The sequence below is a fragment of the Mytilus californianus genome, unplaced genomic scaffold (genome assembly GCF_021869535.1).
Source record: "Mytilus californianus isolate M0D057914Y unplaced genomic scaffold, xbMytCali1.0.p SCAF_1, whole genome shotgun sequence".
In the NCBI taxonomy this organism is placed as follows: domain Eukaryota; kingdom Metazoa; phylum Mollusca; class Bivalvia; order Mytilida; family Mytilidae; genus Mytilus; species Mytilus californianus.
Genome location: NW_026262581.1, coordinates 108,252,879 through 108,496,402, shown reverse-complemented (window position 1 = coordinate 108,496,402; position 243,524 = coordinate 108,252,879). Strand labels below are relative to the sequence as shown.

General features: G+C 31.8%; 3 protein-coding genes and 2 long non-coding RNA genes across 30 annotated transcripts; 1 reads left to right on the top strand and 4 right to left on the bottom strand.

Moving 5' to 3' along the window:
* Positions 1-382: 382 nt before the first annotated feature.
* On the top strand, positions 383-78,957 carry LOC127729754 (filamin-A-like). Of its 21 annotated transcripts, none has more exons than XM_052237639.1 (47): positions 383-458; positions 5,793-6,268; positions 23,920-24,171; positions 25,459-25,556; positions 26,317-26,583; positions 26,937-27,014; positions 27,541-27,703; positions 29,385-29,411; positions 31,850-32,062; positions 32,779-32,916; positions 33,291-33,554; positions 34,017-34,210; positions 34,465-34,722; positions 35,077-35,197; positions 35,544-35,768; positions 35,979-36,263; positions 37,269-37,553; positions 37,899-38,183; positions 38,819-39,103; positions 40,365-40,649; positions 41,414-41,698; positions 42,706-43,287; positions 45,321-45,494; positions 46,416-46,739; positions 46,937-47,110; positions 47,401-47,524; positions 47,754-47,907; positions 48,893-49,082; positions 49,642-49,889; positions 53,555-53,593; positions 59,595-59,636; positions 60,303-60,426; positions 60,671-60,811; positions 62,007-62,135; positions 63,904-64,077; positions 64,493-64,654; positions 64,855-65,058; positions 65,342-65,494; positions 68,744-68,872; positions 69,142-69,210; positions 70,161-70,325; positions 70,661-70,762; positions 72,206-72,595; positions 72,822-72,992; positions 73,365-73,580; positions 76,567-76,770; positions 77,321-78,957. In XM_052237639.1, exons 2-47 carry the CDS (start codon positions 5,929-5,931, stop codon positions 77,506-77,508), a joined length of 9,120 nt encoding a protein of 3,039 aa, XP_052093599.1. In that variant the 5' UTR covers positions 383-458; positions 5,793-5,928; the 3' UTR covers positions 77,509-78,957. The 21 variants fall into 21 exon arrangements, with proteins under 21 accessions (XP_052093599.1, XP_052093590.1, XP_052093603.1 ...); XM_052237630.1 differs by lacking the exon at positions 383-458 and adding an exon at positions 1,084-1,320; XM_052237643.1 differs by lacking the exons at positions 383-458; positions 29,385-29,411 and adding an exon at positions 1,084-1,320.
* On the bottom strand, positions 73,923-76,012 carry LOC127730010 (uncharacterized). Of its 6 annotated transcripts, XR_007994930.1 has the most exons (5): positions 75,904-76,012; positions 75,367-75,421; positions 74,995-75,104; positions 74,830-74,939; positions 73,923-74,402 (listed from the first exon to the last, which is right to left on the bottom strand). It is a non-coding gene; the product is annotated as an uncharacterized LOC127730010 (long non-coding RNA). The 6 variants fall into 6 exon arrangements; XR_007994929.1 differs by lacking the exon at positions 75,904-76,012 and having other exon boundaries at positions 75,367-75,475; XR_007994928.1 differs by lacking the exons at positions 75,367-75,421; positions 75,904-76,012 and having other exon boundaries at positions 74,995-75,213.
* On the bottom strand, positions 78,730-81,086 carry LOC127730043 (uncharacterized). The gene is made up of 2 exons (XR_007994946.1): positions 79,943-81,086; positions 78,730-79,493 (listed from the first exon to the last, which is right to left on the bottom strand). It is a non-coding gene; the product is annotated as an uncharacterized LOC127730043 (long non-coding RNA).
* Positions 81,087-81,272: 186 nt separating this feature from the next.
* Positions 81,273-120,694, bottom strand: LOC127729959 (pseudouridylate synthase 7 homolog). Its single transcript, XM_052237958.1, has 17 exons — positions 120,614-120,694; positions 118,659-118,934; positions 115,953-116,049; positions 113,909-114,016; positions 113,044-113,176; positions 107,599-107,716; positions 103,936-104,013; positions 102,756-102,821; positions 102,267-102,329; positions 97,052-97,177; positions 95,349-95,410; positions 93,791-93,945; positions 90,645-90,792; positions 89,364-89,498; positions 88,119-88,188; positions 82,763-82,914; positions 81,273-81,402 (listed from the first exon to the last, which is right to left on the bottom strand). Exons 2-17 carry the CDS (start codon positions 118,916-118,918, stop codon positions 81,275-81,277), a joined length of 1,899 nt encoding a protein of 632 aa, XP_052093918.1. The 5' UTR covers positions 118,919-118,934; positions 120,614-120,694; the 3' UTR covers positions 81,273-81,274.
* A 23,612-nt stretch (positions 120,695-144,306) lies between these two features.
* On the bottom strand, positions 144,307-236,603 carry LOC127729639 (calcium/calmodulin-dependent protein kinase type 1-like). The gene is made up of 10 exons (XM_052237497.1): positions 236,382-236,603; positions 202,113-202,247; positions 185,563-185,637; positions 182,075-182,213; positions 177,603-177,726; positions 176,080-176,155; positions 162,601-162,713; positions 155,793-155,871; positions 155,054-155,141; positions 144,307-149,808 (listed from the first exon to the last, which is right to left on the bottom strand). The coding sequence occupies exons 1-10, from the start codon at positions 236,477-236,479 to the stop codon at positions 149,695-149,697; spliced, it is 1,041 nt and encodes a 346-aa protein (XP_052093457.1). The 5' UTR covers positions 236,480-236,603; the 3' UTR covers positions 144,307-149,694.
* Positions 236,604-243,524: the final 6,921 nt, after the last annotated feature.

Here is a 243,524-nt window from a genome sequence, read left to right as displayed (position 1 = left end):
GCTCCTTTTATATAAGGTCCATATTCAAGTAAAACTGAACTCTCTTGTCGTGTTTAAAATATAGAATGACATTTTTAAAAAAGAATCTAAAATGATTTTTTCATCTTTCAAGGCCGTGCCATTATCAGTACAGTTTTGTTGGCTAAACTATTTTGAATAGGAAACATTGACAAATCTACTGAGTATTGCAAAAAAATGATTTTTATACCGGCCAGAAGTGTAAAGTGCTAGCTACTTTTGTCCACTTAAGAACAATTTCATATCACTGAAAAATCACACAACATTAACGGATGTCTTGCTTTTCAATCCTACCAATTTATGACATAATTTGTTAAGTAGTTTTCATGGTCTTCCTGTCATTTGAGGTATATCCAAACTATAAAAAAGCTTCTGTTTGTTGTTTTTCGCTGATATTAGATGGACTGTGTTTAGGATATCTAGCTAGGTTAAGTGTTCTAGTAAGTTATCTATTTAGTTTTGTTTGAGATTTTTGAAGATATCTGTTTTCTGTAATTTTATTAATTTGTTCATTTCTTTTTACTTTTTCTGTCAACACATGTATATTAATACTTCCATGGTCATAAAACATAAAACAATATTTTGCATGGCTCCTGGTTAATTCGCATGAATTTTCATCTGTTAGAAAGTTCAAACACACGAAAAATCTCAAAAATTAAAACCTCATTATACAGCAGGAAATGTTTGTGTTGTGATATAATCTGCTATCCTAAGGAAAGGAATATTTAAGAATATTACATGTGTTACTCTGTTGATCCGTATTATCGGTTAATTAACTATTACATGTATCAAAAATGTGATCGTTATGTTAACAGATTAATCACACAGGGCTCGACTCGTCTACCATCTGGAAATCTGGAAATAAGGGATTAATTTACCTAATCACTGGTCCAGACGTTGGTCATTGGTCCTCAATCCCGCCTCTTATCTAATTGTGATCATACTAACAGTATGACACACGTGCATGTACACAATAATAATTCACTAGTATCGGCTTTCACGCGCGTCCCATATATGGAAGTGATGCTGCGCAGTTGAACACTGTGAGTCTTCTGGCAGAATCTTGGGAAGTGATTTCGTACATATATTCTGAAGAATCTCACGTTTCTACGATAACCAATCTGATCTAAGACTATTTATAAACCAACCCTGTTTGGCTTAGATGTTGAAAATGTGTGTACAGTGAGAGACAAGCCGGCTTGTTACAAAACATCTCCCTTTTCCTTGTCAACTCTTGGAGTACGGACGGGACCTGATTTTTGACCACCGGAACTGACTTTCGGATTGACTATTATAATAATAGTAAGTTTAATTAGTACTTTTAAATTAATTCAAACTTGAACTGCAATTCTTTGGAAATTTATTGCATAGGTAATGCAGTTTTGATTGGCATAAGATAGGTGTTATCAGACAACTTCGTAAACAATTTGTTATTACAGTGCCAATCACATTATTTGTTTTAATAGTTTTGATTAAATCAACAAAATGTTAAAATGAACAATTCATACAGTTTCTATCATAAACATTGGAACTGTTCACTTTTCCTCATTTTTCTTTATCTTAATTCATTACATTTTGTAGATGAAATTTAGGTTTTTATACGACATATGTACAAGTATGATCTACAAAACAATTTCTTATTCTACCAGCTTTCTTGTGTTAAGAAAACGTTTTCATTTGTTAAACACATGTTTGATTTCGTGCTTATTATGACTTTCACAGAAAGCTAGGCTCATGGAAATTGTTTTGAAACAATATTATGCAACATATAACAAAATAACTGAAGAAAATATACTCTGACTGATAGAGTTTTTGTTGTTTCTCTACGATGAAAATGAAAATAACAGTTCCTGTATTTTATTCATCAGGAACGCTTAACTCCAAAAATGTTAAAAGCCGAGCATGCATAAATACGTTAACACTTGAGGAGCTGTGTGACCAAAAGACTGGACCTTAGAGTGATATAGGTTGAATATGTTAATTAGTCTCTTAATCTGACTCAGTCATCTTAATCTAAAACATAGCAATGTGTACAACCTACCAACACGTATTATCTATGTGCATAAAGTTTAGTATCAAACGATATATCAACCTACTGTATTGTTAATTAAGCAGCTATATAAGGGTTGACAACTTTTGACATATTGGCGCACTATTTCCACTAGAGTTATTGCCCCTTTCCTGTATAATTCAAGTATTTATTGTTGCTTGTGGTATTTTCCTTTTTTCTTTCTCTTGTCACATTGTGTTGGTATGAACAAGAACTCGTTAAATAAAAGAAAATAAGCTGATACAATACAGAAATTCTATAAGAGGTATCTGTATCTCAAAAACAAAATAATAAAAGTAATCCATAGACTAAGTCAAAGCTGGGAACAGTATATCTATGTCAATATATATGTTCCTGGTCAAAGTGAATGGACTTTTGGATTGGTTAATTGTTTTTTACCTTTGTATTAATTGGTGAATCGTCTATAGACAGGTGTTCATGCAATATCTCTAGCTATGGTTAAATTGAGATGAACTTTCTAAAGTTCCGCCTTGAAACTTTGTACAAAAATCACCAAAATTAGAATGCAATGTAACAACCGGAAATCATAAAGGGCATATGTTTATGATTAGTTCATTCGACTCTTATTTGTTCCACACATTTTCTGAATAAGTGTACTTAACAACAAAGTGGCTTTAATCAATATACACGTCAAGATAAAAATCATACTGAGTAATGAATAAATAATTCAAGATATGCCTCATAATTGATACTACTGATCGAGACAAAAAAAAAAATACATGATGATATACAATATCGATAAAAACCATATCACTGCACTGATATAATGCTCGTGTCACATATTAGGTGGGAAAACAAACGCAAGCGACAAAACAATAAGCATTTGACGTTAAAAATCGACACAAGACTTGTCACATTATACATAAAAAGTAACGTGGGGATAAATGATGTATATGTGAAAAATAAAAGTTGTCTTTCTTCGTGTACCAAATCGGGTAATAGTGTTTGAGATAGAATTTTCTTTAAGCATTGTATCTAATACGTCAGAACAAGCAACTAAATGCTACGTCTGGATTTATATCCATATCAGACTAATTCAGGTAATTCTGATATCTACAAACAGTGCTAGAATACAATTTTCAAATGTCTTATTCGAATATATAAAAGGTATCGTCTTAATTCTTGTATATAGAGATATTGAGATATAAATCAACAAATATTTTTGATTCGACGAGAAATTCTAACTGGAACATAAACATATTTATATCATGTAGTCTATTTCACTTATTTTTGAGTCCAAAGTTTCATAAATTATCAGACATTTCGTACTATGGCATGAACGGTTTTCAAGTTGCCAGCAACACATATATGTGATCGTTATAACATCAGCTAGGTTAACCTGACACCGTCCCCCGTCTCGTTGGTTAAAAGAAATTAGACGAATAAGTTGCATTCTGCTTTTAACTGGAGTGTATCCATATGCATGTTTAAAACTTCAACATTTGATAAGTCCCAGGCATGTATACCAAAACAACATCCTTTACGATGGTGACCTGATCGTTCGTCCGTCCCTTTAGTCCATTCATTTAACATTAAGTTAACGAACTGCATGGAATTATAGGAAGAGCCAGAAAACTGGACGAGACTGTATTACTCACCAAAAAATAATACAGTTTATTAATGGAGAAAAAGTACATTGTCGATGGATCTAAACTGACCTCATCCTTATTCCTGACTTTCGTTTTTTTGTAGGGTTCATGTTGCTCAATCATAAGTGTTTTAGGTTGTGTTTTGTGTACTGTTGTTTGTCTTTTCATCATTTTTTGTTTGTTTGTTGTTTTTGCTATAGCCTTGTCAATATGTTTTCGACTTATGAGTTTGAATATCCATTTGGCATCTTTTGCCTCTCTTTTTCACCAGTGAGACACATAAAACAGCCGAGATATATCTAAAATCCCAGAAGTATAACATTAATTTAAAAAACAAACACCTGTTTAAAATGGCATGTTTCACATAAAGTACAAGGGGAAAGTAAATTGATGTGTAGATGCTGATAAAAGTAAAATTTCAAATCTACCGATTTTCACCCATCTGCATCAGCACATAATGTAATCTTTCAACCTTTCAACAGATCAAATGGAGATCTTAAAGTAAGCATTAATATTTTTGCTTCTCGATCTTATCAAAAGACGAAATGTTCTCGCTTATGCACTGAAATCATTAACCAGGAATGTTCCTTGTTCGAGGAATGTTTTCTTTAAAAACTACGAGAAAAGAACCATATACTTTTGGCTTGTCTGTTACATGTCATTTGGGCAAGGACATGCATAAAATTTTAAGATGAACAGGGTTATACTAGTTAATTTTACAAATTCGTTCATTTATTGCTAAATACCGCATGTTGATTTAGAAATTTTATTTTCTTATTTTTGTGGTTTCGATTTTGTTGTCTCATTAACATATACTCGCATCTCCCTTTTTCATATCTAATAACATACAATCAAGTTTTAAAGAAAATGCCATACTAACCATGCTAACTGATAGTTTTCATAATCCGATGCAACGAAGTAATCTTTTCATATATATTTTTTGAATTTCAATAAACCAATTTCAAAGAAGAACCAACTCAGATCCGTTTTATCTTAATTTCCATGTATTTGCAATCTGATAAGCTAATGTTAAAAAATGTAGTGACGATCTTCGATTTCAAGGTGTCTGCATCTTACCCAGCGACGATAGAAGTGCAAATGCGAAACTGTAACATTGCCTTATATGTCGTTACATGGTTCGATAACTTAAAAAAGTGGGCTCTCATTGAAACTTTTGGCCGTTTTTTTATAACTGTGTAAGCACCGTACAGCGCTAGTGTTATTTATGGTGTGTCCACTACTAACTCATAGGAGAGGGTCTGTTGTTGTAGTTAACCTTTACTTTCTTCATCTGTCTAAAAAATAACATAATAATCGACAAAAATCAGGGTGGAACCATTAGTTCTAATTTGACCCCCTCCTTTTTTAAATTCCTAGATCCTCGCGAAAATCAAGCTGTATGATAATGCTTCGTTGCTGATTTTGTTTGCAGATTATTTGTATAGTGTAAGAATTAAAACAGAACACGCAATTAAATTCTTATCTATATCTGCATTTGTAACTCATTCAACATTTTTGACAATCAATTCCAGCACAGTGACAGAGTAAAAGAAAAGTTGAGGTGTCCCATATATTTTCAACCTGATAGACTGACTTTCTATGGAAGTTGGGTCCTTGCATGCATACTTGTGACTTATCCCATTGTCGGAGTTCAGATGACTTTTTGAGTTTTTATTTGGGTTGCTAGGTTTCTGGTATACTTGGTAAACCGTGTCCAGAGACGGATTTAGGGGGGGGAGCAGGGGGCCCGGTCCCCCCTTTTTGGGGAAAAATTTGGGTTGATTATATAGGGAATCACTGAAGCATGACTGAAGCGGGGCCCCCTCTTAGGCAGTCAGTGGGCCCCCACTTATGAAAATTTCTAGATCCGCCACTGGTGCCCAGGATTCATTAGTTAATATCATATTAAGCCATACAGTTAGATGAAGGCATACAATTCTACCAAAATGTAAAATCATAACAACCAGTTTAATTATTTTTCGTGTAATCGTGACAAAAATTATTAATTGTCAACTTGTATTATAAGTACAATTTCACGTTTTCACATTCCTTAGATATGAGTGGACATTTCCTAGTTCGAAACAATACACATTATCAATGTTGTTTACTTTCAGGTCAATTAGAAGTTATCAAGACCAGCATTTTGTGTGAAAGGACCGAACAGGAGCGTCCAAATTCAGCGCCCACCTCAACTTTTTGAATTATTCATTTTAAAACCATTCGAGCGTAAAACACCTATATAAATCAACCATGGCTGAAAGCGAGGCACAATATTACGACGAGGACGAGGACGAGGAGATGCCGTTGACGGAGAGAGATCTCGCAGACGACGCACAATGGAAATTAATTCAAAAGAATACCTTCACAAGATGGGCAAACGAACATTTAAAAACAGTAAATAAAACAATAGCAGATCTTGAAAATGACTTTTCAGATGGATTAAGATTAGTTGCATTAATTGAAGTTTTATCCGGCAAAAAATTTAAGCATGTCAATAGACGTCCCAACTTCAGGACCCAAAAACTTGAAAATGTCACCAGGGTTTTGGAGTTCCTCGAGAGAGATGAAGGGATAAGAATTGTGAATATAGGTAAGACAGTCGCATGTTTATTTTGTTTACGTTTTTTAAGTTTGCCGGTAAACCGGTATTTACCGTGACACACCTATTCATGCTATTGGGGATGTGTATTGAAACATGACAGTCAAAGTGAAACTAAGAATCGTACACCTGTTTGGCCAACCTTCAAACAGCAATTATTCTGACAAAACAACAATTTAAAGGACAATTATGAACAATGTTATTATTAACTTAATGACACACACGTGGGTTTTTACCTGTAAACACGTCATGGCTGATAATTGTTTATACATGTATACTCAATACACAACAACCTATTCAATACACTGCTGAAAATATTTTTAATAATGCTATTAACAAAAAAGGCTGAAAAAGTAACTAATTAGCAGTTATCACAAGAGATACACTAAGGGTGATACTTGTAAACATGAAAATTGCTCAAAGCTGAAATGATGTATAAATAATTCATAAGTTTACCAGGTTACAATTTGCTGTGAAAGTGTAAAATGCAGATTGAAGTGGGTCATATAGGTGTGTCAAGAACTCATACATAATACATTAGTGCTCAAATAAATGTATATTCTTATATATTGAAAATGCACAACATATTTGCAAAGGTTACACTAAGAGCTTTAGGTCATAGCAAAATATATGGTTATGGCATTGAAATATTTTTACTGATTTTGTTTGTCTCCAACTGCTGATAAAAAGCCTTTATTTCAATTTTATGGATTTTACCTCATTTGTTTTGAGATTTAAAATTGAAAAGGAACTAACAGTTAAAGGAATTTAATTAAAGTTTGAAACTGATCCACAACCAGTTTCTGTTTCAGGACATAAATTACCTGTGCCCTTCAATTTTAGATCAGTTTGACAAGTGAATTCCTCTATGACCCTTGAGGTGGGTGTATAAAACACTGTTAATAAAGTTGATGTCTATAGTATTTTTTACGTCCAGAAAATAAATCAGTGTATATTCCAGGCAACGATTCTTTTGCTTTGAAGAATTATAATATGTTCACACAAGTTCAGTATGTCGATGAAATTTTATCTTAGCATGAAGAATTTTATGTTTTCATAAGAAAAACCTTTTCGATGAAGATTTTAAAAACTCATTGCATTCAAATTTGATATAAATATTTCAAAAGGTGGTATGCCCTTAACTAATGCAGAGCACATGGATAAATTTTCTATCTTCCTCTATTCATCCCATGAATGAACATTTGTTTTCTCATGACTGATTTAGTTTAAAATCAAGATGTTTAAAGTATAACAAATAGCTCATTTTTCAATGAAATATTTTATATAGCAAAAGGTCTCATTCAAGTAAATAGATCTGGCCATTTTGTTGAATAATGCAAAGGTAAAAAAACACCTATTGTATATCAATATCACATGTCAAACATATGAACTTGTCTTACTATATAGTTTTTTTGTAATGAAATACAGCAATAGTAAACAGAATTATTTTACCTGTCTTTGCCACAAATAGATCACAAAGCAGGGATAGAAGTTAAAATTTTGGCATGGTAGCCCACGGCTTTAATTTTGTAGCCCACATATACAGTCCTATACAAGAAAAGCAGAAATTTAAGTAGCCCACACCAAATTTTAGGGGCCATTGGCGAGTGGACCCCTGCTAATTTCAAACCCTGCAAAGGATACAATTTGAAGGACAATATATTTATGGATGGACTGTGACACTTGTTCCATGCCTCTAATCAAAGACAGGAAAAAGTTCATTTTATTATAGACTTTACTGTGATAAAGTTTTAATCTTTTTTACTGACTTTCTACACTGAATTCCCATCTTTATAAACAGTACCCTTCTCTCCTGATACAAAGATTATATTGTTGTACATGTATATCATGGAGGATGGTCTACTTTGTAATAAAACAACAGGAAGTATGCATGACAATGTTTTGATATCCAGGGTTTTATGGAGATTTATAGATATAAAGTGTAGGCTCTTCAAAACAATACACCATAGATAGGTATATCTTTTCAATACATGTCAGTGGCCTGCAAGAAAGAAACATCAATCCAGTCAATTCCTCATATTTTAATATCTAGACATACAAGTTACATATCACTGAGTTGCTTTCAACTGTAACCTTAATTGACAAATTATGTGTATAAACATCTGTGGTGGGAAAAATTGCCATTAGGGATGGTAGGTATTACATGTATCCTATGAATGGATTTACTGACTGTGTATAGTGTGAGGTAGCCTGTCATTTAGTGATCTGGTCACTGTCATAACATACTTGATAACCTGCAAACTTATTGTATTGATTGGTGTCTAGATGTTAACTTGTCCAAAACAAAAGTTTTAATTTTTAACAAGCCTGGAAAATTTTTGAAGGAATCACTTTGTTTAGATAATGAGGCTATAGAATGTGTTAACAGATATAAATATTTAGGGATAGTCTTTACTTCCAGTGGTCTTTTTCAGCAGGGGAAAGAAGAGCTATTCAAAAAGTCCTTAAAGGCAAAATTTAAACTACAAAAATCCATGTCAGCTTGTAATCCAAGTATTGATACTGCAATCCATTTATATGATCACACAATAAAACCAATTTTATTATATTGTAGTGAAATCTGGGGTACCTTTAAGATTAACTCTGCTGCTTGCAAGAAAAAAAGTGATTATCTATTTGAATTAATTTACATAAATGATTATTTGGAAAAATCACATTTCAGGTATCTAAAATATATTCTTGGTGTAAATAAAAAAGCCTCAAATTTGGCAGTGTTATCAGAGGTTGCAAGATTTCCTCTTTATTTTTCTGTCATTATATCTATGGTAAAATATGTACACAGGCTTAACAAATTGGACGATGGGTTACTTTATGATGCTTATGTTTGTAATAAAATTTTAGATGCAGGAAACATTAATTGTTGGTATTCATCTATGAGATATGTCCTTCAATCACTTGATATACAAAATTTGAATACAAAGCTCAATAGATTAATTAAATTTGTAAAATGTAAACTTTGTAACAGTTTTAAAACATTTTGGGGGGTCAAAAGATCTGATACCTTATCACAAGGTAATAGTAAATTAGAAAATTATTTCAACCTCAAGACTGACTTCGTAAAGGAGGCTTATTTATCAATTAAAGATTTTAATATAAGAAGAGCTATATGTAAATTGAGAATAAGTGCACATGATCTTAAAATTGAGAAAGATAGGTATAGTAAAAAATACATAGAGAGAAGTCAGCGTCTATGTCATCACTGCCTATCACATGGATCAAATTCTATTGAAGATGAGACCCATTTCACAGTAAGTTGTCCTTTATATAACGAACAGAGAAAATTATTATGGGATAAAGTAAACAGTTTTTGTAATAATTTTAAAGAATTACCCAAGGATAAAAAATATTTCTGGCTGTTCACAAATGAGCATTTACCAACTCTTATGTGCCTAGGCAATTATATAATTAAGTGTTTAGAAATAAGATCCAGGTGGATACAAAATATATAAATTATTATGCAATTATTGTTAATGTTATGTAAGACACATGATGTGTTAGGCTCTGATCCTGTCCAATATATGATAGTATTATATTAGGATATAGTTTTTCTTTTTTCCAATCATATTGTGCTTAATATTGTTGTAAATGATGCCCTTTATGGGTTCTTGATTAGATTAATAAAATTCTTATCTTATTCTTATCATACTATTATTTAACAATAAAAGTTTGTTTGATGGGCTGTTTAAAACACATAAAGACATGTATATATTACTACCTCTCATTACTGTTAAATGTTGATTTAGTTTGAATTAGACCCCCAGTTGTGAAAGAAAATAGATAGTCCTTCATTTCATGTCACTGGCTTAAGTTACTCTGTCTGAAAATAACCTTACACTATTGTCATAATATTGAAACATAGTAACTTTTAATACTAGACTAAAACACGGATTGTCAAAATATTCAAACATAATAAATTTTAGTTTTACACTTAAACACTATTGTCATAATATTCAAACATAGTAACTTTTAATACTACCAGTAGACATGGTAGAATGAAATAATTTTTTTACATAGTAACTTTCTGAAATCAATAATTTGGTACTTTGTGTATTAAATTTATGATAGATTTTATTTGTTACCAAATGGCTTCAATTCATAAATTAGAATTAGTGTATCCATACATTTCTGATCTTTTGATCAATCTGACAGCTTTAATATCTAGAACATATAAAAAAAGGTGTGTCAGTATAAAAGTTTTTTCTGTGTATACATGTGTAAAAAGTAAAACTTAGTTGTTGACATCAGACCTCAGATAAATTTTTGTTGGCTTATTATAGATATTTGCTTTTATCAGTAAAAGTTAAAATGATTTAAAATTTTAGTATTATAATAGATTTCAATGTGTTGTGACATGCAGTCCAGAAAAAGTATAATTTTCTTTTTACTGTGGAAAAGGTGTTATTCTCTTCCTTAATCCCTTTTCATCCTCCGGAGATGATCAGTACATGTTTCATTAAAGTTGAGCATTCCTTTGTGATGTCCCCCTTTTATAATCTACCTAAGATGATCAGTTTCTGACATTAAAATTGAGCATTCTTTGTGATGTCCCCCTTTTATAATCTACCTAAGATGATCAGTTTCCGACATAAAAATTGAGCATTCTTTGTGATGTCCCCTTTTGATCTACCTGAGACGATCAGTATCATTAAAGTTGAGCTTTCTTTGTGATGTCCCCCTCTTACATGCTTTGTAGTAGTCAGCATCTACATGTACATGTATGCATTTATCAAGCTGTCATATCAGGCAAATTGTGCACTATGTTGTTTTTTTTTCTATCATTTAGCTGGTACTAAAAAGGAAAGTGACGTAGAACTTAAGATGATTAGGTGTTCTCTTGTAAAATGATGACACCACAATGCATCAATGTGCACATGTATTAATAAGATGACAGAAATAGACTAATAATTTTGGCAAGATCTGAATACCAGTATGATTTGTATAGATCAGCAAAATTTCAGATATTTTTGATACATTTGTTTCATTTGATGTTATTTATGTATCTAAATGCTTAAGTTTGTAACATTGAAGTGACTTTAGTAACTGTTAATTTGCCCAGTAGCCACCTTTATTTTTGAATTATGGAATTGTAGCTGATAGGTCTTTTCCTTCCTTAGCCTATGTACAGTGTTCAACATTTTCCTTGGAGAGCACATCAATCACTGGTGTGTAGATTGGTTACATTATTTATGAACTATACAGTAATTAATTACAGTGTATAAAGAATAATAAAATACCATCTGGTATAAATCTGGGTACATTACCAATCTGTCAAAACCAATTCTGGTAATAATGCTGATCATCAAATTCTAGACATTCTGGACTTTCCGCTTGGGTGGGGGCCACTTCAATACTAAATTGATAGGGGTGCAGCTGGGGTTCTGTTACCCAACCCTTTTCATATAATTTAGATTGTATAAATGTATACCTTTTCATATATTGCGTGAGGTAATATGTAAACTTTTCCCATATTGGTTGGGTTTCATGTGGTGTGTTTGAAAAGTGGAACACCAAAGAGTCATAATCGAGAAAATATCATCTTTGCTAGAAGATTACCGGGTAGAGCTTTATCGATAAAATATCATCTTTGCTAGAAGATTACTGGGTAGATCTAAAGCTCAGATTCCTTATGTAATATCTCCGTAATGTTTACTGTTTTTTTTTGGTCAACCATTTGTTTAATTGAAAGCTAACAACTTTTTGAAGGCTAGGAGAAGAGAGGTCAAGATCAAATAGACTTTATACCTGAGTATTTTTAAAACTTAAGCTTATAGGGAGTATACCTTGATGCATTTTTCTATATGTTGTACTTTGAACTTTGTATAGTAAAAAGTCCTTTAAGAAAATAATAGCGTTTAAAGTCTTGGTTAAATATTTTGGTATCTGTGATTGAAAAGAAAAAAAATCCATCATATCACAGTGGGACCCAAAGTATTTTAATTGACACCTAAGTCTGCATGAGATTATATAACTTTTACATTAATACCATAATAAGACTGCACAGTTGGATAAGCCTCTGCTTTTTGATATCTTTACTTTCACTACACTGCATACTTTGAATCCTAGAAAGTTTAGTGTCAGCCATAAATGTTGAGGAAGTTACATATATGTATAACAGGTGGCTAATCAAATGCTCCCATTAACAGACTGTCTTCACCTTATTTCACTTCTAACTTATTTGTATAGAACATTTCTTTATCCATGACAAGTGAATTTAAGTGTCTTGGTCAGTTATATCAATACTTTTATAATTGAGGAGCTTTAAGAAGATTACTTCAGGGATATTTTGTTACACTGAATTTTTAAGTGCTTATATCAGCATTTTGACTGTGGGATCATTTAGATTACTTATTTTAGTAAAGGGGTCTGTGACATTTTTCGATGGTAAAACTAAGCAAGTTCTAAAAAACAGGATCATTGAAAGTAATGTTTTCGATCCACAATTTCTCATTGTCTGGCAAACATTTGAATATTTAAAGACTGAATCATGAATTCACAATAATTCCACCTGCAGCAGAGGAATGATAGAATTTTGAGCAAATTACTCCTAATCTTGTTAAGAAACAATTAATTTTTCGGTTATAAAACTGTAGCCTCAGTAACATTGATATTAAAGACATCATTTTTTATTATTAATCATGTATATATGTACATGTATTATATGAATATAAATGAAAAAATGTCATAAATGAATTTGTTACATATCATCATTTTAACTCAGTTGTAATACTTGCCATACCTGTGGCAGGTAAATAGCCCTGCAGCTACTGTCTAGGATCACTGGTGCAGAAACCAGTAATCCTTCACATTCAATTACATGATGCTTGTCTTTCACTTTGAAACAGTCTTGTTTGAATATTGGCAGATAGCATTTTTTTCTTGTGACAACTAGTGTTTTTGAAAACAAAATCTAAAAAAGATAGTTTTTTACATCGTAGTACCAGTTAGTAAATATGCATATTAAACTTATTCAGAATAAAATGCTAGAAAAAGATGGAGAAAGGTTATTGATATGCCACATCACAGCAGAGATCAGCAACTTTTTGTTAGTTCATCAGAAATTTAAATCTGCACAAGAACTGGGATTGGGAAGTCTACCACAATATTTTTTGTATGTGGTGGCAGTCTTTTTCATAATCTTTCTGCTAGTTGCAGATAAGGATTTGATTAAGCCTTGTATTAGGAACAAACAGACCTCAGGCCATTGGATTGACAATCATATTGATTTGACACTGAGACATTAAGAGCTTATTTTTGGTCCATTTTTGTACTGAAGAAACATGTTACAATTTCTAAAAGATATTCAATATCCAAACAAATCTATTTGACATTTCTGACAAAATATTTAAAGCTATGCCAGCATATTGAAGTGTATGTAATTTGTAAGTGAGATTTGTGAAATAAAACTTGCCATCTATGTAGTGAATCACGGATTGGTGTTAAAACTAGTATAACATTGAAATATGAAACACACTTCATTTCTCATGTCTACCCAACCATATAATGACCAAATTTGGCAGAAACTGAATGAAAAGGATATAATAATATTTCCCCTGTTTATGGACTACATCCCATAATAACAGTCGGGTAGCTTGGATATAATCAACATAATCACCTACATATTGGAGCAGGTTTCTGACATTTGATCAGGATTTATTAATCCTTCTAACGATTAATCTGTCTTTATCAGTCTTTATAGGATGACATTTGATAGAGAGAGAGATACTGTCACAAAGTTATTTAGAATTAGGGTATTGTAGGGAAAATAAGGTAGATATAACTGCTTGAAGGACCAAACCCAACCAGCTAATCTTGTTTTAAACTCTGCAGTTTACATTTCTGTTATGGTTCATTTACAAGCTATAAAAATGTTGTAACATGACTGGATGGTGCAGGAAATATATTGTAATACAAGAGCCCACCCATTAGGTACAAGAATAATATCATGAACTTTATTGATGGTATTTGTTTGTCATGTTCTGTAAGAGAATTTAATCCAATCCACATATTTACTCAGGATTTGGTTGCATGCTGCACTAGGTAGATTATACTGTTGATGGGTTTCCCTCTAATAACTTTAATATGGACAATTTTGTAACCTTAACACAAGCTGTAGTTGACATACCAGCCAAATAGACCAAAGCTTTAATGAGATGGATATTCGAAAAGGGGAACCAGACCACCCCTCCCAACCCCCAGAGGTTTTTGGTTCCTTACAATGTTTAGAATATTATGCATTTTCAAAAGAAAATCAAAACTAAAAGCTGAAGGACATAAAAGAATCATAAAACACCAAACTGTCAAAAGAAAATGGACAAATTGACAAACATTGACAAGCCACAGTACACTACACAAAAAAGTACAGATGGAGGATTTTTTACCCCACTAAAAACCTTTCTGAGACTGAAGATGAAAGTTCCAGAAAGGGTAAAAGCAATACATGAATAGTGTATAATAAATGAGATCAAAATAAGTTCAATGAATGGCAGACTAAACAAATGGTAATTGTATTTTGGAGTTATTAAGGTGTAACAAGTAGTTGTGTCAACACATAATGGATATATGTGTATACTTAATATTATCCAAATTACTGAAATATACAATGTTACAGATGAGCTGATGCATCATTGAGGGAAGACTGCACTGTTTCGTTATGTATGACCTTGAGACTGCTGGCAGGGAACCAGATCTCTCATGTTTTTCTCCTTGGGTTTTGATGGTTTTGTTTCAAGCAGTCAGAGCATTCCTTTTCAAAAACCGACATTCATTTGCTGGAAAATATTACATCAATAAATACACTACAGAATCATACATTTAAGAAAATTATGTAGTTGATACACATTTCCTCACAATTTGTCTGAACCCCCAAAGGCACAGTTTTGATATGCTTGATGCACAAATTGTATTGCAAAAACTGATAATAAGTATCTACAGGAAAATGGAAAAGTGATTATCTTTCAGTTTTTCTTCAGATTTAATCTACATTTAGATATATCACCTAGTTTTTAACAAAGTAATGTATGAACTACTATTATTACCAAAATAAAATTGATAAGAACAATTTCTGTTTAGAATAATGACAAAAAAATAATATCACCAATAGTTAGGTTGAATTGACCTGAAATTTCACTATTTAATTTTTCTAGTTATGCCATATGCATGTATGGAGGCGTTCTGTTAAATTCTTCTGCATACATAAATTTTCAAGTATATCCAAACAGATAAATCATGTGAACTTAAAAAGCTCCACCTAGATTTTTGAAATATAAAATGGCATGTGGAAACCTAGATTTGTAAACTTTAATGAATCTTTTATCAGTTTGTTTACTCAAAAGGATTATGTTAAAAAAATAGATCTTTTGGAGATATTCAGTCTTATATTTTACAGACATTGATGGACAGATCTAATAGTTGAATGTACAATATATCAGTGAAATTGTTCTTGGCTCTGTCTGAACAATCTAAATTGTGTTTTTTCTAAATGTAAAGTCTTAAACTGAATGATTTTTCAAAATTTCTATCAGCATTCTGATTTCTGAAGGCTGGTTAAACTCAGGATAAATCTTGTTTTTATGTGTACACTTGGTAAACCATAGTTCTAACACATGATAGAACAAGGCCAAGTGCTCAATTCAATCACTCTCCAAATGGTCATTTAACGAGGAAGAAAATAAGTGATGTACCAAATTATTCCTATTCATGTTCCAAACCTAAAATTTTATGTACTTGGCTTGTATGTCACTTCATATATAAAATTCCAACAGTGAACATTTATGATCAGTTCCCCAAAATAAGACTTTAAGTTCACCCTGTTTCAATCTGTTATTTGCAAATTGTTGTTTTAAGAGATATGTTTACTCATTGGCCACACAAATTATTTCTATGGATTGGACTGGGTTTATCGATAATATAAGTGTTTGATTGATTGATGGATGGATGGATGTGAAATTTCCAGTGTCAAATATTACATTGTTTATTGTTAAATTCATTTTCATGAATAAAGGATGCCATGCTAACATCATATTTAACCCTGTTTTTAAGAACAATTTGCTGTGATTTTATTAAAAATGATAGTGAACAAAGGTTAGTCTGCTGTAAGACATTTAAGCTACATGCATCAATAGTCGTTACTGAGCAGAGCCAACCAATCTTTATTTTAGTATAGAAGTAGCATTATACATATCAATTTTAAAGTTAAGTTTGACTACTCATGTTTCTAGTATAACCTTTATCAAGAATGCTCAAGACCAATAGTTTGTAAAATCAAGGATTTGTGGACAGTTTCCATGGACTGCATTGAACTAAGATGTGTATGCTGAGATCTTGTGATATTTCCTGTCAGTCAGTCTGTGATGTAATCTTGTTTACCATTTGGTTTGTCGTTTGATTTTCACTTCTAGATTAAAGTCACTATTTTCTAAGTATAATCTAACAAAATTACATTATGTGACACTTTTATGTGTAAGTTTAAAACAGTTCCAATTAAAAAAAAAATAGTTTACATCATTTCAATATGCATTGTCTGCACCAAAAATGACTGCATTTTATCTCTTGGTCATCATCATAGTTCTGCCCATATAGACAGTTAAAACTACAACTTTCATCTCTATACAAATCCTTGGGAACGCCAAATAAATACAACAACTAATAATGAATAGCTGTTCTTTTTTGAAAGATTAAGAAACCTCTTTAAATTTCTTACTTGATCGACATATATTTTTATTTCCGTTTTTGGTGTCAGAGTACAAGGAGATTATTGTTTCTCATCTTTTCATTAAAGGATCAGGTGTTGTAATGTGGGTTATCTTGATATAACCATCAGAGAATTTATTGTTTTAACTATGGTAAATAGCTACATAGCTTTTTCCAAGTATTTGCATTGACCTATGTTTATCCTAACAGATAGGTATAGTTGTATTTTTAGAGTTGAAGTCAGTGTGAGGTACTGTTTTACAAGGTGTTTCCATTTTCATTGTTACTGAAACAATTTTAATAAGCATTTCTGCTATGTTTATTTAACTCTCGCCCATATGTACTTCCCTTTGAAATACAATTTTGATAGCTCTGGATTCATACAGAGTGATGATAGGTAGATGTCTTAAGAATGTAAAATGCACTTGATAAAACTCATGAAGGAATGCAACTATCATAGTTGTTCCCTTTTATATATGTACTATATGGTGTATTAGTCAGTTTGGCTAAAATGACCCTTTTTATCTTTCCATTTCTTTTTATTTCACTTCATACATTATAATGACTGGCCTACATTGATTGGTAAAAACTCTTCTCTCTGATGTAACCAAATTAAGTTTGGGTGTTACTGAAGGTCATCTCCACTACAAATATTCTGAATGTTAATTCTCTTAGAACATGTAGAGCTGTTTTTACCAAAGGAATTCCTGAGCATGACAAATTTCAGACTGTAAACTATTTATCAGTGCATAGAACATGTGTTCTTTTTTTATTTGCTCTTGCTACATATAAGATTACAACGAACATACATTGTTTTAGCAAAGCTCACTTTAGTATCTGATGTGAAGCCTGTAACCATCATCATTGATTTCTACTCCACAAGGGGTCTCTATGTCCTGTTTCACTAGCCTGTCAACACTTAAGTTGTGAGTTTGAACCACTGGCATGGTAGGTGCATTCGACTCCAATCTTAATTTACTAGTATTGTCAGTTTTCTTGCCTGTGGGACGTCGGTGGTTCTCTTCGCTTCCTTCACCAATAATAAACTAACTGCCATGATATAGCCAAATACTGAAAATGGTGTTAAACACCAACCATCAATCAATCTTCTCCACAATTCTAATTACAGTATCCAAGTCAACTTGTTTTAGACATAAATAAAACAGTTTTACATGTTACATGTGTTGTACTACAGGATTTGTCATTTACAGTCTAAAATTGACAAGAAGGAAACGGTATTTCCATGTCACACAAACAAAACCAACCAAAGTACAATCAAGTGAAAACTCAGTAGACTTTGTATAATACACTGACAGAGAATACTGGTACTTTCCCAGAGGATGCTTACTTTTAATGAAGGTAGTGTAAGCAGGAGGAATTCCTATGCACAGAAGTAAAGACATTGAGGAGAGTAATAATGGTGTATTGGGAATAGTCAAAGCTGGGTATGATGGTCACCGCAAGTGAATTCTATAGGTTATAGGGAAACAGATGCAGACTTCTGTGTAGAAACAACATGCTTAAATGTATTACTAATCAGTGACCTCCTGTCATAACTACAAAAATAGATTCAGACAGATACAGTTTCATTAAAACAAACTGCTGACTGTGCCCCTCTACTACATGAACTATAACCTTTAACATTTAAATGTCCATTTAAAGTAAAGTGGTATTTAAACAGTGTTATTATTGTACTGGTTACATATATGTTTACAAATGAATTAGATTTGGAAGTTGTTGTTTGCAGTGATTCATATTACTATCTAACTGTGCAATTGTCATCTATAATTCCACATGGATGAAGTGTCTAAAAACATTACTACCTTTGCTATATGGTCATCAGTTACATAAAAAGTACTTCCATATTGATTTATTAGGATTTTGTCTTTTATGGTCCCTCTTATTTGTCATAGTTTTTTGGCTTTCCATAATGATTTATTGTTTCTGTTTGTTATGTGTGTTACACATCAGAATAATGGAAAGTTTCCATGTTTACATAATAATCAGTGATAATATAAGATTTTGTTATGTTCTGTTTATCACACTTTCTTCAGGTATTACTTGTGAGTAAGTTTTGGAAGCCAAGAAATTCAAAAGACATTGAACTGACTGTTCAGCATATTAGTACATCTTACCCTCCTGAGTTGGCTAAATGCAGCCAATTTGCACTTTATTGCAAGAAAAAGAAATAACTTTAAAAAAAATTGAAAATCTACAGATGTATTTTAAAAAGTACATACACAACCAGAGTATTGATCGTTTAAAGGTTAATCAGTATAGGGCTTTACCTCATGTAAACCTTATGTTAAGACAGATATACAATATTTTGACTGGGAGTTGGAAAATTAACCAGCTATTAATCATATGCATGTGTGGTTACAACATTGTAATCTGACATGCATTCATTAAAAATTATGTAAATGTATCTGCTTTAACTTGCACATTTATACTGAAAAGGGCATTTAATGTTATTCATTCAGTTTGAAATGAAAGGTCATTAACCTTTTATTGAAAAAAAACAATAACTGTGTTTACATGAATTGTGTTTATGACTTTCAGTAGACTTGAGGACGAGTTTCAAAAATCAGAAAACACTATAGTGCAGATACTAAATAAATAAATCAGTCTTGTGGAGGATGGGAATGTAACTTTCTTCAAAGAGCCTAACAGTCACTGAGATTCCTACCTTAAACATAAAAATAAAAACATAAGTGGACTCAAACTCTGACTTAAGGTCAAGTAAAGATAGTTCTGAAATACACCAAAAAATTTCAGTTGTTTGAGGTAAAAACACTTATTTGCATACCGGTATTTCAATACCATTCCAATGGCCATAGAATGATTTCCTGCCACCATGAAATTATTAAAAAAATTACCCTTGATTTTATATTACCATTTTGAAGTAGTTCTCAATTGATTGCATTTAAAAATAAAGAGGGTTCTAAGTGCATATTTTTAAGCTAAAATAGACTAATGTTTTAATACCAGAGATCCCATTTCTCTATTTTAACAGGAAATTTCTGTTAATTTTGGATGCATTATTAATTGCTTCTTCTTTTGTATCCTATGCCCGTAAGAGACTATTTACTAAGGTGAGATTATGAAGGATATTTGAAACCTTGACTTTTAAGTACTGTCCATTGTAATTTTAAAATGCTTTGGGCATCACTTGACCTAAGACACTGTATTATAAGCATGGACTATCTTACAACAGATTGATACAGTTTATTGAAAGCCTTTGTAATTTTTGTTTCAGTATAATTTAAACCCACTAAATGAAGGAAATACTTTAGTGCAAATAGTTGATGATAAGTTAATTGAGATCAGCAAATTCCATATCAGTTACACATTTAAGGAAATGCTCAATATGTTGTGATATTTAATTAAGTAGGTGTAAAAATGCGTACACATAAGATACAACAAAACACGTCTTACTCATAACCTAAATATTATGACGTTTGTCTGATTGCATTAATATGCACAGTGGTGGTATAAATATTTGGCTCAGATAGAAAGTGGGGGTGGTGAAAATTAAGATGTAAAATTAATTTACAGGTAATACAGATAGAATATGATGCATTACATTTAAAAATAAAAGGTCTGCAGGAATTTGTACTTGTCTCAGAAGGATTACAATCAAAATTTATTTATGTACTCAAGTGTAGGAGTTCTGATAAAATTTGATTTTTATTGACATACCTGATTACAAAGGGTTATTTCAGATAAAGTTTTTTTCTCAAATATTTAGAAAATCTTCCTGAAAAAGAAAAGAATTCTATTACATGTTTATAAGCAGAGTAAATATTATGGTTGTCAAAAGTTTTCTGTAATGTTATAGATAGTTTGATAAAGATGGCGTTTTATTAAAACATTGGAATAATGATAGACCATCAAAATAATTTTCATTTAGAAAAACATTATTCCCTCCCCCTGGTAGTTCATTTGAGACACTTGCCCTTTGTATAACGTACTTGGAATTTCTGATTTTTTTTTGCCATCCTCCATTTACAAAGAGTAAATCATTGCTAATAAGAGCTTGTCTGTAGGATTGAATTGACAAGACATGAAACAAGAGGCTGAGTAATCATGATATGTTTGAATGTTTGTTGGTCTTTCCCTGTGAAATTATTGCCTCAGTAGGCAAATTAAGTTAACAAATTTACTGGCTGTAAAACAGGTTTATTTTTTATCCTGAAGGTATTGAGGGGCCTCGGTGGCCAAGTGGTCTAAGTAGTCGAACTACTGTATCACTAGCCAGTCAACACAGAGGTTGTGAGTTCGATTCCTACACGGGGCAGGTGCACTCGACTCCAATCTTAATTGACAAGGATTGTCAGTTTTCCTTCCGAAGGTCGGTGGTTCTCTACGGGAATCTGGCTTCTCCACCAATAAAAACTGACCGCCACGAAATAGCACAATAGTGTTGAAAGTGGCTTTAAACACCAATCAATCAATCCTGAAGGTATTGATTTGAATGTCATAAATCCCTACTTGGCAAATTTCATAGCCAGCCATTTTAATTATCTCCTTGGGCTTATGTAAATAGACCAACAAGATATAAAACAATGATTGTTTCCTGCTGTCCCTGAGCCATGAAGAGATATTAGATTCCTTGAGACTGCTTCCACTGCAACCAAATATGAACATTTAACAACACATCTTTGAGATTTTGTCTGACAGTTCATCATGATAATGGAATATTTTACAAGGAGGTTATTGTCGGAATCAAAGATTGTAAGCTGACATGGACATTTGATTAGGGTTATCATGACTTCTGTAGAAATAAGATGGTTTTTGTTGATGTGTTTACTATAAATCATCTTCTGTTTGCTTTGATTTATTGGTACTTAACTAAGAGATGAAAAAATGAGAGGCATTGATTTAGTTGAAGTTAAACATATCAGGATAATCAAAGAAGCCTAGTTCATCTTGATATGGCTTAAGTCTAGGAAGGATTTCCTTAACATTACATGTATGGTGTGGTTTATCAAGTTACATTTTTGTCGAGCCTTCGACTTTTGTCGAAAAAGCGAGACATAGCGATCCTACATTCCGTCAGGGTCGTCGTCGTCGTCGTCGTCGTCGTTGTCGTCGGCGGCGTCCACAAATATTCACTCTGTGGTTAAAGTTTTTGAAATTTTAATAACTTTCTTAAACTATCCTGGATTTGTACCAAACTTGGACAGAAGCTTGTTTATGATCATAAGATAATATTCAAAAGTAAATTTTGTAAAAAAAAAATTCCATTTTTTCCGTATTTTACTTATAAATGGACTTAGTTTTTCTGCCAGGAAACATTACATTCACTCTGTGGTTAAAGTTTTTGAAATTTTAATAACTTTCTTAAACTACCCTGGATTTGTACCAAACTTGGACAGAAGCTTGTTTATGATCATAAGATAATATTCAAAAGAAAATTTTGTTAAAAAAAAATTCCATTTTTTCCGTATTTTACTTATAAATGGACCTCGTTTTTCTGCCAGGAAACATTACATTCACTCTGTGGTTAAAGTTTTTGAAATTTTAATAACTTTCTTAAACTATCCTGGATTTCTACCAAACTTGGAAAGAAGCTTGTTTATGATCATAAGATAGTATTCACAAGTAAATTTTGTAAAAAAAAATTCCATTTTTTCCGTATTTTACTTATAAATGGACTTAGTTTTTCTGCCAGTTAACATTACATTCACTCTGTGGTTAAAGTTTTTAAAATTTTAACAACTTTCTTAAACTATCCTGGATTTGTACCAAACTTGGAAAGAAGCTTGTTTATGATTAAGAGCTAGTATCTAGAAGGAAATTTTGTTCCATTTTTTCCGTATTTTACTTATAAATGGACTTAGTTTTTCTTCCAGTTAACATTACATACAGTCTGCAGTTTAAGTTTTTAAAACATTTATTAGATTCATAAACTATCCTCGATTTTTACCAAACTTGGACAGAAGCTACTTACAATCAAAAGATAGTATAGAGAGGAATATTTTTATTAATTTTTTTCCTCATTTTTGTTGAGCCTGTGGTTAACAGCAAAAAGTAGGCGAGACACTGGGTTCCGTGGAACCCTTACGAATTTTTACAATTTTATCTCACACTCATGTTTTGACCAGTCTGTGACTAAAGGGTGTTCAAAGTTAGGGGAATGTACTTTTGAAGTTAGAATGGAAATGAAAATTGCGTTGAATTGAATGATGTGTTTTTTTTTGTATTGACAGTTAAATGAAATTTCACATTTAAAAGTTCTTCAAACAACACCTTCTATTCCTCAAGGCTATGCAGATCTTTCAATCTCTGAGACACTTACAATCAAGGCAATCCTGTCAGCCTTTTGTTTTGCCATTTAAAAAAGGAAGGTTTAAACTATTTATCATACTGTTATTATGTAAGTTAATACTTCACAAATAACAAACCCTAATTGAGTCACATTGTAAATATGGCATTTATTAAGTGCATTAAAATGTGAATTAATGTCAACAAGATTACCTTGATATACACGTCTAAAGAAGGTGGTTAGAGTTTTCTCCCTTTGTATGAAATTACTCATAGTAAAGCTGAAACATTATATAAATATTGATATTGGACAAGTACCAGACAAATAAATAGACAGTATATGTCTAAACTAATTTGAACTTTAACCTTTTAATGTAAGGTCTAGTGTTATTGTTTTGTAATTGAAGTAAGAGGCTATTATGATTATTCTAAAATAATAATCATATAAAATCAAGTGCATTTTGCTTGTATTTCAATGATTCACTTTTACTACATCAATACAACCTAGCCTTAAAGTATACAGGTTATTTGCATGTTTGTAATAGAAAAATGAATGTTTTACATGATTATATGTACATTGAAAATAAATTATCACTGTATTGAAAAAAGAAAAACTTCTCCTTAAACGGTGCATATACATATACCTATATTTTTTTTCATTTCAGATTCTTCAGACATTGTAGATAGTAATTTGAAGCTCATCCTTGGGTTGATATGGACCCTTATTTTACATTACTCAATCTCCATGCCAATGTGGGAAGGCGAAGAGCCAGGACCCCAGGAAGGTGGCCCAACACCCAAACAAAGATTGCTCAACTGGGTACAAAGTAAAGTACCAGATATTCCTATCAAGAACTTCAACAATGACTGGAACAATGGTAAAGCCATCGGTGCTTTGGTTGATGCTGTTGGACCAGGTAGGTTAAGATAGAACCATAACTGCAAAAATGAAAATAAAACAAATGATACCTGTCATTGAGTAACCAGATGTCTCCAGACTACTCAGGGAGTGTGAATCAATAAATCACATTTCCAGTCATACAATACAAAACCAATACTTTTTTAAAAAGACCCACAAGAGGCAATGAACATAAACAATTATAATATGACATACAAAAACATTTATGATACATAACAAGGCTTTAAAAAAGTTGTTTAGAGAAAACAGAATTTCAAATATATATTAAGCCCTGCATTAAATAAATTTGAATGCCAGGAGAAATAAATAAAAAAATGCATTGCAAAATAATTCCAGTATCACAACAAAAACCAAGGTTATGTGCCTTAAGCTTAGAAATATGAATCATTAAAAAACATCAGATTTCAAAATATCACTGTTAATTATTCAGATGTTTTGGTATTTTGGTAAATTAAATACGGTTCAGTGGTTTTTGAATTCATCTTCATCCTCTTTAACTAAGTACCAAATATAGACAGGTCAAACTTATTTCATACTATGATGATACAGTGTAGCTTAGCTTGAACAAATTGTCCTTGATTTCAATTATCCTACCCTGAATCTTACATTTGGGGGTAAACAATAATGACAAAAAGGGTTAGCATGACTTTGAACATGATGAATGGAATAGATACAGGACTTTTGAAATGCTATACCAAACTATTATGTTAATACTGAAAACCAATAAATGAATCAAGGCCTTAAGGAAATACAAATGACATTATCCTTGGGCCATTAATGAACGCCAGATTGCAGACTTCATATTAGTTCTTTCAGGAAGCATTCAGATAGATGATGAAGTCAGTATTAACTTTTTTTTACAAACTATGAATATTTTAAGTGTGCATCTATGAAAAAAAACACCATTGTTTTAATTTGTATTATTTTGGGTGTTGTTCACTGATTAGAAATATTCTGAAATCAGGAATTGAGAAATATCATATAGTTTTTGAGATCATGTTTTTCCTGTTTTTAGGATTTGTTGTTTGAATTTTGTTTCTAATGAGCCCTGCTATATGTTTGAGTTTGGTTTATTTGATATCATTCACCCTATCTTTACTTGCATGTAACAATCACATCATTGTGTAAAAGAAACAAAGAGGGCCTTGGTTAATGTGTAGAGCAAATAACAAATCATTGACCATGTCTAGGGAAGATGAATACATTCCTGTTGGAATATGAAATATTGGTTTCCATACCTATTAATATACTGGTATATAGATATATATGGTTTTTCTTTTTTCAGGTTTGTGCCCAGACTGGGAGGACTGGGATCCCAAGAATGCCAAGAAAAATGCCAAAGAGGCCATGGATGCTGCTGAGAAATGGCTTGATGTTCCACAGGTATGAAACTCTATAATCAATGTTAATAGAAAGCTTAGATACAAAATAATCTATCCAGTTACATCGCATCTTTATTTTGTGTCGTATGAAATCAAAATGTATACTTCTTTCCATGGATTGTAGTTGAAGGTACAATATATTGCGTATCAACTGGCTTGATATGAAATATTGCATAATGGTTCACGCGGCGTAGAATTGTGGATGAGTAGTCAGGGTCAGGAAAGAACATCACAAGTGACTATGAAGTATGTTCTTGACAATCTTTATACCTCAGTCTGTCTTATTATCTGATACATGGATGTTACTTTGTCATTTCAAAGCAAACAGTTGGGGATATAAAACAACCATGATTGTTTAAAGTTTATAATATTAAATTATTAAGGGTCATAAAAAGGCATAAATATTTTGCTGATAAGTGTGTGTTAAGCAAATCAAAATGGCTGAATCCCAGGAGTCTAAAAAAGAGGAACAATGGATTTGGACTGAGGAGAAGGAGGAAGAGGAAGAGGGGGGATTTGATGTAAGTTTATCATGTACCTCACTAAAGGTTTTGATCTACACATGCTTGTACTGTAAAAGTTCTGCTATTTTCAAAGTCAAAATATGGTAGTGTGATGACAAAAAAAATCATTTGTTTATGAATAAATTTTGTATGTGCCAATCATTAAAAAATATTAGATTTGACTACTGCAAGCTAATCTCAAATGTGTGCTATTGAATTGTTTCAATTTAACTAATTTCCTTTATAATTCTGTTATAGCTCATAAAACCAGATGAAATGACCAACCCTAAAATTGATGAAATGTCCATGATGACATACCTTGCACAGTTCCCCAAGGCTAAACTGAAGCCAGGAGCACCACTCCGTCCAAAACTGAACCCAAATCGTGTAAGAGCCTATGGTCCAGGTCTGGAGCCTAAGGGTAACCAGGTCGGAGCTCCTGCCAGATTTACCGTGGAAACATTCTCTGCTGGTTCAGGATCTTTAGAGATCACAGTATTGAATCCTAAAGGCCAAAAAGAACAGGTAACGACGTGTTCACTATAGCTTCAAAATTAATAAGTTAAAAGAATCATTATCTATTTTATGATTGTTTATGGTAAATATGTTTTCATATAGCCTTTTGAACATTGCAAAGTCTCTTAATTTTTGTAGATTTATATGTATGGAAAACACAATTTTGTAAACAGAAAAAAAGAAGCTGATAGAAATTTAAAATCAGTTAGATAGCTTTTACAAAATACTCAACATTCAAAATATTTAGAAAGAAGAACATGTATACATGAATTCAATTTCAAATCATATTGATTCAAACAAATAAATTTAGTGCTGGTAGTTGATTTTCATATGTATAAATAGCATATAATTTTATGTTCCAGTGTGAAGTTGTTGATAATAAAGACAGAAACATGACATACTCCTGTGTATATGTACCCAGCACAGAGGGAGAATATAAGGTAATATGCATAATTATTTATGTAATGAAACAATAGAGCTTGAAATCCTATTAATTATTATTTAGTCCCCACTACAATTTTTCCATTAATCAACACTACATTTTTCCAAAATAGTCTGTCTTTTCAGAAAGTTTCCTGTCATTTACATCAAACTCTGATCCAACTGTAATAAAGTTTGGAATGACCTTTACTCTCAATATGGCTTTTTTCAGTTGGATTGAAAAATTTATTTAACCATAACATTGTTAGTGGGGAAAGGGAGATAATCACAAAAAAATATAAGAACACAATTGTTATAAATATTGCCATTTACATTAGTTTGGGTATGATATTGATTTTGTCTACCAATGAGATTTTTGGACAAATAAGCCCCCCTCCTCCCCCATACCCCAAAAAAGGACCCCAATAAACCTAACATAAAAATGTTTATCATATCAAACATGAAAGGAAATTATTATATTGATATAAATGATACCAAATACCAGTACATCAAAAGTTAACTGTAAAATTGTGATTGTATTGTTAGGTCATCATTAAATTTGGTGCTAAAGAAGTCAACAAGAGTCCATTCAAGGTCAAAGTTGAAGGAGCAGCTGGTGATGCCTCAAAAGTCACTGCCTCTGGACCTGGTATTGAGAAAACTGGAGTCGTTGCTTCAAAGAGAACATACTTTGAAGTGTTCACCAAAAGTATGTATTGTTTGAATCTTGCCTCTTTTGAATGTGTTGTTATTGAAATGCAGAAAAAATGTTTAGGGATAGAAAATGTATAGGATTTTATGATAGTTAGCAAGATTGTTATACTTGGTTTGGTTTTAGTTTTATTAATTCATATACCAGGTAGTCATTGGCAAATACAAATTTTACTTCCAAACAGCTTTTATTGAACTGATCCCTTCCCTTTATTATTTGATCATTTTATAAGTAGTTTTCTAATGCAATACAAAAGGCCACTTGATTGGATGCTGCCAGCCTTCAATTCCATGTTGAGGGTCATTGGCAACAATGTTGCTCAGAGTTCACACTGACAGCATATTTAAAATTTTGAACCTTTACTAGTATTGCATTAGAATAGGAATAACAGTACTGTATTTGGAGACTTGCAACTATTAAGTTTGGATAAGATGGTCATAAAATTGTTTCATTGGCTCCACTCTGTGTTACCTGTAACACTGCAATAGTCAGATTCCCAATCGAAGTGGCAACTCTTCAAATACATCACTGGTATTCTTGAATTCACACACATTTCATAAACATGTATACATTGTTTGGCTTGCAGGCCATTCCACAAAATAATATTTGGTTCTTCATTATTATTTATTTTTTAGTAGTAAGGTTTTGCAACACTTACCAAATATAAATTTCTAAATATTTTTGCAAAGAAGATGATGTTCACTTGAAAAAGATTTTATAAGGTTTTAACAGGAAATTTTAAATGTAAATTGGATGCCAGTGAATCCATGTTATATTAATTATTTGGTTCTCAGATACTGAATAAATGAGGTTTGAAGATGGCATCAAATTTACGTATTTTCGACAATGATTTTATGTCTAAGTTCCACCAAACACTAACTGTTTTTTTCACAGTGTAGACTGTAGATTTCAAAAGATCCAATTTTACTTGAAAGTTAAGTATCAGATGTATCCTTAACAGTCATAAAAACAAAGAAGATGATTTAATTCCAAAACTAAGTTTGGAGACCGACTTTATTTAGATGTAATGAATTCCCCTAATTTTTTCTTTAAGATTAATCTCCCTTTGATTATTATGATTATAAAAATTGGTAAGAAATCCAAGCACTCAAGTTTTTTTCTTTTTGCATTCATTTTTTTCTCGATGAATAAAAGCAGCAGCCGATTGTTTTCAAATGTATGAGAACCAGATATTTTTTATGGCATTATATTAGTATAGATTGTTGTTTGAAGAGTAATTTAAGCTTTTAGTATATAGTCTTGTGTTTGAGCAGTTTTATCATAACTTAAAAGAGTTTGATTAGTGTACTAACTTGTTATAATGTTGTTCAATTAGTAAGAATCAGGTTTCAATTTCTGCAGAGGTAGATTCAGTGTCCATGAATTTGCTGTACCAGTTTTTCACCAGTTTTTTATGCTGTTTGGATATCTATATATATATTATGCTTCATAATGTTTTGTTTTGGTGTACAAGATTTTTTCCAGGGAATTTTTTAAAATACCTTAGATAACTGATTTAAGAAGCAAGTTACTCCATAACTATCAATGTAAAATCATTTTCAACAAAATAATACTAAAATTGCTGTTTCCCTGGAAGAATCTGTATGGGAAGTTATAATTTATTAAATGGTTGAAGTTTTAATTATAACACCCTTGCTTTCCTAAATTAATTTAATAGATTCTGGAGCACCAATACCTAAAAAGGGTGAGTACATCGAGGAGACCTATTCTTTCCTCCTTCATTCCATTTGTTTCTACCTTAATCCATGCATATCATTCACTAAGCTTTATGCTTCACTCTGCACAGATATATGGTGGAGGATGTTCTTTTACTAGTTTCATTGTTTGGATTCTCTACAATGCAATGCACAATGCACAATGTATTACTTATGATAATACTTCAATGGCTTTTTTTCAAAAATTAAAGAAAAAAACTTGATGAAAGTTGTAAGATTTATAGTTAAAAGTAAAAATGTTGCCAAACTCAAAAGGTTGAAGTATTTTAATTAATAAAAAAGCAATTGGACAAACTATGAGAAAAAATAGAAAATATTTTATTTGGCTTTGGAAAATATGCAGTTATTTAAATATTTTCTGTAAAATATAGTGTTCTGTAAATTCAAGGTAAATACTTTCAATACCACTATAAGTGCTTTATTTTTTCTAGATCATTGATAAGAAACATATTTGAACTTTTTGCTTTAAACTGTTGGTTTTTAAAGGATAGTTAACTTTGGCTTTGATATGTGTTAAATAAACATCAAAAGAAAATTTTTTGCATTACTTATAAAAGGCTTTTTACACATCCTGTATTGTTAATATCTGATTTATATCAGCCAGTACAAACACAAACTAGTAAAAGAACCTTACAGAAATTCTATATTCATCTTATATATTCTATGTCTCACTATTTACACAGTGTCTATGGTTTGTTTTAATAAGAGTTAACAAATTTTAATCTGAAGAATTAAATTTTCTTTTAACTAAAACCTTAAAAAAAGAGGTTCAGTGGAATAAATTTATACTTGTTATATTGAAAAGAAGTATTTAAATGAATTACCAATCATTAAATGAGATTTATTTTTGTCTTGACTGTTTTGGCACATACTTTGTCTTGTTTCTGTCACATACTTTGTCTTGTTTCTGTCACATACTTTGTCTTGTTTCTGTCACATACTTTGTCTTGTTTCTGTCACTGTCTGTCTCTGTCATGCAGCCATTCTATGTGTCAATTGTTGATGTGGTAAGTCATTCACATGTACTTCGTTAACTTCTGCAGTCCTCTGTTGTAACATCTTTCTTTTCCATTTTTTATGGAAAATAGTACAGTTTTGAAAATTATTTAAATGTACATGTATTTGTATTAATATAAGCTCCAGTGCTCAAAAAGACACCTCCTTTAACCTTTCTGTTGAACTTCTTATCAAAGCTTTCTTTGAATCAGACAGAAACAACATATTTCACCTGTTAAGTTTGATAGTTTTGAGTCTACACTGAAATATTTCTTTTGGCAACATAGAAATTTTTGATCTGTGTGTTCTCTTGTTTTAAGTTTTAACTTTGGGATATTTTCTCAAGATTAAAAACAGACTGTTTTGCAGACTAAATTACCAAAAACTTTAACTTTTAGTGCATCTTAATCTAGCTTATTTTAACAGTTCAAATCTTCATAAATCTATTTTCAAAGACACTCTTAATAGAAATGCAGCTCCCTAGGCTTATATTACAATTAATACAAAACTATGTCATCTTACTTAGGATAGCATATTTTCTGAACTGTTTATCTGTTTATTTTCAAATCTCTTTTATTACTTGTTTACTTCAATTGAATGTTTCATTAAAATGACGATGTTACAAAGAAAAGGGATGTCATTTGTCTGAAATGTTTTGCTTCATGCAATTCGTTTTGAGTAATCCTTTCCACTGAAGGTCTGGCTTTTAGTCTGGAATGACACTCACCATTTCAACTGGATATAATACAAAGAACATTCCATGTTATACTTCATTCAATTCACATATACCATACTTTATATTTTATATCTTTTTTTAAGATTTATATTTCATTGTATATTTTTTTATATATATACATGTAATACAATGTACACAGTAAGATGTGGGATTTAGTCTACTTGTCTACTTTCTATACTAGATTTTCAAGATTTATTAAGAAATGTTGCAATTTGTGGCAATAGGAAAAGTCTTCATTTTCTTATTCAATTTCAAAGGATATAATGTGATATATTTAAAAAAGTATTAAAAGTAAAGTAAAAAAGATGATTATTGCAGTAGGTATTTATTTCTTTTTAGTTTTAAAGGTAAAAAATGAAATATGAACGGTAGATTGTATTTGATTAAATGATAGCTAGGAACATTAGGTTGCAAATGCTAGTCTTACTTTTGTATGGAAATAATTATTTATAACTGCATTAGAATTATTACAAACCTGATTTTTATTAATTTTCAAAACACAGTTACTGCATAAAACATAGTATTATTGATCTTCATTACTTCAACATATGAAAATTTAGCATGACTCAAGATTTCATTTGTGGATACTTCGTCTTTGATTTGGTTTTTGAAAGTTCTATTAATTATTTTGTTTGACCAATATTTGAGATTTGAGATTTTTCAATTTATTTGCAGAAGCCGGTAAAGGAAATGTGGACGTTGTTATTCTTGATCCACATGGTCGTAAAGACACCATTCGTCCAAGCATCAACCTGGCTCCTGGAAAAGAGAAGGAGGGAATTTACCTTGTAGAATATGTGGCTTTGGAAACAGGATTACATTCTGTCAATGTTTACTTTGCTGGACAACAGATTCCTAAGTCTCCATTTGGTGTGGGTGTTGGAGCAGGTAAATACAACAGCATCCTGGTTACAGCACCCTACCCTGTCTAAATAAAAGATTAGATTTTGTGCTTCTTGTCCATTTTGGTTTATTGAATATTTTTCAGGACAAGGTTATATGTATTAAGTTGTTATATAATGAAACAAATGAAAACAGATTTAAGGTTTAAGAAATTAAAAAACCATAATACTGTCAACATTTGTTTTATAATCAATACTTGCCCAACAGGGAGATAACTCTTACTTAAGTAGAGAAATGGGGAACAAGGATACTCAGTCAAAATCACTATTTCCAAGACACACAAAGAAAAATCCACGTAAAATAGAATAGACATCAAGCTGCCAGAGGGAAAATTTCCATTTGAAAAAATGTGTCATAGATCCTAGTTTACATTGTTTTAGACTACAGAAATTCTTGCAGTTTAAAACATCAATGTTCATAATATTTTTACAATCTACTTTCTAGTGATAAAATTGATAAAGGAATTTGCCAGTTAAAAAAATGATGTAAATGTGTAACCATGTGCATTGCTTTTAGCTTTTTTATCAACATTTGATCTTTCGCAGTTTAAAAGAACAGCCTAATTTTTACATATATATAGAATCTATGACACTGTTTTCTATTGTAAAGAACAGAATTATTTCTGTTTTAAAATTCATAATGCAATTCATAAATAACCATTTAAAGATGATAATATATATAACAAGTATACAATTTTTCAGCATCAAATGCTAAAATGTGTTATGCAACCGGTCGTGGTATCCAACCAAGAGGAGTTAGGGTCAAGGACAATGCTCCATTCAAAATACACACTAAAGGAGCTGGAAATGCAGAGGTTAAAGTTCAGATCATTGGTCCAGGTAAATATTTCTATTTAGATATTCATAATAGGTGTAATGATAAGTCTGAACACATTATGTTATTGTTTGGCATTGAATATTTAGAAAGGGAATTTGTTGATTTGGCATAATTCATTAGATTGGTGTGAAAAAAGATTTGTTTGTATTTTACAGTCCTTTCATTTACCTATTTCTACTTTTACTTACATTTTTTTATTGACACTTTTGAAACTTGGAATAAGTTCTTTTTTTTCACGGAAATAGTTTTGATGATCTTGGTCAACAGATGAACTATAATCTTCTTTTACTACCCAAAGAAATAAATGTGGAATTTAATCATAAAAAATTCTGTAAAATGACTTTCCAGTAACTGAACATAATTCTGTTTATCACAGGTGGTATAGAAATCAAATGTATTCCTCAAAAATCCAAAACTGAGGAAGGAGTGTGGGAATGCTCATATATACCAATGAAACAAGGCCAATATATCATCAACATTACATTTGGAGCTGAGCATATCACAAAAAGTCCATTTAAGGTTGACGTAGGTCCAACAAAGACCAGTAAGATTAGGGCCTATGGTCCCGGTCTGACAGGAGGAGTATGTAACCAGCCAGCCAGGTTTACTGTAGAAACAAATGGAGAGGTCGGAGCTTTAGGTAAATATATATTTTTTTATCTTTTAGGATAAAGATAAACATTTTCAATGATAAGGAATAGGAGGTTTCCCTCTTGATTCTTAAAATTTTTACAAGAAATATCTTTATTTTAATATTTTAATCAAAATAAGTTGTTAACTTTCTTTCTGATTGGATAAGCAAGTAATTTTTCAAGTCCGACGTATGAAACATTAAGGAAGATTTTTGTAACAATATTGGATAAGGATGTAGTTAAAGGTTTGTTTATGTTTTTACTAGGATTCTCTATTGAAGGCCCTCAGAAGCTAAAATAAAATTGATTGTAAAGATAATATTTTTGTTTTTACTAGGATTCTCTATAGAGGGCCCTCAGAAGCAAAAATTGATTGTAAAGATAATATTTTTGTTTTTACTAGGATTCTCTATTGAGGGACCACCAGAAGCTAAAATTGATTGTAAAGATAATATTTTTGTTTTTACTAGGATTCTCTATTGAGGGACCATCAGAAGCTAAAATTGATTGTAAAGATAACGGAGATGGATCAGCTGATGTTACTTACTATCCCACAAGTCCAGGGGAATATGCCATCCATATCTTGTGTAATGAGGAGGATATACCAGAATCTCCATACATGGCTGAAATCACACCAGCTACAAATGCTTTTGATGCTTCCAAGGTTAGATATGTGTAGAATCTCTCAACATTGGTGAGATCACACCAGCTTACAAATTTTCAGTATTCTTGACCTCCTCAGTGCTCACAAGCACATCAATTTGATAGAATTTAATTGCTTAGGATTTAAAGGTTTGTTTATTAGAGAAAGGGGTTTTCAGAACTTTCAAGATGTGATTAACACATTTCTGTAATAAGAGTTTTCCAATCTTTTATTATTTTTTTTCAGTTTTAATGCTTTAATATTTTGACTTGCAGGTAACTGCAGAGGGTCCAGGTTTAGCAAAGACAGGTGTTACAGTAAACAAATGGGCAGAATTTACAGTGGATGCACGTAAAGCTGGAAAAGCTCCACTTAAGATAGTGTGTGAAGATGACCAACACAAAGCAGTTACCGTTGAAGTTGTTGACAAAAAGAATGGAACATACACATGTAAATACATGCCAAAGAAGATGGCCAAACACACTGTCACAATTACATGGGGTGGTGTACAAATTCCTAACAGTCCATACAGAGTGAGTATTAACTGCTATTAAGGATCAGAATTGTATTATTTTATTTCAAACCTTTTTTCCTGAAAATATGTTGACCTTCAAACATTACCGGTGCAGCTGATGAGAAACAAGTGTAGTTGCTAATTTTTTCAGTCGTGCGAATTAAATGAATAAATTTTTACAGGTGATGTGTTTTGATTCCTTTATTAATTTTGTTTGAACTTGATGGAGAATTCAGTTTTTGTTTTTGTTGAAACAAAGTGTTTTCTATTGACAACTGTATTATAATTAAATAATTGTCTTTAGTATTTCTTCAAATAATAAATAAAAACAAATAATTATTTGCTGAATAATTTAATTTGACATTTGTTTCAGGTAAGTGTTGGAGAAGTGAGTAACCCAGCTAATGTTAAGGTATATGGACCAGGTGTTGAGAAAGGTGTCAAGACATTTAAAACCACCTACTTTATTGTTGACTGTAAAGCAGCAGGACCTGGTGAGTTATCTTACTTAGATGACAAGAGTTGTCTTTCTTAGAGGATTTTTGTTCACAGAAAAAATTAACATTTTTGATCAAAACTTTCCAATCATTAACTAGTTATGGATTTTCGTTTTTTTTCCATAAGATTTGTACTTTCTTTATAGTTTACTTAAAATTTGAATAAAGACATTTTTTGTTAAAAGGTTTGATAACTTTCTTTAGCAACAAAATTCTAGTATATCCAATTGAATAATTTCTTTAACAACAGTTTTCAAGTTTATTTTCAATTATTATCTTGTTTCTTCTAGATGATTTTTATTTTACTATATAATGTGACTGAATTAAAAATATTTGTTTATAGGGGATATTGCTATTGCATTGACTGACGCCCAGGGTAAAGATGTACCTGTCAACACCATTGACAACCAGGATGGTACCTTCAAGATAGAATACACACCATCAAGCCCAGGAACATACACTGTGTCTGTCTTCTTTGCCAATTCAGAAATTCCTATGAGTCCCATCAAGGTCAATGTTGAGTCAAGTATTGACCTCAGCAAAGTCAAGGTTGTTGGACTTGATACACGTAAGTTATGTTTTATTATATTGAATGGTGCTTTTGATGAAGAACTCCTTCATTTGTGATAAAGTGGGGGAGGGGAGAGTTATTGATATGCTGTGAATACTGGATATCATTTTTTGATATTTTATACTAGTTTTCCATTTAAGATTTCTTCCTTTTTGATAATTGAAGATTGAGTCTTGCATGCTCATTGCCCTTCATGTTTTTCCCCAGCAATCAAACTTGGTGAGAAGAGAGATATTTCAGTAATCACCAAGGGTGTAGGTAAAGCAGATGGACCAGTCAAAGTTACCATGACAACACCTAGTAAAAAAAAGGTTAACATCCTTGTTAAAGAAAGTATGGAGATACACAAAGGCCAGCTCATCCCTACTGAAGCTGGGCCACACATAATTGAAGTGACATATGGCAGTTTTGTTGTACCCAAGTCGCCATTTACTGTTAATGTCACATCCTCTATTGACCTCAGCAAGGTCAAGGTTGTAGGACTTGACACACGTAAGTGGGTCTGCTGCCCTTATGAATATGCATGTTTATTTCAGATATTTTACCCAAGCGTCAGTTTTCTAACAAACTGTGTATGATTTGATTCTTTGTGTGATAACTATATTTATATAATTCTAAGCTGCAGTCCTGAATCTTAGATAAAGAAGTTATGATCCAGGATTAAGGATAGAGTTTTATTTCAACTCTATTACTGTTGGAAGATTGTAAACTCATCTTTAGTGCTATTACCATGTTACCTTTAACAAGGAAGCAGGACTGGGAATTGAAGATGTTGATTATATTGATGTTTAAATTTCTAAGTTTGCAATATGCTTTGGACAGAAGAGTAAAAGTTTTCACAAATGATTTTTTTTTATCTTGACTTGCATTTTTTCCATATCATGAAACATGGTAATTTTGTTTGAGATGTTCATGTTAAGTTTGAGGAAATCCATTGGAGTTGTCCAGTATAAATTTATGAAATCAGCCTTTATATCAGAATTTGTGTTTGACCAAGAGAACATGAAAAGTAATAAGTTTGGATAAAATTAAGCTGTTTACCCCATATATCAAGTGCTGAATTTTTAATCCAACTAATCAATTTAAATCTTTCTTTGTTACCATTTAATCTTGTCTTTGAACACACATACATGTGTAACATGGAAGAATCATTTCACATTAACATACTTTGGAAGTTTTTCTGCATATTTTGATGTTCACCAATTTTATAGACAAAAATCTATGAAGAAACCTTTCTCAAATAAAAAGGATAAAATGTTCCAGATGTTTCAAAATGTTCAGATATTTCACTTAGTTACTTATTTGCTGACTTGCAGCAAAATTAAATTGATTTTAACATATACTTATGAATATTTTCTTTTTGTTTGTTCAAACCTGAAGTAATCCAATAATTTTCTGTTATCAAATGAAATTTTTTAAATTGATAATCAGATCAGCCTTGCAGTGTTCTTGTCTTCTCTTTTATACTACATCTTCCAACTATCCTTATCTTCTTAGCAATTAAAGTCAATGAGAAACGAGAAATTTCTGTCATAACCAAGGGCGTTGGAAAAGCAGATGGACCTGCTAAGGTCACAGCTACAACTCCATCTAAGAAGAAAGTTGAGGTCCCATTGAAAGAAACCCCAGAAGGTTACGTAGGTAACCTGACCCCAACAGAGGTTGGAAAATACACTGTTGATGTCTCATACGGAAGTGCTGTTGTACCTAAATCACCATTTACAGTTGATGTAACACCTGGCGTTGACCTTGGCAAGGTCACCGTTACAGGACTTGACACTCGTAAGTCGGCATGATGTTTGTTGTGTTTAACCAGGCAAATTTTCATTAACAGACAAGAATGCAATGTATCAGAGTATTTTGTTCAGCTTGAAGTACAAAGTAAACTGAAAGAAGTCATTTTAAAAGTTTTAAGTATGCACAGAAGTAAAAACTGAGTTGCAATAAAAAGAAAATCTGGTTTTGAGTTGCTATATAAGTAGTTGAATGTACTAGTTAAATTACATTAATGCTTTGTTAAGCTTCTAATCTTTTTCTTCTTTTTCAAAATACTTGTTGTACAATTGTGGTTTAATGGGTTAAGAAACGGAAGCTTTTCTATATGGCTGCAATTGTTTCTTTTCCCAGCAATAAAACTTGGAGAGAAAAGAAAAATAGCAGTCATTACTAAGAGTGCTGGAAAGTCAAATGGGCCTGCAAAGGTTACCATGACAACACCCTCTAAAAAGAGGTTTGAAATCCCTGTTAGAGTTAGTTCAGATGGTTTTGAGGGCCAGCTTGTCCCAACAGAAGTTGGACCACATAAAATTGATGTTACCTATGGCAGCTCTGTAGTTCCAAAATCTCCATTTACTGTCAATGTCACCCCTGGTGCTGATCTTAGCAAAGTCAAGGTTACTGGACTTGACACTCGTAAGTTGCTCATGTGGTTCTGTCAAGTTGTCTGCTTTATCATGTTCTGTAAATATCTTGTAAAGTGTCCCCCCCCCTTTATTTGTTCATTTTGATTGTCTGTTCTGTAAGTGTTGTCTGTTTACATTGTCAAGGCTGTCATGAATGTGTTTAAAATGTTGGAATGTTTGTGTTTGCTTCATTGAAAAAAGTATTGTATTTGAATGTCTGTGTTTTCTTCATTTGTAGTGGTACATGTGCCACAACACATTTATTTTGTGAGGCAGGTCGTGACTGATATTCCTACTTATTCCCAGTTATTTTATTTTCATTTTTAGTTGCTTTAGTTAGATTTTGTATTTAGTTTGTATATGCATCTAATTTTACATGTGTATTTAGTATGACCGTTCTGTTTTAGCCTTTCCTTTGTTATTTTTTTTTCCTTTTTGGTTTCTTATTTCTTGATTATTTTTACTATAAAACTTTTGAAAGACAAATGAAATTACTTGTTTTATTTTTTAAATGAATTTTATTTCCTCTATATACCTTAGAGTATAAACTTTATAATGAACTTGCATTCTATTTTTCAATATTTAATGCATGCATCTGTATCTGTTTTAAAGAAAGATACTTCCTTATTCTGTTTTCTTTCTTAGCAATAAAAGTTAATGAGAGACGAGATATTGCTGTAATAACAAAGAGTGCTGGAAAATCTGATGGGCCTGCAAAGGTTACCATGACAACACCCACTAAAAAGAAAGTTGAAATTCCTCTCAAAGAAACCCCTGAAGGTTATGTGGGTCAACTTGTTCCAACTGAAGTTGGACCACACAAAGTTGATGTCTCCTATGGAAGTTCTGTTGTACCAAAATCTCCATTTTCTGTTGATGTCATACCTGGTATTGACCTTAGCAAGGTCAAGGTTACTGGACTTGATACTCGTAAGTTTTGGCACTATCATGAGCTTATTTGGAACAAAACTTTCATAGGTTCACATGTTGATTGGTTTCATTTGGCTTCAGTATATTGAAGGAAAGCTATTGAAATAAGTCCACCAAGTTCATAAGAAGTAAGAAAGGTTTCAATGGTTTTAAATCTCTTCTTTCTTATTTTTGTAATGATGAAATTATTATTGTATATTTGATGGGCTGTCATTTTCAGAACAATTTTAAATTTGGATTTTTATTTAAATTGTTGTGAGATAAATAGTCAGACTTAAATAATGGTAAGATAATTATGAATAATTTTGTGCGTTACTAAAAACGAAGGCTTGTAGATACAAACTAGGATTACATAGGTGTGTAATTACCTTTTATTCCAATTAGGGTCTTGCATTGTCAGTCAAGATGCAAATAAAATCTGATTTCAGGTGGGATAAAATATTGTACATTAAACAAGACATTCTCATTTCTATTTTTTTCTCATTTGAGTCTTTAGCACAGGACCCTCAACTTAAAATTTCTATTACACTTTAGTAATCAAAATTTTCAGTTTACATTTTTTCCTTTACATATATTCTTATGGTTGAATAAAGATATATAAAAACAAGGTTTAATCCATATAAATATGTTTGGATATTGTGAATGTTGATGATATGTCTTTTTTTCAAAGTTTTTTTTAGTTGTTAGAAAAATGGTTAATAGAAATTACTGGATACAATACTTAAGGTAAATTGACATCTCAAGAAATATGGGAGTCCCAGTTTTAGCTTACCTGGCCCTGTCGGACATTGCATTAAATGCCAGCTGATGGTAACTGACTCCAAAGATAATCAGTACAATCTCTTTGCAAATCACAAACATTTCAGATAAAATTCCAGTAATTCAATCTTTGTGGAGCCTGCAAAATAAAGAAAGCGAGACATAGCAATCCTAGATTCTGTCGGTTGTGGTGTAAACATTCAAGTCCAGTCTGAGGTTAATGTTTTTTTTAAAAACATCAATTACTTTGTCAAACCTTCATGGAATTTTATGAAATTTTGACAGAAGCTTGTTTATGACCAAAATACAGAATCCAGAGTGAAATTTCCAAATCATTTATTTTACGTTTTTCCATATTTTACTGAGAAATGAACACACTTTTATAGTCAACATTACACTTTTACACTGACAGCAGCAATCACAGGCGAGACGTAGGGTTCCATGGAACCCCTTATGAATTTTTATATGAATCAATTAGTACTTTCAATTCTTCTTTTCTTAGCAATAAAAGTAAATGAGAGACGAGATATTGCTGTTTTAACAAAAAGTGCTGGAAAATCTGATGGGCCTGCAAAGGTTACCATGACAACACCCACTAAAAAGAAAGTTGAAATTCCTCTCAAAGAAACCCCTGAAGGTTATGTGGGTCAACTTGTTCCAACTGAAGTTGGACCACACAAAGTTGATGTCTCCTATGGAAGTTCTGTAGTACCAAAATCTCCATTTTCTGTAGATGTCACACCTGGTGCTGACCTTAGCAAGGTCAAGGTTACAGGCCTTGATACTCGTAAGTTGCCACAATCATGAGCTTATTCGGAATAAAATTTTCATAGGCTCAAATGGTTATTGGATTTTCATTTGGTTTCAGTGTAGAAGGATGTCTATTGATATACCCAAGTTAAAAGTTAAAAGATTTCAATGGGTTTGAATCTTTCTTTCGGATTTTCCTAATGATGAAATTATTATTCTATATTTGATGGGCTGTCATTTTCAGAACATTTTTGCATTCATTTCTTCTTTTAATTTATGTGAGAAAAAATAATGAGACTAAAATGATAGTACATTATAAATCATTTAAGTGCATTACTAAAAAGGCTTGTAGATACAAATTACTACTTCAGAGGTGTTTAATGACCTTTACTTCAAATGAGGGTCTTGTACTGTTGGTTAAAATACGACTATTACAATCAAGGATGTTTTTACATAAATATCTGATTTAAGGGTTAGGGTATATAAAGTTAAATAGACAAATATAAATACATTTGCATATTGTGAAAGTTGCTAATAGGTTATTTTTTTTTTTTTTTAATTTAATTGACAGAAAGTTGCTTCATAGCACTGAAGGGATATGTAGATTGAAATTTCAAATTTGAGTAATTATGGGAGTCACACATCTGAGCTTACCAGGCCCTCTTGGATATTGTGTTAAATGTCAAGTGATGGTAACTGATCTCCAAAGATAACCAGTACAACATCTTTGCAATTCAGATAAAATTCCACTAATTCCATTTTATATGAATCAATTAGTACTGTTAATTCTTCTTTTCTTAGCAATAAAAGTAAATGAGAGACGAGATATTGCTGTTTTAACAAAGAGTGCTGGAAAATCTGATGGGCCTGCAAAGGTTACCATGACAACACCCACTAAAAAGAAAGTTGAAATTCCTCTCAAAGAAACCCCTGAAGGTTTTATGGGTCAACTTGTTCCAACTGAAGTTGGACCACACAAAGTTGATGTCTCCTATGGAAGTTCTGTTGTACCGAAATCTCCATTTTCTGTCAATGTCACACCTGGTGCTGACCTTAGCAAGGTCAAGGTTACTGGACTTGATACTCGTAAGTTAAATCACCATCATGAATGTTTAGGAAGGGCATCATAATAGATTATCATGGTGATTAAATCCTTGTGCTCAGAATATCAGATAATTTGGATTGTTTATTGGTGTTCTAAAAAGGTTCAAATTGGAACTGTACATTTGTGCATTTGAATTTTTAGTATCATATAAAGAAATATTTATTCATTTGACATTACATGTACATAGATTTTTACCTTGAATTGTCAGCTGTTTGAATGTTGGGGCACTTCAAATACCAGTCTTACATCTAAAATGGAATTTTACAATTTGTTCTACTTTTGCACAGCAAATGAAATTATGGTTGTATTTAGGCTTTTAAAAGTTTTGCTTAATATTGGATTACTTTATCAATACTTGTGTTCCTATATTATATTATCTTAGTCATGGTTTTATGTAGTCATTGGTCTCAGTTTATTGTTCACAGTGTTTTATACAGGACGATTTAGTATGATGCAACTTAGTGATAATCTGTTGTACTTTGTTCCACTTGCTTGAAGACATTTCCCAATACCCCCAATATTTGTATGTCAACATAACTGAAATTTTGGCATAGTTGTGTGCATCACTTTAATTGTAGGAAATGCTGAAAAACAAAATTGAATTTATGTATCATCCTTCATAAAGTGTCGTTGTAAGTGTTATTGCATGGTTTGTGTCCATTGAGATGAATTGTACATGCTGGAGATGTCTTAATGTGTACGTCTCTTGTTCACACACTATGTTTAATGTACAGACCTTTCCTTTTAATAAAATTTGAAATATGTTAAATGTGTTTGGTTTTTCATATGCAGGTAATACTTTTAATGTCAATTTATATAAAACTTATATTTTGAAATAAATGTATGGTAATCTTTTTTTTTTTTTTATCTTTTTTTTTTTTTATGTTTCTTCACTCCTTTTCTTTCTGAATTTATTTTATTTTGCTTCCTATTTCTATTGTCTGTCCTATGAAAAAAGCATGATACATGTGCTTTGTCTCTTTCATAGCAATTAAGATTGGTGAACAAAGAGATGTTGCCATTCTTACAAAGAGTGCTGGACCATCTGATGGCCCTGCCAGGGTTACTATGACAACACCCAGTAAAAAGAAGGTTGAGGTTCCAGTAAAGTTGGTACCAGAGGGTTATGTTGCTCAAGTTGTTCCATTTGAACTTGGACCCCATAAAGTAGATATTGCCTATGGAAGCTCCCCTGTGCCTAAATCACCATTCTCTGTTGATGTTGTCCCTGAGGGAGCCGGCAAAGTGAAAGCCTATGGTCCTGGTCTTACAGGAGGTAAAGCATTCACTCCAGCAACCTTTACCATTGATACAAGGGAATGCACTTCTCCTGGGGAATTAGGAATCAATGTTGATGGACCTATGGAATGCCAGATTGATGTCGCAGAGAAACCCAATGGTACCGTTGATGTATCGTACATGCCTGAAAAACCTGGTAATTACAACATTGATGTTACTTATGGAGGAATTCAAATTCCTGGATCACCATTCAAACCAAAGATTGAACCAGGAAAACCAATCAAGGATCTGAGCGGTGTCAAAGTCTTTGGACCAGGAGTTGACAAAGCGGGTAATGAATGGCACTTGCATGGAACGAATATTTACCAATGTATGATGGAGTTATCTCCCCTTGTAAGATACTACTTGCTTTCATGTGATTATGCAATAACCAGGGCTGTATTTATATAGAATAACAATGTATCTAACTGATTTCTTGTGCTTTCTCTAGGTTAAGGCTACTGCTCGTTTGATGATTGAACTTGCTTATCTCTGACTTCAGACTGACAAATAGCATGAAGATTAATGGGTTCAAATGAATTGAAATATATAAAACCAACCTGTTGATGTTTGATGTCTGCATGGTATTACTTTACAGAAGGTTGACCTAGCATTTGTTAATATTTTTTTGTTTATTTGATGAAATGTTTAGTGTGAATATGACTACTGAACTTGATGTTTGTGTATTTGCAGCTCAAATTTATACTAATGAATATATTAGCTTTGTTGATGTTGTAAATAAGTGAATACTTAACTCTGTGTTTGATTTAAAATCCTTGTAAAATTGTGTGTGATATATATGCATAGATAGTATCTGTTCATTACATGTTTAAGTGAAATTTACATTATAACACATAGAAATTTTCTAGATTTCAAGTAATTTCAGATGATTTAGACCTAGATAATCAATATGACAGTCATTAACCCTATACATCATGTACATTATTAAAAAAAAAAGTGTTTTTAATTCTTTATAGGTTAAATACAATAAGAATAAACAATCATTTTTTATATAGACAACATCCATATATCATGTGGAGAGAAAAGTCTTCTTATCTCCCTTTGACAACGGTAATGTCTGTCGCTGGTTGGCCAGTAATTCAAAAATGTTTTATGGCAAACCTAATGATTACTAGAAGTTAATATCCTAGATTCCAACATATTTTTAAAGTAGTCAAGTTGTTTTGTTTCAAAACTTTATATTGACACCTTTCCTATAACCATGTTGTATCAAACCATGTTTCAAAAAGATCATAAAAACATGAATTGTGTTTTGTCCTGATGGCTGAACATAAGAATTGTACTAGATTACTTGAATTTACCTAATAAGTCAAATGAGACATTATGAGTTAGATTTTAAAACAATATTCTTCAAATTTTCCATCACAAATTAATAAGACAGACAATGTAAATGTCTTGATGATACAAACCTTATCAAATGAACCAAAACTTGCCTAAATGAGAGATCAAACCTACATTAAACGAGCCAAGAATGATAATTACAAAATATGCTTTTTCTGGTGACATTTTTGCTCATTTACATTAATGCACAAATAAAATATTATAGTTAATGCTTTTGTATTTTGTGTAGCATTTACAAAAATACTATATAACAGCATATTTTTAAGTATTGTAAACTTACAAGTTTTATGTATAATTAAAATATTCCTTTTATTTACTTGACATAGAAACAGTCTTAAGATGAATAAATTTTAATGAAAAAATAAGATTAGCACCAAGTTAAGATTTATAGAAAAAATGTAAATTTTGATATGTTCTAGATTTGAAAAGGTTTGATAATAATGGTGTTTTTAACAGGATTGGGAAGGTGACCTTTCTGAAGTAATCATATGGAATCAGCTTTCATTTTTTTTACCATATATCATAATTGTCATAAGTGTGAATTGATGTGCCGTATAGCTCCAAGCCTATGTGCTAATTTACTTACAACTTTATAAACAAGAATACAAGTCAGTTATATGGAATTTATTCCTAGACAAGGTTTTAACTTGGGTCTTAAATAATTATTTATCAGCATTACATTTAATACCAGAGTTTTGTTTAATGGAACCTAAGGAACACAGATGGAAGAGGGAAAGTGACCATTATTTCTATGAATATTTGGCCAGTCATGGTAAACAAATTCATATTTAGTGTTGTAGTCTTATCATTAACTTTCAACAGGAATGGTGAACATAAGCTGCAGTATTTGTCATGTAAATTGAAAATAAGATGAGGTTAATTGTCTGCCTAGTTTTTGTCCACAAAGATAATTGATTTAAATGAAAAGCATTTAGTGATTTCCGATTTTGTTGTGTTTTACAGGAGTGTTCCTGGATTCACCAACAGAATTCACAGTAGATGCCAAGTCTGTCTCACCCAATGGTACAGGCACTGTCAGAGCTGTTGTCACCAATCCTTCAGGAGTAAAGAATGACACTAACGTAGATAATAAGAAAGATGGAACCTACAGTGTTTTGTATACACCTGTGGAAGAAGGTAATAATTTTATAATGACCATTTACTGTAATAGCTAGTTCAACCATACCAAATTATCTGACCATTTACAGTAATTACTAGTTTAATCATAGCAAATTATTGTTTCTGTTCTAAGCTAGAAATTACATTGCTTTAAGTATGGAAATTATAAACAAGGTACTAATTTGTCTTGGAATTATTATTAATTATAGAATTTATTTGTTTTGCCTCATCATTAAAATGAAAAACTATTGAAAACTCAGAGTGCACAGACTAGTAAGGAAAAACCTAAGGCCTTCAAAAAAAATTCCATGTCCTATGAAAATAATATGGCCATAAAGAATATGCAATGCAATTTCTTTTTTATGCCCCCTCCATTCCAAAATTAGTTTCCTTTTCGAATTTGGGTTGCATCACTGTTACTGTTCTTGAGTTATGTACATTATAACGTTATATGCAAGCGGGGCATCATCTGTGTCCCATAGACACATTCCCCATTTATTTATACAAATATTTCAAAAAAGATCTGCCACAGAGAACTTTGATGACAATTTAAATAAAAATTCCATAATCGATAATAATACTTTTCTATTTTATTGCTTAAATCAAATTTTAGGAGGTATAATTTTATTCAAGTCAAGAGATTTATCTTATACATTAGTAAAAACTGGTTTTACAAAATATACTGAAAAAAATAGTTCTCAGAATGTTACTTGAGGAGCAAAATCATCTAAAAAAAATATCAAGTCCAAAAGTTTTCTCTTTGTTACGAGAATGATATATATCGTTTCACCTATTTTTGGCTGCTTATTTTCCAAATGTTTTTAATGCACTTTGATATAAAGTTATATTAAAAGATTGGTTTCCAGATCATTTTCAATGATAGAACTTTTATTTGGAATGAATAGATTCATAGATTGACAACAAATTATTGTATTATAGGAACAATGGCAATTGATGTTACATATGATGAAATGCCTGTTCCTCAAAGTCCACTCAAGGTCAATGCCACACCAGGTAGTGATGCCACCCGTGTTAGGGCCTATGGACCAGGTTTGGAAGGAGGTATCACCGATAAAAAACAGGAATTCACTGTCGACATCAAAGGTGCCGGACAAGGTGGATTGGGATTGGCCATTGATGGTCCAGCAGAGACACAGATTGGATGTAAGGACAACCACGATGGAACTTGTACCGTGGATTATCTTCCTGTTAAACCAGGAGATTATGCAGTATCAATCAAATTTGCTGAACAGGATATTCCAGGTAATTACAAAAGCCATATAACTTCTTAGTCTGTTAATTTTAAATTAATAATAATTACCTGAAACAAGAAATTAATATTTGAATTGATTTATTCAACTTTTGTTTAGTTAATTATTAAAATATTTGATGTTGCCTCCCTTGTTTTACCTGGAGTTATCTTTCTTTCTGTAGTAGTAATGCATTGATTTCTATGGCAGGTTCTCCATTCAATGTAAAGGTAAAGAATGATGTTAACCCCAACAAAGTTCGATGTTATGGACCAGGGTTGGATAAGACCAAGGGTGTTCGTACAGGAGCACCTGCTACATTCACTGTCAACACTGCTGAGGCTGGAGAAGCTCCATTAGAAGTTAGCTACGTTGATGCTACAGGTAAAAACATTTTACACTTATATGAATATCAACAATTGTTTTGTTTTCCAACTTTTTTTGTTTATTCATCAGTAACAAGTGTTGACTTATATATTCCCACCTTGAGTAATATTAATTCATGCTTTATGAATTGAATGTTAAAAAATAACAAACAAACAAGAAAAAGTTTCAGAAACATAAGTTGTTTAATATAATATAATGATTTTAGACAATTTTCTATCTTCCTGTCAAGTAAAGCATATCAGTTGTTAGGTTTACAATTTCACAATTTACCTGGTTTGTGATTGTAGGCAAGGCTAACCCAGTAGATTTAGTTCCTGTATCAGAAACTGAAATCCAAGCTACATACTATCCAAAAGATGAAGGAAAAGCTAAAGTTGATGTTCAATATGCAGGAAAACCAGTACCTGGAAGGTAGGCATTTTCCAGAACAGGGTAGCAAGAATTTCAAAGTTAACAAGGAATCTCAGGGTTTTAACTTTGAGTGAATTTTAAGAAATCAGTTGATATTTTCTATTCAAATATTTTCTAATGAACATTAACTTTTTATTTTAATATGTGTATTTGAAAGTTAACTTTTCCATTTTAAGACAAGTTTTATGTATGAATTTAACATTTAATAATAATTGTCATTAATTTACAGTCCATTCCCAATGGAAGTGTTCCCAGGAGCAGATGCCAGCAAAGTTCTTGTTTCTGGACCAGGTGTTGGAAAGAACGTCCATGCCAGTATGCCTGCTACCTTCACCATTGACACACGTAATGCTGGAATAGCTCCACTTGATGTTTTAGTACAGGTACATAACATATTTATGCAAATTAGTTCAAACACATTGATAATCATAACAATATGTTGCTGAGGAATAAAATAGAATTGTATGCATAACTTTAATTACAACATGTTATTAATTTTATAGCTTACAAGTTTCATGAAAGTCTGTTAAATTTATGATTATTCCAGTAATTTTCATGGCTTGGCTCTGAAACAAAAATTGAAACTGAATTATCATCAGCTGGCTGTATACTTTGAAAGATAATTTTTCTTTTGAATGTAGAGAAATACATTTTCAAACTCAATATCATAATAAAAAATCTTTCTTACCAAATTGATATATGAAGAAAGTTAAAATATTATATAAATATCTAAAATGAAAGAATCTGTTACTTGTTGCTATTGTTGACTTAGGTCAATAGATTAATAAGTAAGGCTATTGATATTTGGATAAGTAATCCATAATTGATGTATTGGTGTTCCATTTCAAAATCTTTCTTTTAATCAGTCAGTTAAAAATTGTTTATTGTTTATAAGATATACTACTTATCAGATTATACTTGATTGCATCAATCATTATTGTTTCTGGTGAAATCTTTCTCCTATTGACAAGCAAGTCTTCTATAAGTATGTGTTTTGATTGATGTCGGTGGAAATATTTATAATTCTTAAATCAACACTCATATGTATGTGATGATTTGTGAAAACATCCCAAACTTCATCACTCTGAAAAAGACATAAAAAAAAACCAGAAATGAAATAAAAAAAGATACACTGAATCATATTCTTTCTCTTTCAAAACCTCAATCATTTCTTTTCAATAAAAAAAATCAATAAGTAATTGTTATACTATTTTTGGACCCAACAGCTTGTTGTCTAATGGTAAGAACATCAAATATGTCAATTCTATCTGAAAACCAGCAGGATGTAGAAATTCTAGAAGTTACTAGTTAAGCATGACAAAATGACCTTATTTGCTAGAAATTTAACATCACTTTATTTTATTTTAGAGACCTGATGGTTCATTAATGAAACCAAAGGTAACAGATAATGGAGATGGAACATTTTCTGTACAGTACATACCTGATGATTTAGGTACATATGTACTGAGAGTCAAGTTTGCTGGGAAGGATGTACCTTGCTCACCATTCAAAGTCACCTCTCATCCTACTGGAGATGCCAGTAAATGTGTTATCAAAGGTAAGCTGATAATGTAGTATAGTCCTTTAAAATAAACCTAAAAGTTGACAGGGATACAAGTATGGTCACCAAGTCTTTCCATCTCCACCAGTAACAGCAATGTTGAGGGGCACCTGTTTGCTGTGTTGGGCATATAAATACACAGCCACACCCAATGGAAAAGTGTATATTGAATCTGATGCTTGGTCAAAGGAGAGTGCCATGCTTAAGAACCATTGCAACAAATTTTTCAAGGACTTGCAGGTAATATGTTGCAAGGCAAAGTTTCTGTCCCTATCCAACATATCCTCTATCCAGTGGCACTCTAAATTTTCTACCCTTATCCAGGTCTACTCACTTTGCAGATCTGACCTTTTGGATTTATTGTTAAGTTCTTGTCCTGACTATGAATAAGATATCTGCCACTGGACATTAGACAACAACAATCAATTATTTCTTTAGGATAGAATATTCAGTATAAGAAAAATAAATGACATTTAAGATTAATGGTCTGAACAGACCTAAAATTTAAAGAATTTAATGAATAAATAATGTGTATGACTTTTTCTTTGCATTGTAGAAGGTCTTGAGAAAAAAACAGTTCAAGTCAACAAGGAAACCGTCATTTGTGTTGATGCATCACAAGCTGGAGAGGGTAAAGTGACATGCCGTATCCGTAGTCCACAGGGTAGTGACATTGATATTGACATTGTAGAAAATGCCGATGGTACATTCAGCCTCTTGTTTACACCACAGATAGAGGGCGCTTATACAATCAGTATTAAGTTTGGTGGTCAGACTGTTCCTGGTGGAGAATATGATATACAGGTTGGTATCTTTGCTTTGTATGAAATGTTGTTTGGTGGTAAAGAAAAGTCTTTATGTATAACAATTCATAAATTTTCAACATATGTGTAATATAAAATATTTCCTTATTCAGTTTCTTTTTGATTTTAAATTATAACAGGATTTTAAAATCATTTGTATATTTCTATGACTTTAAGTATGAAAGAGTTTTTAAAAAGAAGACTCAAATGTTGAAAAATTTATGAATTGTTTTAATTTTAAAAAGATTACTAAGGCTATGACCTGTTTAGTGACACTTGATAGTCTTTGTTTCACACAGATATATTTTAAAATCAGAACTAGTAATACTGAAGGATAAAAAATGATTTCGATTTTTGTTAAATAAATGTCTATTCTTTAAAATAAGAATATACACTGTTGCCTTTTAAACTTAAAAACAAAAAGATATATATAATTAAGTTTAAAAAATACTTCAGAGCTTATCAAAAACCAAAAGTTAAAACAGGATGGGCAATACCATATCTAAAAGAAAAACCCTAAAAGGATGGTTCCATAAAACTTAAGATTTAGCGACTTACCTTGCTAAAAAATAATCGTGCATTTGACAAAATATAATATCAATAAACCTTGGATGAAAATTAAACATAACTTTATTGTATGGTAATTGTAGACCTCTGGTTTCAGTCCAGTAAGTAATATGCAGCCAGTTTTGATTTGCCCTAGTATAATTAGATGTTCGTTCCACTTAATTCTGATACTAATGTTTGAAAGAAAAAAGATAAAAGCGAATAGGCTTAATCCCTAAAATCAGCATGTTATAGAAATGATTTATTTTAAATCCCTAATCATTGCTACATAATGCAGTGAAAATGATTGTAACTTATCTTGCAAGTAAAACATTTATCTTTTGTTTTATTATTTTTTATTCAAGCAACTCAATTATCATTATAGTGTGTGTTGTTCAAACCTCTTTATTTATATTATTTGTGATTATGTAAGTTTTCCCTTGTATCATAGCCTGAGTATATATTGATACAATTACTGATATGTAACAAAATGATGACTTACCATTTTATTCACATACATGCAGTGGAAAATTTCACTTCAAAGAGAGGTGTAAATGGAACTTTAAAGACTTGATAGATTATGAAGAGATGTACATGAAATTTGTCTAATGAACATGATTATGGCATGAGTTTATGTGAAGTGGCTTAATGCATGCAGAATAATAGTAATATCTAGAATTCATAATTAACTGGAATCTTATCATTCAACTTGAAGTAGGGGGGTTGAAATTGAATTATATTTTGCCTTTTTATTTGACACTGCTAAAATTAAATTTTGTTTGAATTAAATTCTTGGTGTAAGTGGTGTGGATGCATGTCTTTTAAAAGGACAAACAGCATAAGTTAAGATGAAGAATGCAATCAAAGAAATGTTGCATTGATATATAGTTATTTTGTGGGAATACTATATGTGCTTTTCTTAGGTAACAAGTGATCTCTCCTTTTTTTTTTGAGGGGGGTTGTAAGATTTGCTTTTTAATAGTAAGAAGAGATAGTGTTTTTTCTACAGGTAAATTTTACTATGAATGTTAAAGACTCAGTCAAAATTTTGCAGGGGGGAATATTGGCTTTTTAAAGTCTGTTAGAGTCAGTTAATATAGATTTTAAAAGAAACAAAAGTGGTGGGTGTACACAAGACAAAAAAATCTGTAGAATATTGGGAAATAACAAAAGTATCAAAAGAATGGTGCTTTTATTATTGTTCTTCATCTTGGCTGTTGCTGAGGATCCAGAGTTCAAATCCTAAAGCAAGGCCAAGAACATCCCCCTCCCTAAGCATTGACTTATAAGTGGTAGTCTTTGACAGTAGACTGTATTTGCAGGAGTAATTTTCTGTTGATGTTTATACAAAGTACTGTAGATACAGGTGGAATTATCTTTGGATCTTTATACAGAGTAGGCTGTAAATACAAGTGGTATTTTTGTTTATGCTGGTTTATAAAGAGAAAGAGTAGATACAGATGGTTTTATCCACAATTTTATCACTTCTCCCTATTGTTAATTATTTCTTTATCTAATTACTGTAACTTGTCTGACTGAAAACTTGGTAGATTCCTTTCAGTTGAGTTGTTTGAAATGAGAAATTAGTCAACATTTTCATCAGTAAGTGCCAAAACATTTGACATCAATCAAACTGCATTGTTTTCAGTGATTCACTTGCAAAAACACTGTTGAAAATTTGGATAAACTGATAAGATGTTAATAAGCAAACATTTGAAAACAATAATTCACAATGTTTATCTGAATAGAAAGTTGTATGAAGCATTCATCCTTCATGTTTCTTCCTTCATGAAGTTTGTGTTTATTATCCTATGATGATTTTAATTGGTTTATTAAAAACAAGAATACTTGAAAAATATAAATTGACTGTTATTAGGCTGTGGGATGCTTCGGAAGATTACATATTAATGAAAATGTCATTCATTTGATAAAGTAACTTTCCTCCCATAGAAATGTATTTAGCTGGTAATCAGCAATATCCAGTGTAATGAGATTCGTAGTGAAAAAAGACATAAAAAAGTTATATAAACAGCCAGACAGTTGCAAACATGCAATTTGCACTTTTGCATAAGATTAAATTAAGCCTTATTAAATTCTTCCTGTGTGAGATCTTCTAATTTTTGTATGATTTAGAGTAGTGGAGGATTACATTAACTAACTTTTTAGAAAACAAACCATTTGATATGCAATGAAAACAAATGCATGTTGGAAATTAGCCCACATGTAATTATTAAGAGTTGTTCCTAGAATAGGCACACGAAGACTGTTTTGTTCGACCTCTCAATGTTATATTCCTTCTAAGGTATCTTTAAATGGAAGTTTTCTGGTGTCTTTTTAAGGACTTGAATCTGCAGAAAAGCATTCCAAAGCAATTTAGATTAATGTTCTATTCAGATGCTGTTATTGATATGTTAACTATAATGTATACATATTCTTAACAAAAGTACATCACTTGGATGTCATTCTGTTTCCTATAAAATTAAAAGCATGTGGATCAACATTGAAGTAAGCTAAATCTTTCAAAAGTACAATAGCATGATTGGGCCAAGTTCCAGGATGAACACCTGAGTAAAATACTGGTTATCTTAAAAGTACAAGAAAGTTTTGATTATTGAATGATTGATAATCAATGAGGGTACTAAGGGGGAAAATGTAAATTAAAAAATATAATAATAATGGAAGCTTAATGTTATTTCATGGCAAGAATTTAAATTGAGGGACATATTAATTCATGGTCTTTAAAAAAGTGTAAAGTTGAAATTTTACATTAAACTATCAGAGAGTGTAGAAAACCAAGAGACAAACATTACAGGGAACAGTCCTATTCTCTAATGAGTAAATGTCTAGATAACATATACATGCAATGTAACTTAACTTAAAACATCGAATGAATTATTTCATCAATATATCATTCTGTAACAGACAATTCTCTTAACATTTTCATCTACAACTTCTGCAGTGGCTTCTAATGGCAGTGAATTGCCACAGGGCATTTAGCAAGCCACTATCAATCAATCTATTGCCAGTGTACATCTAATATTAGACACAAATCACAAATTTCTTAGACAGTTTTGAAAAGTTTTTCATATTTATATTAATGTATTTAATTTTCACAAAAAGGTCACAACCTATCCAGTATGTGACTGGAACGGGTCCACGGTAAGCATTAATTATTTTCAAAATACAAAAAATGAATACAATATGCATGAAAATTCTAAAAAAAACATGATATTATATAATCAACAATAGAATGGAAGTACTGATCACTGTGATATGAAAAAGATATTTTCAAAAAGAACATATCTAGACTTTGCATGAAATCACATTTTTCATGTTCTATGGTATTTTTATCCAGTACATTTCAACCTTTTCTTAAAAGAGTGTATGAAATGATCATATCATCTTGACTGCATGAATTCACAATTGTTCTTCATTTTGTACATTTAAAATTTTCTTTAAAAAAGAAGTTTTTTTTCTAGTTTAAAAATAGTAGTGTATATTATACCTTCAATATAAGCATGAGATTATGTAACCTATACAATTTAATGGCTACTTTATCAATATTGGCTATTGATGATAAAGTGATAAATATGCTCATTATTTTACTTCTTTGAAGAAACCGCTTATGTCAATGTTTCTTTTAAAGATAATTGATATTATGGATAGATTGATAAAATAAACTTTGAAAACAATTAATAAACCATTATGTAAAAAATATTGATATGGAAAGTGATAATTATATTGAAATACAAATTGTTGCTTGTTAATGTTTTGTGCTAAGATATATTTGATTTAAAGTTTATTTTTAGGATAACTAGGAAGTCAGACATCTAGATAGAAAGATACCTATCAGTGATGCACAAAAATGGCTAAACGATTTCAGGTTCATTGAAGTCCCACCCCCACTTAATAATCTGACCAATCAGAATGGAGCTTTAATTTTATGAAATGAGGAATCATTTAGGAGAATAACATCACTTTCTTAAAATATTATTTACAATGTCTTAATTACCTATTTGACATTAAAGAAAAACTATATATTTTATCAATATAAACATCTCTTCTATTTATTCCTTAACAATCTGTGTTAATTAAGAGAACAAGAGAAATATAAATGCCTCATAAATTTCTCTTCCATCAACTTTCAAATTGTTACATGGCATAAGATGCAAGTATCCATTAAATATTTACTTTTAAATACAATCAAAGTGATTAACTTAAGAACCCCAGACAAACCAATATTTGCATATATTTACTACAAACTGATGTAAAGATAAGACAGATAGATTGAGGAGCATATCTAGAGTTATCTTAGCTTCTGCCAGCATAGGTTTTGTAGTAAACCAGTTGTCAGCTTTCTATCATATTGATTTATATCTTCTCAAATTTTGAAAAAAAAATACCCAGTAACATCTGTATTGTGAATTTTCGTGTGGTTTTGGAGATTGTATTGTTTAAAAGTTGATGTAAAGGATTTCATTTCAAATAGGTAAGGTTCTCTTTATTTTTAATATTTTTATAATTAAATATAAGTAGGGTGGGTGACCTATAGTTGTTCACATTCTCATTATTTGGTCTCTTGTGGGTAGTTTTCTGATTGGCAATCATACCACATGATCACCTTATTTTATATGATCATTTGTTGAAACTGTTTTTGTTTAAAATAAAAAGAAAAGAATAAGTACTTTGATTCATAACATTAACATGCAAGCTTTACAAACTTGATGAGCCAAAAGAAAAATGCTTATGTATTTTTTAAGAGACAGCTTTTAAGTGCAATGTGCTTATTAACAAATATTTCTGATTTCTTTTGATATATATCAGTTATGTCCCTTAGTTTTTATGGTGACCACACTTTTATTCTTTCCATGATATAAACTATAGCATTATATTAGGGACAAATTTGAATATGGGTTACAGTCTTTAATATATTAAAAACAATTTGATAGCCTTTTGTTTCATGCAACTTGTTTTTCAGATAAATATAAATGAAATTGATCTTTTGTAAGAAGTTTGATTTGTTTTGATTTGTCAAATGATTTCAGATTATGTTTAATCTTCATGTGTTGTAAAAAATGCAGACCCATTAATATATATGTATCCTAAATGAAAGTTCAGTTGCTATAAAGTTTTCAAAATTATTGTTAAGAGATATGTACATAATCTTCATTTATCTAAGGATTTTAAACATATTGTTTGTTTATCTAGCTAGTAAATCAATGAATATGCAATTTGATGGATTATTTGTTGAAGATAATGCATTCTGAAAAGTTATTAATGTCTACATGTTCAAAAACCATTGCATGTGATCTTTAATTACACTTTTCTCTAAAAGTACTCATAAATGAAGAAATTTGTTTAATGAATGCTTTCATTTTAAGTAAGTGTTATACAAAGGAATGAACAGGAAATCTTACATCATTTTTACTATATACCAATCAACAGATGCAGAATTTGTTGCTTCCTGTAATTTTAAATATGCAATTCATTATCAGAGTGATAAATTAAGACAACCTTACTTATTCTTTGTAAATCAGATAAAGCTAGTATAAAGGTTTTCTCCAATTATTTAGCTTTCTTTTTGGAACAGTTTTCTAAGGAAACCTACATAAACTTGCTACATCAACCCAATTAGAAAACAAATTGTAAGAAAATTTCGAAATCAGATGAAGAAGAGATAAATTTTATAGAAAGTTTTTTTTTATTGAATGTTTTGATGATTATGAACTTATGGTTATAATATATAACTACTTTTTGTCTTCACTTCAAATAATTAAATGTGTTGGTTCCTACAGCTTTATTGTCATTAATTACTAGATGTAAACTTAGATTCAAATAATAGGCTTTAAATTGTTAACAATGTAACTTTTTAGCTAATGATAATGGGAACATCAGAAGAACATTTTAAAACTGGGTTACATCTTTTCACCCTTGGTCATACATTTATTGTACTGAAATAAACTAAAAGAAGTAAGAACATACCAAGGAAGCAATCACAAGTTAAAAAAAAAGAAATTCAGCATAATAATCAGAAGAAAAAGTCTAAAAAAACACAACAGTCCACAAAACACTATACAGAAAATTACAAAGGTTAAGCAACTTGAACCCCACAGAAACCAGTGAATTGAGGTGCTTTAGATTTGTAAACTTTTTCTGCTCCACTGAGTGGCACCATCGAGAAGGCAGCTGTTCTTGTTACAAAGTTAGTGTTCAGTGACAATGTTTAATATACTTCTATGGTCTGTCTTTCAGTTTTTTTGACAGCTTACTAGAGTGACCAGACTGCTTCAATTTACCACCCTGACAACTATTTTACTTGGTCATGCTTAAAACTTGAAAAAGTAAATGTCATGTTACTCCTGAAAATGGTACTAGGTACATGTACCTGTAACCTTGTAACCCCAAATTCTTATCTTGCTCTTTATCTGACATGTCTGACATGGTAGATTGGCCATCATTTAGAAATATGAAAAATTGTGATTAAGCATTAGCAATAACAACCCTATCTATCAGGCATTCCTCTCCAACTGACCATGTTGATTAAATCATGGAGAGGTATAGATATTTTTTAGTGATAAGTAACCTGTAGATTTAGAGAAAAATAAAGGGATGTATTGAATTAGGAACTTATCCCAAGCTTTGTATTATATTGTTTTGCTTAAAAGTTATGTAATATAAAACCACTATATGTTTTGTTTCAGGGTTTGCTTTTATTAAAACTTTTACATACAAACTTGCAAATAAAGACTATTAAACAATCTATAGAATTTCAAAGCTTTTAGAGACTTGAAATACTGTAAATTTTTATGCTTTTCAAGAACAAAAATGTTATGGATATTTGCAACAAATAAGCGATATCTAAATGTTTTTAAGTACTGCTTGCTCGTAAAGTAGAAAGAGAACATACTTTTCAATTTGACTAATTATGTTAAAATGCAGTTTATCATTACTTGGAATGTTAAGCGAAGGTTAATGCCAAGATTTTGTATTCAGTGGGATGTTCTACGGAATCTATATTAAGCCAAGGGTTAAAGACCATTCAATACATCACACAATCAACGTGATTTGTTCAGGATGATATTGGTAAAGAAAAAACTTCTTTGTCTAATTTTAGATTTTCAATAGCTATAAATACAATATCAAAGTGTTTTTATCAGAAAAGAAGTTAATTTTGGAATGTTAGGAGGATATAGCTAATTACCACCAGGATCAAGTTCCACAATTACTAATTTATATAACTTCTGTACCAAGTCTGAGTATGGTCAGTAGGCTGGATCAAGGATAACTTGATTTGTATTTTATCAGTGCATACAATTTGCCTTTTCTTGAACTATTCTTTCCTGGTGATTAAATCAATATATTCTCCTTCTAATTGTTTGACATTTTGTCATGTCTTTTATAGCCTATTAGTCCGTATGTGTTTTGCTCATTGTTGCCAAGGCTTTAGTCCCTAATATCTAAATCATTTTGTCTTTGGAAGATAGTTGTCTCATTGGCAATCATACCATATCTCCTGATTTTTATATTGTTTGTTTTCTGGCTAAAGAGTAACTTAATGAAGTTCCTTAAATCTGATGAAGTTTTATTTATTGCTTTTAAAATGTGTAAGGCACAGACACAACAAATGATGCTCTAGATATTTTCTTAGATTAACAGGATTCAGTTAGAAGTTTAGTAATTAATATTAAATACACTAGCAAGGGTCAATAACTTTGGGAAGATAAACATTAATATATTGTAAAAACAGCAGTAACCAATTGAAGTTTATTGGTTATTTGTTTGTAGTTGATTAAGTTTTGATGGAATAATTCCATCCCTGGCTGTGAATGCCCTTAGAGAATGTCTAAAATATCTGTCTTCATACTCCTGCTGAGAAAAGATTATGATGTATTGATGTTTGTTGTTTTCTCCTAAGAAGATGTCATAAAAACAAATTCATAATGATATAATTGATATGAATGAGTTATGTCAGAAATAAAACATTTGTCATTCTTATAGATTATCTTAATTCTGATTTTTTGTGGCATGGCTTTGTTAACTCTTTAATTAAGTTATGTACAATTAATGTATCAAGGCCATATTTAAAGATGATCTGGTGGTACTATGATGAATTGATCACTTTTAGAGAACCATTTTAAACTTTTTTGTTTATTAATAAGTATTGTAACAGCAAATGAATTAATATTTGCTTGAATGTTTGAAAAAAATTAATGGATTTAATAATCCAAACATTTGATTTTTGTAATAACAGCTTGGGAGGAAATTACAATTATATAATGGTTACATCTTTTTTTATTTCCTCAATATGAATTTGCATTTAATAGATAAGAAAAATAGGTTACTAAGGAACAAGCAATTTATAAGTTAATTGATTTCAACAGATTAGATGAAATAACCCATCAAAAATAGATGTGCTTTCAATGAAACAATTAACTACCTCAAGAATTCAGTTAAGTTTTGTTAATGTTTTTTGGCAATCTTTGATGGCATACTTATCTATCTAGGAAAATGTTTACCAATCATGCCTAGCAAAACAAACACACAAAATATTTACCATTGAATCATGCCTAGTCCATCTTCAATATCCAAGGGTTAAGATCTGACTCTCTCCTCGTTTGATCATAACCCTTGGCATGCGAAGATGTGCTTAGCCAAACAAACACACAAAATGTTTACCATTGAATCATGCCTAGCCAAACAAACACACAAAATGTTTACCATTGATTCATGTCTAGCCAAACAAACACACAAAATGTTTACCATTAATTCATGTCTAGCCAAACAAACACACAAAATGTTTACCATTGAATCATGCCTAGCCAAACAAACACACAAAATGTTTACAATTGAATTATGCCTAGCCAAACAAACACACAAAATGTTTACCATTGATTCATGCCTAGCCAAACAAACACACTTATGCTAATCACTGAATGCTTGCTTCAATACTGCTTCATTTTCAAAAGATATTTTAACATTGCCATCACACTGCTTCAACAATAGATTTAATGTACACAACAAACCAAAGTGAAACTTGTATACTAACTGCTGTACATGTTTCCAAGTCACTTGATTTGAATCGGTAGTTCTGTTCTATCGTTTAAAGATTGTGTGAGCATGTCTTGCATGTTTGATTGACTTCACCTTGTTTTATATATAGGCTGTTTCACCTGAAGAATATGAAGAATATCTCAAGCAACCGGTAAGATTTTACAATATGGTGATGGTCAATATTTTCTTACATATTTACCATGATTGAGTTTTAAAAAAGTGGATGCTTATGTATTGTGTCCAAAGTTGTTAAAAGTAATGCTCTTAGTCATGTACTTGACTTCAATATATTTACTCAGATAAATTCTGTTAGATAATTGTTTTTAAAAATGAGAAATGTTGCTAAGCTCCTATTCAAACTTCTGACACTTGAGTATTGGTGATATACTGTGCATGCTACAACATTAACCAACAAGCTTTAACTACTAATTTCAGTCATTGTTTTGGCATGATGCAACACATTTTATTTATTACTTTGTAATACTAAATTTTCTTTTCGGTGTAGATGAAATCATCCTCCATAAAAATTTGAAGTTTCAGAGATAATCAAAAATTCCATCACTCAGTGATTGATGCAGCTTTTTACAACATTCTTTTCTCAGATAAAATTCATTTCATTTTCTTCATCTTTGAAAAGCTGACAAAGGTTTTATTCTTGCCAAAAGCATGGTATGGCTTGATTGAAGTTATATTTCACTATGGTTTAGAATTAGTTGTGAAATGATTTGTTTCAGCAGAGATTTACCATAATGGTATGGCAATTGCATCTTTCATTTAATAACCAGCAATGTTGTAATGGTTGTTTTAACTTTTACAGGTTGGAGAAGACCTAATTACCGCTGATACCGTAGACTCTGTGAAGAGTGCTGCTCCTGGTGCAGGATTATTTGCACCAGTTGACTTACGTATACCAGTAGGACCTATATTTAATTTTGTATCAGGTCAGCATACATTATTTATATTTTAATATTTGATTTTGTATCAGGACAGCATATATTGTTTATAGTTATATTTCCAGTTTTACATGTTACATGTCAATGTTACTCTAAAGGTCACAAAAATCAAACTCAAATAAAAATTATAAAATGAATTATGTATTAAGACTAATTAGAATACATTTTGTTTTCTCACATTGCCTTGTGTATTGCTAAAAAGATGTTTGACTTGTTTATTTTTGATTGACAGCCTATGTAGTCATGCCATCTGGTAAGAAGGCGTATCCCAAGATCGAGGACAACAAGGATGGTACAGTGACAATCCGTTATCAGCCAACAGAAACAGGATTACATGAACTCCATGTCAACTACAATAATCAAGAAATTGAAGGTAAGCAGAATAAGTTACTTGAGCAATAAAATAAAAAATAAGGTCATACTGAATATTTTGGGTGTCCATGAAAAGGCAGAAGACAAATGGTTCTTGTTTTTCCCTTTATAATCAGCATTTGCTTTAAAATTTAGAAAGCTTGTTTCTGAGTATTATTAGAATTGATATGTTCAGGATTTGAGGAAAGGTATGTTTCAGTGGTATTTCCAATTTTAAGTTTTACTAATGTCGGTCTCTCATACTTTCAAAGTTTGCCTGCCCAAACAGTATTCTTAACAATGAAACATCGGTATGAAATAATTGTTGTTAAACATAATCCCAACAGAAATTGATAAAAAATACTCTGAGCAAGGATTGCAAACTGAATTTTTATACATACCAGTTTCTTGAAATCAAATCATGGAGGTAAAGTTTATATAATATCAGTATAAAGATTGACTTCTTACATATCTCATTGATAAGAATAACAGTTGTTGCACTCTGCATCTTAAAATACAGAAGATTATAATTATTTGCTGCAAACAAATATTTGTAAGAGTAATTCTGAGTTATGTACTTTTAATGAGTTAACTGATGAATTTTAAAGGAATTAATTCTTCAATTTTGTACTTAAATTCCTGATTTTACCAAAACTTAAAAGCTTTTAAGAACCAAAGAAAATGGAATTGAGAATCTGTGTTATATTTGTTTGGAAAAAAGTAGATATTTGTGGATATTTAGTTGCTCAAACTTTTTTAGCATTTCATTGTGGATGTGTTATAACATGAATAATGTATTTATAGTTAAAGCATTATGCATTAACCATAAATGTGATTGATTGATTCTTGATTATTTAACATTCATTGGTAAATATAACTTTGCATTTTGGAATGGTAGTACCTGATAGTAAACTGAAGAAAATTATCTGTATGCAGATTTATAGTCTGATATTGTAAGGTCCTTAAGCTATGCTTTGATATAACAAAACTGAGAACCAGAATTGTTAAAGAATATTTGCAAATAAAACAAAAATAGAAGAAACAAATCTTAGGGGAGAGAGAGAAAGAGAATGTAAAAATTGCTTTTATATGGCACATGCTCTGAAGTTTATCACATGTATGCATATGAAATAGTAATGAAAATAATACTTTAACCGTCTAGAGTGACCAAAATTTTGAAAGAAAATTTAACAGTGACCTATTGTTATTTATAACAGGAAGTCCATTTAAGTTCCATGTGGATGCTGTAAACAGTGGACATGTGACAGCTTATGGACCTGGTCTAACTCATGGAATTGTCAATGAACCTGCCTACTTTACTATAGTCACCAAGGATGCAGGAGCAGGTATGTTTATATAGAAATGATGTATTTTAATGGTTCATTCACTTAACAGATTCCAACAATACTTGGGCAAGGGGAAACATATTCCAACAATACTAGTGCAAGGGGGACATTTCCCTGGCTGTGCTGATTTATTAAAGCTCTTCACTCTTTTAAAAATATTCAGCTTAATTACACCAAAGATGTGATTAGATATCAAGTTAAAGTCTAATGTGAAATAAAATATATAAAAGTAATATCTTACTTAATTTGTAAATTTGCTACTCTGTCAAACAATATTATTTATAAAATATACCTTCATTTATACTATGCACATAGGTTCCTTGTGATTTTATGATCCTATTGCACTATAAGTGGTTAAAATGGTTCAAATCCCATGAACAATTGTGAGAATTGTAATGTTGAATGAATCAGTAATATAATTAATGGTTCTCTTACTTATTCCTTGCCAGAATTCCCAAGTCACATCTATTGTATATTGATTAAACAATAAAAAGATCAGCAGATAAACTTATTTTCTGATTAATTAAATAAAACAATCAGAATCAATAAAGATGTGCTGCTTTATGAGCAAATTATTTTGAAAACTTGAGGGAAACCTTTATATAATCAAAATTCATTTAAAAGATGTGTAATTTTATTTCAACTCTTACTTTTTTCATACTGCAACTTAATCATGATAACAGAGGATGAAGCTTAAAAATATTATTTTTATTTTGAAGTATTCAATTAGTTTGAATTCCTTTGAGTCTCATATCAATAAGAAGATTCCTTCAGAATACCTATAGGTACCTTCAAAGATTAACATCTTTTGGCCAACTTGCTTGCTTTAGAGAGAGTTAAAACAAGGTTAATCTTCTGTACCATTGTTTGGTTCAGTTATTTGTATCAAGATTTTTCTGTTCAGGTTATTTTCTTTGTGGGTAGGGAATTTAATTGTTTTCTTTAGTAGAAGTAATGTAGATTTGGACTTTAGTTATGAAACATCTGGAGAACTTCAAAATTGATATAATCACCAATGATAATGAATATTTGCTTTGAAATATATTGGTTATAACAATTGCTTGATAAAGGAAACAAAAGACTAAACTACTTTTTATTAAGATTGACTAAAAAGGAGGGTTTTTTTTTGAGGAATTAACCTCTTAAATTTCAGGTAAGGCAATTACTATTATAAGTTATCATTGACATTATTGATTGTTGTTTATTTAATGTAATTGTAATTATTTCCAAGTAATGTCTGAAAGAGAATAAATAACTAGTTTGAATATCAACTGATACTTTTTATTGTCATATATATTATCCCCTTTATGTTTAATATCAGACACCTTTTAAGCATATGAGGATTATTTATAATGAAATACAATACATATGTTTTTATACAAAAATATTACCGAAAGTAACCAAAATATTGGACAGCAAATCAAAGTGCATATATAACCAACTCACATACAAATATATTTTTTGTACTTTAAGAAAAATATAAGAAATGTAGGAGGATATTCATCCAATTATGGTTTTCTCTGTCATAATTACAACAGAGGTAAAAAGTTGCTGTAATATTGGTCTTTGATTTACACTAATTTGATTTTACTTAATTAAATAACACAGAAAGGTGACTACTAATAACAAATTAATTTTCCTTCTACCGGTAGATAATTGTGCTGTTTGTTGGAGATTCAGCTATTTTAGGAATTGTTCATCATTAATGTAATATTAAAGCAAGAACATGTAAACCTAAAGTAAAAGAGCATTTATTTTCTTTTTGCAGGAGGTCTTTCTCTATCTATTGAGGGACCATCAAAGACTGAAATCAAATGTAATGACAATGGTGATGGTACATGTACTGTCAGTTATGTACCAACAGCACCAGGAGAATACCAGATCACTGTGAAATTCGCTGGACAAAACATTTCTGGTTCACCATTCACTTCTAAAATCACATGTAAGTATATCTGTTACAAGGATTAAGGTATTACTTGACAAAATGTTCATTGTGTTTATTGAAATGACAAAATGTTCATTGTGTTTATTGAAATGACAAAATATTACAATTGTTTTATTAGTTTACAAAATTTTCACTGTGTTTCATAAACAGACAAAATATTCATTGTAATTAAATATTTTAGAAAACAAGAAGGTTTTAGTGATTGACAAATATTTACTGACAAAGTATTCATTGTGTTTCATCAAATGACAAAACTGTTGATTGGAAAAATAATCCTTGAATTCATAAATTGACAAAATATTCACTGTGTTTCATTGATTGACAAAATATTCATCCTATTTCTTTAATTGACAAAATAGTCATTGTATTTCAATAATTGACACAATATTAATTGCATTTTATTAATTGACAGCTCCACCAGGAGAAATTAAGAGGAAGTCTCAATTTGGACGTAGCAGCGAATTTGAACTCAAAATTGTTGAGGAGGATATTGGTAATTTGATGGCAACAATTAGAACGCCATCTGGTACTGAAGAACCATGTTTACTAAAGAGATTAGCAAATGGTCATTTAGGTAGGTATAAGATTTTGAAGTATAAAAACAATTAAGTAAGGAATAATGGCTAGATTAAATTTGTAATTTTATTATAAAGCCAGTAGATAAATAAGTAACTGATTGTTGTATTGCTCATAATGGTATTTTGTTGATATTAAAAGATATTGTATAATATAGGTCATGAGGATGAATTATATCAAAAAATATTTGAATTACAGGAATCTCATTTACCCCACGTGAAGTAGGAGTACACTTAGTTAATGTATACAGAAATGGTCATCACATACAAAATAGTCCTTTCCAAATTACTGTTGGAGAAAGTGAACTTGGAAATGCCAGTAAGGTCAAGGTTTCAGGACCTGGATTAGAGAAGGGCATGGCCAATGAATTGAACGAATTTGTTGTAGACACTAAAGATGCTGGTATGTATTCAGTTCGTTTACTATTAGTGTAGTCATGGTCGTCTACATAATTTGGTGACAATTATTTGAAAAGTTCATATTTGAAAACACATTCACCTTCATGGAATATTTTAATTGTTACATAGCTGAGTTATTTCACTTGAGGAATTCAAGATTATATCTAGTTTTTAGTATTTTTAGCTTATTATAAGGCAGCATGCCTAATAGAGTACATAAAAGACAAGTCAAACAACAAATAAGCCATAATTTGTTTATAGATTATCATAACAACTATTTTCCTTAGGTTATGGAGGACTTAGTCTGTCAATTGAGGGACCCAGCAAGGCAGACATTGAGTGTACAGATAATGAAGACGGTGCTTGTAATGTCACATACAAACCCACAGAACCTGGAAATTACATCGTTAACGTTAAATTTGCAGATGAACATGTTCCAGGTAAGCTTTGTATGAAGAGAATTTCAATGTACAATCTAGAGTGAAAGTTAGCCATTTAGAGATTATATCACCTCCAGGTAAGCTTTGTATGAGGAGGATTTCAATGTACAATCTAGAGTGAAAGTTAGCCATTTAGAGATTATATCACCTCCAGGTAAGCTTTGTATGAGGAGGATTTCAATGTACAATCTAGAGTGAAAGTTAGCCATTTAGAGATTATATCACCTCCAGGTAAGCTTTGTATGGAGAGAATTTCAATGTACAATCTAGAGTGAAAGTTAGCCATTTAGAGATTACCGTAGAAAGGCTTGTATAGTCCGCGGTTTTATTCTCCAAAATTGGACCTTCCAGACGGGGTGCGGACTATAGAGTACAATAAGCAAGAAATAAGAGAAAAATTTCAATTTCGCGGTCGAGGTGGTTTGTTTACGTTCCGCCATCTTTGTTATTTCTATTGTAGAAGGCGCTCTTATCATTTTTCAAACTAATAATTTTAACTCATCCATATTAATAAGTTATTTCTATTCAATATCAAATTAATACTGATAAATATAAAAACTAAACCTTTCATTACAAATTTCTCGTTTCTTTTCAATGCATTGGTTGAAATAAACTGGTATCTGCTCGATTGAAACGATACAAACATAGTGAAAAAGACAACCGTAAACCAGCTTAGAATTTGTAAACTACAAAACGAAATCGGTTATTGTTCGTTCCGTTTTGGTGTTTCATACTGACGAATATGGTTTGTATAAGCTTAAGACCCTTCAAACATTAATGTGATAGATATATTAAAGACTGTTTTACAAAAGGATGGAACTGTTTTACTTTCAAAGTCGTATTATAGTGATATCTGTTATGTACGGATTTCGACTCTCACCGGTTAATTTCTTCTTTTACACGTGCTTTTTAAACTTCCTGTTTAAACATACACAAGTTTCTAAATTGTTTTTTAAGTGAATTAAACTTATTTTAACAATCATGAAGCGTTCTAGAATCATTAACAAGCAGTTTCAGCTTCTGTTTGATGATGGAAAACAGGTTTTTCCAAGAAAATACCGCAAACGACCGCACAGGATTTGAAATTACCGGAGTTTCATTAGACCTTTTCTAACAGTTACAAAAAATGAAAAAGTTTTTTTACCTAAAATTTCGTGGGGAGAAGGGGGTGCGGACTATGTACCACTGCGAACTATACAAGCCTTTCTACGGTATATCACCTCCAGGTAAGCTTTGTATGAAGAGAATTTCAATGTACAATCTAGAGTGAAAGTTAGCCATTTAGAGATTATATCACCTCCAGGTAAGCTTTGTATGAGGAGGATTTCAATGTACAATCTAGAGTGAAAGTTAGCCATTTAGAGATTATATCACCTCCAGGTAAGCTTTGTATGGAGAGAATTTCAATGTACAATCTAAAGTGAAAGTTAGCCATTTAGAGATTATATCACCTCCAGGTAAGCTTTGTATGAAGAGAATTTCAATGTACAATCTAGAGTGAAAGTTAACCATGTAGAGATTATATCACCTCCAGGTAAGCTTTGTATGAAGAGGATTTCAATGTACAATCTAGAGTGAAAGTTAGCCATTTAGAGATTATATCACCTCCAGGTAAGCTTTGTATGAAGAGGATTTCAATGTACAATCTAAAGTGAAAGTTAGCCATTTAGAGATTATATCACCTCCAGGTAAGCTTTGTATGAAGAGAATTTCAATGTACAATCTAGAGTGAAAGTTAACCATGTAGAGATTATATCACCTCCAGGTAAGCTTTGTATGAAGAGGATTTCAATGTACAATCTAGAGTGAAAGTTAGCCATTTAGAGATTATATCACCTCCAGGTAAGCTTTGTATGAAGAGGATTTCAATGTACAATCTAGAGTGAAAGTTAGCCATTTAGAGATTATATCACCTCCAGGTAAGCTTTGTATGAAGAGGATTTCAATGTACAATCTAAAGTGAAAGTTAGCCATTTAGAGATTATATCACCTCCAGGTAAGCTTTGTATGAAAAGGATTTCAATGTACAATCTAGAGTGAAAGTTAGCCATTTAGAGATTATATCACCTCCAGGTAAGCTTTGTATGAAGAGGATTTCAATGTACAATCTAGAGTGAAAGTTAGCCATTTAGAGATTATATCACCTCCAGGTAAGCTTTGTATGAAGATTTCAATGTACAATCTAGAGTGAAAGTTAGCCATTTAGAGATTATATCACCTCCAGGTAAGCTTTGTATGAAGAGAATTTCAATGTACAATCTAGAGTGAAAGTTAGCCATTTAGAGATTATATCACCTCCAGGTAAGCTTTGTATGAAGAGGATTTCAATGTACAATCTAGAGTGAAAGTTAGCCATTTAGAGATTATATCACCTCCAGGTAAGCTTTGTATGAAAAGGATTTCAATGTACAATCTAGAGTGAAAGTTAGCCATTTAGAGATTATATCACCTCCAGGTAAGCTTTGTATGAAGAGGATTTCAATGTACAATCTAGAGTGAAAGTTAGCCATTTAGAGATTATATCACCTCCAGGTAAGCTTTGTATGAAAAGGATTTCAATGTACAATCTAGAGTGAAAGTTAGCCATTTAGAGATTATATCACCTCCAGGTAAGCTTTGTATGAAGATTTCAATGTACAATCTAGAGTGAAAGTTAGCCATTTAGAGATTATATCACCTGCTGTGTTCATCTGAATGCTCTCAGTTTTACACTTTTTAATGAAAATTATAATTTGTAGAAAATAATCACATGTTTGTTTATATCTGAATTCTTATAGATTAAAGAATCATTGGTTTCTTAATACTTGGTTGATTATGTAATTGACCTTTTACATTGAGATTATTTGCATGCCATTATTATCAGTATATAAGCAATTCCTTCGTCATACTTAGATCTTTGATATTCAGAATCTGATCATAGGGGCAGCAACTCCTAGATAATATATCTTTCATTACATTAAATTCCAAGGTCATGGTCATAACTTAGTAATTCTAAAGCCGAGTTTTTGTACATGTCATTAACATTCTGTTCTCAATCATTGTATTTCTTGTAAAAGTATGATTAAGTCAGTTATCATGTAAAAATATTTATTGAAGCTGTTTGGAACTAACATTTGTTTATTTAAATATTGATATCTTGTTATCAATCTCAGATTGACAATGAAAGGCTAACTAAAGCAAATTGAAGTTAAAAGAATCAACAACTGGACTTGCTGATTGATAGCAACATACTTGTTTATTATTTTCTAGGCAGTCCATTTAATGTTAAAGTGGGTGGAGAGCCATCACCAAGATTAACAGAAAGAATAACTCGTCACAGGGAGGCTGCTGATGTTATGCACATAGGAAGCCAATGTGAACTTAGTCTGAAAATTCCAGGTTTGTTGACTTTTTAAATGTCATTTGTATTTTAGAAATTTGGTAAAACTCTTCAACATTAAAATGGTATTTATGTTGTATCCGGTCATGGGTTTAATTTATATGTCCCTTTTAAACTCCTCTAAAAGCTTTTTCAATTAAACATTAGAAAGTGTACAAATATGAAAATTAATATCAAAGAAAAACTTTTGATAATAAAAGATATATAATTACAACATTTTAATGATTAAATGATTATGTATTGTAAATGTTTATTTGTCCATATGTAGTGTCTTTCTTTGGCGGAATCCTGACTTCTGAGCAGATTGAAGCTACACTTATACAACAACAACAGCAAGGTTTGTTGGGTGATTATTCCCACAAACTTCCAGACCCAGAGTGTCTTATGTTTAGTTAGAACATTAAATGATTTAGTTTAAATAGATTCTGAAATTCACTTTAATTACAAAAGTTCAACCATTTATTAGTTTAAGCATGAAGTTCCCATTATTTTTGTTCATTTTAAAAGATATTTATTTACCTTTCCATGAAACCTTTAATAATTTGTATCATTTAAAGATTATCCAACTAAACTTAAGGAAATTTCATTAAAGCATTACAGAAGAAATTTTCTTCAGAAATCTTTTTTTGCTCTTTATATGTGTTATTTCAATTTTTTTTTATTTGATATTTTTTTATGATTTAAAACTAATTTTGAAATTCCTGTTGATCTAACTATTTGAATAGAATTAACAAATATTTTTATCACCTAGATTTTTTTCTCATGAATGAGACTTTAAAAAATTGCAAGATAAAATTTTACACAATCTTTTTTTTTCACCATCTCCTTGCAGCCTCTGAAATTCTCATCCAAAGAAACCCTCCCCCTTCCCAATATATAGTTGAGCATGATATGCAGGAAGTACAATTTTGCAGTGATAGTAAAAGACCTTGACATGACAGTGATGTTAGCTTTAGATAATTTTGAGGGGAAAACAGAGGAAAGGAGTATTGAAATATATTTTCATAGCCAAACATAGTTCCATTAGACTATTTTTCTAAAAGTACAGACATTGCTAGTCTATTCCTTACATACCATTTCACAGATCATTTAGGGGTCAGTTATCATATTTTGTTTGGAATTAAAATCCTATTCTCAAGGAAAGCCACAATTTTCATAAAATCTTAATCAAACCCAAGGAATTATTATAGCAGTATAGATATTCCTACATTACAAAATCAAGATAAAGCCATTCTCTCCACAACCAGAACGACTCCTTTATAAAGTTATCTTTGTGCTTATTTCCAGGTACTAGTCCATTTGATATGACAGCCTCAGTAACCAATCCATCTGGAATCACAGAATTATGTGACATTGTTAGTTTAGATGATAATCACTATAGTATCAAATTTGTTCCCAAGGAGATGGGTGTCCATACAGTTAGTGTTAAACATAAGGATATGCATATCCCTGGTAAGTTATTTTATGTTAGGATTGTAATATGGATTTGGATTTGATAAATTGACCAATTCTTGTCAGTATCCATAATTATATAAACCATTGACACTGTTAATATGTAAATTAATGAATTTAAGATAAGATGTGAAATTGAAAAATACCAACAAGCAGACAGTCTGTGTATTGTACTGAAAGTTTCCTTTGTTTTTGGTTGTCACGATTTATTGGCGAAAAAATATGGAAATATCACCAGGAAAGACAAACAAAAGAAATTTAGTAGACATGAGAGAAAAAGCCATTTCCATACAGTAGTGTATGTGTATAGTTAATGACTTTTGATCACATTTTAGGTAGTCCATTTGAGTTCACAGTAGGTCCCATTGCTGGTGGTGGATCACACAAGGTACATGCTGCCGGACCTGGTCTTGAAAGAGGAGAGGTTGATCAACCATGTAAGTAACACATTCTTCTTGTAATAGTTATCTGCAATTCTTGAATTATGTTTTGCATAATCATTATTTATAATTACATGTAAATTGAAGGAAATAGTAGTAAACTTTTTCTTAGTGCAAAATAAAATATATTTCAAACTTACTTAGATATAAGAAGATGTGGTATGAGTGCCAATGAGACAACTCTCCATCCAAGTAAAAATTTATAAAAGTAAACCATTATAGGTAACAGTACGGTCTTCAACACGGAGCCTTGGCTCACACCGAACAGTAAGCTATAAAGGGCCCCAAAAATTACTAGTGTAAAACCATTCAAACGGGAAAACCAACGGTCTAATCTATATAAAAAACGAGAAACGAGAAACACTTATGAACCACATCAACAAACGACAACTACTGAACATCAGATTCCTGACTTAGGACAGGTGCAAACAAATGCAGCGGGTTTAAACGTTTTAATGGTACCAAACCTTCACCCTTTTTCTGAAACAATAGTGTAACATCACAACATAGAAAGACACACTATAAAATATCAACTGAAATAGCTTAACTCAATCAAAGGACATATTAACACCATTGAACATACACTGAACAAATAAATTTGACCTATGACACAATGTAAATACAAAATAAATAAACTAAGGGAAGAATAATAAAAGTAACATGTTATATCGGTAAGAAATGTTAAACAATTAAAGAAAAACAATATGCTCGAACAAAAATACCATCCATTTGCAATAACTTTAAACACAGGTAAATGAAAATAATTTTGTTGTTAGGTATACCTGTACAGTACCAATAGAGAAGGGAAATATTTTTACAAAATAAATAATTTTGAATACAAAATAAATAAACTAAGGGAAGAATAATAAAAGTAACATGTTATATCGGTAAGAAATGTTAAACAATTAAAGAAAAACAATATGCTCGAACAAAAATACCATCCATTTGCAATAACTTTAAACACAGGTAAATGAAAATAATTTTGTTGTTAGGTATGCGTGTACAGTACCAATAGAGAAAGGAAATATTATTACAAAATAAATAATTTTGATGTTCATAGTACAAAGTGAAAATTTTTAGTTATACCAAACACTTATCAAAGCTGGTATATAGACCAGATATAACCCTGAATAACATTAAATAACAAAAAAGCAATACAATTAGTATCAACAGGTCAAATAAACAAGAAAGTACGATTTGAGAGTACTCGCAGTTACTGACAGCTAGTTAAAAGCCAAAACAATTAATAATAAAAAATCATGCATCAGAGACTAAAATCAACTAAAACACATCCCAGGGATTTAGTATTTTAACGTCATGGACAGTAGTGCATATTTTGTAAGAGTTGAAATCTCTTTAAATATGACAACCACATAAAAACATATCAATATTAGTGTTATTTTTATATCATTTCAAAAAATTTTGTCAAATTGTTTACAGGTGACTTTAACATTTACACACGTGAAGCTGGAGCTGGTGGTCTGTCCATTGCGGTAGAAGGACCATCTAAAGCAGAACTTGACTTTGATGATAGAAAAGATGGATCATGTGGTGTTACATACAGGGTTACAGAACCAGGAGAATATTTAGTGTCAATCAAATTTAATGATGAACATATCCCAGATTCTCCATTCAAAGTAGACATATGTCCAAGTATCGGAGATGCTCGTAAAATATCTGTTAGTGCTTTACAACAGAAGGGATTACAAGTGGGAAAACCAGCTGCCTTTGTTGTAAACTTTAATGATGCTCAAAAGGGAAAACTGAAGGCTAAAGTAGTAGCTCCCTCTGGAACAGAAGAAGAAGCCATAATTCAAGAAATCGATGATGGTAAGTAGAATGATACCATTTAACAAAAAATACCATTGTGCTGTTGAACTGAATAAATATCTCTATAAAAAAACTTGTGCAAATAAGGATTTAATTCAGCTATTTTTTTAAACTTTGAATTACAGGAATATATTTGTGAAACTGTAAATTATTAGTAGATTTTATTTCATGTCATAGAAAACTTAATTTCATTTCTAAGTGCTGATGTGTTGATATGATATTTTAGGTCAGTATGCTGTTAGATTTATCCCCAGAGAGAATGGAGGTCACAATGTTCATGTATTCTTCAATGATTGTGAGATTCCAGAAAGTCCATTCCGTATTATGGTAGGAAAAGTAGACTGTGATCCAGGAATGGTTCATGCTTCAGGAGATGGTCTTAGGACAGGACACACAGGTTAGTCTATAATGTAAATAGAGGTGTGGTACAAAGAGAGAAATTAAAACAAGGCTGCTTAGTACTTCATAGTCTTTTAAGAGATATGAAATAATACTGCTTTATTTATAGTTTCTGCAAAACAATCGTCTTGTTGTACTTGAATTTTCTTGCATTTATCTTACGACTTCCATTTGATGATCTTTTATTTAGCATTTGAAAATGTTAGTGTAAAACAATATGAACATTTGTAGACTTCAAAACTTGTTGAAATGTAAAAAAAAATGATGTGCTCTTGCATGCATGTTTTGAAAATGCATAATATAATCAAAAGGATTTCAAAATTGATAACTTTCCCATTTTACAGAAAATTAAAAATTTGTTTTTTTGTAGGTCAACCAGCTAAGTTCTTGGTCAACACAGTAAATGCTGGACCTGGTGCACTTGGTGTCACAGTTGAAGGTCCATCAAAGGTCAAATTAGAATGTGCTGAAAAAGATGAGGGATATGAATTCACATACACCCCAACAGCTCCTGGAGACTACTTAATTACTATACGATATGCTGGTGTACATATTGCTGGTAGTCCATTCAAAGCCAGAATAGAAGGTATGAAAAATTAACATTGACACAAAGATATTTATTGTTTGAAATAATTATTTAAGCTCTTCCCATGTATTGTATATTTGCCAGAGAATTTTTATATATCTTGTAATGTTAAATGTGATCTTACATTAGAAACTTTTTTCAAGACTGTGTTACAAGTTTTTGTGGGTAGAAAGACAACTTTCATTTTTGTATGCAATAAGGAGATGTGGAATGCCTAAGCGACAACTATCCACCAAAGATTAAATGATGTAGATGTTTAATAATAGAAACTATAGGTCACTGTATAGCCTTCAACATTGAGCAAAACCCATATTGCATAGCAAGCTATAAAAGGCCCCAACATGACTCAATCTAAATAATTACAAACAAGAAAACCAATGGCCTGATTTATAACATGTGACAACCACATCATAACAGTCTCCTGACTTGGGACAGGCACTTACAGAGTTTGTATGAATTATATCATACTTAAAGTGTAATGTACATTATTACGTTGACAGAAGTTGTATGAATTATATCATACTTAAAGTATAATGTACATTATTACGTTGACAGAAGTTGTATGAATTATATCATACTTAAAGTATAATGTACATTATTACCTTGACAGAAGTTGTATGAATTATATCATACTTAAAGTGTAATGTACATTATTACCTTGACAGAAGTTGTATGAATTATATCATACTTAAAGTGTAATGTACATTATTACCTTGACAGAAGTTGTATGAATTATATCATACTTAAAGTATAATGTACATTATTACGTTGACAGAAGTTGTATGAATTATATCATACTTAAAGTATAATGTACATTATTACCTTGACAATGTACATTATTACGTTGACAGAAGTTGTATGAATTATATCATACTTAAAGTATAATGTACATTATTACCTTGACAGAAGTTGTATGAATTATATCATACTTAAAGTATAATGTACATTATTACGTTGACAGAAGTTGTATGAATTATATCATACTTAAAGTATAATGTACATTATTACCTTGACAGAAGTTGTTTGAATTATATCATACTTAAAGTATAATGTACATTATTACCTTGACAGAAGTTGTTTGAATTATATCATACTTAAAGTATAATGTACATTATTACGTTGACAGAAGTTGTATGAATTATATCATACTTAAAGTATAATGTACATTATTACCTTGACAATGTACATTATTACGTTGACAGAAGTTGTATGAATTATATCATACTTAAAGTGTAATGTACATTATTACCTTGACAGAAGTTGTATGAATTATATCATACTTAAAGTATAATGTACATTATTACCTTGACAGAAGTTGTATGAATTATATCATACTTAAAGTATAATGTACATTATTACCTTGACAGAAGTTGTATGAATTATATCATACTTAAAGTGTAATGTACATTATTACCTTGACAGAAGTTGTATGAATTATATCATACTTAAAGTATAATGTACATTATTACCTTGACAGAAGTTGTATGAATTATATCATACTTAAAGTATAATGTACATTATTACCTTGACAGAAGTTGTATGAATTATATCATACTTAAAGTGTAATGTACATTATTACCTTGACAGAAGTTGTATGAATTATATCATACTTAAAGTGTAATGTACATTATTACCTTGACAATGTACATTATTACCTTGACAGAAGTTGTATGAATTATATCATACTTAAAGTGTAATGTACATTATTACCTTGACAATGTACATTATTACCTTGACAGAAGTTGTATGAATTATATCATACTTAAAGTGTAATGTACATTATTACCTTGACAGAAGTTGTATGAATTATATCATACTTAAAGTATAATGTACATTATTACCTTGACAGAAGTTGTATGAATTATATCATACTTAAAGTGTAATGTACATTATTACCTTGACAATGTACATTATTACCTTGACAGAAGTTGTATGAATTATATCATACTTAAAGTGTAATGTACATTATTACCTTGACAGAAGTTGTATGAATTATATCATACTTAAAGTGTAATGTACATTATTACCTTGACAGAAGTTGTATGAATTATATCATACTTAAAGTGTAATGTACATTATTACCTTGACAGAAGTTGTATGAATTATATCATACTTAAAGTGTAATGTACATTATTACCTTGACAATGTACATTATTACCTTGACAGAAGTTGTATGAATTATATCATACTTAAAGTGTAATGTACATTATTACCTTGACAGAAGTTGTATGAATTATATCATACTTAAAGTGTAATGTACATTATTACCTTGACAGAAGTTGTATGAATTATATCATACTTAAAGTGTAATGTACATTATTACCTTGACAGAAGTTGTATGAATTATATCATACTTAAAGTATAATGTACATTATTACCTTGACAGAAGTTGTATGAATTATATCATACTTAAAGTGTAATGTACATTATTACCTTGACAATGTACATTATTACCTTGACAGAAGTTGTATGAATTATATCATACTTAAAGTGTAATGTACATTATTACCTTGACAGAAGTTGTATGAATTATATCATACTTAAAGTGTAATGTACATTATTACCTTGACAGAAGTTGTATGAATTATATCATACTTAAAGTGTAATGTACATTATTACCTTGACAGAAGTTGTATGAATTATATCATACTTAAAGTGTAATGTACATTATTACCTTGACAATGTACATTATTACCTTGACAGAAGTTGTATGAATTATATCATACTTAAAGTGTAATGTACATTATTACCTTGACAGAAGTTGTATGAATTATATCATACTTAAAGTGTAATGTACATTATTACCTTGACAGAAGTTGTATGAATTATATCATACTTAAAGTGTAATGTACATTATTACCTTGACAGAAGTTGTATGAATTATATCATACTTAAAGTATAATGTACATTATTACATTGACTGTGTGTTATTCAACTGTAGATGAAGATTTCATTTTATTTTCTATTCTGTTTTTATGTGTTTTAGGTCAAGCTGGTCCATCTGATGTCATTCAGCATGGAATGTCCCAGGTTGTCGTGGAAACAGTAACTAAGACTAGTATAATGAGCAAGTTTAGTGCATTACCTAAGTTCCAGTCTGAAGCCAGTCGTGTTACCTGTGAAGGAAATGGTCTGAAGAAAGCTTTCAGAGGAAAACAAGCCACTTTTAATGTTGATGTTACAAATGGCGGTATGTTTAACTTTAACTTGTAATATAAGTAAAACATTGATATTAAAAAGGTAAACTAAATGTCAAATAAATTAAATACCCCCAGTAAATTATAACTATGTTATGCATAGCATTAAACAGAAATTCCTATATAAATAATTAACTGGTATTCATTCAGAAGTGAAACAATTTAATTTTAATCTGAACAAAACTAGAGATCTAATGAATGCTAGTTTGACTTGAGAATGTTTAGCTGGTAAAAACTGTTGCATTGGTTTGAGTTTGCAGTGTCTGAAATTACAAAAATTGTAATGTTGTACAGTAATAAGTTTTCTTGGAATATATAGGAAAACAAAATAAATGAGTATGAAAAAGTAGGGAAATGGAGATTTTTCAGGGATATTCTTTTATTGTATATCTAATAATACTAAGAAATTATTGCCAAAGTTTGTCACATGATAAGCATCTTATTATTAGAACTTTCATGATAAATTATTATAGCATTACTGTATGAAAAATTTAAATGATAAGCCAACAATATATAACATTGTGAAAATGATTTATATTTTAGGAAACAACATGATGTTTGTTGGTATGATGGGACCTAAAGGCCCATGTGAAGAACTTTGCGTCCATCATAAAGGAGGATATGTTTACAAAATTAATTACGTTGTTAAAGAACGTGGGGACTATATGTTAGTTGTAAAGTGGGGAGAAGAGCATATTCCAGGCAGTCCATTCTGTGTCCATTGTGAATAAACTGCAGTGTTCCCATCGCTGCATAGCTTTATAAGTATGAATGACGTGCTTGATAGTGACTTAAAAAGAGAACGAATATATGTTGAGGTGTATATGGGTGATGCTAAAACTCAGCTACAAAGATATAGTCACTGTTACCCCGTTTGTGTTTCATGAATTTCATTGTTAAGATTATTAAAAATTTATGTTATAAATGTTTGTTTCATCTTAGTTTATTTTTCGTCATAATAAAAAATCTACAAAAACAACGACTTACCTTTGCCATATTTCTCACTTTTATGATCAAATGAAAATGTCACAATTTTTATTATATTTTCAAAATAACAAATTTCTCTCTACAAAAATAAACTTGGATGAAACTTTTCATTGTTGAAGAGATGTAATATTTTTATGGTGCTTTTAATTTAATGTGTTTTTGTTACTATTTCTTTTGAGCAGTCTTTGCTTGCAACAATTTACTTTCAAGCATAATATAGTGAAAATAAAGACTACAAAGTCAATTAGTATTTGTCTATGATCAGCTTTTCCCATTAAAGCAAAGTTTTTCTAAGTAGAAATACTCTTGATATTGAAGAACAACAAAAAATAAAATTTTTGTCATTTTGTCTTTTAATATGTTATAAGATATACAGTATTTGTAGCAATTTTACTATTTTACAGATTTTCTAGGGTAATATTGTTATTGTATAGAGTGCTATATTGATATAGTCCAATAATCATGTAATTTTGAAATATATATTTACAATATGCAAAAAAAAAATGTTAAATATATTTTTGTTGGTTTTTCTATAAAAGTCATTCAAGCATTTCTTGAATTGTTTTTGTTATATGTGCAAATGTACATAAATGTATCTTCGACATCGGGAATGTTATTGTTTGAAATTTTTAACAAACCTTGTGATTAATTTTTACATAAATAAATTGCAATAAACATTTTAGTGTATTAAATTCACAGTGAAACCAGTTTTATCTAAACTTTAGAATTTTGGTTGCATGCATATTAAATAGTAAATAATAAGAACCAGTAAATATTGTTATAAATACGTAATTTAGAGATTAGGGCATTATAAAAAAAGTACATAGTTGTTATATATGTAGGTCATGCTATACATTTCTTGCCAAAAAATTACACAAAATTGATTAAATCAAGTATCGTGTAAGTTCAGATAAAAAAGGTTTCACTTTAGCTACAAATCAAATATATATGTTGTTTTTTGCACATTTATATATTATTTTTTTTCATTCATAATGAATCACCTCATTCAAAAGAATTGTATCCCCTTAGTAGGGTTTCCTTGCCAGTAGGTGGAGCTGATGCATAGATATGCGTCATATTTTACAGCTTATGTAGGCTTTTATACTAGCAGATAAATTTTATACAAGGCATTTGAAGGCATTTATAGCAATGTGTATGCTGACTTACAAAAAATAAAGTACAGTTAAACATCATTTGAGTTTTGTTTCTTATATGATATTGTACATGTTGAGTATTCATCTGTAACTTAACAAGAACAATAATGGGTCTGGACCGGCATCACTGCATGCAATTGATCGAGGTAACATGTATACCGGAGCAAAATTCATCATTCACTTCAAAAGGAGCCAACAAAACTGACGAAAATTTTCCTCATACAATGAGTGTTGTAAAATTTCAAACTATTGGTGAACAGGAAGTGGCTACACGACAGATGTAAAAGTTGATTTTTAGCTACAACTCAACATAATTAAGCTGCAGACCAAATATTAAATCATTCCTTTTCATAGAAGCCACATAAACTTTGATGAAGGACGAACAGACAGACGGGTTGAGTTTTAAAAAATAAGTAGTTTCAAACTGCCACATGATCATTTGCATGCACCAAGTCACGTTGGCTCTTGTTATACCTTAAAAGACATTATTATTATAATTTGGACTAAAATAAACCCTGCCAGACAGACATGTACACCTTACTTGTACCTCATTCCAATTACCAAATGTAATTGACCTATTGCTTATAGTATCTGAGAAACAGATCTAATGGCTAAACCTTTATATGTATTGACCAATAAACCATAATAATGAAGTCAACGTCAGATGTACTCTGCAGACAGACATATACTCATTAAAATCATTCCACACATCCAATATAGTTGACCTAATGCTTATAGTATCCAGAAACAGATCAAATGGCTAAACCTTTATATGTATTGACCAATAAACCATAATAATGAAGTCAACGTCAGATGTACTCTGCAGACAGACATATAAACTTTAAAATCATTCCACACATCCAATATAGTTGACCTAATGCTTATAGTATCCGAGAAACAGATCTAATGGCTAAACCTTTATATGTATTGACCAATAAACCATAATAATGAAGTCAACGTCAGATGTACTCTGCAGACAGACATATAAACTTTAAAATCATTCCACACATCCAATATAGTTGACCTAATGCTTATAGTATCTGAGAAACAGATCTAATGGCTAAACCTTTATATGTATTGACCAATAAACCATAATAATGAAGTCAACGTCAGATGTACTCTGCAGACAGACATATACTCATTAAAATCATTCCACACATCCAATATAGTTGACCTAATGCTTATAGTATCCGAGAAACAGATCAAATGGCTAAACCTTTATATGTATTGACCAATAAACCATAATAGTGAAGTCAACGTCAGATGTACTCTGCAGACAGACATATAAACTTTAAAATCATTCCACACATCCAAAATTAGCATTGCCCAAGGAACCATAAAAATGAGATCAATTTCAGATGAACATGTACAATTAACAATCATTCTATACATCAAGCAAAGTTGACCTACTGTTCAAGTAATGGTGAAAGAGACCTAACTCAATGTTGATCACTGATCCATGAAATGAGGTCAAGGTCATGTGGCAATGTCCATTATAATTTAGTTGTCCTATTGATTGTGATAACTTAACAATGAAATTGAGGATATCGACAACAAAAACATGCAAGATATGAAGTAACCAGGTATTCTGAGATATAAAGCTTTATACAAATAGTTTACACAGCCACTGCAAAATAAGCATCCCTATGTCTTGCATCCATTTCATGACATTTGGTTTACGGTGAGACAACTAGGTTTTATTAAGTGGTCATTGAACCACGAAAATGAGGTCAAAGACATGGAATATATACCAGATATAAATTATCCAGCTCTTTTTTTTCTGAAGCTGCTGTTGACATTGCTTAAGCATATATATGTCTTGCATTCTGCAACATTGATCCTAGGGGAGACAAAAGTGTACAATACCAAATTCTGTGTGCATGACACTTGTATTCATCTTAATTATATTGCTCAAGAGTTAAGTTTTGGAAGCCAATACATACAACATCTGGAAGCCTCAAAACCAAAAAAGGATTAGAATGGCCAAAAATTAATTTTAATACGTTAACATTATTTTTTCAACTGAACATTTACAATCACAATGTTTAATTTAAACAATGCAAGGACTGATGCACTGACTATTTGTTAAATGCATCACAATTACAAATTCTGTCATACATCCTTACATTGGAGGTATCAAAGGTATATAGATCAATAATAATAATAATAACAATCCTTCCTATTTTGTCATATGTTCAAACTGATAGGAAGACACTGTAGAAATAATAACCACAAAATCTAGTAAGATGAACAGTGCTAGATCTTTAGTGTAAGACAGCAAACTTTTTCAGATGTTTTCAGAATATTGCCAGTTACTGCTGATTCTAAAAAATCAATAAACAATAAAAACCAAAGACTATGTAACATTTAATGTTGACTGATAGGATGCTGAAGTGTCTATTTTTAGAACTTCTCTCAATGCCATGGTAGCATAACAAGATGATGGCAAGGTCATTTCTATCTTCAAAGCTTTAAACTGTCCATCTAAAATAGAAAATAGGAAAACATAATAATAATATAAGAAACATATAATAAAGCTACATGTATTTTGAGACTAAATATTGATTTTAGTAATTTGACTAGATGTATAGAAATTTATTTTGTGTAAAGTAAATTATACCCTATATTTACTTTTCCTAGTACATGGTTCTTTCTAGTTTGTTAATGATTTATAAACATCTGTAAAAAACTGACTTCTACTGTAATACTTATTATTTGAAACATTTATAAGAAAAATTAACTATTTCAGGTGACATTTGGTCAATTATAAAATAATTATATTCAAAACTCTTAAAAAGAGCATGATATAAAATTGAGAATGGAAATGGGGAATATATCAAAGAGACAACGAACCAACAAAAGAGCAGCATCTTTTGCAAATTGAAATTGTTGTATCCTTGGGCATATAAATATTGCATTAAATATGACTGTTTAAAGTCCAATAACTATCGAACAACTAATCAGAAAAATTTGCTAAATCAAATTATTCTAAATTCACCAATCCCAACAACAGTGTTGAGTTTGTTGTAATTTGATCAAAGCATACTAGAGCTAGTGCATGACATGTAAAAAATGTTGTTTATTAATCTGACAGTCAAAGTCCCATAACTCTGGAATGACAATTTGGGAAAATTTGAAAATTGAACACTGTTGTACCTTCAACAATTCCAAAAAATATGTAAAGTTTCCAGTAAACCAATCCAAGTATACTCAAGTGATGATGCAACATGTGAAAATTTTTATTAAATCTGACTGTTAAAGTCCCATATAAACTCAACTAAACCAGAAAATTTTCAAAATCAAAATGCAGCTTCCTTTTATCAATCCCATAATAGTGTTAAATTTTGAAGAAAGCAATCCAAGCTTTCTGGAGTATGTGAAAAATTGCCTTAAATCTGAGGGTTCAAGTCCTGTAACTCTGGAAGTTTTTGACACAACATTAGGATTGAAATTGAAAAAGAGCTTTCTTTAATTGGTTCAAGCAAATATGAGTTATCCTACGAAATGTTGACATATGGATGGACGAACGGATGGACGACAGATAGGCTACAGTATACCATAATGTCATGCCTAAGAATGACATATAATAAAAACAAATGACCTGAAGAAAGATGCCTTAAAGACCAAAGACTTCAAAATGTATAATACAAAATATTATCATTCTTTGGTCTATGATAGATAGTTGTCTCATTTGGCTATCATATAACATATCCTTATTTTTTATTTCTTTTAATACCTACCAAAGTTTAAACATGACAACATTTCAAATCTTACTGACAATCACGCAAAATTGACAAAAAAAAAAAAAAATTCGAAAAATAACATGTCTACACTAAAATATTACCTTGTTCAAACAAAGGCTCTGCTTTTTTCTGCAGTTTATCCAGATCACTCAAAGCTAATTCCACATTGACATCATTATATCTGTACAACTTCCACCCAACGTCACCAGGCTTGATCACTATTTTTCTATAGGCCCCAGGTAATGATAAAGATCTGAAAATAATCAAAAGGATATTTGTAGGGGGATATCATCTCTAAAGAAAGGATAAGACAAAGATCCATCATTATCATCTAAGATGGTACATAGAGTCAGTATATACATTCCAAGATGCAACAATTATTCCTATTCATATTTTCTCACATTTTTACAGTTCTTATGAGGAAAAAAGCAAATAAACTGGTAGCCATTTTGGAACTTGAAGGGGCCTCATAAAGAATTTGAATTAATATTTGTTTCCAGGTGACACAGAGAGTTGCTTTTGTCTTTGCAAACATGAGAAAGCTAACCCCATCTTGGATAACAGCTGATTATCTTCTTTGAGGGTCTTAAAGTGGGTATGTGCATAAACAAATAGGAAATAAAATGGTTGTCTAACCATGAACGAATAAGAAATAAGGTGAATAATCAGTTTCAAGCACAAAACCCTGTGAAATAAAAATTGCAAACACATTGCACAAAAATAACTCTTTACTACCTTCATCTTTAATAGAGGCTAAATGAAAATTATTCAGTTTGACAAAACAGATTAAAAGGAGATGACAATAGGAAAATTTCATTGCATCAGCTCACACAAAAAACCTAGTGACCTAACAATGAAGTTAACTTTGAAAGAACATCCTGAAAAATACAAAAATGTAATTGACTGTTGTAATTACTGTGTAACCTTCAATGATAAGTAGACTTGTAAAAAAATAACAACCATAAACAGTTCTGAACTGTACAATCAGAAAAGTGTTACATTTTGGGACAATTTTATTGACCTTGAAACCTGGAGTATCCATTCAGGCTGCAGAATATTTACTCCTATGGTTCTTCTGATATTTTCAGATGATTGGTCCTCAAATTATCAAAAAAAAATCCCAAAGACCAATTCCATAAAAGCAATGGTTCAACAGCTATATATATTCTAGACTTTGGCAAAAAGAGATAAGGTAAGGTTGACATGCAAATATCATGAAGTACTAGGAAATAACATTATATGACTGAAACATATCATGGAGTATTAGGAAATAACATTACATGACTGAAACATATCATGGAGTACTAGGAAATAACATTACATGACTGAAGCATATCATGGAGTACTAGGAAATAACATTATATGACTGAAACATATCATGGAGTATTAGGAAATAACATTACATGACTGAAACATATCATGGAGTACTAGGAAATAACATTACATGACTGAAGCATATCATGGAGTACTAGGAAATAACATTACATGACAGAAGCATATCATGGAGTATTAGGAAAAAACATTACATGACTGAAACATATCATGGAGTACTAGGAAATAACATTATATGACTGAAGCATATCATGGAGTACTAGGAAATAACATTACATGACTGAAACATATCATGGAGTATTAGGAAATAACATTATATGACTGAAACATATCATGGAGTACTAGGAAATAACATTACATGACTGAAGCATATCATGGAGTACTAGGAAATAACATTACATGACAGAAACATATCATGGAGTATTAGGAAATAACATTACATGACTGAAGCATATCCTAGGAAATAACATTACATGACAGAAACATATCATGGAGTATAAGGAAATAACATTATATGACTGAAACATATCATGGAGTACTAGGAAATAACATTACATGACTGAAGCATATCATGGAGTACTAGGAAATAACATTACATGACAGAAGCATATCATGGAGTATTAGGAAATAACATTACATGACTGAAACATATCCTAGGAAATAACATGACATGACTGAAGCATATCATGCAGTATTAGGAAATAACATTACATGACTGAAACATATCATGAAGTACTAGGAAATAACATTACATGACTGAAGCATATCCTAGGAAATAACATTACATGACTGAAGCATATCATGCAGTATTAGGAAATAACATTACATGACTGAAACATATCATGAAGTACTAGGAAATAACATTACATGACTGAAGCATATCCTAGGAAATAACATTACATGACTGAAGCATATCATGGAGTACTAGGAAATAACATTACATGACTGAAGCATATCATGGAGTATTAGGAAATAACATTACATGACTGAAACATATCCTAGGAAATAACATGACATGACTGAAGCATATCATGCAGTATTAGGAAATAACATTACATGACTGAAACATATCATGAAGTACTAGGAAATAACATTACATGACTGAAGCATATCCTAGAAAATAACATTACATGACTGAAGCATATCATGCAGTATTAGGAAATAACATTACATGACTGAAACATATCATGAAGTACTAGGAAATAACATTACATGACTGAAGCATATCCTAGGAAATAACATTACATGACTGAAGCATATCATGGAGTACTAGGAAATAACATTACATGACTGAAGCATATCATGCAGTACTAGGAAATAACATTACATGACTGAAACATATCATGAAGTACTAGGAAATAACATTACATGACTGAAGCATATCCTAGGAAATAACATTACATGACTGAAGCATATCATGGAGTACTAGGAAATAACATTACATGACTGAAACATATCATGGAGTACTAGGAAATAACATTATATGACTGAAACATATCATGGAGTACTAGGAAATAACATTATATGACTGAAGCATATTATGGAGTATTAGGAAATAACATTACATGACTGAAGCATATCATGGAGTATTAGGAAATAACATTACATGACTGAAACATATCATGGAGTACTAGGAAATAACATTACATGACAGAAGCATATCATGCAGTACTAGGAAAATAACATTACATGACTGAAGCATATCCTAGGAAATAACATTACATGACTGAAACATATCATGAAGTACTAGGAAATAACATTACATGACTGAAGCATACCCTAGGAAATAACATTACATGACTGAAGCATATCATGGAGTACTAGGAAATAACATTACATGACTGAAACATATCATGGAGTACTAGGAAATAACATTATATGACTGAAACATATCATGGAGTACTAGGAAATAACATTATATGACTGAAGCATATTATGGAGTATTAGGAAATAACATTACATGACTGAAGCATATCATGGAGTATTAGGAAATAACATTACATGACTGAAACATATCATGGAGTACTAGGAAATAACATTACATGACAGAAGCATATCATGCAGTACTAGGAAAATAACATTACATGACTGAAGCATATCCTAGGAAATAACATAACATGACTGAAGCATATCATGGAGTACTAGGAAATAACATTATATGACTGAAACATATCATGGAGTACTAGGAAATAACATTATATGACTGAAGCATATCCTAGGAAATAACATTACATGACTGAAGCATATCATGGAGTACTAGGAAATAACATTACATGACTGAAGCATATCATGGAGTACTAGGAAATAACATTACATGACTGAAACATATCATGGAGTACTAGGAAATAACATTATATGACTGAAGCATATCATGGAGTATTAGGAAATAACATTACATGACTGAAGCATATCATGGAGTATTAGGAAATAACATTACATGACTGAAACATATCATGGAGTACTAGGAAATAACATTACATGACAGAAGCATATCATGCAGTACTAGGAAAATAACATTACATGACTGAAGCATATCCTAGGAAATAACATTACATGACTGAAGCATATCATGGAGTACTAGGAAATAACATTACATGACTGAAACATATCATGGAGTACTAGGAAATAACATTATATGACTGAAGCATATCCTAGGAAATAACATTACATGACTGAAGCATATCATGGAGTACTAGGAAATAACATTACATGACTGAAGCATATCATGCAGTACTAGGAAATAACATTATATGACTGAAACATATCATGGAGTACTAGGAAATAACATTATATGACTGAAGCATATCATGGAGTACTAGGAAATAACATTACATGACTGAAACATATCATGGAGTACTAGGAAATAACATTACATGACAGAAGCATATCATGCAGTACTAGGAAAATAACATTACATGACTGAAGCATATCCTAGGAAATAACATTACATGACTGAAACATATCATGAAGTACTAGGAAATAACATTACATGACTGAAGCATATCCTAGGAAATAACATTACATGACTGAAGCATATCATGGAGTACTAGGAAATAACATTACATGACTGAAACATATCATGGAGTACTAGGAAATAACATTATATGACTGAAACATATCATGGAGTACTAGGAAATAACATTATATGACTGAAGCATATCATGCAGTACTAGGAAATAACATTATATGACTGAAACATATCATGGAGTACTAGGAAATAACATTATATGACTGAAGCATATCATGGAGTACTAGGAAATAACATTACATGACTGAAACATATCATGGAGTACTAGGAAATAACATTACATGACAGAAGCATATCATGCAGTACTAGGAAAATAACATTACATGACTGAAGCATATCCTAGGAAATAACATTACATGACTGAAACATATCATGAAGTACTAGGAAATAACATTACATGACTGAAGCATATCCTAGGAAATAACATTACATGACTGAAGCATATCATGGAGTACTAGGAAATAACATTACATGACTGAAACATATCATGGAGTACTAGGAAATAACATTATATGACTGAAACATATCATGGAGTACTAGGAAATAACATTATATGACTGAAGCATATTATGGAGTATTAGGAAATAACATTACATGACTGAAGCATATCATGGAGTACTAGGAAATAACATTATATGACTGAAGCATATCATGGAGTACTAGAAAATAACATTACATGACTGAAGCATATCATGGAGTACTAGGAAATAGCATTACATGACTGAAATATATCATGAAGTACTAGGAAATAACATTATATGACTGAAACAGCCTGTAAATCTCTGTTCTTCATCTTGACAGTTGCAAGAAAGTCTTCATTGATGAGGTGAAGTACTCAAACAAAATTTAACCTGCTGATTCATCAAATTGAAAAAGGTTTGTTGCAAGCTTTCCCCCTTTATAACCCTCTTAAAATATATTCTATGATCATTGTCTAAACAATTTTGTTCAGTAAACAACTGCCTTACTTAAAAATTTAACAGTAGTTATAGGACACACTTTTTATTAAGTCAACATTATTTTTGTTAAGAAAAAACTTAAGTGCTCTAAATTCTGAATTTTACTTTAACCATGTAACATTTATTATGAATTCTTACTTGATCTTGTGCTTAAAACTGTCAAGAGTTAATCCATCTTCTGCTAGTAATGTTTCATACCATTTTCTGACTGAAAATAAATTTAGATATAATGATATAATGCTTATATATATGATAATAATGGCTGTCAGTGGTTTGAATTCATAACCAACTTGTCTAGACTCATGGCAATGTCCTATTCCAGTTGACAAAATTTGGACCTAATTATGGTCACGGTCTTAAAAGATTTTATTTCAATTTGGGGACCCATATGGTTGCAAGTGACAATAAAATTTCATGCTTAAATGTTTGTTTTTCAACAGTCATATAGGTGAATAAAACATGGGGAACTTCTGTAAAAACTTTTTCTGTAATGAAGATTCCAAACTGGGATTTCATGCAATTTTTAGACCTTTTCAACAACAACAAAAATCTTGTTTTTTGGGGTTTTTTTTACATTATATATCAGTTATACCAGTCAATATTATGGATAGATATATATGAGCAATAGAGACTCTTTGGAGCCTCTAGTTTGGTTTTATGATGTTTATGGATTGTGGTCACATTGACATATACCCTTCAATAGCCTATATCTCTGTTTATTTAATAGAAAAGTAAAATTTAAATATATTGAATATATGAATTAACCTATGAGAAGAATAATTCAATAAAAGTGCTTGTCAGCCCTCAAAAGATAAAGATTTTTTGCATCCATTTTGCAATGGGAACTAAAAATTTAAAATTGCATTGTATTAAGCCTTAGAATTTGTAATACTATGAATTGGAGATATCTTCCTTTGTCCAGAATTTTTGTTGGTTTAACTACAATTATTGACCAAAGAAGATAACTCATATTTTAAATATAACTTTAACAGTGACATCATTGATATTTTTAGAACAGAAAGATTCACATGGTTATACACATTCACATTATTATGTAGCTTGAACATCTGAGAAAATATTTATTGATAAATTTCTTGAAACATTCATAGATAGGATGTGTAGAATTTGGTTTCGAAGTAGTCATAATGTCTGGAAACTATCAAGCCAGTCACATAAGGATTGCATGAATGCAATGTTATCCCCAAAAAATGATATTTTGGTCCATGAGGAAGATTTCTTGTTATTACTGTCATGATAAATCTAGTGAAAGTACAATAGGAAACTCCTATGTTTTTAAATTACATGATCAAAAATAGATTTTTTTTGTCTACAATATCAACCATTTTATTTGTACGAATCAAACACTCAATTAGCAATACAGACCTTGATTTTCTGGGTAGGTAACATCATGACCTGGTAATGGTAAAACCACATCCAATATGCTGTATTGTGACACATTTTTGTCATCAAGGACTATCGGCTGTATTATCTTTATGTCTTTATTTTCGCTGTCTTCACCTGTGGATTAATATTGAAGTATCAGAATACAAATGAAGTTTTTCTCAAGAATAGAATAGAATTCTATAGATGTAATTTACAAATGCATTATTGAGGCCTTAATACTATCGAGATATACATGAATTGAAACATGGGGTTCCAAAAAAGTTGAAATTGACAGGAAAAAGATAAGTAAAGTTTCATGTAAGTTTGGGTTGAGAGTTATAAGGATTTAATCAATTTTTCTTAGAGGTTATTAATGTGTTGACTGGGTCGGTGACTCACAAACTGTTAACCACATTAGGCTATTTAGCCAATTTATTTATATTGTTCGTCTTTCAATTATTAAAACAAGTAAATTGGTGGTTGGTTCAATTGTAGTGAAGTCCAATAATTGTACTCATTTCTAATATCTTTTCTTATCTTTTTTTTCTCAAAATCAGCTTTCTTCAAATTGATATAACTTTCTCAAGAATAGAATAGAATTCTATAGATGTAGTTTACAAATGCAATATTGAGTTGAGTTGAGATGAGTTTTGTTGAAACAGAAAATGTTGCAATATTCACACAATACAGTAAATCAAATGAGTTAACACATGACCAATAAAGTGTGGGACTAATGTTGCTAAAATCTAGTACTTCTCAAGATAACTTTTTTCTCTTTACTATTACAAAACTTACTTTCTTGTAACTCCTGGATTTCCTCTGTGAGTACAAGATCTCCTATGACTGATTTTGTATCCATGTTATTTATACTCTCACCTATTACAACACCTACTTTTTTGTAACTCCTGGATTTCCTCTGTGAGTACAAGATCTCCTATGACTGGTCTTGTATCCATGTTATTTATACTCTCACCTATTACAATACTTACTTTCTTGTAACTCCTGGATTTCCTCTGTGAGTACAAGATCTCCTATGACTGGTTGTGTACCCATGTTATTTTATTCTTTCACCTATTACAAAACTTACTTTCTTGTAACTCCTGGATTTCCTCTGTGAGTACAAGACCCCCATGACTGGTTGTGTACCCATGTTATTTTATTCTTTCACCTATTACAAAACTTACTTTCTTGTGACTCCTGGATTTCCTCTGTGAGTACAAGATCCCCATGACTGGTTGTGTACCCATGTTATTTTATTCTTTCACCTATTACAAAACTTACTTTCTTGTAACTCCTGGATTTCCTCTGTGAGTACAAGATCTCCTATGACAGGCTGTAATCCATGTTGTTTAATTCTTTGTGATGTGACAGAATTCCATAGATAACTCTGGTAGGCATGTAAGTACATTAATTTGGTATTCCTAGCTATCTGCAACATAAAAATATCAGCATTTTTTATTTGACCCTGCAGTAATCATTTTCATGTATCATAATTAACAATAAAATGTAAAAAGTATGGACACAACATTCAAGCTTGATACAGCTCTGAATTTGGATTGTGATTAGATATTTGACACAGCATAGGTTTCTGACACAGAATGAATGTGGTCTAAGAACTTAAATTTTTTTAATTTACCTATTATGGTCCAATATCCAAAATCTAAATACATACACGGTTAGATTCAGCATATCAAAGAACCCCAAGAATTCAATTTTTGTTAAAATCAAACTAAGTTTAATTTTGGACCCTTTGGACCTTTATGTAGACCAATTTGAAAACGGGACCAAAAATTAAGAATCTAAATACACGGTTAGATTCAGCATATCAAAGAACCCCAATATTTCAATTTTTGATGAAATCAAACCATATCATTATTATTTGCTTTTATATATAAATCAAAAATAACCAACTTAAAATGGAAAATTTTATAGAAAAAAAGGCCCTTTTTGGCCCCTTATTCATAAACGTTTAGGGCAATTATCCCCAAACTCAAACCCAGCTTTCCCTTTGTGATATGGAACCTTGTAGTACAACTTCATAAAGATCCATACACTTGAACACAAGTTATTGTCTGGAAACTAGAAAAATGCTTATTTTTGGCCCCTTTTTGGCCCCTTATTCCTAAACATTTTGGGCAAATACCCCCAAACTCAATTCTAGCTTTCCCTATTTGATATGGAACCTTGTAGTACAATTTCAGAAAGATCCATACACTTACACAGAAGTTATTGTCATGCAACTAGAAAAATGCTTGTTTTTTGCCCCTAATTCCTAAAATTTTGAGGCAATTACCACCAAAATCAATCCCAGCATTCCGTTTGTGATATGGAACCTTGTGGTACATTGTCAGAGAGATCCATACACTAACACACAAGTTATTGTCTGGAAGTTACAAAAATGCTTATTTTTGGCCCATAATTCCTTAACTATTGGTGCCATAACCCCCAAAATCAATCCCAACCTTCCTTTTGTGGTATTGAACCTTATGGTAAAATTTCATAGAGATCCATTCGCTTAAACTTAAGTTATTGTCCGGAAACTAAATGTGTCTTCGGATGATGCAGACGACAACATGATAGCATTATATGACACAAAAAATTTTTTGCGTTCGTATAAAAACAACTTGTGCCTCAATTTGTCAACTGTTTTATTTTATCTTTTTTGATGAAATTAACTAAATGTTATCCAATAAAACCGAAAAACTGCTTTTCCTATTATCACTTAAAAGATAGCACCAAGCTTCCATACATATAAATCATGTCAAATCATAGTTTGTATCAGCCAGATAACTAAATAAGAGATCGAAATCTATCAGTTTATCTAAAACTGTTTAAAAGCGTTTTGCTTTTACTCCAGAGCCAATTTCATATACTGTATTTAATGATGATATAGGTCGCCAATTTTTTAAGAAATGTCTAGACTTATTTCCTTTTGGCAGGCATTGTTCCTTGTTTTACATAACAGATAGTTCACCAATCTCAGTACTGTAGTTCAAGGAGTCTACAACAAAAATTTTCAAATCTTTCAAAAAAAATTAAAATAACTCTGTAGAGAAACCATCAGATCCTGGCGTTTTATTATTTTTCATATTTTTAATATTAAACCAGCTTCTTCAATAGTTATTTTACCTTCAAGATTATTTTCTCATCATCAGTTAATTTTTTAAACTTAATATCTTTCAATCCTTCTTCAAATTTACTTAATTTATCTCCCTTTGACTGATCTTTATTCTTATATAAATTTTCATAAAAAAAATTTCACTTCTTTCAAAATATCCTTTTGTTTTGAAATTAGATCTCCATTTTCTTTTTCAACTTTTGGTATTATCTTACTTGTAAAAATTTTTGATTCTAGCCCACAAAAATAGTTAGTAGGGTTTTCACCCTCTTCTACCCATTGTATTTTTGATCAAATTATTTTCCCTTTAATTTTTTCTTTTCTAATATTTTCTAATTTATATTTTTTGTTTTCCAAAATCTGTATTGAGTCTTCATCAATTCTTTCTTCCAAAACTAGGATTTCATTTCTAAGATCTTTTTCTTGTTTTTCTCTTTCTTTTTTCTTAAAACTTGAATAAGAAATAGTTTTGCAATTAAGTGACTGTTAATATTAAAATGGAGATCTTCATTATTTATGTCTTCAATTCTATCTAGATCATAAACAAGTGTTACATATTGTTTTTTAACTTCTACTATTTTTTCTTTAACAATCTTTGTATATTCTGGATCATACAATAATGAATTATTAAATTTCCACAATCCTCTACCTCGCTCAAATGGATTAAATTCTAGATTTAATGTGACCATAGAATGATCAGAGCGAAAGCTAGGCTCAATATTACAATTATTCAAACAGCTTAATAAATTTTCAGATAAAAGAAAAAATATAACCTTGCTTGTTTTAAATAAGAGATCAGTAATCTGTTATCTAATATCTACAGTAATCGAGTCATCTCTAAAAAAAAAAAGGATTTTTATTGGATAACAACATAATTTTATCACCAAAGTAAAATAAGTTATGTGGCGGCTGTCAAATGGGCAAGAAGAAACACAATTTTTTTTTCTGGGCTTTTCATTACACTGTTGTTACAAAGAATTGAATCCTGATACATTATTGTTACCTACTAGGACAACACGATTGTCTTATGAGAAGGTTAACATTGGAACATTAGACCCTGGTTGTAATATCGCCTTATGAGAAGGTTAACATTGGAACATTAGACCCTGGTTGTAATATTGCCTAATGAGAAGGTTAATATTGGAACATTATACCCTGGTTGTAATATTGCCTTATGAGAAGGTTAACATTGGAACATTAGACCCTGGTTGTAATATTGCCTAATGAGAAGGTTAATATTGGAACATTATACCCTGGTTGTAATATCTCGTTCCTGAGCTAATCTGTTTATTATATAGTTGTTGTTTACCTTTTGAAAAGCATTACAAAAGTTATGTTTGTTAGACTTCAGTTCTTTTAGGATAGTTTTCTCTATAGCATTCTGATTTGGTAATCCTATCAGAGCCTCAACTGGATCTTTATTTCTTTCCCAGCATTGACGACATTCCACTATTCTACCTGTTTCTGAAAAATACATATGCAAACCATACAGTTAAGAGGATGACTTAGAAGTATATTTGGTAAACACATCCTCTCTTGTTATTTCTATCCACCAGAGGAGAAGGTATATGGCCCTATAAATTCACTGAAAGTAGAAAATTGTATGATACCATTGTCAATCAAATTTTTCAAACAGATGTTTTAAAAATTGTAGGTACTAGCTTAGGCTTAATGATGCAATTTCACAAATAAATATGAGGCGCAAATGAGTTATCTTTCTTTTTCTACCATCAAAATTTACTGTACCACAAATCAGGGCTTCCAAAAATTATTTGAGCCAGCCGGACATTTTTTTCAATCCCGTTTTTTTAATCCCTTTAGACAGGTTACACCATAACAAAAGATGAACATAAACATATGATAAAGCTATTAAAGGACGATAAACTTCCTAGACTTTATACTTTTCAGTTTTTATATAAATTCCATTTTTTACCTTTACAATTACATTGATAGTGCATGGTTCGAATTGGCATATATCCGAAGACTTAACAAAGTGTATTAGTAAGTTGAGGACCAGCTTAGTTATTTGATAAACAAGTTTTCCAATACTGAATATTTACTAGACGACGTTAGAACGCGAAACGGAGATGGTTGTGCAAAATCCATGTATTTTTTTCTAGCATAATTGAGATTAAGCAGTTCTTTCCATGTTATTTCTTAGAAAAAATACTTGAGACAAATGTAAGATAATGGTATAAATGACATTTTTATAATTTTGGATGAATTTGGATGCATTATTAAATAATAAATATCACACTTGTGCACATGCGCACACTTCTAATATTCCAATCGACGTGGTTGTCTGTTCAACTTTTTTTACCTCCTTTGTAAATTATGATCTTATTGTTTTAAATACGTTTTTCTGATAGTCTAAATCTGTTTTGCTAAAAAGTAATTAGATTTTAACCAGGAATGGTTTTAATTTTAATAAAATAATAACTTCCAAAAAGATCGATTGATGTCCAGTACAAATAGTTTACCTGACACAGGTGATCACAGGTAAATCTCACCTGTTAGACACTTAATTAACCTTGATTGTAATGAGAGGGGATTATAGTAAGGCTTGTTTATAGAGTACTTAAATGTCACTTTTATGACCGGAAAAGTGTGGCTGTTTAAGGCACAAAGTCAAGTCAAAATGGATGATTTATCTGAATTACATGAACGGTGAAATGGCAAACCCACATAGGATGTCAATTTCATGCTTGGCCCAGTCGGACAATGTCCGATAAATTAATATTTGTCCAGCAAATATGACCGTTTTGGAAGCCTTGCCACAAACTGTTATGATTTATCGTAGAGACTTCATATCTAGAATACAGTCGTCTTTCTTAATGTGTTTAACTGTTAAAAAAAATAATACTAACCACCAGGTCTGGGTTTTAAAATCAGATTCACAGCCTCTTCATAATCATTCTTTAACACAGCTCTGTAATACACATATCATCTAAAATTTCTTAATAACGTATTATCAAACAGATCTCTTTGTTAGTTACATGAATTAATATTGTAACTTTATACCTTTCTTAAGAATATTAAAAAAAACAAAGCTAACAAAATCATGTTCCCACTCTAGAATTAAAAAGAAAAAATTGCATCGAAAAACCCATTCACACTGTTATAAGATCTTTTTAAAAAAGTTGTTTATCTAAACCAAAATAAGGTAAATGGCTAAGACTAGGGGAAGGGGAATATGCAGTCTTACATCATTAAAGGCTAATTTTAATAATTTCTCCCAAAAAGATTGTTAAGCAATGAAGTCATAATAAGCTGATACTGTTTTTAAAGCAGAATGAGGGTAGTCAATGTGGACTTAAAGATGTCACTGGTAAAAACAAAAACTGATAACATTTTTATCCTACAACCATAAGGAAATATAAAAAAAAAACAGAATGTTAAAGCATAGGCATTGAATTTTCTAATGAATTCGATAGAAAAATCAAAAATTAACCAATCAACTATAAGGATACACAAATGATTGCAGCAGCATTAAAATTTATTTGTATTTCTGGTATTTTAAATCTACCAAAACTTTTTCACTGTTTCAGTTTCACAAACATAAAAGTGTTATCATTGAGGAAGGCCTGCACTTTATTCATTGAGTTTGTTTTATAAGGGTGGACATAACTCTTGGCAGTCATCTATATGATTTTTATTTAAATTACTGTAATCTGGCTTGTATAGTTCGCACTGGTACATTGTCCGCACCCCCTACTCGCCATGAAATTTCTTGTAACTTTTTGCAACTGTTAGGAAATGTCTAATGAAACTCAGGTAATTTCACATCGTGTGTGGTCGTTTGCAGTATTTTCATGGAAAAACCTGTTTTCCATCATAAAGTAGAAGTTGACAATGCTTGTCAATGATTCTAGAACACTTCATGAGTGCTAAAATAAGTCAAAATCACAAAAAAAACAATTCAGAAACTAGTGTTTTTAAACCGGAAGTTCGAATAGCACGTGTAAATGATAATAAATATGGTGAGAGTGTACGGAAAATCTGTACTTTATAGATATCACTAGAATACGTATTTGAAAGTAGTAAAACAGTTCCATCCTTGTGTAAAACAATGTTTAACATACCGATCACATTAATGTTTGAAGGATCTTAAGCTAAAACAAAACACATGCATCAGTATGAAACACCAAAACAGAACAAATAACTGATTACGTTTTGTAGTTTATACATCGTAAGCTCGTTCTCGATTGACTTCTTCACTTTTTTTCATTCCGTTAAATTCAAGCAGATTCCAGTTTATTTTAAGCAATGATGTGAAAAGAAACGAGATTTGTAGTGCAGCATTTAATTTTTAAATTTATCAGTATATATTTGATATTGAAAAAAAATTACAAATTAATATGGATAAGGTATGAAAATGATAAGAGCGCCCTCTACAATATCAATAACAAACATGGCGGAATGTAAACAAGCCATCTTGTGAAATCAAATTTTTTTCTCTTATTTCTTGCTTATCGTACACTTTAGTCTGCACCCCTGTCTGGCAGGTTCAATTTTGGAGAATAAAACCACGGACTATACAAGCCTTTATTCCGTAAGTGCAATGTTTTACCTTCCTATATGGTGTGTAGGTATGGATGTTGTTCCAAATCTCTGCATACCAAAATAATTTATAAATCCTTTTTCTTTCAGCGACATCATTGATTTATCCAATGTTTCATCATCTCCAGTTATATTCCTATAAAAATCATACAAAATATAGTGGACATAATGAAAAATATTCAGTTACAAACCATTGAAAATTTTATGGTCTACTTAAGTAAATTTAAAAAAAAATATAAATTTTTCAGTAACCTCTGTCTAAGAATGTTTCTATGTTTGATAAATCTTCTGCTGGACTTGAATTCTCACCGGAAAATCAGTTATAATACAACGAGATAAGGCATCTGGTACTTGCATTTACCCAGCTGGCTTGTAACGAATTTCATATTATACTGTTGCAATATTGCAAGCCAGCGGTCAGATATGGCTCCTTTCATTTGATTTTCAATTAAGTTTTGCAATACCTTGTGGTCACACTCAACGATGAATGTATTGCCTCTTATGTAGCTCGAACAGTCAGTAATGCTTGTAACAATTCCCAATAACTTGAGTTTTGTTGGACCGTATGACCTTTGCCAATGATTTAAAGCTTCAGAGCCAAAACGGACAACTCTAATTTTTTATTTTCATCAGGATGCTTTTGGTAGAACATATAACCTATCCCTTTTGAAGATGAGTCAACGGCCAAATAAAATGGAAGGTTTAACTGAGGAAAAGCTAAGATTTCTGAGTTCAGTAAACATGTTTTAAGTTCATTTGTTGCCTCTTCTTGTTCTTTGTTCCATTGAAATAAGGCGCTTTTTCGCAATAATTTTGTCAACGGTAGAGTTATTTCACTGTAGTTAGGAATAAACTTTCAGAACCATCCATATAACCCTAAAACTCTGCGGAGTTCTTTCAAATTGCGAGGTGACGGATATGTTTGTAAAGCTTGTACTCAATCTGGGGGCGATTTTATTCCTTCTGCCGAAATGTGGTGTCCAAGAAATATACACGACTGCTCTGAAAATTGACACTTTTTCTGATTCAGTTTAAGACCAGCACTTTTAAAACGATTAAAAACATTGGTAAGGTCATTAATATGTTCTTGAAATATCTTGGAACAGATTAATACATTGTCCAAATGTAATATATTATAAATATTATATGTCCCAAAACATGTATTGAAGGCCGTATATTTCCAACTTCTGGGGTCTATTTTCATTTGGAAAAATCCGGAACTCATATCAATGGATGTTATGAAATTTGGTTTTCTTAGTGAAAAAGATTCTGTTAGGTCTTGTAAATCAGGTATATTATATGAAAACATACTGAGAGTTCAAATATCTGAAGTCGCAGCAAAAACAAAATTGCGAAAGACTCAAGTCCTTGTCATACTGTGGTCCATGCTTTGTTCCATGTACACGCTTAGAAACTAACACAATCGGACTTGTTATTGGTAAATCCTCATCTGGAAACCCAGGTGAAATAATTCCTTGCTCAAACAAATTATCCAAATGATGCCTTAAAATGTCCTTTTTATCGGGGGACAATCAATAAGGTTTCTGATACTTCAGTTTGGCATCAGGTTTCAGTAGTATTTTATGTTTAATTAAATCTGTAAATCCTAAAGAAAGATCTGACCTTGTCACAAAAATGTCTTTATTGTTGTACAAAAACTTGTGTAAATCGTTTAGCAGAACTTTGTCCAAATCAGATTTTTCAAACAGAAAATTGGTAATAAAATCTGTGATTGCACTGTTTAACGTACTGTTATTGTCAGATTGTACAGTAGAATCAAGCTTAACCAGGTCACTATTGTTTGGTACTCTTATACCGTTTACACCATTTGTATCATTTATCAAATTCACGTTTTGAATGCAATGATCGTTAGTATCTTTAAACGGAAGCAGCCAGTGTTCAGATGTAATTTCATCAAACATAGCTAATTCTTTTCCTTAAAACAAGTCATTACCACAACTGTTTGGATTCAATATTTTAATCGGAATAAGTCTACCTTTTGACACAGAAACTACTCCTTTAGAAATAACCAATCCTCTAGATAATGAAAATATATTTACTAGACGTACAAATTCCTTGTTTTTCCATAATAAATATTTGACTGAACTCTACCCCATATAATTGTCTCTGTATTTGATAAAATTGTTGTTCAATAAACATTTGCCGTTTTTGGAGCAGTGGACATTTCACTAAAATCGATCAACATTTTATTCTCAATTAAATAATTTGTTCCAAATTATAATAGGATGTGATGACATTTTCAAAATATAAGTAAAAACACATGATTGGCTCTTGAAATATTCATTTGTATGAAAGCAGTACCAACAACTTCAATCTTTTGATTGTTAGCTAAAACGATAAACTCACGAACATCTGCATTGAAATCTGACTTCTTGTAATTGTAAAGTTGTTCTGAAATAATGTTCACTGAACTTCCTGTATCAACCAATGCAGAAATTTTCAAAGAATCAAAACGAACAGTTAGATATAAAAATTTCGAGTCAGAAGAAATAAAGGAATCAGTACCACAGTCATTTTCCGATAACGTCATTACATCATTTTTATCAGGACATGTATTCTCAACACAAAAATCAATATTTACTTTCATACATTTATTTACACGAGATCGAAATCTACTCCGAATCCTTGAAGCACTTATGGACGGTCTCCTAGGGGAGCGTGCTATGTGGCCCCCATAAGGTAAGAGTTTTCCTTCTGAAATTGACCACATTCCTTTTACTGAATGTCCGGTTTGTCTGCATATTTGACACAGCATCATTATTGTTTCATTATTTTGGACTGTTTGTCCGAAAATTATACACTGCAAAGCAACATGTCCATTTTGAGTATCAGCTGATTCATTTGATATTTTAAAATAGAAATTTTGGACTGGCTTGTTGGCATATTTAATGCAGCGGCAACAGTATTTTCACCTTCCCTATATTTATAGGCTTTGCCGGTTTTCGCTAGTGTCAGAGCATCTGATGCATCTTTAAGATTACTTGCGCTGACATTAAATGCAAAAAGTTTGTCAGGCAACCCATTAACAAATTTCGACATGACTTCATGTTCAGGTATGGAAAGCAAGTCCGCTTTTTCTACGAGCTGACAATAAAAATCTTCAATTTCTTGTCTGGGGTTCCATTTCAAACTATTGAATAACTGATTTTCAATCACAACAGATGGATTTTCCCAGTTAAATTTAACATATTTCGCCTTAAAAAGTTCTTTAATTAATTGTATGCCAGTCTAAACCAGAAGTTAATCTTTTGTACCATGTTACAGCAGGGCCCTGAACTTACTTAAAAACCGGGTGCTCCACCATTTTATGCTTTACTCTGGCATAAATAATATAACTACTTTTCAAATTAATAAAGTTCTATTTCTCAAGCGTATGAACATGTATGGTCACAATAAATCAAGAGAACAAACAACTGTCAAACTAATATATATACCAAATATGTACTGCAACCCGCAATACGCATAACCCAATATCTGGTTAAGGAGAGATAACTCTCTTAAAAGTATGCTCACTTAAACAAACGTCTTGACCATACCAAACTGACATATAACAATAATTGTGTGGTTTCCACTTCAACATGTGTTATATTAAAAGCTTTAATAACATCAAAATTCAAGGGTCAAACAGAAGATAAAATTCCAAGCATAGTATTTTACCATGCATTTATTTACACCCCCCCCCCCCCTCCCCCCCCCCCCTTTTTACTCTCATTCATGAAAAGAGTGCACTTCATATTAATATTGTTGATACATTAAAAAATATAAGGGAGGAATTCAAGTGATGGCTAAACAAGTGAAAATAAGCCCTATGCAAAAATTTCTACCCTTACAGTATTGTCCTCTATTAACCTTTGTTGATGCTGCAGAGACAGGAATCAGCATGACTAAGTCTGGCTTCTGCCAAGATCTCAAGGTGACACACAAAAATGGGAAAATGCTGAAAAGGGTATTCCTATTGTCTACATACTTTATAAAATGCAGTTGTTGTTACAAAAAAAATATCAGTATTTAGGCTTACAGTGATCTTTATTTAAAAGGAAGGACATTTGGTAATTCAAGTGATGACACAGGCTGAACACACACCCATTGGCCTTGCTGATTAACAATGACACAGGCTGAACACACATCCATTGGCCTTGCTGATTAACAATGACACAGGCTGAATACACACCCATTGGCCTTGCTGATTAACAATGACACAGGCTGAACACACACCCATTGGCCTTGCTGATTAACAATGACACAGGCTGAATACACACCCATTGGCCTTGTTGATTAACAATGGCACAGGCTGTATTCACACCCATTGGCCTTGCTGATTAACAATGACACAGGCTGAATACACACCAATTGGCCTTGTTGATTAACAATGACACAGGCTGAATACACACCCATTGGCCTTGTTAATTAACAATGAAACAGGCTGAATACACACCCATTGGCCTTGTTAATTAACAAAGAAACAGGCTGAACACACACCCGTTGGCCTTGCTGATTAAAAATGACACAGGCTGAACACACATCCATTGGCCTTGCTGATTAACAATGACACAGGCTGAATACACACCCATTGGCCTTGCTGATTAACAATGACACAGGCTGAACACACACCCATTGGCCTTGCTGATTAACAATGACACAGGCTGAATACACACCCATTGGCCTTGTTGATTAACAATGGCACAGGCTGTATTCACACCCATTGGCCTTGCTGATTAACAATGACACAGGCTGAATACACACCAATTGGCCTTGTTGATTAACAATGACACAGGCTGAATACACACCCATTGGCCTTGTTAATTAACAATGAAACAGGCTGAATACACACCCATTGGCCTTGTTAATTAACAAAGAAACAGGCTGAACACACACCCGTTGGCCTTGCTGATTAAAAATGACACAGGCTGAACACATACCCATTGGCCTTGTTGATTAACAATGACACAGGCTGAATACACACCCATTGGCCTTGTTGATTAACAATGACACAGGCTGAACACACACCCATTGGCCTTGCTGATTAACAATGGCACAGGCTGAATACACACCCATTGGCCTTGCTGATTAACAATGACACAGGCTGAACACACACACATTGGCCTTGCTGATTAACAATGACACAGGCTGAACACACACATTGGCCTTGCTGATGTCTGTCATGAGAAAGTTAAATCATTAAATATAATAGTTTTCAATCTTACCTCAGTACAATAGTAAACTTGTTGCCTTGACATTTACCTAACCTCAGTGGTTCATTTACATATCTGTAACACAAATTATTAATGTAAATACAAAGCAAAATAATTGATGCTTACTACATTCATTCTTCACTTTCATTTCAAGCAGAAGATTTCTTGGTTTCTATATATTTTATGGTCCATAGTTATTACAATAGATTGGTTGTGGTATACCTGCAATAAAAACATTTTTCTCCAAAAATGTGAGATAACTTTAGATTCCTGAGTATAGTTTTTGGTGTATATAGTGATTAATGATGTAATGTCTTTCTGACACTGACCAGGACCTCATTTTCATCTCTAGGTGAACAAAAACTGGTAAAAAGTTAATTCTCTAAGTTTTATGGTTTGTTTTTGTGTAGAAGTGCAAAGAAGTTATAAACTTGTAATCTATGTAATGGCCTTTATCTTTTTTATTCTAATCTGCACTAATTTATGTCTTTTCTTCCTCACCTGTAATTCCCAAAATGCATATACTTCATTCTTGTGTTTAGTTCTTCTAGTCTCTCTGCAAACATTCTGTAAACAAGAATATAAACTGTTGTTAAGACTTCAATATTTTCTTTATGAAAAATGATGTATGTAGTCTGAAGGAGATGTAGTTTTGAATTTGAAGAATTGTTTATCCTTCTGCTAGATATATTTTCCCATCCTGTACTTATTAACCTCTACGTCTTGTCAATGTTTGTTTGTGTATTGTTAAACGAAACTGAATGGATTCAGAAAACATATGTTTGTAAAACTATCACAATATATCTGAATGTGTAAACAGAATATGCATGTAGTAAATTTACAATTATATGTACATGTATTTGAATTGTACTTTATTTTTACAGTAGGCACTAAGAATAAATAATTTTAAAATAATTGTGTTGTCTTTTCATCTTTAAGTTGTTTTTGACTATTGTGGTACATTATTGTTGTTGTGAGTTTTGTTGATTATTAGTTAATTGCAATGTGTATTGGTATGCTGTGGTGGCTTGCATTTTTATTTAGAACTTTCTGTTGGTTTAGAGTCCAATTTTACATGCCCCAAAGTTGATCACCAGGTGCAAAATGCGTCAAATTTTATGATGTTTAGTCCTATCTCTTAACCGGGAAGACATAGGGATGCTGATAGATGTATCTCACTGTAGTCAGCCTGGTGATGTGGTTGGTTCAATTGACATACCTCTTCTCTTCGTACTTCACAAAAGCAAAATACAATATCAATTTCCCGAATACATGTTAATTCTGTCATTTAATAGCAAGTTTTAAAAGTGACGGTAACTGATCTTCGTACTCATAAAATCATAAGAGAAATCAAAATCAGTCTATGGTGCAAGACCTAACTTATGGTAACCCTTTTTAGGTTAAAAGAATATTTCCCCAAAGAGTTCCTGTTAAAAATTAATTGAGAAAAACTGTGAATTTCTGAAGGTGTCTGGTCCATGACCAGTACACTGTTATTTCTTGAGTCTTAAATATTAGAGAAATATAAGATTTATTTACCTTTACACTGTTATTTCTTTAGAGAAATATAAGATTTATTTACCTATACACTGTTATTTCTTGAGAGAAATATAAGATTTATTTACCTATACACTGTTATTTCTTGTAGGTTAAATATTAGAGAAATATAAGATTTATTTACCTATACACTGTTATTTCTTGAGAGGTTTTGGCTCTCTTGTCTTTAGTACCCGCATACTGGAAAATGTTTCTGTTTACACTGAGAATAAATAAATATTATTTTTATCTTGAAAATACAAATGTATTTAAAAAAAAACCTACATACTCTACACATACATTAGAAATCACCTCATGTTTAGTTTTATCCACATATTCTTTATACCGTACATTACAAAATTAAGCAGCTTAAGGGAAATGGAATATTGTAGAGTTCATCAAATATGGAAATCCTTATTTAACTCTTACTTAAACAATATATGCAGATCCAAAAACAAGATACACAAATTCATACTTGCATTGCGGTGATATGCTTAAAGAAGTCCATTTAGAGTTTGTAGGATAAGTGATTTATTAGAGAATTTCAAAGTTTTGACATCTACTTAGATCTCATCATTGAACCACAAAATGTAGAAATTAAATATAGGATAATGCATAACATCACTACACAGAGAAGGGAAATACTACTGGCTGGAATCCATTCACTTGAAAGAGAAAATCAGTAATTTGACTAGTACACACATTAAACCTCATGATTGGAAACCTATTGAACCAATAAAGGATGGCAAATAACACGGCATAGAGAAATAGTTTGGCTGAATTCTATTCAGAAGTTTATATGGCAGTATGAATTTACAATAACTTAGGCACCAATTTGATCTAAGACATCTTCTGGGCAGATTGATAAACACACAAACATCCTGAATAAAATAATCTTCAATCATTCATTGTGAAACTATGGTTAACCATATAGAAAACAAATAATGAACCTTTTGTCACCATTGAATAGAAAAAAATAATTTTAAAAAAGAATATCTATCTTCCTAGTCAACAGATCCCCTACCTTAACTACTGTAGTCAAGTTTAGTTCTTCAAAACCTATTCAACATGTGAAAATATCCCGAGGTATATTATTACAAATCTATCAATGTATACCGGTATATAATATAATTGATGCAAACCTTAATTATTGGATAATTAATATATCAGTTTGGCTATTTTCCCAATGAGGAAAGGGTTTCAAGAAGAGCTACAATCAAATACTATCCTATATACAATTGGCAATAATAGCTTTATAAAGAGTTGAGTAGAAAACTGATTTCTCAAACCTAGGACTAATATATTAATTAGTGTAATAGTCCCAGCTCATACTCTCTTCATGGCGGAAAGCATTACAACATACTTATTCATCATACCGACCATAATCAAATAAATACCTTTACCCCTCAGTAAGACAAAAAGTCTGTCTTTTATTAGAGGGATGACACAAATCTCTAAGAACTTAGAAGTACAATAATTACTTAGATACACTTCTTTTTTTTTTTTTTATATAAAACAGTTGTATTAAGATCAAGTTGAAACTTTTAATTAACACTGAGCTTTGCTAAATTTATTCTAAACACTATAAAACAATTAAATTTATATCTGATAAACAAAATTTATAATTACAAAAATGTGTATGCTGTAATTAAAATATACGTCTCAAAATATACACAAAAAAAAAAACATTTTAAAATGAAATGAATGATTTAAGGGGACATAACTCTGTATATTAAAATCTTTCTAAAGGCATACCTCTCAGCAACAAGATTATTACAGATAAGGCAAGGATTTGTATAGTAAGAAGGTTCTTACTAAACAAATCGTTGGATAAGGTGAGTTTAATATATAAAAAAACTTTTACTAATAAAAAAAAAATCACATTGAAAGTTTAAGATCCCTTCTCAATTTGAGAAATTTAAGTTTTAGTGTTGAAAACTAAATTTCGCATTTCAAGTTCAAAACAATGATATATAAGATAAGATAAATTTTATTTCCAATAGAGGACCCATTATGGGCATAATCAGTACAGTGATTTTTATATTAAAAAATTGCAATATAGACAATACACAAGAAAAACAACCCAAAGCATGAAATATAAATTGAGTTAATAATATATATATAGCCATATAAACCATAATGTTTATTGACCATGCACCAGAAGCAGCAACACATCCATTATAAAAATAGCTTTTATAAGTTAAGTCCTTTCTTAAAGGACACTCAAGCCAATACACACAAATATGAATATTTAAACACTTTACAACACAAGCATAAACTAATACTCGAAAAGGATTATTCTATAGTCTTCCTCATGGCTAATGTGTGAGCCATAAAAGAGTCCACCCGTACACTTTTTCAAAGAAAAAGTATATTTGAATGTGTCCGATGCTGTGAAAAAGTGTCCATTCAATCGGACATAATTTCATGATAAAATACTATTAAATTCGATCCTGTAAAGGTTGATTTTCCAAGAAGAGGACACTTTTACACAGTATCTTAGCTTTAAAGATTTTGAAAATTGAAATGAATTACATGTATTATTATTCACATATATTAAAATTAAGTTCTATTAAATGTATTACTGTTTTTGTGTGTATAAGTACATGTTTAATTGTATAATTTATGTTTAATTACACATTGTGATGATCACATTTTTGTATGAGTTCAATTCTCCAGTTTACATGCTATGTTTTAATAGAGACAAAACCCCTATGCTATTTTTAAAACTTCAATTTAGATAAAGAAATGAAGCTATGTATATATTTTGTAGGTATTGGTAGTGGACACTTTTCCATGTGAAATACTGTTCTTTCTTTGAAGGACACTTTTTCACATCTGTGGACACGATTTCATAGGTAAATATCGTCCATGGACACAATTTACTGTGAAAAAGTGTCCAGTGGACATAATTTCATGGCGGAAAATATTGAATCCTACCAAATTTTTGTGCAAAAATTATTTGGATTTGGATGCAGCCTCTAGTACAACTTGTCCCAATGATCTGAGAAAAAACACACAAAATTACACAGAAAACACATACAGTGGCATAAATTATGAATATTTTTCATTATGCTTTATGAAAGCACACATTTAGTACAAGATATCCTTGTATTCATTACGGGTACTCACTAAAACCAAATAAACTATATATATATATATAATCGTAATTAAGTGTAACAGGAGGTCATAGTTTATTGTGGAGGATTTTATTTTATTTTTTTCTTATTTCCTCTGAAACCCCTTTATGTTCTTCATATGTTAGAGTAATGAAAATAGCTTTAATATAAAGAAATCTGCATACTTTTCAACTATTTCCAAATTTTGGAATTAAATTTCTGATTGGCAACCATTATTTTAGAAATCAATTTTCAGTCAGTAGCAAAAATGTGGAGGCATTCCTTTTACACTACTTGCATCAATTTTCTTTTGCTTTCTGAGCTATGTTTGTAGTGCCCATACATGAAGCCACTGCTTCAGGAACATCATGAGCACTGCCAGGTAATTTGCAGTTATAACCATCCACATCAGATTGATAAACACCCATGAATGATATCCAAAGAGCAATTATCACGACACACCTTGGTATGAAAAGTTTGATTCCTACCACAATTTGTGTTCTTTATTAACTCTGACTCATAACCCAAAAATTTCAGGCCTTTCCTGTAATCAATCCCAACTTGCATTGTAACTTAGCCATCGTTGATGAACTTAATTATTCTTGTCAAACTACTGGAAGAAATTTGATAAACAATCTAAAATATACGAAACTATCAAACTCCAATCCATTAAGTAAGTATAATCTAACCTGAGAAATCTTGCCATATCATTTATAGCTGACATTGTATCTCGGTTTTCTTTGTACAGGACAAACTGACAGTAATTTCCTCGACCTGCTGGCCACTCATTTTTCCATCTGTTTTTCACTGCAAGGGATTTAGTTTAAAATGAAAAAGAAAATAATTTAAAGATTATTAATTAATACCCAATAAATAGGTCTTTTCACCCATCTGTGGAAAACCTTTTCTTTTTATTCGAATAACTGTTTTTTTTTTTTAATTCTGCTGCTATAAAATAAGAATAAGAATATTTATAGTCTCAATCAAGGGCCCTTGATTGGCAGCATGACATCCACATACACAAAACATTACATTACGATTTCGTAAAACATTTTCACATTGAAATGAAATAGTAAATGTTCATACAGTTCTTACCTACATAATTATATTCCTTTATCTCATATAAAACATGATATTTGATATATGATACATGATCTTGAGATATTTTTGTTTCGCAACATATCAAAATGATTTTTGGGACAGAAATTACACTATCAAATCTCACAGCCAGTAACCAAAAAAACTGTGTCAGAGAAATCTCCCTGAATACGGTTTTTCTTGCATTATAGCTTGTCCATCAAAACTGTTAAAGATTTCAATTGACTTTTTCCAAAATTTTTTATTTCATTCTCAGGATGTATAATCAATTTTCACCTAAGCTAACAGGTGACATGTTATAGGAGTTATTTCCATATAGCAAAATCCCTAACAGTAATTAATAAAAGGTTTTTGTTAAATTGTTAGACACAAAATGAAAAGCTTCCAGGGGCGGGTTAACAGAAAGGGTGAGACGAAGAAAAGGCAACCTGAGTGACATTAGAGACATTAGTGTCAATCAACTAGGTTTATGTGCTTCTTCAACATTGGACACCCTCCAACATTGATGACTAGAATATAATTCCTGGCTAAAATCTCTTTTTTGTTGTTCTTGTATTGCTGATAATTTTTTTTGTTTACAGTTTCTTTCTATCTTCTATAGTTTTTGCCCAAAACACAAAAAAAAATAAACAATTCCTAATCAAAATTCAATAACAACTATAAGAAAACAAATGACAATTACATCTATGCTGAACTAATTGTAGATCTTGTCTTGCTGATCATTTTTGCTATAGTGTCCATCTATCTTTTATAAATTGCAACATAATAGGCAAAAATCAAAAAAATTGGTAAAAATGGTTATTAAGGTTTGATTTTTGATTTTTTGTGTTTTAACGCCACTTTTAAGCACCACTTTTGGGCTAATTCCTGGCGGCCAGTTTTTATTGGTGGAAGAAGCCGGAGTTCCAGGAGAAAACTGACAATCCTGGTCAATTAAGATTTGAGTCGAGTGCACCTGCACGAACGGGGTTCGAACTCACAACCTCAGTGTTGACTGGCTAGTGATTACAGTAGTAACTACTTAGACCACTCGACCACCGAGGCCCCTGGTTATTAAGGAGTAATAACTTCAATAAGGAGTGGACTAAGATTTTGACCATCTGACTAACTTGTAGATCTTGTCTTGTTGAGCATTTTTTGCTTTTTTAAGTTCTCTTTATCTATTATAGTTTTCAAGATAATAGGCAAAAATGTAAAAAATTGGTAAAAAAGTCTTCTGATAGTCTTGATGTAAATGTGGTAGGTAGATCTTAACCTTCGCCAACATTTCTGACTGGTTAGATTTTCTCTAACTATAGTGTTTTCAAGAAAATAGACAAAACTTAAATTCTACCCCTTTATTCTATTTTAAGCCATCTCTGCCATGTTGTTTGGAAGGTAGGGTCAACAGACACATTTTTACATTGGATACCCTTATGATGATTTTGGACAAATCTGGTTAAATTTGGATCAGTAGTTTCCCAGAGGAGAAAAGTTTGGGAAAAAAAAGATGGACGGCAAGTTATGAGAAAAGCTCCCTTGGCCTTTGGCCCAGGTGAGATAAATCAAAGAGCTGATTGCTCTGAGGTGGAAGAAGATGCATAAAAGGTAACTTGAATTACCATAAAAGCAGCCCACACCAACCCAGCCTGCTTTGTCCCATTATTGCTTTCAAGCGCACACGTGAATCTGCTGGTGTTTTACACATCAAACGATGCACCGTCAGTTGACAGAATCACGTGTGCGCTTGACTCTTTTAGCATTTCAAACCTGTTCATTTAAAGTGCTTGACCCATATATCATATTTGTTTTTCATCTAATATTTTTACACAAAAGTATGAGGGTAGAAATGGCATTTTCCGTCAGGAGTCACACAGCCCTTTTCTGAAATTTTTCATGAAAATAAAACTATTGACAGCAATGAATTACTGGTTCAGTACTCGAGCCTCGATAATGTGTCATTTTTGTGTGTACCTGAATGACGAATAACGGTAAAGAGCTGGACTAATCAGTTGTTAAATCCCGTTTTTTATCACTTCTAAAACTTTGAAACGTATTAAGGCAATAAAGGCAATCATAGGGGACATTCCGACAATGACCGACATGAAAACTACGTACTTTCGAAATGGAATCCGTCAACAGACATTAGTTTGTACATTGATATTTCTGTCAACAGACGGTGCAAAACACCAGCAGATTCACGTGTGCGCTTGACTCTTTATTATCGCAATAACATACTTAGATATTCTAACTTTGTTTTAAAAAACACATGTTGTCTAAAACTGAAATATGACTTAATTGATTGCATTAAAGATCTGAATGCAGACGGAACAACTAAATCGGTGTATTTTTTCAAGCATCATTGATTTGAAGTCGTACTCTCCAGTATATACTTGACTTTAACTCAAGATGGATTGTATGAATATATGACAATTCTGTCTGGGACTATTATACTAACTATACTTAGTATAATAGTCCCAGTTTCAGATGCACAATTAAATTTCCCATTTGTGCACATGCGCAGATACGTAACCAACGTGGTTTAAATTAACCCGAATATTCCAGTTGTTTTATTCCGATAATTCCAATCATTAATCTACCAAAGACAATTATTACAACAATCAGTGAGAATTATTATCATGACCTATTAATGCTCCAAAACAAGCCATCAACTTTTAATTAATTTTTTTTCATGTGTGTTCATGAATTTCGAGAATTTATACCATATAAATATCTGAATAAGTTTATTAAACTTTAATACCCATAATATTATTATTTTTTGATAATTGCAAGGATGTATAAAAGGTCCTTGATAAAAGCAGTCAATATAATACTTCCACGATAAAAGTAAGGAGAAGTAACCCAGGGTGAACGTACTCTATGGGGACGAACTCAGGGTGAACGGACCAAGGGCGAACATGTAATCAGGGCGAACCGACCCGATACCAAATTCACACATGCGTACTACAAACTCTACTTTAAAGACATCCGGTTACAAGTAAACAAATAACGTTCATGTAAGATGAGATGAAATCTAATAATTTACATAAATAAAAGGGTTGATATTAATCCATTCAAACATGCGAAATGAAATTATATAACACTAACAATAGTGATCGTTTTTTAAGCCTAACTAATAAATTAAATGATGCAGATGCTTAGATCATGTGTAAACATCGGTGTCAAGATATGGCACGGAAGTTGTTATGTAATTGTAAAGCACAGAAAGGGATATGGCATACGTCCTGGTGACAGTTCAATGATTTTACAGCCAGTAGTAAAGGCTTTCAGAAGACTTGAAGTCTTTCTTCCACCAAAAACTTGCTGGTAAAAGGATTGGAAGAAGAAGGGGATGAAGCTACAGTGGACAAGGCTGTCCTGAATAATACATTTGGGTCAAAGGAATCTTATTTTTTGTATGAGTTTTCTCCCCTTCAATATTTAAACTTTGGTGTTAAGTTGTATTACTCCTTTACACATACATATTAAAGACCGTAGGGGCTTTTGATTTGAGATCAATAACTTTTAATTCAAAAGTCAAGTCAACAATCTAGATTTTGAGCTTAGATTGTAATTGTGACACCTCTGCAACTATAAGAGATAGACAGAGAAAGAAAAGGAGTAAAATGTTTTGGATATTATTGCAAAGATTTGATACATTTGGTTTAAAAGCATTCTGATGACATTTATAAGAGTTATTGCCCCTAGATTGTTTAGAATAATAGTTAATTTGATATAGCTTCATACTGGTACATGATAAAGCTATGGGGTTGGGAGACATACAGCTTTTGAAAAAGTCCACAAGAGGTGAACGGCAGTAGATAATTTTTAACTAATTTCATGTTCCAAATCACTTTGAGGTAGCCTACAAGGTGACATTATGAAAACTGGAATGGCTACTTTCTCTCCTATTTCAAGCCACAGTAAAATGTACATTGAAATGATATATTTTTTTAATCCTTGTAAAGTAAGCTATAATTTGATTCTGGAAGTGACTTAGTAATCTGGGAGTCACTAATGATGTCACTTATTAAAAAAAAAAAAAACTGCTTCGCTGAGCGCAGCTAGATACGCCCGCAGAGGTCCAACCCTGAACAGCTGGGGCAAAAATGGACACAATATTCAAGCTTGATTCAGGTCTGAATTTGGATTGTAATTAAATATTTGACATATAATAGGTTTCTGAATAAATGTAGTCAAAGAACTTGAAATTGGTTATATGAATTGAATTTATATTCAATTAAAGATTTCTTGCTGTTGTGCAATACTTAGTAAATCTGTTGTCAGACTATAAACAAATAAAGTTCAATTAATTCTCAATGTCATATTAGAAATTTATGAAAATAAAAAGGGAGCTTACATCAATAGATATAAACAATTCACCAAAGTTTCATGAGAATTGGTGACAGCATTTTTGAGTTATTGTCCGAAAACTGGAAAATCACCCCTTTTTTTAACGAATAAAACCCCATATCTCAGAAATGTAAAATGTAAAATTTATAAAATTCTAAAGGGAGCTTACATCAGTACATACAAAAAATTCACTAAAGTTTCTTAAGAATTGCTGAAAGCATTTCTGAGTTTTTGTCCGAAAACTGAAAAATCCCCCCTTTTTTTATGAATAAAACCCTGTAACTCGGAAGCATAAAATCTAAAATTTATAAAAATCGAAAGGGAGCTCATGTCAATAGATATATACCATTCACCACAATTTCTTGCAAGTTGGTGAAAGAATTCTTGACTTATTGTCCGAAAACCGGAAAATCCCCCTTTTTTTAATGAATAAAATCCCATAACTCGGAAACGTAAAATCTAAATTTTATAAAAAACGAAAGGGAGCTCACGTCAATAGATATAAACAATTCATCAAAGTTTTATGCACATTGGTTAAAGCATTTTTGAGTTAATGTCTGACATGTTGACGACGGACAGATGGACGGACAGACAGATGGACGGACAACAGTATACCATAATACGTCCCGTAAACGGGCATATAAAAACAACAATCTATGTATTTTTGGAATCTGTATTATAAACTTTCTTTTTATCAAACTTACTCTTAGTATTAGCCTTCTTGACAACTTTAATGACTTTTTTGTCATCTTGGGTAACAGTAGAACTATCTAAACCAGGAAACTTAGATTTAATTGTTTGATGGTACTTGGTTCTAAGTTCCTTGTCATCCATGGACTAGAGAAAAGAAAAGTCAAATACTTTATATATTGCCATGGTCATGTTCTACTTTTAAACTCCCTTCAGACTCAACCATTCTAATTCTCCCTTTTATTCACTGTTTTTTTATTTGAGGCTCTTCTTTAGCTTTTTAAACTAAGCAATGTTCTTATTCAAACAAAACATGGGCTACATGTGTGTGACATTATTATTAAACTTAAAAGAAAGTATATATGCATTTGTACACCTACTAAACAAGATAATTGGTTTGCTAAATAGTTTTCACTTCATCAAAATCAAAATGTCTTCCTTGCTAACATCTTAAAAGGACACTTCTGACGCAAAAGTGTTCAAAATTGTCAAATAAGAATTGAAATCATTTGTGGCAGCCAAACTAACACCCAAGGCTACAATTCTACATAAACTTTGTTATAATTGCCAATAAACCATGAAAACATTAAAATATGAGCATTGAATAATCTTTTAAACAGCCTCTGTTCAATGAATGGATAACGTAGAACTTTAGTTATTGCATTTTAGTCATTTTGAATGATTTTCTTTAGCATTGAAATATAATTGCTAAGTAAATTCATTTATTCCAACTCTATTTCAAAAATACAAAGTGGAGCATTTTAAGAGGTGGTTAGCAATTAACTATAAACATTTTGTTTCCTTTTTAAAAACGTGACCAGAATCATTTGTTTTGTGTGTTGTACATCTGTCTACGTCTATATAAACACTTTTACTTACTTCCATATTTATAAAAGCAGGTGCCATCTCAGATTCTGATTCAGAGGATAATGCTAACAATTTCTTCATTACATCTTCTGGTAACTTAAAACTTTCCTCTTCTTCATCCTATAGAGGAATAAATTCAATTATTCACAATATCATGGAAAATTCAAATTGATAATTCACTAAGCAAACATTCAAATTGATAATTCACTAAGCAAACATTCAAATTGATAATTCACTAAGCAAAATACAGCAAATCAGTTTTTTTTAAGTAAAAGCAAAATAGTTCTAAAAAGGGAGGTACCTATTCTACTTTCTCTGCTACCTAAACATAAACAAATTAAAAGATTAGGATACAGTCAAGTAATTGCTATTCTGATGGAAATGATGAAAATTCCATGCTTTTCTGTGGAAACCCCAGGAATCATACACATCAAAGTAAATAAAAAAGTTTAAATTTCATTTGAAAAAGATGATTCTTGAAAGTTTCACCAAAATTTGTTCACTAAACTGTAGGGGGAATTGTGAATGGGGTGCAAAATTAGCCACCATCAGAATAGCAATTACTTGAAAATTCCATGCTTTTCTGTGGAAACCCCAGGAATTATACACATCAAAGTAAATAAAAAAGCTTAAATTTCAATTGAAAAAGTTGATTTTTGAAAGTTTCACCAAAATTCGTTCACTAAACTGTAGGGGGAACTGTGAATGGGGTGCAAAATTAGCCACCATCAGAATAGCAATTACTTGACTGTATACTAATAAAAAAAATTTGTAAGGGTTCAACGGAACCCAGTGTCTCGCCTACTTTTTCTGTTAATCGCAGGCTAAACAAAAATGAGGAAGTAAATCAATAAAAATATTCCTCTTGATACTATCTTTTGACTGTAAGAAGATTCAGTCCAAGTTTGGTAAAAATCCAGGATAGTTTATGAATCTAATAAATGTTTAAAAACTTTAACTGCAGACTGAATGTAATGTAAACTGGAACTTCTAGATACTAGCATTTGATCATAAACAAGCTTCTGTCCAAGTTTGGTACAAATCCAAAATAGTATAAGAAAGTTATTAAAATTTTTAAAACTTTAACCACAGAGTGAATATGTTGTTTCCTGGCAGAAAATCTAAGTCCATTTAAAAGTAAAATACGTAAAAAATGGATTTAATTTTTTTACAAAATTTTCTTCTAGATACTAGCTTTTGATCATAAACAAGCTTCTGTCCAAGTTTGGTACAAATCCAAAATAGTATAAGAAAGTTATTGAAATTTTAAAAACTTTAACCACAGAGTGAATGTGTTGTTTCCTGGCAGAAAATCTAAGTCCATTTAAAAGTAAAATAAGGAAAAAATGGATTTATTTTTTTACAAAATTTACTTCTAGATACTATCTTATGATCATAAACAAGCTTCTGTCCAAGTTTGGTACAAACCCAGGATAGTTTAAGAAAGTTATTAAATTTTTAAAACTTTAACCACAGAGTGAATGTAATATTTCCCGGCAGAAAAACTAAGTCCATTTATAAGTAAAATACGGAAAAAATGGAATTTTATTTTTACAAAATTTACTTCTGGATACTATCTTATGATCATAAACAAGCTTCTGTCCAAGTTTGGTAGAAATCCAGGATAGTTTAAGAAAGTTATTAAAATTTCAAAAACTTTAACCACAGAGTGAATATTTGTGGACGCCGCCGACTATGACGAAGCCGACGGAATGTAGGATCGCTATGTCTCGCTTTTTCGACTAAACTAAAGTCGAAGGCTCGACAAAAATCAACATTAATATTATCAAGAATATTCTGACCGTATTTTTTTCCATTTTTTGCAATAAGAAAATGTCTGATTGGAAAAGCCATGTAGTTGTTCAGTACAAAGAGTACAAAGAGTAAAATAGTCATAATTTTGTGCCTCAAAGGAATATAGATAATCAAAGACTTCTTTTCAATGGAAGCCCAAAGGTTTTTAATTCAGTTGGTTTATCCACTCATGACACTTTCAGAAACCCTAAATATTCGTTTGATACAGATATAAGAAATTAACGGTATAAAACAAACTTACCTGTACCTTTTCTTCAGATATTTTATCCACTTCTAGTTTTGTTAATTCCACCACTTTACCATTCACATCCACTTCATTCACAATAAAATCGGAGTACCTGTAAATTCAACAAATTTAACAAATAATAACTAATGAACTACATGTATATGACATAAGGGCTAAAACTGAAATAAATAGAATCTATAAACAGACACAAGATCTATCTAGTAAAATCCCTGTATTTATGTACTGGAAAAGTAAAGGAATAGGTTCGATAAGGCCTTAAAATGGCACCCTTTTTTAGCTTATATTTCAAATTATGATTTATTGACCAATATCACACTGAATCATAGCTAATACTGTGACTAGATAGGAAATAAGCCTTTTTGTTGAAAATTTACGTTCCTGCGTTTTATTCATGACATCACAAATACATTTGTAGTATTCATTTTGATTTTCCAAGAAAAATCAATGAAAATGGGTAAATTTCCATTGATTATTGGACAGGAAACATAGAGCGCATACGTTGACAAAAAAGATCTTTAAAAATAATGTTTGTAATGACATTTTACATGTCTAACTTGAATATTTAGTTTGTCGACACCTGCGCTCTATGTTTCCTGGTCCTAAATTTGGCTGAAATCTGACGGATTTTGTTAAATTTCACCAAAATCTCTAATTTTGACCTATTTGGGATGTAAAAATAAACGCTTTAGAATAAAACTTTGACAAAAATAGTTCTATTTAACTTCCTCACATGTCTTTAAGTCAACTTAAAACATTTTTTATCTTGTAACATTGAACTTTATAATCGGGGCCAAATATGGCCCTTAACGAACTTACTCCTTTGTCTCGAACTAATTGTTTTGTAAATATTTTTGTTCTATAAAACCCATTAATGTGGTTAACTAAAATTTTAATAGACTAAGTTTTCCAGTTTTCCTGCAAATGGTACTTGGTTCTCTCTAGGCACTCCGGCTTCTTCCACCAATAAAAACTGGCTGCCATGATATAGCCAAGTGTGTAGAAAGTGGTGTTAAACACTAACAATCAATCAATTGATTATCTTACTCCTTCATTTCACTATAACACAATACTAATGTTTATAATATTATTATTAATCTTAAAGCTTTTAGTTTTGCAAATATTTTAACTTAACAATGAACATAATATTTATTGGATCTTACATTGTACATAGATAAAGGGCTATCTATTCATGATGATTTAATTACAATATGTTGACAAAGTAATTTGATTCTATTAGTACCATGTAAAAGTATGAATTTGTCCCTTGATGCATAATCCTTAAAGCTCTTATAAAGATGAACTTTAGTTAAAACATCATACCCAAATTTGATGGAGAGTAAAAATTGTATGACCCATCTAAAATAAAGGTTTTAAAGTGCCTAGATCTGTTCCGAGTATCAACAATATAATGACCACTCTCCATGCAACCCTATAAAATTTATTCAAACTCCTTCAAACAGGAATAATCTTGTAAACAGGAAATTACTACAGTTTCTGGTCTATAAACTAACCAACTAAGTAGGCTAAGCCATGCATGCAAAGCTAGGGTCTTCAATTGGTCAACATAGAAGTAAATACAAAACTCACTGATCCTTAATTAGGTTAATAAAGGCAACAAATGATCTTAACTAGATAAACTAAATGTTCCAGATTTCAACATTTTTCAAGTTTCAAATAATTCCTTGTTTTAATCCCAATAGCAATAAGCCTGGCTAATCACACCTTTTTATATTTTTTTCTTACATATTACATTTAATCAGAATTACTCATGAAACATAAAAGTCTAGCAACAAAAGTTGAAATGGTAATGTATTAAATTCAAGTCTTCTACCTAATTCACTTTACCAAAAGACTGAAGCAACATGATAAATAAATCAGTACTTTACTTAATATGAGAAATTTATACATATATGTTGGACTTGGAGTTTTGATTGGGACGCTGAAGTGCAATGGTCATGCTGAAGTGTGATGGTCTCCCCCTGTTTTTAAGCGTGTTGGCTAGTTTAAAATCTGTAAATATTATGAGAAGTAGATTTTGTTATTAGTCAGTATATAAATTTGCATTCATTATTGTCCATAAAACATTTATGGTATTTCGGTATTGATGATATGCATGTGTATGGTTGAAATAAGAGAATTTGTACCATCCTATAATAAGCCTGCTTACCATACAAATTAGGATTATGTCATTATCATATACTGTTTGAATATCATCTGCAACATTTGAAATACAATATATTTCATACTATGTATTTCCTTATTTAAAGTTGCATACTAAATGAGAGATCTGAAATTCTTCCTAATTAATTTTGCAGCATACTGTCAACTATTTACTAAAAAATCTGAAACACTTTATCAGCTTTCAACAAACAAATTGACTTCTACATCGACATATGATTATGAAAACATTGACAATTAAGTTTGTGTAGTCCATCACACTTCAGCATTACCACCAACGCACTTCGGTGTAGCTATCAACAAGATAGCGTCACAATGCCCCATCGCACCTTGGCGAGATAAAAAATGCACTTCAGTTTCAAACCATGGCACTTCAGCATGACCATCTCGTTTGGTAGTACCATTGCAGTTTAGAGTCATACATATATACTGCATGTGAAACAATAGTCATTCCCTATCAAATATTTTTCCTTTTTTATACAAAGGAGTTGGGGCTATAAAATTATTTTTTGGGGAACTTACCTTTGTTTAATGACTCCATGGCAGCCAGGTAAATCATTAATATAACAGAGTATGCCTACGTCTGTTTCTTTAACAAACTTGACATCTTCTGTCCAACTATTTGAACAACTGACTTCTTTATTATCTGTTTCCTTGGTTACTGGACTACTGTCACATGATATATCATCATATTGATTATCCACCCTACATATAGGGTTTGTGATAGCATCAGTTTCAGGTGGACCACTTTCAAGTCTGGCTTTCTTTGTCTCTGGCTCCATTTACTTATTATCTAAACTAAATGCAAAAAGAATGCAAATATATTTCTGTTGAATAATCAGCTATACATGTAAATGAATGAGGCATAGGATAAGGGAATTACTAGTACAATGAGCATGGATCTAATCTGATGTTTCAGATACTTTCTACTTGGTGGATAAAATTCATTGGACCATATGAATTCCTCACGGTACTTTAGTGCCAGGAAATAAAACGAAACAAATTCTGGTATTTAATTTAACTAGCAAAGGTATATCTGGAGGAGAGAGTATATCTAGCTTTTAAGCAAAAACAGTACCAAACACAAATCACAAAGCATACAGACTTCTGGCAGGTAAGGTGCATTCACCCAATAAGACACATTATTTTGATACCGACTTTTTCATGATATAGAAGATTCTTTATAAAGTAGTTCCAAATGGAAGAAATATTCTGTAATAATATTTCCTCTGGAACAACATGAACAATATTTGTTCCTAGCGGAATATTAAAAAAGATTATAGAATATTTGTTCCAACAGGAACAGATATTGTGGCATTGTTTATGACAATATTTCCAGTGGAACTTCTGTTAGGCATAACAAATAAACATTTACAAGTTGACTTTGCTCTTCTTCACACAATGTCACAGGGGGTAAACATAAAATGGTGCATCCAACTAGTCAAAAGGGGCAATTTTGTTCTTGAATTGACTTGCCCTTTAAATAGCATTAATAAATAAAATAAATTGACTAAGCAGGTAAATTGAATTTGTGTTAAAGCTTGCCCGGTAAAAGATCAAATAAACAGATCAGTGTTCCTGAATGGTCATTGGCCTGGGTATCAAAAGAAAAGTTAGATGAATGTTTGTTTTTTTTTAAACAAATTAATTTTTTAAGCTTGTATTACGTCGTTACATTAAGATTCCAAGTTCCTTGTGATGTATCCTGTTATATTCCACTGAATACAGAGGTAACGTCACAGTACCCAAATTGCACCTATTCAACAAAAATAGCTGTGAAAATCTTACAAGTTTTCTTTGAGACTAAATAATTTGTATTTTTATGATTTGACATTATAGACGTCTTTTAACATTGGTAACTATATTCATATATACAAAAAACGTTCACAGTATATATTTCAACAGATGAAGCACACTGGAAAAAGTAAAATCTACTGAACGTTCACAAAAAGTCATCTTTTAAAAATGAGCAAATAAAATATGTTACAAGCATCTATTTCTTAAAAAATGAATACTAAGCATGGACTAATGTCAAATTGTTCTAAATACTTGAAGAAATAAAACAAAACAACTGTTATTCGATTTTTAAGGATGTGAATTAAAGCATGGTTGCAATTTGGGTACTCCTCATTACTGAATCATGGATCGTTTGGAGGTCGGTTCAAACCCATTTTTCTATGATTTACTATGGATTCAAAATTAAATTGGTGTAACTGTACAGCAAAAAAGGATACATCTACAAAATAAACACAGAATGGTAACTTTTGTCTGGATCGTTAAAAAACGTAGGTGAAAAAACTGTCAAAATAGGTGCAATTTGGGTACCATCACGTTAAGTATTTTGACAAAATGGTTATCAATCATGAAGGATCTGAAAAAAAAATCTGCTGTTACATCGCAATGGGGAATAAATAATCAAGGATGAATATAAAAACGGCGGCATATATCAGTTCCCTTCATTTTAAACAGCTGCTTACAGACAGGTTTCCAAGTTTCACGTGTTGTTTCACTTTGATGATGGCGGATATGACGTTACTTTCAGTTTTCGCCTTAAAGTGTTGATACAAATAACAACATGTGCCAAAGCAAGTTATGCTGCTTAAACATCTACCGTCATCTTTTTTTCTGAACCATCGAATTTTCCGATAAGTTCTTTTAAGTGTCTGTTTTAGAGTTTTCATTTTCTTTTCCTCATAGACAAAGGCAACAGTAGTATACCGCTGTTCGAAATTCATAAATCGATTGAGAAAAAAATAAATCCGGGTTACAAACTAAAACCGAGGGAAACACATCAAATATAAGAGGAGAACTACGACACAACAGAAACACAACATTAAAATGTAACACACACAGAAACGAACTGTAATATAACAATGGCCATTTTCCTGACTTGGTACAGGACATTTTAAGAAAAAAATGGTGGGTTGAACCTGGTTTTGTGGCTAGCCAAACCTCCCGCTTTTATGGCAATGTTAAATATAACTTTAAAATGACAACATAACATGACAGGAATACAATACAAATAAATGGGATAACATATAGGACAGAGAAACATACGAATAATAGCTAACAAAAGGTACCAGGTATAAAATTAATACGCAAGACGCGCGTTTCGTCCACACAAGACTAACCAGTGACGAAAAAAAAAAAGTAAAAAAAGTACGAAAGCCAAAACAAGTACAAAGTTGAAGAGCACTGTGGACCAAAAGTTCCAAAAAGTCGTGCCAAATACGGCTAAGGTTATATGTCTGGGATAAGAAAATCCTTAGTATTTAGAATAATTCATAGCCGTGTTGCAACTTCCAAGCAAGGACCGAAGCTCATAAACTCGGCAATCACGATTGGACTTCGGGAAAGGTCGGAGAGCCGACAACCTTGCTTCGGAAGTTGAGCCGTGTTGTAGACATGCATTCCGGATTCAAACATGTTATTGTCCCCGCAGACAAAACCCCAAACAATATGGTCTGTGTGCTTAACAAAGGGATTTTGTCTGGAAAATTCACATATAATGTGACTGAAAAAATTGCATGTTTTTAAAATTTTTAAATTTGAGAAATTTTAATAGCATACCCAGTTTTACAACTATGAACACTAGTGGTCTTACATCCTGTCGATATTTATGTTTGGGCATCGCAAACAGTCATACCTTTCTTCGTTTTTATACTAAATCCAATGGATGTGTACTGATTGACTGATTCTTTAAATGTTGTGTATAAATGAAAAAGAAAAATCACGTCTATCTTTTTATTTGACATTGATTTAACAGTACTAATGAACCATGAAAACTTGAGAAGTAAAAGTCAGATAAATGAACACAATACAAAGGTTAGATAAATCTATACACACATACATGAACACAATACAAAATGAAGTTAAATCTGTCAAACAAACATGTGCACCATATAAGAGAGGCGAAAGATACCAAAGAGATATTCAAAGAAGACTAACTGCATTATGAATGTTGTTGCAGAGAACTGAAAATTTTGATTTTGGGAAGCTAGAATCATTCCTGTTGTCGTAAAGTTTTGTTCACAACTGACCCTTGTTGACAATTTCTATATATGAATCAGATTTAACTGTGTGTGCAGTAGTATCCTTTATTTCAAGTTATATTTGATAGATGGAACATAGTCACCAAACTTTTTTTTGTGAGAAGACATCATCTATAGCTAAACGCGAAATTGGAGGAGATACCATAATGCAGGCTTGTGTTAATCTTCCTAAGAAGTCCTTGTATGAGGTCTGCTTCAATTGAATAAAGATACATTTCGACAAAAAGAGGAGCACAGTTGGTTCCCGTAAGGGAGCTACCATTTGATTTTTATGGGGGGCTAGGATGAAAAATTTTGTCCTGCATTTTTTTTTAGTTGTAATCTCTGTCCTGCCTTTTTATTTTTCACTCTATTCGGTCCTGTCTTTTTTTTTTTATTAGTTTATCCTGACTTTTTTTACATAAATTGTCATCCTGCCTTTTTTTTTTGCCAAGTTGCTCATCCTGCCTTTTTTTTTTACTCAAAACTCCTGTCCTGCCTTTTTTTTCAAATTTCATCCTAGCCCCCCATAAAAATCAAATGGTAGCTCCCTAAGAATGATGATTGTTTGTTGAAAAACACGTCCTCCAAACGCAACACATATGCTATCAAGCAAGTAATCAAGCATCTTAACAATGTCAGTTTAAAAGATATTTTTATTTGCATCTTGCTTCATCCTGTTGCCCCTTGGTGGAGCATAGGCCACTAACGATATTCCTTGGCCTTGTTCTGTTTTTTTTTGCTAGCCTTTCCAGATCATGCCACTTGTACCCTTCTTTCTCTTTCTCTGCTGCAACATTTCGTCTCCAGGTGTATATTGGTCTGCCCCTGTCACGCTTTCTTTAAGGTTCCACTGTAAAAGAGGGACGAAAGATACCAGAGGGACAGTCAAACTCATAGATCGAAAACAAACTGACAACGCCATGGCCAAAAATAAAAAGACAAACAGACAAATAATAGTACAGATGACACAACATAGAAAACTAAAGACTAAGCAACACCAACCCCACCAAAAACTGGGGGTGATCTCAGGTGCTCCGGAAGGGTAAGCAGATCCTGCTGCACATGTGGCACCCGTCGTGTTGCTTATGTTATTACAAATCCGGTAAATAGTCTAATTCGGTAGGTCACATTCTTGAAAAGGGAAGGGTATTTTAGTTACGACATAAGGAACATATCCGATATCATCTGTGAAACGGTTATTCCATAACGGTCAACCAACTCGTGATGGAGTCCGTAAAATTTACGAAGGGATGATTTCAACTTCACCATTTGGAACTCTTGGTTTAATAGCTTCCTTGTGAGCAGCAATCCTCTATCAAGGAAATCATGATAGGAAATACAAGCCCGGGAATATCGTATCAATTGGGAGATATATACTCCGTATGCAGGCGCTGCTGTAATGTTGCTACATAGAAATGGAAAGTTCAAAATTGGGAAGCTGAAATCATCTCTTTTGTCGTAAAGTTTTGTTTTCAACCGACCCTCATTGTCAAATTCTAGATGTAAGTCAAGATATGAGGCAGACTTAACTGTATCTGTAGTATCCTTTATCTCTAGTTCGATGGGATAGATTCGTTCAACATAGTCACCAAATTTTGTATTATTTAGTGAGAGAACATCATCTATATAGCGGAACTAAAGTTAAAGGATATTGCTAACTTTTTATCTTTCTTCCTAAGAAGTTCCTGTATGAAGTCAGCCTCATAATAATAAAGAAACAAGTCGGCAAGAAGAGGGGCACAATTGGTTCTCATTGGAATTCCGACAGTCTGTTGAAAAACGCGTCCTCCAAACGTAACAAATATGTTGTCAATCAAGAAATCAAGCATCTTGATAATGTCAGTTTCAGAGAATTTTTTGTTTGAATCAGAGTGATTCTTTACAAAGTAGGATTGGGGCCTCGGTGGCCGAGTGGTCTAAGTAGTTACTACTGTAATCACTAGCCAGTCAACACTGAGGTTGTGAGTTCGAACCCCGCTCGTGCGGGTGCACTCGACTCCAATCTTAATTGACTAGGATTGCCAGTTTTCCTATCGAAGGTCGGTGGTTTTCTCCGGGCACTCCGGCTTCCTCCACCAATAAAAACTGGCCGCCACGAAATAGCCAAAGAAGCGGTGCTTAAAAGTGGTGTTAAAACATCAAAAATCAAAAAATCAATCAATCAAAGTAGGATTTATTCCTCCCCAAGACAAGATACTTGTATCTACGTTCGCCATTCTTTTTAATGAAACAAAGTAATACCAACTCTTTCAATTTGTCTTTTAGTTTGGAATGGGGAATACTTGTGTAAAATGTAAAAAAGTCAAATGTTTTAATACTATTGCAAGATGAGAGAGTCTTAGATTGTATGTACTCTAAAAGATCTTTGGATTTTTTTAGTATCCACATCTGATTCACGCCACCTCTAGAATAGGCAGTTTCACAATAACTTTGGAGCCCGGCTTTGATTGCTGATAAAATAGATGTTAATAATTTAGAAAGAGGTTTCGTGGAGCACTTGGAAGACCCAGCAATATACCGTTGTTTGTAAGGACACTTATGTAGTTTAGGTATCCAATACAGTGATGGAAGGTCCAGTTCTTCATCTTTGGTTGAAATTCCAAAGGAACATAGAACAGACCTATGATTATCCAGGATTTCCTCTTTGGTAAGTGTCGTGAGGGTATATGTTGAGTTTCAAAGTGAATTGTCAATACCTAATTCATTTATCAAGCAGATTATGTAATGATATTTACACACAAAAACGATGTTGTTTGGGGCTTTATCTGCGGGGACAACAACATATTTGTCATTGAGGTAGGACAAGTGTTTTGCAACATTTGGGGCTTTATGTAAGGCTTGCCTTGTAAAACTGTTATTTGGCTTCCTCAGTGTGTGTACTATCCATCTCCACTTTCTCTTTTTCAACTCTTCATCAACTGGGGATCGGTTGGTCTTTCACCACAGATCTTGGTTTGATTTCTTCTAAGACCATCTGATGTTAAGGATGCGCCTGAGACAGTTGTTGATGAAGACTTGAAGTCTTTGAAGCAGGTTTTTTGTTATTATTCTAGTCCAAGCTCCATATAAGAGTATGACTTTACATTGGAATTGGAAAAACGTACTTGGTCTTTAGAGTGATGTTTCTTGCTTTCCAAATTGTTCCCATCATATTAAATGCAGTTCTAGCTTTACCAATTCTGATTTTAAACTCTTTATCTGAGCCACCAAGATTGTCCACTAGGCTTGCTAGGGTCCTTGTGTTTGACTTTAAAACTTTGGTCTTTTTGTAGTTGATAGATAGACCCGTTTCTGCAGCTCTCCTTTCAACCTGTGCTAGTTTGAACTGCATTTGTTGGTGGTTGTGCAACAGCAAGGCAATGTCTAGGTCATCCAGCTTGGTGAACGTGGTTCATTGGATACCGTCTCTCCTTCCGTCTATGGCTACTTCATGATCTAGTCAACCACCAGGAAGAATAGCATAGATGAAAGACAGCCTTGTCTTACCCCCGTTGTTATATCAAAGGCCTCTGTTAGTTGACCTTCACGAATGATCTTGCTCTGCATTCCTGTAAAGGTGTTCTGATGATGGTAAACAAAATAATTATATCTACTTTGGCCATTCTTGTTTTTATAAAATACAGTTGGACAAATTCTTTAAACTGTTTTAAGTTTCCAATGGGATAAACTTGAGTGAAGGGTATAAAAGTAATTATTGCAAGACGAAAGAGACTTAGATTGTATAACTCTAACATATCTTTGGATTCTTTAGTATCAACATCTTATTTACACCGCTCTAGCCTGGCTTTGATTGCTGATAAAATTGATTGTTTGGAAAGAGTTTTTGTGAAGCACTTGGCAGACTCAGAAATATATAAACGTTGTTTGTAAAGACATTTATGTAACTTAGTTATCCAATACAGCGAAGGAAGATCCAGTTCTTCATCTTTGAATGAAATTAGGGTTCCTCTTTAGTGAGTGTTGTTGGGTACATGTTGTGTCTAAGTGAATTGTACAAAGAATAGATACATATGTTACACGAGTATGTTCTCCATATAATTGTTCTATAGACTATTATAATTGACCCATCTGTTATGTACACTGCCTGACATGTATTACATCTGAGAAATTTTCCTAATCACAGAAACATTACAGTTGCCATAAAAATAAGATCAAGGTAAGATGGACCCTGTTACACATTACTATCATTATATACAGCCAATGTAGTTGGCCAGTTAATATAGTGTCTGAGATACCGAAATAAACATGAAAACTGCATCATGTTCAACAACTATGAAAATTAGATTAAGGTGAGATTAACCTTGTCAGACAGACGTGTTCACCTTACAATCATTATATCCAACAAATATAATTGACTTACGATTTACAGTATCTGAAAAAACCCGGATCAAGTCACTTAAAGTTTATCACTGAACTATGAAATGATATAAGGTTATTTATAACTGACAAAAATCATGTGTTGAAAAAAATTAAATTTTTTGTAAAGATATACATGTATAGCAAAAGATGCTTACTCTGTCAAAGCACTGCGTCTCGCTCCTTTTAGAGTCATTGCGATTCTCTAGGTTTTTGTTTTTTGCTTTGATTTGTATTTTCTTAATTTATGAGATTTAAACATTGGTAAACTACTGATGCCTCTAATATAGGTATCATGCCAATGTATTAATGGTCATACAAGCTACCAATAGGTATGGGACATAAAACACTACTAAAAAAAATGAAAAAAAACATAAACCCCATAAGAAATGAGGGTGGACTCAGGTGTTCTGGAAGAGTAATCAATTCTTGCTCTGCAATTTGCATGCTAGCGCTACCCTCGTGACACAAAATCTGGTGATAAGTCTCTTTGGCTGATGTTAATAATGATAGGAGTTAATGATTGTAGCTACAATTGGAGCATATCTGTGGTCATCTGTAGGACAAATATTTTATAACTGTCACTCAAATCTTGATGGTGTCTGTATTACTTTTGAAGAGAATCCCAAGATATTCGATACCTTCCTTGTTAGCAGCAGTCCTCAATCAAGGACATAATTATAGTAATTGCAAGACCTGGAATAATCAATCATCTTTGAGGAATATACTCTATATGCAGGTGTGATTTTACTCCAAAAAGTGGAAAGTTCACAAATGGGAAAATGGAATACGACTTTCAGAAGATCTCAGTATTGTGCTTTTTAACAAACTTCATTGGAGACCAGTACAGTGATTTTGCCAAATAAGATTTTTTAATATGACGCATTTAGGTAGCAGTGTAATTGTTGTGGCGATGGACTGCTACAAATAGAACCTAATTATCAATATAATAAATTGAATGTTTGTCATGGGTAACCATACAGGTTCTTATTGGAAAATTTGGCAGGTTAAACATTGTCACGTGGATACGGATATAGATTGATATATAATATTTTTTTCTTTTATTTTCAGGGTAAATAGATCAATATACTATTTAAATTGAATTACATTTTTGATTCAAATGGCCTTTCGTACACCACTATGGCAACTACAATTTTCATAGCACGTGGGGGTAGAAAGGACCACTCTCTGAACAGGATGAAAATGTACCTTTCACAATGCAATCAGCCCGAAGTTCAAGGAAAAGATAAAGAAATCATTACAGCACAATGACTTGAGTGTGTATGTAAAGGTAATTTCTTTGGTCAGCTTGCTTGCTAGCTGAACCGTGAAACCATTATTAGTTAAAATTCCACCATCTTTTGGGCGGAGTCAGTTATTATAGTTAAGTAGAGAACTAATCAAATAATCAAAAGTGGGGACATTGTGAAACCAGTTTTGAAATATGTTTTCATTCTAAATATAAAATATAGTATCAATCAAATCTGCTGAAATACATAACAAGTATATATGTATGTATACACTGTTCTGGCTTCTAAGTTTAAATTCCCTGTTTATATATTAAGAAATGACTAAGAAATTGAAGTTCCAACTGCCGCATGTTAAGCTGACCTTAGCGGAATTTAGCTTTTCTTTTTATGTCCCTTTATCATATAGCTTTTAACATTTCTACATATTAATACACATATTAAGATAGGAAGATGTGGCATGATTGCCAATGACACAACTCTCCACTAGAGACCAAACAACATAGTAGCAAACAACAATAGGTCACAGTATGGGCTTCAACAATGAGCAAAACTCATACCACATTGTAAGATATAAAAGGCTCCGTAATGACAAATGTAAAACAATTCAAACAAGAAAAAAAAAACATCGCTTTCAAATGTTTGAGTTTGAACGTTCCTGATGAAGGTAAATCCAGAAAAGTGCGTAGAATACATGAAATTTATAAAGTGTTATTTCTAAAAAGCCTTTGGGAATCATAGAAGGTAGTATGCTCTTGCATCAGTGTGAATAGCAGCATTCCTTTACATAAAATTCATACTTCAAATAGATGCAGATTGATAGAATGGTAACTTATAGGTGGCTTTATAAAGCATAGTGTATTGTGTTATCAGACTTCTTTTAAACTGAGTTTTTCTGTGCGTATTGCTGTGTGTTTGTTTTTTCTACATTGGCTCGAGGTATAGGGGGGGGGTAAGATCTCACAAAACATGTATAACCCCGCCGCATTGTTGCGCCTGTCCCAAGTCAGTATCCTCTGTTCTTTGTTAGTCTTGTATGATTTTTAATTTTAGTTCATTTATATGTTTTGGAGTTTCGTATGACGTCCATTTTCACTGAACTAGTACGCATTTTTGTTTAGGGGCCAGCTGAAGCCCGCCTCCGGGTGCGGGATTTTCTCGCTGTGTTGAAGACCCATTGGTGGACTTCGGCTGTTTTCTGCTCTTTGGTCGGGTTGTTGTCTCTTTGACACATTCCCAATTTTTCCATTCTCAATTTTACTATGTGAAAGAAATGATATTACATGCACTATGTAGGCATTTACAATAGTCATGTTTGGGACCCTTTATAGCTTGCTGTTCGGTGTGAGTCAAGGCTCCGTCTTGAAGGCCGTACTTTGACCTATAATGGTTTACTTTTACAAATTGTGACTTGGATGGATGCATGTTCTATCTTCAGAGTAAATTTTGAAGACGAATAAACAATTTAAAGTATTCATGTTGAAAAGTGCAGAAATATAAACATACATTTAGAAAAAATAAAGTAAAGTACAAATTTTAATAGACTTTTTAGACAAAAAAAGTCCAAAATAACAACATCAACAAGAAAAAAAAAATCAACATGGAAAGCCTAAACAGATTGTGATCCAGTCATTTTTAAATGCAAAACTTTAAAGTTCCATTGTTAAGCAGTAATAATATATGATCTGTCCCTCTGTTTATTTATTTCATTTTGTTTTATTCAGATCTGGCTACCTATCATTAAACATAGATGGTTGTAGCATTGCTAGATAGGTAATTTGAATCATAAAATGAAATAAACTTTCTACATATTGTTACTTAAAAAAAGTTCCATACATGTACCATAATTCAAAATATAATAACAGTAATAAAACAGTTCATAAATTGTTTTATTCTTAATCATTTCTATAGTATAAGCTAAGATTTGCAAGATTCTAAACATTTAAAATTTTTTGAAGAGTTTGCTTTTACTGGTTTCAATATACAAATGTATAATAAAATAGGAATAAAAAATGTCAAAATCTAGTTGTGTCTTGAATGCAGGAAAATTTCTACCTAGCTCTGCTCAAGTATAGCAATTCATATATTAGACTGCTTAAGTATCGGATCTTTAAACAGTTATAACAGTTAAATGCAATTCATATAAAATTCTGGATAACTAACTTCACCTGGTTGTGTATAGCATTAGACAGATATCGTTTTACCCCAGTTGATACCAGACATAAAAATCCTAACTCAAATTATCTCTCTAAATAAACACAGGGTTCTCACTAGAAATTTTGAGGGTGAGTCCTGGGACTCATCACTTTTTTAAATTTTGAGTCCCAGCTGATTCTGATGAGTCCATAGTACAGTACATTGACACTTGACAAACTGAGCCCAAAACTGTATCCAGAACTTCCAATTGCTTACATAAATTACCTTTTATCATCAACACATATATAAATATAACCTATGTATTTACTTATTTTTTTTTCTATGCCATTCTAATGTAACATATAATTTTAAGATCAAGAATAAAACTTCAAAATATACCTATAATTATTATCAATACATATCATACTACATACACTTTGTTAAATCACTTGCAGTAATAAACTTCATTATCTATGAACATGAAGACCATCAGTCATACAAAACAGACTAATGATATATATGGTATTGAAATTTCTTTGATATGAAAAAATCATGCCCAAGAAATATTAGTTGTTACTAGTAATATCAAAGGAGAATATAAGCTCTGTCAAAACAAATATTATGTTATTAATTAAAGCTGGGACTATTATACTAATATACTGTTAGTATGATAGTCCCAGATTAAAGAAAACATTTAAAAGAAAAAGGACTTCAAACCAGATTACATATCCAATATTTTTAAGAATCCCTGCCAAAACATTTGCATAATTGACTGCATTTATTATTTTTACAAGAAACAAGTTGAAAAACTGAAAAATTAAAAACATTAGAACCAAATGATGCCTATTTTCATATTGAACTTAAAGTAAATAAAATTAACAGAGAAGACCTGATTTACGAGGATTGCACATGAAAAGTTTTCCAAAATTTTATCATGATTTAATTAAAACGTGGTCTAAATGTTTAAGTATACAAAGTCCAATAAATAGAAACGATATCCTAAACCAACAATTATTAAGAAACATAAAAGTTCAATACAACAGAAAACCTATTTCCTTCGCTAATTCGGAAAAAGTGGAATTCATACAATTAAAAATACTTGCACAAAGTTATATTTTATTTCCTAAAGTATGTTAATTGTCCAAAGTAATTATTTTCTCCATATAGTAATACAAAAATAATATCACCAACCCCAAAACATTGGAATCCATAATAAGCACTGCAGAAATAATATACATTATTCGAATAATAACCATAGTGTTATAATTTCCTCATGGGACTTTGAATGTTTCAAAAATTTACTTTATTTTAATTTCATAAATTGTTCACGCATCATACCATAAGATAAAAGTGCTGAAGCAGTTGAGTGTTATAAGACTAGAACATGTCCAAAAGGTAGAACACTTGTATTGTGGACACAACTTTTATTATGATGGACATCTATTAAACTTATTTCCAGATAAATATTAGTCATGTGTAAGCTTCAGTTTAATGATAATGAAATTATAAATTAAGTAGCGATCCTACATTCCGTCGGCGTCGTCGTCGTCGTCGTCGGCGGCGTCCACAAATATTCACTCTGTGTTTAAGTTTATGAAATTTTAATAACTTTCTTAAACTATCCTGGATTTCTACCAAACTTGGACAGAAGCTTGTTTATGATCATAAGATAGTATCCAGAAGTAAATTTTGTAAAAATAAAATTCCTGTTTTTCCGTATTTTACTTGTAAATTGACTTAGTTTTTCTGCCGGGAAACATTACATTCACTCTGTGGTTAAAGTTTTTAAAATCTTAATAACTTTCCCAAACTATCCTGGATTTGTACCAAATTTGGACAGAAACTTGTTTATGATCATAAGATAGTAACCAGAAGTAAATTTGTTAAACAAAAATTTCATTTTTTGTATCTTACTTATAAATGGACTTAATTTTTCTGCCAGGAAACAATACATTCACTCTGTGGTTAAAGTTTTTAAAATTTTAATAACTTTCTTAAACTATCCTGTATTTGTACCAAACTTGGACAGAAGCTTGTTTATGATCAAAAGCTAGTATCTAGAAGAAAATTTTGTTAAAGTTTTGTTCCTGTTTATCCGTATTTTACTTATAAATGGACTTAGTTTTTCTTCCAGTTAACATTAAATACAGTCTGCAGTTAAAGTTTGTAAAACATTTATTAGATTCATAAACTATCCTGGATTTATACCAAACTTTGACAGAAGCTTCTTACCATCAAAAGATAGTACTTGTCTAAAGAAATATTTTTATTGATTTTTTTCCTCATTTTGTTGAGCCTTCGATTAACAGCAAAAGTAGGCGAGACACTGGGTTCCGTGGAACCCTTACGATTTTTTTCTATTAACATTTGTTGAAAATCAACAAAATGATTATATTGATCAACAAATTCAATAATCCTTTGCCTTGCGTAGTGATTTTTTTTCCAGAAATAAATTACATATTTACCACATTTTTTTTTCAAATTCAATCATAAGACCTATAAATTAAACTACATATTTTTTCTGAACCAAATGTTTACAACAGACATACGATTACTAAGGATATCAACTCTTATTTACTACTTTAAAAAATTCTTGTTTTTGTATAATACATTTAATGACAGTGTGTAGAACTTTTTTGTTGTAATTTTCCAGCAATTATATAGACTTTTCTTTATGTTTTTTTTTAATAATTATACACTCGCAAAGTTACATTCCATATCAACAATGTAAATGAAAAAATTGTTTCAAAAACAAGTCATTACTGTTTTTTTTTATTTTCTAAATTTCAATGAAAATTTAAAAAAAAAATAATAAAAGCCTTTAGAAAGATTTTGATATACAGAGTTATGTCCCCTTAAATTATTCATTTCATTTTAAAATGTTTTTGGTGTATATTTTGAGATGTGTACTTTAAGAACAGTATACTCATTTTTCTAATTATAAATTTTGTTTATCAGTTATAAATTTTATTGTTTTATAGGGTTTTAGAATAAATTTAGCAAAGCTAGTGTTAATTAAAAGTTTCAACTTGGTCTTAATACAACTACTTTATATAAAAAATGTAGTTCAACATGGTTGTTTACTTTTCTAAGACTTCTAAGTTCATTGATTTGTGACATCCCTCCAAAGACAGACTTTTCGTCTAACTGAGGGACTAAAGCTTGTTTTTTATTTATTGTCCAAATGTAGAAAATGTATGTAGTAATTATTTCCGTCATTTAGCGAGTATGAGCTGGGACTATTACACTAATAAATATTCCTGCAATTCGGTGTCTTATCATACACTTAACAAACCCAGCAGATATCGCTAGCCTATTTGTATACTATACAGATATTGAACAGATATATCATGTTAAGGAGGGGTATTTGCGAAAAATACCAGTCGAGAGAATGTTAAATTTCGCGAGCCGTAAGGCGAGGGAAATTCATTCTCAAGACTGGTATTTTTCGCAAATTCCCCTCAAGAACATGCTATATCTGTTTAATTACACCGAATGTTAACGTTCAAAAACGCATTGATGATCGTGACGTTACAAGCGTCCAGTCGGATAGAGTATTTTTTGGCAAATACCATGGTAGAGAGGGTAAAAAAGGCATATCCTTTTTGCATATACCCCGGCGGCGTTAAAAAATGAACGATATTCATTTGATAACAGTAAATTGGTGAAAATACACTAGCTATCAACCAATCAAAACCCAGGATTCTTACATAAGGTGTAATTACGCTTTAAAGCTCCGCCCACTGCCGGAATATTTTTTGTACTGCTGTTGACCAGTATTGTATGAACTTTCGTGACCTCAGATGTGTATTGCAATCGCATTCCGATGATGTATTGCTCCGTCTGTGATTGTTCCAGTCTCCGATCCGCAACCCATGTTCTGCTCATAGACAAACATGAACTCGATTTTCCACGGCGCCAATCTGTAAATCACAAAATCAACCATGTAACAATGTCAATAATCAGTGAATGCACAGACAGTTCAAAATTCTGAAGCGTAGGACAAATCAAATCAAGACACTTTTGCCTTAAATCGGACAATCTTTTTACTGTTGAGATTAGTTGTTATATGTTACAATAAATAATTATTAACTTTGAGCGATGTATTATTGTTGACCGTGCGAGATTTTTTTTCGGCTTTCGGCGTACCGGTCATCCGCTGATTGTGTGATTTTTTTAATAATACAAGTGTGGACACATATCCGTGTGGATAGATATAAGAAGATGTGGTATGAGTGCCAATGAGACAACTCTCAATCCAAGTCACAATTTATAAAAGTAAACCATTATAGGTCACAGTACGGCCTTCAACACGGAGCCTTGGCTCACACCGAACACCAAGCTATAAAGGGCCCCAAAAATGACTAGTGTAAAACCATTCAAACGGGGAAACCAACGTTCTAATCTATATAAAAAACGAGAAATGAGAAACACTTATGAACCACATCAACAAACGACAACTACTGAACATCAGATTCCTAACAATTGCAGCGGGTTTTAACGTTTTAATAGGTACCAACCTTCACCCTTATCTGAAACAATAGTGTAACATCACAACATAGAAAGACACACTACAAAATATCAATTGAAATGGCTTAACTCAATTAAAAGACATATTAACACAAGTTAACATACACTGAACGAATAAATTTGATCTATGATACAATGTAAATACAAAATCAATAAAATAAGGGGTGAATGAATAAAGGCAACAGTAGTATACCGCTGTGGTTTGTTAAACAATTTCAGAAAAACAACAATAACCTTGAACAAAAATCCGCCATTTACAATAATATACACAGGTAAATGAAAATAATCTTGTTGTCAGGTATACAGTTTAAATGGAGAAAGGAAATTTTTTACAAAATAAATAATTTTGTTGTTCATAGTACGAAGAAGTGAAAATTAATAGTCATACCAAACACTTATCAAAGCGTGTATATAGACGAGATATAACCCTGAATAAGTAAACATTAAATAACAAAAAAGCATTACAAATAGTATCAACAGGTCAAATTAACAAGAAAGTACGATTTGAGAGGATAGTATGTTTGGATGTTTGACAATGTTTTCAGACAAAAAGAGTTCTATGTTTTTCCCTATAGGGTTATATGTTAAACTGTGTTGCACAGTGACAGCCAACCTGTACCAAACACTAAATCAAAGCATCGTGGATGTTTAGATTCGGCCAATTTTGTTGCTAGTGTGACATTTTTTCTGACCATACTTTCAATAATTATTTTATTATCTTCATTTCCATAATCTCACTGTAAAATTTCTATTCTATTGCCAAAAAAATGGAGAATTTTGCAATATTGATGCAAATTATTTTGGTATTTTGATTGAAGACATTGTTAGATTTTGTTACATTTGAAATTCAATGATTTTGACAAGAATGTTAAGGGAAATCTTGAAATGTGTAGCATTTTTTTTATATGCCATTAATAATGATTGGCTTAATAATTTCCAGGAAGAGGCATTAAAAATGCACTTTCTCAACAACAACAAAAATAAATATCTAACTTTTAAATCTAAATTGGTATTCATTCTTCATTAAGGAAAAAATACATTTCCTATATTCAAATATACATGTACAAATACCTAATGCTGAGATAATTCCAATTAGTAAAGTTCTGATTCGCACTTGTAAAACGATTCTGCGAATTTCTGCACAGTTTCATCAGTGACATTGAGGCGATACCACGCCGGCAAACTTGAAAGTTTTTCATAGATGGAATCGATCTTTCGTTACTCGTATTATCGTAAATTCGTCACTGAGTACTATAAATATAGGATTTCCATCGTCAAGAAAGTCCACTTTCTTTTGTTATTCTAAAAAAATCAGAGAATAAAAATACAAGGTTAGATTCAGCATTTCAAAGAACCCCATAAATTCATTTTTTGTTTAAATCAAACAAAGTTTAATCTTGGACCCTAATTTGGACCAATTTTAAAACTGGGCCCAAAAATCCAAAATTTAAATACAGGTTTAGATTCAGAATTTGAAAGAACCCAATATATATTCAATTAATGTTGAAATCAAACACAGTTTAATATTGGACCCCGATTTGAACCAACTTGAAAACTGGGCCCAAAATCAAAAATAAATCTGTCATTCCAATTATAATTTTGTAAGTTGATAATTACCACATGTTTGTTATTTTGATAAAAGGATGAAAATATTGCATGAATAAATAAATAGTATATACATTGTCCTAATCCAAATACATGTTTAAATATGTATATTTAGTTAATTATAAAAATCTATAATACAAATTGTGTTTAGTTTTATAAGAAGAAAAAAAATAGATCATTATCTAATGAAAATTATATTTGAAATCTGGACCCCCAAACAGGATCAAGTAAAAATTAAAACATTAACACACACAACAAAAAGAAAATACCACATAACAACTGTGACATCTTCCTTCAAAACACACAACTTTAAAAAAAATAGTTATAAAGAAATTTTTGACAACTCCTGATTAAAATCAAATGAACAGATACAATCATTGATAGACTAATAATTTACACCATTTCTGTTCAAAGGGGAATAACTAAAAAAAAAAACAAGAGACCAAATGACAAAGAAATTACTTATTAATTACACCATTTCTGTTCAAAGGGAAATAACTCAAAATCATATAATAAGAATCACTTTTGCTACTAAAAGGTCTACAACTCAACAACGAGAACAGCTAAAATCGTGAAAATTGAACTCGACCTTCATTCAATCACAGGAAACAACATATCTTAATTTGAAAAGATTTCGTCAAAGCGTTTTCATGTTAATGAACGGACACTGTTTGGCAGCCATCCACCCGCCCGCCCGCCGTATATCCCCAAATCAATAACCGATTTTTCTTTCGAAAATCCGGTTAAAAATCTTTTGCCTTAGTTTAAACAATGTGTTTGCTGCTGCAAGTTATTTTTTTGAATGCTAAAACTGCGGATGATGCCAGACGATGATGATTTTACTTACATCTGATTGGTCCATGACTTAACCGGGAAATATGAATACTAGTTCTTCATTGGTTGACATGAAATGCCAGACATATCAACGGTACATATGCTGCATCCTGATTGGTCACTATGAATAATGTTATGATATAGAGGCGCAGGAAATATAAACAAATAAACATAGTTACCAAATACGATGTTATTGCGATTTCAACCTTGATTAATAATATATTTAAATAAAATATCCACAACATTCAGATATATTGTGATAGTTTTACAAACATATGTTTTCTGAATCTATTCAGTTTTTTTTATAATCCATTCATTCAACAATAGACTAACAAATATTGACAAGAGCCTGAGGTTAATAAGTACAGGATGGGGAAAATATATCCATCTGAAGGATTTAGTACTCCTGCAATTCCAAACTATGTCTCCTTCTTACTACATACACCATTTTTCATTAAGTTTATATTCTTGTTTCCATAAAGTTTGCAGAGAGACTAGAAGAATTAAACACAAGAATGAAGTATATGCATTTTTTGGAATTACAGGTGAGGAAGAAAAGACATAAATTAGTACAGATTAGAATTAAAAAGATAAATTCCATTATATAGATTACAAGTCTTAAACTTCTTTGCACTTCTACAGATATGAAAACAAATCATAAAACTTAGAGAATTAACTTTTTTTTCATTTTTTGTTCACTTACAGATGAAAATGAGGTCCTGGTCGGTGTCAGAAAAACATTACATCATTATATACACTAAAAAGTATACGCAGGAAACTAAGGTTATCTCACATTTCTGGAGAAAAAAATTTATTGCAGGTATACCACAGCCAATCTATCGTGATAACAATGGAACATAAAATATATAGCAACCAAGTAATCTTCTGCTTGAAATAAAAATGATAAATTATCGTTTAAAACATTTACATTAATTATTTGTGTTACAGATATGTAAATGAACCACTGAGGTTAGGTAAATGTCAAGGCAACAAGTTTACTATTATACGGAGGTAAGATTTAAAACTACTTTAAATTCAGAATTTATTGCGTGCATTTATTATTATTCCAGTGGAAACTTTGTTATAAACAATGCCATAATATCTGTTCCTGTTAAAATAAATATTCCTTAATCATTTCGTTAGGAACAAATACTGTCATATTTCTTCCTTTTTGGAACTTATATTTTAAAGGAATTTCTAATTGATGACAAATTTACGGTGATGTTGTAAACCGAACCCGGAAATTTAGATACGATCCGGGAAAACTTATCAATCATTTAAATAATCTTTTTCTAAAATTTTACCTATTCAACACTGAAATTAAATCTTTGTATATTGTCTTAATTGGTATAAATATTGATTTTTTTATCAGTAAATTAAAACTAAATATCACACATGTTCTTTCACGGTACTACAATCTGTCGATACCTATAATTCGGCATTGCACAAGGTCATGTTTTGCTCTTACTGTTAATGACGTCTTTACACTAAGTCCATGGATTTTGGATGTGAACTGATTGATATTCTAGTCTTAGATACATGAATTTTTTTATTAGTTGTTATTGGCTTTGAACCAGCTGTCAGTTACTGCGAGTACTCTCAGATCTGTACTTAAGTGTCTTTTTGTTGTGGAACGCAGAGTGGACTTGGACGGATGTATAAGTACCCGTCCAAGTCCACTCTGCGTTTTTGTTAGATGTATTTCTATTTGTATCCATCTGATGAGTTTAGCCTTTTTCAACTGATTTTTATAGTTTGTTTTGGTATTGCATCTGAGAAATAGACATAATCGCAGAAACAAAACAGTCACCATAAAAAACAGACCAAGTCAGGTGAGCCTTGCAAGATCGACATGTAAACATACTATCATTATATACAGTAAATATAGTTGACGTCCCAGGTTAAGGGGAGGGTTGAGCGCTCACAAACATGTTTAACCCCGCCACGTTATGTGCCTGTCCCAAGTCAGGAGCCTGTCGTTCAGTGGTTGTCGTTGGTTCACACTTGTCATATTTGTTTTTCGTAAATTGTTTTGTTATAAATTGGGCCGTTAGTTTTCTCAATTGAATTGTTTCATATTTTTCATGTCGGGCCTTAATAGCCGACTATACGGTATGGTGTTTTCTCATTGTTGAAGGCCGTAGGGTTGCCTATAATTGCTTACATACGCTCTATTAACTTTGGTGGATAGTTGTCTCATTGGCAATCATATCACATCTCCTTATTTTTATATTGTTAATCTAGTGTCTGAGAGACCGACATAATCATGAAAACTGCATTATGTTCAACAACTATGAAAATTCAGGTCAGATTAACCCAGTCTGTCAGACAGATATGTACACCTTACAATCACTCTCTCCATCAAATATAATTGGCCTACGATTTATAATATCTGGAAAAAAACGGATATAAACACTTAAAGTTTATCACTAAACCATGAAATGAGAGAAGGTTATTCATAACTGACAAAAATCATGTGTTGAAAAAACTAAACAATGTTGCAAGCAGTCCGAGACCATAAATGAGGTCAAGAACAAAGGACATATGTCAGATGGAAATAGACATCGTATTATAAGATTATCCAGCTCTACCTTCTGAATATAAAACTTTGTGCATTGCTTCCAATCATAGTAACACAGCCCATACCATATATGTCAAGCTGCCAATAATCAAGAGTTTATAGTGTGTCTTTCTATGTTGTGACGTTACACTATTGTTTCAGGTTAGGGTGAAGGTTGGCGCCTGTTAAAACGTTTAAACCCGCTGCATTTGTTTGCACCTATCCTAAGTCAGGAACCTGTTGTTCAGTGGTTGTCATTTGTTGATGTGGTTCATAAGTGTTTCTCGTTTCTCGTTTTTTATATAGATTAGACCGTTGGTTTTCCTGTTTGAATGGTTTTACACTAGTCATTTTTGGAGCCCTTTATAGCTTGCTTTCGGTGTGAGCCAAGGCTCCGTGTTGAAGGTCGTACTTTGGCCTTTAATGGTTTACTTTTACAAATAGTGACTTGGATGGAAAGTTGTCTCATTGGCACTCATACCACATCTTCTTATATCTATCTAGACATAAGTTGTGAATTGGCCACCGAAAATCTGCTATCAAAACCAAATTTCAAAATGGACGAAACACAACGAAAAAATGGCAACTACCGAAGAGGTATCTTATTTGTGAGAGGCATATTACATATGTTCCTTTTGTTCCTTAAAACTAATCGAAAGAGTCTCAAACAACCCTTATAATAAATACATGAACACTTGATCAAAAGTTAAGAAACCCCTCGATTTTAAACTAGACACATATGTTTTGTTTTTAAGATAATTTATAAGCATTATCTAAAGGCATATGTGCTACTAACTCATGGAAAATTTAAAACAAGTTCATAATCATTAGTTCTACGGAGTTAAATTAACTGGGATTATTATGCTGATTAACCAGACAACTGCATTCTCCACATTTTTTTGTCATTGACATCATCACAATCCATCGGTTTTGTATTTGTTTTGTACCTTAATTTGAACTTGCTTGACATTTTGACTGAGTGTGGATTCACATTGTAAAGATATACATGCATAGTAGAAGATGCTAACTCTGTCAAAGCACCAAGTCTCCCTCCTTTTAGAGTCATTGCGATTCTCTATGTTTTTGTTTTTTTGCTTTGATATGTATCTTCTTCTTAATTTTTGGGATTGAACATTGGTAAACTGCTAATGCCTCTAATATAGGTATCATGCCAATGTATTAATGGTCATAGAAGCTACCAATAGGGATGGGACACAAAGCACTACCCCCTCCCCCCCCCCCCCCCCCCCCCCCCCAAAAAAAAAAAAAAGAAAATGAAGAAACATAAACCCCATAAGAAATGAGTACTCTGGTGTCCTGGAAGAGTAAGCAATTCTTGCTCTGCAATTTGCATGATCTGCCCTCATGACAAAAATCTGGTGATAAGTATCTTAGGGTGATGCTAATAATGATGGGAGTTAATGGTTGTAGCTAAAACAATGAGTACATATGTGTGGTCATCTGTAAGACAAATATTTTATATATGTCATCCAAATCTTGATGGTGTTTGTATTACTTTTGAAGAGAACACTAAGATATTCGATGCCTTCCTTGTAAGCAGCAGTCCTCTATCAAGGAAATATTATAATGATAGTAACTGCAAGACCTTGCGTAATTAATCATCTTTGAGGAATATTCTCCATATTCAGGTGTGATTTTACTCCATAAAAGTGGAAAGTTACAAATGGGTAAATTGAATAGGACTTTCAGGAGATCTCAGTATTGTGTTTTTTTTACAAACTTCATTAGACCAGTACAATGATTTTACAATAGAAGATTTTCAATATGAGGCATATAGGTAGCAGTGTAATTGTTGTGGTGATGGACTGCTATAAACAGAACCTAATTATCAATATGATAAGTTGATTGTTTGTCATGGGTAAAAATACAGGTTCTTGTTGGAAAATTTGGCAGGTTAAACAGGCTATTTAGTTAAGTTAGGAGCCTGTAATTCAGTGGTTGTCGTTTGTTGCTGTGTAACATATTTGTTTTTTATTCATTATTTTGTACATAAATTAGGCCGTTAGTTTTCTTGTTTGAATTGTTTGACCTATAGTTGTTTATTTCTGTGTCATTTGGTCTCTTGTGGAGAGTTGTCTCATTGGCAATTATACCACATCTTATTTTTATATCAATATGATATGTTGTTAAGTTCTCATATGATGATGAAGTTTTCTTTCAGAAAATCTCTTAGAATATTTATTTTGCCTCCATTTTCACATGGATAAGGATAATATTTTTTTCTTTGAATTTTCCAGGTGAATAGTTCAATATACTGTTCATATATTCAAATTGAATTACATTTTTGATTCAAATGGCCTTTCGTACACCACTGTGGCAACTACAATTTTCTTAGCACTTGGGGTAGAAATTACCCCCTCAAGGACCACTCTCTGCACAGGACAAAAAATGTATCTTTCACAATGCAATCAGCCTGAAGGTCAAGGAAAAGATAAAGAAATCATTAAAATGAATGTTTTTCCCATGGAGTCCCAACTTTTATTATAATCAGATATTACAGAAAGTCAGTCATTGATATTATCGCATCTCAGATAAATTATGACCTTATGATTGGTTTAAAGGTCCTCACCCCCTATGGATTTTACTAACCCTCTATGGATCCGTAAGGGGTCAGTAGCAAACCATATAACTTATAATGGATGGTAAGGTACTTTTCCAGCAATCAGCTCAAATTTTCACCACATTCTTAGATTGAATGATTGAATTAATACTGCAAATTGAAAATGTATGCCCTTGGTATTTTAAAAGGTTTCATCTTCTTACATAAGCAAAGAATGTATGCGGATTGTCATTTGTTTTCACAAGTTCTCTTTATTTACAGGTTATACTTTAGGGACATTTGACTGTGTTTTTGAGACATAAACATATTATTTAGACAGAATGGCACAAAACAGTAACTTCTAGTGAATGTTAAACTATCATTTGATTTTAAAGAGAGCATTTTAAGCCGAAGTTTCAGTGAAATGCATTGCCAATATAATGCTTTGATAAGTATGGTATTGGTGTTTATGTCAGGTTTGAACATTCCTATTCTCAAATCTGCTGAAATACATAACAAGTTTATATGTATGTATACACTGTTCTGGCTTCTTGGTTTAAATTCCCTGTTTATAAATTAAGAAATGACTAAGAAATTCAAGTTCCAACTGCCGCATGTAAAGCTGACCTTAGTGGAATTTAGTTTTTCTTTTTATGTCCCTTTGGCATATAGCTTTTAACATTTCTACATATTTATACATATATAAAGATAAGAAGATGTGGCATGATTGCCAATGACACAACTCTCCAATAGAGACCAAACAACATAGTAGCTAACAACTATAGGTCACAGTACGGGCTTCAACAATGAGCAAAACTCATACCACATTGTAAGCTATAAAAGGCCCTGTAATGACACATGTAAAACAATTCAAACAAGAAAAAAAACATCCCTGGCTTTCAAGTGTTTGAGTTTGAACTTTCCTGATGAAGGTAAATCCAGAAAAATGCATCAAATACATGAAATTGACAAAGTGCTATTTTTATATAGTCTTAAGAAATTGTAGAAGGCAGTATACTCTCGCAACAATGTGAATAGCAGCATTCCTTTACCGAAAATTCATACTTCGTATATATGCAGACTGACAGAATGTTGACTTTAAGGTGGCAATATAAAGCATTGTGTATTGTGTTATTGTGAAATAAACTGCTTCGCTGGGCGCAGCTGGATACGCCCGCAGAGGTCCAACCCTGAACAGTTGGGGCAAAAATGGACACAATATTCAAGCTTGATACTGATCTGAATTTGGATTGTAATTAAATATTTGACATATTATAGGTTTTTGAATAAATGTAGTCAAAGAACTTGAAATTGGTTATATGAATTGAATTTATATTCAATTAAAGATTTCTTGCTGTTGAGCAATACACTGTGCCATTGCGCAATACTTAGTAAATCTGTTGTCAGACTATAAACAAATAAAGTTCAATTAATTCTCAATGTCATATTAGAAATTTATGAAAATGTAAAGGGAGCTTATATTAATAGATATAAACAATTCACCAAAGTTTCATGAGAATTGCTGACAGCATTTTTGAGTTATTGTCTGAAAACTGGAAAATCCCCTCCTTTTTTAATGAATAAAACCCCATAACTCAGAAATGATAAATGAAAAATTTATAAAATTCTAAACGGAGCTTACATCAATAGATATATAAACAATTCACCAAAGTTTCATAAGAACTGCTGAAAACATTTTTGATTTTTTGTCTGAAAACTGGAAAATCCCCCTTTTTTATGAATAAAACCCTGTAACTCGGAAACGTCAAATCTAAAATATATAAAAATCGAAAGAGAGCTCATGTCAATAGATATAAACAATTCACCACAATTTCTTGCAAGTTGGTGAAAGCATTTTTGAGTTATTGTCCGAAAACTGGAAAATCCCCCTTTTTTTAATGAATAAAACCCCATAACTCGGAAACGTAAAATCTAAAATTTATAAAAAACGAAAGGGAGCTCACGTCAATAGATATAAACAATTCACCAAAGTTCTATGCAAATTGGTTAAATCTTTTTTGAGTTAATGTCCGACATGTTGACGACGGACGGACAGACGTACAGACGGACGGACGGACAGACGGACAGACGGACGGACGGACAGACGGACAGAGGTATACCATAATACGTCCCGTAAACGGGCGTATAAAAAGGGTAAGGCATCATATAGGCCTATTAAAAGGTGACAGGTTCGTTATGGTCAACTGCATTGAGCAACCTGTCACAAAGAAATGTAAGATATTACATGCACTATGTAGGTATTTTTAAATGCATGTTCTATTTCCAGAGTAAATTTTGAAGACAAATAAACAATTTAAAGTATTTATGTTGAAAAGTGCAGAAATATAAACATACATTTAGAAAAAATAAAGTAAAGTACAAATTTTAATAGACTTTTAAGACAAAAAAGTCCAAAATAACAACATCAACAAGAAAAAATCAACATGGAAAGCCTAAACTGATTGTGATCCAGACATTTTGAAATGCAAAACTTTAAAATTCCATTGTTAAGCAGTAATAATATATGATGATGGTCTGTTGATTTATTTCCTTTTGTTTTATTCAGTTCTGTCAACCTATCATTAAACATGGATGGTTGTAGCATTAATAAATAGTTAATTTGAATGAACTTTCTATATATTGTTTCTTAAGAAAACTTCTACACATGTACCATAACTAAATATTTATAATTCAAATACAAAACAGAAATAGACCATTTCACAAATTGATTTATTCTTAAATGTTTCTAAAGTATTAGCTTAGATTTGCATGATTCTGCACATTTAAAAATTTTTGTAAAGTTTGTTTTTACTGGTTTCAATATACAAATGTATAATAAAATAGGAAAAAATATCAAAATCTAGTTGCGTCTTGAATGCATGAAAATTTCTACCTAGCTCTGCTAAAGTATAGCAATTCATATATAAGACTGCTTAAGTACCGGATCTTTAAACAGTTATAATAGTAAATTCCATTCATATGAAATTCTGGGTAACTAACTTCACCTGGTTTTGTATAGCTTTACATACAGATATCCTTTTACCACAGTTGATACCCGACATAAAAATCCTAACTCATATCAACTCTCTAAATAAACACAGGGTTCTCACTACAACATTTTTTAGGGTGAGTCCTGGGACTCATCATTTTCTGAAATTTTGAGTCCCAGCTGATTCTGATGAGTCCATAGTATAGAACATTGACACTTGACAAACTGAGCCCAAAACTGTATCCAGAACTCCCAATTGCTTATACAAATTACTTTTTATCATCAATAAATATATAAATATAACCTATGTAATTACTTTCTTTGCTATTCTAATCTAACGTATAATTTTAAGATCAAGAATATAACTTCAAAATATACCCATGATTATTATCAATACATATCATACTACATACACTTTGTTTAATCACTTGCACTAAAAAAAACTCCTTACTTAGGAATATGATGACCATCAGACATACAAAACAAGACTAATGATATATATGGCATTGAAATTTCTTTGATAAGAAAAAAAATCATGCACAAGAAATATCAGTTGTTACCATTAATATCAAAGTAGAATATAAGCTCTGTCAAAACAAATATTATTTTTATCAATCAAAGAAAATATTTAAAATTAAGAGGACTTCAAAACAGCCAACCAGATTACACATCCAACATTTTCAAGAATCCCTGCCAAAAAAAATTGCATAATTGACTGCATTTATTATTTTAACAAAGTCTGAAGTAAATTTAAAAAAAAAATCCATGCTTTTGTAGACTTAAAAAAACAGATTCAACTTGCAAAACTTTAAAAAGTAAAAAATATTAAAATTAAACGATGCTTATTTTTATATCAATCTTTAGGTAATTTACATAAGATGATCACAATTTTCACCTGAAAAAACCTTAAAATGTATGCTAAAACATTGTAAGTACAAGTATCTTGTAACAATCTGAACAGAACACTTTTAGCAAATGTCATGATGAGGTAATTAAATGCATTAATTTTTTTATTAACACAGATTATCATAATTTTCATATTCAAAGTTGTTCCTAACTACATAATGTATGTCTAAAGTTGTTCCTAACTACATAATGTATGTCTAAAGTTGTTCCTAACTACATAATGTATGTCTAAAGTTGTTCCTAACTACATAATGTATGTCTTAAGTTGTTCCTAACTACATAATGTATGTCTTAAGTTGTTCCTAACTACATAATGTATGTCTTAAGTTGTTCCTAACTACATAATGTATGTCTAAAGTCTACAAGTGTCATTTGTTCTCTACATACTTATACAATGTTTTCTATTTATTACATAATGTATTATAATGGTCCAACATAGTTATTTTCTACACATAGTAATACAAAAAACACCAACCCAAAAACATTGGATATCAGAGTAAGCTCTGCAGAAATAGTATACATAATTCAAATAGTAGCCATCGTGTTATAATTTCTTCATGGGACTTGGAATGTTTAAAAAATTTACTTTTTACTTTTTATTTAATAAATTGTTCACTCATCACACCATGAGATATAAGGGTTCAAGTAGCCTAGTGTTATATGACTAGAACATGTCTACAAGTTAGAACACTTGAATTGTGGACACAACTTTTAATAAGATGGACATCTATCAAACTATATTTCTACAAGTTAGAACACTTGAATTGTGGACACAACTTTTATTAAGATGGACATCTATCAAACTTTATTTCCAGATTAATATTAGTCATGTTTACGCTTCAGTATAATGATATTTGAAATTATAAATTAAGTAAAGTCATCCTCAATTTTAATTTAAAACATGGGAATATATTTGCTGCCTTTAAAATGAATTTTTCAAAAAGTATTCCTATTAATCTAATTAAACTTATACAATTCAATTACCAATTGTATTTAATCTATTTCTTGTCATTAGAAAAACTGTTTAAGCTCTAATGTCAAATCAAAATAAAATTTAGATTGCAATGACTTTTTGTCTTGAAATAACTTACATATTTACCATATTCAACCATAAGACCTATTAATCAAATTACATATTTTTTCAGAACCAACAAGTTTACAACCCGTAAACTTAGAAGCCATTTACATCAACAGCAAAAATCTTAATAGCATAAATGACAATTCAAAAATATATAACAAAATGCATAACAGTACAATGTTTAATTCGTTAAAACGATTGAAGGAAAATATTCCCCACCTTTTCTCAAGGGGTTCAACATTTCACAGTAAACAACATAAATAATTTAAAACCATGCATACGTTATGATATATATGACTTTTGATTCTAAATTCAAATAATGCAATTGAAACTGTGATACTGAGATGAATAAATTATATGCAATTGAAAATAAAACACTAAATAATCTCCCCCTAAAAACAACACTCATGACACAAATACCTTCTACATGACACACAGACATACGCTTACTAAGAATTTCAACTCTTATTTGTTACTTTAAAATTTTTTTGGACTCACACAGATAATGATTGTGTGTTTTCTTTTTCTTGTATTACTTTCCATCAATTATATTTGACTTTTATCTCTGTTTTTTTTTAAATGATAAAACCTGTATTTTAGACATCTGCAGAGTTACCACCCATTACAACAATATCAATGAAAAAATTGTTTCAAGTACAAGTCATTCATACCTATTTTCTAAATATCAATGAACATGATTAAAAACTATACAATTCCTTTCCTCTCTTGACACACAACGCCAAAAGATATAATAGTACTCTGAATTAACAAAAATCTGTCATTTTAACCTACCGTGCAAGACCCTTATGGGTAGTCAAGGTCGTTAAAAAAAACCCTCGTCGATTTTTCAATTAAAACAAATAGGGTTATTAGTACCCGACTTAATAAAAAAAATGTCTTAATAGGAATTGAAATAGCAAATATCATGCTTTGGCAAGTGCTTAAAGCTGTCCCTCATTATAAATAAATATTGTAGATACTAAATACTTTAAGGTGGGTTTTATCCCTGTTAATATTTCATTTATAGTGTTCATCAATGAGCAAACATTCCCTGTTTACCCCGGTATATATATGATGTTTGAACACTCTTTAAAAAAATTGTTAGAAAAGAAAATACCAGTGATTTATCTATTTGAAGAACAAAATATTATTTACTATTTAATGTACTATGGTTCCACTAAGCATGCTTTTGTTGGTCACAATACAAACAGATATTTAGTGATTGGAATTAAATCTCTGGTAGTTACCCATAAAACAACCATGAGCAATCACTCGTCAAGTGTAACATGAGATACACAATACTGAAATGTCAATGTTAACTGGTTCTAAACAAAAAAAATGGATAAAAAGAGACAGAAAAGTGCCATTATAATAAATGATAAAATACATTGTACAATACATCTCCAAAACTGAAATATTTTCTACTTTCAAGTAATAAATTTTACTACCAGAATATCATGTTTAATAATGAGCTACACTTTATGCAGCAGGATACACTAGCAGCAATTAGACATTGAAAAGTTGAACATGAGTAAATTATGTAGGTATGGACAAAGTATTGTAAAAAGCTGTAAAAAGATATAATCATTTGCTGAAAAATACATTTATCAAAAATTAGTTTAGCTACAGCAATGCTTTGATGAATCCGGTACAAAATTGTTTTCTTTGGAAATTCAATTGAAAAATAGCATAGTAATCTGACTTGAAGTGTAAGTTACTTTTTTTGGGGCATTGGTCCTTTTTAGTCCCTTAGACCCCTTTATTTCTTTAAATCATTTACGCTAGGTAAAGTCTGTAACACTTGTTTAGTTAACCACTCATTTGCTTAATTTAAATGAATTAATGTTTGAAAATGCTAAAATTTGCCAAACTACAATATTTGGTGTTGGATAAAATACAAGGTATTAACCACTTTCATAAAAAAACTTGCTGATTAACTTAAATAACTTGATAGTTGATCTTTTAAGATGACTAAAAAAATACTGTTCTGGTGAGATTTTGTTCAAGCAATGGGTATATAACCTACACAGATTTAATACTGAACTTTGCAGACATATATACACTATCCATTGTATACATGTGTAGGGTTGGTCATCTAATGATCACTAAAATATAAATTTATCAACTTGGGACTACAGAAGAAGCCTGTAAGCTAGTTTAGGTAAAAAAAGTAACAGGGCAAATAACATGAGCAAACAACCAAGTCTATATCTAGTGACTTAAAACAACAACAAAATTCCACAGGACAAAGTCCTATTCTTAACCCCATTGTAACTTATAGGGTCCTGTGTTTTTTTATGTCCAGATCAGGTATTAAAAAATGCCAATAAGTAGTGGTTATTTCTGGTTCAGAACTTTGTTTTTACAAAATGGCAGACCCAATGCAGTTTTCTTTCAAATGCTGAAAGACGCTAAAAATTATCTTAAGCAGTTTGTTCTTAACATCTGGAAATTTGTAAATAACTTAAACTTGGAATTCTTAAATGTATATAAACTTAAACAGGTCATAAACATATATGATAAATACACAGTACATGTATGCATTACCAATACGTCAACACAACTCATCATATCTGCACCAAAGCAATAAAAACAGTCACATGACTTATCATATGGTCCCAGACACCTGCAGATTGTGATCCAAACTTCACTGGAATAACACATCCGACTGCAGTCTTGGTAAACATGAAAATATGCCACAGTCTTAAAGGGAGACAAGTATGCTAGGTGTGGAGACTGGCCGATGCTGTTGGTCTGTGTGGTGATTGAGAATGGTCCTCTTTGTTCATTGCTAATTTCTTCATCTGTCTAATCACAGCTGTTGCGTTAAAGGCTTGCTATTAACAAAGAAAAGTCAAATATTTGAAAAATTATAATATATTGTCTGTGATATAAATGTAGTTCTTTTAGAATGAATAAGAATTACATTTATGAAGTTATTTTATCTCAAAGTTAATAAAATGCTTCGCTGGGGCGCAGCTTGATACGACCGCAGAGGTCGAACCCTGAACAGTTGGGGCAAGTATGGACACAACATTCAAGCTTGATACAGCTCTGAATTTGGATTGTTATTAAATATTTGACACAGCATAGGTTTCTGACACAGAAAGAATGTGGTCTAAGAACTTGAATTTTTTTAATTTACCTATTATGGTCCAATGTCCAAAATCAAAATACATGGTAAGATTCAGCATATCAAAGAACCCCATATATTCAATTTTTGTTAAAATCAAACAAAGTTTAATTTTGGACCCCAACTTGGACAAACTTGAAAACTGGGCCCATAATCAAAAATCTAAACACATGTTTAGATTCAGCATATCAAAGAACCCCAAGAATTCAATTTTTGCTAAAATCAAACTAAGTTTAATTTTGGACCCTTTGGACCTTAATGTAGACCAATTTAAAAAACGGGACTTAAAATTAAAAATCTAAATACACGGTTAGATTTGGAATATCAAAGAACCCCAAGAATTCAATTTTTGCTAAAATCAAACTAAGTTTAATTTTGGACCCTTTGGACCTTAATGTAGACCAATTTAAAAAACGGGACCTAAAATTAAAAATCTAAATACACGGTTAGATTTGGAATATCAAAGAACCCCAATAATTCAATTTTTGATGAAATCAAACAAAGTTTAATTTTGGACCCTTTTGACCTCAATATGAACCAATTTGATAGGGGGGCCCACAAATAAAAAAATCTAAATACATGGTTAGATTCAGCATATCAAAGAACCTCATATATTCAATTTTTGTGGAAATCAAACAAAGTTTAATTTTGGACCCCAATTTGGACCAACTTGAAAACTGGGCCCATAATCAAAAATCTAAATACATGTTTAGATTCAGCATATCAAAGAACCCCATATATTCAATTTTTGTTGAAATCAAACAAAGTTTAAATACTGGACCCTATCTTGGACCAACTTGAAAACTGGGCCCATAATCAAAAATCTAAACACATGTTTAGATTCAGCATATCAAAGAACCCCAAGAATTCAATTTTTGTTAAAATCAAACTAAGCTTAATTTTGGACCCTTTGGACCTTAATGTAGACCAAATTAAAAAACAGGACCCAAAATTAAAAATCTAAATACACGGTTAGATTTGGAATATCAAAGAACCCCATTATTCAATTTTAGATGAAATCAAACAAAGTTTAAATTTGGACCCTTTTGACCTCAATATGAACCAATTTGATAACGGGGTCCACAAATAAAAAATCTAAATACATGGTTAGATTCAGCATATCAAAGAACCCCATATATTTAATTTTTGTTGAAATCGAACAAAGTTTAATTTTGGACCCCAATTTGGACTAACTTGAAAACTGGGCCAATCTAAATACATGTTTAGATTCAGCATATCAAAGAACCTCATATATTCAATTTTTGCTAAAATCAAACAAAGTTTAATTTTGGACCCTTTGGACCTTAATGTAGACCAATTTGAAAACTGGACCCAAAATTAAAAATCTAAATACACTGTTAGATTCGGCATAACAAATAAATAAATGTGATCAAAGATTTTACAAATCTAATGCGCCATACTGTGCAATTAAAGATTACTTCTTGAAATTTTTCAATATTTGAAATTTGAAAAAAAAATAATATTTGAAGAATAATTCTTTTTAATTTCTGAAATCTGAAATGAGAAAAAATTGACCCCCCACAATTTCTTGTTATCCCCCCCCCCCCCCCACCTTTTTTCCCCCCAAAAATTCTTTCCCTCAAGATATAGTCATAATCTCAATTCAAATTTCCAATGGAGTTGGCAACCATAATTACCCATTTAAATTTACCATAGTGCTAACTTAATCTATTTTATAATAGAATTAAAAATATAGTGTCAAATCTTTCATATGGATTTTTTTGTAAAAAAAAAAGATGCAACATTTGCAGATATTTTTACTGGTCTTCCTTTATAAATATGCATTTCTTTAAACATAATTTAAAAGCAGTGTAAGGGAAGTAACTAAAACGTTGTATTTGGATTACCTCCCATACACTGTTTTAAATTATCTTTATTGTTCATTAACCATTACTTTATACATAATTTAAAAGCAGTGTAAGGGAGATAATTTCAATGATGTATTTGATTTATCTCCCTTACACTGCTTTAAATTATGTTTTGTACTAAAGTATTTGTCCATTAACCAGGACAACCTTGTTTTTCCCCCTTTTTTGCCCCTAATTCCTAAACGGTTTGAGCCATAACCCCCCAAAGCAAATCCTTACCATCCCTTTGTGGTATGGAAACTTGTAGTATAATTTCAGAGAGATCCATACACCGTTGCACAGTTATTGTCTGGAAACTAGAAAATGCTTATTTTTGGCCCCTTTTTGGCCCCCAATTCCTTAACTGTTGGTACCATAACCCCCAAAATCAATCCCAACCTTCCTTTTGTGGTATATAACCTTATGGTCAAATTTCAAAAAGATCCGTTCACTTAAACTAAAGTTAGAGTGCGAAAACCAATGTGTATTCGGACGACGACGCCGGACGACAACGAACGACTACGACGACGACGCCAATGTCACACCAATATACGACCACAAAATTTTTTTGCGGTCGTATAAAAATTTATGCAAATGATGTTATAAACACAAAATTTAAAATATGTAATTTCAACCATCTGAACACCACAAAAAGCGATAAAGTGCATCCTATTCAGAACATTACACAGATAAATGGGGAATGTGTCAATGGGACTCAGATGATGCCCCCGCTTGCATATGATGTTATAAAGGAACATAACTCAAGAAATTTAAAAGTGACACTGCCAATATTTGTACTTGATCTGAGTTTTGTGGTAATAAGCATTGTGTATAAGTTCCATAACATTTGGTTGAGGCAAACTAAAGTTAGAGAATGGAAACGAATATTCAGCAATTTTTCCATTTGTAAAGGGATATAACTCTAGAACGGTAAAAGTGATGCCACCAAAATTCAAACTTGATCTGTGTTTTGTGGTAATAAGCATTGTGTATAAGTTTCATAACATTTGGTTGAGGCAAACTAAAGTTAGAGAACTGAAACGAATATTTCAGCAATTTTTCCATTTGTAAAGGGATATAACTCTAGAACGGTAAAAAATTTACACCACAAAAATTCAAACTTCATCTGTGTTTTGTTGTAATAAGCATTGTGTATATGTTTCATGACATTTGGTTGAGGCAAACTAAAGTTAGAGAACGGAAACCAATTTTGGGACGTATGGACGGAGGGACGTACGTACGGACAAGAGTAAAACTTAATACCCCCTCCTATGGCGGGGGCATAAAAATATTGAATAGGATTCCTTGTGCTCAGCCCATCCTGTAATTAATTCAAAAGCTGACCAACTTTGTCTGCTTAGGTCATACACAGCAGTTTCATTTGAAACATATATTTGAAGGTCACATTTACGATAGAGGTTTAATTATATAATTTTTAAGCTTTGTTGAAACCATCAAATGACATCACTCATACTCAATTACCATATCAATAAATTATTTTAACAACACTTCTATTGTAAATAAATATCAGCTTCAATTGACTACTAGACTAGCCTTATTTATAATATCATATTCATGCAATGAATAAACTTAGTTTTTTTAGTGAACTATATCTTCATACTGTAATAATTGTCTTTTATAAATTTCCTATTGTGTTTTGTCTAATTTCAGATGTCAATACAAATATAAAAAACTTATAAATTAATCAGTTATCTACAATTTGTTTAGCAAAAAGATTCATAAAAACTCTTTCAATGAGTTGAAATTACAAGAGTGCACCACTGAAATGTCTCGCCTTCTTTACTAACCACTGATTTAATGTTGATAGTCCTAAATATAAAGCTTTACTACAAGTAACACATAAACTTAACATGATCCAAGAAAATGGGGTCAAGGTCAGATAAACCAAACGAGAAATACATGTACACCTTACAATCATTCAATAAACCAAACATAAGTGACCTATTGCTTATAGTTTCTAAGAAACAGTCTTAACCAAGAAAACTTAACATTGACCAATGGACCATCAAAATGAGGTCAAGGTCAGATGAACCTTGCCAGACAGACATGTACACCTTACAATCAACTTATGCATTAAATATAGTTGACCTATTGCTTATAGTATCTAAGAAACAAACTTAACCATGAAAACTTAACATTGATCAATGAACCATGAAAATGAGGTCAAGGTCAGATGATACTTGCCAGACAGACATATACACCTTACTATTCTTCCATACAACAAATATATTTGATCTATTGCTTATAGTTGAAGAAAAACAGACCAAAACACAAAAACTTAACACTGAGAAATGAATCGTAAAAATGAGGTCAAGGTCAAATAAAACCTACGAGACTGACATGTACATCATAAAATATTTCCATATACCAAATATAGTTAACCTATTGCATATAGTATTAGAAAAAAAGACCAAAACTCAAAAACTTAACTTTGACCACCAGTTGGACATGGAGACCTTACAATCATTCCATATACCAAATATAGTAGACCTACTGCTTATAGTATCTGATATATGGACTTGACCACGAAAACTTAACCTTGTTCACCGATCCATGAAATGAGGTCGAGGTCAAATGAAAATTGTCTGACGGGCATGAGGACCTTGCAAGGTACGCACATACTAAATATAGTTATCCTATTACTCATAATAAGAAAGAAATTAACATTAAAAAAAAGGTGAATTTTTTTTCAAGTAGTCACTGAACCATTAAAATGAGGTCAAGGACAATGGACATATGACAGACGGAAACTTCGTAACATAAGGCATCTATATACAAAGTATGAAGCATCCAGGTCTTCTAGCTTCTAAAATATAAAGCTTTTAAGAAGTTAGCTGCTGCCAAGGCCGGATCACTATCCCTATGTCGAGCTTCTGCGACAAAAGTCGCAGGCTCAACAAAAACCACCATTATTTAAATCAAAATCTCCAAAATATCCTGATCCCTCAACTTTGCTGAAACAAATATATGTTGACCTCAAGATATCTTTTTGTCATATTGTTTCATAAAGAAACTCTCATTATAATATCTATCAGCACATCTTGATTTATTCATATATACCTTCCACTTGGTCTTTGCAAAATTCTTCTTAATATTTTCACTAACAGAAGCATGGATATCTTTGTCTAAGGCCGTATTTCCAGATATCCTGAAATGTAAAATAACTGTATAGAAAAAACAGACATTTCTATCTAAGCTTGTATTACTAATTCCCTGATTATTTATGTCAATATAAATTGTCTTTGGTTGGACCTTTTTTCTTGTAAAGATTCTTTGAAATAAAAGTGCAAGCCAGTGTAGACAGATGAAATGATCCAGTAGGAATCTCTGTAGACAATAATAACAAGTAGAACTGTGAGCTCACTAATGATAGTCCTGCTTTGAGTATTCAGTAAACAGAAGCTGAAGAGTGATGAAACTCATCACATGGTAAAGCAGGTTCAAATGAAGTCTAATAACAAATTTCAGGAAGGTCTTTTTTGTAGTTCCTAAGTAAAATGTGATGAAAATTTTATACATGACCATTATATTGTAGAATATATAAGTATTCGGTAAATAGGAAAGCGAGGAGAGATGAATCTGAAACCACACCACATTGTAAATAATTTTCCCATGAAGTCTGATAAATTTAAGGAGGCTCTGATTTGTAGTTCCTGAGAAAAAACTGGTGTAAATTTGATGGGGTGGACAGACATACTGCCATATGTACAGACAAATGGTGGTAAAACAGTATACCCTCTCTTTTGGAAAAAAAGGGGGGAATTAAATACATCAATAAGGCTGACATGTTTATACATACCAAGGAAATGCTATAGCTGACTTGCAAGTAAATCTCTTCTTAGCATCCTTACACATAAGATTTCTTATAAATTCTTTTGCTGCAAAAATCAAAACAAAATAAAATCATTCATGTTGGCATTAGCAAATGGAAAGAAGTTATTCGTAACAATAACAGTCATAATATGAGGTTAATTATGTAAAAAATTTGCCAACTCATTTTTTAAAGTCAACAATGTTCAAAATTTTGTTAAGGTTTCTAAATAACTAAAGATTTTTGTCCAAATAATAAAAAAATAAGCATGACAAAATCATTTTAATTTTTGCATAAATAATTGAAAGGTATGTGCAAAAATTAAACTTTCACTTATTTCAATTAGCTTCAAGGTATCATCTTCAATTAAATGTAGACTTGAGTGTCAATCTTGATCTTATTTTAAGGTAAAAGTGTCCCAATAAAATACTTGAGGGTCCATCTTGATTTGATTTTATGCTGTAAACACCATAAATTGAACTCAAAGAAGCTGTGATATCAAGCTCCTGCGAAAAATAAGACAAAATGTCATACATGGACTTAAGTGTAAAAATATTTAAGTATTTGGTAAATAATGTTCAGTTTCTGAGAAAAATTTTATGAGACGAAAATATCATATCTGCCATATTCATTATTTGTAAATTGTTTTGTTATAAAATAGGCTATTAGTTTTCTCGATTGAATTGTTTCACATTTTTCATGTTAGGGCCTTTTATAGCCCACTATACTGTATGGGTTTTTCTCATTGTTGAAGGTCGTACAGTTGCCTATAATTGCTTACATCCACTTCATTTGAACTTTGGTGGATAGTTGTCTCATTGGCAATCATACCACATCTCCTTATTTTCATAAACTGTAAATTCAGAAATTATTGTGAGGTTTTTATTAATATGAATAATGTGCCCAGATGAGTATCGCAATAATAAGAACTCGCATTCTGATATTGCATACATTTATCTGTAGGCAAATTATTCTATGATCGCAATAATTAAGCTTGCATTTTTGTCATTTCTTCAAATATTGCAATAAATAAAGGGCTGTCAGAGTGACAACAAACCGGATTTCCCTGCAGAGGTCGAATCCTGAACAGTTGAGCAAGTATGGACACAACATTTAAGCTTAAAATAGCTCTGAATTTAGATTGTGATTGAATATTTAAAATAGACTATTATCTAATTAAAAATGAAAATGATATTTGCAAATGTGAACCCCCAAATAGGATCAAGTAAAAATTAAACATTAACACACACAACAAAAATAAAATACCACATAATGACTGTGACATCTACCTTAATAACACACATGACTTAAAAAAAATAGTTATTATAAAGAAATTTTTGACAACTTATGACTAAAATCAATTGATTTGATTGATTTTTGATTTTTGGTGTTTTAACGCCACTTTTAAGCACCACTTTGGGCTATTTCGTGGCGGCCAGTTTTTATTGGTGGAGGAAGCCGGAGTGCCTGGAGAAAACCACCGACCTTCGATAGAAAAACTGACAATCCTAGTCAATTAAGATTGGAGTCGAGTGCACTCGCACGAGCGGGGTTCAAACTCACAACCTCAGTGTTGACTAGCTAGTGATTACAGTAGTAACTACTTAGACCACTTGGCAACCGAGGCCCCCTTTAAAATAAATTGAACAGAGATAATCATTGATAGACTAAAATCCATATTCCATTTCTGTTCAAAGGGAAATAACTCAAACTTATTTCCATGAACCAGTGATGACTAAACAACAAAATTAGTTCTCTAAAATTAGATATGATTTAACCACTAAAACATTGTTAGAATCAGCATATCAAAGAACCCCAAGAATTCAATTTTTGATGAAATTAAACAAAAGTTTAATTTAGGACCCTTTGGACCTCAATGTGGTATTATCTAATTAATAATGAAAATAAATACAGGTTTAGATTCAGCATTTTAAAGAACCCTATATATATTTAATTTATGTTGAAATCAAACACAGTTTAATTTTGGACCCCAATTTGGACCAACTTGAAAACTGGGCCCAAAATCAGAAAACTAAATATATGTTAATTAATAGACAATATAAGCTTAGTTTTCAAAGGAGTTCACTTCATCAAAAAAAAATACATATAACATTCAGAAAATAGTTTATACAGAATAACAAACAAACCTTCCACCAAATTTTTCAAACAATTTACCAAAGAAAAGAAAAAAAAAATACAAAATGTCATTTATCATTAATACAATTTCTTTTAAAAATCTATAAAACTTATCTGTAATTATCTTCAAAATGTCTCATAATGAACAGTAAATTTCTAACTATATCTATACAGTCCTACAGAGATTATAATCATCAACACTTAGAAAACAGAAAATTTTCAAATAAATCTGTCACTCCAATTATAATTCTATGATTGATATTTACCATATGCTTTGTAATCTGATAACAGGTGAAAATTATTTAAAAACACTTAGTGTAATCAAACTTTATATATATAATTAACCATTTTTGTTCAAAGGGAAATAACTCAATCACATAAGTACCACTTTTGGCTACTGAAAGGGCTACAACTCCACAACGAGAAAAGTTAAAATCGTGAAAATTGAACTTGACCTTCATTTAGTCACAGGAAACAACATATCTAAATCTGAAAAAATTTCGTCAAAGCGTTTTCATGTTAATGAACTGTCACTGTTTGGCAGCCGCCTGCCCGCCTGCCGTACATCCCCAAATCAATAACAGATTTTTCCTTGGAAAATCCAGTTAAAAATGCATGCAATAATTTCTGAATTTACACTACATAGACATTACGTGTAAGAAAATATAAGTAATTGGTAAACAGGAAGTTGATGAGTGTTGAGTGTGAAAATGAATCTTACAGTATAACATGCTTAAACCTGAAGTGTGATACCAAATTTCAGGACGCTGTGATCTGCAGTTCAGATGGAATAAAACACAGAGACAGACAGGGGTAAACAAACATATCCCCTCTTTTTTGAGTTGTAGTATTGAAAGGGCTAATATATCATCCTTATGCATAATATGAGTTCTATAATCTGTTAAACATTCTTCAAAAACAAGCTGTTAACATGTTTTTCTCATATGGTCCTTAGTTTAACTATGGTGAAGATTTCAGCCATCCTGAATTTAATGGGCATTAAAGATAGCAAATTGTATTATTTTCAAATCAACGTAAAATAGGTAAATTTAAGAGCAACTTTTATGTCATCATTCATGCATAAAAGCAATTAAATCTGTGAAAACATTTCCAAGATGCAGCCTTTTACATGCATTTTCCAATATTACCCCATGTCAGGGCTTCCAAAACGGTCGTATTTTCCTGACCTTTAGCCTTAAACAGCCACACATTTCCGGTCATATAATTGACATGATGAATAATTACTATCAAAACAAACCATACTTTAATACCCTCTCACTACAATCAAGGTTAATTAGTTCTCTGACAGCTGATTTTACCTGTTCAGGCGACAGGTAAACTATTTTGTATCGGACATCAATCGGTCTATTAAAAGATATTTTCTTAAATTTCAGTGGTTTGCATCTTATATATTTAGTCAACAAGATTCAGATTACCAGAAAACGTATATAAATGTGATTTGATGAAAATTTAAAAAGGTAGTAACAAAGGTTTAAAGTGAAAAATCGTCAGAACCACATAGTTTGAACTTGTACACTTGTGCGCATGTGCGCAGGTGTGAGATTTAATTATGCATCTGAATTTTCAAAAATGCAAAAAATATCATTGACACCTTTATCTAACGTCAATTTTGAGTATTTTCCTATAGAAATAATGTTGCACACTTCGAATGGTGCACTGTCAATTTAACAGTTAATGCCAGAACATAGAATTCATATTTAAAATCAAGTCAAATACCAATTTTTGTGTCAATCATAATTTATATGATGCCCAACTGATTACCTTTTGTTACTTAGTCTTAAGGGATTAACATCTAGATAAGACAAAAAAAATGTCCGGCTGGCTCAAATATTTTTTGGAAGCCCTGCCCTATGTTAAATGTAGTTCTGTTTTGGTGGTCATCTTTGAGTTTTAAGCAGCATAAAATTCACAACTAAATAAACAATCATAAATGCATCATACATGTCATACCTGTATATTTTTGTCCATCTCTGATTTTAAAAACAATCTTGTACTATGATATTTTAAACAGTAATATGTTAAACCATTTTTAATATTAAGAAAAAACCCACCAAACTAATAAGTTCTAAGGACCATTATAACATCCTCCCTAATATTACTCTAATCTATGAAGGAGTTTCCAAGAAGAAAATGTTAACAGGAGATTTTACAACATCCTCCATTTAAAGTATGTTATAATGTCATGTAGACCAGCTTCCCATGGAAAGATTCCCACCCCATCCTTCCTCAACTTAACTGGTTAAAAAAAAAGGAAATTCAGTAACAACTACCTTTATTTGAAAATTACAAACTGTCCATGCACAAATTGACAGTATCTTTAAATATGCAATAATTTCAGGTAAATAACAGAGGAACCTGATTTCTTTAGTAGATGGCATAGCAAACTGTATATAATTCAATCCCACAAAGACACACAAATAATGACTTACAGATATCGGTTGAATTCTGCTCATGAATAAGTATACAAGTGAAGCATAGTTGTATATAAAAGAGTAAATTCTTATTTAAACAGAAGCCTGATGGAAAAAACTTAGTAAGACAAAATATAAATATGAAATTTGATATTTATTAACAACAACAGGATCACATGAAACATCAATCACAAATATCCTCAAGGAAAGTCAGAAAATCTGTTAGAAACTACCTGTGTTAATCAACAATAGTGCTTCCATTATCTTATTGAAACCACTATATTTGATACAGTAGTAGTCTCTGCTATAAATCTCAGATTCCTCTGACATAATTAAGGAATGACTGTAATATTTTTTCTGTCTATGAAGAAATAACATCAAAAATGTGGTGCACAATGAATAACCCGTGTAGCGGGTTATTTTAAAGTGTGCACCACATTTTTTATGTTATTTCGAATAGACAGAAAAAATATTAAAGTCATTTCTTATAATTTAATTCCAAATTCCATTTTAAACCGGAGTAAACCATGAAAAAACGTTGATGACGTCACGGTTACATGACAAACTTATGTCTATGAGCTGATAAACAAAACAACGTCAGCCAATCAGAAGACGCGTTACATCAAAATTAAATTATTGGTATATCAACCTCTGTTCATTATCTTTTGGAGTGAAACAAAATACATTTAAATGTCCTGTAATGTCAAATGAAGCAATCAGACAGAAAAGTGTCCTGATGTTACATGTGATCAAGTAAATAAATGTAGTCTTAGAAGTTCATCTACAGCAATCACTAGACTGTTAACCGTGAGGTTGTGAGTTCTAACCTGCTAGTTGCAGAATTGTTTGACTCTGTCCTTAATTGACTTGGATTGCCTGCTTTCCTGCTGGTGGTTCTCTCAAGGCAATGCAGCTTCCTCCACCAATAAACATTGGGTACCACAATATAGCCAAGAGTGCTGTTATACACCATCAACCAATCAAACATAATTTGAACATGAATTACCAGTTAATCATGTTTCATGATGTAGTTAGTTTCAACACTTTTATATGGCTAGATTCAGTTAATTACAAGAATCTGTGTTCATAGGACATCATGCCTCTCTCACACTAAATTTCCATGTTAAGTGAACCATGAAAACAGGGTCAAAATTATAATTTGAGATATAACTTTAAAAGTTTACATCATACTGAACATGTGTACTACGTTTCAAGTTGATATGACCACACTTCATGGTAAACAACCTTAACCAAAACTTTAAACTTAACAGGATGGACAACGGATGGATGTTCCTTCATTGAATGGTGTACCGGTCAGATCTGCATACAAAAATAAGTAAATTACCAATGATATGATGAACAGGTATTTCCCTGATTGAGCTAGATTGTGACACCCTATACCATATCTTAGTATGATATGTGATATGATATGCTGGTATCTCCCTGATTGAGCTAGATTTGTCACCCTATACCATGATATCTTAGTATGATATGTGATATGATATGCTGGTATCTCCCTGATTGAGCAAGATTTGACACCCTATACCATGATATCTTAGTATGATATGTGATATGATATGCTGGTATCTCCCTGATTGAGCTAGATTTGACACCCTATACCATGATATCTTAGTATGATATGTGATATGATATGCTGGTATCTCCCTGATTGAGCTAGATTGTGACACCCTATACCATGATGTCTTAGTATGATATGTGATATGATATGCTGGTATCTCCCTGATTGAGCTAGATTGTGACACCCTATACCATGATGTCGTAGTTTTATTTGTGATATGATAAGCTGGTGTTTCCCTGATTGAGCTAGAATGTGACACCCTATAGGCCTATACCATGATGTCTTAGTTTTATTTGTGATATGATATGCTGGTATTTCCCTGATTGAGCTAGATTGTGACACCCTATACCATGATGTCTTAGTTTTATTTGTGATATGATATGCTGGTATTTCCCTGATTGAGCTAGAATGTGACACCCTATAGGCCTATACCATGATGTCTTAGTTTTATTTGTGATATGATATGCTGGTATTTCCCTGATTGAGCTAGATTGTGACACCCTATACCATGATGTCTTAGTTTTATTTGTGATATGATATGCTGGTATTTCCCTGATTGAGCTAGATTGTGACACCCTATACCATGATGTCTTAGTTTTATTTGTGATATGATAAGCTGGTGTTTCATGTTTATGATATAAAAGTATACCTGATTCTGATATGTCATCCCAGTAAGGTGAATCAAATTCATATTCTGCTTTTAATATCTGTTGAAATAGGACTGAATCATTTTCGTCATAAAATGGTGGATACCCACACAATCTGTAAGTATATATTAATAATAAATGAGCATCTGATCTTATTATAACTATAAACATTCAATCTCTGATGATAATGGTCATCTCCTTATATAATCAGCCTTTCATTCATTGTATATCATCAGGTGCTGTCTTTCTCTAGCAACTAAAGTACAGTAGTCTAGAAATGAACTGATTTCTAGAAAAACTTTAAAAGTATAAAAAAACAAATTTAATCACCACAACACCACCTTAAAAGAGAATGGAACATTGAAACTAAAAATTTTAAGTTTTCTGATTGATTAGTTTGAGTACACAATGTTTTGTCTTTTCCAACATTTCACCAACCTACTTTATTCATTTATTTCTTGTCGCTCTGGGCAAATTTTCTAGAAAAAAGAAACACAATTTACAGAAGTTCAATTTTGATATATATATACATGAATAAAATGAAATGTTGGGTATATGTCAATAAAACAGCAGGCAAACAATACATCTATAAAATTTGGTGACTCTTGACCAAAAGAAATGAAACCCTGTCTATAATGAGTAAAGATGAAAGTTGTAATGCTAAAAGTCTTTTGATATGAGGTCCATGACTCTTGATCCCAAAATGGAGTTCAAGATAAAAGATAATACTGTAAACCAACTAATTTTCGCAAATATTTTCGAGATATTTGCGAATAGAAAAATAACGCGAATATGAATCGTCGCGAATATATAAAACTTGGATCTTTCCATATTTAACCATGTCAAGTTAATTTGAAAATCGTGAAATTAAATCGCCGCGAAATTGGCTAAAAAGGACTAAACGCGAAATAAAGTATCCGCAAAAATAAGTTGGTTTACAGTAATCAGGTATCTTTCCACCACTATCTAATTGTAGAAAAATACATGAATATTGATGGTAAAAAGTGTCAATTTCATCAAAAATTCCCAGCATTGATCTGGATCAGAAAAATTGTGTATAACTGGTAGTTATTTTCTCTTATTTTATACAATTTAATCTAGTCTGTCAAGATAAAGATTTCATTGATATAAGATTTTGATTTTGAAACTGATGTTTCGGTCATATAACATATTCAAATTATCCTACATTTTATTAGTTTAAACCCCAAAAATGTATAAAAATCAGTGGTCAAGGTCACAAAAACAATGAAATCAAATTATCCATCTAGTGAAAAACTTCATTACAGAAATTTCTCAGTTGAATATTCTCATTTGTCCAGACATAGTTTAACAGGATGCTGAGACTGGGTAATGTAATTTAATGGAGTTTGATGGAAGTTTGCTCTGTTGAAAATCAAAATACAGTGTATGAAAATAAAGATGTAAATGAAAGAGTATATTTTATATGTAATGATATGATTTAGGACGAGAAAAAAACATGTTATATTTATCATGCTCCTTACATGCAGATTTGCATTATTTCTTATATAGTGAAGTAATGAGATGAACTTTAGATTTTTATATTTTATCTGATGATGACAATTGGTCTATTTATTTCAAAAATAACGCGTATTATGATATGGTTGCCAAGACCTGCTTTAATATTTAATATTACACATTCTTAGAGTGAAGTTCCTTTAACCAATTGTTATATTATAGTTTTGTGCAAGATATATTTTACAGTCTCTCATAACTTTTAATAGAATGGCACTTGTATTTTATCTTTGTAGATTGTTTGTTTTATATTGTGTATATACTTTTTGTAAGTACTGTATGTTTATGTATTACAATTGTTGAGACTCTAATATATTATTGAATCTGAATTAGTGATAAACATCAATATTGAGTTGAACAACTTTACCTTTCTTCAGAGAATCTAATTGTGATAATTATCAATGTTGGGCAAACTAATTTTGCAATTCTTATGAGAAAATAAATATGACAATTATCAATGTTGGGCAAACTAATTTTGCCATTCCTATGAAAATAAATTGCTTCGCCGAGCGCAGCTGGATACGACCATAGAGGTCCAACCCTGGACAGTTTGGGCAAAAATGAAATGGACACAATATTCGTGATTGATACAGGTCTGAATTTGGATTGTAATTAAATATTTGACACATAATAGGTTTCTGACACAGAATAACTGTAGTCAAAGAACTTACAATTGGTTATATGATTTGAATTTATATTCAATTTTTTGCTTTTGTGCAACACACTATGCTGTTGCGAATTGACCACTCCCCCCCCTTTTTTTTGCAAACAAAAAAAAATATTTGAAGAAATTTTCTTTTAAATTTCTGAAATCTGAAATGTGAAAAGATTGTCCCCCTCCTCACAATTTCTTTTTTACCCCCCCCCCCCCCATTTTTTTTCACCCCCCCCCCCCCCTTTTCCAAAAAAAATAAATGTGGATAGTGTCCACATGTGGACACATGATGCCCCCGCTTGCATATCATATAGTTATAAAGGGACATAACTGAAGAACGGTAAAAGTGACGCTACCCAAATTTGAACTTGATCTGAGTTTTGTGGTAATAAGCATTGTGTGTAAGTCTCATAACATTTGGTTGAGGCAAACTAAAGTTAGGAAACGGAAACAAAAAATTTGTACTTGATCTTAGTTTTGTGGTAATGAATATTGTGTATAGGTTTCATAATGTTTGGTTGGGGCAAACTTAAGTTACAGAATGGAAACTAAAAATTTTGCAATCTTTCGATTTATAAAGGGGCATAACTCAATAATGATTAAAGTGACACTACCCAAATTCAACTTGATCTGTGTTTTATCAGTGGAAGTCAAAATTAAACATTGCATTGTATAAAGCATTGATTGTAGTTGATTCAACTATAATCATGGACAGAGGAAGATAACTCCAATTTTAATAAAATTACATCATATATAGAAGAAAATAAAAATTTTGCAATTTTTCCATTTCTAAAGGGGCATAACTCTAGAATGGTAAAAGTGACGCCACCAAAATTCAAACTTAATCTGTGTATTGTGTTTATAAGCATTGTGTATAAGTTTCATAACATTTGGTTGAAGCAAACTTAAGTTAGAGATTGGAAACAAAAAATTCAGCATTTTTTCCAGTTGTAAAGGGGCATAACTCTAGAACGGTAAAAGTGACGCCACCAAAATTCAAACTTGATCTGTGTTTTGTGGTAATAAGCATTGTGTATAAGTTTCATAGCATTTGGTTGAGGCAAACTAAAGTTAGAGAACAGAAACGATAAATTCAGCAATTTTCCATTTGTAAAGGGCATAACTCTAGAACAGTAAAAGTAACGCCACCAAAATTCAAACTTGATCTGTGTTTTGTGGTAATAAGCATTGTGTATAAGTTTCATAACATTTGGTTGAGGCAAACTAAAGTTAGAGAACGGAAACCAATTTTGGGACGTACAAACGGACAAGGGTAAAACTTAATGCCCCCTCTGCTACGGCGGGGGCATAAAAATGGCTAAAATTAATATTCCTTAATCAGCATTTTTAAATAGTAACTTCTAAAAATAAATTGACAGCTAATCACCTAAAGACAATACAACATTTCTTTATACATAATTTAAAAGCAGTGTAAGGGAGGTAATCCAAACATAACATTGCACTTTCTTTTAAATGTCCATTAACCAGTAAACCCTTGTTTTCCCCCCTTTTTTTCCCCTTATTCCTAAACGGTTTGAGCCATAACCCCCCAAAGAAAATCCTAACCATCCCTTTGTGGTATGGAAACTTGTGGTATAATTTCAGAGAGATCCATACACTGTTCCACAAGTTATTGTCTTGAAACTAGAAAAATGCTTATTTGGGCCCCTTTTTGGCCCCTAATTCCTAAACTGTTAGGACTATAACCCCCAAAATCAATCCCAACCTTCCTTTTGTGGCTATAAACCTTAAATTTCATAGATTTCTATTTACATTTACTAAAGTTATTGCCTGGAAACCAAATGTCTTCGGACGACGCTGACAACCATGACGTGATACTAATATACGACCGCAAAAAATAATCAAAGCGTGAAAGCGCTGTAAAGGCAGTTAATTACAGGTTGTGTGTATTTTTAGTCCAGTTATATCATTATCTTGCATAGTACATTGTACTTATCAGAGGTGGCTTTCAGTATTTAAGATTTAGAGTTCTCTAATGATATTGAACAAGTTTTATGAATGTCATATTCTGAGCACTATATGAAGGCGATTGTTCTCACTTGTTTATGAACTAGTGCATTATGTCCAGTTTGTACCTTTTTTATCTATGTTTATAGTCAAATACTGTTTAAAATAGTTTGGCATTTTCTTTTAAGTAATAAGTAAATGTTATCAACTGTATTTTATTCAACTTTGCAAATGTGGTTTGTTACTGGTAAGTACAATGTATGGATGATAGTCGTTTCATTGGCAATCATAACACATCTCCTTATTTATATAATGATCTATATTCAACGACCTCAGGTACAAAAAAAATGTATGTAACTAAACTATGATGGGAAACCTTTGACTTCTTTCTTTAATATAAACTTTTGATTTGGTACCATAGAACTATGTAGAATAAATGTACATTGCAACATGTCAACTCTTTCAATGACAATACTTTTTTTAGAAACTATAACTCCAAGCAAAATTATATTTCCAAGTATAAAGTAATTTATGAATGAAACAAGATTGCACACGCTGAAATGTCTCGCCTTCTTTACTAATCATTGATATTATGTTGATAGTCCTAAATATAAAGCTTTATTACAACTGTCACATAAACTTAACATTAACCAAGTAAACTAAACTTTGACCACTGAACCGTGTAAATGAGGTCAAGGTCAGATGACACCTGCCAGCTAGACATGTACACCTTACAATCATTCCATACACCAAATATAGTAGACCTATTGCATACAGTATAACAAAAACAGACCAAAACACAAAAACTTACCTATAACCACTGAACCATGAAAATGAGGTCAAGATCAGATGACACCTGCCAGTTGGACATGTACACCTTACAGTCCTTCCATACACCGAATATACTAGACCTATTGCTTATAGTATCTGAGATATGGACTTGACCACCAAAACTTAACCTTGTTCACTGATCCATGAAATGAGGTAGAGGTCAAGTGAAAACTGTCTGGCGGGCATGAGGACCTTGCAAGGTGTGCACATACCAAATATAGTTATCCTATTACTTATAATAAGAGAGAATTCAACATTACAAAAAATCTGAACTTTTTTTTCAAGTAGTCACTGAACCATGAAAATGAGGTCAAGGACATTGGACATGTGACTGACGGAAACTTCGTAACATGAGGCATCCATATACAAAGTATGAAGCATCCAGACCTTCCACCTTCTAAAATATAAAGCTTTTAAGAAGTTAGCTAACACCGCCGCCGGATCACTATCCCTATGTCAAGCTTTCTGCGACAAAAGTCGCAGGCTCGACAAAAAGGAGTTCTTAATTAAGTAATAAACTGATTCGCTGTGCGCAGCTGGATACACCCACAGAGGACCAACCCTGAACAGTTGGGGCAAAAATGGACACAATATTCAAGCTTGATACAGGTCTGAATTTGGATTGTAATTAAATATTTGACATATTATAGTTTCTGAATAAATGTAGTCAAAGAACTTGAAATCGGTTATATGAATTGAATTTATATTCAATTAAAGATTTCTTGCTGTTGTGCAATACACTGTGCTGTTGCGCAATACTTAATAAATCTGTTGCCAGACTATAAACAAATAAAGTTCAATTTCTTCTCAATGTCATATTTGAAATTTATGAAAATCAATAGGGAGATTACATCAATAGCTATAAATAATTCACCAAAGTTTCATGCGAACTGCTTAAAGCATTTTTGAGTTGTTGTCCAAAAACTGGAAAATCCCCCCCTTTTTAATGAATAAAACCCCATAACTCAGAAATGTAAAATCTAAAATTTATAAAATTCTAAAGGGAGCTTACGGATTGATAATTTAGTCTTAGATGCAAGATTTTTTTATCAGTTGTTTGTGGCTTTGAACTAGCTGTCAGTAAATGCGAGTACTCTCAGATCTGTACTTAGTGTCTTTTTGTTGTTTGGATGTACAACTACCGGGCCACGTCCACTTGTATTTGTATTTATCCATCTGATGAGTTAAGCCTCTTTCAACTGATTTTTATAGTTCGCTCTTATATTGTACTGTTACACCACTGTCCCAGGTTAGGGGGTGGGTTGGGATCCCGCGAACATGTTTAACCCCGCCACATTCTGTATGTACATGTATGTGCCTGTCCCAAGTCAGGAGCTTGTAATTCAGTGGTTGTCGTTTGTTTATGTGTTGCATATTTGTTATTCGTTCATTTTTTGTACATAAATGAGGCCTTTAGTTTTCTTGTTTGAATTGTTTTACATTGTCATTTCGGGGCCTTTTATAGCTCACTGTGCGGTATGTGCTTTGCTCATTGTTGAAGGCCGTACTGTGACCTATAGCTGTTAATTTCTGTGTCATTTGGTCTCTTGTGGAGAGTTGTCTCATTGGCAATCATACAACATCTTCTTTTTTATATTTACATCAACAGATATAAACAATTCACCAAAGTCAAGGTGAGACAACAAAACTTAGTTGTAAGATCTCTGAAATTTTTTACACGGTACAAGTTTTTCTAATTGTTGGAGATTGTATGGTGACAGTAACACCTGTAACTGCTTAACCCATTTCTTATGCACTTTGGTTCTATAAACTCACTGAATATCATACCACATCTCCTTATTTTTATATGCATTACAATTTACATGTGCATGTAATTGTAAATAATATTTATATATATATATCAGAACAAACTTCATTGCGTCACTTTTATTTATGCATCCTTTGGCACAATACAAGTTCTAAAATTACACAACATAAAACAACTAAATGTTATTTCAGATGAAAGTTTTGTTTCAGTTCCATTCATAGGATTTATTAGAATTTTGTATGTTTTGCCAAGTCCAATAATTAGCTCTATGTGCACGTGTTAATTGGAGACTTTTCTATCCTGTATAAGAGTTTTGGAACGAATTCTGTTTCTTTTTTTGAAAAAAGTGAGCAAACAAATCTTGCACATTTAAACCTTTGTCTGCCATCACACTGTCACCTGGATCACATAATTGAACTATTCTACATCTTTCAACTATTTCACAGTCACTGGTACAACCAACATATGCATTAGAGACATAGTTGACTAAACCACCAGGTGTCGAACATACAAGTATTTTCAGTGTTTCTGTTTTTATATGATGAAAAGGTTGCCTGAGCTCTAGGAGCTTTAGGTTTTATCACGGGATATTCTGTGCTGTCAATAATAATCCAAGTTGTAGGAAACTTTAATTTGAAGTTGGATGGCGAAAAATACCTGACTAAACCACTAAATGGCCAAGTGTTAGCCTCACGCCACTGTTTAGACATAAAAACAATCCATGTTTACACAATATTCTTAACACTAGTTTCAATCTAGAATCTAGACAGTTCAAAGTTGGTTGTATAATGCATCAATTTCATCAAAGTCATAAAAAAACTGATTTTCAAATGACACCCTATCAATTTGAAAATATATGTATCTCAAACAATGTGCTGTTGAACCAAGTGTGTTCAAAACAAATAAAAATTTAGTATACAACTCTAAACCGGTATAAAAATGCATGGCTGTGTCACGTGTCTTCATTTCAAAATTCTCTGCTGAAAATATAGGCATTGATGGTGTTTGCGTAATTCCATCTGTGAAGCTCAACATTAGCTCGGCAGTTGGTGGTGGACAGTCATAAATCCTGTCTGCAGTATGAATTACTTCTTCAGGAAAACCAACTTTACAATCAAAACTTTCCTCTAGATTTCTACTACAATATTCATCAAGTTTAGTTCTTTTGTTTTCACAGGAAACTGCCCTGATTTTTCTTTTTGCGGATGATTCAGTCTCTTGCTTGGTCCAGGAAAATAGGCTGGGATTGGCAGTAGACTTAAGTCTCTGTATGGTGGGTTTGTGCCCTGAAAAAGGTTATAAAACATTAGTTTTTTTATAATTAAATGAACTTCCATTAGCAATGCATACTTTGTATGGAAGCAAGTTAACTCGTACCACGTAAACTCGTACCAACGTAAACTCTTACCACTGGGAAGTCGTACCAATCAGAACTCGTACCACTGCAAACTCGTACCATTAAAAATATATTCAAAAATACGAAAGTTTTATGATTTTTTTTTTGGTAAACTAAATAAAAAAAGTTGAATTACTTGAATTTTATACTAGATTTTAATGAAAACTTAGACAAAAATACGAATGTTTTATGATTATTTTTTTTTTAAGCTTTATACAAAAAATTAAAATATCTTTGAAATTTATACCAGATTTTAATGAAAACTTAGACAAAAATACGAATGTAATTTCTTAATTACCATGCTAATAAATATATTAAATTCCTTTGATTGTGTGATTATTGGTTGATTATTAACTAATCAACTTGGTTTTTTTTTATCTTTGACTAATCAACTTGTATAATCATATAAGCATGGTCATATTCTGCTGAAATGTGCTGAATATTGTATAAAAATAAATTTCATACTTTCTAACTGTTGGTCATAAACAATTTTAAACCTTTAAAACACAATCAATAAATTCTTTCATTAAATAAAATTCCTTTTAGAAACAATAGAAAAATACCCAAATCTATTCAATGTTACTGATTTGGAATGATTAAAAATTAAATCAAATAGTTGTCAGTAAAAGTTTAAAAAAGAGTCTATTCAAGGGAGACAACAAAGCCAATCTGCCACGGTTTTCTCTATCCAATTAGACAAGGAAAATTAGCTACAAATTGGCTATTGTAATTTCAAATTATATACATTTTACAGACTTAAGAGGTATTGAGTGAAATTAAAGTATATATTCATCATTAAACACCATTTGAATGCATTTAAATAAGTTGGTACGAGTTTACAATGGTATGAATTTACCGTGGTACGAGTTAGCAGATGTACGAGTTTGCATTGGAACGAGTTTTTGTTTAGTGGTACGAGATAACTATAATTCCTTTGTACTCGTAACCTGGCAAAATATAAACTAGATTTATTCATTACAATCTGGATAAAACTATGTTAGCCTGATTCAATGTACATCAAAATGTATGTTATGTAAATCCAAAGGACAAACAATGAGAGACGTATGCAACAAACATACATTGTTTGTACCTAAATAACTATAATATAGATGAGAGCATGTCATTGTTTTGTTCCTGTTAACATTGTCATTGATATTTTTCAAGAAAGTCTATGAGGCATAGCTTATGCATTCCTGTCATTACTACATAAGCATAATTACTGCTAAAATAATTCTCAGTATGATATACCTCTTGTAAGAAATCATTATAATTGTAGCAAGCACCAAAAAATCTCAAACAGATCACATTGAATCGTAATCCAAAAAATTATGACGTCTTGAATTAACCACCCCCTTGTATTCTAAAACGATAATTGCGGTTGTAAACAGACTTTGGTTTATTCGCATGGCGATTACATATATAACTATATATTTTAAAAAGAAAATAGAGTTTTACCATGATAGTTTCCTGCACGTAGTCTTTTTCAGTAAAATGTGCCTTGCAAACAACAGCTGATTGAGATGGACTCCACGATTTCATCGTGTTCTCGTCCAATCTGCGTATGGGCCATGGCGTTGATCCAACTTTTCCTTCTTTTTAAGTCATTTGGAAATGCATGTCCTCCTCTTAAATGACATCCAGGTACACAACAACAAGTACTTGGCATCGTTAATTAAAAATGCAACTGTAATAGTTGCACAGTGCAGAATCCGGAAGTTGAAGTACAGGATCGGCTACCACGGCGCCACCTATTCAGGAACGATAATTTGCTACTTTATATAACTGCGAAATAACAATAACGTTAGACGGGTTCGCGTGCATAAACAGAAATGCGCTTTAAATTGTATAATATAATTCATGTTCAGTCGACCTTTAATTATTATATCAACGACTGAAATGATTTATAAACATCTAGATTGCAGATAACACTCGAAATTAACCCGACCTCTTTCCACAAGGAGTTCAAATAATTCTAGTTTGTCAATCGGTTGACTGCTTATAATGTAAAATACAAATATATCAAAAGTTTTTAAAACTAAGAAAACACAATGATCGTTTCTCTATTTCCCAATGTAAATGAAATGAGACAAAAAACATTTTATACCACAATAAGAAGAGGAGAGAATCAACATTTTCCGGATCTACTTGGAGCTAAATGACCCCCCACGTAGATAAGTTGGATATCGCGGAAAGAAATATTAACACGGCAGCTAGAAAGGCATTAAAGCACTGCCTTTAAAAATAAATGTGACAATTATCAAAACACCAATCTCAAGTTGTTTTTTATGAATGAGTTACACCGGTTGTCAATCAGTGTAAACGTCATCGAGTAATCGGTCCTACGTTGAAGTAATTACATTAGCATTGTGACATAGCAACTTTCCAGGAAAGTCCACAAATTCAAAAGTCTTTTATTTGGGTCGAACCACAATTTCATAATTCTTCAAAGAATCTAAATGAGGCAATTATCAATGCGAGGCAAACTTAATTCACCTTATTCAGAGAATCAAAATGTGATAACTATAAATGTGGGACAAACCAATTTCACCTTCTTCAGAGAAACCAAATGTAATAATTATAAATATGGGGCAAACTTATTTCACATTCTTCAGAGAATCTAAATGTGAAACCATAAATGTGGGGCAAGCTTATTTCACCTGTCTTCTGTAGAAAATCGAAATGTGATAATTATAAATGTGGGGCAAATTTCACCATTCTTCAGAGAATGTAATTGTGATAATTATCAATTTGTGTGCATGCTGTAAAAGAATACATGTATCACTAGCAAAACTTCAAACACAAATTTTAATTATTTTTTGTTTATCCTGTTCTATTTCTAACATTAATTTCTAAATAACATCACATATAATGATCAACTTATTTCTTAATAAAATGCTTCGCTGAGTGCAGCCTGATACGACTGCAGTGGTCGAACCCTGAACAGTTGGGGCAAATTTGGACACAATATTCAAGCTTGATACTATCTGAATTTGGATTGTGATAAAATTTTTGACATAATATAGGTTTCTGACACAAAATAAATGTGGTCAAAGATCTTACAAATCTAATGCGCAATACTGTGCAATTGAAGATTTCTTCTTGAAACTTTTCAAAAATTTGAAATTTTGAAAATTTTGAAAAAAAATATGAACCCTTTAAAAAAAAAATTGGAACCCCCCCCCCCCCCTTCCCCCCAAACTTTTTGAATCCCCCTTTTAGCATTAACAATCAAACTCAATTGCAGTCTTTCCTTTGTAGTATGGAACCTTGCAGTACAATTTTAGAGAGATCCATACACTTAATCACAAGTTACTGTCTGGAAACTAGAAAAATGCTTTTTTTTTAACCATAAAAGCCCATTTAAATACATCATAATAGTATTAAAATAGAAAATGACATCATAATCATGGCTAAAATTAAAAAACCTTCATCAGCAACTTTTAATAGTAATATCTAAAAATAAAATTCCTTCATCAGCATTTAAAAGTAACTTCTAAAACTAAATTGACAGCTAGGACTTTTCAACCATAAAAATCCATTTAAATACATCATAAAAGTATTAAAATAGAAAATGACATCATAATCATGCATAAAATTAAAACACTTTCATCAGCAATATTAAATAGTAATATCTAAAATTAAAATTCCTTCACACACATAATCATGGCTAAAATTAAATAATTTTTAAAATAGAAAATGACATCCTAATCATGCCTAAAATTAAAAATCCTCAATCAGCAACATTAAATAGTAATATCTAAAAATAAAATTCCCTCACATACATAATCATGGCTATATATAAATTACCTTAATTAAACATTTTCAAAATAGTAACTTCTAAAAAAAAATTGACAGCTAATCACATAAAGACAATACATTTCTTTATAAATAATTTACAAGCAGTGTAAGGGAGGTAATTTGACAATATGTATTTGAATTACCTCCCTTACACTGCTTTAAATTATGTTTTGTACTTAAGTAATTGTCCATTAACCTTGAAACCCTTGTTTTTCCCCCTTTTTTGACCCTAATTCCTAAACAGTTTGAGCCATAACCCCCCAAAACAAATTCTTACCATCCCTTTGTGATATGGTAACTTGTGGTATAATTTCAGAGAGATCCATACACCATTTCACAAGTTATTGTCTGGAAACTAGAAAAATACTTATTTGGGCCCCATTTTGGCCCCTAATTCCTGAACTGTTAGGACTATAATCCCCAAAATCAATCCCAAACCTTCCTATTGTGGTCATAAACCTTATGGTAAAATTTCATAGAAATCCATACACTTAAACAAAAGTTATTGTCCGAAAACCAATGTGTCTTCGGACGACGACGTGATACCAATATACGACCGCAAAATTTTTGCGGTCATATAATGAGTCAATTTCACAAAATTTTCATCATTAAAACACAAAACAGAAGCTTTTTTCAGTTTCAATTATTTCTGACATAACTCTGCATTTTAAAATAAAATATTTCATAAAAATTCAATCAGATACAAATCCAGGAGAATTTTTGGAAAAATGGGCGTTACTGGTTGACCATTAAGATGGCACACTGTAGACTATCAACCCCTTATTAACACATTCTTGTTTAATGTCAAGGTTATACTGTGATACCCAATAACTACAGATTAACACATACTTGTTTAATGTCAAGGTTATACTGTGATACCCAATAACTACAGATTAACACTGTTTAATATCAAAACCTACTTGTTATAAATGTTTGAATTACTTTATCATTGCTTCAATATTAAAACATTCTCTCTATATATGTTTGTATAAAGTTTCATATGTGAGTGTGATTAATCTGTGTTATTGGTTATAGATTGTCATATTGTGAAACACCCAATAATGGTTTTCTTGAATTGTATTAGTTTTGACTGGGTCCTACAACCAGAAGCAGCTGTTCTATAGCCATGAATTCATTCTCAAGACATCAGGCAATTAATTTCTGTAAGCTTGGAGCCTTTTTGAACAGCTCATACCTCTGTCTTTGGTATCTAAGAAAGAAAAAGGAGTGCATCCCACAATACATGCTGATTTTTTTCAAATTCTATTCAAAGTATGTTTTCCTGTTCAAAACACTGATTCAATCTGCCAAAATGAACAATGAATTGTCAGGACAACGAAACATAACTTTGTCTAAATATCAATACTTTCTAGGTATCTCTGTAAGTAAGGAACACTTCAGAACCCCTAAAAAATTATGTTTAATGCCTAACCTACAGATATATCTAGAATCTCCAAGGAGGAAGAATAAAACATTCCAGTACCAGTAACTTTGACTGAGTTGTTATTTATACAATTTTTACTTATACTCACAAAATATAAGCTATAACACCTATTGACCAACAATCCACTTCTTTACCATAAGGTAACTGTGCTAAAACCTCAGGGGCTGTAAATATAAAGAAACTAAGTTTTATAATCTGAAAATTTCTCACAAAGTTGTAATAAAAATGTAACCCTCTAAAACATCAAGGATTTTATTTCTCTAAACCATAAATCAGTATTGTAAAGCAATTTTCCATGTCCAACAACCACAATTCATGCAAAAATGGCTCAACCAGGAAGAATTTCAAATTGAGAAATTGTGCAGAAAACTGATATTTTCAAGCAATTTTCTTTGTCAAAGGACCACAACTCCTGCAAAAATCACTCACCCAGAACAAAACTCAAATTCAATCTGTAACTTTTTATGATAGGACTATAGACAAAACATCTAATAAATTGACTCAGTCATTGACTCAGTCCATTAAGAAAAATTAAATTTTAAAGCAATTTTCTGTCTGAAGACTAATCTTCTATTCTATTTCCATTTATTATAGGAAAATTCAAAGCATAGTTAAATGACTCAATTAAAATGAGAGATTTGAGCTTTGTACTGACATGCTTTTGACAATATACTGTTGAAACAGGGATATGTCTCGCCTGTCAGCATAATATTCAGAAAAAGACAATTTGATGGACAGCAACATTGCTAATTAACTCATAGTCGCTGAACCATGAACTAGTGGGATGGGCCTCAAAATGGTTGAAAAAATGAGATGTACAGACAGTAATGTAACTTTATAAAAAATATTGTCTACTGTAAGTAATTCCTATCAAACTAACTAAAGCAGAGGTCTTAACATTGAAAATTGCTTATTCATGCAAAGTCGCTGGACCATGACCTAGGGAGCATGGCCTCAAAATAGTTGTCAAACTGGTATAAACTGATAGTAATGCAACTTTAAAGAAAATATCATTAATCTATCACAAGTAGTTCCTATCAAACTAACTTAAGCAGAAAACTTAACATTGAAAATTTCTAATTAGTTCAAAGTCATTGGACCACGACCTAGGGGGCAGGGCCTCAAAATAATCATCAAACTGATATGTACTGATAGTAATGCAACTTCAAACTATCACAAGTAGTTCCTATCAAACTAACTTAAGCAGACAACTTAACAATTGTTGATGCCTACAATGACCATGACGACATTGCCAGAAAAGCAATACCTATGTCTCGCCTTCAACAACTGTTGTCGCAAGCTAGACAAAAACTGATTAGAATTGGCTATTTGTTCTTTTGCTTTATAGTTAATGCTGGATGGTAATTGTAGTTTCCAAGAAAAATTACATAACCATATACTGATTTTAGTATTCATTCGATATATTGCACATTTCTGGAATAACTTTCATTGAGTGAATTTGTGACCAAAAGTTTAGAAAACCACCTATTACCCTAAGGTCAAATTTTCCAGAGGAAGCAAATCATAAGCTAATTTGTTATTTTCCCCTCCGGTAACTGGTTTTTCTTTCAACAGGTTTTTCTGTTCCTTACAAGCAGCAACCTTACTAACCCACATATCCTGGTGTTCCACAGGCTGTTGCCATGGTTCCTGATTCTTCCGTTTTTGATAAACCAAAATCACTTATCATTATTTTGGAATCTTCATCAGGACTGTGATACAACAAGTTTTCAGGCTGAAATATAATATATATTATTAATATAAAGATCATAGAACTACTAATATGAAAGGCTATTTGTTTTTTTTTAATGACTCATTAATAAACACATTTCATGATGTCCTTTTAACATCTTGTCTTTTAAAAAAATGTCATCTTGACATCTTTTAATACATTTTAAAATATCATCTTGAAATTTAGATCAATTTTTTTAATATCATTTTGTAACCTTTATCAATTTTTGTTAATATCATCTTGAAACCTTTACCATATTTTTTAATATCATCTTGAAACCTTTACCAATGACTTTCTAATGTCAAGACTCAAACTCTTTACATGGCACACATATCTACACTAATATTCTTGATAATTAATGCAAGACTCAAGCTATACTTTGTCTACAAGCTTTAACCTACTCAGAAGACTAAAGCCAAAGAATTTTTACTGATTAAAAACATAAAAACTTTCAGCAATAACATTTGACTGAACCCATTGTTTCACTACAAAATTAATGCATATGATCAGATAAGAAGGAAACAAATAAGGTCTGACCATCCCCATTTGTTCTTTGAATAGAGTACCATATATCTTGTGAAAGTTAAGATTCTGACCAGTCCAAATTTAGTCTGTCTCTGGAGACCATGTTTTCAATGTAAATTTTTATATCAAATGGCTAAAAGGTTCTGAATTTACAGTAATTAGAGGCTCCAAGGAGCTGTATTGGTCAACTGGGGTCTATACACATAATACTGAAAAATGTTTCTCCTATTTCAAAAAAAGCATGACCTTTTTAATAAAATGCTCCGCTGGGCGCAGCTTGATACGACCGCAGAGGTCGAACCCTGAACAGTTGGGGCAAGTATGGACACAACATTCAAGCTTGATACAGCACTGAATTTGGATTGTGATTAAATATTTGACACAGCATAGGTTTCTGACACAGAATGAATGTGGTCTAACAATTTAAATTTTTTTAATTTACCTATTCAAAACATATCATTATTATTTGCTTTTATGTATAAATCAGAAATAACCAATTTAAAATGGAAAATTTTAAAGAAAAAAAAATCCCCCCTCAAATTTTTTGAACCCCCTTATGATTCCCCCATCACCCCCAAACTCAATCCCAGCCTTCCCTTTGTGGTATGGTACCTTGCAGTACAATTTCAGAGAGATCCATACACTTGAACACAAGTTATTGTCTGGAAACTAGAAAAATGCTTATTTTTGGCCCCTTTTTGGCCCTTAATTCCTAAACGTTTTGGGCAATTACCCCCAAACTCAATTCCAGCTTTTCCTTTGTGATATGGAACCTTGAAGTACAATTTCAGAAAGATCCATACACTTACACACAAGTTATTGTCATGAAACTAGAAAAATGCTTGTTTTTTGCCCCTTTTTTGGCCCCTTATTTCTAAAATTTGTAGGCAATTACCCCCAAAATCAATCCCAGCATTCCCTTTGTGATATGGAACCTTGTGGTACAATGTCAGAGAGATCCATACACCAACACACAAGTTATGTCTGGATGTTACAAAAATGCTTATTTTTGGCCCCTCTTTGGCCCCTAATTCCTTAACTATTGGTACCATAACCCCAAAAATCAATCCCAACCTTCCTTTTGTGGTATTGAACCTTATGGTAAAATTTCATAGAGATCCATTTACTTAAACTAAAGTTAGAGTGCGAAAACCAATGTGTCTTCGGACGACGACGATGACGACAATGACGACGCCAACGTCATACCAATATACGAGTTAAAAAAAAGAAATCTGCCTTCTGAAATCCCATTTTGGAAAAAAAAAAAATTAAGGAGGCGTTCAAAGATACAGATAATGAAACAAAGATACTGGTTATGAAAGAAATAATATCATACCCTATCTGGTTTGAGGTCATCTACCCAATTCATGCCAGAAAATGAAACAAGAGTGCACACTCTGAAATGTCTCACCAGTTTTACTTACTGTAAATTCACAAATTATTGCGTGCATTTATTATTGCGATTTTGTCACTTTAGCCTAAAATGCGTTTTTTATTTTTGCGATAGTGAGAAAAATCCTGTTTAATTCATATAAAAAATTTCAAAATGCGAGTTTAAATTATTGCGATTATAACCCTGTCACATTTTTCGCAATAATAAAAACATCGCAATAATTTCTGAATTTACAGTATGATTAAATTTATGTTGAAAGTTTGTAACATGAAGGTTTTACTACAAGTATCACATAAACTTAATATTATAAATGTTCTATGATAATGAGGTCATGGTCAGATGAACTAGGCCATACAGACATGTATACCTTACAATCACTCTATACACCAAATATACTTGACTTGTTGCTTAAAGTAATTGAAAAACAGACCAAAACACAAAAACTTAACATTGACCAATAAACCATGAAAATGAGGTCAAGGTCAGATAATATTTGCCAGACAGACATGTACACCTTACAATTGTTCCATACATCAAGCATAGCTGACCTTATTGCTATTAGTATTTGGAAAACCGACCAAAACACAAAAACAACATTGACCAATGAACTATGAAAACGAGGTCAAGGCCAGATGATACAGACTAGACTGACATGTACATCTTACATTCATTCCATACACCAAATATAGTTGACCTATTGCTTATAGTACTTGAAAAACAGACCAAAACATGAAAACTTAACATAGACCAATGAACCATAAAAATGAGATCAAGGTCAGATGAAACCTGCCAGACTGAGATGTACCCCTTAAAACCATTCCATATACCACATATAGTTGACCTACTGCTAATAGTATCCACTTGAAAGTTTTAGAGCAGAGGATTTTTTTAACACTGTAAGATAAAGATAATGACCATGGACACCAAAGGAATGGCAAAATCTTACATGGACCTGATCCAAAGAAACTTAGTATTAAAAGTGAATTCCTGCTAAAAATAGCTTTAATGTCTAAAAATATGATAACATGCTATATGTGTAGTATGTTTTTTAAATTTTTTGCTTCTGAGAAATGATAACATAAATCAGTGTTATTCTAAAATTTGAAATAATGAGAGTTGGTAGTACAATAAATCAAAAGATGACTGATTGAACAGACATCTGGAAACAAGTTTATTCACACTTAATATGTAGTTTTATCTCAAAAGACGCAGTCTGCCTATTTTATCTTATAAGGCAAAGATGTCAAGCTTACTCAATAATAAAGTGTTGATTGAAATTTATTTTTGTCTCCAAGGAATCAGAGTAATAAAACTAGATTAGTTATAATGATATCTTGAAGTTATATTGAACAGGAAGGAAGGGATTCTGATTTAATTCTGTACTTGATAGTTAGAACTTGGTGTTACAGTTCTATTTTCTCCTAAGTTTTTCTTTTTTTCTAGAATGATTTACTCTATCCAAATTTAATTTAATCTCATTAAATGTAACAGAACTCCAAATATGATTCAAAATATTTAAAAAGTGTGAATCACTTCTATTTGCTATAATATTTTCAATTGAATATAAACAACTTCCAAAAACATAATTAGCCCTAACACCTATCAGCATATTAGAACTCAAATTATTTCTCCCACCACACAATTACTTCCTTCATTACTCATTTCCTTGTTCATTTTAACAACATTAGAAATGAACAAAATAATTGTTGCCAAGAGGTTAAAAAAAAATAGGGTTTCCTCTGTCCTAATAAATACTAGACATTTTTATTTTTATTCTTTGTTCTCAAAATACACTTTGACATAGACCCTAGGGGTGAAATAATGGATCAATATCTGATTTTTTTTTAATCTTTTGTTATATAGTGTATTATATGCTTTGGATGCATTTTTCAATTTGACTTTGGTGGCATTATTATGGTTTCCAAAACAATAACAATGTCTAGACAAATCGGATACTTTGAATAACAATTATCTAGAATATCAAGACTTTCTCATATTGTTTATCTTATTAAGGAAAATATTGGGGTTTAGATGATCTTTATGTCTTGAGTGACAGTTTTCCTATCATAGACACACTTTCCCATTCATTAAACGATGATGATGATGAATTGGTGTTTAATGTCCAGTTGCAAATATTACATGCATATCAGGTTGAGCATACGTTAATGTGATCAGACAAGAGTGCACACACTTAAATGTCTCACCTGCTTTACTAATCATAATTGAATTTTATGTTCAAAGTCTTTAAGCTAAAAGATTAACAACATAAACTTAACATTATCAAAGATCTAAGAAATGAAGTCAAGGTCAGATTAACCCTGCCAGACAGACATGTACACCTTACACCTGTAATCAGATGTTTTACACCAAATTATTGTAATTTTTTCATGGCCTTTGGACTATTTTTGCCCCTGCCTACTGTTTTTTATGTACCTTCAGATCTCGATGTACCACTCCTCTATCATGCATATAATCCACAGCTTCCAGAATCTGTCGTATTAAATCACTAGCATCTTTTTCTGTGTAACTTCCTTTTTCTACAATTCTGTCAAACAATTCACCACCAGTAACTCTGAAAGATAATGTAAGATAATTAAAAAAAAAAAAAAAAATGTGAAATTTATTCATTGATCCTCAATACTGGCTAGTGTTTATGAAAGTCCAAGATTTGTCACAATTATACAATATTAAAAGTATTTGTCATTTACACTTTTATGCTATACAAATCATATAACACATTTTTTTTCACCCTGTGTTGAAAGACACCTGATTGTATGAAGCGTATTCTTTAATTTTGTACTAATTACGTCTTGAGTTTTTTTTGTTTTCCCAAGATGTGAACATGTAGTATAATTCATTACAATTTAATTTGGTTGAAATATTTAACAAATTAGCAGATTTGTTAATTTTGTAATGCTTGTGTTTATATAAGACCATTTCACAATAAAAATATAACCAAATAAGCAAAAATCCTGTAACGATTTTGATTCTATTGGTACCAAGGTTATTAAAATCCAAACAGAAATGACTCCACATTATTCAAAATAAATGTGGAATGTGTCCATGGACACAGATGATGCCCCCGCTTGCATATCATATAAAGATATAAAGGGACACAACTGAAGAATGGAAAAAGTGACGCTACCCAAATTTGTACTTGATCTGAGTTTTGTGGTAATAAGCATTGTGTATAAGTTTCATAACATTTGGTTGAGGCAAACTAAAGTTAGAGGAAACAAAAAATTCAGCAATGTTTATGTTTATAAAGGGACATAACTCAAGAACCGTAATTGTGACACCACCCAATTTCAAAATTTGATCTGTATTATGTGGTAATAAGCATTGTGTATAAGTTTCATAACATTTGGTTGAGGCAAACTAAAGTTAAGAGAACCGAAACGAAAAATTCAGCAATTTTTATGTTTATAAAGGGGCATAACTCAAGAGCCATTATCGTGACGGCACCCAATTTCAAACTTGATCTGTGTTTTGTGGTAAAAAGCATTGTGTATAAGTTTCATAAAATTTGGTTGAGGCAAAGTAATGTTAGAGAACAGAAACCAACTTTGGGACGTACGGATGTACAGACGGACAAGGGTAAAACTTAATGCCCCCTCCGCTACGGCAGGGGCATAATAAAAGAAGAATGTGTATAAGGACACGAATGCCCCCGCTCAAGCTTTGCAACAAAAATGGGACTAACAGAAGGAAAGATGGAAGAAGGGAAAGATGGAAGAACGGACAGTCAAGTGTAACACTTAATGCCCCTGTCGACAATGGCATGGCTATAAAAAACAATGTTGTTTTAAATGAAAATATAGCAAAATAAATTGGGAATGTGTCCATGGGACACAGATGATGCCCCAGCTTGCATATCATATAAAGTTTTAAAGGGACATAACAAGAACTGTAAAAGTGACGCTACCCAAATTTGTACTTGATCTGAGTTTTGTGGTAATAAGCATTATGCATAAGTTTCATAACATTTGGTTAAGGCAAACTAAAATTAGAGAACAGAAACAAATATTTCAGCAATTTTTCCATTTGTAAAGGGGCATAACTCTAGAACGATTAAAAGTGACGCCACCAAAATCCAAATTTGATCTGTGTTTTGTGGTAATAAGCATTGTGTAAAAGTTTCATAACATTTGGTTGAGGCAAACTAAAGTAAGAGAACCGAAACGAAAAATTCAGCAATTTTTCCATTTGTAAAGGGGCATAACTCTAGAACGGTAAAAGTGATGCCACCAAAATTCAAATTTGATCTGTGTTTGGTTGTAATAAGCATTGTGTAAAAGTTTCATAACACTTGGTTGAGGCAAACTAAAGTTAGAGAACGGAAACCAATTTTGGGACGTACAGACGAATATGGGAAAAACTTAATGCCCCCTCCGCTACAGCAGGGGCATAAAAATGTCTTGTGATGAACACTTATGGCATAAAGCTGTAGTACATTTGTACGTTGGCATACGAAAGGACAATTGAAGTACATAAATATCACAAAGCGTGCAATTGGTGATAGACCCTTTTGAATTACCATAAACCAAAGAGCACATAAAAATTCACAAACTTTTTTATATAAATACAGCAATGAATCATCATTTAGTCATGATTTAAAGGTGATTTTGAACATGATAAAAAAAAAATATAATGCTGAATAAAGTATGGAAAAGCAATACATTGTTTAAAGTTACTTAGTTTGCTTAAAGCTCACCAATAAAAATACGATTTTATCCAAGATTTTAGTAAATTGTGTGTAAGACTGTAGGAAAAGGAATTCAATAATGCTGACGTCAATTTTTCTACAAACTCTTCCATAAATAAGGATTTATTGCACAAAAATATCTAGCTCACATATTATCAGTAAATAATTCTGACATAATATCGGCTTACAAGAACATTGGCCACTATAAAATCTAATATTATCCAATTACCATACACTTGTGCTACAAGTTTCTTCCTAATATCATTTATAATTTAACTCAGAGGAATAAAATGTTACACATTGTCATGATTTTCGAATAATTTTGCTAAATTATTTGAACAGAAACAGTTCATCTCAAGGAAGTTTCAAATCAGTTCACGTATTTCTATGCATCCAAAGATATTAAAAACAGAACATAAAACAATTTGAAATTTGAAATGCAATGGTCACATAAGTCCAAAGTCAGGTTTACTCTACTTCCTCAAGATAAAGGAACTGTCTCTGACTTCCATATCCTCAGGTATCTATGGTTTTTGGTTATATATTAAAAAGCTCACTTCACTTATGCTAATTTTTAGCAATATGATTAAATTTTCAATATATATAGATATTTTTTAGCAAAATAAAAATTTCCAACTTCCATCTAACATATTTGACTTTAGGGGATTTTAGTAATTTTTTAGGCCAAATTTTACTGCAGATAGCATTATAGTTATTTTAAATGTTAATTAATGAATCTTTGGTTTTTCCATTATATGTTACTGAATGATCCAAATGAATGTTGATGTATCAAGACTTACAAATACCTTGCCTGCAGAATGATGGAAGGACTCCATAACTCCATGTAAATATATCATCCAGAATGAAATGTGAGCTTGTTCTGTAATAGACCCTAACACATTAATGTACCAAAATTCAAAATATTACCAACACGCTAAATGAAAAATTCTAGACAAGTACAATTTTCATAAAATTTTCAAGGCCCCTAGTTTTGTGACAGGTAAGTCATCTAAAACTGAACTTGGATTTGATAATCTATTCATCAGTATACACTTACAAACCAACATGAACTGACATACCCAACAAAAGTGAGGACAACTATTGGATTTTGGAAAGACTTTATTGTTCTGGTAAATACACAAATTTTCCTATATACACCAATCTTGTTCGCTAACGTTCCACCCTACCTGACAGATGCAAAATAAACAATACTTACAATTCCATAACTAGGTATACATGTGATTTGTCTTCAAAAACATCAAGCAGTTTTACAATGTTTGGGTGATCTAACCTAAAATTAAAATAAATTACAATATAACATTTACTAGTTGAAAAATATACTTAAAATAGTTGTAAACTGTATGGTTATTTCACTAATATTAAGGGATATTGAACATAGCTTTTTTATCACTAGAGGCTAGATGAGCATAAAACTGTAAATTCAGAAATTAATGCATGCATTTAGTATTGCAAATCATTGATTACTTGCAAAAAAGCGAGAACTTATTAATATTCTTATTAATACGATTGCAAACATTTTGTGAAGGAAAATCACTACTGAAATTATGAATGCAAGTTTTTATTATTGGGAACCTGAGACCATCACATTTTTCACATTAATATAAACTTGCAATAATTTCTGAATTTACAGTACACATTAGAGGTATTAATCCTCAATATTTGTGCAATAATCCTCTGTAATATAGTACCGATTATTGAATCATTTAAACAAATAGATTCAATTTCCCTACAGTAAAATTAAATATAATTGTAATGATGTTTTTTGGTTCTGTATCCACTTAAGATACTTATTGTATCAGGTTCCATTATGATATAATATTTCAACATTTCCAAATGATTCACATCAACAGTTTATTACTGTAAATCTTGATCCACAAATTATATGAGTTTATATATTTGGAACACAAGAAATTACATAATCTATTTGGTTGATTGATTGTTTGTCTAATGTCCATTTGCAAACATTTCAATCATAATTAGGATGAAATCATACTATAACTTATGGCAAGCCGTTTTACTATTTATTCTAACTTCAAGATATCTAATAAACTTTATAAGATTTCTTATATAGTAATATAAATAGTAAAACAGCTTGCCATAATAACTAGATATATTTGGTTGATTGATTTTTGTTTGCTTAATGTCCAGTGGAAAATATTACAAGTATGTTTTAGATAATATCACACAAAACATTACATTATATATTGGGTTCATTGATTGTTGTTTGTTTAATGTCTAGTGGCAAATATTACAAAAAAATTAAAGATGAGAACAAAATTAAACAATAAATGAATTTGACAGGGTCCACACAGTGGTCAACAGAGATAATCAGAAGAAAATTTAGACTCGTCAGGGCCATATGCAATTTTTCTGCAACATTGTACACAAGTTTATTTTAAATTCTTTTATATCTTTTATCTTTTATATTGTCCTACTTTTTTTAATCAATACCAAAAAAAACAAACAAATATCTGCTTTCTTCTCACATAACAAATAAATAATTGTTTTGCTAATTTATATTCCAGTACAATAGTTTTTTTTTATCTGGTTCCATAAAATGTCTAATGAAAAAATAGATTCCAGTTCATTATGAGCATCAGAAGACCTATAAAATAACAAAACAGAAGCCATATAAATCAATATATCTAACAACTGATTGAACACTTTTAACCTGATAGTGGTGATTTCATGTTACAAAAAAATATCTTTGTAATTCTAATAAAACACAACTTCTTTTATTCAATTTAGAGAAAATATAATGTATAAGATTAATATTGATCGAATGACTTTTCTGCCTGTTTTATCAAATTTTCAAATTGTGTAGACTATGTATGACAGACTAATTTTGTTGATACTCGTGACTTGTATATAAGATACAATGTCAAAGCCTTATACATTTCCTGATACAATTTTGATGATATTGCTTTTTGCAGAAGAAACTAGAATAACTCTGTCTGACATAGTTTTGACTTCCGTCTCACACAGCGAGTAACTAAGTTAACTAAGTTTTATCAATGATTATTAAGAGGAAAATATCTGACACAATCGTTATTCTGACTTGGTATAGAACCATATCCAACACAACTTAAACTGCTTGCATTGTATTTTTCTTTTTTCTTTCTTTTCAAATCTATGTGTTACACTATGTAACATTATATACGACAGCTTAAATATTCCTATCAAAATCTTTATTAAGAAATGTCAACAAATAAACAACATATAATAATATAATCTCAGATATTTGTATTTAAAAAAAAAGATATCTTTATATTAGTAAATGTGCACTGACTTCAAGAATCATATTTATGGATTTAGCAAACAAGAAATAGATGGAATAAGCATCACACAAATACGTTTACACTGTCATGTAAAAGTGTCTAATTGTTTGGGAATTGTAAAAGTTTATAAATGTTAAAACTAACATATTCTGTGAAATATATTTTTCCTGTATAGTTTTTTTTAGTTTGAACATGGAAGTATTATATTGACAGGAACTCCAACGAAAAATTAGCACATTCCCATCCCACTGATTTCTTTAAGAAAATAAAAGGTTCCGACTCAGTTTGTCAAGTACGTGATAACTCCTTTGTGGGGTATCTGTGATGCCGCCTTCGCCTGTTCTTTTAACTTTAGCTGGTCTTATCACGTGATTTGGTATCGATTGTCTTATCTACCTACCAATGTAAATAAACACGGAAACTCCCGTGGTTATTTGTGAATCGCCACATGAATAACAACACCTGTTTCCGTTCAATAAATGAAGAACAAAGCTGAAAAGATCGAAAAAATCGGTCCATAGTTAACAGAATGACATAAGAAAATTAACTGCATTCGGAAAGAGGGCAAGCTTATTTTTAGTTTTGTTGAGTATGTTTTAATCATTGGAACTTGGAAATCGGGAAATATCCGATTAGAAAAATTACATGATTCTGAAGTAGAGTGTTTGCAAAAAATAATGTGATGCGCGTGTAGTGTGCCGGATGGTGCCGGATAACTCAAATTTTAAGTTAAAGATTGTAAACTTTTATCGAGTGTAACACAAATATTTATGGTTTTCTCTATCGTAAAATATCGTAAAATGTTATTAACTTATTTATCAAATATGTTTTAAAGACTAAAAGAGGTTAATAATTACACGCATGTGATGACCTCTACATAGCAATATCAGGTTACGAGACATGCAGATGAATTGTTACACCTTTTATAATAATTCCAAAGTTGTAAACAACCTTATATAAACATTCAACCTAGTCCGAGATTACTCTGACGTCTGACAGATTTATTTTTACGGATGGCTTTAAATATTTCTGGATGCATTTAAAGAACGATCACCATGATGGGCCCTAAGCAGTTTATTTTTTTTTTATCATGGAAACCAAATTAGAATTTATTTATGTGTTTAAAAACAGTTCTGAAACATCTTACACCGTGTGCTAAGCAATTTATGATTTTGTTTCTTGTTTAATTGCATGAAATATTTGCCATTGGACTTTCAGTAAACAATAAATCAAAATATTTGATATTTTTTCGGATCAAAGCTCTTTAACCCCGCCCCCCCCCCCCCCCCCCCCCCCCGGCCAACTTTTGGATTAAATTTTTGTTGGAAATTCTTTCATTAAACACTTCAGTAAAATATTTGTCAAAGTTAGCAGTAAAACGCGATAATAATTACTGATAAAAACTTTTCCGTTTACTTTACATGAGAATTTTATGATTTTCAAGCCTAACTTGTATATAACAGTTACGCGTGTTTAGCCAACGGCACTCTCATGAATAAATCTTACTATTTTAAAATTGATTGTAACTTTAACTGAAATGTTTATGGCTTGTGAGTATTTTTACTCTTCAGTTTTTTTTTTTTTGTCTTTTTAATCGGTGAAAACAGTCGCGGGGATTTCGTTTCGTTTCTTTTCTTTTTATTTGTTTTTAAGCAGCAAAACCCGTAAAAACTGACATTATATTTGTCATTCACATGGTCGGTAAATGTCATTTCCTTGACAATTAAGTACACATCCGGTTATTTCGGTATGTTCCGAAATTACGATCATTCACGAGGTTCCAAAAATTTTATCGGAACCCATGCATCCATTAGACAGTCGAGTTAATTAACAGATACTTAACGATTTTGCGGCATCGCACTATAAACGTTTGAAGTCCGCTTGTTGGAGTTCCTGTCAATATAATACTTCCATGGTTTGAATAAAAAAAGCATGCACGCCACATATTCAGTTTTCACTTGCTATCAGTGACCATTTCAATGTCAGTATAGTGTTCTATTCACATCGTATGAGTCAACAGTGGAAAATGCACAAAAGGGTCCATTTATCTATTCTTTATGGTTTAGTACAAATAAAAACACAGCATGAACTATGAACTGCTGTATTAACAAGTTTCTAAGAAAATATTACAAAAAGTGTGATGAATGGACAGTCAGAACAACAGATCGAGACCGACAAATCAACACACACTAAACTAAACCCAATCTCAGCATAGGGATTTATATGAACAATCTCAAATGAAAACAGAAATTTGTCTTTCTTAACAGCTCACCAAAATGGGAGGTGAAAGGTGACAGTTCACAGTAATTTTGGTAAAAATTTCATGGTTATTGATAACTTTTAGCTTGTTCTTATATTGTGCTGTTACACCACTGTCCCAAGTTATGGGGGTAGGAGGAGGGGTGTTTTACAAACATGATAACCACACAACATTCCAAAGTCAGTAGCCTGTAACTAGTTCAGAGGTTGTGGTTGGTTGCTGTCTTCCATGTGTGTGTTTACCATAAATCAGCAAGTTGGTTTTCTCTATTGAGCTGTTTCATCTTTGCCATGTAGGGACTTTTATAGCTTACTATATATATATGTTGGATGGTTTTTGCTCATTGTTGATTGATTGATTGTTGGTGTTTTAATGCCACTTTCAGCACTTTTGGTTTCAATTTTTATTGGTGGAAGAAGCTGAGTGCCCATAGAGAACCACTGACCTTCAGCAAGAAACTGGCAATCCTAATCAATTAAGAGTCAAATGCACCTGCCACGCGCAGGGTTCAAACTCACAACCTCAATGTTGACAGGCTAGTAATACAGTAGATCAACTACTCAGCCACCTAAGCCCCTGCTCATTGTTGAAGTCAGTATGTTGACCTATAGTGGTTTACATCCTCATCCTTTGGTCTCTGGTGGATAATTGTCTAATTGGCAATCATACCATAGCTCCATGTTTTTTTTATTGGGTGTAGATATTAACTGTACTTCTGTAAGAAGCAGGAAGAATATATTTTTTTCATAAAAAGAAATACCTTAGTTCTAACGGTCATCTAAAAACTGATGAAGAATCAAACAAGGACTGTTATAAGTTCTGTTTTAATCAGTCAGTTTAAATGAATATATAATGAATATCTAACTGAAATACACATTTTTCAAATTTCTTTAGAAGATCAGGAATGAAGCCAACATTTAATAAGATTCTGTCTTAATGGAAAGTAAAAGAAAAAAGAGAGTTTACACTTGATTGTCAATTGTTATGTGTTATAATCAAATTTTCATTTTTCCCTTTCCTTTTATTGACCTTGAGAATTTTCAATCAATTTATTCCTTCATCCCCAGGAAAAACAATCTAATCAAACACTAGTTTGTGCTTGAAATTGAAACAAAACATTGTATCAAAAAAAGAAAATGAATTTTTAATCTGGATACAAGTTTTAAGTTTTGAGCAAAACACAATTACAAGAAGCAATTATTTACAAGTCTTTTTAAGTTGTTTGATTGATGAAGTCAAAGGAAATCGTAATCAAATGCAGTTTTACAAAATGCCCTTGAAGTGTGTGGAACAAGAGGTGTATAAATTTTCAGACTATTTGCTTTCAATAATTTTCTTTAATGTCGCTAAATTTCTTCATATTTAAGATTTTCTTCATCCAATTTCCCTTTCATTATATCACCAAATGACTATTACTTTTTTTTGTGAAGGAACATGTAAATAGAATTATAGATACCAATCTGTTCATTTGCATTGTTAATTTCATTTTTGTGCTTTTTGGCAATGAGGAAGTAGAATATCGAATGAACGGAAAATATGTAGCATGGCATAGCATAATCTGATCAAACTATAGCTAGTTGCCATACACCAATAAGCTATGACTTGTAGTTATGGCCATGGCATAATCAGATCAAGCTACTTGCCATACACCAATAAGCTATGACTTGTAGTTATGGCATGGCATAACCAGATCAAACTAGTTGAAAATGAAAGGATATGGAGTAAATGTACATGGGACAAAATCGCACACAATATATAAAAAACATAGGAAATTATCAATGAACAGGGCTTTTATTCCTGTTCTTCATCTTGACAGTTGATGTAGGGTCTTCAACAATGAATGAATCATTCATGTTGCATACATGAAGGAGCTATGACTTGCAGTTGCTGAGAAAACTGTGACAAAAATTCATTTACTAGTTTGTGCATTACATTTTAAAAATACAAATTTTCAACAAACATACTGAAGGACTGACATGTCACAGTGTAACTGTGTATGGCATTATCAGATGATGCTTGGAGTTATATATCAAAAACCTACGACCTGTAGCTTTTGGAGTGGCCTCTTGTGCAGATCAATCAAAAACCACTAATTTAAAGGACAATGACTTGAATTCACATGTACATCTATAATTTTAAAGACAATGCTCAAATTCTAGGTATGGGCTCAAGACAATGCTCAAATTCTAGGTATGGGCTCAAGACAATGCTCAAATTCTAAGTATGGGCTCAAGACAATGCTCAAATTCTAAGTATGGGCTCAAGACAATGCTCAAATTCTAGGTACGGGCTCAAGACAATGATCAAATTCTTTTTCATAGACTGTCAACATAAAAAACTAGACATCATTGAGATGGAAGCCACCTCTGTGGGCCCTGCTGTAAATAACGTGTGGTAAAAAATTCGTATGGATAAGCTGATATGAAGTACTTTTTTAAGTTATTACATAGTCTTGTTATGTGCTGAGAGTGAAATCATAATGGTTCTCAAAATATAGAGCAGACACGGTCTTTACCATAGGACATGGGGTTGTCAACTGAAACCAAAGTTTTTGACCTTTGACCTAGGAAGTTGTACAAACATTTTGACACACCCTCTGGTGTTGGTTAATATACATGTCAAGTATAACGTATGAAATCATAACGGTTCTCAAGATATAGAGCGGACACAATTTGTTAGGGATGGACCGACCGACCGACAGACAGACGGACGGACAGACCTTTGACCTAAGAAGTTGTACATACATTATGACACACCCTCTAGTGTTGGTTAATATACATGTCGAGTATAAACTTTGAAATCAAAACGGTTCTCAAGATATAGAGCAGACATGATCTGTACCATAGGACATGGGGTTGTCAACTGAATCCAAAGTTTTTGACCTTGACCTTTGACCTAGAAAGTTGTACATACATTATGACACACCCTCTGGTGTTGGTTAATATACATGTCTAGTATAAACTTTGAAATCAAAACGGTTCTCAAGATATAGAGCGGACACAATCTTTACCACAGGATATGGGGTGGTCAACTAAAACCAAAGTTTTTGACCTTGAACTTTGACCTAGGAAGTTGTACAAACATTATGACACACCCTCTGGTGTTGGTTAATATACATGCCAAGTATAAAGTATGAAATTATAATAGTTCTCTAGATATAGAGCAGACACAATTTGTTATGGACGGACAGACTGATCACTATAGGGTGACCCGCCACTAGGTGGGGCCCTAACTACTTTCAAATCACTACTGTAAACCAACTAATTTTCACGGGCAATTTTATTTTCGAGACTTTCGCGAGTAGAAAAATAACATGAATATAAACTGTCAGGAATATGTAAGACTTAGATCTTTCCTTATTTAACTGCTTCAAGTAAATTTGAAAATAGCAAAATTTAATCGCCGCAAAGTGGGCTAGAAAGAGCTTAACGATAAATTATCCGCAAAAAAAAGTTGGGTTACAGTATTTTTAAAAAGAGACAATAATGACAGAATGTTCAGTATAATAATTAAATAGCACATAGCTGAGAGGGTGATAGAGCAAATTGTTACCCTTGGAAAAACATTGTCAACCTTTGCTTCGGCTCGAAGATAGAATGCTCTGAGTAATGTTAAAAAGTATCTCTAAACAATGTGAGTACTTGAAAGCCTTCATGTCTCCTTTTCTTAAGATGAAAGTAATAATCAAAGATCATACCTGCCAACTTTTCAAAATCTCCATGGGGGATTTTAAGCGCAAGAGGTCCTAATGCTCCTCTTATATTGTCATAAGTGTTCTTAATCTACAACTATATTGTTTGAGTGAGTATGTATGTGCTTAAAAATCCTTTTAACTCATTTGAATGCCTTTTTTGAGGTCTTTAGTTTATAAAATAAAGAATTTCAAATTTCAGGTCAACACCTCTCATGGGGGATATCCCCCATAAATCGGGAAAGTTGTCAGGTCTGAAAGATTTCAGTCCTTTTAAATTGATTTTCCTGAATATGTAGGAAATACTGACCTTCAGTAAACAACCTTCAAACAACCTATCTATTCTGAACAAGGCATCAGATCATCTGTGTAAACAGTACATCAGTACTTTGATTTGATTTTGGTTCTATTTCACTGTACAGGGTTAAGGGATGTTTGAGTGTTTACAGAGACTTTTTTAAAGTTTGCTAAGTAGCTATTATGCATGTCTCAAGATAGTAAAAACTATTGTCTTCTATTATTTTTTATTTGGTAGTTACAATGCATTTCATTAATTGAGATCAGGCAATTAATTATCTGTGTTGAATTTTTTAATTGTAATTTAATGGTATGGGTCTTCACCCTTGTTGAAGATATTTGAGTGACCTACATATGTTCACTAACTCATTCTTCAGACTTCCTTGGAAAAGTCTTGTAGTCAACATTCCCACGTGTCCACCTATGCATCAAGTGAGTAGCAAATTGATATTTTTGAATTTTTATTTTCTTTAATTTTATAAATTCAAATTTTGTTTACAGATAAATCAACTTTTGATCACATCCTGTTCAATAAAAATCACATGAACTAATGGTTTCCCCAGCAATGATTTATAAAAAAATACTTCCTTTTACCGGACTAATAAATTAAATACAACTCTACCCAATCATAAAGTAATGTGAATAATATCATGTATCCAATAGGGAGGCAAAGGCCATTTTATTTATCATTTCATGATAAAACTCATAAATCATTAAAGACTTCATGACATGGTTTGAAGAGATTAATATAAAATCATTTAAAAATGTGAATGTCAAATATTAAACTTCAATCCAAACCTATCCCCACTGGAATACAGGATTATGAGTAAGCAAAAGAACTAATATCTCCTTATTTTCATAATAACCATTGCACTGCACTAAGGAAAAAGTCAAACCATATATTTCAGCAAAACTCTACAACAATTTTTTTTTTACCAAGAATTTGAAAATCTCCCAAAACAAATTTATATTGGATTGGCACAGTTCAACTGAAATATTCCCTTTGATGTTTAAACACTATTCAGACCTCTTATTTTCAAAATATTACTATCTAAAAAAAAGAGTGTTCAAATGCAATTTGGCCCTTTCGGCCAGGTGAGCTAAAATAGTCAAATCACAAGGGTTTAATATAGTCAACTACACATGATGGCAAATGATCCTACCTAGTTTTAAAGTTTTTTATCAAATGATCTCAAAGAAGTTGCATTTACAAGGTGTTCTTATTATCCAACAAAAAGTCAAAACAAGGAATTATTTGAATCTGGAATAATTTTGAATTCTAAAAAATTGATAAAAAATGTATGATGAAAAGTAACCAAACTAAAGAGGGTTAGCCATGCATGCATGGCTAAGGTTAATTTAATTTCATTTTCACTGATATTTATGAGCTAACTAACCCACTTAGCCATGCATGGCTAACCCTCCTTAATTAGGTCAGTTTTCATCATACATTTCTTATCCATTTTCCAGATTTTCAAAATTATTCCAAATTCAAATAATTCCTTGTTTCAAAGTCTTATGACTCATAATAGTACTAAATATGAGAGCTTTCTGTCAAATGTTCTCAGAATAGTTGCGTTCACAAGGAGTTATTGTCACAATACTAAAACAAAAGTCGAAGTCCCATAACTCCTGTGAAAATGATCAAATCAAAATGACAGTTTTATATGGTCAACCACATATGATAGCAAATAATAATACCAACTATGAGAGCTTTCTGTCAAATGGTCTAAGACAATGACAATGTATCAAGGTGTAATACCACCATTGATTTTTCCCTATTAGTCTTTGTTAAATTAGAACTTTTCAAAAAATTGTGCAGAATTTATCTTTGTTCCAAATAAAATAAATTGCTTTGCTGAGCACAGCTGGATACGACTGCAGAGGTCCAACCCTGAACAGTTGGGGCAAAAAAGGACACAATATTCGCGCTTGATACAGGTCTGAATTTGGATTGTAATTAAAATATTTGACACATAATAGGTTTCTGACACAGAATAACTGTAGTCAAAGAACTTAGAATTGGTTATATGATTTGAATTTATATTCAATTTTTTGCTTTTGTGCTTTTGTGCAATACACTATGCTGTTGTGAATTGACCCCCCCTTTTTTTTGGCAAAAAAATAAATAATAATAATTGAAGAAATTTTCTTTTTAATTTCTGAAATCTGAAATGAGAAAAAAATTGTCCCCCACCCCTTTTTAAAAAAAAATCTTTCCCTCAAGATATGGTCATAATCTCAATTCAAATTTCCAATGGAGTTTGCAATCATAATTACCCATTCAAATACATCATAAAAGTCTTAAAATAGAAAATGACATACATAATCATGGCTAAAATTAATATTCCTTAATCAGCAATTTTAAAAATAACTTCTAAAAATAAATTGACAGCCAATCACCTCAAGACAATACAACACTTCTTTATACATAATTCAAAAGCTGTGTAAGGGAGGTAATTCAAACATAACATTGTACTTTTAAGTAATTGTTCATTAACCAGGAAACCCTTTTTTCCCCCCTTTTTTGCCACTTATTCCTAAACGGTTTGAGCCATAACCCCCAAAACCAATCCTAACCATCCCTTTGTGGTATGGAAACTTGTGGTCTAATTTCAGAGAGATTCATACACCTTTCCACAAGTTATTGTCTGGAAACTAGAAAAATACTTATTTGGGTCCCTTTTTGGCCCCTAATTCCTAAACTGTTAAGACCATAACCCCCACAATCAAACCCAACCTTCCTTTTATGGTTATAAACCTTGTGTTTAAATTTCATAGATTTCTATTTACATATACTAAAGTTATTGGCAGGAAACCAAATGTCTTTGGAAGACACAGACGACAACGACGACGTGATACCAATATACGACCGCAAAATTTTGGAAAAAAACTGGAAAAGATGTTCATATCTTGGAAATGGACTATTATTTTCTTTTTTAATTAAGTCATTATTAAATTATCAAGATAAAAACTAAAAATTTTGCTTTGACCTTACCATAATCCAACAATATATTCAGTAGTATAGATGGGTTGAATTTTATAAAGCAACAAACATTGACAGAATTCTGATCTATGTAAACTGTCAGTGGTTGTCGTTTGTTGCTGTATATCATATTTGTTTTTCGTTTATTTTTTTTATACATAAATCAGGCAGTCAGTTTTCATGTTTGAATTGTTTTACATTTGTCATTTCAGGGCCTATGCAGTATGGGTTTTGCTCATGGTTGATGGCTGTACGGTGACCTATAGCTGTTAACTTCTATGCTATTTGGTCTCTGGTGGAGAGTTGTTTCATTGGCAATCATCATAACACATCTTCTTATTTCTATATTTATGGTATATTATTTCTTTTGTTTACAAAAAATGATCCGCATGTAGCATACATATTCAGGTGAAAATATTTAATAGATGTTTTTCTTTTTTGTATGTTTTGGTTTGATTACATTTGGTCTATGTCTGTATTCTACTCCTTAATATAGACTGACTTATTTGTGTTAGACTTATTTATTGCAAAGAACATTTTAATCAATACATGTTATAGGCAAACTAAGCAAAAGGAGAATGATCTGTGTCAATACTTTTTTTGACAAGCACTGCCAGTACTTTTCGTGAAGTCTGTACAAGTCAACGATTTTGTCACATCAAATCTTAAGTTTCAGATGAGATATTTACAATGATCAATTACACTGAAATGTGAATAAACAAATTGGTAAATAATATCTTTGTAATCATTGATATCTGCAAAACAAAGACATAACTACTACCATCTTATAAAGACTATTGACTTAAGGGCATACGATACAGTTTTGATCCCATAATGAAATTTTGATGAAAATTTGCATTTAGGCTATTTTTTACCTGATTAAATCAAATATTTAATAAAAAATATACCATCATGTGCTACTTTTTGAGTAAATTGAGGTTGAAATTTCAGATATTTCCTCAAAATTTGGATTTGTGGACGTTTTTTTCTTTTCGATAGAAATACATAACTTTTTTGTTTTAAAAGATAAACATATTATGCTGTTTTTTGTTAAATTATTTGTAATTTCTGTTTTATATAAATGTTCTATAAATTTGTACATTTCATTTTTACAAATAACTCATATTAATCAAATGATCATGATTGTAGAAAAAAACGTCATTTTTTGCTGTATATTTATCAAATTTCAAAAAATTGCACTATTGACTTTTTCATGAAAATTGATAAACATAATCTTCATACGTAATCAAACCAAATGCCATTTTAAAAAAGAGGGGTCCATGAACTCGTTTTCAAGTTAAATCAGTTTGAATGATAAAAATCAGTCGAAAACTGCATCTTTTCCCGATAAGTCACAGTTTGACGTCGCGAAAATAACAATTTACGTTAGCAACGTCATTATCTCCCCTGTAACTGTATCGTATGCCCTTAAAAGGCAAATGATTGCTAATAAATATAATTCATATAGTTACAGAAACTTGATGAAACTCTTTACCGCTACTATTTTTTTTTATGTATTTAGATCAAATGAAATTCAATATATATATATATTAGATAACTCTGCTTGAAGACATATTATACCAAAAAGCAGAGAGATGACACAAAACTGATATGAAATATAAATGATAAAAAAAATTACCCATTATCTATGTACAATACAGTTGATGTATATAATACAGTAGTTATAAATTGTTAAACTGAAAAAGCATATGAGCTATTCTGAATCAGTTCTTAGTCAAAGCAAGCAGATTAAAATGGGAGTCATACTTACTAGAAACAATCAACTTCATTGATTGCTGAACAAAGGTTCTGAGCAAAAAAATCAATTTTTACCAATTTTTGGAAAACAACTTCAAACCATGGGCAATTTATAATATAACAAAATTCTTTCTCAACTTGTAATTTTGTGCATTAACAAGTAGCTTGTCTTTACTGGATCATATTATGAAAACCAATTTCAGAAATTTAAGTGATAAAATTGAAATTGAAATAGATGTCTCAACTTGTTTTAGAAACAAATAAATGTTTTATGACATGAATTGTATAATTTTACTTCCTCATGCAGTAAATGCCAAAGAGTTCCACTGTTAGAGAATTTATATATGTACTGATTGTTTTGAAATTTGGTAATACACTAGGGTGTTTTCAGTTTAACTTCAAGCTATGAGTTTTGAATGTTGGACAGTCCCCTAAGTATCTTTTATAGACAAGAGATAACTCTACTACCAATCCACTATTGTATGTGTCCTTATCAAGGATTTTCAAATGAGTAACAGGTGTCAATAGTGGAATATATAAGTAATCATTAAACAAGAAATGGATAAGACATGACAGTGAAAATGCATCAAACAGTATAGCATTCTCACATGAAGCTTCTTACTAAATTTGTAATTCCTGAGAAAAAGGTGACCAAAATTTAATGTGATCTAGACAGACTGACAGAAGGGACAGCTGTTAACCAGTAAACACCCTCCTTTCAGAGCGGGGGCATACAAATTAATTATCAAAGAACATACTTAAGGAAAGAACAACAGCACCTTATTTCCTTGTCATATTTAGTTATATTTCATTCTTATCTGTAATGTCAGTAATGGCTTCATGTTTTATTCTACAGAGACCTTTTTAGAATAAAAACATCTTTGATATACTTTTCATTGGATGAAGTTATATATGTAAAATAGGATTTGAAGACTGCAAGTCAGCTCTGGAGGAACTTTGGAACACATGTTAAAGAGTACATACTGGTGAACATAGTTTAAGTTCAGCTTAACTAATTTTTACCTTATTTTTAAAAGCATGATGCATCATTATAATCTTAATGATTTGATTACTTCCTTTTTTTCACCTTGGGTCTCCAGTTATTGACTTAAAGTTTAATGTCACAACTGAAGCACTATGTCAAAGCTTGGATCTACTACTCCTTATAAGATTACCACTTTTGTAATTGCTTCCAGAAAATTCCCTGTTCAATGTTATCATGGACTGTGATCAACTGGGTCTCTGTTTATTCAGCAAATTGGAATAAACAGCAATTACCAGTTGGACACAAAGTAATTACATTTGCAATGGTAGACTGAATCATCTGAAAGACTGTGATAAAAAAAAAAGTGTCTGCTTATTAAAGATGGGAAGTCCAGTGGTATAATCATTTGAAGTCTTTGTTTTGGTTAAACTTTTTGATATGTTCGCTGCACTTTCTGTACAAAGCAGATGTGTCTAAACGTGTCTAAAGTAGTGATGTCAACAAGTACTTGAGTACTAGAGTATAGCTCGGTATTACTGAGTATTGAATACCAAAATGATACTAATCGGTTTCCTATTAGAATGTTGTTGCTTTCTTAAGCTTAAACAAAACATAATTTTATTGAGAGCCCCTTCCAGGGACATTAAATATTAATGAAAATTGATAAAAATTAAAATACGTTTCAAATGTTTTGCATTTAACTGTAATTTAAAATTCTTCCAAACAGATGTAGGCTATGAACAAGAGCACTTTTCCAAGGTTCACACTTTTAGCTAATCTTAGTCATTTCCTCATTTCTGTACCGTCAGAGAATATATTTTCATCAGCAGGACTGTCAGTTACCTAACAAAGTTCAGAAATCTCCTCGTCCCAGAAAAAGTTGACAAGATAATATTTTTAAAGAAAAACAAATTTGTTGCACCCTGTGTCGACTCTCAGAAAATGATTAAAGGCATCAGTAAGTTCTAATCATCACCCCATTTGTGATTATTAAATGTGTTTTTTTTACGGTTTCAAAATACTGTTGTTTTAGTAATCATTTTTCTATAGATATTAATTACTTGATTAGACTATTGCCAGTTTACATAATAACCACATTTAGAAAATGAGCTATTAATTATGGTCTAAAATTCCTTGAGCTAATATCTAGTTCTAGGTAATAATGTTGAGGGGTTTCTGTTCATAAGACAAAGACCAACAATACATAAAAAGCGTATAATTTTGTGTTTCCATTTTGTAAATGTTTTAACGAGCGAGTACTCGAGTATCGCTAAGTAAATCCAAAAAGTATTCGATTAGTAAATCTTTACCGAGTTGACATTCCTAGTCTAAAGGTAAGATACATACATAAATTGTCCTCCACAAAAATTCATTTTGCTAGGAGCATGCATTTAATATTGCATCATTCTAAATTTATCCAGAAAAAGCCAAACACTTAAAATACATAGTTATGATGTTATATTTACACCTAAAATTAAAACCTGTTTACTGAAATAATGTAATGCTGTGTCAATAAGACAAATATAAAATTCTGTAAAAATGATAATGCTATCATTGTTTTGAATTTTCCTAGATTTTTAGGGCCTGTATTAACCATTTGTGAACCTTCTCCTTTGTTTTCCTTATCTAACTCTGCTTTCTTTTCCTGTTGGTTAATGATGACCTAAGTGTTCAAGCCCAATCCATTTTTTGGACAAGGTTTACTTTTGTACTAGTTAAAATCCTGACAATACATGAAATATTTGCCTTTGCACATTAAGCTGACAACAATCAATCAATCTTGACAAATGTAACTCATAAGAATCGATACAATACCTCTGTAGAACTGACAAATGTAACTCATAAGAATCTATACAATACCTTTGTAGAACTGACAAATATAACTCATAAGAATCTACACATACCTATGTAGAACTGACAAATGTAACTCATAAGAATCTATACAATACCTCTGTAGAACTGACAAATGTAACTCATACAAATCTAAACAATACCTCTGTAGAACTGACAAATGTTACTCATAGGAATCTATACAATACTTCTGTAGAACTGACAAATGTAACTCATAAGAATCTATACAATACTTCTGTAGAACTGACAAATGTAACTCATAAGAATCTATACAATACCTCTGTAGAACTGACAAATGTAACTCATAGGAATCTATACAATACCTCTGTAGAACTGACAAATGTAACTCATACAAATCTAAACAATACCTCTGTAGAACTGACAAATGTTACTCATAGGAATCTATACAATACTTCTGTAGAACTGACAAATGTAACTCATAAGAATCTATACAATACTTCTGTAGAACTGACAAATGTAACTCATACGAATCTATACAATACCTCTGTAGAACTGACTAATGTAACTCATAAGAATCTATACAATACTTCTGTAGAACTGACAAATGTAACTCAAAAGAATCTATACAATACCTCTGTAGAACTGACAAATGTTAACTCATAGGAATCTATACAATACCTCTGTAGAACTCTTATTTCATTCTCTAGTGAGTCTTCTTTGCCAAGTAAACCTTTCCTATCAATACATTTCACGGCTTGTAATGTTCCAGCGTGAGTTCGATCTTCTACTAAGAATACTTCTGAGAAGGCACCACTAAAAAACATGAAGAATAATAATAAAAAGTGATGACTTATTCAATTTCAAATAAAGTTGTACAAAATGTAATCATTGGGTTATATTTTTTTACACTTTTTGGGAAAGTACAGAGTACATGTGACCTCTTGAAATCAAAGGTAAATATCCGCTCAGTGAAGTCTACCAGCTGTTAGATTTACTTTGCATTTAGGGAATGATTTGACAACACTTTAAGTCAGAGAGAAATGTTCAGCCAAAAATTTGTTCAGTTGTACTACCAAATAAGAAATCTGAAAATGATTCCTTTTTTGTTGTTAAGGCTCCGTGCATAGTGTTGTGTGTTTACTTTCACAAATTGAACTGTTTAAATTGATGTGTTGATTAATTGCATGCTACAAAATGCTTGCACTTATTCTGCAAAAACTTTTATATGACTTTTTTATTGCTATTTTCTTAAATTTTCTTTTGATGATGATTTTATAAGCAAACACCATTGCATTACCTAAGAAAATAGTGATAAACAGATAGTCTATGTTCTTTCAAACTTGAGTAAGTTTCTCAGCCTCATCTCATCTGTGGAATATCGCCTTTGATAAGATTTAAACAGAGAAATTCTGGTTCCCCTTTACAAACCAAAGACAATCAATAGTGCTCCCTTTTTGCCTTTATCTCATTCTTACCTAATTAGACAATAATATTTAGATTTGTCCATGTTTCATGAAAATAAAATAATAATGACAAATAAACATGATAAAAGCCTCTAATATCCTAAATCGTCAAATTCTTTTACCACTCCACTGTATGTTCCAGTTAGTGAGTGATTGACAGAATGATTAAAAACTATATTCCATTAATGCTTCACAGCAGGACTAAAACAATGTTGGAAATGCTGAAACTAAATCCCGAACTTTCATCTGATTGATTGATTGTTGGTGTTTAATGACAGCACACTTGGCTATATCAAGGTGACCAAAGAGAAACCCTGACCTTGGGTAGGACAACTGGCAATCCTATAAAGACATCTGACAGTATTTACAGCGCAAAAGAGAAGGTCTTAATTAGGTCATGCCCATAACACAATTAACATATAACAACCTACAAATAAAGGTCATACTGCTTTACAAAATTATAAATTATGTTACAAAATTGTGAAAACTACTTGCAACCAATTAAAAATATTCCCCACACCCACAGGAGATGTCAAACTCAATCTAATTATATATTTCCTCCTACATATTACCATGGACTGCATCAGAATGGAAAATTTTATACAAGAAACATGAATATGATCAGAAATGAAAAGAGGAGTCCCCAGAGGAATGATCACTAAACTTTTACTCCATTATTCCAGAAGAGAGATCATTTCTTTAGTTGAAATTTAACACGCGCTAGTTCACAACTTGGTATTGATTTTAATTTCAAATAGTGTCTTCTACTATTTGTATGATGTTGATCATACCATTACTGAAGAACTAAATGCAGCTTCAATTTTCCTATTATAGCCATCTTTTGAAGTTAAGTTATTTTGTGATGAGAGATTCCTTATCTTTAATTAAACATATCAGTTTTTTCTTTTGTCCATATGTTACATCACTTGGATATCATTAAATTCTGCAGCACATCAGCACATATTTCATTCACATTTTACATATAAAATAACTGTAGGCAATTATGTTATTTATAGAAAATTTGTCTCCAAGACCTTATACACTTTTGCAATGCAAAAACCTGATAATTGGCCTCGGATAATCAAATAGATCTAAATGTGACAAGAAAAAAACCCACTTGTTTGAAATACCAGTGGTAAATTTAGCTTTTAATTTAGAGATATGCCATTAATAGTCTGCGATCTAGGTATAAAACAGACCTGATCAAACATGCAGTCTGTTAAATTTTTCAATTCAAAGGACAATTGTATTTTTGTATATTTCTAAAGCCCAGACATAAATATGGTGTATCAATCATCCATACAATGAACAAGAACATTTCAGTATACTCATCATCAATTTTAGTCGTGAGATTTTTTGTGAAAAGAGCACACAAACTGTGCATAAATATAAACAAGTATCCAAAAAAGTAGTAATAGCATATTAGTCAGCATGATTTCATATCAGCTGGTTTGATTCTTTGAGTTTGCTTTCATTTACTAAGAGCATTCTTTGATACAGTATATCAAGGAAGCTATTAATCCAAGAGTTCCAAGTGGTAAAGTTGAATTTATCCGTTACGAAAATTTTATGGATGCCATCACAAGTTTGGTTGACCATTATGGAATATCTGTTTAACAGGTGACGACGGATACGTTCCAATTGTCGTAACCACAATCCATTTTGTTTTCGATTTATGAGTTTTATTATTATTTTGGTATCTTTCGCCTCTCTCTTATAACATTGAGATCTGATGTGTACGTCTCATGTCAGTAACCTCTCTCTTATAACATTGAGATCTCATGTGTATGTCTCATGTCAGTAACCTCGTCAGTGGTTGTCTTTTGTCATATTTAAATGTTTTTAGTGGTTTTCAGGATTTGATATGGCATCAACACTCAATTCCTGAAAACCACTAAAAACATTTAAATATGACAAAAGACAACCACTGACGAGGTTAAATGTTTTTAGTGGTTTTCAGGAATTGAGTGTTGATGTCATATCTCTGATAGTCTCTTGTAATTCCATTCACCACTTTTCTATACTCTAGTTGAATAAGAGTTTGACATAATGTATAGAAACATGTCTATTGTTGAATAAAGTGTAATGACCTTGATGTTTTTGGTTTTTTGTGTTGTTGGATAGCTGTCTCATTGACCTTTACTCCACATATCTATTCGTTCATTTATAATCAAAATCTAAAAGGAACACATACCCCTTATTTTAAGTACCCAGAAGGTAGCAACTTGAAGAATGTCACCAAGATAGAATTAAAACACTTAAATGGAATAAGCATTCATACAATAGTGATTGTAATCTCCTTCAATAGTCCATACACTAAAGGATATAGCATGTATTCAATTTTCACCAAACTTTATCATGAAGCAGAAGTTGAACCCTAACACAGCATAATGGTCAACTGTGCTTCTTCAATTTTAAGCAGAAAGCCTGGCTGGTATTAAAGTTGTAAAAAAAGTCACTTAAATAGCATTGAAAGACTTTTTTTCAGCATGAATAAACAGTATAAATAAACTGAGTAATTCATAAAAATTTAGTTTGTATTAAACCTGTACAAGTCAAAATATGTTATAATTTCCTTAACCCTTGATTAGATTTTGATGGCTTAGAAACGTCTCTATGCGTGAAGATTTGTGTGAAATCATATTTAAGTTTTGTGATGAAAAGTACTTATATCTATTCAGTCATATAATTACAAAATTATATCTAAACCTTACTTATTCTGACTTAAATTTAAAAAGTATTTTGTGTGACATTTAAATTTTAAGCATAACTTTTGTGTAACTTGTATCTTTTTTAATCAATAAAAGAGAAATTTTTTTAGCATACAATACTTTTTGTGTAATCTATATCTTTTACAATCAATGAATCTTTATATATACATATTAAGAATTATGAAATTACATTAAAAGAATATATCATTGTCTGATACATCTATAATCAAAGTACTGAAGTACTGACCATCGGATGACTGCAAGTTCATGTGGATGGTCACAAGCACTTGTCTCAGAAAAAAAAAATCACATCTCTATACCTGAAAAAAAAAAGTAAAATCACAAAAATACTGAACTCCGAGGAAAATTCAATCGGAAAGTCCCTAATCACATGGCAAAATCAAATGACAAAACACATCAAACGAATGGACAACAACTGTCATATTCCTGACTTGGTACAGGCATTTTCAAATGTAGAAAATGGTGGATTGAACCTGGTTTTATAGCGCTAAACCTCTCACTTGTACGACAGTCTTATCAAATTCCGTTATATTTACAACGATGCGTGAACAAAACAGACATTATAAATAAAATAGTCAAAATATGGGTACAGCAGTCATCACTGTGTTACAATATCAAAACAAACAATTATTTACAAAATAATTATTTATTTTGAAAGTGAGTTTAATGTACAGATATAATTTTTTTTTCTTAGACAAGTTCGTGTGTGGATGATTAATAAATGACAGGGAATTCAACCTCACCGTAATAAATATGATATTGAAGTGATACAAATCAGTATACTCTGGTTTGTTGTTATATATTATATTAATATTTGTATATTACAGTTACATGTATATATATAATTTTCGTCCATTTGTATATCATTCTATTCTACTCTTTCAATCAGTTTAATTGAAGTCTGGAGCTGGCATGTCAGTTAACTGCTAGTAGTCTGTTGTTATTTATGTATTATTGTCATTTTGTTTATTTTCTTTGGTTACATCTTCTGACATCAGACTCGGACTTCTCTTGAACTGAATTTTAATGTGCGTATTGTTATGCGTTTACTTTTCTACATTGGCTAGAGGTATAGGGGGAGGGTTGAGATCTCATATTAAACATGTTTAACCCCGCCGCATTTTTGCGCCTGTCCCAAGTCAGGAGCCTCTAGCCTTTGTCAGTCTTGTATTATTTTTAATTTTAGTTTCTTGTGTACAATTTGGAGTTTAGTATGGCGTTCATTATCACTGAACTAGTATATATATTTGTTTAGGGGCCAGCTGAAAGACGCCTCCGGGTGTGGGAATTTCTCGCTGCATTGAAGACCTGTTGGTGACCTTCTGCTGTTGTCTGTTCTATGGTCGGGTTGTTGTCTCTTTGACACATTCTCCATTTCCATTCTCAATTTTATACTATATTAATAATAGTGCAGTGCAAGTGCATGGTGGACACTTTTCAGTAATATATCGATTTTTCTAATAGATTGGATTTAAGTAGGCATTCATATTTTCCCTCCAAACTTTCAATCTCCCATGCAGAGTTATCGGCCCTTGAGTGAGAGCGAGGACCAATTACTCTGCATGGGAGTTTGCAAACGTTCTGGAGATATTCTTCCGCATGCATTAACACACATTTTCTGTACGTGTGCATAGATATTAAAGATTTTTTTCTTATATATATATTTCTAATGACAAAACATTTTCATATTATTATATAATTTATGTTCTAAAAAAAATATTTTTAGGAGTATCCACTGAAAAAATGAATTTATAACAATTGATAAGGAATGTTATTTTGCACTCAATAATGTCCGCATATTTATCATGTTTATAGATCGGTTACAATCCCAACACGAAAGTTACGTAATGGAAATCTTGGCGACAGCAATACACCGGAATGCCCTCACGCCTCACGGTCATCCGATGTAAAAATGAAATTTTTTTTTTCACTTTCAAGAGAACTACTTTTTAAAATGAAGAAATGTCATTTTAAAAGTAATTTGAAAATGTCAAAAGACCTGTAGAAAAGGAAATACTATTGTCTACTGAGAAAGTGACATTCCTACAATAGAAGCATTTTTCATAAGATACAGAGTTCTTAAAATGGAATTTCTGATTGAAATCTTGTTTATGTTTTTATTTTGTTATTTTTTTCAGTCTCTGGACTTCTTTACTAGCTATCTTCCATATCAATAAGTACATGTAATGCAATTTAACATACATGTCTCATCACATTTTGTAAACAGACTTAGTTCCTACCAGACAAAGAACAAATAATTTTAAACTATGATAGAGTTCACAGGTTTTCTACTAACAAATATTGGGGATTAGTCATACCCTTAGTTCTGAATAGCATGTTATTGTAATAAAGAAGTTTTGTCTAATCATTCGTAATGTTCAGGGTCTTCTTGGAAAATTGTGGTTTCGTGCCAACTTGAATAAAAATGCAACAATACTATTTCAATTCTTAAATGTCTGTTTTCAACACAAATATGGTAAATGTATTGTGGCATTTAAGTCTTTTGACATATTTGTAAATCACTAATACAATTATATCATATATGTTTAGGGAACTTTAAAGATTTGTATAGACCATATCCTGATTACTGTTTTTATTTTGAAACCTATTTTATTATACCTAGTGTTACATGATAAAATGATTAGATAAAGCTATGGGAGGCAGACATGTACAAATTTACATAGAAAATATATTTAATAAAGTTGAAGCTGGCCAACCTGATTATTATTTACATATCATATACAATAAATCAACTTTATACCCCATCAAAAAGTATTCAAAAGGCTTTCCTTCTCATAAAATCAGTACACCGAAACATAAAAAAACATCAAATTTTACAAAAAGATCTGAATATACTTAAAAAGTCATTTAAAACATTTACTAAATGTTAATGGTGTTTCTTTCAGCATTACAGAGCAGTATCAATAAAAAGGAGTCTATCATATGGTCTGTGTTTATATACTGTTAAAGTATAACCTTTTTGTATTGCTTACATAATACATAGAATCATTTAATAAACTATTGGTTTGTAGGGGCGGATCCAGCCATTTATAAAAGGGGGTTCCTAACCCAGGATAAAGGGGGGTTTCCAACAGTATGCCTCCATTCAAATGCATTGATCGTCAAAAAAAAGGGGGGGTTCCAACCCCCGGAACCCCCCCTCCCCCCTGAACACGCCACTGGTATGAGGATTTATTGTTGTTTTATAACAGTAAAAAGATGTCAATGTATTCATAATTTATTTTTGGTAAAGTTGATGCATTTATCTTTTTATTCGTTTCTTGCATTTAAAAAATAACGCAACAAAAAGATTACCCATTAAACATAATATTCTAAAAACTAGTTAAGACAAACATGCAAGACACTCATTAAAGGCTAATGTCTATATTAGACTCATAAAGAACCTGCTTAAGTCTAATACACAGACCATAATCTATAGAATGAATAAGGATTACTGTAAATTCAGAGAGTATTGCAATGCTTTTATTAATGCGAAAAATGAGACAGTATCAAGTTGACAATAATAAAAACTTGCATTCATAATTTCAGTTGTGCTTTTTCTTCAAAATTTTGCAATTGCATTAATAAAATCTTGCATTTTAGCAGTAATCAGTAATTTGCAAAAATAAATGAACACATTAATTTCTGAATTTACAGTACCTTTCCCTAGTTTAAAACCTTGTTCACATCTAAAGGTGTGTTTATTTTGTCATTTGGGAATTGGGTAAAATCGCTACTTTTCTAAACTCTGGGTGATTAGAAATTGACATTTTGTACATTTACAATTGTCTATTGTGGAGAACCTCTAGATGTCTATTGGTTTTAATGTGTTTGGGTGCTGTATCATATACCTATATACCACACATCTCCTTCTATTGAAATTTAATAACCAATATAGGATTTTGTGGTTTATTAAAAGAATTTATGTTCATATATATGTAACACTTCCAAACGTGTCCATCCCCCCAAACGTGTCCGATTCCCCCAAACGTGTCTATTCTCCCCAAACGTGTCCGTTATATTCAATATGGCCCAAACGTGTCCGATTTCAAAACCCCCAAACGTGTCCGATAATTGTTATTCGCCATAACGTGTCCACTGTTAAACGCCAGAACGTCTCACGTCTTTTAGCGCCAATACATGTATGTCCTAAATGAAACCAATAACGTTTACGGCAATTCTATGATGGGGGAAACAGTTGATCATGAGCTAGTAATTTATTAGCATTAGTTTGTTCAATGCCGGTTGTTAATGATTATCATAATTGCAAATTTAATATGTAACATATGAATTAACTTTTGACTGAATTTGCTTATTGTCCAGTTGCAAGTATTTCATGCTCATTTAGAGCGAACATACAAATAATTCTAGTGCAGTTGAATTAATCGTTTACTATGTAAATTATGTGTTACTAATAAATTCCGATGATGCCTCTTATATTAATCCGACGGCGGATTTTCAGAAGACTTCCCTTTTTTTTTCAACAGTTCTGATATTTTAAAAGTTCTTCAAATCATAAACTGGTTTTCAGGTTTTTTAATAAATTTTAGGTTTCGAGCATCACTAAAGACACACGAACAAGAGAAATAACGTCCAGTGCCAAATATTTCATGCATTATTTGAACGACATCATGTTAACAATAAATACTGTATATATAGGTTCTATTATCATACCGGGAATTTCGGATTGGGCCTAAATTTTGACGGTTATTCGGGATTAACACTAGTTGGGATTTTAATCTAAAAAAAACAAGAGCGAGTGAAGATGGATTTTTTTTTACTTCAGTAAGAAACTACTGCAATCTCCGTTTTGTAATAGAGGCCGTTTTAAATAAAAGTTGCAGAAATTTAAAAAAAAATGTTGCCTTCCAAAATACAACTGATGGCACCATGAAAGAGTGAATTGCTACAAAGGTTTTAATGCGCAGAGAATGGGACATTCTCCCTACACGAGGTATCTGATTTAAGATCTACAATTTAACTGAGCATGGCTGCTTACATTTACATCCAACATAGCCGAACGGACGCCCCCACTTTTAACCAGGTTATACTGCCGGTTTAAAAAATTTATTTCTATTTTTTAATGAAATAGTAAAATGAGTATACGTTATTGAAAAAAAACAATAACCAAATAACCTACGTATTTATAATATGGACACGAATGATAGTTCCAGTGAATAAAAGAAAAAAAATAAGCTTGATATAGACACGTTTGGGGGATTGGGCACGTTTGGGTGTTCATTAAAAAATGGACACGTTTGGGCGTTTAGACAAATGACACGCTTTGGCGCCCTTTTACATTTAGACATGTTTTGCAGTTCAGTGACGTCGTGTGGACACGTTTGGGGGAATTGGACACGTTTGGGGGGAAGGACACGTTTCTGAGTGTTACATATATATATATCTACAGGCAGCTTTTTTTTTTATAAATCTCTTCAAACAATTGTCATAGGAACAGTTATTGATGATGCATACAAGATATGAAGCATTCAGGTCATCCACCTTCTGAAATATAACCCTTTATACAAATAGTATAGTCATGGCCGTTGGATTGTAATCACTATGTCTTGAATTCTGCAACTTTTGTCGCAGGTGAGACAAAAATATACATTTCATTGAAGGTAATCAGGTCCAATCGTAACCATGTATAATTTTCTTTAACTCATGAACAGAATTTCAGAAGTGAAGTTACACATGATCTCCATTAATTATAGATCAGAGGCGGATTTAGAGGGGGGCCAGGGGGCCCAGGCCCTCCTTTTCTGGGGAAAAAATGTTTATTATATAGGGAATCACTGAAGCATGAACAGAGCGGGCCCCCTCTTAGGTAGTCAGTGGGCCCCACTTATGAAAGTTTCTGGATCCGCCACTGTAGATCCTGGATAATTCAAAATTGTATGGACAAACCAAGCCAGACAAATATACAACAAATTAAAATGTTTAAAAGGTTTGTGTTTGGTGCTCCAATGGATAAAAGAAAATCCAGTGAAATACAATTTAATTTTAACAACACAATGAATTGCTAAATTTCAATTTTCACAGGTTTATACACATTTTCAAAACATTTCTTTTTTAATGTTAATATTTTATGTGATATGGAAAGACAATTTCTCTTTTATAGAATTGAGAAAGACAATCCTTCAAGATATTTATGTCTTTTCAAGCTGTATTAATATTTTATAGTTGATCACAAGATCTAGGATGATCTATTATTGATGTTGCCTTATCAGTCTGATATATTTGCAGAATATAATATCTTGCTCAGGTTTCAATGACAACATCACTGAATCTCTATGAGGATGTTTTCTACCTGAAGCATTTTCTACTGTCTGATGAGAGCTTACAGCATATGTCAATATAATATAACCTTTGTTTTCAAGGACAATGGACTGAGTTGAAGATCAAATGCTACATAAGTTGAACATGTTTAGCTACTCCTCATACTGAATCCAAATATTGTTGACCTGTCAATTGCACTTATTCATTGAATGATGTTTTTTAAGCTTTGTGAATTTTTTAATTCAATTGCAGAACTGAAGGTTTCAGATAAAACAGGATATTGAAAGGTCCTGATGCAAAATCCTGATCAAGAAGCAGCTGTACAGTGGCCAATTCATAATGAAATTGGTAAAATGTACCTCAGGACATTTCCTCAATTGTGCGTGTCAAACTGACCTACACCAACATTACCAACAAATGCAAAGGATATTCAAAAGTTAATGTTTTGTATACCCCCAAAAAAAACATTTGGATCACAAAAAAAACAGAGGTTTATAATGTCATCTGATATTCAAGATTCTCTGAAAGTTTGATTAGAAAAAAACTCCCACTCTAACTGAATTGTGAATTCAATGTTAAGATGGACAAACAAACAGACAGACAACAATTATCTTACACTAGAACAAGGGCTGTAAAAAACACAGATAAACATGAAAAATTAAATGAAAATTTGGCTAGTTTTTTTTTCAGACTGCACAATATAATTATTGCTTTTTATAAAAACATTTTTACCTATTATAAAAGATTTGTAAGTAATTTAGTAATAAATACTCAAACATGATTTCTTGGATTAATGCCTGATCTTTAAATATCAAAAGTAATCTAACTGATGATTAATTTATTACTAAACAAACTCTTTCTATCTATGAAGTGACTTTAAGGTATACATACATTTTCATTTAAATAACCATGTTTAAATTTTTAATTTGCATTTGACAGATTTCATTTAAATTTCAAAAGTTACTGACAATTGAACTGTTAAAAATCTTAACTCCACAATAATGTCAAGAAATTAATTTAATACTTTGATGTACTTTCAATAAGTATAAATTCAAATCAAAAGTTAAAGAATTTATTTTGATTTCTATATCGTGTATATTTAAACCTTATAGCATGTAATCTATGCTAATCTGATTTCAATAGTATTCATAGTAAATATTTCACTATTCAGGCTCAAATCAGTTTTCTTCCATAACCGACTTAAATTTATTAGATCTTTCCACTTTTCTGTGGAAAGACCTATTGTATTTGTTCTGATTATTATTTTTTTCTTCCGCCAAATTTTGTTATCGCGTAAAAATTTTTGTTTCGCAACATGTCGCTAAGATATTTCTTATATAGTATCATACAGTTTATGCGCTTTTTATTTTCACCCATTCTAAGCCAAACAATTTTCTGTAAGAGTTATCTCCCTATTCACTGTTAATCAAGTATGTGCATCTCCTTCGTAACAAAAAAAAGATATCGACAAAATTCTTTTTCTAAATTGTTCGTTATATCCTCAGGAATTTTTGGCTAATTTGGATCGTAGCGATTGGATGAAATTTTATAGGAGTTATCTACCTTTACCAAAAAAATTTGTTGGCATGTTTTTTTAACTCATAAACCTTTAACCGTTTAACCCTGGAATCTTTTTATTTGAGGCCCCTAGGTCCTAACTTAGAAAATGAAGTCAAGGTCAAAGGTCAAGGTCAAGTTCTAAATTTTGACCTTTCCTTGTTTTTGCATTTTCTCCAACACTTTTAAAGATATATATAAAAGAACAAGTGCAAAATGTTTGCTTTATTGTAATGAAGATATGTTATATTTGGTCTGAAACAATCTAATGACATCTTATAGGAGTTAGTGCCCCTGAAATGTCTAATTATAAGGTTAATTGATCATTACTTCAACTTGGTTCATTATAAAGCCATATGACCTTTAATAAAAGGTTGGGTGACATGTGACCTTGAAAAATGACAACCGAAAGTGACCTTGAGAAAACCGGAAGTAGCCATTTTTGCACTTTTTTCATGGAAAAGTACTCGGAATCCATATATTTTGTAATTTAAATACATTAACTTATCACCAAAGACTAGAAGTGTTTTTCGATAAACCGGAAGTGGCCAATTATCTCCTGGTTTACAGGCAAAAGTATATAGAAACTATATATTTTTGGAATCAGTGTAAAAGAAGCTATCATATGAGATCGGAAGTGATATTTACTTCACCGGAAGTAGCACATTATCTCCCTTATTTCACTCAAAAATATATAGAAACCACTTATTTATCACATCAGTATGAAGAAACTTATGATTGGATGCCAATTTTAACTTTGAGTAAACAGGACCTAGCTTCTTTTCAATAACTTTGAAAATTTATGTGGAAAGACCTTCAATTGTTCTCTGAACAATTGGTTTTTAATTATTACAAAGAGCCTTAGATGAAGAATTCCCTAAATATAATCTGCATTCTGTTTTCAAAAACCATCAGCAACAATATTGTGTGTAATATGCAAAGTAAACAATACGAAGTCATAGACAGCCCATGAAATAAAAGATGGAAAGACAAACCAACATAGCAGTTTCTATATGCATCCTTAAATTTTGTTTGACAGAATATAATAATTATCTTGACAACTGAATGTCTGATAAAATTAATTCTGTACTAATATGTCTGTCAGATTACTAAACATCTTCTACACAACTTCTATGTCATTTGGTCTCTGGTGGAGAGTTGTCTCATTGGCAATCATACAACATTTTCTTATTCTTATATCTAAATTTCTGGGCAGCATAGACCAATCAAGCATCAATAATATTAGAAAAATGTATGTGTACTTGGACTACTAAGGTACCAATCCTATTAGTTATAATTAGAAAGATGTGGATATCAGAAACCTAGACAACTAAAGCATCAGCACTTTAGACAGATTTTTATATAAGATACCTACAACACAAAGACATCAACCCTATTCAACAGATGTCTATGGGATACCTAGACCTAAGAAACACAATCCTATTAAACAGATGTCTATAGGGTACCTAGACCACAGAAACACAATCCTATTAAACAGATGTCTATGGGGTACCTAGACCACAGAAACACAATCCTATTAACCAGATGTCTATTGGGTACCTAGACCACAGAACCACAATCATATTAAACAGATGTCTATGGGGTACCTAGACCACAAAAAAAACAATTTGATTAAGCAGATGTCGATTCTATGAACATGGTAATAGATACATACAACTTGTCAACTGAAACATATAACAAGGCAATATCCAGTATGAGACCATTGACAAGTGATAGTACAATTCCCTAACAAATGACGATGATGATGATCGATGGCTTTTTAACAAATTAAATGCATGTTCAGGAAGGGAACATGATAATGTAATATGAATATCAACCCTGCTTTGAATATAACCAACATGCTGAGCTAGATTTTTAACCTGCTAGTTCTCAAGGTAACAAACAATCTGCAGGAAGACATGTCACTCTACCTGTACATATTATTATGACTCAGAGCCAACCACTTTCTGCTCTTACTCCTTAATGCTGAGTTCTTAGCGGAGAAGCAGCAAATATCAATTTTAAAGTCTTTGTTTTGACCCGGCCAGGGTTCGAAACCATGACCTGCAGCACTTGTGGTGGACATGTCACCACAAGACCACTGAGGCAGTCCCTAGTAGATGACATCAGATAAATATTCCCTACATGTATAAATAAACTATATCATTCAAGATCAAATTTTCAGATAACATAAAAAATCATACTTAATCAAACGTTGACAAATTGAGGGCAGTAAGATAACACTAACAAGGAAGCTTGACCTTCAAATAACAAGCTGGTGAAAGTTCAACATCCTCCTTTACAAAATCAGATGCTTATTAGGAAAAACTTACATATGCTGTATAGCATGTAGCTGTAATACTAGTAACTAATTTCTGTCATTAACTAATCTTTTAAATTACTACATAAACTTCATTTCTTATGTCAATTTGAGTCTTTTGCTTGAAGTTGAGACTTTTCCAAGACAATGTTTCTATAGCAATGACATTTACAATGTTAAAAATAAGAGGGCGGACTATTGTGTAATAAGGAAAATGGTAGACCATAATTCTTAATGTGTATATTCATTCATGTTGGTTATAAATTGATATCACGTTATATTGGAGGAAGAAAAGACTAGACAATTTGCAAAGTTAGCAAGAACCACTGTACCAAAATTAACTAGTGATGTTCTTGAATAAAAGAAACAATTATCAGAATTTGGATTAAGATATCAAATGTCATAGCAAGCTCAAGTTAGCAGTTAAAAATTAAATTAATAAACAACTTTAATATGAGCTGCATCGGATAGAAATCGACCTTATGCAATGAATATCAATACATCTGTTAACTTAACTTGGGTTAAAAAATCTCTATGCAAAGTCTGTAACGGTTTGAAAATTGAGTTGACATAAGAATCCTACAAAACAGACATAAAATCATCTATTGTTTCGTGTTTGAATGTTCCAAAACCAACCAAAACATTATACATGTACATGTTTACGCCGCGTCGCGCACTTGCATAAGGTCGATTTCTATCCGACGTAGCTCATATGTAAAATCTCACAACTTCGGAATAAATAATGAAATGCAATGTCAGATATAAACACTCAAACAAAAAAATACAAAAGAAATATCAGTACTTAATCTATATTTCTGAGATATCATACTAAAGGAGTTGCAAAAAGTTAATATTGGTGACTAAAAGAATGAATTAGTTGTTAAAACACTATCATCATACTAAGGGTTTAGACATAAGTAGATAAACATTTTTTTTATTGAAGTTACTGACGCACGATATGTAAGTCAAGGGGATCAAAATGTTGTCAATATGTGTACGCAGTTTATTTCCTCGAAGCTAAGTATAGCAGAATGTTGAAATTTTAGTGTTAGAATGTCTTTCATGAAGAATGTATGAAAATGACGCCACCCATATTAGAACTTGATCTGTGTTTAGTGGTAATAAGCATCGTGTATTAGTTTCATAACACTTGGTTGAGGCACTCTAAAGTTAGAGTGTGGAAATGGCATATTTAGCAATTTTTTCATTTATAAAGGGACACAACTCGAGAAACATGAATGTGACACCATCAAAATTCGACTTGATCTATGTTTGGTGATAATAAGCATTGTGTATAAGTTTCATAACACTTGGTTGAGGCAAACTAAAGTTAGAGAATGGAAACTAATTTTGGGACTTATGGACATACGGATGGAAGGATATTATTTGTGTGGTTTGATTTTTTTTCCAATCAAGCATCATCTTAAGTTTTATATTGGCAATTAGACATAAAATGGAAATCTTAAATTAGTACAGAATACGACCAAAAAGGGCCCTTATTGAACAAACTCTTTTCAAATGTAATCATTGATAGAAGGATGGATGGAGGGCTGTTAACGTCCAGTGGCAAATTAAATACATATTCAGGGCGAGAACATAATAATGTGATATAAATATCAACCCTATTTTGACTTGACCTTCATGCTGAGCTGCATTTTAAACATGCTAGTTCACAAAGTCACCATGCAGGAAACCATGACACCTTTACTGGGACACATTATTTCCGCTCCGAGCTAACTAGTCTTTACTCTTGCTCATAAATGCATCGTGCTTAGCAGCAAATACCAATTTCTAGTCTTTGATTTGACACGACCAGGGTTCTTTTTTAACTAAGTTTTAATAAGATCTGATTAAAAATCATAATTTATAAGGTTCATGCAGCTAGCTAGGGCATGTCTAATCTTGATTAATAATAATAAATAAATATATATATATACTCAGTATTTCTATGAAAGAGACAAATACATAGGTACTCTACAGGTTTACTACACATTGAGAAGATTTTCTTTTTATATTCTTCGTACAAATACAATTATAAATCAGTACAGAATACATATCTATGGCTAGTTTGGATAAACAAATCTTGACTGATCACAAGCTGTTTACTTAATTGATTAATTTGTTCAATGTTGTTGTTAAGAAAGCTTTTTGACCCATAAATAGACTACTGATTCAATTTCATTCCACTTAAGACTTATCAAATATATGGTAGGATAATGCTTAAAATATACAAACAAATTTGTTTTGACATAGCAAGTAGCATGCAAGTCACCATTATAAAAGTCAGCCTGTAAAAAATAGGTTTAAAAAAGTATTTAATACAGGAAAATTCAATTAATAACCACTTAACCATGGCACATATATGTACTTGGAAAACTGTATTTGTTAGCTGCTGACGCAAAATTTATAACAATAAACTGTTAACACAGAGATATGCAAATATTCAAAGTCAATGAACCATGACTGAAGGTAAATGGCAAAACAATCTCCATGGAAATGAGATGTGCCAATGCTAATACAACTACATACCAAATACCATAGACTTATCATAAGTCGTTCCCTTTCAACAAACCTAAACACAAACATTGACTTGTAAACTATGTAAAAGTTTCAAAGTCAATGAACCATGATGACGGGGTGGGTTACATAATCTCCATGGAAACAAGACTTGGAAATGTCAATAAATTTGCATACCAAATATCACCGACTTAACATTAGCGGTTCATCTTAAACTGATCTAATTACAAACTAATACATGTAAACTAAGCAAAAGTTTCAAAGTCAATAGACCATGACTGAGGGGGCGGGACCAAATATTCTCCATGGAAATGAGATGTGCTAATACTTATACAGTTGCATACCAATCAACATTGGCCTACCACTAATGGTTCCCCTTGAACTGACCTAATCACCAACTAATACATGTAAACTAAGCAAAAGTTTCAAAGTCAATAGACCATGACTGAGGGGGCAGGACCAAATATTCTCCATGGAAATGAGATATGCCAATGCTTATACAACTGCATACCAAATATCATTGACTTACCACTAGTGGTTCCCCTTGAACTGACCTAATCACAAACTAATACATGTAAACTAAGCAAAAGTATCAAAGTCAATAAACCATGACTGAGGGGCAGAGCCAAATAATCTCCATGGAAATGAGATATGCCAATGCTTATACAACTGCATACCAAATATCATTGACCTACCACTAGTGGTTCCCCATAAACTGACCTAATCACAAACTAATACATGTAAACTAAGCAAAAGTTTCGAAGTCAATAGACCATGACTGAGGGGGCAGGGCCAAATAATCTCCATGGAAATGAGATGTGCCAGTGCTAATACAACTGCATACCAAATATCATTGACCAACCACTAGTGGTTCACCTTAAACTAGACCTAATCACAAACTAATACATTGACGCCACCAACGACGCCCGAAACAGCATACCTATGTCTCGCATTTTGACTCTGTCAAACTGAGACAAAAAATGTTAGCTGCAAAAATGTTTGGCAGAAACCAATTTACATTAACATTTGAAGACAAGAGAGCCTGGCTGCCGTGCTTGGTTGTTTTTATCGTAAAATTTATAGTTACTTCCCCCTCCCTTATTTTGTTCAATGGTGGTTTGTGAAAACATTGCTAATTCAATAGGTTCTAAATCAATGATTTTACATCACGATGACCGTGAGGGCATTCTGATGTATTGTTGCCACAGAGATTTCTACTTACGTAACTTTTGTTTTTGACTGGTAACCGATCTATAAATACGTGGACATTATCGAGTGCAAAATAATATTCCTTATCGCTTGTTATAAATTCATTTCTTCAATGAATACTCATAAAAATATTTTTTTAGAACATAAATTAATAATATGAAAATGTTTTGTCGTTAGAAATATATATACAAGTAAAAAATCATTTTAAATATCTATGCACACGTACAGAAAAATTGTGTTAACGCATGCGGAAGAATATCTCAATAATGTTTTGTAGGAAAATATGAATGCCTACTCAAATCCAATCTATTAGGAAAAATCGAATTATTACAGAAGAGTGTCCACCTTGCACTGCACTATTATTAGAATAGTAGAACAGAATGATATACAAAATTGAAATGGATGAAAATTATATATACATGTAACTGTTATATACAAATATTACCCGGTAATACAATATATAAAAACAAACCAGTGTACTGATTTGTATCACTACAATATAACAGTTATTACGGTGAGGTTGAATTCCCTGTCATTTATTCATCATCCACGCACGAACTTGTCTCAGAAAAAAATATATCTCTGTTCATTAACCTCACTTAAGGTATAGTGATGTGGTTTTTTATTTCTGAGAAAAGTGCTTGTGACCATCCACAAGAACTTGCGGTCATCTGATGTTCAGTACTTCAGTACTTTGATTTTAGATTAACACAGACAGTGTTAATTGTTATTTTGTTGGGTACTACTTCAATGGTTGGAGGGAATACCAAAATCCACAAATCTGGTACCCCACAAACCATTATACTTTCACAGTACAAGTTGTTTATTTGTTTTTTTCTCATTGTGCACTAGCATAAAATTGTATTTTTTTAATAAAAAAACTGGTATCAAACTTTGTAAAAGTTATGCATTAACTAACAATAGATATAAGAAGATGTGGTATGAGTGCCAATGAGACAACTCTCCATCCAAGTCAAAATTTATAAAAGTAAACCATCATAGTATATATTAAGGTTAGATTTGAGAACTGAAGGATGCCACTAAAAGTACAAGGAACATTCAAATCAATTTAAACCCTACTATGTCATAATCTATAAAATGTACTTTCTGATTCTAACTGTACAAGGCATAATTGATCACTTTCGACACAACATATGTCATTGACAGATGTGTTGAAATAAAGTCTTTTTAGTTTTATGTCTTTTGTTGTTGGGGCAATGTCTCATTGATTTACAACCCATTTCTCCTTATTTGATAATACACTGAAAATAAATAACTATGGAAAGAGAAAAAAATCACTTTCTAATCTTATTTTGAGAGTTTACCAGACTAATTTGAAGATTTCACATGAGTAGCATGCAAACTTTGTGACTTTTCTGTCAGTCTATTACTATGAAGATCGCTACAAAATAATGATTTTCTGACTAGGTAATGGTTCATACTCCTCAGAGTATATGATCAGAGCCACTCAAGTTTTCATGACACTCGCATTTTATAATAGCAGTGTAAATTGTTAGTCATTTATAACTTAAGGATGAGACAGAATTACTTGGATCAGTGTCTAGATTAATCTACAAAACTTAACGAAAACTGTTCTTTGTAAAACAAATAACCTTGGCAGGCTTAGTATTTTCAGAATTCTCTGCAACAGTACTTCAGGATTTTGCAATTTGAGTCAACTTCTACTTAAGAAAAAAGTCTATCATAGATGTCACAAAATTTTTAAAATGTATATAATACTAAGTACTGGCCTGTAATTTTTATTTTATTTTCATATGCACATTCAAAAGGGCCTAAAAATAAAACAAATCTGAGCAATCTATCAACAAATGGCTAGTTATCAATATCATCAAAATAATATTGATTGATTGATTGGTGTTTGCTTTACACCGCCTCAGCACAAAAAGGCTGCCTCAGCACCAAAAAGGCTATATCGCGGAGAGTCAAAATAATACTACATGTACTGGCAGTAGCGCAGTAATCTATGATTTATTTTTTTTTATTTCAAAGATCTCATCTCAGCCTACAATATATATAATATATAACATAAAATGTGACAATGTGAAACTACCAAGACTAACTTAAGTAAAACTTAAATGACCCCTATATGAAAACAACAGGAAAATATTGTAAAGACAAGAGGCCTATAGTAAACTGATATCATATATAATTCAGTTGGAAAAAACCCATTGAACATTTTGAACAATTTCTGCTTTACTTAAAAAATTCAGCTTAAAGATGGACCGTTGTTATATTTTGGCAAGTTGAATGACAAAGGTAATAAAAGGCCATGGGGACCTATAATGTACATTGTAATAAAAAGAAAAAAATCCCACAGTTCCACATTGGAAGGCAATCAACATATTTCTAAAAATAAAGCATACTAGACTCATACTAAACAATTAAATCAACATTTTGCTGTCTTTGGAGTTTCCTTGCAAAATCTTGTTCCCTAAATCAATATGCTCTCTGGGTACTCTGGTTTCCTCATTTATAAACTCTCTGGGTACTCTGGTTCCCTAAATCAATTTATAATCTCTGGTAATCTGGTTCCCTAAATCAATATACTCTCTGGGTACTGTGGGTTGCTCAATTTATAATCTCTCTGGGTACTCTGGTTCCCTCAATCAATATACTCTTCGGGTACTCTGGCTCCCTCAATCTTTAATCTCTCTGGGTACTCTGGCTCCCTCAATCTTTAATCTCTCTGGGTACTCTGGCTCCCTCAATCTATAATCTCTCTGGGTACTCTGGTTCCCTCAATCAATCAAAACTGCCCTCAATGATATAGCCATGGGTGCTAATAATGACAACACCAACAAACAAACAATCATGTATAATCTACTAAAGCATTTGGTGATTGGGTCCAATTGCAATCATATATCTAGTGTAAATGCAATCTAACCCATTGGACACTTAATTCATTTGAATTGTCAAAAGGTCTTCCCCCCAGAAGGTCATTAACTAAAATAACTACAAATGCTGTTAACATACTAGAGTTAATCAAGTTGGCCATAAATAACTCTCATTTTATGTCCCTAATAAGGGAAATAATCTCTATGGAAAGACCATCATTTATGGAAGAATGAGAAAATGAGTAATAAAAACCAGCTCCAAGGCTTACAACTTTGTTCAGGGCCAATCAATGTCAATAATTTGTCAAAGGATCATTAGGTAGAAGCAATAAAATATTGAACTTAAGTATCAAGCAAGTTATATACTTATCATCTAACTGAAAATGAATGATCCAGAAAGGGTATCAATAAGCTATTAAAGAATGATATGCACATAAGTTTAACATCTATATTTGACTAACCAAAAGATTATAGGTTGAAGCTTTCGTTATTTAATATGATTTTCTGTTAGGTAAGGAGTCAACCTTTATTGTATCATTGTAAGGTGTGAAGGTGTATGTAGACAATGAATGTGACAGGTGGTGAAAGCACAGATCAAGGACAATATTTTCTGTGGGAGACCAGAAAATATATGCACAGGGATTGCTGTGTGGAGAGAAAGAACAGGAATTATTGCATGGAGACTATAATTTCAGTATAATTATATAGAGAGAAATTGAAAAACTATGCCAGGAGGGCATGATTGCCCATCTGCACATCAGGAAGCGTAATATCTGTATGCATACAGAAAAATAGGTCCAAACTTGTTTGATTTCAGATGGAGAGAATGACGGAAACAATAAAAGCTGAATACCATGGCTACTTAGTGGAAGGGGTATAAAATTGATTCAAAATAGGTGTTAACTCTTTTAATCTGTCTCCTGAGCACCTAACCAATATCCCTCTGTTTTCAAATTTGAAATGTTTAAACACTTAATGGGTAAAGTACTCTTAGAAATAAATGTCAAAATACAAAGACAAGTGTATTTCAATGAGAAACTCAAGTTGATCCTGCAGGATGAAGTACGCAATTACATACATTAATCTATCATTTTGCTGCAAGCAAAAGTGTCACATCAGTAAACAAGAGACATATGGTGTGGAGATGCTTTTGGAGTCTAAATAAACCTTGTACAGAAATGTTTCTGATCAATCAATAGTTGGATCATAGAACATCAAGTTATTATTCATTCATTTGATCATCAAACACTAAAGCTGAAAACTACAGTCTATTTCCAGACCAGAATTTAATTCTCTGCGGTCAAATAAATAATAAAACAATAATCTTTTTATTTTATTTTTCATTTATTTACTAATTATTTTTATGGAGTACAGTTTAAATAATTTATACATGTACCTTTGATTTGACTATATAAAGCATTTCAGAATATAACCAGGATTTTTCATTGTCACATCGATATTGTTGATTTTTGAATCTGAACTTTCAGGAAAAAGGATGTGCAATAAAGCTTTTCAAATATACAGTTGACAAAACTTCAGAATAAAAGTACTTGATTTCACTGTCAACAGATACAAGTTTGTCCATTTAAAAATAAGAAAATGTGGTATGACTGCCAATGAGACAACTCTCCACCAGGGACCAAATGACGTAGAAGTTAGTACCTATAGCCAGTCAATTAATGGCCATCATTACATGTAGGTTTATCAAGTATGAGTCTGTGGATCAAACAAAAAATATGGTTACAACTGTATTTGTCTATCCATTATCCATTTGCTGATTTCAGATGTTCAGTTGTGGCTCCCTAGTATTGTTGGGTTGCTACATGTTTATGTTTCATTGATGTTCACTCTTTTATTCTTTTCTGTAACTGAATGAAACAAAACCATAAAAATAAACATGATTTTTTTTCATGCTTTACTACTCACTAAAATCAGATATTTGATAAACCATTCCTCACATCAGACATTGTCAGATATAGAACATGCATATCCAAGACTTTCAGGAAAACAATTTGAATCACTAGCGTCACACATTTGACATTATTTGGAATTTATAGCCATTTTCTACAAGAAATAATAGCAAATGTCATTTCAAAAATCCTGATATCTACAACCTTATCCAATGTTTTCCTTTTTACGTCAAAATTATGGATATCACAGCATAATATCAGTATCAATACATGTTCATTTTCAATACATGGTCGTATAAAACACAATTTAATGGATAGATCAAAGACTTGTATAAACTGGATTATCGAAAATAAACAAATACCGATAAAAATTTATTCTGCAGGAAAAGTGTTGATTACAAATGGTTACAAATATATAAGCACTAACAATAAGAAAGCTGGATGTAAAATTTTCCAATGTCAGAAGTACCTTGTAATTAGCATTGATTTTTCATTACTATAATTTCCCTATGGTCACAAATTACATGAAGAATGCCCTAATATTGATCAGTGTCAAAGTGGACCTGTTTCCATGTAAGCTTCAACAAATTCTGATTATAAACACAAATAAGAACAAGATTTGTTCATCATATAATCAGATTTAGTGTGCGACAAAATTGAATTTAAAACCACTTTGGACAAGAAAAAGCAACATTTCTGCAATCTGACAGAGGATTTCTGTAATTTCATCACAACAAATACATTTGTTCATTACTAAGACAAGAATTAAGTGTAAATTTCTTTTAAGTTGGATAGAATCAGCTTCATGTGTACTTTCTTTCCTCTTTATTCTTCTAGAGAAAGACCTTTAACATTAGGTTCCACTTAAAACAAACTTACCAAAGAGAAAAGACTCAACCCTATAGAAATGTTCGAAAATTTTTGTCTAAAATACTGTAAATGTGATAACCATACCAGGCTCAACACAATATTTCAATTCACCTTCAGATGCATGAGGAACCTGCATGTTAACTAGAAAAATTAATCTCAGTATATGTACCTTGAAGTCTAGGAAAATCATTTACTCACTCCACAGTTTTCTGGCCATGACTTAAGGAAATAAAATGCTCCGCTGGGGCGCAGCTTGATACGACCGCAGAGGTCGAACCCTGAACAGTTGGGGCAAGTATGGACACAACATTCAAGCTTGATACAGCACTGAATTTGGATTGTAATTAAATATTTGACACAGCATAGGTTTCTCACACAGAATGAAAGTAGTCTAAGAACTTAAAATTTTGTTAATTTACCTATTCAAACCATATCATTATTATTTGCTTTTATATATAAATCAGAAATAACCAATTTAAAATGGAAAATTTTAAAGAAAAAAAAGGAAAAAAAAATCCCCCCCCAAATTTTTTGAAACCCCCTTATGATTCATCACCCCCAAACTCAATCCCAGCCTTCCCTTTGTGGTATGGTACCTTGCAGTACAATTTCAGAGAGATCCATACACTTGAACACAAATTATTGTCTGGAAACTAGAAAAATGCTTGGGTTTTTTGCACCTTTTTGGCCCCAAATTCCTAAAAGTTTAGGGCAATTACCCCCAAACTCAAACTCAGCTTTCCCTTTGTGATATGGAACCTTGCAGTACAATGTCATAAAGATCCATACACTTACACACAAGTTATTGTCATGAAACTAGAAAAATGCTTGTTTTTTTGCCCCTTTATGGCCCCTAATTCCTAACATTTTGAGACAATTACCCCCAAAAACAATCCCAGCCTTCCCTTTGTGGTATGGTACCTTGCAGTACAATTTCAGAGAGATCCATACACTTGAACACAAGTTATTGTCTGGAAACTAGAAAAATGCTTATTTTTGGCCCCTTATTCCTAAACGTTTTGGGCAAGTACCCCCAAACTCAATTCCAGCTTTCCCTTTGTGATATGGAACCTTGTAGTACAATTTCATAAATATCCATACACTTACACACAAGTTATTGTCATGAAACTAGAAAAATGCTTGTTTTTTGCCCCCTAATTCCTAAAATTTGGAGGCAATTACCCCCAAAATCAATCCCAGCATTCAAACCCTCAATCAGCATCATTTAACAGTAATATCTAAAAATGGAAATTACATAATAAAGGTATTAAAATAGAAAATGACATCATAGTCATGGCTAAAAATAAACAAAATCCTTAATCAGCAACATTTTCCAGTAATATCTAAAAATAAAATTCCTTTGTAACCATAAAAGCCCATTTAAATACATCATGACAGATATTAAAATAGAAAATGACATCATAGTCATGGCTAAACATAGCAAAAACCTTAATCAGCATCATTTAACAGTAATATCTAAAAATAAAAATTTCTTTGCAACCATAAAAGTAAAATAGAAAATGACATCATAATCATAGCTAAAAATAAACAAAAATTTTTTTTATTACCAAATTTTAAATGGAGTTTATTAAACTAAAACAATAAATTTGCAACCATAAAACCCCATTTAAACACATCATAAAAGTATTAAATAATTCAACTACATCATAAGGCTATAATCAAAGTACTGAAGTACTGAACATCGGATGACCACAAGTTCTTGTGGATGGTCAAAAGCACTTGTCTCAGAAAAAAATCACATATCTCTTTACCTGAAACTGAGGTTAATGAACAGATAAATTTTTTTTTGAGACAAGTTCGTGCGGGGATGATGAATAAATGACAGGAAATTCAACTTCACCGTAATAACTATTATATTGTAGTGATACAAATCAGTACACACTGATTTGTTGTTATATATCATATTAAAATAACAGTTACATGTATATATGATTTCCATCCGTTTGTATATCATTCTATTCTACTATTCTAATAATAGTGCAATGCAAGTGCATGGTTGACATTCGATTTTTCTTAAAGATTGGATACGAGTAGGCATTCATACGCCTGTTCCAAGTCAGGAGCCTCTGGCCTTTGTTAGTCTTGTGTCATTTTTAATTTTAGTTTCTTGTGTATAATTTGGAGTTAAGTATGACGTCCATTATCACTGAACTAGTATACATATTTGTTTAGGGGCCAGCTGAAGGACGACTCCGGGTTCGGGAGTTTCTCGCTGCATTGAAGACCCATTGGTGGCCTTCGTCTGTTGTCTGATCTATGGTCGGGTTTTTGTCTCTTTGACACATTCCCCATTTCCATTCTCAATTTTATTCATATTTTCCCGCAAAAACAATTACAGAGTTACCGGTCCTTGCCGGTATTGTCACAAAAGGTTCTTTGAGATATTCTTCCGCATGCGTGATCACAATTTTTCGGTACGTGTGCATTGATATTATCAATGATTTTTTACTTATATATATATATATATTTAACTACAAAACATTTTCATATTATTAATTTATGTTGTAAACAAAAATATTTTTATCAGTATTCATTAAAGAGATGTATTTATATCAAACGATAAGGAATGTTATTTTGCACTCGTTTCTGTGCGCGTATTTATCATTTTTATAGATCGGTTACAAACCCAAAACTAATTTACATAATGGAAATCTAGGCGATAGCAATACATCGGAATGACCTCAAGGTCATCGCGATGTAAAAATAGAAAATGACTTCATAGTCAAGGCTAAAGGTAAACAAAAAACCTTCATCAGCAAAATTTTATATTGGCAAATTTCCAATGAAGTTTATTATACTAAAATTGTTGGCAAATTTCCAATGCATTTATTAACAATAAAGTTATTGGCAAATTTCCAATTTACATAATTTAAAAGCAGTGTAAGTGAGATATTTAAATGAGTTTGAATTACCAACCTTACACTGCTTTTAAATAATGTTTTGTACTTATTTGTCTATTAACCTGGAAACCCTTGTTTTTTCACCTTTTTTTCCCTTATTATTTAAAGGTTTGAGCCATAACCCTACCCCAAAGCCAATTCTTAAATTCCAATGTAACCTAAATTTACAATATACATAACTTCAATTTAAGTTTTTGATAAAATCAAACCACATCATTATTATTTGCTTTTATATCTAAATCAGAAATAATTAACCAACTTTAAGTGGAAAATTTTCACACATCACGCCCCCCCAAACTCAATCCCAGCCTTCAGTTTGTGGTATGGTACCTTGCAGTACAATTTCACAGAGATCCAATTACTTAAACTCAATTAATTGTTGGAAACTAAAAAAAAATGCTTATTTTTAACCCCTTTTTTAGCCCCTTATTCCTAAACATTTGAGCAATTATCCCCCAAACTCAATTCCAACTTTCTCTTTGTGATCAGAATTAACCAACTTAAAATGGAAAATTTTAAAGAAAAAAAAAAGGAAAAAAAATCACACCCCCCCAAAATTTTTTTGACCCACTTCCCTTTGTGGTATGGTACCTTTAAGTACAATTTCAGAGAAATCCATACACTTGAACACAAGTTAATGTCTGGAAACTAAAAAAATGCTTATTTTTGCCCCCTTTTTTGGCCACTTATTAATAAATGTTTTGGGCAAACATTTTACAATAATATTTAAAACTGAAATTAATTTGTAACCTTAAAATTAAATAGAAAATGACATCATAGTCATAGCTAAAAATAAACAAACTATTGGTAAATTTCCAATGGAGTTTATTATATTAAAACAATAAATTTGCAACCATAAAAGCACATTAAAATACATCATAAAAGTATTAAAAAAAATTTAACTACATCATAAGGCTATTAAAATAGAAAATGACATCATAGTCAGACTAAAGGTAAACAAAAAACCTTCATCAGCAAAACTTTATATTGGCAAATTTCCAATGAAGTTTATTATACTAAAATAATTGGCAAATTTCCAATTTACATAATTCAAACATAGTGCAGGTGAGATATTTAAATGAGTTTGAATTACCAACCTTACACTGCTTTTAAATAATGTTCTTTACTCAATTATTTGTCTATTAAAATGGAAACCCTAGTTTTTTAACCTTTTTTCCCCTTATTCCTTAAACGAAAAAAAATAATTACCCCTTTTTTGACCCCCCCCCCCCTATGATTCATCACCCCCCTTCCCCCCCAAACCAAGCTCAATAACAGCCTTGCCTTTGTGGTATGGTACCTTGTAATACAATTTTAGAGAGATCCATACACTTGAACACAAGTTATTGTCTAGAAACTAAAAAATGCTTATTTTTCACCCCTTTTTAGGCCCCTTATTACTAAACGGTTTGGGCAATTACCACAAAACTCAATTCCAGCTTTCCCCTTGCGAAATGGAACCTTGTAGTAAAATTTCAGAAAGATCCATACACTTACACACAAGTTATTGTCATGAAACTAGAAAAATGCTTGTTTTTTGCCCCCTTTTGGCCCCTTATTCCTAAAATTTCGAGGAAATTAACCCCAAAATCAATCCCATCATCGACCCTTTGTGATATGGAATCTTGTAGTACAATGTCAAAGAGATCCATACAATAACACACAAGTTATGTCTGGAAGTTACAAAAATGCTTATTTTCGGCCCCTTTTTGGCCCCTAATTATTTAACTGTTGGTACCATAACCCCCAAAATCAATCCCCACCTTCCTATTGTGGTATTGAACCTTATGGTAAAATTTCATAGAGATCCATTCACTTAAACTAAAGTTAGAGTGCGAAAACCATTGTGTATTCGGACGACGCCGGACGACGACGACGCCGGACGACGACGACGCCAACGTCATACCAATATACGACCACAAAATTTTTTTGCGGTCGTATAAAAACTGTGTATACATGTACTTTTTGAAAATAAGAATGTCTCCGAAGCTCCTGAGACACAATTATCCATGACATAAAAAGACGACAAGATTCACCAAACAAACAAAAAAGATAACTAATATAAACAAATAAATATATTCAACCTGAAATTTGTCATTTTCTGTACTATAAAATGCATTATATTAATTATTGTAAAATATGTCAAATTCAAACCCAACCTGTTGTTCAGTAATTCTTGTGTACATGTATATTAAATTATATGTTGTTGAAATATACAGTATAGCAGGTTATTTTCGAGGGGTGCTAATTTTAGCTTACATGTATTTCAGCAAATAAACCGAATTTGCAAAAAAATTCCTTCAACTTTTATGCACATGTTGAGGTACTTGATAATAATAGCTAAAGCAGGTCTTTAACCCTAAATGTAAGTTTAAACAGTATAAATGCCAAGAGGCACGTCTTCATATATGTAAATGCATGTGGCAGAGTTTTTATACATGTTGTAATACTATGTTTATTTCTTACTTGACTTTTTATAAATTTGTTGAACCCGTTATTTCATAGTGTCAAAATGAAATACAAATGTTTGTGAAATAAAATAATCTTTAAAACAACATGTTTTAGAAAGACATCAAAGGTCAAAACTGTCAAATTTAATTAATTTAAAACAAATAACAATTAGATGCATTTTGTATACCAGTGACAAATACCTATGCAATCCTATTATCATTATAATACATATAACAAGATGACCAATCTACAATCAGGTATCGTATAGATAAATTATATAATCAGCTATCTGACAATTTAATGTGCATGCTTATTCTGTATTCTCTGTTAATACAAAATGTACATATATTATAAATTAAAACAGCTGGGTTTTTTCTTTTAACTGAGTAGGTTCATGAAGCTAAAACTGGCCTTAAGATTTTAATGTATTTTAAATCAGGCAAAAATGTTTTAAATTTCACATAGAAATATTTATGATGTACGTATTAATGCAAAATCACTTTTTTTTGGCACCTCATATTATAAATATAGTGATTTAATATACGCATTATTTGTGTTGTAACTTCAAATACTGTGACCGCCTTCACTGATCCAGAAAATGTTTATGTCTAGGGTTTTAATATTAACCATGGCACATTTAGGTTATAGAACATTTTGGATTGTATGTTGTGCCCAAGGTTTTACCTAAAGCTTTACCATCCGAAAAATGCACAAATTTGTTGAATTTTGACAATATCTCCAAAATCTGCTAACTTTGGAATCTATAAAAGAAAATGGAGAATGTGCTTATAACCTTATAAAGGGACATAACTCAAGAGTGGTAAAAGTGACGCCACCCAAATTTGAACTTGATCTGAGTTTTGTTGTAATTAGCATTGTATATAAGTTTCATAACATTTGATTGAGGCAAACTTAATTTTAAGAATGGAAATGAAAAATTCAGCAATTTTTCTATCTGTAAAGGGGCATAACTCTAGAACGATAAAAGTGACACTGTCACCAACCAAATTCGAAATTGATCTGTGTTTTATGATAATAAGCATTGTGTGTAAGTTTCATAGCATTTGGTTGAGGCAAACTAAAGTTAGAGAAAGGAAACCAATTTCGGGATGTAGGGACGTACAGACGGACAAGGGTAACACTTAATGCCCCCTCCACTGTGGCGGGAGCATTAAAGTAAAGGACATGGGATATCCATCCATGACATAAAACAAGCACAAGCACAGCAAAAAAACACACAAAAAGCAAAGGAACAGCGCTTTTACTGCTGTTCTTCATCTCAAAGTCACAGTGAGGCCTTCAACACGGACTAAAAATAAATGGGGAATGTGTCCATGGGACACAGATGATGCCCCCACTTGCTTACAACATTATAAAGGGAAATAACTCAAGAACGGTAAAAGTAATGCTACCAAAATTAAAACTTGATCTGTGTATTGTGGTAACAAACATTGTGTAGAGCAATTTTTTCCATTTGAAAAGGGACATAACTCTAGAATGGTAAAAGTGACTCCACCAAAATTCAAACTTAATCTGTGTTTTGTGGTAATAGGCATTGTGTATTAATGTCATAACATTTGGTTGAGGCAAACTTAAGTAAGAGAGTCGAAGCGAAAAATTCAGCATTTTTTCCATTTGTAAAGGGTATAACTCTAGAATGGTAAAAGTGACACCACCAAAATTCAAACTTGATCTGTGTTTTGTGGTAATAAGCATTGTGTGTAAGTTTCATAACATTTTGTTGAGGCAAACTTAAGTTAGAGAACGGAAACGAAAAATTCAACAACTTTTCCATTTGTAAAGTGGCATAACTCTAGAATGGTACAAGTGATGCCACCCAAATTCAAACTTTACTTGTGTTTTGTGGTAATAAGCATTGTGTATAAGTTTCATAACATTTGGTTGAGGCAAACTTAAGTTAGAGAACGGAAACAGAAAATTCAGCATTTTTTCCATTTGTAAAGGGGCATAACTCTAGAATGGTAAAAGTGACGCCACCAAAATTCAAATTAAATCTGTGTTTTGTGGTAATAAGCATTGTGTATAAGTTTCATCCTATTTGGTTGAGGAAAACTAAAGTTAGAGAGCGGAAACCAATTTCTAGACGTACAGACGGACAAGGGTAAAACTTAATGCCCCCTCTGCTACTGTGGGGGCATAAAAACTTTCACCTCACTGCAAGTTTAAGACGGCCCCTGAACGGAATTCTTTGCTAAATGATTTGGATAGACTTTGTAAGATGTAACACCACTTATTGTTTTATTATGAAGAGATTTGTTTTACCTAACATTTAAGGCTTTTGAATTATATCCATTTCACAACCAGATTAAGGCCTTTCTGATATTTTATGATAAAGATGGAATTCAAGGCCATATTTTGTTAATTGTGAAACTTGTCCTTTCTAACATAACGGACTATTCTATACATGTATGACCGAGTTACATGTATAACATGTATAAGTACGTTTCAGTGTTTTCTGACAATACATTTTACAACTTTTAACCTGATAATGGATCAGCATTCTTTATTTAATAATCAATTAGGAATTCTAAATCCTCTGAAATAAAAACGCCAAATTTTCTGGACACTGTTAAGTCTTTTTAATCCAAAACTACCTGTAAATAAAACCAACTACTAGTATGTAGTACTATTAAAGTGAATGAGGGGGAACATTATACTTGGTTTTTGCCTAACAAGCTGAAATGTGTCAAATTGAGTATCTAAAACTTTAAAATCTTGTTAATATGAGATTTTGTTTTTAATGTCATAGTGATAAATCACATTTTTTTTCAAATAATACATACAACTGTTTATGGTTTATGGTTTTATAATTTACAAAACTAAAAACTCCTGCTCATCACTTATAATGTTGCATTGATGCGACTGTCATACAAGTGAGAGGTTTCGTTAGCTATAAAACCAGGTTCAATCCACCATTTTCTACATAAGAAAATGCCTGTACCAAGTCAGGAATATGTCAGTTGTTACCCATTCGTTTGATGTGTTTGTTTTTTTGATTTTGCCATTTGATTGGGGACTTTCCTTTTTGAATTTTCCTCGGAGTTCAGTATTTTTGTGATTTTACTTTTTAATGGTAAAACATAATGCATCATATGCTTTATATTTAAAGTATATAACACTTACCATAAACTGAAATATTTGTTGGAATTTTTTCATAAGTAGAACTAGATATGATTCACATCCTTGGCTTTTAAAAAACTAAGAAAGAGTTGTATTTTCATTTCATTTCAAATTCTTAAAGAAAACTACACTTTGTTATTTTTCTTTCAGTATTAAGATACACATTAAAAGACCATTCCAGCTCCCTCTTAATCTGTCCCTGCTAGAATAAAATCATACACGTCTAATATGTTGCTTTTATTAAAACAGGAAATTATTGGTCATTTAGAGGATAAAACTCCCCTTTCAAATCAGTCATGTCAGTCAGAACAGCTTGTTGAGACAATTGATCCACTGTTCTATAGAGGTTAATTCTACTTATACAGCTTTTATAACAATTTTACATTTCTGCATTCTCTTAATATTTAAAAATTTTTAATGCACAGTTTAAAACATTTTTTAATTTTGTAAAAAAATCAATTCTGTATTAAAAGCTTTGTCTTATTATGGCCAATGTTACTATGCAGTTTTCATTTGAAGCTGCTATGCATAAAAAAAGACCTACGTGTAGAGTTCATCTGAATATACCTGTCAATCTGAGGAAATTTTCTATACAATTATCATCAGGCAAAGATGAACCTGATCTGTGAAGCCCATTTTGTTTCCATTGCTCATATGTACAACAAAGTATTGATACATGTTCCAAACTATTGCCTGTGATGGTTTTATTCAGAAAAGTGCTTTGAATGCAGTTATTTCTGAATGCTCTATTTCACTTTACATGAAATAAGATTAATAATTATAATTTGAAGTAAGAAAAATTATTTCCTGTAATTCTGCTGTTTACAGTGAATTCACTATTATCAAATAACAAATTGCAGAAATATATATAACAAAACAAGTATTATTTCGTCTTACTTGGGAAGTTCCCTTTAAAATTTATAGTGGTACATGCTATCCATGTATCACTTAAATATTAAATAGGATTGTTTGACCATAATTCATTTACTATATGTATATTTAAATTCTTAGAAATACCACTACTACAATTATAGATAACGCAACAGTAACAAATCTTTTTACAGAGTCAATATCCTGAGTCTTGAAAATTACATCCTTAAACAATTTTATATCCTTTCTAGGAAACCAGTACTATTATGTTACAATGCTAACCTATAGTGATATCATCTTTAATTCCTGTAAACTATTTATGTTATTATAATTGATTTGCAAAATTATGATATTTTAACTTTTTTTCATTTGTAATGTTTGATGTTAAACCTATTTCATTTCAGAATCTAAGGCAAGTTTGCAATTGGTCAGCTATCACTTCAAAATCTGGACGAATGCTCATTTTATAAGACGGTACTTTATACATTGTACTTGAGTGTTTATGTGTCCATAAAACTACACCCCCCTCCCCTCCCACCTCCCGTAAAAAAAAAATTAATTCAATTTTTTTAAATAATAAAATTTCATAACAAAATAATTAACATTTTCTTTGCATAAATATATAATTCATGTGCTGGGTTTGGTGTTATCACAATGGATCAATGGATTTGTGTTTAATGTCCAATGGCAAACATACATAACAGACAAGAACATGTTGTTGTGGAAATGATTACAAATGCTGCTTAGACCAACAGGCTGAGACGGATTTCACAAGGTAACAGTCTTGAGGAAGACATGTTGCCCTACCTTGTCCAATAATTCTAACTGCAACCTACCAATCTTTGCTTTAATTACTTCTAAATCTTGCATGCTTAACAGAGAAGCAGCAAATACCAATTTTTAAGTCTTTTGTTTGGCCTCACTAGGGATCAAACCTACATTATCACAACTTTAGAAGACGACAGTTCAATGAGACCACAAATGAAGTTGTTACTACAATGTGCCCTAGGAAATATACATTTAAATACATGTATGACAATGCCAGCACATCCAGTTATCCTTCATCAAGATTTTAAATGCTCTTTTCAAAATCACTAAAATTGCTATATATATATTTTTAAACTACATGGAGAATACATCTCTATATTACTGAGACCATACACATACATGATCAATACTGGAAATATACAAACACTGGCAGTTTAATACTAAGTCCTTGCTCTACTTGTTACATGTGGGCTGTGACTTAATTTTTACACAAAAAATTCTTATGATTATTAATTTATAATCATAAGTCGGGAATTAAGTTTCAGTTTATCTTAGAATCAAATTCAATTATTATTGCAAGTTTTTGTGAAAATAGCTGCTTTTCTTTTCATTTATAAAGTCTTCTGTACATTATTTTTAGGAACATATATATATATAGATATACTGTTCCCAGATTATTTTAATTGGCATTCAAGCATGGATCACTAGATAAATTAAATAAGATTTCACACATTAGAAGGTATTTTCATTAATACATTGTAGATATTATGTGATACATTAAAATTGGTCAATAAAAATCAATTTTCAAGTTGAAATACTGAGCTCAAAGACCGTTCTGTATCTAGTCTACAATTTTGTTTACATATTTTGCGGTTGAATGAGCAGGAAAAACAGGTGCTCGTTTACTAGATAACTATTTATTCGACAAATTTATTATACACTACACTGACTTTCATTATTGAAATGAATATTTTAGACAAAAAATGAGTTGTTTTTTTTAAATATGTTAAGTGTAAAAGTTTCTAACGTGTATTATTTTCATGGGTGGATGTGTAATATATAGTCTGTTGAGAAAATGACTTACGTTCCGAGCTTTTTCTTAAATTCGTATCTCCTTTTAATGTCCGATTCTTTTCCTGGGTGCTTCTTTTCACCGTCATTCTTCTTTCCGAACAACGGCATTATGTCCCTACGGAAAAAATTGTCAACAGAAATTTGTATGTCCCTCTCAAGTCATTTGTGTATTTGTAAGGCTTTTCTCATTCAACACTTTTCTCACTGTATCACGTGACGTCACAATATGGAAGGCGAGTTTGCATATGTTATAAAGAAAATCAATAATATTGTCAGTTGTCATTATGTAATTATACATGTTTGAGATCAGTCTTATTTGTACAATTATTTACAATGTTTTCTCTATTTAACATTTTCATTTGTGTTCTTAGTTTTTACTGGGAGCAAGGATTTGTATAGTACTATAACATACAAATCCTCGCTGGGACTGTTATAACTAAGAGTCAATACTGACTGACTACCAGTATAGCCATATGCTCAAGCTGAGACTTATAGTAGTCTCAGGCTAAGTAGCCACCTTTTCAGATGGGCCACCAAGCTTCAGCGATTCATTGAAAATTATGCTGTGCATTTTATTTTAGATTGATGCTTAAAAGGCGTATTTCCCGTAACGGTTTTATACGAATGATTTGCCGTACGATTCTTTTCACAATTCGAGTACACCCAACAATCACACCGACGGGATGCCAGTAGTGGACCAAGACAGGGGCGGATCCAGCCATTTTTAAAAGGGGGGTTCCAACCCGGGATAAAAGGGGGAGGGGGATTCCAACCATTTGTCCCCATTCAAATGCATTGATCGTCGAAAAAGGGGGTTCCAACCTCCAACCCCCGGAACCCCACCTGGATCCGCCACTGCAAGAACTGCTTTTTCTTCCAGGGGACACTGGATTCACCACTGTATTTTTTGTGGGGGTTAGTAATTTAAACCTGTGTGTTTCAGAGTAATCAGTGTTATGATTAGTGTTTGACTTATGTTTTGTCTGTCCTTGTTCGGCTCATGCCCTTTGTTGCCTGCATATTTTTTTTATATATCAAATGAAAATAACAGGATTGATTAAAAGGGAAACTGTCTTATTTCTTTTTTTAAATTTCAACTGATATTTTAAATGTATTTGTAAGTTGAAAAAACAGAGACTCAAATAAATGGGTATGGACCCGTACGTAATGCCGGATTTATTGTGAAAGTGTGAGTCGATAGGCAGACATTTAATTTTAATAATATCATTTCACACTGAGATTTTTTGGGGTTGCGGCATTGTAAATACACCAAACCAGCAAACAAGTTTGAGACAATCATGTCCTACATTTTTTTTCGATTTCGGTTTATTTAATTTATTGATGAATTACACCAAAAGAGAGGCGAAACATACCAAAGTGATATTCAAACTCATAAGTCGAAAACAAGACTGACAATGACAAGAAAAACGATGAAAAGACAAAAAAAAAAACCAGTTTTCAAAACGCAACATAGAAAACTAAAGACTGAGCAGCACGAACCCAACCAAATACGGGGTCACGGATCTCAGGTGCTCCGGAAGGGTAAGCAGATCCTGCTCCACATATGACATTCGTTTTATTGCTCACATTCGAGGAGAAGAGGACGAGATAAGTTACGACAATTGGAACATATCTGTTGTCATCTGTGAAACATATATTACATAACAGTCATGGAAAGCTCCGATTTATCGTCCGGATTTGGCTATACTTTAGGTCCTTTTTGGTTTGATACGCTCTTCAATAATTGTATTATATTTTGGATATTCAAATTTTTCGGCCCCGAGCATCACTGATGAGACATTAATTGTCGAAGTGCGCATCTGGTGCATTGAAATTCGTACTGTTCATGTTATTGGAACTCTTGGTTTAATAGCTTCCTTGTAAGCAGCAACCCTATATCAAGGAAATAATGATAGGAAATGCAAGCTCTTGAATGTCGCAGCAACTGGGAAATATATACTCCATACGCAGGCGTCAGTGGCGGATCCAGAAATTTTTATAAGAGGGGGCCCGCTCCAGTCACGCTTCAGTGATTCTCTATATAATCAACCAAATTTTTCCCTCAAAAGGGGGGGGGGGGGGCCGGCCCCCTGCCCCCCCCCCCCCTAAATCCGCCTCTGGGCGTAATGAACAAAATGTGATGTCGTGTATACGTCAATGCACATTCTTTTATTAACAAGACAAATAGATTAATTTTCCTTCTCTGTATACAGATTTTCTTTGATAATTGCACATGGTCGTGATTTCTGTACTTTCTACTCACGGCGCATTCTTCATTATATAAATAACACATAGCTGAGAGGGTGATAGAGCAGATTGTTACCCCGAGAAAACATTGAGGCGAAGCCAAGGTTGACAATGTCTTTTCAAGGGGTAACAATCTGCTCTATCACCCGGCTCTCAGATATGTGTTATTTAATTTTTTATACTGAATGTTCTGTAATTACTGACTATTAAATTTCAAATTCAAAGAAATAAACTGTGTCGTATTGTACATAACAATCATCCGTATCTATTAAAGCGCACACTTGAGCAAGCGTCTCCGTGAAGGGTAAAAGAGTATTTGCCATGGATAGAGTAAATTGTCTCCCTCGTATTAACCAATCAAAATATAGCATTTTGACATGAAGTATAATAATTATATATTGATCAAGTAACAATGAATATATGAAGTCAAGGTAAGATAAACCCTGTCAAAACTACATGTACCCCTTGCAACAATTATAGAGAACAAGTATTCTGACTAAATATTGATTAATGAACCCTAAAAACGAATCTATGTTCAGGTGAACTCCGTCAGTCGAACGTGTCCCCCCTAGAATAACAGAAGAGGGTCATAATATATTAACAACTGTTATCATACAATAATGGATCAGAGCCAGAACACATTGTAGATACGTGAAAATAAGTTAAAATATAAAGGAATATTTAAAAAAAATAATATAGAAAGCGGAGAAGGGTTCATCCCCAATCGCCTGTGCCCTAAAATGTTCAGTATGCAGATCTTCTACCTTCTGAAATATCAAGTTTTATACAAAACACCACCGCAGCCCTGAATTTAACATCCCGATTTTTCACAATTGTCTTAGCATTAGGATTAAATTGAATGATACAAGTACGACATGATGTTGCTATAAGTAGCTAATAGGTTGAATGCTGGAGCATCCACATAAAAAAAACTCATATATGATTATCCCTCCCCATTTTTTACAGAAAGACAAGAGAAATATTACAATCAGTGTTATATTAATAATTCTAAAATCACGATTGCTCCAGACCAAGAATTTCCACATAGAAACAATTCTGTAAAAAAACTCGTAAAGGGATCCGATGAACCTTGTGTGGTGTCTGTGATTGCTAATGTTGACTGTTAAACTAATTGTAAGTTCATTTATCAGTAAAATAGTAAGAATAAACAAATATCAGACTTTTTTCTTCTTAAGATGCTATCTAAATGCTTGATCTCAGAGAAGCTCATGTTTCATAACATTCCATGAAGGTTAAGCAAAGCTATGGGTATCGTACAAACTTAACAAACGACTGCATGTAAATGTTAACTGTAATGAAGTCCTTTTAATGGTAAAATGCTGAAAAAAATAGATTTGCAAAAAGTTGACCCAAATCATTAAAAAGCTTCTGCCACAGTTTCTTAAAAATTCTATTGAAGGATATTTCCAATGCCATGATGATTAAAGCAAACATTTCTATGTCCGTTTTTTAACCTTACTAGTACGACGATTATCCAGGGGACGAAACCCTTCTAGAATTGCATTCTAAAATGGTAACAGCACATTAAATCAAAGTACTGAAGTACTGAACATCCGGATGACCGCAAGTTATGTTGGATGATGAATAAATAACAGGCGGTAATATGTTACCTGCCAGACAGATATGTTCACCTTACAATTATTCAATACACATGATATAAATGATATTTTCATCCGCAGACACAATCTTTCGGTACGTGTGCATTGATATCTGGGACTATTATACTGTTAGTATAATAGTCCCACTGAGTATATATATATTTCTCACGACAAAACATTTTCATATTATTTATTTATTTTCTTAAAAAATATATTTATGAATATTCATTTAAGAAATGAATTTGTAATAAGCGATAAGGAATGTTATTTTGCTCTCAATAATCCGTGTATTTATACGAAATACGTTCGGTTATCAGTCAAAAGCGCAAGGGACGTGTGCAGAAATGTATGCGGCAACATAACACCGGTATGACCTATCAAGGTCACATCCGATGTAAAAATAAGAAGGTGTGGTATGCTTGCCAATTAGGCAACTCTCCACCAGAGACCAAATGACATAGAAGTTAACAACTATATATAGGTCACCGTACGGCCATCAACAATGAGCAAAACCAAGAACGCGATAAAAGGTCCCTAAATGATAAATGTAAAACAAATCAAACGAGAAAACTAACGGCCTAATTTATGTACAATACAATCAACGAAAAACCCATATGATATACAGCAACAAACGACAACCAGTGAAGTACAGGTTCCTGACTTGGGACAGGCACATACAGGATGTTGCGGGTGCCAAACCCTGCCCAAACTGGGACCACGGTATAACAGCACAACATATGCACAAACTATAAAAATCAGTTGAAAAGGGCTTAACTCATCAGATCGATACAAAACAGAAAAACAAGCAACAAAAACACAGAACGAACGTGGCACTATATTCATACGTCCATCCTCACAACAAAAATACATTAAGTACAGATCTGATAGTTTTCGCCGTCACGGACAGCTAGTTCAAAGCCAATACAAACTAATTAAAAGATCACGTATCTAAATCTAGAATACCAATCAGTACACATCCAACATCCAGTGGGTTTAGTGTAAAGACGTCATTTATAGTCAGAGAAAAACATGACCTTGTGCATTGTCTGCTTTTAAAGTGGCAGTATATAGACCATTCTTAAATATTAAAAGTAAATTTGTCACGATGACAGTGCATTGACCTTTCTTCTTGTCATGATGACAGTGCATTGACCTTCCGTTCTGTCATGATGCCAGATCACGTTGACAGTACATTGACCTTCCATTCTGAAACGGTGACAGTACATTGACCTTCCTTTCTGTTATGGTGACCGTGCATTGACCTTCCTTTATGTCATGGTGACAGTACATTGACCTTCTTGTCTGTCATGGTGACAGTGCATTGACCTTTCTTTCTGTCTTGGTGACAGTGTATTAACCTTCCCGTCTGTCACGGTGACAGTACATTGACCTTCCTTTCTGTTATGGTGACAGTGCATTGACCTTCCTTACTGTCACAGTGACAGTGCATTGATTTCCTTTTTGTCATGGCGATGATCTTCCCTCCTGTCGTGATGACAGATCACGGTGACAGTGTTTTGACTTTCCTATCTGTCATGGTTACAGTGCATTGACCTTCCTTACTGTCACGGCGACATTAACCTTACCTTCTGTCGTGATGACAGATCACGGTGACAGTGCATTGTTATTCTTTTCTGTCATATTGACAATGCATTGACCTCCCTGTCTGTCACGACGACAGTTCATTGACCTTCTATTTTGTCATGACGACAGTTTATTGGCCTTCCTTTCTGTCATGTTGACAGTGCATTATGACGACAGTGCATTGGCCAACCGACAGTGCATTGGCCTTCCTTTCTGTCATGGTGAGAGTGCATTGACCTTCCTGTCTGTCTTGGTGACAGTGCTTTGACCTTCCTTTCTATGTTGACGACAGTTCATTGACCTTCCTTTCTGTCATGACGACAGTTTATTGGCCTTCCTTTCTGTCATGGTGACAGTGCATTGAACTTCCTTTTAGTCATGGTGACAGTGCATTGACCTTCCTTTTAGTCATGGTGACAGTGCATTGACCTTCCTTTTAGTCATGGTGACAGTGCATTGACATTCTTTTCTGTCATTGTGACAGTTCATTGACCTTCCTTTCAGTCATGGTGACAGTGCATTGACATTCCTTTCGGTAATAGTGACAGTGCATTGACCTTTCCTTATGTCATGGTGACAGTGCATTGACCTTCTTTTCTGTCATGTTGACAGCGCATTGACCTTCCTTTCTGTCATGGTGACAGTGCATTGACCTTCCTTTCTGTCGGGACGACAGATCACGATGTCAGTACATTGACTTTACTTTCTGTCATGGTGATAGTGCATTGACCTTCCTTTCAGTCATCATAACAGTGCATTGACCTTCCTTTCTGTCATGATGACAGTGAATTGACTTTTCTTTCTGTCATGATAGTGCATTGGCCATCTTTTCTGTCATGGTGACAGTGCATTGACCTTCCTTTCTGTCATGGTGACGGTGCATTGACCTTCCTTTCTGTCGTGATGACAGTTCATTGACCTTCTTTTCAGTCATGGTGACAGTGCATTGACCTTCCTTTCTGTCGTGATGACAGTTCATTGACCTTCTTTTCAGTCATGGTGACAGTGCATTGACTTTCCTTTCTGTCATGGTAGATAGTGCAATGACCTTTCTTTCAGTCATGGTGACAGTGCATCGACCTTCCCTACTGTCATGATGACAGTGAATTGACCTTCCTTTCCATCATGGTGACAGAGCAGACTTTTTTTTATTAACTCATAGGGAATGGTGACTGTATGTGAACCTTTTTTTGACATGTGATAGAATTTTGACCTTTTTGTAATAGCAACAGTATATTTACCCTTTTGTCATGGTGGCTGTACTTGACCTTACTTAAAAAGTGACAGTACATTGACATTTCTGGAATAGTGATAGAATATTGAATTTTCTTAAAAGGTAAAAGTATATGTAACATTTCCGGAATAATGACAGTACATAAACTTTTTTGGAATAGTGAAAGTTCCTTGATCTCTTTAAAATAGTGAAGTAACTTTGCCTTAGTTCATGTTTCTTTCTATAATTGTGACAGTGCATTAACATTCGAGAATAGTCACAGTACACTGACATTCTGGAATAGTGATAGCAAATTGATTATTCTGAAATGGTAACAGTTCATTGACATTTCTGGAATAGTGAAAGTACATGGACTGTTCTTAAATGGTGACAATAAATTGACCTGTTTTAAAATAATGACAGTACTTTTACTTTTCTGAAATGAAAACGGTACTTTGACCTTCATGAATAGTATATTATCCCATGTGCC

Coding starts and splice junctions, on each gene's coding strand:
- LOC127729959 (XM_052237958.1), bottom strand. CDS start 118,918: ATGGAGCCAGAGACAAAGAAAGCCAGACTTGAAAGTGGTCCACCTGAA. Junction 114,017..115,952: donor TATCTGAAGAAAAGGTACAG/GTAAGTTTGTTT, acceptor ATTCCTCTATAG/GATGAAGAAGAGGAAAGTTT. Junction 90,793..93,790: donor TTTGTAATGCTTTTCAAAAG/GTAAACAACAAC, acceptor TTTATGTTGCAG/ATAGCTAGGAATACCAAATT.
- LOC127729639 (XM_052237497.1), bottom strand. CDS start 236,479: ATGCCGTTGTTCGGAAAGAAGAATGACGGTGAAAAGAAGCACCCAGGA. Junction 162,714..176,079: donor GGTGTTATAGCTTATATTTT/GTGAGTATAAGT, acceptor ATATACTTACAG/ATTGTGTGGGTATCCACCAT. Junction 155,142..155,792: donor TCAGCTATAGCATTTCCTTG/GTATGTATAAAC, acceptor TTTACATTTCAG/GATATCTGGAAATACGGCCT.
- LOC127729754 (XM_052237639.1), top strand. CDS start 5,929: ATGGCTGAAAGCGAGGCACAATATTACGACGAGGACGAGGACGAGGAG. Junction 43,288..45,320: donor ACCAGGAGTTGACAAAGCGG/GTAATGAATGGC, acceptor TGTGTTTTACAG/GAGTGTTCCTGGATTCACCA. Junction 73,581..76,566: donor ATTCAAAGCCAGAATAGAAG/GTATGAAAAATT, acceptor TATGTGTTTTAG/GTCAAGCTGGTCCATCTGAT.